The sequence below is a fragment of the Hypanus sabinus genome, chromosome 16, assembly GCF_030144855.1.
Source record: "Hypanus sabinus isolate sHypSab1 chromosome 16, sHypSab1.hap1, whole genome shotgun sequence".
Lineage (NCBI taxonomy): Eukaryota > Metazoa > Chordata > Chondrichthyes > Myliobatiformes > Dasyatidae > Hypanus > Hypanus sabinus.
This window is the reverse complement of record NC_082721.1, coordinates 23,618,668-23,874,224: the sequence shown is the minus strand read 5'-3', so window position 1 is coordinate 23,874,224 and position 255,557 is coordinate 23,618,668. Positions and strand designations below refer to the sequence as shown.

Sequence of the window (255,557 nt, the reverse complement as noted above, 5' to 3'; positions counted from 1 at the left end):
CCTATCCTGGGGTCCAGCACCTACCTGATTCTCCCAGTTCACCTGCATGTTGAAATCTCCCATAACGACTGCATTACCTTTAGCATATGCCAATGTTAACTCACTAATCAACTTGTACCCAATACCCACGCTACTGTTTGGGGGCCTGTACACAACACCCATTAGGGTCTTTTTACCCTGACTGTTCCTCAGCTCAATCCACACAGACTCTACTTCCCCTGTTCCCAAGTCACCTCTTGCTAAGGACTGAATCTCATTTCTCACCAACAGGGCCACCCCACCCCCTCTTCCCATATTTCTGTCTCTACGATAGCACGTATACCCTGGTACACTCAATTCCCAGGCCTGATCCCCTTGCAGCCATGTCTCCGTTATCCCAACAATATCGTAGTTCCCCATTTTCATCTGAGCTTCAAGTCTTATTTCTGACACTATGCGCATTCAAGTATAGAATTCTTAGCCCATTCCTCCTCTCTTTGCTTAAAACACTGTCTATTGTACCTAACCCAGCTCCTTGAACTTCCATCGGGCTAATTGCACCTTGAATTTTGATGACCTTCTCAAGATCACCCAAACCTTCTACACATTTAACCCCATGCTCCTTCTGACCAACATGTAACTTTTCCAACACATGTTCTGTCTCACCTTTCTCCTTTACACAATTAATATTTGGGAAACGTGTATTCCCCACCTGTCCCTTACCCTTCATCATATCATCTTCTCTCGTAATCTGGATCCCTGCCCTCTGCTCATCTAGTTTAAACCCCCCCAAGCAGCACTGGCAAACATTCCTGCAAGAATGTTAGTACCCCTCCAGTTCAGATGTAGACCGTCCCTTCGAAACAGATCCCAATGTCCCTGGAACAAAGACCAATTATCCAAAAACCTGAACCCTTCCTTCCTGCACCATGCTCTCAGCCTCGTATTAATGTGCATAATCATTCTATTCTTCGTCTCACTCGCACGTGGCACAGGTAACAATCCCGAGATTGTCACCCTGGAGGTCCTGCCTTTCAGCTTCACTCCTAACCCCCTGAACTCTCTAAGCAGGACCCCCTCACTCACCTTACCTACATCGTTGGTCCCTACATGGACCACTACATCTGGGTTCATGCCCTCGTTCTCAAGAATAGCCTGCACCCGATCTACGGACCCTGGCACCAGGGAGGCACCTGGCATCCGAGACTCCCGATCTGCCCCCCTGACTATAGAATCCCCTAAAACTATCGCTCTCTTCTCTTCCCTCCTCCCCTTTCTAGTTGAGGGTTCAACCTCTGTGCCAGAGACAGGACCACTACAACTCATTCCCGGTAGGTCATCCCCATCAACAGTATCCAGTATGGTATACTTATTGTTAATGGGAATGGCTGCAGGGGTGCTCTGCTCTCTCTGCCTGCTCCCCCTGCCTCTCTGGACCGTCACCCATCTGTCTACTTCTTCGATTTTTGGTGTGACTACCTCCTGATAACTCCTATCTATCTCTGCCTCTCGAATGATGAAATTGATGGCATTGTTGCAAAGTTTGCAGATGGATGGGCAGTTGTTTCGAGCAAGTAGAGAGACTACAGAAGGACATAGATTAGAAGAATGGCAAAGAGGTGGCAGATGGAATGGTGTATCAGGAAGTGTATGGTTATGCATTTTGGTAGAAGAAATGAAAGGGTTAAATATTTTCTAAATGGTGAGAAAATAAAACACTTGGGAGTCCTTGCGCAGGATTCTTTAGAAGCTAATTTGAATGTTGAGTCTGTGGTGAGAAAGACAAATGCAACGTCAGCATTCATTTCGAGAGGTCTAGAATATAAAAGGAAGGATATAATGTTGAAACTTTATAAAGCACTGGTGAGGCCTCACTTGGAGTATTGTATTATGAGTAGGTTTGGGGTCCCTTAACTCAAAGGATGTGCTGAAACTGGAGAGAGTGCAAAGGAGGTTCACAAAAATGATTCCAGGATTGAATGGCTTGTTATATTAAGATGGTTTGATGGCTCTGGGCCTGTATTCAACTAGAATTCAGAAAAGTGAGGGGTGACCTCATTGAAACCTATCGAATGGCGAAAGACCTATATAGAGTGAATATGGCGAGGGATGTTCCCTAAAACTTGAGGGTGCAGCCTCAGTATAGAGGGGCATCCTTTTAGAACAGAGATGAGGAGGAATTTCTTTAGCCAGAGAGTGCTGAATATGTTGAATTCTTTGCCACGGGCAGCTGTGGAGTCCAAGTCTTAATATCTATTTAAGGTAGAGGTTGACAGATTCTTGATTGGTCAGGGAATGAAGGGATACTGGGAGAAGGCAGGAGTTTGGAGTGGAGAGGAAAATTTGTTCAGCCGTGATAGAATGGCAAACCAGACTCGATGGGCCAAATGGCCTAATTCTGTTCCTATATCTTATGGTTTTATATGTTTTAATGAAATTGCCTCTCATTCTCCTCCACTTTTTAAGAATAAAGTCTCTTCAAATAGGTTAAAGCCAAGCTGAAACCCACCATCACAACAATCAATCCAATCAACTTGTGAAGAGCGTGGATGTTATGATCCTCGAGAATGAGGCAATGTCGTCATCTTCAGCGTGTTTGCACCGTATCTTTGGCTGCTTGCACAGTTTTTAAAACAGAACAGAGGAAGGAACATGATCTCAGATGATAAAGTTTCTGTTTGCAAAATGATACCTCATTAAAGAATGGGTGTGAAATGTTTGACAGCCAGTCAATTGTGAAGAGGAGGAGATGGTAACAGAAACAAAATCGTGCATATTCTGAAATCCTGCAGGGACAAGTTACTTGTAGAGATAAAAGAAAACTGCACGTCCAGAGGTGGGCTGTCTTGGGGTTGGAGACCTGCATGTGTGTGAAGGGTAGGTGGGGTGAGAGGGTTGGAAAGGGGCTTGCTTTGCTGTTGTCTAGCTTTGTTCTGTTGTCCTTGCACCTTTTGTTGTCTGTCTGTCTTGTGTTGAATATTGTGGGTATGCTGTTTTGTCACCAGAATGTATGGTGACACTTAAGGGCTATCCCCAGCACATCTTTGGCTATTTGTGAAAACAATGTATTTCACTGTATGTTTCGATGTACTTGTGATAAATGAACCTGAATTTGAAAAGCTGCAGAGTAAATTGGGAAGTAAAACTGAACATGAAAGGACAAGTGAAAGTCACAACATAATCAGCTCACTAAAGAGATGCATGCGGTCATGTTCCAACTGGGTAGCCTCCTACCTGATGGCATGAACATCAATTTCTCTAACTTCCAGTAATTTCTCCCCAACCCCTTCTCTCTTTTTCCATTCCAGTTCCCCTCTCACTCCTTCTCTTCTCCTCACCTGCTCATCACCTCCCTCTGGTATCCCTCCTCCTTCACTTTCTTCTGTCCTATCAGATTCCTTCTTCTTCAGCCCTATACCTCTTCCACCTATCTCCTCCCAGCTTCTTACTTCATTCCACTCCCCCACCCACCCAACTTCCCCCTCACCCTTGCCAGACCTGCTGAAGGGTCTCGGTTCGAAACATCATCTGTTCATTACAGATGTTGCCTGACTTGTTGAGTTCCTGCAGCAGTCTGTGTGGTTTGCTTAGGAACAGTCAGCATTCTTTTGTACATGGGAGGTCACGGCTAATCTTTTAGAGTTTTTTTGAAGAGGTAAATTAGAGGATACGTGAAGATGGGGCAGTGGATGCTGTCTATATGGACTTTAGTGAGGCCTTTGACAAGGTTCCACAAGGCAGACTGATCTGGAAAGTCACATGGGATTCAGGGGGAAGCTAGTGAAGTGTATTCAGAATTGGCTGATGATTGGAAGCCGAGGGTGGTGACTGAAAGTCAATTCTCTGACTGGAGACCTGTGACCTGTGGAGTGCATCGGGGTCAGTGTTGCGAACTCTGTTATTCATTATTTGTGTAAGTGATTTGGATGTGACTGTACATGGCATGATTTCCGGGCTTGCTGATGATATTAAATGAGTGCATCGATGATTTTGAAGCAGGCTACACTGAATTGCAAAGAGATTTTGATCAGTTACGGAGATGGGCTGGTCAATGGCAAACGGATTTCAAGTTAGTTGAGAGTGAGGTGATGCACTTTGGCTGGTCAAGCCAGGGTAACACATATACAGCAAGTGGCGGTGATGCACTATCAATAACTCTCAGAGACGTGAGGTGAGAGATAGGCTTTTATTAGCTGGAAGAGAGAGCACTATCAGCAGCAAGAGACCATAACACAACATCCTGGAGACTGAGGGAGGAGCAGTGCCTCCAATCGCCTTTATACAGGGAGGAGCTACAGGAGCAGTCAGCGGGGGGGGGGGGGGGGGGGCGTGTCCAGACAAGTATATGTAGTTCACCACATTCACCCCCCACTTTGTTTTAAAAGAGAGTCCCCATGGGGCGGTTTCTTACAAGTATATTTACAGGTTATGTCTATCAGGTGGTCGAATCTGTCACTGCGATCTACGTAGCACCGGCTGTGATTGCACAGGTGCCGGTGGTGATTGCACCGGAGATGGTGGTTGTGCTGGTTCTGGCCTGACTTGAGGTGTCAGCCCACTAGGCGTCAGTGATCCCTCATGCGTGTGCGAGGTGCCTGGTATATGCGCGTGCGAGGCGCCCGGTATGGGAGTGTCGTGAGGAGTCTGTGTAGGGCTTGGTGTGCGTGGTGTCAGGTGGGTATGCACCTCGATGGGTACAGGGTTCAGGGTTCATAGTTACCGTGGAGTGTTTGGGGTAGTGGTCTGCTGCTCCTGCGGGCGCCAGGTCGCGGACGGAGACTGTGTCCTCCTGCCCATCAGGTAAGACCACGTAGGCATACTGGGGGTTCGCATGTAGTAGGTGAACCCTCTCGAGCAGCGGGGAGTATTTATTGCTCCTCGCAAGTTTCCGGAGCAGCACTGGCCCTGGGGACATCAGCCAAGCTGGTAGGGTGGTCCCAGTGGCAGACTTCCTGGGAAAAGAAAAGAGTCGCTCGTGAGGGGTGGCATTGGTGGACGTGCATAACAGGGAGTGGATGGAGTGGAATGCCTCGGGGAGGACCTCCTGCCAGTGAGAGACCGGCAACCCCTTTGACTTAAGGGCTAAAAATGTGGCCTTCCACACTGTGGCATTCTCCCTCTCCACCTGTCCATTTCCCCGGGGATTATAGCTCGTGGTCCTACTAGTAGCAATGCCCCTAGCCAGCAGGTACTGGGGCAGCTCGTCACTCATAAAGGAAGACCCTCTATCACTGTGGATATAGCAGGGATATCCGAACAGAGTGAAGAGCTGGTGCAGGGCTTTTATGACGGACGTGGCAGCGGTATCGGGGCAGGGTATGGCAAAGGGGAACCGCGAGTACTCGTTGATTATGTTGAGAAAGTAGACATTGTGGTCGGTGGAGGGAAGGGGGCCCTTAAAGTCAACACTTAGTCGCTCAAAGGGGCTGGTGGTCTTGATAAGTTGCGCCTTTTCAGGATGGTAGAAGTGCGGTTTGCACCCAGCACAGACTTGGCAGTCCCTGGTCATTGTCCTGATGTTCTCAAGGGAGTACAGCAGGTTCCGGGCTTTCATGAAATGGTAAAATCGGGTGACCCCCGGATGGCAAAGATGTGCATGGAGGGTGTATAGCTGGTCGAGCTGTGCACTGGCACACGCTCCCTGGGATAGGGCATCAGGGGGCTCATTGAGTCTGCCAGGCCGGTACAGGATATCATAGTTGTAGGTGGAGAGTTCTATTCTCCACCGCAAAATTTTATCATTTTTGATTTTGCCCCACTGTTGGTTGCTGAGCATGAACGCAACTGAGCGCTGGTCAGTCAGCAAGGTGAACCTTTTGCCAGCGAGATAGTGCCTCCAGTGCCTAATAGCTTCCACTATGGCCTGGGCTTCTTTCTCCACCACAGAGTGCCAAATTTCAGAGCCTTGAAGGGTACGAGAAAAGAATGCTACTGGCCTGCCTTCCTGATTGAGGGTAGCAGCCAGCGCAAAATCGGAGGCGACACTCTCTATTTGGAAGGGAATGGTCTCATCCACCGCATGCATCGTTGCTTTGGCAATGTCCCCTTTAATGCAGCTGAAGGCCGCACAGGCCTCAGCAGAGAGGGGAAACGTGGTAGACTTGACCGGTGGTGGGCCTTGTCTGCGTACTGGGGGACCCATTGGGTGTAATAGGAAAAGAAGCCCAGGCACCATCTGAGGGCTCTGAGGGTGGTGGGAAGAGGGAGTTCTAACAGGGGGCGCATACGGTCGGGATCAGGGCCAATGACCCAGTTCTCCATGACATACCGAAGGATAGTGAGTCAGGTGGTTCTGAACACACGCTTGTCCCTATCATAGGTAAGGTTCAGGGCTTCGGCCACTTGAAAAAATCGTTGGAGGTTGGCGTTGTCATCCGGCCAGTCGTGACCACAGATGGTGATATCCAGATAGGGAAATGTGGCCTTCAGTTGGCACTGGTCCACCATCCGGTCCATTTCCCTCTGGAAGACAGAGACACCATTTGTGACACTGAAGGGGACGTGCAGGAAGTGATAAAGCCTGCCGCCCACCTCGAAGGCAGTGTAGGGGCGGTCCTCCGGGCGGATGGGGAGATGATGGTAAGCGGATTTCAGATCTATGGTCGAGTACACCTTGTACTGAGCTATCTGATTGAACATATCCACAATGTGGGGTAGGGGGTATGCGTCAAGCTGCGTGAACCTATTGATGGTCTGGCTATAGTCCACAACCATCCTATTTTTCTGCCCGGTCTGAACAACAACCACCTGGGCCCTCCAAGGGCTTGTGCTTGGCTCAATGATCCCTGAGCAGCCGCTGCACCCCTGACTGAATGAAGGCCCTGTCCCCTGCGCTGTACCTCATGCTTTTAGTTGCCACAGGTTTACAGTCGGGGGTCAGGTTGGCGAACAGCGGTGGGGGAGGGATCTTGAGGGTGGAGAGGCTGCGAGTGGTGTCAGTAGCGCAGCTGATGGCATGGTGCTGGGTGGAACAAGTGGTTCGGTGTGTGTGCATGTGTGCGATAACGGGGTATGTGACGAAGTCCCACAAAACTGAGGGTTCCTGACAGTGAGTGGTGGGAGGGGCCCATCATACGCCATAGTCACACTTTCGAGGTGGCTCTGGAAGTCCAGCCCCAATAGCAGAGGCGCACACAGTTGAGGCATGATCAGTAGCGCAAAGTCCCGATATTCTGTGCCCTGCACCACCAATGTCGCTACACAACCCCCCCCCCCGGATGTCTGTGGAATGCGACCCAGAAGCCATGGTGACCCTCTGGCTTACCGACCGTGTCACGAGTCCACAGCGTTGCACCATGTCCGGGTGAATAAAACTCTCAGTGCTGCCCCTGTCAAACAGGCAGCTAGTCCTGTGCCCCTCCACCAGGATGTCCATCATTGACCTTGCAAGCTAGTGTGGGGCGCTTTGGTCGAGGGTTATGGAGGCCAGAGTTGAATCGCCGTCTTGGTGCCTGGTAAGCACCCGTGGGTTGGAGGCAGGGCGAGGTGGCGCCGACAAAGATGGCCACCCCCATGCCTCGCACGTGGCGCTGCTCGACCCCACTCGTGGTTTAGACTTACAGACCCAGACGAAATGGCCCTTCTTTCCGCAGCTGGAGCAGGTAGCTTCTCAGGCTGGGCAGCGTTTCCAGGGGTGCTTTTCGACACTGCCTGGACTTGCGACTGGCAGCAGCCGTGGTCGATTCGCCGGAGGGTTGCGGGGAGTTTACGGACTCGCAACTGGCAGCAGCCGAGGTCGATTGGCCGGGTGGCAGGGTCTGTGACATCCACGGGGCCGGCGGGAGATCGCACTGCGTCAGCATTGTGCAGAGCAGCCTCCAGCATGTCGGCCAGCTCGATCGCCGAGCGTAAGGTAAGATTGACATTTTCCAACAGCCGCTGGCGCACGTACACTGACCTGATCCCCGTAACGAAGGCATCTCATACCAGGAGCTCCGCATGCTGTTCCGCCGTCAGTCCCCTGCAGTCGCAGGCCCGCACGAGGGTCTGTAGGGCTCGGACAAACTCAGCGCTCGACTCTCTGGCCCGCTGCCATCGCATCACTAAGCGATGTCTTGCGTAGACGGTGTTCACCGGCTGCAGGTACTGTCTTTTGGGGGCGTCCAGTGCCCCTTCGTAGGTCGGCAGGTATCTGATGAGGGAGTATACCCTCGGACTGACCTTGGAGAGGAGGATTTTGTGCATGATAGCAGGCTCAGTCACAGGAATCTCTTCCAGGTACGATTGGAAGCATGCAAGCCAGAGTTCAAAGGCAATAGCTGCTTCTGGAGCTTGGGGATCAATGTCCAATTTTTCCGGATGTGAAATACTCTCCATGTTTTAAAATTCCAGCTAATAAAATTGATGCACCATCAATAATTCTCGGAGACGTGAGGCGAGAGATAGGCTTTTATTAGCTGGAAGAAAGCAACATCAGCAGCAAGAGACCATCACACAACATCCTGGAGACTGAGGGAGGAGCAGTGCCTCCAATTGCCTTTATACAGGGGTCTGTGGGAGGAGCCACAGGAGCAGTCAGCAGAGGGGCGTGTCCAGACAGTATATGTAGTTCACCACAGGCGGGGCACTGTCAAGCGTTGTGGAACAGAGGGACTTGAGAGTACAAGTCTACAGTTCACTGAAAACAGCCATGCAGACAGACAGGGTGGTGAAGAAGGCTCTTAACTTGCTGAACTTTATCAGTTAGGGCTGTTTAGGAACGGGGGCAGGAAAAGCTGCACTTGGAATATTGTGCATAGTTTTGATCATCTGGTGATAAAAAAGAGGGCGAAGAAGAGATATACAAGGATGCTACCTGAACTGGGCCTGTGTTATAGGGAGGGACTGGCCTCCCTGGATCTTTGTTTAGAATGTTGGTCTTGGACGCAGGACAATGAGTAACAGGAGTTGGGACATCATGCTGTAGTTGTACAAGCCAAGGCAAGGCTGCATTTGGTACTGTAAGCAGTTTTGGTCACTATTATAGGAAAGACGAGGTTAAACTGTAACGAGTGCAGAATAGATTTGAGGATGTTGCAAGGATGAGGACCAGGGAGAGGCATGTCAGGCCAGGTCTTTATTGCTTGGAACATAGCAGAAGGAGGGGTGACCTTAGAGAAATTTTACAATTCTGACAGACTTAGATAAGGTGGATTGTAACAGCCTTTTCCCCAGCATAGCAGAGACCAAAACGGGGGGAGAGGGCACAGATTTAGGTTGAGGGGGAAAGACTTAAAAGGGACCCGAGAGTCGACGTTTGCTCGCAGAGGTGGTGAATACATGGAACGAGTTGCCAGAAGTTGTTGCTGAGGCAGGGGCAATAATATCATTAAAGAACCATTTGGATAGGTACATAGAGGGGCAAGACAGAGGGATGCAGATCAAATGTGGGAAATTGGGACTAGCTGGATGGGCCAAAGGGCAGTATACATACATTACTGCTTTGCCCATTGCATGCCTTGGGATCCATGTTCAGAACGCATGCTGCTCATCACCTTAACTGCTACATTACCATGCCATTCAACTTTGGTTACAGCTAGAGCACGACATCCTAATCTGTCTACAAGGATAATGAGAAGGTCAGAGAACATTTAGCACAATAGCCTTCAGTGTGAGGGGCTTCAGGTTCTTGGACAGAAGGAAGAATGTGTATTCTGTACAGAGCAAGTTCTAGTGATTTAATAGAAATGCTCAAATTATAGCTGAGACAAAATAAATGAAGGCAGTTTCTGTTAGTAAGGGTTGATACAGATACATGTTGAAATTTGGTGGCCAAGAATGATGTTTGGGGAAATAGACTTTGAGACCATATATTCAGAAATCTCTAAAAAGGTAGTGGCTCCAATCGATAAGCCTAAAGGAAAAGCAAACCATCTGAGGTTAATTTCTGATTACAAATTCCAGTAATATAGCATCTTTAATGTCACAAAAACTCCTTGGAACAGTATCGAGCCACTTAAAGAGATCAGGGCAGATAGACAAAGGCTTTGTTAAAGAAGTAGGTTTTAAGGAACACCTTTAAGAAATTAAGAGAGACACAGAAGACTTGAGGGCGTATTTTAGAACATGCAGCCTCAACAGCAGAAAAAATGGCACCCTATGATAAAGTGTTCCAAGCAGGAGACGGTCAAAAGGCCAAGGTCTGAACAGCATTTGCATCTCTCAGGTCGAACATTACAAAAATAGAGAACAGGCAGCTATGGAAAGATTTTTTGAGGATGGCAATTTTAAAACCGAGGAAGTGAGTGCAGGTGCTATGGATGACTGGACTTTAGTGCAAGAAGCAGATTTTTTGGGTAAGAAGGCTGTGAGTGTACGGCTGATTTCAGGAGCAAAGGCAGTCTTACTACTTGGGGTAAAAGAGATACAAGACTGCGCAGGCGCATGACGTCAGCCAGTAGAGCGCGGAAGGTTTAAAAAGATTACCATATCCAGCGGGCAGCGTTCAGGGTGGACAGTGGAGTGAGAATCAACAGACCAATAGGGCTTTGGCTCAACAGGCTTAGGCGGTATCGGGACGGGGTGAGGTAGGTTTCCCTGTGTTATTTGCAGAAAGGAAGTAATGTGTGTGTGAGGCCAGTGTTCTGTGCTCGGTGTCAGATGTGGGATGACCTGGAATCTCCCAGCCTCCCGGACAGCCATATCTGCATGCGGTGTGTCGAGCTGCAGCTCCTGAGGAACCGAGTTAGGGAACTGGAGACGCAGCTCAATGACTTTCGCCTGGTCAGGAGGAGGTGATAGAAAGGAGTTACAGGCACGTGGTCACACTAGAGCCTCGGAAGACAGACAAGTGGGTCAACAGTAAGGAGGGGGAAGGGGAAGAGTCAGGTACTAGAGAGTACCCCAGAGGCTGTACCCCTTGACAATAAGTACTCCTGTTTGAGTACTGTTCAGGGGGACAGCCTACCTGGGGGAAGCAACAGTGGCCGTGCCTCTGGCACAGAGTCTGGCCCTGTGGCTCAGAAGGGTAGGGAAAGGAAGAGGAAGGCAGTAGTGATAGGGGACTCTATAATTAGGGGGTCAGACAAGCAATTCTGTGGATGCAGGAAAGAAACTTGGATGGTAGTTTGCCTCCCAGGTGCCAGGGTCCGGGATGTTTAGAATCACATCCAAGATATCCTGCAGTGAGAGGGAGAACAGCCAGAGGTCATGGTACATATTGGTACTAATGACATAGGTAGGAAAAGGGAAAAGGTCCTGAAAAAAAGACTACAGGGAGTTAGGAAGGAAGTTGAGAAGCAGGACAGCAAAGGTAGTAATCTCGCGATTACTGCCTGTGCCACGCGATAGTGAGAATGGGAATAGGATGAGGTGGAGGATAAATGCGTGGCTGAGGGATTGGAGCAGGGGGCAGCGATTCAGATTTCTGGATCATTGTGACTTCCTTTGGGGCAGGTATGACCTGTACAAAAAGGACGGGTTGCACGAATCCCATGGGGTACCAATATCCTGGCGGAGAGGTTTGCTAAGGCTACTGGGGAGGGTTTAAACTGGAATTATTGGGGAGTGGAAACCGAACTGAAGAGACTGGGGAAGACGAAGTTGTCTCACAAATAGAGAACGCTTGTTGACAGTGCGAGAGGGAGGATAGGGAGGTGATAGAGAAGGGATGCGCTCATACCGAAGGTTTGAGATGTGTCTATTTTAATGCAAGGAGTATTGTGAACAAACCAGATGAGCTTAGAGATTGAATCAGTACTTGGAGATATGATGTGGTGGCCATTACAGAGACTTGGATGGCTCAGGGACAGGAATGGTTACTTCAAGAGCCAGGTTTTAAATGTTTCAGGAAGGACAGGGAGGGAGGCAAAAGAGGTGGGGGCATGGCACTGTTATTCAGAGTGTCATGGCTGCAGAAAAGGTGAACGCCATGGAGGGATTGTCTACGGAGTCTCTGGGGATAGAGGTTAAGAACAGGAAGGAGTCAATAACTTCATTGGGTGTTTTTTTAATAGGCTGCCCCATAGTAACAGGGATATCGAGGAGCAGATAGGGAAACAGATCTTGGAAAGGTGTAATAACAAGAGTTGTCATGATGGGAGATATTAATTTCCCAAATATTGATTGGCATCTCCCTAGAGCAAGGGGTTTAGATGGGGTGGAGTTTGTTAGGTGTGTGCAGGAAGGTTTCTTGACACAATATGTAGATAAGCCTACAAGAGGAGAGGCTGTACTTGATCTGGTATTGGGAAATGAACCTACCCAGGTGTCAGATCTCTGAGCGGGAGAGCATTTTGGAGATAGTGATCATAATTCTATCGCCTTTACAATAGCATTGGAGAGAGATAGGAACAGACAAGTTAGAAAAGTGTTTAATTGGAGTAAGGGGAATTATGAGGCTATCAGGCAGGAAACTGGAAGCTTAAATTGGAAACAGATGTTCTCAGGGAAAAGTAAGGAAGAAATGTGGCAAATGTTCAGGGGATATTTGTGTGGAGTTCTTCATAGGTACGTTCCAATGAGACAGGGAAGTTATGGTAGGGTACAGGAACTGTGGTGTACCAAGGCTGTAATAAATCTAATCAAGAAGAAAAGCTTACAAAAAGTTCAGAGAGCTAGGTAATGTTAGAGATCTAGAAGATTATAAAGCTAACAGGAAAGAGCTTAAGAAGGAAATTAGGAGAGCCAGAAGGGGCCACGAGAAGGCCTGGGCAGGCAAAGATTAAGGAAAACCCCAAGGCATTCTACAAGTATGTGAAGAGTAAGAAGATAAGACGTGAGAGAATAGGACCTATCAAGTGTGACAGTGAAAAAGTGTGTATGGAACCGGAGGAAATAGCAGAGGTACTTAATGAATACTTTACTTCAGTATTCACTATGGAAAAGGATTTTAGCGATTGTAGTGATGACTTGCAGCAGTCTGAAAAGCTTGAGCATATAGATATTAAGAAAGAGGATGCACTGGAGTTTTTGGAAAGCATCGTTAGATAAGTCGCTGGGACCAGATGAGATGTACCCCAGGCTACTGTGGGAGGCGAGGGAGGAGATTGCTGAGCCTCTGGCGATGATCTTTGCATCATCAAAGAGGATGGGAGAGGTTCTGGAAAATTGGAGGGTTGCTGATGTTGTTCCTTTATTCAAGAAAGGGAATAGAGATAGCCAAGTAAATTAAAGACCAGTGAGTCTTACTTCAGTGGTCGGTAAGTTGATGGAGAAGATCCTGACAGGCAGGATTTATGAACATTTGGGGAGGAATAATATTAGGAATACTCAGCATGGCTTTGTCAAAGGCAGGTCATGCCTTATGAGCCAGATTGAATTTTTTGAGGATGTGACTAAACACATTGATGAAGGAAGAGCAGTAGATGTAGTGTATATGGATTTCATCAAGGCATTCGATAAGGTACCCCATGCAAGGCTTATTGAGAAAGTAAGGAGACATGGGATTCATTGCTTTATGGATCCAGAACTGGCTTGCCACAGATGGCAAAGACTGGTTGTAGATGGGTCATATTCTGCATGGAGATCGGTGAACAGTGGTGTACCTCAGGGATCTGTTCTGGGACCCCCCTACTCTTTGTGATTTTTATAAATGACCTGGATGAGGAAGTGCAGGGATGAGTTAGCAAATTTGATGATGACACAAAGGTTGAGGGTGTTGTGGGTCAGGGGCAAGTTGATTTTTTTTTAAAACACTAGTGTGGTGAGTGCATGGAATGGGCGGCTGTCGTTGGTGGTGGAGGTGGATACAATAAGGATTTTTTTTTAAAGAGACTCTTGGACAGGTACATTAGAAAAATAGAGGGCTATGGATAACCCTAGGTAATTCCTAAAGTAAGTACATGTTCAGCACAGCACTGTGGGCCGAAGGGCCTGTATTGTGCTGTAGGTTTTCTGTTTCGGTTGGAAGTGTTGTGGATAGTGTGGAGGACTGTCAGAGGTTACAGCAGGACATTGATAGGATGCAAAACTGGGCTGAGAAGTGGCAGATGGAGTTCAACCCAGATAAGTGTGAAGTGGTTCATTTTGGTAGATCAAATATGAATACAGAATATAGTATTGATGATAAGACTTTTGGCAGAGTGGAGGATCAGAGGGATTTGGGTTCGAGTCCATAGGACGCTCAAAGCAGCTGCGCAGGTTCACTCTGTGGTTAAGAAGGCATATGGTGTATTGGCCTTCATCAATTGTGGAATTGAATTTAGGAGCCAAGCGGTAATGTTGTAGCTATATAGAACCCTGGTCAGACCCCACTTGGAGTACTGTGCTCAGTTCTGGTCACGTCACTACAGGAAGGATGTGGAAGCCATAGAAAAGGTGCAGAAGAGATTTACAAGGATGTTGTCTGGATTGGGGAGCATACCTTATGAGAATAAGTTCAGTGAACTTGGCCTTTTCTCCTTGGAGCGTAGGAGGATGAGAGTTGACCCGATAGAGGTGTACAAGATGATGAGAGGATTGATCATGTGGATAGTCAGAGGCTTTTTCCCAGGGCTGAAATGGTTGCCACAAGAGGACACAGGTTTAAGGTGCTGGGGAGTAGGTACAGAGGAGATGTCAGGGATAAGTTTTTCTCAGAGAGTGGCGAGTGCTTGGAATGGGCTGCCGGCAACAGTGGTGGAGGTGGATACTATAGGGTCTTTTAAGAGGCTTTTAGATAGGTACATGGAGCTTAGAAAAATAGAGGGCTATGGGTAAGCCTAGTAATTTCTAAGGTAGGGACATGTTCGGCACAACTTTGTGGGCTGAAGGGCCTGTATTATGCTGTATGCTTTCTTTGTTTCTATGTCAGAAGCAACCACATTTGTAAGCCTGCAGTCACATAGAGACTAGACTGGACAAGGATGACAGATTCCTTTTCTAAAGGACAAGTGAATCAGATGGTATTTTTGTGATTGTCCTTGGTAATAATCAGCTTTTGCCAATTTCTAGATTATTAACTGAAAAGTTTGACAGCTCAATTGAATTTGGGTCTCTGGATTACTGGTCTAGGCTTCTCTCATGTAAACAATCATGAGAATTTATGTAATCGAGTTTCTGCTTAAGTGGGTGTCAGTGTAGGTCAACAATTAGAGCTGGGAAAAATAAACAGACATAATTGTTAGGACATAAAGTCATTCAAAGCTCTGCTACCCAATTTTAAGGAGATTGAGAGGATCTAGCCAGTGATGGATTAGCATTACAGCTGGAGGTAAAGAAGGGTGTAGTAATAGGTGAGTTGAGGCAGACAATATTGGGCAGTTACAGAGGTTGATACAGATGGCTTTAATGATGGTGCAGTTCTGAAATGCAAAACGAAACTTAGTGTGGTCACATATAGCAGCAGCAAGGTTGTAAGTAGTTTAGTACAGTCTCAGACAGTTCAATGGACAGGCAGCAATTACTGACTAGGAATGGATACTGTGTTGAGAATCAAAGATATTGCTTTCCCAATTTTTCCAACACTGGCTGGTTGACAAAGAAAGGACAATTTACATAAAGTGGAATGGTCAGGAAAGGAGTATGGTGCAGTAAAAAAAAAGGGCTTCATAATGTCCATGTTAAAAACTGAAACTACTTTTAGATGATGTTACCAAAGAGAAACATATTAATCAAAATGGATTTGACAGAGCATTAAACCATCAAATTCTGTGTGGTATTCCAAGCCCAAAAATTGGAACATAACTTGAACCCGAAGATAATGCCAAACATTGGCACATTGAGCAAACACAGCAGGCCAGGCAGCATCTATAAGGAGAAGCACTTTCGGTCTCTGCCCGGAATGTCGACAGTGCTTCTCCTTATAGATGCTGCCTGGCCTGCTGTGTTCCACCAGCATTTTGTGTGTGTGGCTTGGCATATTGATGTATGTATACAGTATATGACTTTTTGGGAAACTGTTGTTCCAAAACCAAGGGTCATTTAGTAGCAGGGTAAATTGCAAGCAATTCTGTCAGAAAACAAAGTAGGCAGAAGCCAATTGAAGACTACATTTTGCTTCAAGAATCAGGTTTTGCATTTTTACTACAGAAACAACAAGCCAAGCACAGTATTAACAACTGACTTAAAATTTAGCCTTTTTCCCCCTTGAAAAATACACAAAGAAAAGATTAAATCATTGTCTCCCATGTACTTGAAATTTCAAGAAGTGATCATTCAAGCTCTCAAAAGGAGCCAGCTTTATGTCCACAAAAGCTGTTTAAAAGTTCGGGTGCAGCAGTTGTACTGTCTCTTCATTCCCTCATCCAACCTTGTGTGAGTTGAGTTCAGGTGAGATAAATAGGTTACAAGGTCCAGGGCAGTCCAATTTTGGAGTCCACAGCTTATAAACTCTCTTCCAAATGACAGTTTTGTCACTGGAAAAACATGTAGTTTCACACTGGAGTATGGACATGAAGACAAGAGTTAGAGCAAGGTAGGCAAGAAACCGGACTTCTGGATAATTCCAAACTTAGGGCAATTCCACTTTTGTTCTCAGGTTTGGGTTCAACTTTGCTTCGTAACTCACTCAGTGAAGATGCTGTATGCTCCTCTGATTGTATGGGCTACCATGGCAAACAGATTGCCTTTCTTCAGTTTAATATAGACATACAATCTGGCATAAACAAAGTTCCAGTTTTCCAAACAAAAAGATAACAAAAAATATTGCTGGAGACTGTCACTGAGCACTGGTAACACAATTAGAAGACTCTGCATTTGGAGTCTGTATCAGAAATAACACACAGTTGTCCTGCCAATACTCCGTTCACTAATGAAACACACTTTCTTCATTTTACATCAGACGTATATTTACAGACTGAAAGCCAACACATTTTATTCCAATACATTTGCTTGTGCTAACTGGCATAATTTGAAATCAGACAGATATAATTTTTAGAAGCAACCACTTTGAACAGTGGTGATTTATATTTACACTTCCTCCCAGGCTCATTTCAAAATGCAAAAATAAATTGTGCACAAAATCTCTAAGCTTACTCATACATCTCCACTCTGTTATCTTCTTGCACAAGAGAAATAAAAGTAGTTTGCAAAAGACATGTTACATCTGCACAAAGACTTACTGCACCCACCCTCCCTTCAGCTCTGAATCACATATATTAAATCACTTCATTTAAATTCTTGCCAAAAAACACAATAAAATTCTGACTTGGTTAATAATTAAAAAGGGAAATCTGTTTTTATGGCCCTGCTTGGTTTGCATATTAACACCCCTGATAACTGGGTTTACCCTTGCTCCAATAAATGCTAAAAGGACTTGTTCAGATTTTAGACGGAAATGGAACAAAACACAATTGTCCCCAAAACATGGTAAAAACATGTGTGTAACATTAACAAATAATTAATTTCACGAAACTGCCATAATAATCATAGTGGTCAAAATAATTGGTACCAATGAATTTTATTCTGTTTGATGGAATCTCATTATGTTAGACTCCAATAAGGAGACAATTGCCTTACAAAAAATGGACATTGTTTTGTTAGCAACAATAATTTCGAGCCTGGAAAAATAATTTCTAGTCTGGAACAAAAACAAAACATTTTTAAATCAGTGGTGACCACATATTCATGATCTCAGAAATTCAGAATTTATCTGAGATTCAAGCATCCCTACAATCTGCATCTCTGGTAATCAATAGAATTTTGCTATTTTTCTCTTGGAAACTCATTCTGTAATCTGATTGGTTAATACTTTTGTAAAGAAAACTAACTTGTTCAGATTTATTTCTCCAGCCTGATTTATATAACTAAGAAATTGCTTTAGATATAGAAATGCCCATATTGAAGGAAATGCTTCACTGCTAACTCTAAACAGAGTTCCTTGTGAAATTGAACATTTCAAATGCACAAAGCAAATCCACGGATCCTGCTTGACTCACAGAGTTTTTTGTGGTATTTTAGTCTTAGTCAGTTTGCTTTGTGCACTTAAGTTCCAGATTCCAGCTTCTATAGACTCCATATCACGATATTGGGGTTAATCCAGTTATCAACATCTAACCTAACTGAGACAGAACCAATGGCACCTTTCAGTCTCCCATATACTTTGAAGACAGAATGGCTCAGTCACATTACAGTCCTGACTGCTGCTTCCTCAATGGAAGCAACAACCCATTTCAGTGAACATGCAAATACCGATTTTTATATCACATTAATTTTTTCCCAGATCTTATGTCTTATTGTATTTACAAAAATGTGACCAAAAATATTTGAACCATCAGATACTTTAAGGTACTTGGATTTTTCAATGTTAACAATAAGCAGCTTTCCTTCTTTCTGTTTTGCTCAGTTAACATCTCAAATACTGAAGCCCTAACTTTGTCAGTCAATTCTATGGGCAGGTTAGGTTGTTCCCACACTAAACATTAGATTATCATTGCCAAGCTCCATTAAGTCCACAAAGGAACAATTCAAGGATGTTCACAGAAACTGACTTATTTTAAAAAATGCCTTTATTGACTTACTAGAACCCTGGCTCGTGAATACTCAAAATGAAGGGACATTTAAGATGTTTTTGAGAGCCTAGAGTCCATTTATTAACAGCACACAGAAGCCCACTATGACCCACCCCCAACTGCCTTGACAAGCTCCACCTAGCCCTACTTATGGCAGGTTCTGCAGGTCCCATGTTGGCTTCTTCAGCCACCTCCCAATAGGGAGATCTTCAAACCCAAGAGCTGAATCACTGAACACTATGAACTGGTTCTGTTCAGACAGCACACCTGTTAGAACTTTTGCTTTTCACTGAAAACCTAAGCAACTAACCCCAAGGGGTAGAACCAGAGTAAGAATGATCAAGTCTGGGAATTCAGCGCACTATACCTGCCAAACAAAAACGGTGATTATATTGTACTCCTTTCCCATCTTTCTTTGTTTAAAAACAACTGATGATTTAATAAAGTTTGTTTACAATGATCTGATTATATGGCACAATGCAACTTCAATGACACGTTTTCAAAAGCTAGGGAATCTCTCACCAATGTTAGGTACTTCATAACCATACGAAATTGAAAAAAAACTGAACAAGTTCTCTTAGTGGGGGTTGTATAACTGGAGCAAGGGTGTAATAGCAGCAATGAAAAAATGAGAAGGATTTTTGGAGCAAGTCTTAACATACACTAATGAATACAATTTTCATTGCGAAGGAACAATGTCACATCTACTTGTTGTGTAGGTGTGTTGTGTATGGACTGCCTGGTTCATAAAATTTATTTGAACACTTTCACCCTCTTTTTAACTAAGCTGTTGGAGATCACAGCACAGCCTGAGGTATAAAGAGCCAACTGATTCCCATACACTAACAAATGCAGAGCCAACCTTTTTTTAGATTCTGTTGATAATTTTTCTGTTATAATTTGAGGGGAGGGGAGATCAGGAAACTCCTATTGACAGACAAGGATTTGAGGTCAAATTCAGGGTTGCTGACTCAAGTTATGGATCAGGCAACTAGAGCTTGGAGTGAGAGCTTTGGAAAGTAATGAAGTACACCCTGATTTTATTTTCAATCTGCACTCTTCCCTCTTAACATATTCACTTTTATTAAGAGCAAGACATGACACAGTCCCCGAATTGGAATCCCACTTGGAATTATTAGTGTTTATGCAACCCTAACTTACATGGCCATATGCACCAGTACTGTTGGTGACTAAAAGATTTGCATATTTTAAATTTAAAAGCATTGTTTTACTTTATTTCACATTAACTTTTAGTCCCTTACTATCCTGGCTGCATACCCAGCCAGGAAAACCCTTCTCTCTCCTTGCTGGGCACCCATTCCTCTCTGTCCTGGAGTTTCCAGTTTGAACATGAAGACAGATACGTTACTTTTTTTTTTCTTTTGAGAAAGGGACAACTCCCCAAACAAAAACAAAAATATACACTCAAATGAAGTAGGAAATCAGTCGGCCCTTTACACTGAGAAAATAAAATGCATTTAGTTTCAGAACAGAATACTGTGAAATATCAAGAATTCCACACATCATATCTGATAAAAGTACTGAGGTAGATTGTCCCAGAAAATTACATCGCACCATATCCTTCTGCCCCATTTCAGCAATAATACATATTCATACTCTAAACCTTTTTTGTTTTGCGTAGACTGTAAATTGGGATTCTGTACAGTGATCTCTATAACATTAATAAAAATAAATAAAATATTAATTTTTTGAATATAAGAAAATCTTCAGAATTACAAAAGTTTGTGAATTTTTCTCTGGTTACTGTAGAGTGAAACAGCCTCTAAGTGTATATTAGAGTGAGGGGCTGTTACTTGGTTTCCGCTAGGTTATGTTACATTAAGGAAATCTAGGCACCTTAGAGCTAACACTTTACACTATATACAACAGAACAATTTCTATTAATAATCTTGTTATTTTCCTCCCAGACTCACTATAGACTTTTTCCCACCCAAAAGGCAACATAATTGTACATCTAAAAGGCCTCACTCCCTAGCCACACTTCTCTTGCCTTTCTCCCTTAGCACTAGTTTGCCTGATATAAGATCCTGACACACTCCCTCTCCCCAGAGGCTGCTGGACTGGCTGAACTTTTCTAGTATCTTCTGTTTTTATTAGTCATTCTCCTCTCTCTGTTATTTAAGCTCAGCCCTGAACAGATAATTTAAAGCTCTCGATAGGTATGAACAGCTTTACCTTTCCTTTTGACTGATAGTGTGATTTGTTGATGAACATCTCTGATCTGACAGCACAACTCCCCTTCCTCATTTATAGGGGCAAAATTGTACAGCTCCCCACCTCTCAGCCAACACTGCAGTGGTTCAAAAAGGTGGCGTACATTTGAGGGTGGGGTACAAACTGGGACAAGGCAATAAATGTCAGTCTCCTTTAGTTCTAAAGTGCCAGTTCTCTCCTCCTTCCATTCTCTCATGGTCACTTCAAAGTGACCTGCCTGCATGTGAGATCAGCTAGCTATTTTTAACATGGATCAGTAGGCTGGGAAAAGCACTGTAAAAATATACTTTGAAAGAGGGATTGTAGAAAATAAATGGAGATACACTTGCAACTGAAAGGAATTTAAAAATCCCCTTGTAACTGGCCACAATTTTCTAGTGTGTAATTTTAACTGTGGCAAATTGTTTGCCTTCTCCCTGTACCGAATTCCTGAAATTCCCATCCAGTTGACAACATTTGCGGATTACATATTCAACAAAAAGTCAGGATGCAATCAATATTTATGGACGTGGGCAATTTTTAATCTACAGATATTGCTGTTGCAGATCAAGGAGGAAGGTAATTAACCTTACCTGATCACTGATTAAAATGACAGCATCTTTGGGAGTTTGAGTCTTGTGTCCCTGCCTAGTTTGGCAGCCAAAAGGTAAACTGGAGCAGCATAATGAAGAAAGGTTTTGGTTCACTCTAGGTGGTTGTGAAGTGGACAGGTAATTTTGAGAAAGCCTCTTTGGGTGAGAAGGGCAATGTTGGAAAGGATTGTGGGATCTCAGAAGAGCAAATTGTTTTGACTTGTATGAAATAACAGCTCCTGTTGGGTATCAACAACAAAAATCTGGTGACTGGTGTACTTCTTAACTGAGGAAGATTATTCCTCCGTACATTTTCAAGATCTCATGATAAGGTAAAACTTGGAAACTTTAGGACATATAACTCTGTACTTAGGAAAAAATAGCTCACGCTGATGGGTTAAATACTGACAGTATTTAATGGGATCTTGTAGTTTAGTTTAGCAATAACCAATTAGATTTGCAATGTTAACGTGAGTTAGTCAACCTTGCAGATGGCAAGGTGTACATCATAAAACTAACATTCACTTCTCTTAGACTTCTTTTCATCCACACTACCAGCTTATACTTACAAGGAGCTGGTGCTCAAGGTCAGCTTGCACCTCTGCATTTATCCTAATTTGTGACTAGCCCATGATTGTTGTGAGATTAGGATCAGCTCAAGTTCCTTTCCCAGCTCCCACGGGAAAACAGTTTGAGGTTTTGAGCCCAGACCCTTTAATTATTGGAGTGAAGCATAAGGAAGGACTCCATCCTGTCCACTGCCAGATGAAGATAACTAATTTTAATGGATGGTAAGGCTTTGGATAAAGTTGAGGATGGTTACAGGTGATCTGGTGTCTATGAGCCACTGGGCTCAGTGTTCTTCGCAAAGAACACAGTACTGATGTCTTTATTTATTAATTTTCAGGATTTGGACTTTGATAGCAATGCCATCTCCAATTACTCCTGAGCTGTGGACAGATAAGAATCATGAACATGAAATATATTTGCATTATTTATCTATTGTTAGGAAACAAATTAAACATTTCATTCTACTTTCACTCCGAACAATCCTCCTTTAGCCCATTTACCTCCAATGTGAGCTTGGAATGCCAGCTCATTGTACTCAATGAAGGAAGCTTAAAAAGCAAACTGAATTAAGCTTATGGATGTGCTAACTCTTGTTTCAAAATTTGGCACATCAGCCTCTTCCTAGTTTTCTCTTTTCAGTCCATGGAGAATAGCAGCTGACCACATGAGCCTTGAAGTCAACCGAAACATGCTCTTTCCACATACCTACCCAACAACAATCCCTTCACTGCTTAACAATGCAAAATGATACAGAATGTGATGAAAACTTCATCCTTTCCTCCTCCTAACTATGCCCTCTGAAGCTAGTCATACAGAATATTGATTTTAAGGCTAGACCGTTTACCTGTTGATGTCAACCCCTTGACTTGTGTTGTCTCTAAAGTCACATAAAGCTTTAAAAGAGGTCTGTGAAAAGCAAAAAGCAGAATCTGAAACCCAGAGCTCAGTTTGATGCAAATTCTTTGCTCCCTGACAACTGCCCTCAAGTGCCAGAGGTTAACAAAGAAATCACTTGCACTGGTCCAAATTCTACACAAACAAATCATGTCACAAGGACCTCTGGCCCTCAGAGGCACACTTTTCATTTCTGCAAAGCCTTTCTTGAAGAGGAGAGAATACAGCAAACATCAAATTTGTACAAAAACAACACACACACACAAAAGAAAAAAAACAGCAGCTATTGGTCTGAGGAACTGTTATCCAACCATTGCGTCTGAAATGATTTCCAACCAGGATTTTCTCTTAAGGTATGTATCAATGTTAGGTGTGGGAACTTGTCAGAAGATTTCAGTTTACTTTTGCTTTTCTGATCTGCAAGATTCCCACTGTTAAAATGTTCATGTCAAGAAAATTAAATTGTATTTTCTATCACTTTTTTTTTACTGTAGATGTTTTTTTTGTTTCCACCTGAAGAAATGGTTGTCCCACCCAATATCCCCTTTCACTCCCTGAAAATCAGGCCTAAACTCTGACTCAGCCTCAAGCCCTCCACAGAGAAAGTTATAAAGGTCACTTCCTGGCTGGGACAGTGACATTGATACTGCCTTGGAAATGAATCACTGATATGGTTGAGTGTGTGTGTGTATGTGTGAGTGTGAGAGAGAGAGAGAGTGTGTGTGTGTGTGTGTGTGTGTGTGTGTGTGTGTGTGTGTGTGTGTGTGTGTATATATCAGAATATATTTATGTCCATATGTAATGTACAGCTATGCATGTATGTACATGTATGTATTCACCATATGAACATGTATATATTTCTACAGTTATAGAATATGCGCGAGTTTTCTTTGTCTCTTCACAGTTTGATTCATATACATAACCAACCACTTGGCAGAAAAAATGACTTCTTTTAAATGAATGCAAGGTCCTTTTCCTTATGTGGCAAACTGTGGCAGCTATAATTGAGTCCTGAGATTCTAAGGGCCCAATACATGAAAGTGATAAAGAAATGGGAGGTAGAGAAAATGTTATGAAGGGCTTGACCTTGGTAAGGACAATATTCGCCCATTCTTCTTGCCTCCATTCATGTGGGTGTATGGTATATGTTCATCATAGTTGCCCCTCAGGCCCATGGTGGGCCCATTGTCTCGGCTGTGACTAAGAGGGGTTTCGGTCTGTGAATAAGAAGAAGGGTCAAGCGGAATGCTTTCCATATTCTCAAAATCCATGTCAAATTCCTCTGTGTCAGGAGGCTTGTTATCCTCACTGTAGTAGAAAGAGACATCATGAAAACTTGGGTGAAGATCATCTTTGAGCATCCCAATGATCTCCACAAAAGTGGGTCTTGATTTTGGATTGTATTGCCAACACATCTGCATCAAAGTGTGTCTGAAATAACAAGAGCAGATATGAAACAGATCTTGGAAAATAAATAGTTCTGGAGCAACATACAATTATCATATAAATAAAAGAAGTGAACATACACAACTTATAGGAGAATTGCTAGCGTAACTAGCTCAATTTGAGAGAGAATAAATTACAAAGAAGAAAAGTGGGGAAATAAGATCAAAAAGATTTCTCTAATGGGTGGTGTAGATCTACTAGTAAAAAAATGAAATCAAATCCTTGGGAAGAGGTGACATAGGACCGGGAGATGTAGAATCATTATGGGTAGTTAAGGAACTGCAAGGGTAAAAAGACCTGATAGGAATTATATACAGGCCTACAAGCTGAAGCCAGAACTTGGGCTACAAGTTACAATGGGCCATAGAGAATGCACATCAAAAGGGCAATGTTGATAGACATGGGAGATTTCAATATGCAGGTAGACTGGAAAAAAATAATCAGGTTGGTGATGATTTTGAATCCCAAAAGGGGGAATTTCTAGAATGCCTATGAGATGGCTTTTTCGAGCAGCTAGTGGCTGACCCCACTAGGGGACCAGTTATTCTGGATTAGGTATTGTGTAATGAACTGGGTTTAATTAGGGTTAGGAAACAGTGATCATAACATGGTAGAATTCACCCTGCAATTTGAGAGGGAGAAGCAAATATATCAGTATTACAGTGGAGTAAAGGGAATTACAGTGGCACGAAAGAGAAACTGGCCAAAGTTGATTGGAAGTTAACACCAGCAGGAATGGTATCAGAGCAGCAATGGCTGGGAGCTTCTGGGAGCAATTTGGAAGACGCAGGATAAGTACATCCCAAAGAAGAAGGCAGAATGATGCACCCATGGCTGACAAGAGGAGTCAAAGCCAACATAAAATCAAATGAGAAAGCACAGAATAAAGCAAAAATAAGCGGGTAATTAAGAGGATTGAGAAGCTTTTAAAGCTGACAGAAGGCACATAAGAAGCCATAAGGAGTGAAAAGATGCAAAATGAAAGCTAGCTAGCCAATAATATGAAAAAGGATACCAAAAGTTTTTTCAGATATATAAAGAGTAAAAGAGGTGAGAGAACATATTGGACTGCCGGAAAATGACACTGGAAAGGTAGCAATGGGGGACAAGGAAATGATGGACAAACTGAATAAGTATTTTGCATCAGTCTTCACTGTGGAAAATACTAGTAGTAAGCTGACGTTTAAGGGGGCAGAAGTGAGTGCAGTTGTTATTACTAGGGTGAAGGTCCTTAAGAAGCTGAAAGGTCTGAAGGTAGATAAGACAGCTGGACCAGACGGACTGCATCCAGGGGTGCTGAAGGAGATAGCTGAAGAGATTGTGGAGGCATTAATAATGACCTTTCAGAAATTACTAGCTTCTGGCATGGTTCTAAGGACTAGAAAATTGCAAGAACTCCTCAAGAAGGGAGGAAGGCAGAAGAAAGGAAATTATAGGCCAGTTAACCTGACCTCAATGGTTGGGAAAATGTTGGATTGGATTGTTAAGGATAAGGCTTTCCGGGTACTTGGAGGCACATGTCAAAATGGACCAAAGTCAGTATGTTTGGCTTAAGGGAAAATCTTGACTGACACTGTTGGAAATAACAAGCAGAATAGACAACGGAGAATCAGTGTACTTGGATTTTTAAAAAGGCCTTTGACAAGGTAAGCAAGATAAGAGCCCATGGTATTACAGGAAAGATACTAGCATAGAGCATTGGCTGAATGGCAGGAAGCAAAGAATGGGAATAAAAGCAGCCTTTTCTGATTGCCTGTTGGTGACTAGTGGTGTTCTGCAGGGGTTGGTATTGGGAACTCATCCTATAAAATTGTATGTCAATGATTTAGATGATGGAATTGATGGCTTTGTGCTAAGTTTATGGATGATATGAAGATACGTGGAGGGGCAGGTAGTAATGAGGAAGCAGGGAGTCTACCGAAGGACTTAGAACGGGCAAGGAAGTGGCAGGTGAAATACAGTGTCAGAAAGTGTATTGTAAAGCACTTTGGAAGAAGGAATAAAAAAAGCGTAGACTATTTTCTAAACGGGGAGAACATTCAAAAATCCAAGGTGCAAATACACTTGGGAGTTCTTGCGTAGGATTTCAAAAATTAACTTGAGTCGTGGTGATGAAGGCAAATGCAATGTTAGCATTCATTTCAAGAAGACTAGAATATAAAAACAAGGATGTAATGCTGAGGCTTTATAAGGCACCGTTGAGGGCTCACATATAGTGTTGTGAGTAGTTCTGGGCCTCTTATCAAAGAAAGGATGTGCTGACATTTGAGAGGGTTCAAAAAAGGTTCATGAAGACTCATTGAAACCTATTGAATGTTGTAAGGCCTAGATAGAGTGGATGTGGAGAGGATGTCTCCTATAATGGGAGAAGTCTACAACCAAAGAGCACACCTCAGGATAGAGGGATGCCCATTAAATGAATCTGGTGAATATTGCACCCTTAGTAAGTGAATAATCATTGTGGAATTGCTTTAGCCAGAGGATGATGAATCTGTGGAATTTGTTGCCATAGGAGGCTGTGCAGGCCAGATCATTGGGTGTATTTAAGGTGGAGGTTGATAGGTTCTTATTAAGTCAGGGCAAGAAAGGTTGTGGGGAGAAGCCAGGAGAATAGGGTTGAGAGGGAAATGGGTCAGCCATGATTAAATGATGGAACAGACCTGATGGGCCAGATGGCCTGATTCTGCTCCAATGTCTTATGGTCTAATAACTCAATGGACTGGATGACCTTCCACATGCCATAACAATATCATAATTCCAATAGCACAGGAGAAAATCCATTGTCCATATTAACAGCTCGTTCACTGCAACTAGAAAGTAACTACAATTCCCAGCATAAAATGAACTTCACTTTTAGCCATTTCCTGCACCATTCTCAGGACATGTACAAAAACTAGAGAGACACTCCAGAGCAATGCTAAGAATTTTTTTTTAGTATCAGAAGCATTAAAACTTTGAAAAATCGTGACTATCAAGTTACCAATTCGCCTCTCCCCTGCTGAAAGAAAACTATGCTTAAGAGAAGAATGGAAGCAAAGAAAAATTCATGAGTGACAAGGACAAGGAAAAAAAATGTTCAGGGTAACTTAGATGGAGAAAGACTGTGGGAGAGGAAGCAGGAAATTACATTAAATGAATTTGCTGAAGATTGCAACCTTAGTAAGAGAATAATCATAAAGATACACTAATCAGATAAACCCCAGGGTTGGCTCACTCAGTTGATAGGTTAATGGTCAAGGCACTATAACTGTCTTTGCTGATGGACTAAGCCCAAAGTAACTACCTGTTGATGAGATGATGTAAATATAAACTTAAATCAGACTCACAGTCTATCAGCACAGTTTTCTGGCCGATCCAAATAGGCTCCATCCATCACATATTTAAGAACTTGTTCGTTTGAATATCCTTGGTATGGTTGCTCTGCTAGAGTGCTGATCTCCCAAAGCACAACTCCAAATGACCTAACAATGAACACAAAAGCACATAGTTTAAAACTGAGCAAAGGGCACATTAAACAAGAACTTCCAATCTATATAAAAATTTCTTAAATCTTAAAGCATTGATGGATGACATTCAATGCCTTCGTGCATGAGCATACCAAAACGTCACCGGGTTCTTTCACAACACTAGAAATTTGAAAGCTACTATGAAATCTGATTGCACTACACTGTAAGGCAATGCATTCTAGAGTTCAAAAAGTGAATGAAGAAATTTCTTATTTCCTTTCAATTCTTTTGCCCACTGTTTTAAGCTCTAGGACCTCTGGAGTACAAAAAAACTATAAAAACAGAAAATTCTGTAAATACTTACCTGGTCAGGCTATATATGTAGGAAGAAAAACAGAGCTAACTTCTTCGACCTGAAATCTTAGCTGTTTACCATCCGCATGTGGTCTCACCTGCTGAGTATATCTAGCATTTTCTGTTGTTTTTTTGTATACACTTCAGATTTCCTGCATTTGTAGTATTTTTTAAAATAGTGTTACACTCAATGGAATTCAGAATGAGTAGTGACCTTAAACATGTAACATCCAAGGTGACTTGAATGAGCATATCTTGGTTGCGGTTTTTCCTTCATGAGATAAAACCTAGAATAAGGGGGAATATTTTCAGAATAAGGGATCATTCATTAAAGGTTGAGATCATCCCTCTGAGGGTTGTAAAATTTTTAAAATTCACTGGTCTGGAGAGCTGTGGAGGTTGCATATTTGAATACACTGAAGCCTGAAACAGATTCTTGGGTTGTAGAAGATTCGATGGTTATGAAAAACAGAAAAAGTGAGGGATAAGTTTGATCAGACATTTTTTTATTGAATGGGTGAGTAGGTTCAAAAGACCACATTGCCAACTTCAATTCCTATTATCTATTATGGATTGTTGTAAAAAGACATCTGGTTCACCAAGTCCTTCAAGCAAGGGCATCTGCCATCCTTACCCATTCTGATCTCAAATATGACTCTAGAGTTGGTCAGTCACAAAAAGGAACTGGTAATAAATACTATGTTTGTGAAAAGTACCCACAGTTCCTGAATAAATAACATTGGCAATCAAACTTGGATGAAAATGTTACAGTAAAGTCTACAAAGACTAGTTGCTCCATTTCACATAATGATACAGAGTAAATGATATTTTTTTTTATGCACTGCCTCCCAAGAATCCCATTGGAATTTAACTCTCTGCCAAACATGATCATCCTGGCAAAATTAAGCTTTTATACTGCAGTCTTAATTACTTTAAGACTGACTCACCAAACATCGGAGTATGTAGTAAATACTCCATCTTTCAGGGATTCTGGAGCCATCCATCGCACAGGCAGCAACCCTTTTCCACCTTTACGATAGTAGTCTGTCTCATAAATGTCTCTGGTCATTCCAAAATCTTTATTGAAATAAAATCAATTACATGTCAGCTAGCAATTACACACAGCATATACCTAACAAGTACAGCAATAAATCAAATGATACCATACCTCAAAATAATGGCATTATTCATGAGTGAAACAGCCTGACTGAAATTTATCAATGGACACAAACAGATCTTTTGGCTCTTACACAAATTTTCTGCATATATAAATACAGAAATGCATGTAATTAAAGGCTCTAAGTTGCAGAGAAATAAAGGGATATTTAGCTCATTCGTATATAGTTAGAAACCAAACTATGTCATCTGGATCACGGTATAATAGAATGAAATCTCTCCACTCCACAAACCTATATCCACCAACTCACACATCTTAAGGGTTGTTTGTTTTATCTTGCAATCACAAAATGTGAGGTAGTGTAGATAGTACAATAAGCTCATTTATTGCTGATCCCAAATTGAAATTAAAATTAAAATCAAAGGGATGTTCTGAGTCAGCCACAGACCATAGATTGGACCTCCAGATATCCGGACCAACTGAGGGTGATGGATTTCTATTCAGAAATACATCAGCTTGATTATTTTCTGAATCCTCTTTAGCCTTGTACTGCGGTCCTTTTCACACCAAACCTTACCTCCAATTTTAACTGTATAATCCTCTCCCACCATGCAGTTCCGAGCAGCCAGATCTCTGTGAACAAACTTCTTTGCGTTAAGGTAAGCCATTCCATCTGAAATTTCAGCTGCCATCTGGATCATCTCCTTCAGGGTGGGTGGCTGGCGGCCTGGGTTAACCTGTAAGGGGTGATAATGGTCAGAGTTTAATGGTTCATTCTGTTTCTTTATAGATACAAGAGAACAAGAAGATTCCAAATAACTCAAGCTGCTGATTGAGGATAATAAGTTAATATGCTGGGAATTATGCTGGGAATTATTTCATTCACATGCATGACATTCCTAGATTACATCATTTTTCCCCACTCCTGTTTTCTCCCAAAGCTCCTCACTGCACACTGCAAGCTCCATCCTATTCCTATTTCTTGTCCATTATTGCTTTGTACCATTTCACCATTCACTCCATAGTCCCCACTCTCACAATAACTCCACAGTCACAACTCTCCCCTACTTAGTTCCTCAGACACAATTTTCTGAAAAATCTTGAGTGTTGGGTTTATCTTTTTTGTCTTTTTCTACACATATACACAGTGTTTCACCAACCCAAAACAATCTCATTCAATAAATTTAGAAAGCACTTCCTTTCACATTGCAGTTAGAATCCAAAGGCATAACATTAAAAAAATTACAGATTACACATAACATCTTAAAATTTCATTTGTCTAAAACTCCATCAGCAGCAAATTACATTTAAGTGCTAATAACCTAACATCAGGGCACATAACACAAGCAGCTTGATGGCATTGGTTTCGATTGTTTTAAGTAACCCGTATATGGTCGGAATATTACCTCAGCATCTGGCCGTAATGAGCGCAAGTAACTCTTTAGATCGCCATGGACCATCAGTTCCATGACAACCAGTGTAGGCTGCCCTTTTGATACAACACCAAGCAAACGGACCTACAAAGAAAAACTTCAGCTCAACTCCAATTCAACAAGAATAACGTATTACATCTTTTATCAAAACTCTGCATGATGATTTATTATGGTGATACTTCTGATTAACACTTGCACACCGACTCAAGCTTTTATTGAAAATGTGTTGTACGCCAATTTAGTCATTCAAGATGCTGGTTGGCTTCCTTTGCCCAACAGCTGACTACATTATTTGTGGTCTTACTTTCACTTCCTTAGGAATCAGTCTGGAATTTGATACCTACCACAACATTTCAATCCATCTCTGACCAGTGTGTGAATGTGAGGCAGATGGAGAGATATTCCTTTAATCATCAGCTCATTATTTTACATCTTGGTGAGAAGCCTTGAAGACATTACTCATTTGTCTGAATTTCCATACCTGGGACTTCTTTGGAGTGTGGAAGGAGGGCAGGCACAATAAGATTAAGGATATATTAAAAGAAAAGGAGTACTGTAAGGATCATACCACATGGTGACAGGTGAATGCCTTCATCACTGAGGCCTCATTCAGGAACTCTATGCGCTCTCGAAGACTGGCTGACTCATTAACAGTTTTCACCGCCACACGAGTTTCTGGGTATCCCTTCACAATATCCTTTGCAATCCCTTCGTAGACCATACCGAAGGAACCTTGCCCCAGCTCTCTTAGCAGCTCTATTTTATCGCGTGCAACCTCCCATTCATCTGGAACGTAGACTAGAAGGAATAATGTTAGAAACAATTAGTAATATTGCAATTGAAAGGAACAATAAGCCACAAAAATACGGGCTCTTGTATTAACTTTCTTTACATCTTGAAAAATAATAAATTCTAAAATGCAAATTAACCAGAATGAAGCTAATTTTAACTTGGAAATCAGCTCTTCACATTAAAGTCAATGAATGCTACTCCACCTACTTTGCCAAATCAAAACAGCATTTATGATAATACTTTGTGAAAGCATTATCAGACAAAACTTGCCACCAAGCCACATCAGCCAGCAAACTACTAAAAAAAAAACAGGATTTTTAAAATGTTTAAAATGAGGTGACAAAGAATGGAGGAGCATTTACAGAGGGAATTCCAAAACTCGCAGCTAGTGAACTTAAGGCCATCTGGCAATGGTGGAGCTATTTAAAAAAAGATAGCTAACTGGTGTCAGATGAAGCGCATAGAGATCTCTCAGGTATATAGAGCTATAGAAAATTACACAGAATCAAGAAAGGAACCAGACAAAATATTGGTTCAACAAAAACAGGGATATACAGAAGCAGATCTCAATGAGCTAGATGGGAGATGTGCCTTTTTTGGCTTTCAACTCTTCCTCACTGACAATTAACTTCCAATATTTGAACCAGTAATCTGAATTTACCCAGTAGCTTGAAGGTGGTCAAATATGGTAGTCACAAGCTGTGTTCTCAGTGATAACAATAGAAGGAATGGGGATGACTTTCACTGAATGGTAGTGCAAACCAGATGCAGAGCTCACAGAGGATAAGAATAAAGCTCCATGGAGGGAAATGGAAATGATGATTTTGAAAGAGTTGGAGCAAATGTTGAAGATTGTAGTATGTCGAAGCTAGAGGCAAGATGAGGCATGGTAGCTGATTTTTCATAATCTTAGAGACAGAGAGAAACAGAACTCTAGAATTCAGACACTCACCATCATTGGCACTAATGTATTCTGGATTTGAAGAAGTGTAAAACATTCCTGTAGGCAATTCTGTTCGCCTGGAAACAAAAAATATTACAATAAAACACTTAGATTAATTAAAAAAAGTTTCATATGACTAAAGCACACTGTTATTTCACAACTGATTAACCAATCTATTTTCTCTTAACTATTCAGTTAAATAACTTCAGTATTTCAACTCACACTAAATCTACTCACTTCAAACGTAAAGTAAATAAGAGATTTATATTTTATCAGGACATTGATTTATTAATAATGGGCAATTATTGCCATCAATTTGTATTCACAGTGCAAGATCATATGCTGATATAAAAATAAAAAACATTATACCCCTCCGTTCTATTTAGATCTCACTTTCTTCCTGGATTAGCTTTTATATAATGCCTCACTCTCTACACTAAGCAGTAAGCACATTGCAAGATGTCTATGAGTGTAGGAAGTGGTTAAAAAAAATGGACATAGCATATTATAGCAGTGGAATTAGAGACAGTGACAGCAAAAAAAACGCACAATGGCATTCTGATGATGAAACTCATCCTTGCAGGTCATAATAACCTGCACGAAGATGCAATTTGTATACCAGTGCGATTCAGAAAGATAACATGCTGTACTGAGTCCAAAAGAAACCGGGCACTATTTTAGCTGCTTTAATTTTACTTTATGTAAAATTAATTATTTAAATCTGCCAATATTAAAATATAAAATTAAATTTACAATTATTCATGTATATATTTTTGGCAAACAGTGATTTGTTATAGTTAGTCTAACATGGGGAGAAAACAGACTTTTTCTGTATGACCCTGCCAGTTTGATTAAGGCTGGAAAATTGCTCTTTATTGTTATCGATCTGTGGTACTCCAGAACATTGTGTTCAAAATATACAATGCAACAGTACCCTGATGCCTCCAAACACTGCTGCTATACCATTACAGAATGGGCACTGTATGTTCCTGATCATTTAGGTGGAGATGTTGCTGCACAGTGATGTGTGCCATGGACAGAAGGAATGAGGAACACATGAAAAATAATACATTTGAAGATAACACCACAAAGATGAAGAATTGATGCAACCTTACCTCTTCTTTACCACCAAAAAGACAACTGGAACTACGACGATGAGCAGAATGGCGAGGATCGATGGCCCAATTATCTTGTAAATATCACTACTATGACCTGTTTGCAAGAACATAAATATTCACTAGATAGCAAGGCTAAAACTTTATGTGGTGAAACATATTATATAATGGTGCAGGTGAGAAGGAGAGGTATTAATGAATGGATCCAATTGTTTTACAAATGTCCTCCATTCACCAAGGAGGCCAGCTTCATTAAAGTGAATACCAGAGATGGTGAGCCAATTCCAGTAGCTCATCAGTGAAACATCATCACTGTTCCAAGCTAACCTGGAGTATTATTGTGATTAGTCTGAATTATTAACTTACAGAAATGTTGACATGTAACTGTTTAGGAGGTTCAAATTGTCAATCCATCAAGTCAATAACTACAGTAAATAAAAGCCAAAAATCTGCAAGTACTGCAAATCCAACATTGGATGGAGGGTCTTCAACTCAAAATAGTAACTTAGATGCTGACCTGGCATGTGTTCCCAGCATTTTTGAGTCAAAAACCACTATTGGTTCACATTTCTTAAGGACCAATTAAAAATCACTTTTCTTATTAAGTATATTTCCATTCTGAGGAAAGTTTCAATCAATTAAGATGCACTAAGGAAAAATGAACTAAATAAGAAAGTTTTTTAAAAAACCTTTTCCAGGGAAATTCCAACCTATCAGAAAACACTAATAACTTCAGTGTATCCAGGTACATCTCTTAGCAAGTTTCCCTTACCACTTCTAAATCTGATGGGAAATGGTACAAGCAAATAAACATGCTGTTACACGCAAAGTACTATACAACGTAGCAGCAGCTGTATGTTAACTGAACTTCCAAAATCTAGTTCTACTGAAATCAGTGGAATAGAATTTCAGGAGCATCACTGAACTTGGCAAATATGACTAAATTACCAATTCAGTTCTTCTATTTGAGGATGAACTTTTGCAGGTATAATCGGTGTCACAGAACATCTAACGAGGGAATTTCCTAGCCTTTGGTCAAGTCAGCTCAGAGATTGAAAAAATTTTTAATTCAAAAGAAAATGAAAAATTAAAGAACATCTTCATCAGTCCTTACCAGATTGTTCAACATTTTATGCTGTTTCTAAAACCTAAATCTGGACAGATAAAAAAAATAGCTAGTGGGAAATGCATGCTTTAAGGAAAACAAATCATTGCTCCTTTCTCCTGTTTCTTTAGGACAACTGACAGGGCTATACCAAGTATCCTTAACAACAAGTTCTCTCCAAGTGACTTAACTGATAGCAAAAACTCATGTATGAATTTTCCCTCCTTAACCCAACTGGAGATCACTTTCTAAACCTTTTGGCCTATGTACGTACTTCCACATACTCTCTAAAACTCAAGTCTTGATCAATGTTTTAGCTAGGAATTGTATAATTTCCTGGTGTGGCATGGTCAGTGTTTATTTTATAACATTCTCTACAGCACCGGCTCACTTCATTGCATTTATGCCATTATGTTAAATGAAAGTTGTTGTATACAAGATAACAGAAGCAGGAGTAGACCTCCACCAATCACACCTGATGCAATCTTGGTCTCAACACCATGCGCCTGTTCTTCCCCCATAGTACATGATTTCCTTGCATTTGTATAAGTCTGTCAATATCTGCCTTCACAGCCCCCTAGGTTTGAAAATTACAAAGATTCATGCCTTTTAGTCTCGGATTCTGCCGAAGGGAGGTTTGCGGCTGCATTTTAACGGACTCATTCCAACGTTAAAAAATGGGCAAGGAAAAGACACACATCAACATCATTGTCATTGGACACGTCGATTCTGGCAAATCTACAACCACAGGTCATCTGATCTATAAATGTGGTGGAATTGACAAGAGAACCATCGAAAAATCTGAGAAAGAAGCTGCTGAGATGGGCAAAGTATCCTTCAAGTAGGCCTGGGTTTTAGATAAACTGAAGGCTGAACGTGAGTGTGGTATTACCATTGACATCTCTCTTTGGAAGTTTGAAACTTCAAAGTACTACATTCACCATCATTGATGCCCCAGGACACAGAAACTTTATCAAGAATATGATTACTGGAACCTCACAGGCTGACTGCACTGTGCTGATAGTTGCAGCTAGCGTGGGCGAGTTTGAAGCTGGTATCTCAAAGAACGGATAGACAAGGGAACGCTCCGCTTGCCTACACCCTGGGTGTCAAGCAGCTCATCATCGGTCTCAACAGGATGGACTCCACTGATCCCCCATTCAGCGAGGCAAGATACAATGAAATCACGAAGGAAGTCAGCACGTACATCAAGAAGACCGGCTATAACCTGATCGGCTATAACCCAGCAAATGTAGCATTTGTTCCCATCTCTGGTTGGAATGGCGACAACATGCTAGAACAAAGTCAGAATATGGGCTGGTTCAAAGGTTGGTCAATTACCAGGAAAAATGAAAACCTCACTGGTACCACACTGCTTGAAGCCCTCGACTACATTCAGCCTCCACAGCACCCAATAAAGAAACCTCTTTGTCTCCCTCTCCAGGATGTCTACAAGATTGGTGGCATTGGCACAGTACCAGTCGGTCAGATTGAGACAGGAGTTCTGAAACCATCCATGTTGGTGCAGTTTGCTCCCAATCCAGTCATCACTGAAGTGAAATCTGCGGAAGTGCACCATGAAGCCTCGCCAGAAGCTCTTCCTGGTGACAATGTTGGTTTCAACATCAAGAACGTCTCTGTTAAGGGTATCTGTTGGGGTTATGTTGCTGGTAACAACAAAAATGACCCTCCAGTACAAAATGCTGATTTTACTGCACAGATTATTATCCTGAACAATCCCAGTCAGATATCTGCTGGCTACGCCCTAGTACTTGTTTGTCATACTGCTTACGTTGCCTGCAAGTTCGGTGAGCTGAAGGAGAAAATTGATTGTCGATCTGACAAGAAGTTGGAAGATAGCCCCAAATCTGTAAAGTCTGGAGATGCAGCCATTGTTCACATGATACCACCTAAGCCCATGTATGTCAAGAGCTTTTCTGAACATCCACCTCTTGGTTGCTTTGCTGTCCGTGATATGAGACAGGTAATGGCAGGTGGTGTCAAGTCAGTTACTAAGAAAGATATTGCCACAAAAACCACCAAGGGGGCTGCTAAAGTATTAATCAAGAAGTGGATGTTACCACTGGCCACCAAGATCCAGCAAACCTTGAGACTTGTACCAAAATGTTTATTCATGACCAGCCAAATATGTATATTAATAAGAGACTGGATATTGACTAAGATGCATCGAAAGAAATTCAGAAGGAAAGGATAAGGAATGTTGGATTCTAAATGTAGATTCCAAAGTTAGCAGTGTAATTGCAAATGTCCTTTCACTAATTAGAAGCTGTTTTGGTTGTGTAATGATTTAAAACTAAAAAATATTCAAAACCAGAAAGAAAAAGAAGAAAATTACAAAGATTCACAACCCTCTGCTAGGGGAATTATCCTCTAGACTCCACCCCTTCAATTCTGCAAAGAGTGCATTTTAATAAAATCACTTGTTATGCTTTTACCCTCCAATGTGTACAGGCCAAACCTGCTTAACCTTTTTTCAGCTATCAGCCCCTTCATCCTAGGAATGTACAGAATTGATAAGAGCTGCAGAGGATAAAAGCTCCATCATGAGCACTAGCCTCCCCATCACGGGGAACATCTTCAAAAGGTGGTGCCAGAAGAAGATGGCATTCATCGTGAAGAACCCTCACCGCAATATTTTCTCCTCTCACTGCTACCATCAGTACTTTCTGAACAGTCCATGAACACCAACTTACCATTTTGCTCTCTTTTCACATTACTTATTTTTTATATATATTTCTTATTCTAACACATAATTCTTTTGGTACTACACTCTACTGTAAAACAACACATTTCACAACAAATCTCAGTGATAATAAACCTGATTCTGATTCTGCAAGAATACCAGCCCTTAAATGGGGGCACCGACACTTTATGCAGTAACCTAAGCATTGTCCCAGCATTATTGTTTAATGAATTTCTAGATTTTCTCCATTAGCTCCTAAGTAAAGGACTCCCATTCTTTCCCCAGTGATAAATGTTAGGCTTTCTGGCCTACAGTTTGCAGCTTTCTATTTCATTCCTTTTTTTTAATAATTGCTTTACATATGTGGATTTCCAAACCTCTGGGAGTGGAAATTAAACTAACATCTCTGAAACTACTTCAGGTTCACAAGACTTGTTGCCTTACGTGCATTAATTAGATTGCCTAGTACCTTTTCCTTTCAAAGTAGATAACACACATTTTCTCCATATTATACTCCACCTGCTAACTTTATTGCGCATTGACTTCATCAATCCACATTGTTCGCAGTGTCTGTGTCCTCACAATTTTGTGTCATCAGTAATGTATTGTTTATGCATTAAGAGTAAACATGGATTCTGTATAAGCAACGGAAGGTGTTGACCATCCCAATAAATGCACACGTCATTGTTACCTGCTCCTATGAAAGACTCTATGGTTTCCACAGTGGCCTCCTTAAGCACTCCAGAACCACCAAAAAGTAGTGGAAGCCATCCTTGATGCTGAGAGACTATCTAAAGAAACAGTTGTATTTTTCCTCAAGTAATAGAGATTGTTTCAATTGCATCCCTTCCTTAATTGTCCCTTAACTGAGTTTTATTATTGGATCAACACATAAATGAGCTGCAGGAACTTAGTGGGTCAGGCAGGTAAAAGTAAAGTTGGCATTTCAGGTTGACACCCTTCATCAAGTGACGGGAGGGGATGTGGACAATATGAAAAGGGTAGGGGGGAAGGGGTAGAGAGGAGGAGAGGGGGAATGATGTGAGAAGCTGCGAGTGATAGGTGGAAGTAACAAAGTGCTTAAGATGCAGTCTGATAAGAAAAGGCAATGGAACATGGAATAAAGGGGAGGTTGCAGGGTGGAGGCAGAAGATGAGGTGCAATTCCTCTGATCTGTGTCTAAGCACTAGAGGAGGCTGTGGACAGACCTGTTGATGTGGGAACGGAAAATGGAATTAAAATGGCTGGCCACCAGGAGATCCTGGCTGATACAACAGAGAGATTTGAAGGTACTTGACAAACTGATCCCCCAGTCTGCATCAGGCTTCCCTGGTATCAAGGAGGCCACACTGGCAGCACCAGATGCAATAAATAACACCGATGGATTCACTTATGAAGGACTGCCTCACTTGGAAGGAATGATTAGGGATCTGAATGGTGGTAAGGGAGATGATATAGGGGCAAGTCCAACACTTAGCACAGTTACAGGGATAAGAGCCTGGAGGGGGAATCTGTGGGGAGGGACAAGCAGACAAGCGAGTCATGGAGCGAGTGATGCCTGTGGAAAGTTTGGGGGTGGAAGAGGGGGTGCTTGGATATGGGATGAAGACAGACATACAAGAAATAGGAACTATGCGGATGATAAGTCCATCAATTTATCTTATCTCTGTCAATTTACGTTTATCTCTGAACTTTTTATCACTGGGACAGTTGTGTACCTTCTACTTACAAAAGGTTACCTTTTGTACCTTTGTTGAGGCATGAAGTAATTATTTAAGATCTTTGCTTTTCTTCTATTCCCTAATAATAATAATTCACATTATTAATTATATAAAGCAAGAAAGGCAATTCTAGCTGAATAGTAAACATTCAAGATCTTGGGATTTGCTGCCTGATGGATTAACAACCCTTAAGAGAAATCAGGAAGTGGCAGGTGCTCAATTCATCAACACTCAAAAGCAGAGTTTGAGTTGCTATTGTATTCAGGCCCACTGATCTTTCCTGAGAAAACTCACTTGTGATTGTATCTTGAATACAGAAAGAGATTGCCTCCGTCCAAGAACCATTTCCAGCCAGTGATGTAGCTCGTATTTTCACAGTATAGTTCCCAGGATGGTGCACTTTCAATCTGCAGCCTTGCTCAGCGAGGTATCTTTTACGAGACACACAATGCTGCACTTCCTGCACCAACAATCATAATTAAGCATCAGTTCTCAAGGAAATGGAAAACAATTGTTTTTAAAATACTCACTGTAACTGTCTAACCGACTATATTTTCTTGCGGTCAAAACAGACACTACCAGCTGTTTAGGTCAGTAAGTAGTCTCGATGGGAGGGACGTCACGTGATGACTTAGGATCGAGACATGGAAATCCAGCTCTCCCATAAAAAAACAGTAAAATAATGTTTAAGTAAAGAAAAGTTAGTAAATACTTTTTTTTAAATTACTTATAAATTACTCAGGATTGTCTTAAGATATGTCTCCTAAACAGAAGCAGAAGAAAACTACTACTTTGAAGACAACACAAGTTGGAAAAGAATCAAGGCTGGCTGCCATGAAAGAGCCTCGGGCTCAGGTGCATTTTACCTCCGGCGATACAGAGCAGGAAACTACGGCAACATCAACCGTTTCCAAAAGAAAAGCAACAGGAATTGCGCATGCATGAAGGAAGGGGCATGTGCAAACACGAGCAACCCAACTACAAATCCCAGCTATGATTGGATCTGAAAGTGAAAGTGAATTTGAGGTGGAATCAGATTCTCTGGATAAATCAGACGAAGATGAAGAGACAAACAAAGAAGAGCAACAGGAAGAGGTTGGAGGTGATATTGGAGACAAAAAAAATCTTTGGTGCAAATAATGCATTAATTAAAAGCATTAAAAGTAATTAAAAAAGTATTAAAATATGAAGATTATGTTTGATAAAATGATGAAAAGACAGGACAAAATGGACAAGAAAATTAAAAACGGAAGAAACAACGGGAGACACCATTGATAGAGTGAATAAAATGGAAGATAATATTTCTGCATGGACATCAGAAAGAAAACGGTTGTTGGAAAAAGTGGATGTACTTGAAAATTTTAGCAGACAAAATAATATTAAGATTGTTGGACTTAAAGAAGGTGTAGAGGGAGAGGATCCAATAAATTTTTTTCAAAAATGGATTCCGGAAATTTTGGAAATGGAAGAAGGAACCCAGTTAATTGAAATTGAAAGGGCTCACACAGCCTTAAGGTCAAGACTTCAAGTTGATCAAAACCCATGATCAATCTTGATAAAATGTTTAAGATATCAAGATAAAGAAAAGATTCTGAAGGCGGCTGCCCAATGTGCCAGAAAGAGAAATGAGCCATTGATGATAGAAGGGAAAACAGTTCTTTTCTATCCTTATATAAGTTATGACCTTTTGAAGAGAAAGAAGGAATTTAACCCAGCAAAAAAAGTTTTATGGAAAAAGGGTTATAAATTTATATTGCGCCACCCGGCAACCCTGATAATTTTTTTGGATGACGGAAAAAGAAGATCTTTTACTGATTATCGGGATGCGGAAGAATTTGCACAAGAACTCCCAAATATTTGCTAACCACAGCCAAAGATTTAAAAGTGAAACTGATAAAAGATGAAGACAGGGACAGTGAATGGAGTTGATGGATGTTTAAGGACAGAAGAATATTTAAATATATTCTTAATTATATCATACAGGGGGTGAAAGGTAAAAATTTGAGAAATATTAATTGAGAGTAGTGATATTATTTTTTCTTCTTTTATATATACTTTTTTATGTTATGGGGGAGCTGGGGGAACTTCAGATCGATTGCTATGGGGTTCACGTGTGTAATCATGGCGATTACCATGACCTGTACAACGGAGGTGGGTAATGTTGTGTTTTTTTTATTCACATTAGTAGGGGGTATTTTGTTATTTTTTTCTCTTTATAATTTATTTTTCTTAATCTTTCTTTCTTTGCCTGGACAATCGGTGGGGGAGGGGGGGAAGAGACACCTAGCAACACGGAGAATTTTAAAAAGATTCCCCAAGGTACTACGAAAGTTGAAAATTTAGGTATTACTATAGATTGGAGTAACCATGTTAAAAATAATGACTAATTTACTTAATTTTTAAAGTTTTAATGTTAATAGGCTTAATGGACCGGTGAAAAGAAAAAGAATTTTAACATACATTAAGAAAATGAAAATAGATATAGCTTTTAGCTGCATTCCACTTGAAAAAAATTACTTATAACTTAAGAGATAAATGTGAAATATTTCTGGAAATTTGGCGTCCTTATTTACAAAAGATAGGATTAAATATATAGGTGCTCCGAAGATAAAATTATTGGTTATTTGGGGAAATATATATATATATATATATATATATATATATATATATATATATATATATATATATATGTATACACACACATACATACACTAAAGCTATTATGAACTCCATAGAGCATGTGGGGATTTTCCGATATCCAGGCATTCTTTTTTCCCCCTTTTTTTTCTCTTTCTACAGGGATATGTTAGGGGGGAGGGGTTAAGGGGAGGGGGGGGAAGGGTTGATAATTTTTTTTCCTTCTGTAACCATTTGAAAACTCAATAAAAAAATTTATTTAAAAAAGGTCTCAATGATTACCATACAAGCTTTCACTTATTGTTTAATTTCTTACTATCATGAATATCAGAAAACTGATACTTAAAAGTTTAGGTTTAGAATTTAGAATAGAAATTGCATATGGAAATAAAATGAAACAATGTAGTTGCTGGACTTGCCAGTAGGCAGTGTGGTGGAGCTGAGATTCTAAAACATTTCTGAAAACTTTCCAGCCATAAAGTAACACAGTAACAGTCATAGAGTTTGGCCTACCCCATCCATGCTAAGCAAGGTGCCTTCTTGAGTTAGTCCCGTTTGTCTACATTTGGCCAGTATCCCTCTAAACCTTTCCCAGCCATGAAATTATCTAAATGTCTTTTAAAAATTGTAACTGTACCTGCTTCTATGATTTCCTCTGGCAGCACCTTCCATATACCCAAATGCATAAAATGCATCCCTCAGATCCCTTTTAAATCTTTCCCTTCTCACCTCAAACATCTTAAACATATGCCTTCTAGTTTTGACTCCTTTCTCTGGGAGACAGACCATGAGCATCCACTTCCACAAGGTCATCCCTATGTCTCTTTCGATTCAGGGAAAATAAACCCAGACTAATTAATCTCTTTTTATAACTCAAGCTGTCCAGTCCCAGCAAAGTTCTTGTGTATCTTTTTTTTGCATCCTTGCTAGCTTAATCACACTCTGTCTATAGTATGGTGACCAGAACTACACAGACTATTCTAAGCACAGTCTCACCAATATCTCATACAGTGTAAACGTGACATAAATTCTTATACCAAATGCCTTACACATTCTTCAAACCTTTTCTATCTATGTTACAACTTCTAGGGAACTATGTACCTGTACCATAGAACATTACAGCACAGAAACAGGCCTTTTGGCCCTTCTTGGCTGTGCCAAACCATTTTTCTGCCTACTCCCACTGACCTGCACCTGGGCCATATCCCTCCAAACCCCTCTCATCCACATACCTGTCCAAGTTTTTCTTAAATGTCAAAAGTGAGCCCGCATTCACCACTATAGAACCATAGAACATTACAGCACAGTCCCTTGGTCTCTATTCTACAACACTCCCTAAGGCCCTGTCTGTTACTGTTAAGTCTTGCCATGGTTTAATTTCTCAAATGTATCACCATACTTGGTGTAACTTAAATTCTGCCATTTCTTTGCCCACTTTTCCAGTAGATCTAGATCCTATTGCAACCTTAGACAACCTTTCTCAATGTCCACATTACCACCAACGTTGGTGCCATCCACTGGTATCTCATCACAAAAAAGATGACAGTGTACACAATATAATTATGCAACAATAATTCAAAATGAGTTATACTCACTTCAGAGTCCACAAGACGCTTGTAATTTACTTCATACAACACAATAAGACCATTTGGATTCTTTGGCTCATCCCATTTAATATGAACCACTTTATCGACAACCTTGGTTGTGATTGGACCCACAATGTCATCAGCATTTGCTGTTGGACAAACCAAAAGATCTTACTTCAAATGAACAACCATTTTATTAATTAGATAAATAACGATCTCTCATCAAGTTAATCTCAAAAAGCAATTTCAATCTTTTTAACAATTTAGAGGGAAAAAAAGGATTGGTGTTTCTTTGGCACCAGTTGCATCTCTTTCAGGATATTCAAAGCACTTCACAAAATACTTCTGAAGTGCACATGAGTGTGCACACAGGATGGTCACACCAACAATTGTTTAATACCAAGACCAGGGCTGGTGAACCTTTCTGAGGATGTGTCACCAAATTGGTGATAATCTTCTAAAAACTCTCTTGCATGCCATGGAAATTTTGATTATCACTGCTTAATGACTTAGTAACAAGAATTCTGGGTGTTTTTAAGGAAAAAGGATGAGTCCTGCTGTCCATTCATATGTATTCCTTTTTTATCAATAAAAGCATAACAGAGGCAGATCAAAATAAATGAGCATTTTAGAAAACCTGTTCAAAAATTTTCATATTAATCTTTGAAAAAGACTGAAAAATACCTTTATTGTAACCATTTACTATTCAACGACTGATGAGTACACCAGGTCTGCACTCCTTCGATCTTCTCAGATTAATGGTACTGATTAGTTTTTTTCAACATTCCTCAGTCAACTTTGCTGTCAATAGCCTTACTGGAGTTACAATCTCTATGATGGTTTGATACTCTGACTTCTCCGACCCTCAACTCCATCAGTATTTTATTGATAAACAAGAATGTCAATGATTGCATCCGTGAGTGCAATTCTATGCATCATCTACTATCAATTGTACAGAAAGCATACGAAATGGATAATTTATTTCCTTCCTACCTTCAGGCATAGTCCGTGCACTAACGTAAGCTGCAACACTGCATCCTACATTTTTTGCGTCATGGTTGCATGCATGAATTTCAATTCGGTATCCTGAAAAATGATGCAAGTTGGAGATCACCAGAGACTCCTTCATCCACACTTCCTCTGATAACACTGGATACTCTTCCTCGAATGATCTTGTTGCTGATGCATTAGCAATGGGAGTAGGTGTAGTCAATTCTAGAATGCTGCTGTTTGACAGGGCTCCCAGTTCCCTGCGCTTCCGTGAAGGTCTAAAATCAAGAATGACAGTCAATTAGTAAATGGCTGTTAGATTAAAAATGCACGAAGCCGTAACTGAGAGTGCTTGGAATATTTTTGAAAAAATTATTCAGTTATACTTGGAATGCAGGCATTGCTGAAAAGGTTTGTATTTATTGTCCTCATTTTCATTAAGTTTGTGAAAATGGAAGAGCTTCGAGGGAACTTCAGAGGGCCACTAAAAATTTACCACACCACAGGTATACTGAAGTCACACCTTAACTAGATCAGTTAAGAATAGCTTTGCTCCTCAATGGACAATTGTGAAGAACACTGTCCTTATTTGAACACTGTGATACTTTTACTGACAATAGTTATTTTGCTTCCCATTTGGTTTAACAGAACTCAACTTCTGAAACTGTCATGGTGGGATCTGAACTATTACTCTCGGCATTCCCTGTCTCCAGCTATGGATAACAATCAAGTCAGGTATCCAGCATATTATCACATCTGGAAAAATATAGGACACCATCCATTTTTTGGGGAACAGGCAGAGAACAACTGGGGGATAGTCTCTACTCTGTTTAATTGACACTGGACTACTTATGAAATAGCACTCATGGCTTTGAGGCTGTGTACTCACTTTTGTGAACTTCATTTCTGAATGTTACTTGCTCACTTTTATTGTTTGCACTAATGTTTTCTGCACATTGGGTGTCTGACAGTCTTTTTAAAAAATGGGTTCTCTTGGGTTTGTTTTGTGGCTGACTGTAAGGAGATGAATCTCAAGGTTGTATATAGTATACATTGATAATAATTGTACTTTGAACTCAAATGACTTGATGTCTGAAGGATGGAGGCAATGCAAGGACACAGCCTCCCAACTGTTTTCATTTTTATCCTGCAGGTCGCACAAAGAATATGGATACAAGGATCTTGTGCTGCAGTTTCTCAATCACTGCCCTAATCCATGACGTTTAAAACAAAGATTGTATCAAAGTATGTTACCAGTGAACTTGACTTGCACAAACTCATTCCACATCACCAGCCACTTCTATTCATTTTTAATTGCTGTTAACTTGCCCCTTTCAGGATGCCAGGCAGTGCCATTACTGCAGCTGTGCTGCGTCAATGAGGGGACTTCCAGCAAGTGAAAACACAATAGCAAAGATGCAAGAGCATGAGTGGAAAAAAGCGGCACATTAAAGCCATTATACCCTGCAACAACTTAACCTGGCAAAAGTGATAATGGTCAAGTAATCCAATTGGATGAATAATATACTCATATCCAAACACTCTGTACCAAGAACACAGTAGCCTGGATATTTAAAATGTTTAGAGCAGTTTTTGTACCCATGTTAAAGTGCTATAGGGTATAGATAAAACCAGGTCACAAATATGCATTGCAAAGTTACTTCACTGATGCAGCGTGCTCTTAAAACATAAAATAACTGGATGCCCAGTCTGTACTCAAATTTCGAAATCAAAAAAATACTTGAAAATGTTACTTGCTCAAGGATTATCAGTTGTATATACACATTAGGCAATGTGGTATTAACCTTAAGAGACAGCTGTGAACTTCATCAGTCTCAATAGATAAGCATCCAGCTCAGTGAGGAATTGGGCAGCAAATAGCTCAAGATACCATATTTAATCACCAGCAATTGAATGAGTTCAGGTTTATCAAGGGCATGGATGTTGGTTGGTGGTTTTGAGGGTGCAGGGAGAGAAGGAGAATGAAAAACCAATGAAAGACCCTACTCACAAATGCTAACCAGTATTACTTAGCTTATAAACTCCAGGATTGCGGACTAGGGAGATGGGAAGCAGTATTATTTTTGATTGTCCAATCACAAATCACCATTCCAGAAAACAATTTTCAGTCTGTTTGCTTCATATCGGGAGCCTTCAAGTTAGAAACACAACAAACTTTCAAACACTGACTGAACCATGCCTGAAGACAATGCCAATCAAAAGAATGTAAATCTAACTCAGTCCTCCAATACACCAGGGTACAGAACCTAAGAGTAATCAGCACATAAAATTCCATTCATCAATGGATAAGGGAACTGCTTAAAGTTACATAATTTCTCATCATCAACTCTGAACTGTTTTTGGGACTGACAGCAACTGCTCCAATTCCACATGGATAAACTGTCCTTAACCAGCAATCTAAGATCACAAGATCAATCAAGTTATAGAAAGGACCAGGATTAAGCTGATTCTGTTCTACCATTCAGATAAAATCAGACTAATCTGACAGTTGGCCTCAACAATAATCCCTCAAAATCTATTAGCCGAATCTTCTATACAGAGCTTCCTCAGTTAATGAGGGACCCCTCATAATGCAAAAATTCACATTGAGGGAGGTGCAACAGGGCATAGCAGATGCCTTGCAAGATAAATCACAGCTTGTTAATCTCCTCCAAATAATAATGCAGCAAACTGTGTTTGTTTTAACAAGCTGAACCTTACAGATCAATCATCCACTGGTCACTGTTGTCAGATGCAGGAGGGCAAGTACTCAATAAAGGGCCTCCCCAACCAATTTTAAATAGTTTATTTCATAGATTTCCTATCAACCCAAACAAAAATAATACCAGTTTTCAGAGATTTCTGTGTTAACTGCCTCCAAATGTGCTTTCCTGTCCAGACATTTCAAATCTAATTTCCCAATGCACTTTAGCCAACTTTCCCTTCACGCCTAACTTAAGTTTACGACCCTAAGCTTTGGATATAGGCTTGTCACATTCAAACCGAATGTGAAATTCCAGCAGGTTATGATCACTCCTTTGCAAAAGATCCTTCTTTACGAGATCACTAATTAATCTTGGTCTAGCTAATTGGATTTAAAGTGGCCGGTCTCTGATAGGGTCCACCCCTATCAAGCAAACTTTCTCGAAAGCATTCCATTAACTGTTCATAACTTTGTTAATTTGACTTGCCAAATGATGAAATTATGAAAATTTCATCAGTTGTTGCATTACCGTCATTGGAAGCTCCCTTGACATTGATCCATTATAATCGTGTTTGGGGAACCGATACATTAATGAAGCAGCTCCCTTTTTCTCCGGTACTGATGATTCAATGCACTGCACCACTTTTTGAGCAATACATGCAAGTCTTTGATTCATTGCTAAGTTTCATATGTCTCAATAGTAATCCATGAATTATCTTTTTTTCATCTTTTTTTAAATAGCATGAGAAAAAGATGTACGTAGAACTATTAGAGGCTCAGTCTATAATGGGACCCAGGGACAAAGCTCTGTATGTGAGCTCACTATTTACCGCACTGTTCCGTTGATTTAAAAATGTCAATAGAATTTACAGATCATAAGGAACAAAATAAGTTATGGTGGAATATTTCAAAAACACTTGGTTTCAGTTCTGGATTTTGAAGAAATTGGCCAGCTTCAGTCACACTCCAGTGGGTTCAACTGTAAAGAGTGTCACGTCTGGATGGGATTGACATCTGCTGGCAAATTCCTACTACACCAATATCCTGCTTGCATTCAAAAACAATCAGCGGTGACATGGAAAAAACTGTATACTGGCAGGTATACATCCCAGCAACTATGAGAGGTGGAGAGAATTGTTGTGCATTTTAGTGGACGCCTGAGAAGGAAGCAGCAGAAAGAAACATCTTATGTTTAACAAAAATGTTAGGAATTTGTAGCAGATCATCAGCATCTGCAAAAAGAAAAAGTGGATGAGTATTTTGGTTACTGACCACGCATTGATATTAGGTCTACACCTCAAATATCAACACATCGTTTAAGAAGCTGAGGGACGCATTTGTGGCTTGAGAACATTGTGCATATTGGGAACTCCAATGTACAAATAATTCCAGCCTGAAGTTTTCATTGTTTAAAAGGGCAGTTAGCTCTGTAAATATCAGTGGCAAAAAACATTCACTGGTTATACTTGTGCAAAACACATGATTATTCACAGAATAAAAAGCAAAAGCATAATTAATCATTTTTCAGAGGGCTTTCCAGAGCAGTTATATAATTAGGCTTATTTCTTTTGATTTCCTTTTTATAAATTATTGACAATTAAAAACACGGCCACCTGCACATCACCCAGCATGATTTCAGAAGCACATAACTCAGGCACTCCCTTACCTACTGTCCTTAGTACCACTCTCTTGAGGTGTAGGTCTGCAAAAGTAAAACATCACTTTAAACGAGTTTTGTTTTGAAAATATGGGCTGGGGGTTTGATTCCTGGGTGATTAAAGACTGTTTTTATTGCATTATATTTTTATTATTATTATTTTTGCAATCAAGTACAAGAAGTTGGACTAAAAAACTTGTGCAAACATACTGCTCATCTACTAGCTTTTTTTTGTACTTTCTCAGAAACTTAAATTTGCATGGCCTTTCCGATTTCTAAAAATATGAAATTTCAGTATCCTTGCCCTGTAGTCACATTCTGCACCCTACCAAATCAAGCTAGTCTGAGCTATAATATAAGAAAAATACATTTGCTAAGAGCTAGAGATCAGGCAGTGAGGAAAAACAACTTTATCTTCTTAGCCATCTTCGTTTGACAAAATGGTTTTGTTTTATACATGTCCATAAGTAATTTTGCCCACAAGTAGGATAAATGTACAGAAATCATTCAAAATGGTAACCATATGTCCACAGTATTGTAATGACTGGCAGCAAAAGCAGGTAAGACTAGTAAAAAAAATCAATGACCAAGAGAGGCACAAAGAGATTGGTTCCACCATTCGTAAGAATGACCAAATGTACATACATTGGACTTTTGAATTTAATACAAAGGGAGCTTACTCAATTAAAGTTCCTCAATGGATGGCTAAACCTGAATGTTCGGGGGGGAGGGGAGTGAGTGGTGTGTGTGGTGTGTGTGTGTGTGTGTGTGTGTGTGTGTGTGTGTGGTGTGTGTGTGGTGTGTGTGTGGTGTGTGTGTGGTGTGTGTGTGGTGTGTGTGTGTGTGTGTGTGTGTGTGTGTGTGTGTGTGTGTGTGTGTGTGTGTGTGTGTGTGTGTGTGTGTGTGTGTGTGTGTGTGTGTGTGTGTGTGAGAGAGAGAGTGAGTGAGAGTATGTGAGAGAGAGAGAGAGAGAGAGAGAGAGAGAGAGAGAGAGAGAGGGGGGGAGAGAGAGATAGATAGATAGATTAATCTTAGATTGAGTTGAGGGGTTCAGGACTTATGAAGAGCAACCAATCTGTGTTTAAGCTAACCCAGTCTTGAGCTTTTGCTGTTATCATATGCCATACCTAGATTGAAAAGACACCTCAATATCACAGCCCAGTTCTTCTGTTTGTCCACTCTTAACCCAAGGCTTTCAGGATACATTGTGACTTCTGCCACAAAGGAGTTTATGGGCAACTGATACAAGGAAATGCCATTCAACCCCATTGGTCACACAATGCCCCATATTGTAAATATACGGCCTACTTTCTCTCCTGCTGAGTCTAAACCCCGGTAATTTTTCCCTACTCCTCTTCAGAATAGTTCAGCCCTCAGCTTGATGTCTCAACAGCACCCCTTCCAATCCAATCCCCAGATTCTGTCACTCACCTACACACTAGGAGCAATTTATTGTGGCCAATCAACCTACCACAATTCTTTGGAACAGGGCTGGAAATCCACATGACCACAGGGAGAACGTGCAAACTCAGCACAGACAGTACCCGAGGTCGGCATTGTAACCAGGTCTCTGACCCTGTGAGGCAGTGGTTTTACCAGCCGCGACACTCGGTCACTTTTGGGATTTTGGGAGGGTGGGGTGAGGAAAGGGACTTGGTTAGTTGCTTTGTTGTAATGAAGGGTCTCGGCCCGAAACGTTGACAGTGCTTCTCCTATAGATGCTGCCTGGCCTGCTGTGTTCCACCAGCATTTTGTGTGTGTTGTTTGGTTTGTTGCTATTGTTTTTCTGCTTGTTGTGTTCTGTGTTGTTTGCCGAGTGTTGTGAGCATGCTATGCTGGTGCTGGAAAGTGTGGTGACACTTGCGGGCTGCCCCCAGCACACCATAAAACCATATAACAATCACAGCATGGAAACAGGCCATCTCGGCCCTCCTAGTCCGTGCCGAACTCTTAATCTCACCTAGTCCCACCTACCCGCACTCAGCCCATAACCCTCCACTCCTTTCCTGTCCATATACCTATCCAATTTTACCTTAAATGACACAACTGAACTGGCCTCTACTACTTCTACAGGAAGCTCATTCCACACAGCTGTCACTCTCTGAGTAAAGAAATACCCCCTCGTGTTTCCCTTAAACTTCTGCCCCCAACTCTCAAATCATGTCCTCTCTTTTGAATCTCCCCTACTCTCAATGGAAACAGCCTATTCATGTCAACTCTATCTTAAAATTTTAAATACCTCGATCAAATCCCCCCTCAACCTTCTACGCTCCAATGAATAGAGACCTAACTTGTTCAACCTTTCTCTGTAACTTAAGTGCTGAAACCCAGGTAACATCCTAGTAAATCGTCTCTGCACTCTCTCTAATTTATTGATATCCTTCCTATAATTTGGTGACCAGAACTGTACACAATAACTGTACGCATCCTTTGGTGTGTTGGTTGTTAACATAAACAAGGCGTTTCACTGTATGGTTCAATGCACATATGATAAATAAATTTGAATCTAAATCTGAATAAACTTCTATGTTATAAAATTACAGATAGTTTCAACTAACTTAGAGAAGTCAACATTAGCAGACACAGGACAAGGTTAAGCATCACCATCACTGCTTCTACAATCAAATCCGCTCCCTGCATCATTTATCCAAGGAAGCTGTTAAACAGATCATCCTGCACCATCTTTATATGCAGTAATATTCAATTTTATCAATTGGCTGCTGAGTGAATTTACTTTGGAAGAGTGAAAGAGTAACCAGAAGGCTGGCGTCATTCAATGTTTGTAGTGAGATGCTGAAGATGTTCTATCGGTCAGTTGTGGAGAGCGCCCTCTTCTTTGTGGTGGCGTGCTGGGGAGGCAGCATTAAGAAGAAGGACACCTCACGTCTTAATAAGCTGGTAAGGAAGGTGGGTTTTGTTGTGGGCACAGAACTGGAGAGTATGACATCGGTGGCAGAGCGGAGGGCGCTGAGTAGGCTAAGGTCAATCATGGAAAACCCTGAACATCCTCTGCACAGCATCATCCAGACAGAGAAGCAGCTTCAGCGGCAGGTTGCTGTCAATGCAATGCTCCTCAGACAGGATGAAGAGATCATTACTCCCCAACACCATTCGGCTCTACAATTCAACCACCAGGGGCAAGACATGTTAAGTGCCGGGGTTAGGACTGAGCTTAAGTTATGACTCAATGCACTTTAGTAAACTATTTAAGAACTTTTTAAAAGCTATTTATTAATGCTTTTTGGGAGGGTGATTTTAGATGCATATCATATTTATACTGTTAAATACTGTATGTAATTAGTTTTGCTACAATAAGTGTATGGGACACTGGAAAAATGTTGAATTTCCCCTTGGGGATGAATAAAGTATCTATCTATCTATCAAATAATGTGATAGAATTTGGATAAGTGTTTTTTTTAGCCAATGATTTTATTTCTTCCCAGATTAGTCAGTAGTCAGAGTTATGCAACAGAGTCCTCCAGCCCAACTAATCTGTGCTGGTTAAGATGTACATCCCAGACAGTCCTTTTTTCCTTGTTTGGCCCATACTTCTCTAAACCTTTTCTATTCATACATCTGTCTAAATGTTTCTTGAACATAGCAGTTGTATCTACCTCTTCAGCTTCCTCTGGCTGCTTGTTCCACGTGCCCACCAATCTCTAGCTGAGTTGCCTCTATTATAGTAAACCTAAACCTCAAGCTTTCGACTCTCCTACCTTGGGAAAAAGATCATGACCATTTACCCAATCCATGCCCCTCATGATCTTATAAACTTCCATATGGTCACCACTCAGCTCCTACAGTCTAGAGAAAAAATGCCTCAGTTTGGCAGGCCTTTTCTTGTAAGTCAAACATTCTAGTCCCAGTAAAAAAAACACTCGGCATGCTTTAGCTACTAGCATACCCAGAGATGGCCAACAACATCCAACCTATAATTGCTTCAGGGCATGCAATAATGTAAAAAAAAATGTCATAGTAAGGGAGGTCATTGTTTATTGATCTCTCATTACAACCTTTTGGCTGTTGTTTAACTCACTGGCAAAACACAAGTTTAGCTTTAGAAAGCAAAAATGTGTTAGAAATACTTTGGGTTTCTATGCCCTCAGTCTATGGAGAAAAGGACTTAATACAGCTGAAAACTCAAAAAACAAGTCAACACATAAACTTGTACGCAAGTGCTTTGAATTTCTGCTGGTTTCCTAACACAAAGTGGATGCTGAGCGTGATAGAGTGGTCAAAGGAAATTTCCAGCACTGACTCTGACACCTTTATTGAAATAGGGTATTGATGGTGATTGATGGGTAAATAAAACTGAGATATTATGTTGCCTGAGTTCCTCCAACACCTTGTGGGCATTGTTCAAGACTTCCAGCATCTGCAGAACTTCTGGTCTTTATTAACGTCAATGTCAGATTACTCCACCATTTCCCAAGATAATGGCTATTCACTTTTTAGCAGTGAATACTTCATTTCCTGAACATAAGGGAAAGTGCAGTGGTTAAGAGAAGGGGAGGGACCACAAAAGAAATTCAAAGTAGAAAATGCAGAATGATTTAAATTCAAAGACCCAGTTGCAAGCTCCAAAGCCTTTGGCACCAATATTAGGATTCAAGGAGGTAAAAGTCAGACAGAGTGTTTCAAAAGCCAAGAAATGTGGCATTATTTAGATGTCCTATCTACTTACACAATGTATTCAAACTGTGCAAAACACTGGAAAAATTACTTCGCATACAGTGTTTTAGTTTGAACAATCTCATCTGCATAAGGGAAAATTGGCAAAATGTCTTCTGTTATCCTTCATTAGAAAACTGCCAGAGGGCAATTTAACTTTTTTCTCTTGTGTGCATTTATGAAGCTGTTATAGAGTCACAGAATGATACGGTACAGAAACAGGGCCTTTGGAACAACGAGACACTAACCATCAAGCACCCATATTCACTAATTTTGCACTAATGCTATTTATTTTCCCCACATTCCCATCAAACTCTAGATTCTACCATTGACCACTAGGGACAATTTACATTGGCCACTTAACTTTCCAACCTTCATGTCCGAGATGTGGGAACTGGAGCACCCGAAAACACTTACTGTCACAAGGGGGCACAATAACACTAGAAACAAAGCAATCCAGATTAAGGATCCGTAGAAGTTGTGACAGGAGCAATTGACTGATTTTGTTTCCTTTCCCCTCAGACATTGCTTAAATGAAAATTTCCTCTATTATCTTTTATTCCATATTAAAGAGCAAAGTAAGTGACAAACTGAATAAACTTCTAGATACTGAGCATTGGTAAAATTATTGAGTTATCTGTCCAAGATGCATGGAACTGCTTCATAAATTCATGCCATGAACATAGGAGACTTTCACCCAGAAACAGTCCAAAGATTCTCAATCAATTCATAAACATCAGCAGTGGAATAGAAAGTGGTCTTGGGTGATGGTGTTAAATGCTTGGGACTACTAGATATACATCCTATCTGACACTGAGCTCCATAAGACAACAAGCCTAGCACGTTAGGCAGGACCTCCAAAGACAGTTAATATGATATGGAATTCTTTGTGTCTCCTTCTACTCTTAGGTTTGAAGAGTAAAAAGGGTTTCTGCCCTTGCATTACCTGATCATGAAAACCTCATTGTGCAGGTAGTTTTCGAACTTCTTCTGAAAGGCGGCCTCCTCAGCTTCCCTTTTGAGCTGTGACTCTGTTTTTGGACAGGCGCAGCATTCACCTAAATCCTGACAAACATCAGTCTGGTTTTGCTTCTGGACATCTTCAGTTTCACTGTGAGTCGTAGATGCTCGAGATGGCAACTTTAATCCTAATGGACAGGGATCAAAAAATTTGTTGTTATTCTGTCCAGCTAGTTAACTGAAGCCGTATTGTACCCAAACCACCTCTGTTTCAGAGCTGAGCTGTGTTGTTACAAGGATTCGTAGCAACCACTGTATCAGTAGTGGTGTCTTCACCTTTTTATCTTCCTTTATTTTATAAATAGTGAGCTAAAATCCAGATAGGCAAGTTGCATTGCCCAACAGGAACTTACAAATCATCTTTCACATGAGACTACATAATGGAGCTTTAGTCAGTATTTCAAAGAGAATAGGTATAAAACCTCAATATTCATCAGCACTTTACAAAAGTACTTTTCTATTTCACGGCTGAACACTTTGGTGCTCCAAGGTCAACTAGAAAATCAGAGATTGAACTAGGATTTTCTGGTCTACATGGCATATCTACCAGCTACCAAATACTGAGGAAGCAAGGCAATCTCATACAATTGTGTCGACTCTGTCAATCCCAGTTTAGACCCATGATAGCAGACTCAAGAGTCAAGAATGGAGATCAGACTCCCTCAGTGAATGTGAATTCAAAATCTCCGCTGATACTATAGTACTAACTCTAAATGCTACACAGCTCACAAAGTTATAAGTCATGAAAGTGCTCTGCATGATTGGGTTCTTTGGGCTCACCAAGGTCCTTGATGATCTGCATTAATCATATTTGTATTCATGAGGATCATATCCTTCTATGCTTTGCCTATTTAAGTGCCTTTGAATTGTAATTACTGTTCTTGGAGAAAAGTACAGGAACAAACCTGCAGAATGCAAGCTCTTATATAGCAATTAAATAATACCCTGTTTTAGGTGTTGGTTGAGAAATGAACAGTGGCTTGGTCAACAGAGAAAGCTTCCTTGTTTGAAATGAACTACAACCATAAGATTTTTATGGCTAACTAATAGGGGAAAAAATGAGCCACTGACAATTCAGGACAACTTAAAGTGTGCGACTTTTGTTTTATAGGTGATCTCTGCAATGGGGTTCAACTCACAGCCTTCTCATGCAGATCTGAGAGCGCTGTCTGGCATAAAACCTGACATAATTCCCCATTGTTTTACTGTGACTGAACAAGTTCACCTTTTATTAGATGAGAGTACAAGTTTTTGATTGTGTCTCTGCTAAAGCAGCTGACTTTAAAAAAAATGGATGCTTGGAACACAGGAAGTTGGAAAGGGAGCAGATTGGTAGATGCATCAGTGAGAGGAGTCAATATCAGGACCAGGTCCATCAGAGTATGCCCTGATGCTACTTACCCTTCTGGCAGTAATCAAACTCATACAGCTCACTGTCCTCCGGCTGCTGCTGCCAGAACACCAGGTAGTGGGTGATGTTACCATTAGGGTCTGTTGGAGGCTTCCACTTCAAGATTATTTGGGAGGAGGAGTTGGAAACTGATATTGGATCCAGTGGCACTGAAGGAACTGGAATACATAACAGGAGCAATTCAGAATCCTTGTAAGTTGACATATTTATCAGCAGTGATGGGCTTCCCCATTTGCCTCACATATGAAATTACATAATTTACAAGGGCAGCTCTCTCCAAGCAGAATAACACAGTAAATTCAAAAGAGTAAACTAGCAAGGATGAAATTTAAGCTCTGAGAACTTGTGAAATAAGTATGGATAATGAGAAACCAGCATAATCAAAAACATACATCTGCTTCTACTGGCTACATGGACTGAATTTCAATGGCATGAGGGTTTACATTTAGTCCACAATCTGCAGTTTGTGCTTTCTCAGTAACAAAGGTTTGAGCAAAACAAACAGAGATACACTGAAACACCTCTGATGTTTTGTGTTAGAGGGGACTCAGATGTTAAGATGAGAAAAGAAATGTTTGCTGTCAAAAGCTGCTCTGCAACAAACCTGAAAGATTAACAGATCAAGATGGCAGCACGCTTGATAGCAGTGGCTTCTATGAGGAGTTATTTTCTTTTAATAAAACACTTATGATTGAAAGATCCTGCTGGACATTAATAACTTAAAAATACTATAGATCTAACCCAGCAGCGGGCTGCTTGTTGGCAGAGAAACTGAAGGAGCTGGACTTGGTACGGAGAGTGCTGCTGTCTGCATCAGAGTGGTGGAATTGACAGTGTGCAAAAGTGGCGTGCAGTCTGACAGCAAGTGATTGCCTCCGTCACTTTTCTTGTAATTGCAAGACCCAGTTGGACATTGTTACTGTGGGAACGCTGCAAGTCCAGTTCACTGATTTATTGGCGGACAGCTGGAGAGCTGCATGGCCTCGGTCGTAGTGAAGACTTGGCCGCAAGCCGTGGTATTGCCCATTTATAGCTGCCCAGGTGAGAGGTGTCCCAGAGGCGGTATGGCATGGTGTTCATGCTGGAGTTGGTGCTGCCCCCCTCTCCAGTGTTCACTCAACAGAAGGCAAGCCGTACCGTGTTCGACTGCAGACTACTGCAAGATTCATGGACTCAGGGTCTTGGGCTCTTTTTTTTTGTGTGTGACTGTATTTTACCGATATCTTTTACGTGTTCTATTACCTTGTGCCGAGTGTGTTGATACTGTGTTTTGCACTTTAGTCCCTGAATAATGCTGCTTCATTTGGCTGTATTCATGGGTGTTCATCTATGGTTGACTGAAAATTAAATTTGAACTAAGGTGCAAGCGATGACAGGCTAAAAAAAAAACTGGGCTCCACTAAACAACTGAAAACCAAACAAAAACCTGCAGTAACAGTAAATCTAAAATAAAAACCAAAATATGCTGGAAATACTTGGTGGGTCTGTTCTGATGAAGTGTCTTCAACCTGAAACATTAGCTGCTTCTCTTTCTACAAATATGGCCTGGCCTGCTGAGTACTTCCAGCAAAATTTGCTTTTATTTTGGATTCCACCATGTCTGACTCACGGCACTCAATGAGGTGAGTTCAAATCCTATCAAGATAATGATTTAATAGAATAAATTTTGAATAAAACTAATATCAGAAATATTCAACCACTGTGGTACCCATTTGGTCCTATATTGTTCTTTAGCAATCTAAATATGCAGTCCTTACCAAGTGTAATTATTAGTGACTCAAAACCCCGAAAGCTCTTAAGCATAATTTGAAAAGACTGAGCAAGCCACACATCAGTATGGGCAATAAATGCTGAGGGATAACAGAAACATGCACTCGGGGATCCTGAGGATAAGGTGTTGGAGTTGTTATTTGTGGAGATATCCATTCCTCCTTAGGAGGTCCATTGGATAACTTGTTCCCACTCTAGTTCTCGATAGGCTGAAGGGCCATAAGTGGATCCCCAGACTCTGCCAAAAACAAGGCGGGTGGTACTTTGGTTGGTGGGTGGTTTGAAATGAACAGGCAGACAGAGTCTTAGTGCCCTCAACTAAAGGATAATTGGTGTGTCCCTCAAACCAAGTGCTCAAATTGAAAAGAAGAAAAAATAATTCACCTTTTGAAATAGTTACAACCTGATTTACAACAGCTACAGCACAGACATCAAGAGCCATACTTTGTCGAGGAGAGAATTAGAGGGCGGGTGTATGAAGATATAAATGACTGTTTTAAAAATCAAACATTAACTTTTCATTTATTTCTTAAATTTTATAATATTTATCATCAAATGGAAAAAATGTACAGTAATTCAGAAAGCCGAGCTGGTTGAGCTGATGATTTTCTCTCTAAAGCAACCAGGGAATTGGACAAGGCTAAGCTGTAGGTCTACTATGTCTACCCTGAAGGGAGGTTGCAAGTATCAATTGTTTTCATAACGAATGTAGACATAGAAATTCATAATGGTAAACAGCAGATAGCACATCCAAGCAAGTAAAATGATGGACAACTATGTAAATTAGTTCTATAAAGTATTAACACATACTGCCTGCTGTGGTGCGAATGTAGACAATGTCACTTTTGGCTCCATGATTGTGCCTCTCATCACTTATTGTGAGTAGGGTCTTGACAAAGATTGCATACTGCGTCCAGGGTTTGAGGCCGAGAAGCAGTGACCCTGGATTAACCAATTTCCCATCTGCTCGCACAGGAGGTTCCACATCTACCACCTTCCAACTGTTTGTTCCACAGGCATCCTGCCCTTCAAATTCGGTCACGTTCTGGTAAGGCCTATTTCAGGAAAAAAACCCACAAATATAGAGACAAACCGATTAACCTGCTGCCAACAGGACATTTTGTTCATCACCTACTGCTAACCTGGATAACCTGCCTATCATCCCTCAAGTTACAAACAACACTGGGAAGCTGACATCTGTCTGCCCACACAAATTATCCCTGAGAAAGTGACAGGGTTATGCCTTCTTTAACCACCATAATCAATGTCTTGAAGGCACTCCTATTAGATGGGAAGTTCCAGAATTTTGATCCAGTGGCTTTGAAAAGGTTTTATGTTTGACGATTGCAATTTACTGGTATACCGATACACCAACACTCCCTATCCTTCTTAGCGTTGGTAATTATTCTTTTTAAGTAGCTTCAGTGTCTCTACTGGGAAGTACACATTGCAGGTCAGGTAAACCAAGAGAAGAGGGGATAGACATAAGGGGGTGGAGGAGTTGCCTCATTATTGGGGTTATTTGATCCCAGAGACTGTTGTATTTCTTCAATGCTGTTGGGGCCTCACTACAGTTGGTGTGCTTTCACACTAAGATGCCTTGCAGGAGATTTTGAGGTCAGAGGTGAGCCACCTGCTACAGAATAGCTAGCCTCTGTTGTAATAGCTAAGACATTTATTGCCTGATTTTCTATGGTATCTGTTCAGTTACTGGGAACGAAAGGCTCAGGAATGTTTATTACAGTAATCCTGTGAAAACATCAAAGGGCATTTTTGCTTCTTTTTTTGAGGGTTTAATCAGCTTTATTTGTTGTGTTAACATTTGGACAGGTCTTAAGAGTTGGTGTTCTCATGCACTTGTCTACATTACAGGTTTCAGACAGTTTTGGTGAGTTGCTGATTGCATTCTCTTAAGCAGTGCACACTGCTGCTACTAAACAGCCTACGCTACACTGCATTCACAAATAGGTATTCCTATTACTAATTATTTTCGTAAACTAAATCAAGTATAATGGAAAAAGATGCATGGTGCTGTTGTGAACAGTTTGTACCCAGATTGTTAAGCAAAATGAACAAATAACATACATATGATACTTTTTTGCAATAGGGTAAAGGCCACTGAGCCCACTTCAAATGATCTTTTGTTTCCCATCCATTTCTTTCATCAACTACACCCTCACATCTTTTGTCAAGGAAAATTAAAAATGAGCAAAGAATTTGGGCTGGTTTTAATTGCCAAGAGCAAGAGCTGTGATTACTGGCAGGAACACTATTCTTTCCTCCATGAACCTTGCTGACTGCACAACCACCCAAGGAATGCTCAAAACAGACATTAAAAAAAAAACAAAGAAATGAAAACTGCATACCCAAGTACACAGTATTTTAATTTTGAACAGCATGTATTACTCTATGTACAGATAACTCAAAATGATACTTACGCCTCCTTGAAGAATACCATGAAACCCAAAAGGTCTCTGAAGTCTGGCGGCCAAAAGGGCTGCCACTTCAACACAATCTTATCAGTTGTAGTTTTATTGTAAACAAACTTCAAGAGCTGGGTTTCACCTATGCATGGACAGGAAAAGAAAATTTCCATTAGTTTTTTTGTTTCTCAAACTATTTGGAAATTGCTTTTGAGCATGACGCAGCTTCCCACCCAACTAAAAATCCTCCAAATATGAATTGCCACTTAGTCAAAAGACAAGAGAATCTCAGAGCATGCAACTCAAAGTAGGACAGATGGGATCCTAAAATAGATGTAAAAAGAATGAATAACTGTGCTATAAAATATATTTAAGTGTATAACACAGGAGGAAATTAACAAACATCAGTGCAAATATTACTTGCATTACTTTGACAACTGACATCCAGGAGAGAAAATACAGATCAGTTAAGCAAAAACACATTCTAGCAGAGCTCAGACAGGATATAGAACCTCTGAACACCAGTGTTTGCTAGAAATGACCTGAAATCCATGAGCCTTACAAAGTAACTTGTTGGATATACCTATGTATTAGTTTGGTCTGTATTGGGAGTTATTAGAACAATTTGACTTGTGCTATAAAGATTAAAATAATGGCAATCTGTGAGTGTGAATATTATCACCAGAACAGATTACCTCGTGACATATTATTGTTTATGGAAACATACTGCACCCAGAAGGGCTGCTCCATTCCTCCACAATACATTAATGATGCTGATTTGCAGCTGTGTTTGTTTACATACATTACATCAATCGAGTCAATTATAAAGTCAGGTAATGGAATATATTGTCAAAGACTGCCCATGGAAACATTTTCAAGAAAGATGACTAACATACACCATAGTGTAAACTGCAAATCCTAGGTGTCAATGCACAATTTGCTACCATCATAAAGTAGCAACAGGGTTTAGTGGATTTACTGGGATTTGGTTTGCTACAACTCAAAAGCAGTGTAGTCAAAGACCACAGATCTAACTTCTGAAATTTACCACCAATTAATATGTCAGGGCAGGATATATAGAACTTTATGAGAGAACTTGTTTCCTTGCACTGTAAGTCCCTTATCCACTTTAACTTGTCACTGGGCCTTCCTTTCAGGTAGCAGGTACAAGTTTCCCTTTACACAAGATACTGACTATCCATTTTTTTCCTGGAACTTTCCCTTTTGCTTGTGCCTTAAGGTTGTGCTTTTCTTTCTTTGTTCCTTACTTGGCTAGTTCTGAGAAAGCTTTTACTGTCAGTACCTTCAGGCATAGCCAGCCTCAATCACCACACACTATCCTGAAGGTAGATAAGTTGGGGTTAACACTGTTAATTTGCCTGGAGAGTATATTTGCCAAAGTCTTTATTGAAGTTCAACTTGTACATATAGAATTTGGTGTCCACATTGGATACACTTCTTGTCAAACAACAGCCCAAAACATTTATTTTCACAGAATCATTCCATGGAGATAATACTCCAGACTCCTTCATCACAATCATGGGCATGGCTTCTCCCATGGACAAGATAGACTCAACCAGCAAAGGAAGCACAGTGATATAAAGGTGGGACAGCGTTGCCCAAACTGTCTATTTTCAATTATCAGCAAAGTGGAGGAAGCTACTGTGACCAAAACACTGTCAGTCTTCAATCACAAAAAACCCATCTAACAATGCAGTTTGGATTTAGCCAGCGTTGCTCTGCTTCAGACCTCATTACTAGCCTTGGTTCAAACATGGACTAAGATTTGAATTCCAGGTGCGAGGTGAAATCGACTGTCATTGACTTCAAGGCAAAATTTGACCGAGTGTAGCAAGGTGTCCTGGTAAAGTTAGTGTCAATTGCCATCAAATGGAAAAAAAAACTGCAGTAAATGGAATCATGCCTCACAAAAAGGAAGATAGCTATGGATGATCAATCCTCTTAGCCCAAGGACCACAAGACCCCAAGACATAGGAGCAGAATTAAGCCATTTGGTCCTTTGAGTCTGCTCTGCCATTTGATCACCCTCCAGTTTGCTCAATACAAAGCTGGTCTTCCAGTGCTAATAGCTGTCTGTCCATGACGTACATTGCAGACCAGGGCCTTCCAATGACCAGGACTAAATGGTAAGGGACGGACCAAAGTTTGGCGCAAACTGTCGCACAAAAGGTTCTATGAAAGCCTTCTTTTATTCAAATCCATGCAAGTGGAACTAAGTTAAAACCTTATGAATGTATTGCTCATGGAAACTATGTGAATAAACTAACATTGAGTCAATCTTGTAAGCAAATGTATTGTGACTGGTGACAATGAATGTATTTTACTGAAATGACTATTTAATGATAAAATTCTTGAAATTTTATTAGTTATTATATTTTTTTAGAACAAAGCCTGCAGATGGGTAGCTTAACAAAGTTGGAGTTGGTCTTTGCAGTTGTAGATATTGAAATGGAATCAGATTAGAATGCTAACAAGTTTGCAAATGCTGGATTATATAATCAAGATTTACACACCCTGCTCAGGAGTGATTTTATTGGGGATTTTATCATTTTGAGAGGGATTTAAGGGGTAAAGAGATAAAAACATGTTCATACATTCTGATTGTGAGAACTATTGGTAAGGCTGACGCCTTTAGCAATCTTTGATAGTTACTGAGAAAGTGCTGAACCAGTGCGATCCAAGACACGATCGTAATTACCAATATTGTGAATTCTTTAGAATTATTTTTCAGATCAGGATGGTACATGTTAACCGAAGGGGAGCTTCACTTGGATCCAATGCCTTGCTATTCTGTCAACACTTGCTTCTTCATCATCTAACTTTATTCACTTTACCTTAGCAGCTATACCTTCAAGCTATGAAGAATTCAAGTTCTTGGAATCTCTGCCTAACCTTCTCTATCCCTTTGAAAACAAAATATCTGCAGTTGCCAGAAATCCAAGGTAAAACAGAAAATGCTGGAGACACTCAGCAGGTGACACAACATGTGTCAAATAAAATAAAGGTTAACACTACAGATTGAAAGCCCTTCATCAGAACATTACAACTGAAATCAACCATTTGAAGTTATAGAGAAGCCAACAAGACACTAGCTTGATTTCTCACTTTTCCAATTCTTTTGATGTTGAACTGAAACATTAATTCTGTTTCTCTTTCTACAAATGCTGCCTGATCTGCTGACTGCTTCCAGGAGTTTCTGTTTTTTTCCAATGCTGTTTTGCCAATTTTTTTTTTAAACATGTGTTTCTGTGACCAAATGGGTGTTACATGTTGTTTGATAACACTCCCAAGAAGCATCTTAGGGGATTTTGCTACAGTTACAGCACAGCGTATAAGTTAGTTATGTGATTGTTATTCCTGGAATCAAAGAAAGAGACTCAGAGAGGATAACTGAAATTTGTGGAGAAAAATTTTAAACAACTTATATTGCAGGCTTTAAATAAACACATTTCTGTATTCACTAAGGAACAAGGTATTGTTTTGGAAATTTCAGCTGGGATGGTAAAATTCTAAAATAACGTTAGTTAAAATGGAGACGGTATTAAATGATAGTGTGTATATAATTATGAGAGCAATTTCTATCTACCCCATCCGCTATCTATGGAGAGTTGTCCAAGACAGGCGGCATTGGTTTAAGGTGATTAGAAGGAGGTTCGTAGGGGTTCCGAGAAAGAACTTTTTCCACCCAGAGGTAGTTGGAAGTCTGGAACTCATAACCTGAGAAAGCAATTAAGTCATATTGTCTCACAACATTTAAGCAGCATTTAGACAAGCACTTGAATTGCTAAGGCATAGTAGGGATGAGTATAGTAGGTGCTTGATGGTCAGCATAAACAATGGGCCTCAGAACTTGTTTCTGTGCTGTATAGTTCAAAGATTAACTGCTCATATATATCTACATATCTTATTTTTTTGAGGCCTTTCAGGATGTAACAAGCAGATTTGATAGAAGGGACTCTCCAATGCTGATTACTTAACATAGAAAGAATAATCCACATTAATATTATCAAAAGATAATACTCGCAACTTAACCACAGAAAATCAAAGAAACAGTATGTTGTTTTGTGTGTGATTATTAAACAAAGACCCCATCACCTATAAAGATTTAATATTATGATTTAAAAATCTCACATGATGCCTGGTCTCCATTAGTTTTTTGCGCAATATCCATTTTTTGTTGTCGCCCTTTGGTTCCTGTAGCCACCTCCATCTTGTATATTTCGGACAAGCACAGCTTGGGGTTGTAGTGGAAAAACATTTTGCCCTGGGTAATAGTCAGGTTGTGCTTGTCCCAATCCCACAGTTGCTGTAAGTTTTGATTGTCCAATACATAGAAGGAATAATTCCTGGACGTCAAATATAAAAGCAGAACAAACATGGAAAGTAAATACAAATTCTTATTTAGATTTGGAAGAGAAAAATAAAAAATAAACATACAATTTCTTTGTGGATTATTAAACAAAGGAACACCTGGTAACATGCCGTGCAGGTGCAAATCAGAAATGTCATCTATCATTATTTTGTATAAATATATTTAGAAATTCCCACCCAAACCATTTAGACTCTCCACTTCCGTCTCCCACTTCATAGCTCTCTGTAAATAGAAATCTATTTTCAGGACCAAACTTTGGATCAACCCTCCAAATGTCACTTCTTGCTAGATGTGCATACATTTCAGTCCATTTACATTTCATTGAAACATTTTAGGCTACACCGTACTGTTCAAAAGTTGTAGGGTTATAAATGTTCCTAAACCTGGTGATGTAGGACCCAAGGGTTCTGTACCTCCTGCCTACATCATAACAGATGAATGAACTAGCTGTATAATTTAGTGAACCGGGAACCCATATTCTCTAGTCTTCCTTTGGTTTTAGCTCTTATTCAAATCCACGTATTGCAAGTACCTCATGTACTACCGCAACATATGTTAAAAATCACATGATAAAACAGGACCAGAAATAGCCCACCTGTCCTCAAGCCTACTTCCTCATTCAAAATGATTTTGTCTGACATAACCCAGCCTCAACTCTCTCATGTTAGTTCCCCAATTACCCAATTCCTTGATCCAATTACCCAATGTATTTACCTCAACTTTATATACTTCTAAAGATCCAGCCTCCATAATTTCTGGAGAAGAGAATTCCAGGGATTCATCACCCTCTGAGAGAAGAATTTTCTATGCATCTCAGTTTTTAATACCCAGACCCGTATTTTGTAACTGTGGTCATTAATTTCCAAGTCATGCCCTCTTAGAGTCATAAATGTTTCAACACATTATCCTAGACGCCCCAAAAAAAAAACAAATCCATTCTAATTAGTTCCTTGATAGGATAATCCTTTCATCCCAGTAATTAGCCTGATGAATCTTCTTTGGACTGCCTCCAATGCTACTATATCCCATCTTAAGCAAAGAGGCTAAAATTCTGAAGAGAACTCCAGGTATGCCCTCAGCAATGTCCTGTACAATTGCAGCAAAAGTGTACAATTTCTAAACTCCAATACAAATGCAACGAAGGCCAATATAGCTTTTATCTTTTTAACAGCTTATACTTCGCTGCCAATTTTGTTGTGATTTATCCACAAGAACGTCTACAGCTCTCTGAACTTCACTCATCAGCAATCTCCCCATTAGATAAATAATCCACGTTTTGATTCCTCCCCCTGAAATGCGCAACCTCACACTTTTCCACATTAAACTCATTTTGGTAAGTTTTCACCAGTTTAATCAAACTATCTATATGCTGTTGCAAGATCACAATATCCTCATCAGTGTACCCTTTCACCAAATCAACTACTCTGTGATTGGCAAACTTGGATATTTGCATTCTGTCCCTTCTTCCAGGCAATTAGAACATAGAATTAGTAAAAAAAAATGAAGTTCAGGAACTCAGCCCTGGGGTAATCTTTGCAAATCCAGATATAATACATCTACAGATTCTGCTCCATCGAATCTGCATGCTAGATCGTGAAAGAATTTAGGCAAAGTTGTCAAACATGATTCACCTTAAATACAGCCATGTTCAATGGCTTTGATATATTAAACTTTCCTAAATGGTTAGCTATTTTTTCTTTGACTACTGATTGTAGCATCCTGTCAACATCAGATGTTAAACTAGCTGAATAATAGTTCCCTGCCTTTTGTCTTCCTCCAACATTAGTTTGAAAATCTTTACAAATCAAATACTGCAATAAAATTTAGAAAGAAATGGTAAATATTACAAAAACAAGAAAAAGAGGGACATTTGAAAAATCATACATACATAATTTACATATAGAAATGGTACCTCTATAGACTCTGTGACTTACCCAGGTTCCACAGTTTCACCTTGAATCAAATGTAGACTACGGAAAAAGGATAGTGACACCAAAGCATAGGAGCTGCGGATCTTCAGGTAGCCAGTGATTACTTCAATTAAACCGAGGTTTGCTTCCAGCTCTGCTGCAATATTGGCTGAAGAAGAAAGCAAGAAAATACAGTTGTGCGACCATATGCACAAAGGAAACTAGAAATCACACAGAATTTGAAAGAAACACTACTCTGGAGCGACGCATATACTCCCACTCTTCATACTGAAACCATCTCCTCCACATGACAGACAACAGTATGAAGAATGTGTACAAAGAGATGTTCATACTGACAGAAAGAACGAAGACATGTCAACTGCACTAGAGGAATGAATAAGTGTACAGAGAGTGAGTCAAGAATGAGAAGTGGACAGATTTTCTAAATGGCAGGAGACAAAGGTGCTGGTGTTCAGAGAGACCAGGGAGGTTCTAGTTACCAGGGTGGTACAGAAATTAATTAGGTAGGCAAACAGTGTGTTGGACTGTATTGCAAGATCTGTTGAATGTAACAACTTGACTGCTACTTCATTTATTTCTTACATTAGTGGTGGACAATCTACCGGAGAGGATTCTTAGAGACAGGATTTTTATAAATGACTTACATAAGGAACTGGAATGGTGGGTTAGTAAGTTTGCTGATGACACTAAGGTTGGTGATATTGTGGATAGTGTAGAAGGTTGTCAAACATTACAATGAGACATTGACAGGACATTGGGGTAAGAAGTTGAATCTAGAGTCCAATCTGGAGAAGTGTGAAGTGATACACTTTGGGAGGTCAAACCTGAAGGCAGACTACAAGATTTTTGGCAGGATTCTTAGTAATGTGGAGGAACAGAGGGAACTTGGGGTCCAAGTCTACAGATCCCTCAAAGTTGCCGTGCAAGTTGACAGGATTGTTTAGAAAGCACCTGGTTATAGTGGCCATCGATAGATGGGGGATGAGTTCAAGAGCCATGAGGTAATGTTGCAGCTCTATAAAACTCCGGTTAGATCATACTTGGAGTACTGCGTTCAGCTCTGGTGTTCTCATTATATGTGGGATATGGAAGTTTTAGAGGGTACAGGAAGTTTTAGAGAGGGTGCAGGAAATTTACCAGAAGAGTCTCAGCCCGACACGTTGACTGTTGATTCATTTCCATAGATGCTACCTGACCTGCTGAGTTCCTCCAGCATTTTGTGTGTGCTGCTTTGGATTTCATCATCAGCAGAATTTCTTGTGTTTATGATTTACCACAATGCTGCTTGGATTAGAGAGCATGCCTAATAAGAGAAGGTTGAGTGAGCTAAGGCCTTTCCCTTTGGAGAGAAGGAGGATGAGAGGTGACTTGATTGAGGTGTACAAGATGATAAGAGACAGAGTGGACAGCAGCACCTCTTTCCCAAGGTGGTTATGGCTAACTGGAGAGGACATACTTTTAAGGTGAATGGATAAAAATATAGGGGAGGAATGTCAGAGGTAGGTTTCCTACACAAAGAATGGCAAGTGCATGGAACGCATTGCTGGGACTGATGGCAGAGGTAGATACATTAGGGACATATAAGAGACTCTTTGAAAGACACACAGGTGAAAGACAAATGGAGGACCATGTGGGAGGGAAGGATTAGATTGATCTCGGAGTAGGTTAAAAGGTGAGCACAACACCAGTGCTGAAGGATCTGCATTGTGTGGTACTGTTCTATGTTCATATGAGGGTCCTGGACAGGCTCGACTTGGAATACCATCAATAAATCTGGTACTTGCAATAGGACTTCTACAAAGTTGCAGCATTTCATTTCTAAGATGTCTAATCCTATATAAAACGAATGAAGCAGACTGGACTTGCAGTTCAGGTAAGTAAGAAGTGATCTTGTCAAACTAATGCAATTTGATAGTGTAAAAGCAGTTATGTTTCTCATGAATGGAGTGTCTAGAATCAGGAGTCACATTCTCAAAATAAAGGTTTGCCCTTTCAGGATAGACAGGAGATTAAATACATTCACCATGAAGATTACAAATCTTTGGGTTTCTTTACCCAAGAAGACAATGGAGTATATTCCAGAAAAAGTAAAATCATTTTTTGGATATTAAGGAAAACAAACAATATATATCTTCCGCAGGAAAATATCAAGCCAAAATGAACACCCGTGGTCTCATTGAATGGTAAATTAAGCACAAGGGGCTGAATGGCCTACTTCTGCTTTTATTTTTTTTTAATGTTCTTACTTATCATGAGTCCTTGAAGATCAGTTAACTCCATGGAGACCACTACTTGGATTTAGTCTGCTTGGCTCTGCTACTTACTGGTAATTGAGGAGTGGTATGTTTATTTTTAATCAAAAACAGGTGACCTAAGGTCAGCACTCTCCATGTAGAGACTGGATGTGGTTCACACATAAGGCTATTACAAACACCAACTCTCAGTCTAAGCAATTCTATAATGGTAGATACAGATGCTATTGCTAGAGAATCCATATTGGACATGGTACTCTTCCACACCTCTTAAACTGGACTCTAAGACAAAGAAGCAGATCAGATACAGTGTGAGTACTAAAAGGATAGAAAGTGGGCAAGACCTAACACTTAAAAAAAATGTTAACTTGTTTTAACTATCACTCAGATATGTTTGCACATCATCTCAGGCCTCACTTGGATTCTGGTATTCAATCTTGATCACCTCATAACAAATAATGGGATAATTATAACTGGAAGCAACAGCATGGGTTCAAAAGAGGTGATGGATAAAGTGAGACTTCCCCTTGTTTAATATGAAAATATTAAACAGATTAAAACAACACATGAACATTGCTTCAAAATAAGCTAGGCAGAAACTGGATGGATATTAAGAAGAACCTGTATGAAAAATGATAAGTGTGTGGAATGAGCTTTGTTTTGATACAAACTGGCTGCTAATTCACATTCAGACATCAGAGGGTGCTTTCAGACAAGAAATCCTTCCTCTGTAATAGTAAAACAAAACTGCTTCAAAATTAAGGGTACTGTCATATAAATATTTCTTTGCTTAGTAACTAAAGGATAAGAAACAACCATACTTTTGCTGAAATATTGTCCACCTAGCATTTCATCTCACACAACAGAGCACATGTTTATAATGTACCAGTGATTCCACATTTGCCAATCTGTTTGGTTAATCCAAACAATCATGACCCTTTGTAAATAAGTTCTTACCACTGGTTTTAAATTGTTATCTGAGTTTCCTTTCCCGATTTACTTGCAGCATTTATCTGTTTTATTGCATTTTATATGCTCTACGAGTCCCACTTTACAAAACGTGGTTTTCCGTACTTTCCCATAATTTTAGTTTATTGGTAAATGGACTAAGAAATCTAACTGATAAAGGCTTAGAGGGATATGGGCCAAACACAGGCAAATAGGACCAGCTTAGACGTGAATCCCGGTAGGCACGCACCATTTGGACTAAAGAGCCTGCTCCCAGGCTGTATATAACCTCAACATGTTACTTTATGTTGTTGGCTATCTGTTCTACAAACTCATTAACTTTTAAAGTTCGTAACCACTATATGTAGTCATTGGAATTGGATAGTTTACTCATCTCCCTCTGTCCTATATCTAGATTCCTCTATGTCAACTTAATTGTTATTAGAAGATGTAATTAATCTGAAGTGCTCATTGAAATTACAGAAAACAGTTCACTTTACCATTTGTCAGCCCATCTGCACTGTCAATCAATGCTCTCTGCAAATCTTTTATTGCAATCTTCCTATTACTCTCCCATTTTAAAGTTAATTTGACTTATTTAATAGTTGTTAAAATATGAGATGGCAACAAATGACAAAAATGTTTACTTATTTAGTAAGTGAAGCTTGTTATACATTAAAGTGTGATGGCTTTGACACAATTGATGCAAAGATCTCCACTCTCATTTAATTTTCTCGTATCTGGTCAGGTCTTTGTTTCATATTGCTACAGATTTCTCCATAGCTAATTTATTTTAAGCAACCTGAATTACTGTATCCTTTAACAACCTTAAGTACCCTTTAAATACAACAATTATCCTTTAAACATCTTAAGGTATTTTCTATGTTAAAGCTGTCTGTAGCTCCCATAGCAATCTATATAATTCTAACAGAACTTCTCATTCTTCTTTAAAATTCGTTATGGGATGCAGGGGACATGCAGCTTTCATACTGTCTTTCTCAGCACTCTTATTTCCTTCTTCTGTTGTTTGCCCTTCCCACTGTGTAGCTCTGCCCTGACTCTTCTCATCTCTGAGCAACATCCGCTCAGCTCTTAACAGCAGGGTATTTTGAGTCTTTCATTCGGATATCACGGGCCAGTGAGAAGCTGCAGGAACCGAATAAGTCAAGGCATAATGCTGAATCTTCACCCTAAAAATCCCAGAGCTTCAGCCAATAATTCCTAAGAGGCCTTTTCGATGCCTTCAGTTAAAGAGACATTTATTATATTTTTTTAAAAATCAGCAACTGTATGCTAAAATAATTAAAGCTTTCAGAAGCAAGAATATAATTCTTACTTACCATGGATTTCAAAAAATATGGAGTCAAAACTGTATTAAACACATATCTAATGCAACTAATAATCTGATTGTGGAGAAGAACTCAAGATGAAAGAGAAATATTAAGTTTCATCACTTAATGTTTTGGAACTTCACCAATTACCTACTGAAACTTTTGTTGGTATTAAGATTCATCCAGTTGGTCAGTGGGAAAAGATTCACAGCATGGATGTCATCAACAGGACGGAACCACAGTAAATAGTCAGCCAGCACTTTTATGAAAGGCTAAGACTGGTGTTAAGAAGGAGACTATTTTTGAGGGAAAAAAAGTTAGTTTCTTACATTTTTCTTCTTCCTATGGGGAATCTGGCAAGCCAGATATACTGCCAAAATTATGTGCACATGTTTAAGTATAAGAACAGTAAACACATTGGTTTGAAAATGTTTTATAAGTTCACCCACACTGAGGCAGCAGTACAAGAGAAATACAACAACATCCTGAGATTGCAAATGCTGGTATTTGGAGCAACAAAGGCGCTGCTGGGGGGTCTCACTTGGAGAAGCAGCATCTGCACAGGTAGTGTTTCGGATCGAGACCTTGTACCTGAATGTGGACCATTCTTTTGTCTCCGTTGATGCTGCCTGACCTGCTGAGTTCCTTCAACAGGTTTCCCATACTTACTTCCTCCACGGATGTTGATGATCAAGCTGCCTTTGATGACGGTGCAGCCTCGCAGGTCCTGAGCAGCTGTCACAGATTCTATGGTCTTTATATTCACAGAGCATATCTTCGGACACAGGCCAGTACAAGGAGTACAAAGCAGGCTGATGAAGATAACAAAAATAATCATTAGTAATCACTGCAAGTACAAGAAGATATGTTTAGTGTCATCATTCTGGAACTGAAGAGCATACTATTATTGGTCAGCCTGCATTCAGACACGAGTACAAGGGAAATATCTACAAATGTTGGAGCCTAGGATTCTGTGGTCAATTAAAAAAATGCCAGCACAGTGAACACCACCACAAAAACATCTAAAATCACGCCAGACATTGAAGAAAACAGTAATCAATGTCCATACCATGCATACAAAATCACTACCTGGATAGATGGAGTTGTGGAGTATATCCAATGCATGGAACGAATATGACTTATCCTACAGTAAAGGTCCCTGGACTTGACCTTCCTTGTAAACAACAGTTAGTCCACAACAGATTCCAAAAGATCGTGGATGATGCAGTAAAGTGCTACAAGAATGCAACTGGTAAGATGATCTAAAGAGTAAATGTACCAGCAAGTATTAAACCACAGAGTATATTAATTCACCCTGTTATGAATCTAATGCAGGAGACACCTCATTTTTCCATACGGCGTCTTAGGATGCTATTGACTGTGTTAACAGAGTAGACATCTGACTGTGCAGCTTTTCAAGTCATGCAAAAAAACCAGCGATGGCATCTTCAGTTCAGAGAACTGAGAGTATGTGCCTCATCCTAAAAAGGTAACTTAGCTGAAATCATTAGTCAGCACAAAGTGAGTGTTTTACTTTCAATAAAAGTATTATACTGTCAGTCTATTCAGATGATATTTGTTCAGTGGAGAGGTGCTCTGCCACGTCTAGACAACATACATTCAAAGCAATAGCATCAGAAAATTTAACAAAAATACAGATTTTCGGACTTCATCTGTGTAGAGGAGCAGATTGAAAATTTCAAGTTATTGACCATTCATTCATCATCATTTTGGGTTGTGGGTTGGTTTATGTTCAATCAGATCTGGTACCTACATTCTGAATAGACTCTAATCCCACAGCATCTCTCACTAGTAGCAGTTCTAGTGGCATCGGTAGTAACAAAGGCTTTTACTATCCCTCCCCTTCCACAAGTAGGTACGGGTGGGGACCAGACTTTGGGCGCAACAGAATCTGACATCCTACTCTTAGAACCAAACTCTTGGATTTTATGGGCAGTACTATTAATGGCAGCTTCAACTTTTAAAATAATCCAGTACTTAGTGACATTTCAAATAGTTCAAATAGATTTAAATAAATAAAATTATACAGTTGAAATACAACTCTGTAAGCAATTTAGCAAGTGAAATACATAACAAATAGAAAGCTAAGAAGAATAAAACAAATTGATGCAGTCTTGAAGGTAAGCAATCCCATTCACATGAATTGCAATCGGCTTCTCAACTTGGTACAATATGGAACTGTCACTGAGACTCGACTGCATCCAACATCAATCTGACAGGCCAGTTCTGCAAAATGAAAGATGCTGGAGAGATACCTAATGGAAATTCAAGCCACCTTAGAGGGGGGTAGTCCTGAATGTGAAGCAATGAAAAGGAAATTCTCTGATTTCAGGTAACTTGCACACTCCTCCGACCTTTTTCTCTCCACCTGGTCTACCCAGGCCCCCCTACACACACCCAAATCCCCTCACCCCTCCTTCGACTTACTCCATCAGCCTATCATCCATGCACACACCCACTGGGTTCCCTCATTCTACAGTTCCTATCTGCCCATGATACCTCCCTTATTTGATTCTAGACCCCCCCCCTTCCCTTTTCCTATCAGATTCCAGTAAGTGCAGCCCACTGATGGCTTCATGTAACACCTCCCAACCTTTATCTCTATTTCTACCCTTCCCTCCTCCCACTGCCAATCACCACTGCTCAACCAGGATCAACCTATTGCTTGCTAGCTCTTGCCCCAAACCTCCTTTCCCTCTCACCTCTTTATATTGGTCATCTCTTCTCTCTATCTTTCATGTGAGAATCTCCACCTCCTTTTACAGATGCTGCTTGACTACTAGGTTCCTCCGCAAATTGTTTTTGTTCCACCTTAAGCTCTGTTTTTCTCTCTCCGCATATGCTACCCCAACTGCTGAATATTTCAGTATTCTCTACCTTCATTTCAGATTTCTAGCAATTGTAATATTTTGTTTTTGTAAAATAACAAACAGAGTACCTTATGATTGAGTTTCAAACTTTTGCAGGTGGCTCCAAGCAAATTAATTCTTGTGTGCCTGCAGTTAAGAAGTTTAAAAAAAATAGCCATGCTGTATTTTTGAAATCTAGGTATTCTTGTAACTTAGAAAACAGCAGACAATTTGTGCACAATAAACTGTCACAAACAGCAATGTGACAAATGGTCATGTAATCTGTTTCAGAAATATTGATTCGGAATAAATGTTGGTTGCGATACAACATTTATTCCATCCTTCCTAATGATCTTTTTTCCACTGAAAGACCACCTGAAAAATTAAACAGCCAAAAAATACAGACTACAAAGCCTACCCATATTCCATGGGACTTCCCATTCTCTTTCTGACATGTCTGTCTATCACATGTCCTCTATTGCTACGATGAAGCCAAACTCAGGTTGATATGCTGTCTGGGTAGCCTCCAACCCGATGGCATGAACATTGATGTTAACTTCCAATAATTTCTCCAAGTCCTCCTCTCATTTTCCACTCCTCATTCTGGTTACACCTCCTCTTCTTCTCACCTGCCCATCACCTCCTCCTTCCTTCTCTTTCATGGTCCACTGTCCTTTATTATTCTCCCACCTCTTTCACCTATCCCCTCTCAGCTTCTTACTTCAACCCTTCACCACCCACCCCCCATCCCACATACCCACCTCCATCCTCACCTATTCTCACATATTACCTGCCAGGTTGTCCTCCTCCCCCCCCCACCCCCACCCACCCATCTTCTTTTAGGGCTTCTGCGCCCCATTTCTTTCCAATCCTGATCAAGGGCCTCGCCCATAAACATTGTATGCTTATTCCCCTGCTTAATGTTACCTGACTCACTGAGTTCCTCCAGCCTACTCTGTGCCTGACTTAGAAGATGGTTTAATTTTTCTTTCAAAATAACTCCCTTAGTAGTTTAGAGAATTCGCCAGGATTATATGCTTATGTCTGTAGTGTGAAATCTGAATCCACAACTTTGTGACTCAAAGAGAAGAAAAATGTGTGGGACACTGTGTTACTAAAATGTGGAATTATCTCCTCGTACAGTCTAAAATTAGACAAGAACAGCGCACACCTACATAATACGCCTTTAACGAAAAACCTCTGGAATCAGAAAATTTGCTGCGATAATAAAAGTCGATTGTTCCATCGAGTGTATGCCAGGCATGTCACAAAATAATATCTGTTAAGCCAAGGAGGAGGTAACTAAATTCTAAGGAAGGCATTAAACCAGAACTAGGAAACTTTTAAGGAAGGAAATGTAGAACATGTGTTTCAGGAAATGAAAACACCTAATTCCAATGCTGAACTGAAGGAAGGGTGGTTGCAGAGCAAGATGTTCAGGTCAGGGACCAGATCTGGGCGCTGGTGAGTGGCTTGGGGCTTAAAGCAAAGGTTTGAAGTATTGTTCAGCGTACTTTGGAGTTCAATGTGATACAGTAAAATGGGTGAGAGATCAAATTAAGCCTCCAGTTCTGATGTTTGCTATGACAGCACTCCAAATTATTCTTAAATATTAATGACAAGACTAGAAACAAAGTACCATCTTAACATCATCAGTGGTTCATTTTAGAAACAAGAGCAAGATATTAACTGGCAATTAACGTCACCAACTGGTCAACAAGCCCCTGTATGTGCTGTAGCCAAATAAAAAAAGTCTAAAAAAAACTTGATTATGTAAGTAGCCAAGCTTGCTCAACAGATCAGACCTGTTCCTAAGAAGGAGATGTTCCTGTATGACATTCACAAAAGCAGATTAAACTGTTCTACAGTTATCTCCTTCTTAGGAAGTCCCCCAGGGTCAAGGATAACTTGTTTCCACTCCATTTCTGAGGTGCATAAATTCTTTTAACATGGGGTTTCCATTACACATCAAATTACTGCATAGACTTGATGGAAAGAGGTATTGGCTAAGGGCAGGGAGGTTTTAGATAATTGATTTGAGTGTACATTCTGCTGCACAGACTAAGCACACAGACACACATGGACACAGATCAATACAATTGGAATGGCACCCTGAAATAAAGGCTATTATTAGCTATGCAAATCACACTACAAGATAGTTACCTGGACATGACGGATACCAGGACAACAGCCAAATACATTCTCAAAATAAATGAAAATGCTCAAGCCCAAGTTTCTTCTTTAAGACTATCACCATAATCACCACATATTTTAATTCACCGCTATTCTTTTAATTCTCTCTCGCTTTGCCACAGTGCCCAATTTTCTCCCCTTTAAGAACCTTTCGGCTGCATCTACATCAAGCAGCACAACATTAATGTGAGTTAACACGAGGAAATCTGTAGATGCTGGAAATTCAAACAACAACACACACAAAATGCTGGTACAACACACACAAAATGCTGGTAGAACACAGCAGGCTAGGCAGCATCTATAGGGAGAAGCGCTGTTGACGTTTTGGGCCGAGACCTGACCAGCGCTTCTCCCTATAGATGCTGCCTAGCCTGCTGTGTTCTACCAGCATTTTGTTTGTGTTAATATGAGTTGTTGGTTTACTGCAGATTGTGTAAGTGGGCAAAAGTGTCCTTTTCAGTGAGCTTTTGTTTATGGTATTCAGTCAAGGAAAGGGAAAAAATTAAAGGGGCAATAGAACAAAAAGTAATTCACAGATTCAGAAAAGTCTGTAAATTAACCATGCCACCAATCACTCACATTCTTCTTTTTCACTCTTCCTCCATGAGGAAGACAGAGAAAAATTAGCCAATATCATGCAGTTTACTGGTTAATACTATATTGCCTCATAACAACGGGCTTTGTGGCAGTTGTTACCCTGGTCAAAGCACTCAGAATCAGATCAAAAAGAACACTGGCTTGAAAAGATTACAGGCTTGAAGCGGAAAAGTACTGTGACCGATAAGTGCTGGGATCCTGCTTGTCACTGTAAGTTAAAGGAGAGTTGATCATCCTAAAAATATAAAATTCCTAATCCTTGACCAGGAGATGTTGTGAGGGTGCTTAGTTCGGTTTTAGAATCGAAAAACTATTGATAATTTCCTCAAGAAAGGGCAATCCAGCCTCTTGCACTGAGAAGTTTTTTCACTCGAGAGGATTGTAAATCTTTGAAAAATCACCATTCCAGAGGGCTCGGGATGTTCGATAATTGAGTACATTCACTAATATGAACAAATTTTTGGACTCCAGTGGAATCGTGAGTGTAGAAGTAAGATGGTAGTCACAATAAAATAGAAGGTTGACCATGAATGTCAGAGAAGACTGAAATGATTGAATGGTTTAGTCCTATTGTTCTTAAGTTATTTTGTTAACTCTTTGGCTACCAAATTCCATCAGCAAACAGGTCACCTTGTAGTTACCTGCTTATGCTCCTCCCAATCTCACCATCCCACAAGAAATGGTTAAAATAACCTCAGTCTCAATGGAAACTAATTTCTCTTCTTATTTATGCAGATATTAAAGCCAGAGGCATGGCTTAAATTAAACCTGCTTAGTCACAAACCACAATTTAGCCAAGTGTTTCAGAAGCACAGTGCCTGCATGACAATATAGGTGCAGTAAGTGGGCAGATGGAACTCCTTCTTTCCATGGACATGAGAAATGAAAAAGAGACCATTATCTCCTAAACAAGAACAGATAGAAATACCGACAGAGGGTGTGGTCCCAGGGTTAAATGGAGCATGCGCAGGATACTACACTTCACCTCTGGATACCTGTACTTATCACTCTTTGTAGTGATTATCACGGATCTCAATGGGGAAGTGTCAGGCATCCACAAAACAATCAACATAGTCACTCAGGAGTCCATGTCAGCTACTAATTTTCTCAAAACAGCATTTTGCACATTTTCCCCAAAATGGACTACTCAAAAAAATGATTTAAAAGCAGCAGGTGAAGTAACCAGACTTTGCAGTAGCATGCGAAATAAACTGCTTTTTGACAGCAATACAAGAATCTCACTAAATTTCTCAAGACTTAAGAAAGCAATTGCAGTTAACTTTCCATTGTGTTTTATGCCAAAAGTCAGTTTGCTTCAGTTTTAAAATGTTATTGCCCATTGCAAGTACATATTACATTGCATCGCTGAAAGATTGCAACAGCTGAAAGTACAAAACCACGTCTCCCAAATATGTCAAAGATAAATACTAACATTTACTTCCATGTCTATTCAATGGCATGCTGTAGTACTTTTACAAGCAACACCTCACAGAGTCCTATATTACATATATATTGATGTAAAAGACCCTATGGCACTTATGGAGTTGTTGTTTTACTCAACATGTATTCCTTAGCTAGCCTAACAAATAATCAAGAGAACATATTAACTCAGATTTCACTGTAAAAAGCAATGCACTGCATGTACATTTGGTGCAAAACTTTAAAACGTGGAATAAAGTGTGGAGAATTGTGAAAGAAGTAAAAAAAAAGGAAAGGTTGCGTAATGGATAGAGATGTGGTAACAAAATATAACACCAATGATTGTGAAGTGAAAGTACCAGGACAAGCCACGTAATCTAAAGAAAGACTTAGGACCATATAAACTCAATGGCCATTTTATTAGGTATCTCCTGTACCTTATGTATGTTCATGATCTTCTTCTGCTGTAGCCCCATCTATTTCAAGGTTTGATGTGTTCTGCATTCAGAGATGCTCTTCTGCACACCACTGCTCTAACACATAGTTATTTGAGTTGCTGTCAGTCTGCCATTTTCCTCTGAGCTCTCTCACTAACAAGGCATTTTTGCTAACAGGACTGCTGCTCATTGGATGATTTTTTGTTTTTCACATCATCCTTTGTAATCTCTAGAAATTGTTGTGCATGAAAATCCTAGGAGATCTGTAGTTTCTGAGATACTAAAACCACCACATCTAGCACCAATAATCATTCTACAACCAGCATCACTTAGATAATATTTCTTCCCCATTCTGATGTTTGGTCAGAACAACAAATGAATCCCTTGACCATGTCTGTATGCGTTTATACATTGAGTTGCTGTCTCATGATAAATTGATTAGATATTTATATTAATGAACTGGTGTACAGGTGTACCTATTAAAGTGGCTACTGAGTGTATAAGCAAGTTTGAAAATGGCAAGTGAGCCTGAGAAAGCCATTATAAAAACAGATGAGATTCTAAGCTTTACATTCAGAGAGTATAGAAGCAACTATAGTCAAGGGGAGGCGGGAGTCAAGCTCCCTTCCATTGGGGCTAGAACGTGGTGAACTCCCTCCCACCCCCCAACCATTAAAGATGATGGAGGCGGTAGTTTCGCCTTCCAGGCATCAGGTTCTCTCCTTAGGAAGTTGGTGATTCTTCACCTCCTTCAAGTGAGTACTGCAAGTGAATACAAAAGAACCTGGAACAAAAACTGAAAATGCTGGAAGAATTCAGTACATCAAACAGCATCTGTAAATCAGAAGGTTTAAGCTGAGGTTTTGAGCCAAGGACCTGTATTGGGACTGAGAGGAAGGATTGCCGGTACAAGTCAGAGTGGGGTAGAGGCTGGTGGATGACAAGTGGAACCAAATGGGGAGGAGATCTGGGTAGATGGAACCACTTGGGAGGAGGGGTGGATGGGAAAGGTGGAACAAAGGGAGGAGAAGCTAGGTGGATTGGTAAACTTGTAAAGAAAAATACCTCGCTTTAGCAATGCTGGTGCTGTGGATAGACAAGTCAGCATGAGAGTGGGAAGGAGAGTTAAAATGACATACAACAGAAGCACAGGATGGCACTTTAGGCCAGAGTGCAGATGCCCCACAAGACAGTTGTCTAGCTCTATGTTCAGTTTCACCAGGAAAGAGTTCTAATTCTAGCATCAGCAATGGTGACGGTACAACTAGCAAGGAATTCTGCTGTTTTTTCAGCCAGGGTGGCTAATTTATATTCCAAACTATTAGCAATATGCCTGACTCTCAAATGCATTCTAAAATTGTCTGGCAAGCATTCAATAGTACACAAACTCTTGGCAGTCCAAGAGGTACTGCCATATTCTCAAAGACAGTTAGGAATAGGCAATATAATCTATCACCAGTGAAGTCCAGTGAGCTTCAAACATAAATCTAGTGGATATGAACGACATCTATATAATGCAAATTCCTTCTTTAGCTAAATGTGGCACACAAAGAAATTCATACCAGAGCTTGCAGTCTTTTCCATTAAACAAGGAGGCAGAGAAGCACTGGTAACTTTACTGAGGCAGCAAAGTCTCAAGACGACTCTGGATGAAAGAGCAAGTCCATGGGGATCTGCAGCACATTCTACTTGAACACAAGTCATGGGATGGTCAACCATAGCTGGTTCGCATGGGTGAAAAACCCAAAGCACCCAATGACCTCAGGTTACATCACTGATGATATGTCAGAGCATCAGGAGATGTATTCTTCAAACTACTACTCAAATAAGATAGGTCAGTAGTTGTGAATTTACTTTTACACATCTTCATGCCACTGCCACTTCCCCACTCCAAGAAAAAAACGTATCTTGATTTACAAATCATTCCAATTATAACTGCAGTCTCATACGATAAGAGAAGTTTCTGACCTTAGCTACGTGCAGCTACATCAAACTGATGGATGAGAAATAGATTTAATTCATCCCACGAACACCCTCCTCCCACCCCTTAACCTACACTGACCCCACTCTTCCTTCCTACTGGAATCAACTCATTAGGACACAGCTGCAGAGACACTGACATGGATATTTGTCTAGATGGCCAAACTTAATGAACAGGAAAGCTAATGTGTCAGCTGCTGTTTCAGTTCAGTGGGTAAATCTCTGACCTCCCAGTCAGAAGTGTGTGGATTAGCAGTTCCCAGGGATTCAAGGACACGAAATCCCAGGAATCAATGCACTGCTGAACGTAGGAAGTGTTGTAGTGGCTGTGGTGCTGTCTTTAAAAACAAATTAAACTGAAATTGTGGGCTCTTTCTGGTCAAGATAAAAGATCCTTAACTGGTTTCTCCCAAGGAGAACAGGGAAATTATCTCCGACCAAACATAAAAAATATGCTTAATTTTATACCACTACAGTGTGAAAATTGGCTGCTGCATTTTCTATTACTATAGTGACTACACCTTAATTAGCGCATGGATTGTTTTAAAGACATTTGTGACATCACTTACCTTTTTCTGCAGAGACCTCAACCAGTCCAATTCCTATCTTAGACACTCATACACAATAATTTATTAGTGTTGGACTTGCACTGAAGGAATAACATAAAACATGAAATAGATCATTCTAAATGACCATAAGACATAGGAACAGAATTAAGCCATTCAGTCCATTGAGTCTGCTCCACCATTCCATCATGGCTGATCCTGGATACCGCTCAACCCCATACACCTGCTTTCTTGCCATATCCTTTGATGCCCTGACCAATCAGGAAACAATCAACTTCCGTCTTAAGTATACCCACGGATTTGGACCCCACTGCAGTCTGTGGCAGAGCATTCCACAGATTCACTACTCTCTGGCTAGAAACAATCCTCCTTATCTCTTATCTAAAAGGTCACCCCTCAATTCTGGATACCCACACCATAGGAAGCATCCATTCCACATCCACTTTATCTAGTCCTTTTAACATTCGGTACATTTCAATGAGATTCCCTGCCCGCCCCCCCCCCCCCCCACTTTCTTCTAAAGTCCAGTGAGTACAGGTCCAAAGCTGCCAAATGCTCCCCTTCATTCCTGGAATCATCCTCGAGAACCTCTTCTGGAATCTCTCCAACGACAACACATTCTTTCTGAGATATGGGACCCAAAACTGTTGACAATACTCCAAGTGCACCCTGACTAGTGCCTTATAAAGGTTCAGTATTATCTCCTTGCTTTTATATTCTACTCCCCTTGAAATAAATGCCAACATTGCATTTGTCTTCTTTACCACAGCATCAACCTGTAAATTAACCTTCTGGGAATCTTGCAAGAGGACTCCTAAATCCCTCTGCACCTCTGGTGTTTGAATTTTCTCCACATTTAGATAATACTCTGCACTACTGTTCCTTTTAGCAAGATGTATTATCAATCATTTCCCAAAACTGTATTCCATCTGCCACTTTTTGCCCATTCTTCCAATTTGTTTAAGTCCTGCTGCAATCACATTGCTTCCTCAGCACTACCTACCCCTCCACCTATTTTCATATCATCTGCAAACTTTGCCACAAAGCCATCAATTCCATTACCCAAATCATTAACAACGTGAAAAGTAGCTGTCCCAGTACTGATTGCTAAGGAACACTACTAATCACTGGCAGCTAACCAGAAAAAGCATCCAGCCATCCTTACCCAGGGCACTCAGGTTAGTCATACTTTTCAGCCAAAATGAGTTGATTCATGTCATGAATTGTTCCTTTTTACCTAAAAACAGCACAACCATATCATGCACTGTATTCATCACTGATCATTGGTTGATCAAGGTTGATCATTTTCTGGCAAACCTGGAAAGAATCAGTAGTGCATTGCTGCATCTCATGCCAAAATTGCATGACCCATAGAAAGCAAAGAAAGGCACGGGGAAGAAGGTGGCACTGTCATGTTCTGCTGTCAGAAGAGGTCAACAGCATTTTGAACTCTCTGTTTTAAAGGCAACCCAAGAACTTTGAAACTAGTTCAGATATCCTCAAATTGAAAGACAGTCGTTGACGCCTTGTGTACAGGAAGTCTACCAACGGCCTTGCTTTTGGACATGTTAATCTAACGAGGGTGAAGCTGATAGAGATTATGCAGAAAAACAGCAATGAGCCATTTGATGGAGTCTGCAGACACTGGGAAGATGACATCCTCAGACCTAAATTGTGATGCTGAAGGCAGCTAAACTCAACAAAATAGCAACCATCTTGGCTAAATCCATGTACTATCTACATAAATAAAACAAATTCCTTTTTAAATGTCTCAATAAATAATTCTTCAGAAAAGACAGAACGTAAAGGATTTCTAACTTTGCAAATATTTGACTTTTTTTTCCAGTCACAACGGTAAAAACACCATGATATAAAAGATGAAAATCAATTCTTCTTGCTATCCACACAGATGCTGGAACATTTACTTAGAGCTTCATGTGCAGAAATACACAGCATAAATCAGCCTTAATTGAACTGTCAGACTCAATCATGAATTTGAACACAACGCCAGTACAGGTTTGAGAAAACTTGTAGATAATCTGCAACCAAGGCACAATAAAGATGTAAACAAACATGATTAGAATATTCATATAGGTGAAAATTAAACAAAACTGTCTGCTCCTCCACCCTACTACCCCATCCTGCTTTGCTGATGGTATCAACTCATGGTGGTGTGAAGATTTTGAACTGCCTTTGGCCCCTTCTGTAAAACTCAGCTTTCCAGATCTAAAAATTAACCATCCTACTGGAGTAAACTGTAGACAACTCTGAACCCAGTCTCAACTTCAAAGATTTTAAGTTTCTTTGTTGCTGCAGTACACCATAAATTATTACCTTGCTGCTAAAGTTACAAAGCTAATCATGAAGACTGGGATGATACCAAGGTAGCCCACACCAGAGATCAGAATATGGGATGTCTCTGGCCCCAGCTGATCTGATTTTAATATTAATAACCAGGACAGTGTGAGGACTGATAGAAAAGTAAAATCACACAACACAAGGAAACCAAACCAAAAACAAAAGCAGATTACGCAGCATCAGTAATACCAAGCAAGGACTAACTTATATCCCTTTGATTGTTACTGGGTTCACAAACTTCTGCACTGTAGCTGAACCACAATGGTTTCAATATTTAGCACTGAAGGAATCTAATTCATTCTGGCCATGTCTCAGCTGATCTGCTGCTGAAACCCTTATCTGTACCCTTGTTGTTTCTAAGCTAATACTAATAGACTCTTGAGATCTTCAAGAAATATTGGACCTCAGTTTAATGAAGGGCTCAAATTTTAAAATCCTCATTGACATTTTAACACCTCTATGTAGTCTCATCCCTCTCTGACCTACTCCAGTTTGACAATCCACTCCGATCAGTTTTGGTCACTTGAACATTCCCAATTTTAATTGTTTCTCTGTACCTTCAACTGACCCAGAAAGTTCTGACCTCTGCAATTCCCTCTTTGAACTCTTCTGGGTTGAACCATCCTTTCTTAAAATCTGCCTCTCTGGCCTTACAAATCCTTATTTGACTTTTTTTTAAATCATGCCTGTGAAGTGCCATGGGGTATCTTTCTAAGTCAAAGGTGCTACACAACGAGTTGTTATGTTGTCCTTATCTTGAAAAAATATTTGCAGTTACTAGATACTTTGGACATTGTTATGAAGAACCTACATAGCTGCAGATCATCTTCAGCAATGTGATTAAGGTTATAGACACCACATGTGTTCACTGCCAACACAACTCTTATCAGGCAGCGGGAGATGTCTATCATGAAATCAAGTTACCGTTACTGATGAGACACCCATTTAGATGGATATTGCCAGCTGGAGACTAAGCAGTGCATTGAGCATTGCCAAATAAAAATGCCATTCCCAGCTGACCCAAGACACAAATGATGCAATTCCCTGATGCAAACTAGTCCCGAGCACGAGGCAAGCATACCTTTGGCTTTCTGTAGCAAATGATAAAATGAAATGATACTACAGTGACAACAGTATGGTAAAGGGTTGACAGATATGAGTTTGTGCTTGCAGAGGTAACTGAAAAATAGAAATGGTTAAGCACTAGCTGAGCACAATTGGTAACCAACTACCCCTATAATCGCATGAATATTCCAATTGTCCTGTTTCACCCAACAACTGGTGGTCAATTTGGTGATTGGATTCAGTCACAAATCAGTAAGGGTCAAAGTTACTGGGATGTTTGTCGTTCCAGCTCAGCATGCACAGTACAGGCTCGTAAATACCACAGAGGGATCACACTAGGTGAGTGGTATGGAAATAGTAACTAGAGAACCAAGAGCACTGCATATGCCTCTAATTTAGATGGACCCTCATTAAATTCTTTAATCATCAGATAACTAGCTCACAGTTTCAATGCCTCCGACAACCAATAATCCAGAAAAAAAGAACCAGCATATTGCCAGAATACAAATCCCTTTACATCAAACATTCTACTAGCAGAAGAACAACATTTAATCAGATCAAAGAAATTTACTGCCCAGGAAATTAAAATAAATAAAAAATTCTAGAAACACAGCTGATCAGGTAAATTGCCTAGAAAGAGAGAAAGTTTGGGGTTAAAAACCCTTCATCAGAACTGAGAAAGGAGGAAAATAAGAGTTTTAATTTACAGACACTTCTGGGGGTGGGGGGGAGAGATAGATAGGACACCATTACTAAAAGCAGTCACGGAAATGTACTGCCATTGATTGTCATTTCCAAAATTCTACAGATTATGGAGCAGCCATTGTAAATTGAGCAGTGGGGAATATAGCCCCATCATTGTAAAGAAAACTAAAAAAAACTGGTCAGTTTAACATGAGTAGTTGAGAAAATTCCATACTATACAGTGCCTGTTAAAAGGATACTCAGAAAATATCAACATGGTTAAACATGGATTTATGAAAGGGAAACTACGTTCGATAGACCTATGGAGATTTTGACAATGTAACTGTTCAGAAAATATAAGGGAGAACTAACTAGTGACAGTGGCATATTTGATTTTCAGAAGACCTTTGATGAATTTTTGGAAAGGAAGTTACAGTGCATGAGATTGAGATAAAACAATGGCATGGCTTGGAAACTGATCGAAAGACTGGTCTCTTTCAGCGTGGCAACCAGTGATTCTTGTGGGGTTCAGTGCTTGGGCCTCAGTTATTACAATATAGATCAATAACTTTGATAAGGAAATGGAATTCAACATTTCTAAGTTTGCCAATGAAATGAAATTAGGTGGGACTGAGAGTTGTGAAACTGCCAACAGACTTCAAGATGATTTTGACAAGTTGAGTGAGCAAATACACAGCAAATGCAGGATATTATAAGTGAATGTGAAGTTGCTTGTTCCTGAGAAAAACAGAAACGCAGAGAATAGCTTAAATGGTGATGGGCTGTACATGAAATTTTCCTAAAGGATCTGGATGTCTTCTAAACTGATCTAAGTAGGTAGGGTCGTAAAAAGAAAGCTTTTGTTTGGCACACTGGCCTACAGGAGATGGGATATCATGTTGAAGCTGTACAAGACATTGGTGAGGTCTAATTTGGAGTACTGTGTGCAGTTCTGGTCACCACCTACAAGAAAGATGTAAATACAGTTGAAAGAGTACAGAGAAAATTTACAAGAATGTTGCTGGGTCTGGAGGACCTGAGTTATAAGATTAAGATTGAATAGGTTAGGATTTTATTGCTTGGATCACAGAGGTTTGAGAGGAGATTTGATAGGGGTATACAAAATTATGAGGGGAATAAATAGGGTCAATGCCTTTTTTCACTGAGGTTGAGTAGGATGACTATTAGAGGATATGGGTTAAGGGTGAAAGGTGAAATGTTCAAAGGGAACATGATGGAAACTTCTTCACTCACAGGGTTGTGAGAGTGTGGAACAAGCAACCAGCACAAATGGTGCATGTGAGCTCGATTTCAACGTTTAAGAGAAATTTGGATAGGTGCATGGATGGTAGGGGTATGGAGAGCTATGGTCCTAGTGCAGGTTGATGAGGGTAGGCAGTTTAAATGGTTTGGCATGGATTAAGTGGGCCGAAGAGTCTGCTTCTATCCTGTACTTTTCTATGACTCTGGGATGGATGAAAGCAAACATTCAACTGAAGAAAGCAATTAAAAAGGCAATGTGTATATTGCCCTCCACCGCAAAAGGCTTTGGGTACTGGAGCTTGGATATCTTACGATGACTATACAGCGCCTTAGTATTTCAGTCTCCTCTATGAAGAAATGCAATTGCTATTGATACTGTGCATCAATGGCTTACTGATTCTTGGATGTTAGGACCGTTATACGAGGAGAGGCTGGATCATCTAAGTTTGTATTCACTAGAGCTTTGAAGAATGAGAGCAGATCATCTGAAATATTTTAAAAAAGTCTACATGTAGGGTGAACGTTTCTTCTGTTTAGGAATGTGTTCTAGGACCAGATAGGTCCAGATATCTGGGTTCAGTCCAGGACTCTGGTGTCATCAGTGCCGCAGATTTCATCCAGTGTCTCTAGTTTCCTTCTAGAACCTAATGTATGCTGAGAGGTTAATGAAAAAAAATCAAAGGTGTTGGGTTGGTACAAGAAAGAGCAAGTTTCAGTAGTACATCCAAATAAAACTAATATAATTGCATCCCTGACAGCTGAACAGCTTCCTCCTATTGTGTAGAATATGGGATTAGATTATTTAGGACTGAAATGCAGAATTTTTTAACTTTAAAGGTGGTAAACTTGTAAAATTCTCTGTCACAGAAGGCTAAGAACAAGTCACAAAATATATTTAAAGAGGAAAAGGATTTCTAGCCACAAAAGTCTTCAAAGGAATATGTGAAGGGAGCAGAAAAATAGTATTAAGACAGGAGAGAACTATGATCCTATTGAATGAGGAAGCAGATTTCAGAGGCTGATCAAACCATTTATCTTTTCTTTGATGTTATAATATTAAATAACATACACTGAATAGTAGTAGTTGCAATGGGGCCATTGTCATAAATAAAACAATGCCAGGCAGATCTTCAACTAATTAAATATATTTTTTTCTTTTCTTAGTTCCATAGATTTGAACATGACTTGCTTCCACTCCAGTCTGTGAACGGGATAACTGATCATCAGAAACAGAAATTAAATTGACTATCCTAGGTAGTAAAGTGTTAAGAGAGATGCTTTTTGAAATTTGGGAAATATGTGGTTCCCAATAACTTGTCTAGAAGAAATGAAAGTCATCAGAAATGACCATTTGATATGATACACCGTGTTGAACCGGTCAGTCCCATTATCCAGAAATAGAGTAACATATGGGTCACTAAGATATCTTTGACTTGTGCAGCTCCTCATGAATAATGATCAGCACAGTTTAAACAAAAGGGAGTCATGTTGTTCTTAAAACAAAATCAAGAATGATCAGAAAGAACATGAATTGCCAACTGGTGGGAGTTTTTAAGAACATCTCATCTTCTCCCTGCTGCATTTGGAGGTTCCCATCTTCTTCAACAGGGCATCAATCATACCAGTGCTCAAGAAGAACAAATGAGCTGCTTCTATGGCTATCACCTGGTAGCACTCACATCTACTGTTATGAAGTGCCTGAGACATTGTTCATGGCTAGAATTAACTCTTGACTAAGCAATGACCTGGATCTACTGCAATTTGATTGCCATCACAACAGGTCTACAGTGCACCCAATCTCATTGGCTCTCCACTGGACTTTGGACCACTTGGACAACAATACCTACATCAGGCTGCTGTTTATCAATCACAGTTCAGCATTCAACACCATCATCTCCTCAGTACCAATCAATAAGCTTTAAAACCTGGGCTTCCGTACCTCCCTCTGCAATTGGATTCTTGACTTCCTCATTGGGAGACAATAGTCAGTATGGATTAGTGATTACATCTCTTTCTTTTCTGACAATCTCAAGGATGCATGCTTAACCCACTGTTCTACTCTTTCTACACTCATGACTATAGATAGGCACAGCTCAAACTTCATCTATAAATTCACCAATGACACTACTATTGTTGCCACAATCTAAAATTATGTCGAGGAGGTGAGACAAATCAGCTAGTTATGAGGTGTCACAACAGCAACCTTGCACTCAACATCAGCAAGACCAAATAACTGATTGTGGACTTCAGGAAGAGGAATTCAGGAAAACACACACCAATCCTCATTAAAGAGTCAGACAATACACACAAAATGCTGGTGGAACACAGCAGGCCAGGCAGCATCTATAAGGAGAAGCAGTGTCGACGTTTCCGGCCGAGACCCTTGAAGACCCTTGCCGAAACGTCGACAGTGCTTCTCCTTATAGACCCTGCCTGGCCTGCTGTGTTCCACCTGCATTTTGTGTGTATTGTTTGAATTTCCAGCATCTGCAGATTTCCTCGTGTTTGCTCATTAAAAAGTCGGCAGTTTTAATTTTCTGGGTGTTCTGGGACATCTACATCATTTATTATTATATTGTAATTTGTCCTCTACTGTGCCTATTGTCTTGTTTATTAATTATTGTACTGCCCTGCACTGTTTTGTGCACTTTATGTAGTCTAGTGCAGTTTTTATATCGTTTTACGTAGTCCAGTGTAGCCTTGTGCTGTCTCACATAGTCTAGTGTAGTTTTGTGTTGTTTCATGTAGCACCAGGGTCCTGGAGGAACGTTGTTTCATTTTTTAACTGTGTACTGTACCAGCAGTTTATGGTCGAAATGATAATAAACTCTACTTGACTTGAGCTTCTCAAAAGAACTATTCTGGGGCCACCATATTAATGCAATCACGATTAATGCATGCCAGCGGTGATACTTTATTTAGAGTTTAAGGAGATTTGGTATATCGCCAAAGACAAACAAATTTCTACAGATGTAAAACAGAGAGCTTTCTGCCTGGTTGCACCACCATCTGGCATGAGGCTTCAGAGGTCTGTAGCCTCAGCCAGCTCCATCATGCATGCATGACCCCTCTCACCCCCACAGCCACTGAGGACATCTTCAAAAGGTGGTGCTTCAAGAAGGCAGCATCATTAAGGACCTTTTCTCATTACTACCAGAGAGGAAAGACACGAGTCTTAAGACCCATATTTAACATTTAAGGAACTACTTCTTCCTCTCTACCATCAAATTTCTGAATGATCCATGAACACCAATTCACTATTCCTCTTTTGCATATTTGTTTTTTAAAAATCACAAATATTAGCAATTTCTTCTGCCTGCACTGTACGGCTGCCACAAAACAACACATTCCATGACTAACGTCAGTGGCAGTAAACCTGATTCTGAACCCATATTCACTTTCAGCAGATATAAGCCAAGGATCCTCAAGTGTCAGTGGAGAAGAATGCTCTCTCAACAGTATATCTGTGGAAATTTGTTAGTCTTTGATGACATAGAATATAAAAGAAGGTAATGCTGAGGCTTTATAAGGCATTGGTCAGACCACACTTGGGAGAATTGTGAGCAGTTTAGGTCCCTTTATGTAAAGATTAAGTGCTGGCATTGGAGAGAGTTCAGAGGAGGTTCACAAGATTAATTCCAAGAATGAAAGGGTTAACATCTGAGGAGTATGTGATGGCTCTGGGCCTGTACCTGCTGGAGTTCAGAAGAATGAAGGGGAATCTCATTAAAATCTATCAAACATTGAAAGGCCCAGATAGAGTGGATGTTGAGAAGATGTATCCGAGAGTGGGGTAATCTAGGACCAGAGGGCACGGCCTCGGAATAGAAAGACATTCTTTTAGAACAGGGATCAGAAGAAATTCCTTCAGCTAAAGGGTGATGAATCTGCGGAATTCATTGTCACAGATGGCTGTGGAGGCCACATAAATGGGTAGATTTAAAGCAAATTTTGATAGGTCTTTGATTAGCATCGGTGCCAAAGGTTACAGGAAGAAAGCAAGTTGAGAAAGATAATAAATCAGCTATGATGGAATGGCAGAGCAGACTATGGACTGAACAGAAAATGTGCAGATGAGACGAAGATTACAGGTGGATTGTAAGCAAAGCTTACAGCAGAATCTGGACCAGCTGGAAAAATGGCAGATGAAATTTAATGCAGACATGAGCGAAATGTTTCACTTTGGCAGGACCAACCAGGTTAGGTTTTACATTGTGAGTGGTATAGGGTACTGAGGAGTGCAGTAGAACAGAATGATCTGGGCATACAGTTCTATAATTCCTTGAAAGTGGTGTCACAGTTAGATGGGGTTGTAAAGAAACCTTTTGGCACATTAGGCTTCATAAATTAATGTTCTGAGTACAGGAGTTGGGATATAATGTTGAAATTGTACAAGATGTTGGTGAGGCCTAATTTGGATTATTGTGTACAGATTTGGTCATCCACCTACAGAAAAGATGTAAATAAACTTGAAAGAATACAGAGAAAATTTACAAGGATGTTGCCTGAACTTAAGGATCTGAACTATAAGGGAAAGATTGAATGGGTTAGAACTTTATTCCCTAGAATGTAGAAGATTGAGAAATGATTTGATAGAGACACAAAATTGAGGCGTATAGGTAAGATAAATGCAAGAAGGCTTTTGCTGCTGAGGTTGAGTGAGACTAGAACTAGAAGTCAGGGGTTAATGGTGAAAAGTGAAATGTTTGTTGGGATCATTAAGGGGAAATTCTTCACTCAGAGGGCAGTGAAGGTGTGGAACAAACTGCCAACTCAAGTGGTGGAGGTGGGTTTGATTTCAGCATTTAAGAGAAATTTGCAGAGATACATGTATAGGAGGGATATGGAGGGTTATGGTCCGGGTGCAGGTCAATGGAACTATACAAATTAACGGTTCAGCATAGACTAAATGGGCTGAAGGGCCTGTGTCTGTGCTGTAGTGCTCTACAACTTAATAACAGCCCAATTCTGCTCCTATGTCGCATGGTCCTATAACAAATCTCCTCAAACTGAAATGAAGTGTAGTTGCTGGCCCGCTTTCATCATGATTGCATTAATGTAGTGGACCCAAGGTAGATCCTCATATGTACACAGCGAGTTTCAGCACAATCATCAACACAGTTCATAGAACAGAGACTAGGAGACAAAACTTGCAGGCATTAAACAATGTCAAACACTCCAATATTGCCATCTAATATTCCCTTCTTTCCTTTGTATGTGGATAAAAACTGGTTCTATGAACTGAACAGATATCCATGCCGAAATGAAGCATTACAAAGTGAAACAATCTTTTATGTAAAATTGATTTATTTCCTTCTCACCCCACACTCTGCTTTTGGGCTGATATTAAGGATATCAAAATGGATCCTGAAAAAAAATGCTTAAATAAATAGGCTGTGTACTCTCAGCAGGTCAGTCAACATCTACGGAAAAAAAAGACAGCATTAATGACAACTGTTTAGCTGTTTGAGGTATCCAACTGAGATATGTACACTAGATTACATATCAGTGTAGAATTAACTGATCTCAACTGGTATAGTTGGCGGTCCACTAATTGAGCAAACAGGAAATAGCAAATCCCAGCTTCCATTTTCTGATGGAAAGTTGCTTTGTGTATAACGGTGGCTGGCATGAATGGACTTAACATGAAATCATTTGTTCACAATCAAGAAGAAACACCATTTTACACCAGTGGAATCATAGACAAGAAAGTCTATGCAGTCTTCTTCTTTGATGGAGAAAAAGGGCAGAAACTAATTGCCTTAAAATATATTCAATAAAGTTTGAAGAACAAGGACTCTAGAAATAACTTTAAAAAAGGTCACTGACCTTATTGCTTCTGGAGACCTTCCCTCAGCAGCAGCAATCTCCAGACCATACACAGTCCTTTTCTACCTCCTCCCCAAGACCCACCAGTACAACTGCTCCAGTAGACTCAGCGCTTCAGGCTGTTTTCACAGTGTACAACTTATTTCTTCCCACCTTTACTTACTCATCTTGTTGGGACTCTTCCTATTTGTATCCACAGTACCTTCTGATACCATTTACTACTTTGCTGGTTTCTATTTTCCTGCTCTGTCTACTAGTTTTCACCAGTTATTCACTCCATCTACAATTTCATCCCAGTCCAGAATGGCCTAGGGATTCCTTGTTACTTCCTTGAACAAGGGATCCAATTAGCTTTCTTCCACCACTACCCTCCTTCATCTGGTTGAACCCATTAAATAATTGAACAACTTCTCTTTGAACTGTACTCATTTTTACAAAATTAAATGTAGAACTCTAGGAGTCCACATTGATCCAAGGTGTGCAGAATCCCTGCAGGAAACACAGAGCAGGCCACGGTTCAATCCTATACAGACCACCTTCTTCTTTTTCTCTTCCTCATGTGAACCAGTGATTCCCTTCCACTTCCTCCAATTTAGTCTACAGTATTTGGTACTGAGTGTTTTCTTTACACTGTGTGGCAACTTGCAGTACCTCCTGTAGGACTGAGGGGTTACTCAGAGCTTCTAGCTGCCTGTCACTGTCACTCCATTGTGACCTCTATCCTTGATCCATTATACTGTTCCAACAAAGCCTACCATAAGCTTGATGAGTGCTACCCAACCCTGCCACTAGTCACATTACAGAACCAAGAACTTGATATTGCATTCGACAATTTCAGAAAACCTAACAGGCAAGTTATCAGCTTGTAACATTAATGCCATTTTCTCTCCCCAGAGGTATTGCCTGCTCTGCTGAAGGTCCTTTTAAATTTCAGATTTCCACCAACTGTATAGCTTTCAAAAATGTGAAATTATAGAGAATATTCAGAAAATAATATCATCTAAGGAAAGAAGGGATCACGGTCCCAGCATTTTTTATTCTCTCTCTCACAACTTTCTTTCATTTCCTTCCTGCACTTCTTTGTGACAGATCAGGTGATGCAATTAACAGAGTTTAACTACCCTCTTCAGCTGGTTCTACCACTACCGGTGTCATTGAGACTGCTTACGCTCAAACATTCCCTTTGTTCTCTCCACTTCTCCCCCTTCTCTGCAACTTAAACACGTATTCTTAATTCTCATTAAAGTCACTGAGCTAAAATACAAGCTGTTTTTCTTCTCTTAGATACTGCCTGGCCTTCTGAGTATTTCCAGCATATTCTCCTTTTTATTTTAAATAAAGCTTCACTGCCTTCCTCATGAAAAAAAAACAAAGCAGTATCAACTGCAGTGAATTTCCTTTACCTCTTCACAGCACAGCATACAAAGAATGGCTTTAGCTGAACAAAGACTGCAATTGTTTCTCCCCTGTGATAGTCTGACAGCTTCATCTCTGTCCAACAGCGTTAATTTGCCATTTATGAGTGAATGATGAACTGCCACACATAGAGGCCAGCTCTTTCATTTACCGCTTCACACTGTCCAACAGTTTGTAAACAGCCATTGTCCAATTCTGAGTACAGACATGAGCTCATTTCAGTTTGTCAGGAGCGTTCACATGGAAAAAAAAGCAAAAAATAAAGGGTGGGAAAAATTTTGCTTTTGTATAGTGTATTTCACTGCTTCAGGCTATCACTAAGTGCTTTATAATCAATGAAGCTTTCTGAATTATAGTGACCAGATTATCAGGTTTTGTACTGGGGATTGATGGATGAATATAAAACACCAGGCCATCAGGAGATCTCTTCAGAACATCTTCAAAATACAATAAAACTCCAATAATCCTCTACTTGACCATTTAGAAATCCTGATGGTTCAGCATCTGACTCAGTTGGTTATGCTTTTAGTGCCTCTTGACTTAGTGCTTGTTTTCTTCCCATGTTTTCTAACAACTCACTGTGGACTCATTGCCCATGCTTCCTCCTGACTGAATGGAGTACAAGTTCCTGAACTTCCTTTGTACCGACTGTGGCCCCTGTTCCTGCACTTCTTTCCAACTCAGGCCATGTTTTCCACCCTCCCTTTTGGCTCACAGAACTTCACTTCCTGCACTATCATTCAGCTTGCTGGGGCCCTGTTTCCCAGAGTCTTTAAATTAACCAGGGGCCTATATCCCATGCTGCCTTAAAACTTAATGGGTTCGCTGTGGAGTTTATATAAAATATTTTATAAATTAGGTAAATTTTAAAAATGCATTGAGGTATTAACACCCAATAGACTCGGGCACTGAGTGTGACTTATTATCAGAATTTTACTCTAGTGCCAAGTGATCCTTTAAGTAATCTACTTCAGAGTTTGTTTCAATGACTCATTTGAAGCCAGGCACTCCAATGGTACAGTTACCTCTCAATATTGCATTTAATAACAACTTGGATTTGTGCTCCAATCTCTGGAGTGCAATAATTATTCAATAAAATAAATAGAATGTGAGCTTAACAATTTGCCTTTGCATTACTCCTTTAATATGAAAACATTTCATGAACTTTCAGTCAGACTACACTAGACTTAAAACACCATCTACCCCTTTACCTCCACAGATACTGCCTGACTTGATTACTTCCTCTAGCAGTTTGATTTTTTTGCTCCATACTCAAACATCTCAGTCCCTAGTGTCTCCGTGCTCTGACCGATCTCAGTAAAAAGGGAAAGGAAAATTTTGAAGTGATTCCTCTCAGGTTATTCTCCAATGACTCCATGTCACAAGATCAGATACATATTAAGTGGATCAGGCCAAAATTTCTTTCTTAGGTGACACCATTTTTCTAGACACATGTAAAGAAAATGCAAATTGAATAGGGTTCAATATTTTAGTACAAAGACTACTGTGTCAAGTGGAGAAGGAAGAATAGAGTTTTAAACTGGGAGGGCAAACAGGCAGCATATGTGAAATGGGCAACAGAGCAACTGACTGACAATAAAGTTAAAATGGACACCAATCATGTATGATGCACTCCTGTGGGTTTCCTGACCTGTATGCCTCACAGATGATATTCCTAATATTGATTTATGAATTGATCTTGCAACTTTCCACCAACCTTAAAGCAGCTTTCAAGGACAAAGAAAGTAACAACATAGGTGTGCTTAATGGAGAGGCATGGAACGATTGTTGTTAACCAGGAAAATGCTAATCTGCCTTTGTCACCCTCTGCAGTGAAGTGAAGGAGACTTCACACCTAACAGACTACTTTTAACAGCCTTAGTGTCATGCTACAAATGGCAGAGTGCACAGTTCTGAATTAGGTGGATACGGGTAGTCAGCTTCAAGGTGTTAAGAACCAGCTGTAAAAATGTTTCAGGAGGAATGTAGACAAGCTGAGTAAGCAGGCAAGATCATGGCAAATGGACTATAATGCTGAATAATGTGGCATCACCCAAAATAACAAAAGAGTGAAAAACTGGGTAGGGTTATTTTCTAAAGAGGTTTGGCTGCTTATATGCAGGTCACTGAAAACCAACATGCACAAATAGCAAGTGATTAGAAGGATAAATGGCAGGTTAGCCTTTATATGCAGAAGGGTTCATTTCAGGAGTACAGAAGCTTAAAGGCAATTGTCTAATGCCTTTGTGAGAGTGCACATGAAATACCGCATAGTTTTGGTTTCCTTACCAAGAGAATGTACTTGTATGGAGGAAGATCAGTGAACATTAACTGGACTGGTTCCAGGGATGGTGGGTGGATTTGTCATATTACCAGAGTTGAGTACACTAGGACTATATTATTTAGTAGTTCAGAACAACGAGAAGAGGTCTTTGTTTAAACTTAGAAAACTGTTGAAGGGGAATTAGCACTCCTAGCAGTGTGCTCGGTTGAAGTTAGTACCAAATGGTGAGGGAGGAAAAAAATAGAATGGGCAACCCTCAAGTCTTCTTCAACATTGGTTTTGATAAACAGCCAGTGGACCGCATTGTATTCGAGCTAAGGAGCGATGTTGTTCCAAAAACTGCAGAGAACTTCAGTGTGCTTTGTACCAAGCCAGAGGGTGAGGGGTTTAAGGGATCAATTTTTCACCAAATAATTCCCCGCTTTATGTGCCAAGGTGGAGATTACACAAAAGGCAATAGCACAGGGGGGCAAATCCATCTATGGCAATAAATTTCCAGATGAGAACTTCATACTCAAACCTGAAGGAGCAGGAATACTGTCAATGGCAAATGCTGGGCCCAATACAAATGGATCACAATTTTTTTTATCTGTACTGCCCAAACTAGTTGGTTGGATGGAAAGCATGTTGTGTTTGGCCGTGTGGTAGAAGGCATGGATGTCGTAAATCAAATGGGATCAAAGGGATCGCAGAGTGGAAAGACAAGTGTTACTGTTCGCATTCTTGACTGTGAAACAATGTGATAAAAACATTCCTACGGTGGTTGCTCAGTCTTTCTTCCATTGGTACGTTGCTATGAAGGTGGCAGAATCCAAATCTCAAGTTGATTTGTGTAATCGTACATTTCCAAGTTACCTGAGGCTTTCGCCCAGGTTGGAGCCTGAACCATCAATTTTCAGTGATCTGTGACAGTGCCTAGCCTTCAACTTTTTCATGCGCTATAATGGAATTATGTTTATTTTAGCCTTGTACTAAAACACTTCATTCAAATAAAATGTACGTTTGCTCACCAAAAAAAAGAAAACTGTTGAAGGCAAGATAGGATATATACAGGGAGGATGATTACCCTTAGAAGTCAAGGACATAGTTGACAATAAAGAGTAGGCCACTTGGATCTGAGGTAAAGAAATTTTTCTTCACCAAGTGTGGCGAACCTTTGGAATACTTTGCATCAAAAATGGTGGGGGCTGAATCACTGTGCTCATTCAAAACTGAGATCAAAAGAATTCTGAATATTTTGGGAATCAAGGTATTTGGTGATAGTGTTCAAAAATGGTAGTGAAATAGTCACCATAGTCTTGATGAATGCTGAAGCAGACTTGAAAGGTCAGATGGTTTATTGCCAGGGCTATTTCTTATGTATTTTCTTATGAAATCTGTAAAATGGAAGCCTGGAACATTGGAAAAGTGCCGGATCGATATAAATGTGGCCACTGAGAACATAACAAACACCACATTAATGATATAACCCTTCAATAAATATTCTCTAACTCCTATATTAAAAAACACTATCGTAGTTAAACATTCAGCACTGAAAATTGGGTATTGTTGCAGAAATTGAATTTTAAAAATATACCCGATTATGAAAGCCCTTAACCAAGATGTATTGAATTAACTGCTACAGCAAATTCCTATATAACAGAAAATGCACTTTCAAAACAAACTTTCATAAGGCTTGTAAAAGGCACAGCAGAGATGAACATTTGATCTTCCACACAGTTGCTGTGAAAATATTAATTCTGCTACTTCCAACATGGCAGAAAAATTAAATTTTAAAATAAAATACACACCGAGGACGTGGGATTGCTTCTGCTTTAACTTATCATAAAAAAGGCAGCCCAGGCACTCAGCTTAATTTGATTTCACGATTTAACACTTTACTATGCTCTTACCTGGTAGTGTTCACTATGTATCCTGATGGGCACTCTGCCATACACTCGCCATTGTGGATGACGTGACCAACACATTCACTCTCCTTGGAAGGTTTGCATTCATTACGTAGCATTTGACAGAAGGAAAAGTTCACGCAGCGCCACCCCTCAAACCTGTAGGTGCCAAGAGGGCAGTCAGGGATACACCTGCCTTTGTAGTAGTAGTGCCGGCACGCCACGCACTTTGTCGCATTGCCTGGTTCTGTACAGCTGCCTAAGCATTCATCGTGGCAGCAGCGACCACTAGGCGTGCAAGCTCTCCGATGGCACTCAGAAGGGCAATCTGCAAAACAGGGGGAAAAATACAAGCTTTAATATATTAAAAATAATTGCATTCGATTGGGTTTCGTATTGCCGCTGTTCCCACATATAATGAATGTTTTGTTTGTCATGTTGGCAGATGCAGCAGCTGCTCTAAATCAGCAACATCCCACTAACAGCACAGATAACAACCAGCTAATTTGTTCATTTAATCATTTGAAACTTTGCATAAGTACTTGTATTTATAGAATGCTTATAAAGAGTTAAATGCCTTAAAGAGTTATCATTGGTGTGCTATCAAACAAAATTTGACTGCAGCCCACATTAGGCCAATAGTGGTTTAAGGAAGGTTTTAAGCAGCATTTTAGGATTGGGAAAGACATGGGAAAGCAAAAGAAGGGGTTGGCATTTAGAGAGGGAATTGGCACAGTTTAAGACCTGGGTGCCAATAATGTTGGTGGTATAGAGGAAACCAGGGGTGCAATGAAGGAACACAGATTTGTTGATTGCAGAGCTGGAGGAGACTGCAGACAGGGGCCAAAAGAAATCTTGTCCTGAGCACTATTCAAGTTTCTGTTGGAGTTCTAGCACTGTTCTAGGTAGTGATAGATAAATTCAATGTCAATGTTGTATTACCTCAGAACAATCATCTCATAAATTAAAAACTCAAATCCTGATCTGAAGTTCAAAAACTCAAATTTGAAAGTCAACAGAAACTGTAACACATCACTTTAAACCAAGTTGTACAGACTTTTCAATGCTTTACTATCTATTCTGCAACCAGACAGACATGACAGTCTTGTCAACACAGAGCCACATCATACCCTGTTGTTTATGTTTTGAATTACTCATCGCTCTAATTTAAATCAGGAATAAGTGATCACTTCTGACCTTGCCAGTGACACCCATAAAAATAATTTGAAAAAAACACATGGGATCAAGCCCTGCACAAAGACCAAAGTGTATAACCAGGCTGAGAATTCAAAAGCTGGAATTCCTGCCTAACACTTGATGTTAATGATACAATCTAATTCAAGACCCCACTGGAACGTGGACATGGAAACGGAAACGACGAGATCAAACCATCTAGCTCAAGTATGTTAACCTAAATGAGAGTCCACTGGAATTCTGCACAATTCTTGCACAACAAATTATTCATGAGAAGCTGCAAATTAAGAATTTATGGTCGCAATAGCTAAAATACACACTCACTCACTCGAATTTTGAACTTTAATGAAATGGCCAGATCTGGGCTTAAAAGGATGCAGGAGGATATCTGCACTGGAAGGAATAAAGGATATTGAAGGAAGACAGTAAAACCATTGCTCCTGATTATTGCACCATCGGTGATTCACTGGAGAGCACTCTCACCTTTGAGTCAGCAAGTTCACATCTCTACTGCTGAGATTTGCGTAAAAACAAAAGATACCTTGAGAGAACAGTGCACTGCTGGAGCTGTAGTTTATCCAGACGAGACGGTAAACTAAGCCTTCGTCTGCCCTCTCAGAGGGATGTAAAAGATTCCATTATAGTGTTTGAAAGGATAGGGGAGTTCTGTCCAGTGTACAGGCCAACATTTAATCAGCTGACTAGCTTTGCCAAAGCTAGTTATTAGATTGCTGTCTGTGGGAGCCTGCCTTACACAAATAAGCTGCCACCTTTCTAAAGCAATATACTTGCAAAGTGGTTCATGAGCTGTAAAATACTTTGGAATGCCCAGACATTACAAGAAGTGATTTCAGTCATTCCCCAGTAATTATATACTTATTTGTGGACATGAAGAGGGAGTATCAAAAACCCATCTCAATTTGTGGAACATATAAATTAATATTATTTTAGGATGTTCCACTATTTTGAAAGGATATATTCTATTTGTGGTCCTTTATTAAATGAGTCTCTTAAAAATAGGGCATGTGTAAATTTGTTTTTTTTTATTGTTTATGACACTAACAGCGCCCTCCTTGTGAACTGATTGAGAAGTGGCACAATACATCTATAGCTCACACAGCATCATGTACACACAAAATTTAGCAACAGCAGTGATAATCACAGGCTTGAGATTGCCTGACTGTGACACATTTATGTGACGGTTTAGTTCACTGCCAAGTACCACCTACGTGAACGAGGACAATGTTAAATTATCAGAATTCATAGTACATGCATGGATGCACACGGCAGAAGCACATACTGCAGCAGGTATCTAAATATATCTGCAACTTACAATACTAAGTTCTTTGTTAAAACACTGCTCTAGGGTATAATCTGGAGATTTAATTGCAGGTTACAAATATCACATAGCAGCAATCTGTTTAGTAAGAGTTATACTATAATTAAGGGATTTTTGTACTTTTTGAAAATAAAACAGAGGCGTGATCCTCTTTGTGGTTTCATTGGGTTATGCTTTTTATTAGTGTGCACATCCAGATCTTCTGACCAAAGGAGATTGTTTGGTTTATGTAGGCCACAAAGTCTGCTTGGCAATTCACAGTTAGCAGCAGCAGCAATTCTAGGACATTTACTAGCTGCCAACTTTAAAGAAAGCTGCAGGCAACAACAGTGTTTTTTTGAGGGGAGGTGGAGTTGGGGAGGAGGCTGAAGTCTGCCAGTGGGTCAGACTGCTTTAAAAGGGAAGGAAAAGAATGGATCAGACAGGGTTCATAATACTTAATCCCTATCTAGTTACACCTGGCAGGTCAAGGATAGCAGGCAGAAGAGCACTCTATTAGCCATAATGCTAATCCTGATCAAACAGTCTGCCTGACATTCTCCCTTCACTACAATGTGAAGAGTGGCCACTCAGATTAAGGCAGCTTCACACTACAATCTCAACAAGTGATCATCAACTTGCAAAAAGGGGGGAAAAAATCAAATAATCTAATGGGAGAGAATTTAAAAAGTACATCAAATCACCCATGTGCTACATATTTCTCTTGATTTTATTTGCCACACATTTCAACAGGACTATTGCAAAACCCTGAAATTACTACAAAATACCTGAAAATCAGATGGTAGAGAGATCCACATTCATTTTGTTTATACAAAAATGGCAAAGATAGGATGGGGTAGGAAGAGAGAACTGAAGTGATTAAAAGTTATGGAGAAGGCAGGATTTATTCAAGAGACTAGTTCTCAGCATTTAGATGAAGTGCTAATAAAACTTCAAAGTCCTGAAGGGTTGCAACAATAAATCTATCCACGATTGCTAAGTTTCATGATATCCTCAACCTGAGTACTTGTGCACTACTTATTCAGTTAGCTCAAATAGTACTTGACGTAACCAAGTACAACATCTATATTGGAACAGATCCACCATGAAGGTCCACCGTTGGAAGACAAATCTGTAATTGGCTGTTCTTAATGTAAGTCGAGATACAGCTTTCCACTCAGCAGGACAATAAGCTCAGAATATCTGCAATGTTTTGGTAGACTCCTCATGGAATAAAGCATTACAGTGCCAATGTCCACAGATTTCCTGGCTCTCACTGATGGATGAATCTGTGGAGCCAGTAGTGTCTATGAAAAAGAATGGGAGAAATGAAATTTTTAAAAATACTCAACCTGTCCAAGTTTAAATGTTTTAACTGGATTTAAAATCCATACCTATTTAATATTTTTTAAAATTTGAAATGTAAAAGGCATCATGAACATTCCAAAACGGCAACTGTTTTGACAGATGGAGAGCCTAAGGGTGGGAATCACGGGTGGTAGAAGCTGTGGCTGGCCACTTATATCGGGAAAGGCCCTACACTCCACTAAACTATTCTGGTCATTGCTCTATAACTAGGAGCAGTTCCAAACATAAGCGTAAGATGATGATCCAATATCAATCACCACAATGAATGATACAGGGGGCAGACATTCAGTAACTTCTGAACCAGCAGACCATCTATCACGCTGCACTATGTTTATTTGCTTTTATAACTATCTTGCTATTTGTTTTTTTAAAAGCTAAAATCTGAAGAGCGAAAGATATAGTTAATAGTTAAACATCCCTTTTACAAAAAACTATGCTTGTTATTTTGGTGGTGTGAAGTTCTGTCTTATGACTTAGAGATGAAAGTATGATATATCTGCTGGAATAAGGTTCCAACAACAGATGTGGCACAGAGACACATGGTACCACACAAAGTTACGGAGGAATTGGGAGAGCTTGGGAACAGGTATCTTGGCAAACCCAACCTGGATCTTATCTGCAGCTATTCCCATATGAAGTTTCTTTTGAACTCATTTAGTAGTAAACATGGTGATTCATTCTGCAATCCCACCATCCCTCAAATACATTTCAGAGAAATACATCACTGACTGCTGCCAAAGTAGAAACACAGCAGGCTAACCTGTAGGTTTTTCTGATCTGGGTGACTAACACACTGCAACAGAAGTCCTAATGCAAACCGGAAGTTAGGACTTAAGGAAAGTTATAGAGGCAGCTATTCAGAATTTGTTTAACCATTTATGACATGAAGTGTTCTATCTTTCTGAAATAAAGGTTCAGTCTTCTGTTCAGCTCTGTGCAAATGAACTCATTGCCCTACTTAAATAGAAAGAACTTTTTTGAAGTCCAAGCTATTGTTCTTCTCCAGGATTCCATGACCACAAAAAATAGTTCCTTTGTCAATTATCTTGTTGTGGCTTGGAACAGAACCCAATGCAAAATGACTGTTCATCCACATAACATGCACTCAATAGACCAAATGGCCTCATGTGTTGGAAATTCCAATGATTCTATGACCAATTATGAACTGGAAAAATAAAGTTTTGCAATATATGCATCGTTCTGAGATGTCCCTAGTGTAAATGTGGCAATAAATAAAACTTCAATATAAACATCCTCTTGTGGGTGGGTAGTTACAATATGCCAACACTGTCAAAGAACAATGGCACCTTATAAGTCAAAGGGTGATACAACTTAGAAGTCTTTCTTGTCAACTAAATACACATATCAACACGATTTAAGAATGAATGTAGAGGGAAATTATCTGACACATGATCCCACATACATACTTTATAGTGTCAATATAAATGCTGCACCTGTACTTTGACGTCAACTGAAAACAAGCATTGTGCTGGAGACCTCAAAGAATGGAATGAGATCAGTGCTCTCAAGCTTTAAAGGCAAGTCATGAAAGCTCAGCTGAACAGCACCAGGGCCTCATAAATTTAACACATCAGGTTCTCCATGATAATCAGTCTGAGTCCCTGGATAGTAGCCAGAGATGGCAATTTATAAACAGAGATCCAAGAACACTCTGAGATCTGAGATGGAGAAATTCTCTTATTTCAGGTCTACAAAGTATCCTGAACTTAATTCTTCACTGGGGCCTGTACTCGCCAATTGGTATCTCTAGCCTTGATGCCAGACTTGTCATTAAGTCATTGTAGTGCTGATTATATTATAAGGCTACAACATCTGGAAAATAAAGTTTAGAAAGGCCATGATTTTAAGTCTTGAAATCAATTAAGGGCCATATGGTGGTGGCCTAGAAATATGCAACTTCCATCAGTTTCATGTACTGACTCACCATGGGCAAGGTGTATTAAATTATTTTGCTTTAATATATGCAATATTTTTTCAAAGTTCCACTACATATTAACTCTGTGCAATGACTCACTTTTAATAGCAATTTTAGTATCGAAAATATCTCAATTTGTTTCACATGAAAAATGTGGTTGAATAGAACCTCTTAGAGGAGAAAACTAAAGACAATGATAGATGAAGACTTCTATGGAGTTCATTCCACATTTACAGCCTTGAAAGCTGAAAACAGGGCTGCCAATGGTACAATAACTAAGATAGGTTCTCAAGATCAACTATACTTGAGTTATGATCATTTTAATCTAAACTCTAGAGAACAACCCTGCCCATTCCAATACCAGATAACAATAACTTGACAGAAATTATTTTAAGTAAAACAAACAGGCAAGGGAGTTTTTTAAAACCAAATTATTTTTGTTTCTGTTCTTCTTCACACTTGTTTCTGTTCAAGAGCAGATGGCTGGGTGGACTCAACAGAAACTACAGAAAAAGAACCAAAAACATACTCAAAGAGTTAAATTAATAGAAATGCTAAATCCAGTGACACCATTTCATACATGATTTTACATGGGTGTCAGTAACTGAAACACTTTATTTCCTCTGTCTTTTATTGTTTCTGATCTGTTGGCTTGTAAAATATATCATCCCCAAGGGCTTGACAGATTTCAGCTGCAAGGTTGACTGGAGAAGGTGGGGCTGCTTTCCCTGGAACCCACAAGTCTGAGAAGAAATCTAATAAGGGTGTACAAGAGCATCATTGGTTTAGAAAAGTAGACAGTAATTGTTTTCATTAGCAGATGATTCAGGAACCGGGATACAGATTTAAAATTTTGACCAGAATGCATAAGATGTGAAGAAAAGCTGTGTTTTTTTTTTAAATTGCAGAGTGCTTATGATCTGGAACTATCTGCCAAGGTGATAGAAACAGAATCAAATTCAGATTTAAAAAAAGGAAATTAGAAACTTACTCACAGAGCTTCAGGCCTATGGGAAAGGAGCAAGCTGACTTGGAGTCCATGGAGTGAACAGCCACTGTGCAAATTTATGATTAATACCGTATGCCGTATTTATGATTAATACTGTATACATGCTTTTGGGATGGTCAACGAAGATTCCCAGAAAGCAGAGACAATTAGTTGAACCTTCATTACCACAAGTGCAAACTGGGGCTATTACAACTTGCAGTATTTTGGATGAATCAGAACCCTATGAATATTTGTAAAAGGGAATAAAGATTTTAAAATAAAGTTACATGTAAACAACATGTGTCGCAGCATCAAGATGATTCAAAGTCCTTTATAAATTACAACCAAAATGCAGTTGCTGCTGTAACTTAAAGAACTGCAGTATCCCATATTTGCAAAGTTCCCACAAAGAGCGAATTTAAATGACTAGATAATTTGTTTCAGTGACAGCAGTTAAGAAATAAACATTGGATACTGTCACAATTTAGCATTTCACTCAAGGGACGGCAACACTGAAGTTCAGCCCACTCTTGGTAGTGCTCTGGAGTGTCAAAATTTCATAATTGTTCTTTGAATTAAACTTTCACTTTTTTTCCCTCAATCACACGTTTTAGGTATAAGGCAAGTGACTTGCTTTCATGGGGGACAAAAGAGAAAGTTTAATTTTTACTTTTGAAAATAAAATTGGAGTTTATTCATTCATTTCCTTGCAAATAGTTAAAAGGAATGAAAATGGAATTAAGATGATCAGAGTGACAGAAGCAGGGATAAACATTCAAACATTAATACTGAAGGCATAAAAAACTGATGTAGGATGCCAACTCCTAATGCCAACCATTTCTTTGCCGCCATAGATGCTGCTTCATCCACTGTGTTCCCATAGCAGTTTGCTTTTTGGTTCAGATTCCAGCATCGTGTGCCCAAACTGAAAGCATATTTGGTTGAAAGAAACCTCTAACTGCAATAAAACACTCAAAAACACTGAGAAATTCTGTGGGTCAGGCAGCATCGTTGGAGGGAAATAAGACAATTAGCTTTTCAGGTTGAGACCCTTCATCCGGACTCCAGTTTTCAGCAGTCTTTTCTGTCTCCATGATCCTTTGATGACTTCACTCCATTGTTTAAAGCAGCTTGGACCTGTCCCCACACAGTCTCTCATTGTCATTTTCTAACTCCTCCTTTTCTCTTGCCAGAATTCCACACTACAGCAATTCCTAGAACATTCCTTTATGCCTAATGCAATTGCAATCAACATGACATTTCTATATAGGATTGTGGGCCAAAAATTGAGCCAGCATTCTATGTGTATCAGGTCACCAAATGGACAAGGATTAATTCAATCTCAGGTACTACTCTGACCTGATAGCAACAGCTGCCACCCCCACCTATGCTACTTAATCTGGAATTCAAAAGTTTATGTCGTGTGTTGGTCACAAAGAAAATTACAAAATTGCAGTCAGGAATCTGACTTTTACAATACATTCCTTAATGTTACTTTCATCCTCGTGAGGGGAGGGCAAGAGGAAAAAAAGTGAGGAGGAAAAAAAGAGTGAGAAGGAAAAGTAAAAAATACCAAATGGACAGAAGAGAAAGAAGAAAGCCACAGGATTATGAGAAAATCTGGGGAGATCACAAGGAAGAAAGAATAAAACAATAGAGAGGAAAAGGAAATTAATGGAGAAAGAATAGCTTAAATAAAACAAAGAACCATAAAACAAGGATGCAAGAAAGACAGAACAAGAAAGAGATCGAGTAGAGACTGCACCAATAATTGCCTATTGCCACATTATCCTAGATACAGCTGAAGTGTTGTATCATTCGCAACAAATGCCAAGCTGTTACCTTCACAAGTCAGGGCTATACTAACCTTGGTTAAGGTGACCTTAGTTTTGTTCTAATTGGGGAGTAAGGCAGACCTAATGTGTCTGCCCAAGGTGAAGTGATAAATCAGTTTGTCTTCACACATTTCTCTATTTATGCATGACTTAAGTCCTCGGATATGTAATACCTTGAAAATAAAATGCCTGATCAATCAGTGGACACAAATACATCTTCTGGGAAAATAAGAATAATACGCGAAGAGTAGACAGACTTTCATTAAATTATGCATTGCAACATTGTTATGGCTCCCAAACATGAAATCCACTAATTTACCATGTTATTTGCTAGTAAATGCACAAGTCCATGCACTGAACCCAATAAACAAAAACTATGATGGCAACATCACAACTTTATTCATGGTGTGTATATATATATATATATATATATATATATATATAGAGTGCCCTTCACAAATAAATATTCACAAGACAGTGCTCATCATTATAGCTGGCAGAACAAAGCAGCCACATACAGAGGATCTCCTACTCAGGAAAGTTATAGGAGCAGATTATATTAATAATATTGAATACAGAATAAATATTGACCAGATTATAAAATAATGACTTCTGCTTTCATATGCAATGGATGTGGACAGAATAAATTTCAACCGTGACCCACCCAATAAGCAAGAGAGCTGGAAATTCTCACTATATTTGGAAATGGAAGAAATGAGCATCTGACTAGGTTTCAGCTGTATCGGTCACAGCCCAACTTTCAGAGAACTCTCAATTTTCTTGCTTGGTACTTTCATTTTATTATGGAGATGTTATATTCAATGGATTATGGTTAATTGGTCCTTTGGTTGATCGGGGCAGCAGTTTATCTTGGACAATTCTTAAAGAACAAAAACTAAATTGAGAAAATAACTGAGACTCCCCTTGTTTATTTGGGACAATATACCACTTAATTGGGACAGGTTTGCCAAAACAGTTTCTAACTAGCGTCAGTCATGTGCTCTTGTGTGGCTGTGAGGCACTAAGTCATGCTCAAAGCAATCAGCTTTTAAATAGCATCAGTTACATGTGTTTGTGTTTAAAAGCAGTGATTTTTGTCACTGATAGTTGGCGAGAAATAAGGAGTAAGGCAATTCAAAACTATTTTGCTCACCGCAGTTTTAAGCAATCAGGCTTGAAGATGCAAAAAATGGCTGGGAGTGAACATTACACGATGAAATTATTTCAACAAGTTAGGAATTAAGAAGGTATTGATAATGATCTTGAATGATCTTAAAATGAAGATTTGGAGGATGCAGTTGTCTAAATCATTGTATGAAGGCAGGTCATTGTCTGCACTGACTTTGTTCATTTAAAGTCGATCAAAATAACATGACAGATAAATTCCTCTGTCCGTATCCATTGAAAACTAACAACAGTTTTTTAGTAGAGGTATTGGTAGTGCTCTGATTTGTTTTGTATTTCATTTAAATACATAAATTGTTATTCAGTTAAATGGTAGTTTGTCTTTTTTTAAAAAATATACCTTTTAACAATTTTAATGAAACCTGGGCTCATTAGGACAGCTATTTAATTGGGCCAAAATGTACTAGTCCCAATTAACTAGAATCCACTATATTTTGCTTTGCATCATATTTTATTGAAATTGTTGTAACAATACTGAACAATGATTTATAATCTGAGATTTTTTATCCCTTTGGCAAAAAGATTAAATCAACAAAAGGGTTAAAAGTATTTAATAACCCTACAGTTTTGATTTCAACAGTTTCTTGAGCTGTTTGGAGAGTTCTTTTATTGCTCAGATAGTTCCTTTTGTTGCTCTGTCAACCTTTTCAAGTTAATGTTTAATGTTTGGTGGGGAAGGGACATGTTTTTTTTAGGAAAATGTTTGCATCTGGCGTTAACTTCACAGATCATATCTATTAATTTAGCTACAGAGCTTTTTTAAATTTAGTATTTCTTTTTTTATATATATTTCAGCCATTCTCTGGTCATCCACTTAAACTGCACGTCATTCTCTCATGGGACAGGAATGCTCTCTCTAGCATCATAAAGTCTTATTATAAAAAGTGCGCAGAAGTACCTAGGGGTCTTTTCTGTCACTTCCATATCCTTAAATAGTGCCATCAAATATGGAATGCATCTGTCCTGTTTTTTGTATTTTTGAGCTTAAGCCATCGCATAAAACCTTTGATTCTGTTGAACTACTTTCTCCATTGCCTTGTCTTAATAATATTTTATTAATGCTGTTACAATTTGAAGGTATCAGCATGCTTCATATGTCACTTATTCTTGGTAACACCACACTCATCTTTTTAAAATCTGCAGTAAAACTATCAGATCCTTTGAAGAAGCTCAGCTTGATTTACTACTTGATGTTGTTGCTGAAAGATAAAACTATATTGTACAGAAAGCATCCAGACCATCAGGTCCTAGCTTATCCCATTTTCCAGACACTTGCTCCATAGCTCCGAGATTATGGCTCTTCATTTAGCTCATGGGATTCTTTTTTCCCCCCGAAAAGTGGTGTGAGTGTCTTCCTCCACCAGCCTTTCAGGCAGTGATATGCAGAGATCCCCATTCCTTTGAGACAAAGGTAGAAGATATTGGAGATACTCAGAAATGAACTACAGAGAAAGTTTAAGGCTAACAAAGATTTGCCAGAATATATGGTAGAGTTTCAAAAAGCAGCACAAGAATCTTAGCCATTATACATCTTAGAGAAACCCCCATAGGTTGGGGAGAAAAACACAAGGTGACAGACTGCTTTTAAAGAGGAATGCAAAATGACAGAGGCTTCTTTTGCTCAGCATCACTGTACAAGCTAAGTGAGATGCTCTCACTCCCTAAGCATAAATCCTGCCATGGCCCATCAACTTGCCCATAATCTGCCAACACTGGGTAGTACATAGTGAACAGCTGAAGATTCTCACAAGTTTTTGGGAGAGGCTCATGATTCTGGAAAGAATCACACACAGGCATTTTCCACTCCTCAGATGTGCAAGCCTTGTTCTTGACAGGCTCCCACAAAATGTGCCTCGACCAATTTTATTGGTCTAATTACCAACCTATTTATGGGGTCTCTCTCAATTCAAAAACATATTGCTTAAAAAATATGCAATATTTAGTTTCTGAGCCAGAAGACTGCCAGTTCAGGTCTCCCTTCCGAAATTTAAACAAATCCTATTTGGTGTTGCACTACACAGCACTGGAAGAACAGTGCAGACAGGTTCATTTCAGATAAAACAATGAGGTGATGTTTCTGCTATGCTTTCAGGTGGATGATAGAGAGTCTCTGGTTTTATTTCAGTGATATTGAGAGTTTTCTCTGTCTAGTGGTTTTACCAATGTTTATCCATAGTGTTACCAATCGCACTGTAAAACTTGTTGCTGTATTTCTTTCATGACAATAGTAACTGCACTTTAAAAATTACAATCTTGCTGTAAGGTGCTTTCTCTAAAGTTATGAGAAACAATATACAGACATTCTTTGTTTTCCCATTCTTTGGTTTAGGAGAGAACCAACAATAATGGAAATCTATCAGGGTAACAGTAAACTAAAGTTACATCACGCTTAATAACAGGAAAGCCCATTAACAATGATCAAGCAATCTTCACAACAAATTAAACACAAAATTAAAACACAAGTCTCAGAGATATATGGTGACTGAGAAGAAACTAGAAATTGCCAGTGAGCTAGGTATAGGAACAAAGCCAAATATGTCCCGATTAAAACAACAAATTCAGTCACTGAAATCATTCAAGAGGCAGCCAAACATCTACATGCTGTGTATTTTGTTACCATATGAATAGGAATGCTGAAATTAACAAATATTTTGGGGATCTTATTCTTTCAGCCATGTAATGCAGTTAAAAATGCTGATTATTCAGGAGTTAAAATAATGAAAATGTTTTATGTTAAAGAGTCCACAATCCACCTCCTCCTCTCACCCCACCCCCGCACTCAAATCAAATGGGAAGAAGCAAAGAGGCACAATTTGACAAAGCTACTAAAATCAATCTGCCCTTTGAGGTAGCGGTAGCCGAGTGATACGATGACATGAAGAGTGTATCAGGGAAAAATTCCCATCATGTGACGCTAGGTCAGCCTGACTGAGGCACAAACAACGTGGACCCTTTTCCAACCAGTCCAGGTGACTGCTGAACTGCCTGTCTGCAAGCATTTCTTTCGCCTTATTCTTTGCTGCTGGGAGGCATGGGGCAGTCATGCGTCATACTCCAGCCTTACGTTCAAATCAAAGTCCTATCAAAGCTGTTTATACAAAAGGCGAGAGCGATTAAACCGCTCGAAGAGGGTGCTCCGATCCTTACTAATCCATAACAGGAAACAGGCTCAACAAGAGAACCGCCCTCAACCTTAACCAATGTGCTCAGAGCTTGAGGTAGGAGCCCTCAAAAGGCTTCTCCCATCTCTGCGTGAATCATAGCAATTAACCCTTTAGCATCCTTCATCTCTGAGCCGTATATGATGAAAAGGTTGCACGACAAAATCGAACTGTCTGTCTAATGTCCAAAGTATGATGCACAGATCTGAATATTAAGTTTTTCCCCCCGTAGGGAAAACCTGCTCACGGTTAAACGCAGACCACATGATCATCTGCATTCAAAATAAATCTCCCTTAAAATGTCCCTCTCTTAATCGCCCCTCTTTTGGTCCTCCCGTACCATCCACTGACTGGAAAGGCAGACTGCGACCTGCTAGGGGCCTCTGCCAACCATTAGTATCTTTACTCAGCCAGCAGAAATGTACTTTAGATTGAATGTTCAAGAATAACCTACTCCTCTGCCTTCTATCAACTGCAAGATGATTACTTGCCTCCAAGACAACAACGTTCCTTCCTTAATGCGACAAAGCAGGTTATTCAGCATTTAAGTCCTTGGTAGCCCTCAGTAAAGCAATCCCATTTGTCTCAATATTCTGACCTTTATTTTACTGCACCACTGCAACTTACTCTCACACCCATTAAATCTCCTTTGATTATTTTGCAATTACTGTTCTAGAATCAAGATTCAATAACAATTAACCTAACAGTATGTAGAGCAAACCAGAGCGCTGGCAGAAAGCCTTGCGATCACAGGGTTAACATACTTGCTCTGCACCCTCAGCACCTCAGGTCAGGGCTGAACCCTGGTTTCTGGAGCTAGACTTATACAGAACTACCGTGCTATTATGAAGAATGTATGTGTTGAGATTAGATTAGATTAGCTTTATTTGTCACATGTACATAGAAACGTACAGTGAAATGCATTGTTTGCGTCAATGACCAACAGTCCAGGATGTGCTGGGGGGTGGGGGGCAGCCCGTAATTGTCAGCATGCTTCTGATGTCAATATAGCATGCCTACAATTTACTAATGCCAACCTGTACATTTTTTTTTGGAACGTGGGAGGATATCAGAGCACCCAGAGGAAACTCACGTTCCCCTAGAGAACGTACAATCTTCCTACACAGAGCAGCAAAGAGTGCTGAGATTTGAACTCCGATCGATTTTAAAACTGGCACGATAGAGCATTGTGCTAACCGTTATGCTACCGTGGTCTTGGTTCAGCAAGTGGTTAGCAGATTTGCCATTATCCAATAACTCAAGCTTCCTCATGGGTACAAACGTACATCCTATTGCTCCACAGCCAAACCAACATTCAAAAGCCCAATCAAAATACCGAGCAGCCTTCCACAATGGTAACGATGCTTGAACTGTACCAGAGTCTAATTAGTACTTTGCATGGTTTCTATGCTGGAATCCTCCTGCATGGGAAACCCAAAAAAGCTGGGTTATCCCCCTGTGGTCCACTCATCAATTCAACAGCCTGCCTGGAGGGATTGCAGATTCCATCTGGCTCCTACCACACTGTTTTTAGGAGAAAGGCCAAAGGATATTCATTAAAAGTCGCAAGGTGAGAAACTGAAAGATGTTTCATTTATAAGCAATCAGGTTATTTGGTTGTAATAAAGAAAATTCAGTCAAGTCCTGACAAATCAGACTGCTTCTTGGCAGCAGCCATGGACTTGACTGCTCAAATCCACAAGCTCCAAACCTGGGCCTCTATACCTCCCCCTCTGTAATTGGATCCTTGACTTCTTCACCAAGAGACCAGTCCATGCAGATTGAAAATAACATCTCCTTCTTGCTGACAATCTCAAAAATGCATGCTTTGCCCACTGCTCTATACGCCCACAATTGTGTAGCTAGGCACAACTCACATGCCATCTTTATGTCTGTCAATGACAGAACTATTGCTGGCAGAATTTCATATGGTGAGGAGGAGGTATACGGGAGTGAGATAGATCAGTTGGTTGAGTGGTGTCACAGCACACAAAGTCAGCAAGACCAAGGAATTGATTGTGGACTTCAGGATGGAGAAATTGAGGAAACAAACACCAGTCTTCAATGAGGGATCAGAAGTGGAAAGTGTGAGCAGTTTTATTTTCCTGGGTGTCAACATCTGAGGATCTACCTTGGGCCCAACATATGATGTAATTGCAAAGAAGGCACAACAGCAACTATATTTCTTTAGATGTTTGAGGAGAATTGGTATGTCACCTAGTCACTTACAAATTTCTACAGATGTACTGTGGAGAGCATTTTAACTGGTTGCATCATTGTCTGGTATAGAAGGCCCACTGCAAGGATCGGAAAAAGCTGCAGAAAGTTGTCAACTCAGCTAGCTTCATCATGGACACTAGCCTCTCGGGCTTTGAGGAATCTATAAAAGGTGATTCCTCAAAAAGGCAGCATCCATCATTAAGAACCCCATCACCCACAGCATGCCCTCTTCTCATTTCAACCATCCAGAAGGAGGTATAGGAGCCTGAAGACACACACTCAACATTTCAGGAACAGCTTCTTCCCCTCCACCATCAGATTTCTGAATGGACAACAAACCCATGAAAAGTACCTCAGTACTTTTCCCTCTCTTTTTGCACTACTTAATTTAATGTTTTATATATACTTACTATAATTTATAGATTTTATTATGCATTGCAATGTACTGCTGCTGCAAAACAACAAATTTCGTGACATATGCCAATGATATTAACTCTGATTCTCATGTGCCACTAGGTACAAATGGAGCTGATCCATCTCACTCCTGTATGCCTCTTCCTCACCATCTGAATACAAAGAGCTCTGGTCTTGTAGGATCATAAAAGCATACCACACAAAAACCTATCAGCCCATTATGCTTATGCCACCACTGAAAGAGGTTATTAACTGGTACCTCTGCATTGGCATTTCCTCAAAGTTCTGCAATGTTTCCTCTTTAATCTGAATCCAGTTCATTTTTCAATGTTATAACAAATACAATCCCCATTTGGGCAGGAAATATTGGTATAGTAACATAGTATAAAACTGGATTTTTAAAAATGAATGCATTAGAACTCACCCTAAATCCATAACCTCAAATTACTTCTCTGTGAAGGGAAATGGTTACTTCTTACATCTTCTTTCAATATCTCTCAGCCACCAAATTATCCCTCAAACATCCATTTTATTGCCAGCACACCCAAGACTAAAGTGTCTCAACTCCTGAAACCTACTGATGTCAAACTCACGGTGTAATTTAATTTGTTGCTCAGAATTTACAATGTTGGCACCTATAGGTGATACCACTTCAAAGAGAGCCTCTGCTATCGCTATGCCCCAACTGCTAAACAACTGTAGGTAATGCAGGTAATGCAAAGTCATTTACTTTATCTTACTTGCTTATCCTGTATGTTTTTCCATTTCTTCCCTGCCTAATGTCGAGATACAACTCAGCAAACCCTGTACCTTTCCAGTGCAGCAACCAAGTAAACATACTTAGTGCACAAATCTGGATCAGTTATCAACGTTTGGCAACATTACCATGGGTAAGCAGAGTGCTGCGCTATCAGAGGCACTGTCTTTTTGATGAGGTGTTAAACTAAGATGTTATCCTGCACAGGCAGCAACTAGGGGAAAAAAAAACAGTACAGTTGACGTTTCGGGCCAAACCCTTCAGCAGGACTGGCTTGCCGAAGGGGTTTGGCTCAAAATGCTCAGATTTCCAGCATCTGCAGATTCTCTTGTTTAAGATGTTATCCCCATGTCTGGGCAGAGATCCCATGGTATTATTTCACCAAGAGCAGAACAGCTCACCTTGACAAAAACCAATATTTATTCTCCAACCTATACAAATAAAATAAATTTGATTTTCTCATTAGCATTTATGGGAACTTTCCATGAAAATTGGCTAGCAGATTTTTTACATAACAGGCAGCCCCCAAGTTACGAACATCTGACTTACGAACAACTCATACTTACGGAGGGAGGAGAATGCCATCCGCCATTTTAAGTCATTGCCGTTAACACTGTGTTGAGTGCGTAACTTTGTATTTGGCTTAAATATTTCTTAGCACGATTCATCCTGACTTCCCCCCTTTTCCAGTCAGCATTACCCCCACTTGTCCCATTTAACCTGTCACAGTGCGGGTGGATTTTAGGACCTGGGGGAGCAGAGGACCCGTGGCTGCTGCTGAATCTGCAGTTTTCTGATCCCTTGACGGAAAATGATTGCGATTGAAAATGAAATGGAAATAATAAAGCGATCGGAAAGAGGTGAAACGTCATCAGTCATTGGAAAAGCGTTAGGCTACAGTTGGTCAACGATCGGAACAATTTTAAAGGATACAGGTAAAGGATAAAGTGAGAATAATGGAGCATGTGAAAGGCCCTGCCCCGATGAAAGCTACAATTATTACTAAGCAACGCAGTGGTTTAATTATTGAAATACATACATTTCTTAAGTGTTTTATATGCACAGAAAGGTAAAAAATATACTATATACTAAGACAAACGTTTGACTGACACTAAATAATACCGGATGTACCTGTTCTGCCTTACGTACAAATCCAACTTAAAGATGAACTCGGGAACAGAACTCATTCATAACCCGGGGGCTGCCTGTATAACAGTAGCAATACTTTGTAATCACTTTATTCTTTGTAATGGGCTTTGCAGCAATTAGAGACCGCAAAGGTACCATGCAGATTCTTCATCAGATACTCGTCTGCTATTTTCTTTCAAAAACTTCAGTATACTAGTATAAATTAGTGCATAACTAGAATGGGTAATGGTTTGTGAATTCTGTGAGGGCAAATTTCTGTAACCTGAACAGCTGGAGATTGAGAGAAAGTGAGACTGGGGAGGGCAGGGGAACATTGGTGAGATGAGGTTGAGTGTGTTTGGGAAGTTGTCAGAGCAGGCAAGGCTGAAGATATTGCTGATGAGTAGGTGAGGCTCAGTATGTGGTTGGAGTGGGGGTTGCGAGAAAGCGTGAGAACAGATGAATCAGCAGAGAAGGGTAAGAGGAGGCAAGGTCAGATTCAGAAGCAACACGATGGGCTCAAAGCAGGCAAGGCAGAGATTGAGGCAAGAGCAAATGAGACTAAGGATGAGGAGTTAGAGGGGATATATAAATGAAGTTTGTAAGCAACATAACAGCAAAAGCAGGCAAAATAAAATCACACCTATTATCACTGACTCACGTTGTGAAATTTATTGCTTTTGTGGCAGCAGTACAGTGCAAAGACATGAAAAGTTATTCTAAGTTACAATAAAGGTAGCATACGCTATACAAAGATTTTAATAAAATATGAGAAATCTGAATCAGTGCAGCATAATGAAGGTGTACATTTTACTGGAACCTCCATATTTGACTGTAACAGGATGTTATTTAGCCGTAAAAATTAAAACTTTTTAAAGCAAGTCATCTTTTCACATTTCTGAAGCTTTTCATATGAACACCACTCTCACTTCATTACCATCTCACAATGCTTGCATTGCAACTGACCTATTATCATTCACCATTCCAACACCAAAATGAATATTAGTGGCAATGGCAAAAGGGTGTTTGCAAATTTATACCAATTGTGCACGGTCATTCTGAGGTATGCCCAGCAAAAGATGGATCACTTTTACTTTGTTTCAGGATGCCGTCAGAACTATCAAAATCTACATATATTGGTTTTTAAATTCAGCTCCAAGAGCTTTGATATTAATCTTGAAACTTTAAACAAAAACTACACATTACATCCCACCAACCAACCATCTTATCCACTGGAAGGGGATGTGGTTATTCTGCAGCCTCAGTATCACAGCAAAGCAACGCAGGACCCCTACAGAGAGGAGAGGGAGAAATCTAAGACAGCCAGAAATTTATACAAGGAAGAAAATTTCAACGCGGCATCATATAGATCCTTTTGAAGTGCAATGTGGGCCCGTAAACTAGGGTTGTTTTAAACAATTATGTTGTGGGGTCGCGAAGTACAGAGGAGATTTGTTCTCTGGCAGGTCTAGCCCAGCTGTGAAGGTGATATTCCATCGGTATACTACTAGGCTAGATCTAGTAGTAGGAACGTGGCTAGCTAAGTCAAGGAGGTAAGCATGCCTTTGCTACTTTGTAGGTTATGCCTCTTCAGGCAAAGGCTGCACCCAACGAGGACACTGACAGCAGGGCGTGTGATGGTTCTGTGAATCCCAAAGGGTCAATGGTACAGCCACCTTGGTGGCATGCGGAGGAACCAGAGTGCTGGTCAACGAATGGCATCACTAGACTGGTTAGTTGTCACTGCGGGGCAGCTTCCTTATCCGCTAAGTCTGTTACACTCCTGTGTACCACTTAGCATCAGATTGGGAAGCCCAGAGAGACTGTATGGTGGGGGCACAACACTGTCTGTCTTATTACTGTGCAAGGCGTGATGGAGTAGAGTTTCTGGATGGTGTACGTGCCTGCAGAGACTAAAGCACAGCCAACATCAAAATCGATGGACAGCTGAAGAAGAAGAAGAAATGGGGCACTCCTACTCACACTCTGAATCTTGAAGTCTGGAGTGATCTGTGGATGAATATAACTCAGTCTTGTGAAGAACTATGATCAACTTCATAAGCCACTGGTGGTGTAGTGGCATCTGCACCTGACTTCAAGGTGAATGGACCCGGGTTCAAATCCCTTGCACACTTTCCATCCGTGCTGGGTTGAGCATTGAGCCAGCAACTTGGCCTTGTAAAATAAAACAAATACTAAAGAAGTGGCAAGGTTGCCACCGGCACTATAAGGCATGGAGAGGAACAACAATCAACTGCATATACCACTTCACAAGTTTTGTATTATGATTTTGAAGTATTATCCTTTTGAAATTTACAAGTATCTTACATTTCAAGTCATTGCCTCTATCTCCCATATCTTTTCAGGTAGTCTAGTCCAGATTATAATAACTATAAGGAACAAAAAGTTCCCCTTACCTCTTGATTCTTTTTGCTAATTATCTCAAATGCATGCCCTTTATTTAAACTCAGCTCCCAGTGGAAACCATTGCTTCCTGCCCACACTAGCACAACTCTTCATGATTTTGACATCCTATATTAAGTCATCTGCCTGCATAATTCCAATTTCTGCCATCTCTTCATATAACTAAAGACTTTCACCATTGTTCTTATAAATATTCTTTACACTCCCTCCAAAACATTGCTTGGCCAGAATCCACATTTCATCTTGACTTTCATCTTGCTGAATCAGACTCTTGCCCAATTTGCTGCCCATAATTCCTGTCCAGCCACATCTTTATTGGAGGTGGAGGGCTGATCTCACTAACCGTATGCAACCAACACATAGGTCCTGATCCGATGTTCTACCCCTAGAAAGCCTTAACAGATATTCAACTGTCAAAAGTTCTGTCTAAAAATTCTGTCAAAACTTACTATCAAAGTCCGTATATGTTACCATATACCACTTTGAGATTCATTTGGTCTTAATGTAAGAGATGGCTAAAGATAATCTCATATCGAGAGACACTGGAAAACTATGAAACTAGATTTAAATAATTTTAAAATACATGAAAATGGGCAACAAATAATATTAAATGCCACACTTTCCTACAATGTCACCTCCCTGACAGAAAGTGATGGCCAGACGTGGAGTTTATTCAGACCCTCTCTTCAGGGTGCCACAGCTCCATTCCTGGGCTCAACAGCGATCCAGTTTCTGAGCGCACTGTCATATAAACAGCTAAATGTGAGTGAGCCAAGTATAAAACTTCTAGAAGTATGAATAGCTGATAGCTAACAGTTCCTTTCAGAACTGCCAACCATCAATCAGCAAAATGTGGCCCATTAAAGATTTTGGCAAGATCCTGCACCATTTAGATGGTTTTTTTAAAAAAGTTTTTTGACATCAAGTTTTGAGACAGAATCAAAACAGACTACATTGACATAGTAGCTCTGCAGTTTAATTCTGGTCTGGTAATCCAGAGGCTAGACCAATAATCAAGTAAAAGGGATTATCACTGGATTGTTGTAAAAATCTATCTGGTCTGATGTGCTTTAAGGATTGGTATTACAATTCTTCTCCAGTCTGGCCTCTAAATGAACTCTACTTCCCACCAACACTAGACTGCCTGCTCTCTGAACATCTGCCTCCCAAACCTCACTTAAAAGGTTTGCCTATTGGAACCACCAAATCCATTTAGACAACAGAAAGAAAAGCTGCCACACCCACCCTACGTTCTTCTTTATTGCTGCTTTACTCTTCCCTCCATTCACTGAGCCTTTCATATAGCCACTTTCCTCAGTTGCTACTTTCCCCTCCAAATCTTTAATCACAACAGTTACTCACCAGTCACATGCCTCCTCTTCATTATGCTGATTCCTGCTGTTTCTTTATATATAAACCACAACTCTCTCTATTTGCAGGTCATCCTTCCTTAATTTACCTGCCCTATGCATCAGAATCAGATTTAATATCTCTGGCGTATGTCGTCAAATAAGTTTATGGCAGCAGTACAATGAAATACATGATGAATAAACTTAGAGAAAAAAACTGAGTTACACTAAGAGAGAGTGTGTGTGTATAAGTAACAGAAACAAATCAGTGTGGTATTGTTCATGGATTCAACGTCCATTTAGAAATCGGATGGCAGAGGGGAAGAAGCTGTACCTGAATCACAGAGTGTGTGCCTTCAGGCTTCTGTACCTCCTCCCTGATGATAACAATAAAAAGAGGGCATGCCCTGGGTGGTGGGGATCCTTAATGATGGATGCCGTCTTCCTTGGGCACTGCTCTTTGAAGATGTCTTTGATACTACAGAGTCTAGTCCCCATGATGGAGCTGACTAATTTTGCAAGTTTCTGAAATTTACTCTTCAATCTTGTACAGTAGCACCCTCCCTCCCCAGTACTAGATGGAGTGGATCAGCAACCAATTCACTTCAATCAAACAAAGGGTTACAGATTTCTTGGGAAACTCCAAATTGACAATGATTGTTTATATTCAGAACAAATTTATTTTTATTATTTTATATATAACAGGCGCTTTGAACCCAAGAAAACTGCCAGTTACAGTGTTTGAGGTTTTATGGTCTCTGAGACAGTACATGATGTTAAAAGATACTAGGTGTGATAAAATAATTACAGGCATTAACACATGGAAATTACAGTTGTGTCTTTGCAGCTTTCATGCAGGATGATAGGCCTGGCAGTGAAGCTGCAGGGCAATAATTGAATGGAATGGTTTGGAGGAACCCGAAAGCATGAACAGCATGAAAGCAATCTGCTCACTGCAGTTCTTTGAGTTGTGTAACTATTGTGTACATCTTTTAATTTTTGTACATGTTTTCCAGAGTAATAGGTGGTGGGATAATATATACAAGGAAGTTGTCCCAAAAATACTCCATTAAGTCACTGCTTTAGACTATCATGGGGAAAACGGGAAGGTTAGAATAGCCAAAGAATGCAGAATTCTGGAAGATCCATGTAATGAAAATGGGTAGTGTTTATTTAACCATAATTAACATAGCTCTGTCCACAGCAAAAAACATGGTTCCCTGTCCAAGGGAACCATTTCACTCGAACTTACAGCAAACCCCATAGCCCTGTATTCTGCTTTCCAAGTTGATCTATGTTCCAACTTAAAAATATCTTCACAACAAACATAAGTCAAGTTTAGTCATAATATTTTCAAAGTATTTTTTCAAATATTACTTTATGGAATTAGTTTTAAAATTTTTGTCCTCATCATCCACTCCCAGCACCCCACCCCCCAAACCAAAGGAAGCAAACTTTTTCTTTCCCTCTTTTCACCATCTTTCAAAATCTGATTAATCTCCATTAAAGTGCCACAATTTTAACTCAAATTCATGCCATTGAAGGATGAAATCATTTTAAGTAGTGCAAATTTGAAATTCATTGTCCTAAAAGGCTCTGTGTGCTGAGTCACTTGAAAATTTTAGGATAGGACCAACAAATTCACGTTGGATTGCTTGAGTGTAAATTGATTCTTTTTCATTATTATGTCAAAAAAAAGAGATCCTGCAGATGCTGGAAATCCAGAGCAACACAAACAAAATCCTGACAGAACTCAGATCAGAAAGCATCTATGGAAATGAATAAACAGTTGACATTTCAGGCTGAGATCTTTCATCACGACTGGAAAGGAATGGGGGAAGATGCCAGAATAAGGTGGTGAAGGAGGTTAATTTAAAGCATGAAGCATGAACTGGAAATGAAACAGTCAAAGCAGCTTGCTAGCATTTACTGCTCACCATCCAGGTTCACGGATGGGACAGATATCCATCCTGCAGAGAATTATTCAGAACAAATGACAGGAACACCCAAGACTGGTATTCATTCAATGGAACAAAATGCTGGTAGCTATTCCACAGTGTCCAAACATACCCAGCCATAAAAATGATGCTCAGCCCATTTTTTTAGATTAGATTGTGAGGACACTCAGTCCTCGTTTATTGTTATTTAGTAATGCATGCATTAAGAAATGATACAATTTTCCTCCAGTATGATATCACAAAACACAAGACAGACCAAGACTAACTTACAAAAACCACATAATTATAACAGGTAGTTACAACAGTGCAAAGCAATGCCGTAATTTGATAAGGGCAGACCATGAACACGGTAAAAGAAAGTCACAAAGTCCTCGATAGCCCATCATCTCATGTAGATGGTACAAGGAAGAAAAACTTTTCCTGCCATGAACCTTCAGTGCCGCAAAGCTTCCCGATGGAGCCTCTGGAAGCATCCGACCACAGCCAACTCTGAGTCCGTCTGAAAAACTTCGAGCCTCCGACCAGCCCTCCGACACCGAGCACCATCTCTGCCGAGCGCTTTGACCCCGGCCCCGGCCACCAAGCAACAGGCAAAGCCAAGGATTCCGGGCCTTCCTCTCCGGAGATTTCTCGATCACACAATAGCAGCGGCAGCGAAACAGGCATGTCAGAAGTTTAACCAGATGTTCCTCCATGCTTCACACGTATGTCCCCATCAAGTCAGGATTGTGTCCCTACTTACAGATAACATATTCATTCCTGGAGTGGCCACGCGTGCTGCCGTCGCACCGCCATTTTCTCATAAATATTATGTTTGACAGCAGAATGTAGCCAGTGTACTCCATGATTACTATGGAAGGAAGATGATACCAAATTAAAAGAGACTCAAGCCGGAATAAGTAAGAAGAGAGGAAATGGAAAAGGGAGAAGAGGGAGGAAATGGACTGCAGAAGGATATCCATGGAAGAAATAATCAGGATGGAACAAACATGCAACACAATATATTAAAAATGCACGAGGGAAGCCTTGAAAAAAAATGTTTTCTTTAGAAAAGTTACAGGAAAAATATATTTTTTTTAAATATTAAGAAAGCAAAGTGATAGCTCAAGGCTTATAGCTCAGGACATTAAGTGCAAAGCTGCTCCAGGATATTTATTATGATGCAATGATCAAAACAATACAGTCTTCCACTCTCTGTGGTCTGGAGATTGATGATGTTCACCTCTGGGGTCCCAGGTAAAGAATGACCACTAAGGTGAAGTGAAGGAGAATGCCTGTGAAGCAAATGGCACCTTCCAACTAAGAAGAAAAATTCAAGCCGAAAGCAACCTTGTTTATATTTTTAAACTTCAGTGACGCATTTCTTGTTTACCTTGCCAAGCATCAGTGAACATTCTAGAGCTATAACAACGCGCAGTAGACTAACAAGTCTTACATTTACATTATGAACAATTAAACATTTCCTTGGTGCTCACACAAAACAACTTTATTGCATGGAATAAATATTGCCATGGAAAATTTATTGTTCCTTAATCAGACAATACGGAAAGAAAGTTCAATTATTCCAAAACAAGACAGCCAAAAAATAAACCACTAAATCATACACCTCTGAATTAAATTCAAAGATGTCGCAAGACAGACATTTCACAACAAGCTGAATATGTTGCCTCAAGTTATTCCATACATTTAGTAATTCAAAGTCATTCTGAACTATATTATTCAGAGTTGTAGACATGCTAACAAAGAACTATTACTAACTGTATTTAACATATTTAGCAACAAATCCCCAGTGCCATTCTCAAAGTAATATAAAGAATGCTAAGTTCTGGAAAAGAAATCCACGTACATTGTGACTGTATCCAAAGTTAGAAAAGATTGGATAGAGCAGCTCATGGTCAGCTAAAGAACAAGTTGTAATGTTGCAATATCAACAAAACTCATACAATTGGAAGAAATTTTAAAATGCTATTTCTAAAATTAAAGCAACAAACCTAGAAGGATATATATTTGTCCAAACAAAACATTGGGTAACATTTTGAATCTATTCACTAACTCTAAAGACTGAAAGATCTTTCATGCATTTCCTTCTTCAAGTTGGAATGTAGATGTGCAACAATATTGTCTTCTTTCTAACATGGTCCCTTGGAAATTGAGGAAGAAGCATAACTTCTTTGTGAGTTACTGTAAGTTTAGTACAACCACATAAGGGTGTGTTGGAGGTGGAACAAATTACTGGTTATGATGCCGATTAGGGTGCCAATGGTGACACAGCTATCAGAGACACTGCTTTACATCTTCCGCAACTCAAGTTCAATCCTGACTTCTGCTGTTGTCTGTGAATATGTGGGGTCTCTCCACGTATTCTGGTTTCCTTCCATATTCCAAAAGCACGTGAGTGGTTAGACTAATCACAAACCAAAGAAAATCTGCAGTTGCTGGAAATCCAAGCAACACACAAAATGCTGTTGGAATTCAGCAGGCCAGGCAGCATCTATGGAAAAAAGTATAGTCGACGTTTCCATCAGAGCATAAGTCACAGGAGTAGAATTGGGCCATTTGGCCCATTGAATCTGCTCTGCCATTCAATAATGGCTGACCCTTTTTATTCAAAACCCCACTTCCCGGCCTTCTCCCCATAACCTTTGATGCATGTCCAATCAAGAACCTATCAATCTTTGCCTTAAATACACCCAATGACCTGGCCTACACAGCTGCACGTGGCAACAAATTCCACGAATTCACCACCCTCTGGCTAAAGAAATTCCTCCACATCTCCATTTTGAATGGACAACCCTCTATCCTAAGGCTGTTTTCTCTTGTCCTAGGCTCTCCCACCATGGCAAACATTCTTTCCACATCTACTCTGTCTAGGCCTTTCAACATTCAAAAGGTTTCAATGAGGTCCCCTCTCATCCTTCTAAATTCCAGCAAGTACAGATCCAGATCCATCAAATATTTCTTGTATGATAATCCTTTCATTCCTGGAATCATCCTTGTGAACCTCCTCTGAACCCTTTCCAATGCCAGCACACCTTTTCTAAGATGAGGGGCCCAAAACTGTTCACAATACTCAAGGTGAGGCCTCACCAGTAACTTATAAAGCCTGACCATCACATCCTTGCTCTTGTATTCTAGACCTCTTGAAATGAATACTAACATTGCATTTGCCTTCCTCACCACCGACTCAGCCTGCAAGTTAACCTTCAGGGTGTTCTACACAAGGACTCCCAACTCCCTTTGCATCTCAGATTTTTGGATTTTCTCTCCATTTAGAAAATAGTCCACACATTTATTTCTACTACCAAAATGCTTGACCATCCAACATAATTCATTTGCCACTTTCTTGCCCATTCTCCTAATCTGTCTAAGTCTTTCTGTATCCTCAACACTACCTGCCCCTCCACTAATCTTCATGGAGATTCGGCAGGACCGGCCTTGGCCCAAAACATTGACCATAGTTTTTTCTAGAGATGCTGCCTGGCCTGCTGAGTTCCTCCAGCATTTTGTATGTGTCGCTCGATTAATCAGCCATTTTAAATCCTCCCAAGTATGTTGGGGATTGGAAGAATCTGGGGCTAGTTGGGGGAAATATGGAGAGAATAAAATGGGATCAGTACAGGATCAATGTTAATGGGTACTTGATTGTCTGCGTGGAGTTGGTGGGTCTGTGTCTGTGCTGTGTAAATTGAATTCTATCAGGTGAGATGTTTTATCCTTGATGGTGCTCAGATTCTTGAATTTTGATGGCAATTCAGTCAGCCAGGCAAGTGAATTTTATTCCATCACACTTCTTATGTGCCTTGTGAATGAAGTAAAGATACGAGGAGATGAGGCACTTCCAACTGAATACTTGACAACTTATTTTCTCGAGACAAACCACTGTAGCTGTTTCAGTTGAGTTTCTGGTAGGAAACACCAAAACCTCTTCAGATGGATACTGGGCATTTGGAACAGTAGCTATGACTGATAAATGATAGTTTGCTACTATGTGTACCTCCATCTATCAAGTAAATAAATCAAATATTCACTCTTTCCTTCTTCTTCAAATGTATTTAGTAAACCACATCAATATGTAATGACAAACAACACACACAAAATGCTGGTGGAACACAGCAGGTCAGGCAGCATCTATAAGGAGAAGCACTGTCGACGTTTCGGGCCGAGACCCTTCACCAGGACTCACTGAAAGGAAAGACAGTAAGAGATTTGAAATTGAAAAAGAGATTTCCTCGTGTTTGCTCAATATGTAATGAAATTCAATTTCACTTGTATCCTCTTCTTTGGTAGTCCCTCAGGACTATGGTTTTGTGAGTTCTTTAGTAGCTGATTAGACCAATGTGGGAACCCCAGACTCTCCTGGGATGGCTCAGAAGATGCCTGATAGAGGGTGTGGTTTAATAGTTTGTAGGGTGGAGTATGCCTTCTGCCACTTACATAGGGTTTCTGTGTTCCTGAAGCATGTATTCAAGTGTTTCAATACTGTTGGAAATGCCCCTTCTCCTCTTTGATCAATGGCTCAGAGATTCCCGGGAGTCCATGAGGATGCTGCCACTTCCTCAGGGCTTTGAGTATATTCTTGAATTCTTTCCTTGAACAACTTGGTAATTGCCTCCTTTGACAGAGCTCAGGACAGAGCGTCTGGTATCAGATATGAGGACAAAATGGACAACTGACTCAACTGCCTGCCCTTTCAAAGAGCTGTCCAATTAGTTTAATTCACTTACTCTTTCCCCATAGCCCTGCAGGAGTGTAATCAAAAGCAGAACAACACCTAACAGGTTTATTTTTAAATAATGAGATGAGGAAAGCAGCAAATATTAGATAATTCTCAGAACTGACTGTTGACTAACTGCAAAAAAAAATGCAGGTGTGCACTCACATGCATGGAATGTGCGTAATATTCTCCACGGTTGCCAAACGTAAGATTGGGGAATGTCAACCAACCAGATAAACATCAAGCAGCTACTGCTTCCTAACCGCAAGCATTTGCAACAGTTAACATTGTCAAGTTGTTTCTCAAGAACATGAAACAGATTATTTTCACAAATACTTAAAAGGAACTAAATTAAATCATTCCGACACACATGCTTACCTGCACACCCCACCCCCCCACAAATTTGGTGAACGGTTAAATTGCTTGACTTCACTATTCAACGTTGCAGCTGATTATGTGGAAACAGATGAAAACACATGCTGTTAATAGAAAAAACATTAAGAATTGTTAGCTCTGGATTATTGTTTTCTTCTAAAATTGTTGTTTGTTCTTGGATTTTGAAAAATTCTTAAAACTTTTCCCCTTTTCTTAAAAATTACAACAGGCTCTTCTACAATACTCTTTAAAGTTTTAGGCTGGCGTCAATGATCTTGTAAGAAGTACCACTAGTTAATTGGATCAACATTAGGAGGTTGCCAGTGGGTAGGGAAAGGCAATATTGGGAAGATCTGAGAATAAATAAGGAAAGAAGTTTGGGAGCTCTTAAGAAACTGTGTGTCAATAACTTAGTTCAATCTTGGAACTGGTAAAACCACCTAAAAAGGCAGCATCCATTATTAAGGATCCTATCACCCAGGGCATGCTCTCTTCTTATAACCATCAGAGAGAAAAATACAAGAATCTGAAGACACACTCAATGTTTTAGAAACAGCTTGTTCTCCTCCAACATCAGATTTTGAACAGACAATGAACCAACCTATTTTTGCTGTCTTTGTACTACTTATTTTATTACTTTTGAAAAGATTTCTTATTGTAGTTTGTATTGTACTGTAATTGTAAAAAATATTGGACCTATGCTCGGTCCGCCAGAGAAAGCAGGATCTCCCTGTGGCCACACATTTTAATTCCACGTCCCATTCTCATTCTGATATGTCTATCCATGGCCTCCTCTATTGTCAAGATGAAGCCACACTCAGGTTGGTGGAACAACACCTTATATACCAGCTGGATAGCCTCCAACCTGATGGCAAGAACACTGACTTCTCTAACTTCCATTAATGCCCCTCCTCCCCTTCTTACCCCATCACTGACATATTTAGTTGTTTGTTTTTTTTTCTCTCTCTCTGCCTATCACCCTGCCTGTTTTCCATCTCCCTTTGGTGCTCCCCCCTCCCCCTTTCTTTCTCCTGAGGCCTCCCGTCCCATGATTCTTTCCCTTCTCCAGTTCTGTATCACTTTTGCCAATCACCTTTCCAGCTCTTAGCTTCATCCCACCCCCTCCGGTCTCCTCCTATCATTTTGCATTTCCCCCTCCACTACTTTCAAATCTCTTAGTATCTCTCCTTACAGTTAGTCCTGACAAAGGGTCTCGGCCCAAAACGTCGACAGTGCTTCTGCCTATAGATGCTGCCTGGCCTGCTGTGTTCCACCAGCATTTTGTGTGTGTTGTTTGAATTTCCAGCATCTGCAGATTTCCTCGTGTTTGCTCTTATTGTAATTAGTTATTTATGTATTGCATTGTACTGCTGCCACAAAACAACAAATTTCATTACACATCAGTGATATTAAATCTGACTCTGAATCTGATTCTGGCAAGAGAATGCAGCAGGTCCGTATGGGGTTTTGGGGGCACTGCTGTATGTTCGGGAGGGGCAGACCTTCAGATAGGATATCGAAGGTTCTTTCTGTAAGAGATCATGTGGGACTATTAGAAAAGCAGGGGAATTCCTCCACTACGCTGAAGTACATTTATCATTTAACAACCATCACCAACAAAAGATTTAACCGGTGATTCATCCCACTCTGTGTGTCCTTACTACTTAACAGGGACTTAAAAAATGATTTACTCGCTGTGAGATGATTAAAGATGGCCCGTGATCATGATCTTGCGATATAACTGCAAGATTTTTGCTGTTACAGCTCCAAGCTGTGTCAATGTGAGGGAATTCATATTCTCTACCAGGTGTTAGTAAACACATTCAAATCAGCACTGCATGTACAAAACTCCCTTTACTCTTACAATGAGCCCCAGCCACAACCTTATAATAGCACTACCTCTCCCTAGATGACATTTCAACATTCCCCCCCCCCACCACTAAATTGGTTATTTCATAAGCAATTTGTGCTGTGGATGTGTACCCTTCATTGTTACTTTTCAACAGGGACTTCAAGTATGCTGTGCGCAGAATAATAGACATTTTATAAAGCAAAAATCAGCGAGGCAGTTTTCATGGCAGAAAATGGCAGCAGCTATTTTGAAAATAAAAGCCCAGTCAAAACTGGGGCAACATAAGAGAGAAGTGGGGCTACACAGGTTGCAGGGTTTGTTGTCTTCTACACTCTGGTTGAATGCCCAGATGGGTGGTCTTATGTTTATCCTGTTATAGTTACTATTCTATAGATCTGTTGAGTATGACCACAAGAAAATGAATCTCAGATAAATGATATGTACTTCAATAATAAAACTTATTTTGAACTTTGGGTATGAAGTAGTTCAAAATTCACTCCAGATAAAATTTTAAATTGATAGTAGGAACAATCACCTTAGTGCAAATACCACAAATTAAATTAACATTCTAGCTGGCTGAAGGGTATAACTTTATGACTTGGTTAACAGAAGAAAGAGAACTTTGCAGAACATCCAGGAGCTAACTGAAAAATGAACAAATAATTAACAGCCTTGTTGCCTACTTGTACTTTAATAGACAGCCAGCCAAAATTGTGCCATGTCCTGCAAGTATTCAAGTTGTTCCTTTATAAATAACTGTTGCAGGTACAAAGCAGTGTTATTGTACTACATTTGTACACCACTTATTAAGCATGCCTACATTCAATAAAGTACATGAAATGGATTAGCTAGGTAAATGCTGAAAGGCTGTGTACCTTGGCTATTTCCACAAGATGGAGTGAAATTTCTTCAAGGAATTTGGAATGTTTTTGGTTTATTACTTTTGTGTGTACTGAGATGAAGTGAAAAACTTAGCTTTGCATATTTCAAAACGAATAGACCGCACAGGGGAAAAATAACAATGCAGAATAAAGTGTTACAGTTACAGAAGCTTGTGAAATTCTAAAATTCTTTTAACTAATGGCCCACTACTATTTCTGATTTTTCATAAGGATTATAGATGATCAGTCATTTAAGCTCAGAAAGTCTGAGGTTACTAGGTTTGGGCGCTATAGGAATCAAGAGATGAGCAGACAGAACAGGAGAGCAGAAAGGCAAGAAAAAAATCTTGAATGCAAAATAGTTGTGAAGGAAGAATTCCCTATTCTTGCTTCTGTTTCACGTTTTAAATTGGCAGGGTCTTAGAGCCTTATAAAAGAGAGCCACATCTCTGTAAACAGTCAAAAGATGTAAAACAACACACTCAAAAGATGTAAAACAAAATCAAGAGGATTCATAAGTTTCTGCATTGATGGGAGCATGCTGTAGAAAGCAAGTAAACAGCTCTCACAACATCACAAATACTAAGAGCATGGCTCATTTTGGCAGTGCACTTACTTCAGAGCCAGAACACTGTAGGTTCAAGTTCAAATCCAAAGAATTGAGGACAACATCAGTCCAGCAATCCTTGTAAAGTAAAATCGTTCAGTGTTAAATAGAGTTACAATCTTTCTCTAATGCAAATAAAAAGATCCTACGTGACTATTATTTAAAAATTATATCTTATGTACCAGCCAGTAGATACTCCGCAACTGACATTACCCAAAAGGAACTTATTTTGATTATCATAAGGCAGATTGTGGGCTCCAAACATGTGCAAACTAGTTCCTACACTTCTTCAGTCCTTCATTGGTTTCAATGGGATTTAGGACATTCTGGAGTCTGATAACTATTATAAAATGGAAATCTTTATTTCTTCAGATATGTTTACCAATAAAAAATTGAAAATTGATTAAGATGGATAAAGAACGTATGAATAAACTACCTCAATGAAAGTCATACAGTTCACATGCAACAAACACAAAATACCTGTGGAAACAAGCAAGTCAGTCAGCATCCATGTAGTTTACGTGAATTGTCCCATAAAGAGCCAACTTTAACATGTGCCATTAATTATCACGAAACCAAGAATGTAACTTTGCCTGTCAGCTTGGCTCTTAAAAGGAAATCAGAGACTACTGAGAAATCTAAGTTGGGTGCAATACTCATCCATTTATTCCCAGTCTAAGATTCTTGATATATTTTCTGCATAAGACAGAAATTTATACAAATTAACTCCTAGCCTTAGATGCCTCATTCAACACTCACAAGGCAACTCTTTTCCCATTTAACAAAGTGACAAAGCTGAGGTGGTTACAATATTACATCCCCCCCTTCTGTCCAAGAACAGAAAGTTGACACAAAATCAAGTTGGCTCTGATTTTTGTGGTTCAAGAGTAGCTTGCTTATCTTGGAGTCAGATGGCTGTAGATTCAATTTGCACACCAAATACTCAAGTACACCCGATGCTGTGAAATGAGTGAAAGCTACAATGTCAATATCTTTGGAGCAAGACACTAAACTTGTACCTATCTGTTCTCTCAGATGGACATACACAATCTGTTGTTCTTTTTATTACTAAAATAGATTTGTTGATCTTTTACCCTGCTGTTAAAACACTACTGAATGCTTCCCTTGCACAATAAGATTGATTCTTGACCTCACAATCTCCTCGTTTTGAGCTTGCACCTTATTGTTTAACTGCACCATCTCTGTAGCTGTTACACATCATTCTCCATCGTTATTGCTTTATCTTGTTTTAGCTCAGTGCACTGTGTAATATCTGAACTATAAGAACAGTTTGCAAGGCAAGCTCATCACTGTATCTCAGTACATACGACAATAATAAACCAATTCCATTTCCAACTAACTCACTTGTTAGTACGCAACCATACTGAACTCAAATTGCTGCACTTCCCAACACTACTCCAACAATTAAACATTGAAACTTTTCTGTGAAGCATTTTGGCACTTCCTGATGTTATGGAAGCTGTGCAAATGCTAAGGGCCAACTTCCCAAAATGTCTCAAGAACAATTATAACTTAGTTGCAGATGAGGCCACGTTTTGCCAAGAGGAAGAGGGTGGAGGAGTTTTCCTGAACCACTGCCATTATTGTAGTAAAGGTATTTTCACAATTACATTTCTGTGGCCTTTGTGCACCAGCCACTATATTTTGCAACATACTAGTGCTCATATTCAGGTATAGGTAGGTGAGTTTGTTATGTATATGCTCGATGAGAGAAGATCTCTATCCACAACAGCAGCTACCCCTATAGCTCAGCAGTTACCTGACGCCAGACCTCTTGACCTTGATTGTATTCCCTGGCCTAACATTTTGCCTGTTGGTAGCTGGGCCTTCCCAGATGTTGGGGTTGATAAAGCACAATCACATTTTTTCCATCCACCTGAACTATGGTGTCTCAAATAGGAACTTGCAGCTGCAAGTGTTAATCATACTTTGTATTTAGTATCACTTGAAACAAGAGCAAGTCCTTCCGTCATTTGTTTCTCCCTGAAATTCTATTATTAATGTCATCATTATTAATCATCATTTTCCCAAAGCCTTTTACTGTATTTTAAAAATACATTTCTCTGGCCACTGGAGGTTCTCACCCTATCCTGCTCACACCCCAGACTGTATGTGAGCTATTAACTCCAAATTTTCCCATTCCCATTAAACTCCACTCACTTTGATCTTAGGGCATTTATATATTAATGCCTTATGCAGACAGAAATAATCTCTACTTATATACAGCATTAGAACAGAGCAGAGATCCTGTCTGCAAAGGCGTGGTACAATATATCTCTCAAAACAGATATGAGAAGAATTTTTTTTTAAACCAGAGGATGGTGAATCTGTGTAACTAATTGCTGCAGATGGCTTTGGAGGCTAAGACATTAGGTATATTTAAAGCAGAGGTTTACAGGTTCTCAATTAGTAGAATGGCAAAGGCTACTGCGAGAAGACAGGAGAATGAGACAGAGGGAATAATAGATCATCCCTGATTGATTGACTGATAGAATAGACTTGACAGACCGAATGGCCTGATTCTGTTCCTATGCCCTTATGGTCTTATTAGCAGCACCTTGCCATGTCAGTATTTGAGAATTTTTGTAATTTGGCCTCCTCTCGCATGCTTCTGAACTGACCATGAAGAGCTCTTTTGTCCCCTCTCATTCCAATAAAGGGTTTCGATCTGTAAAATTAATCTGTTTATTCCTTTTCTAGACATTGACAGAGGATGCTGAGTACTTTCAGGTTTTTGTTTGATTTCTACTACAGCTTTCCAGGACTTTTTTTCATCTAAATCAAAAGTTTAAAAAAAGTTTATCCTTACATGAACTTCACTAAATTACAGCTTTGACACAACGGTGCTAAGAAACAAAAAGAGAGGTTGTTTTTCTTCAAGACTTTTAGCCCATTGTGTATTAACATATGTGCTAGGATAATTTGCTGTTTTGGCATTCACTACAAAGATTTTTTTAAAAAATCAGAATATATCTATAACTAATCCAAAGCATCTAAAGCAAAATATTCAAAGAAAAAACTTGCATGTGCAATCCAAAATTCAGAAAGTGAAGTTAGATACAGTAACTTGGAGTGAATTTAAATATTGACCTTTTAAAAAATAAATTTAAATATACCCTCAGTGGCCACCTTATTGGTACCACCATCATAAAATGGCCACTGAGTGCATGTTCATGATCTTCTGTGGCTGTATTTCATCCACTTGAAGGTTCAATATGTTGTGCATTGAGAGATGCTCTTCTGCATACCACTGTTGTAATGTGTGGTTATTTGAGCTGCCATTGCCTTCCTGTCAGCTCAAACCCATCTGGCACCCATCGAACTCCTCTAACCTCTCTCTTTAACAAAGTGTTTTCACCCACAGAACTGCTGCTCGCCGAATGTTTTTTTTTCTTTTTTTTTTAAGTTTATGAGATACCCAAACCACTCCACCTGGCAGCAACCATCAAAATCACTTAGATTACATTTATTCCCCATTCTGATGTTTGATCTGAATATCAACTGAACCTCTTGACCATGACTGCATGCTTTTTATGCATTGAGTTGCTGCCACGTGATTGACCAATTAGATATTTACTCTAATGAAGTGTACAGGGGCACCTAATGAAGTGGTCACTGAGTTTATATCTGTGCCAAATTAACTTCTTGTTTACTGATACTTAAGAAACTCAAAGTTAATACTGGTGGAAGGGTCTGTTGAAGCAATAATTAGTGATGTGTATTGACTACTCATGTTCACAAAAGAGAGAAAAAAAGATCACGTCCAAATTTAAATAAGCTTGAATGTCTGAAAGTGATTAAATATTCAAAACAAAATACAAAAAAAAATGCACAAAGTGAGAAAATCCAATATTATCTCAAGTTGGAATGGGATAAACATTCTTCTGAATTCGAAAAGCTTCAATTGTGACAAATTTAGGATAACTATGGCTATTTACAGATTCCCAAAAAGCAGCCAGTATTTTTTTCTGTTAAACAGGAATCCTGGAGAACCACTGATAACACTGCCTTTTTAAAATAAAGTTATAAGGATGCTCTGGAGACCAGTCTCATTGGAGCAGCCAGATCCTGTCGGAGGCCAAGCAATTCTTTCCCAGTAATATATTAGTGCAGCTATCGCAACAATATTAGCATCTCCATGGGAATGGCAGGCAGTAAAATGGGGACCAGGTGAACTGCATTTCCTCCTCACTAATTTCAAATGAATCAGCTGATTCATTTATTAATTTTGTTTATCTTTGTGGTGACTCATTGTCACTTCCTTCTATTCTTGGCTTGATTTCAGCAGGCATATTGTTGTCTTGTGAATGGACTTCTACATGCAAATCAGTCAAGGCAGAGATAGAGTACTTGCAATGTGATGAAAGACAGCAAGTGACATAAGCAATGAGGAATAAGCTAGTTAATGGTATGCTGGGAACCAAGCATTTTCTGGTTCCCAGTACACAAAGGTAGAGGTTTCTTTTCATAATGAAGCAAACATCCACAAATCTTTCAGTGATACTCACTGAAATGCTTCCTGTTCTAAATGCAAGAATACCTTTATTTTGAGTAAAGCCAATTATTCGTTGTGGGTCTATACTGAATTCCCATACCTAACTTGCATCAAATCTCAGCAAACACGAGGAAATCTGCAGATGCTGGAAATTCAAGCAACACACACAAAATGCTGGTGGAACACAGCAGGCCAGGCAGCATCTATAGGGAGAAGAACTGTCTACGTTTTGGGCAGAGACCCTTCGTCAGGACTAACTGAAAGGAGAGATACTAAGAGATTTGAAAATAGTAGGGGGAGGGGGAAATGCAAACTGATAGGAGAAGACCGGAGAGGGTGGGATGAAGCTAAGAGCTGGAAAGGTGATTGGTCAAAGTGATACAGAGCTGGAGAAAGGAAAGGATCATGGGATGGGAGGCCTCGGGAGAAAGAAAGGGGGAGCAGGGAGCACCAGAGGGAGATGGAAAACAGGCAGAGTGATAGGCAGAGAGAGAGAAAAAAAAACAAACAACTACTGTAGATTCCGGACTACAAAGCGCACCTGATTAAAAGCTGCACGCTCTAATTTTAGAAAGAAAATCAATTTTGTACTTGTACAAGCCGCACCGGATTTTAAGCCGCAGGTGTCCCACGTTGTAATATGAGATATTTACACAGAAAGATATTACACGTGAGGATTTTTTAACTTTTAATTAAATCCGTATGGTAACATAAACAAATACATATTGCAAATGCTTTTTTTTCGAACAGTGCCTGTAACACAGCTACTTTTAAATATACATACGTATCGGTAACACACAAATTACGTTGCGTATACTTTTTTACTGAACAGTGCACGAACAACATTCCAATGTCTCCTAACGACTGGTAAAAAAAATATATACTGCAGCCTACCAGGAAAAGTTATTGATCGCCTTCTTCATCTTCCTCCTGCGCACTAAAACCATCAAAGTCCTTCAGTGTCCGAATTGAATAAAACCTCAGGATCTCGTCATTCACTTCAGTCTCTTCGTTGTCGCTCTCACTTGAGCGCACGCGGTCCTCTTCATCATGCAGCCTTTCAAAACCCGTTGGTGATGGTGGATGTTGTGACACGGCTCCACGCATTTAGGATCCACTGGCAGACTTGAGTTAAAGCTGCTCTTCGCATGCGTCCTGTTTTGGTAAAGGATTTCTCACTGCTCGTCATCCAAGCCTCCCACTCAACGCGCAGCGCCACTTTAAATGCCCGGTTCACGCTGATGTCCAGTGGCTGCAAATACTTCGTGGTGCCCCCAGGAATCACAGCTGGAATTGAGTTTGTACTCTTGATGGCAGCTTTCACTGAACTTTCATTGTCAGCTGCTTAAAAAATCACCATCGGTGGAAGCTTTAGTCCAGATGCTGTGCAGCTCAGAACACAAGTAAAATGTGTTCTCTCATGGCCACTTGTTTTCAGTGTGATGGACGAGTCACCTTTTTTATTAACAGTCCGAGTGAGAGGCAGGTCAAACGTCAAAGGTACTTCATCCATATTTATGATATCATCTGGCCCAATGGAATTCTCCGCTATCTTTGTTTGAGTGAATGTGCGGAAGTTAGCAAGCTTTTCCTCGTGGTCGGGAGGGAGCTGCTGACACAGAGTCGTGCGTACCCTGACGGACAGGCCTTTTCGTCTCATACATCTAAAACACCACGATGGCCCACCTCTAAAATCTTTGATTTTCATTTTGGTGGCGATTGCTTTAGCCTTCAGTCTGATCTGCACGGTGGAAACAACACGGCCACCTGCTCTTTGTGTGTTAACCCAGTCTTCAAGAAAGTTTTCAAGTTCGGGCCATCTGCTATGATTACCTCTGAAAGCTTTTGTCGTCTTTTTGCGTTGACTCAGTTCTTCACGCTGGCGTCTCCACCGTCTCACCATCGATTCATTTATGCTAAGATTATGTGCAGCAGCTCGATTTCCTTCTTCAACTGCCAGATTGATCGCCTTTAACTTAAAAGCTGCATCATATGCTTTTCTTCGAGTGTTTTCCATGTTGATGAGGGTGAGTACAAATGACTGATTTACAATAATTTAATTGTGAAAGTGCGCTTGATTTATCGTACAATTTCATTGGACCTCTGTGAACTACTCATCAATTTTATTGGTCTACTGTTACGAGGCAAAATGTTTTTGGCGGCATGAAAAAAAAACATGCATTAGCCGGACGGCAGTATAGGCCGCAGTGTTCAAAGCGTGGGAAAAAAGTAGCAGCTTATAGTCCGGAATTTACGGTAAATATGTCAGGGATGGGGTAAGAAGGGGAGGAGGGGCATTAATAGAAGTTAGAGAAGTCAATGTTCATGTCATCAGGTTGGAGGCTACCCAGCCAGTATATAAGGTGTTGTTCCTCCAACCTGAGTGTGGCTTCATCTTGACAGTAGAGGAGGCCATGGATAGACATATCAGAATGGGAATGGGACGTGGAATTAAAATTAAAGGCTGGGAAGCCTCCAATCTGATGGCATGAACATTGACTTCTCTAACTTCCGTTAATGCCCCTCCTCCCCTTCTTAACCCATCCCTGACATACTTAGTTGTTTGTATTTTTTCTCTCTCTCTGCCCATCACTCTGTCTGTTCTCCATCTCCCTCTGGTGCTCCCCTCCCCCTTTCTTTCTCCCGAGGCCTCCCATCCCATGATCCTTTCCCTTCTCCAGCTCTGTATCACTTTTGCCAATCACCTTTCCAGCTCTTAGCTTCATCCCACCCCCTCCGGTCTTCTCCTATCATTTTGCATTTCCCCCTCCCCCCACTACTTTCAATCTCTTAGTATCTCTCCTTTCAGTTAGTCCTGACAAAGGGTCTCAGCCCAAAACGTCAACAGTGCTTCTCCCTATAGATGCTGCCTGGCCTGCTGTGTTCCACCAGCATTTTGTGTGTGTTGTTTGCATCAAATCTGTTTGTGATGCTATAGTTCCTAATCAGTGAAGTCAAAGGAAACTGAATATTGGATATATTTCCCACCCTCTTTCCAAGTTAACTTTATATGGGAGCAATTGATGCCAAGAGCTAAATTAAATACACTTATGTTATCTCACCAAATACCATGTTCACGTATACAAGCTAACAATTAAACATAAATGAGACATTAAATTTCAAGAGCCCATTACTATTAACATCATGAGCTACACTCAAAGTGAAGACTAGGGTAACATACTTAGGCTTTCAGCTCCCCAGCCTACTGCATTTATGCCCACTTAATCTCCCTATTCTTAAATATACCTCAGTCGGTCTTCCATCTCAAGTCAAGACATCTTTTGTTTCATCACTGGTTTTCCGTCAAACATTAAGTCAAAAGTGAGAATGAAGCTGTGCATGTTCTCATTCCAGCAAGACTGGAAGATATTTAGGCTTTGGCTGCATTGCTGCCCCAAGATAGCCTGACACTATCACCAAAAAGAAGCCTCTACTCTGCTCATCCTAAGTTCATAATATGATTATTCCTGTCTCTCATGGTCAACTTAAACAAACCAACTCCTGCCCAATTCCTTTTCTATTCAACCACTTCCCCAATGGCATTGAACTGCATTAACATCACAAGTCTGTGGACGGCAGTTGGTAGCACCAACCAGGCATCTGATTTATAAGTGACTGATCCATCTACAAGCAAAAATCTGCAGGTACCAAAATTTAAACAGAAAATGTTCGGGCTACCCAGCAAGTACTGCAGCATTAATGGTGAGAGAAACTGAATTCATGCTTTAGGTCAATGATCATCAGCCCCTAAATGTAATTTTGATCTCTAGTATTTTCTGTTTTTAGACCTTTTGAGTCATGAGGCTTGAACAGCTAGTCAGATACTGTGAATACTATGGCAATTGACTCACCCTGCAAGTTATAAATCAGGGGTTTGATGGCACACACACACACACCACTTAACTAGATATGACTAGTTTTAATAACATTTAGTGATCATCCTAGTTCCTCTTCAAACCATGCCATGAGGATTTATGCCTTCCCTTGACCAGACACAAAGAACCATGGATTTGCATCTCATTTGAAAGTCCGCAGTTTATTGCAGAGGAACTTGTGCTCTGGAAGATCAGCCAAGAGCCATGATTGTGCTGCACAATCATGCAATTCAAGCCTGATGACACCTTGAGAGTGTTTGATAACAGGAATCCTTTAAAAATAAGTATTTCATATTTCTTAATCCAAATTATTTGATACTCAAATTTATTGCGTATAAAAAGGAAATTTGATCAATAGTACACTAAAATACTTCATGTTCATACAATAAAGTCAGCTCAGTGCATGGCACCCTTTTTCTCTCCTGCTTCTTTAGAGAATCTTAATCATCCCAACAAAATAACCACAAACCAGATGATTACGTTTGATCTTAAATAATTCACCATAAAAATAACTAATTTTCATTGCAAAACAATCAATGCTGGAACATATCTGCACTTATTCATTAGAATATTAACTTCAACTCTCTTCATCTCTAACCCTTCGGTTCCTTTCTCCCTCATGTGCTCTGCAGCTCCCCTCAAAATCCACATATGCCTAATTAATCAGTGGATTAGTGACATCCAGGTCTCATACGGTTTGGTTAAAGAACTTTGCTCACAAATTCTTTATTAGATTTATTTGTTATGCATTATCTTTGAATGTCCTCACAAAGAAAACAAAATTGTTCTACATTTTTACTCCATGAAATACAAAATACATGATTCCATCTGCACAATTATGTTAAAAAGAGGCCAGTTTTAACTACAGTGCTCAATATGTAGATATTGTTCTCTTGAAATTTATATTAAACAAGCAGTTTGTGAAAGATAACTTTTGAGACAACAAAAGAGGAATTGAGAATAGACTGTCCAGAAAAAAATATATACTAAACAGTTTTTAGTCCACACCTTTTCATCAACAACTTGGAACACCAAATATACTGGAACTAAATGCAAACTACATGACTATTTTGCGGGATCTGCACACTGTCTGCAACGGCCATCGCAAGCTCCCAGTTGTAAATCATTTTTAACTTCCCACTCCCGTACCAACCTGCCTGTCCTAGGGTTTCTCTACTGGTATGGAAAGGCCAAAGCAAACTGGAAAAACCACAGCTGTAAAAAAAAATTAGTTAAGGTTTAAATCCCTTCGCTGCCTGTAGGGAGTTTGACTGTTCTCCTCTTGACTGCATGGGTTTCCTCCAGGAGCTCTAGCTTTGTTCCATGTTCCAAAAAAGATATAGAGGTTAGGGTTAGTAAGCTTTGGGCATGCTGTTGGTGGTGAAAAGTATGGTGACAGCTATGGCTACCCCCAGCACATTCTCAATCTGTGCTGGTCATTGATGCAAATTAAACATTTCACTGTATGTTTCAATGTACATGTGACAAATCTTATCATATATTTCACAAACCTTCACTGAAATGCTAGCAATTCAGCCATCCTGAGCGATCCAGCAATGGTCCTCACTTACCATTTCAATTCACTTCTTTTCAAACATTTGCCCACACAAAATGTAATGACCTCTATGTCACCACTCCGTGTCAACAAAAGCACAAACAATCTTGAAGGAACTTCTCCAAACTATTCTCTACTAACCATTTTACATTAAATATCCCTCATCACTACTGAACAATGATCACCTTCTTCTCTAATTCAAATTATCAAACCCTAGAATCACTCATAACAGAGGAGATGGCTATTCAGACCCTCTTTTGGGTATCAGCCGAAGAAAGAACTATCCAATTAGTACCACTGCCATGAACTTCTTTTCATGTTTACATCCAATCTATTTTAAGCAAGAAGAAAACTGGCTTTTAGAATCTATGGATACAGAGATTTAGTTTGTAGTGCACCACATTCAAGTACCTGGTCTATGCAGCAACTTAATGACTGCAATACTTATGATACTCTGGACTGAAATGGTGGACATGAGAAAGGCTTCAAACAGCCACAGCACCCATTTCCTACCCTGTGGCCCAATGGGAAGTGCGTGCATGGATGTTCTTTAAAGGGAGGATTGACTATAACTGTGATTTCCTTTCTCTTCTCTTCCTTCCTACAGCGAGAATTTTGAAAATCTGCCAACCTTTATTGGAGGGTAGCTCATGTCTACAGGAGACACGTTAACTGAAGGAAAGGGAAACTCACTGAATAGCATGAAGGCTTTATTGAATCCAATCCAATATCAAAGTTCACACAAGGAAAATTATCTGGACCACAGTAGCAAAAGTGGTTCTAATTTCACAGAAAAAAAACTCTTCCAAGTTGTCACAATAACACATCGAGGTTGTCACTAACCCAAAAAAAAACAGATGAAGCTAAAGGAAAGTTGGTTGCTGAAGATTTATGTTATTTATACTATAAAAATAATATTTGAGCATATATGCAGAGAACAAAATATTCCAAGGATGTACTTAAAGCCTCCTCGTAAATATCCAACATTCCCACCTATTCAGGATTAACAAGGTGACTCAGGATTCAGTCCATGGCCTCTTGAAGTATAATTAGTATTCAAGAAAGTATTGAGGATCTCTGTCTATTCCTTGAGAATATATGGAAACCTTGCATAAATAATAGGTGTGCACCACTTTACAAACTATCTACCTAACCTCCATCAGGCATGACCTGCTCCATCTGTGGAAGTAATTAGAATCAGCTCAGAACACACAGAGTGGAACAGTAAAATTATCCTCTATCATGAGGGACAGTTATATTTGAGACAGGATTTAAGATACATTAGCGTTGTAAAGGAGAACAGTGGGGAGCCAAGCAGCAGCCCTTTGGCCAAATACTAACCAAATAATCTGATAAAAGATGTTCTTTAAACAATTCTATTACTGGCAAGTAATGGTCAACCCGAATACTAACAATCACAATCTGTTCATGATTTATCTTTGTGAATCACCTCTGTGAACTGCCATGGTCCAAATCTCAGACTCCACCTCAATAAATTGGGCCAGTGAGCATGGGGCAGAAGCAGAGAGTTTGTATTTGAGACATAGAGAGATAAAATTGGAGATCACTGATCAGCAGATGGAGGTAACAAAATAGTACTGGAACCAGTTTTAATCTCAAAATCACCCTGTTGACTGGGTTAAATGAGGTAAAGGCAATCCAAGGATGAATTCACTTCATTATACTGTCTGTCTTCATCTGATGACGTATCTGTAAGAATAACCAGTAATGGGCATCTTCAGAAGCAGGTGTTCACAGAATAACATCATCCTGTGATACCCTCCTGGCACAAAAAATATTAGGGAACAACGCAACTGCCCAACCCCATGCCAAGAAGTAGTGGGGTCGCTGTTGTTTTCTAAGGATTATTGATAACCACAATACCAACAAAATAGCATTAGGTCCTACAAAATAGAGTAAAGCTGCCAACAGATGACAGAATTCATATATTATTTCAACACCCACTTGAAAAATACTCAGGTAAAAGGTAAATTAAGCAGGAAAGCAAAGCAATGAAATGGAATGCTAAAATCTTTCAGAAATGGCTCAACATCATTATAACGGACTTCGCACGTTCTTTTTCAAACTGAGAACTACCAACAACAAAATGACCTTTGGCTTTCATCATATAATCTCAACCAGGCTACACACATTCTTGCTCAACTCCATATGAAATAGCACTTTGATACCTAATTTCCTATAACAAAAGACTAAGCCTAGCGTACCTAGCAACAGTGCAGAGCTGTGTTTTGAAAAACACTTGTTACAACATTAGATCACGTTTCCTAATATAAAAACAGCACATGATCCACAGCATATACTAACTTGCAGCTCTTGCATGACCCCCATGTGGGAAAACATTTGGGAGATCATGACATTTCCTACCGCACAAAAGAAAGCTGAAAAAAAAGGTGACCATCTGAGATGGGCTCTTTGCCACAAATCACTGCACTACTTCAGGCTGGGAACAACACTGGTTGCTAGTTTACATTGGAAAAACTAAAATTAAACAAATGCAGTTATGGTGCTTTCCTTTAAACACTCAAATTGGCAGCTTACTTTCAGCAAAACAAAATATAAAAGCTTCCTTTGTGACCGCAACAACAGTAAGCCCAGTATCATTCAGAACACTTCAATCCCTATTCTTTCCTACAATTAGAAAGATTGTACTGTGGTCGCTAGGTTATAAAATACAAGCACAACCCTATTTAAGCCAACATACTTCTCATGTTTTGTGACATGCTCCAGAGTGATCCTCAGAGTTCATCGTACTAAAGCTGAACCCCATAGTTCCTCACCCTGGTGAGGGAGAAAACAGTGATTCATAGTATCAACGCTAGAAAAACAAATCCAAATGCACCAAGAGCAAAGATGTTTTTTCTCTTTAAACAGTCACCTGTATCTACTCAAAATCCAAGGAGCTAGAAGTTAATTAAAAGGACCATCGTAACTTAATCTGTTATTTAAAAAAAAGTCAGTAGTAACAATTACAAGGCGATTAAAAATATTCAAAACATTATCTTTCCACATGACTCATTAAAAGGGCAAATTCTAAATGTGGTACATACAAAACTAAATGCCTGGGTCATTCTATCGTTCAAGGCACACTACAAATATTCCACATATCCACTATGACACGCAGTGGCAACGCGGTTCTTAAAACAAGACTTGATGTAGCACTGGAATTTAAAATTAGGCTTAGTTAAGCGCCCTTTTTATCCTTCTTGCTGAAAACAGGAATCCTGCCTCAACCACATGCGTGCAATATATTCTAGATTCCATCTACAAGCTGTATAAAAATTGTCCTCATGGCAATTAATTCTTTTCTTATTTTATATCAGTGACTGCTTGTCCTCAACAACTAAGCTTCATTGCCCATTCCACCAGCTTGTCTATATCCTTCAGTTCATCACTATCCTCTTCACTCTTCAAAACATTGACAAGTTCTGTGTCATCTACAAATTTAAAAATAGTGGATTGCACCCCAAGTTCAAATCATTAATGCTGGCTGAAGAATATCAAGCACTAGACCACTAATCCATAGGACTGACACTATTCACTTTGCTCCAGCCAAATAAACAAGTACAAACCATGATCTTCCACTGTTTGTTACTTAGGCAATGTTGAATCCATGTTACCCACTTTAACTTTGTAATAAGCTATATGCCACTTTATCAAAAATAATTTGGAAATCCATGAAACCATGCTGACTGCATGCATTACCCTGATCAACTCTATTCATTCTCTCATTTTCAAAAAAAAATGCTTAAACATGAGTAAGGCATGACAACCTCATTAAGGTATGCCAACACAAGTCAGTGTTAGCATGCCTTATTGAATTTATCTTCTTCCAGGTAATAATCAATTATGTCCAGAATCAATATTTGTAAAAACTTTCCCATTCAGAAAGTTAAATTGACTGTCCAGTGGTTGCAGAGGTTTTAGTTTTTTGAACAAGTGAGTAACTTTGCTGCTCTCCACCCTGTAACCAGACAGCATTGGAACATCCCTCATCAGGATGATGCATCTCATCCCATCCTAATGACTTCACTACATTAAGCTCACCTAATTTTCTGGTAGTTCCATGCTATCAATTTATAATATGTTCAATGTTTCAACCACCTTTTTTACTATTATTTTGAAAGCACCCATTTCCTACTGAAAATGATTGCAAACTACAGGTGTCCCCCGTTTTTTGAACGTTCGTTTTACGACACCTTGCTGTTATGAAAGACCTACATTACTAGTTACTCGTTTTTGCTAACAGAAAGTGTTTTCACTTTTAAGAAAATAGGCAGCCAAGCTCCTCCCCCGAAACTGCATTCTAGCCGGCATTGCTTAAACACGTGACTGTGAGCATCTGAGCATCTGTACTTTTATGTCGACGTATTTTGGGCATCTGTTAGCAAGATGAGTTCTAAGGTATCGGAAAAGCCTAAAAGAGCGCGTAAGGGCATTACACTTAGCGTAAAACTAGACATAATAAAGAGTTTCGATCATGGTGAATGAAGTAAGGATATAGAGAGTTTGGCTAAGGGTTTGTGGAAGTTGACGAAGATGACGTTGAAGAGGTTTTGGCATCCCATGACAAGGAACTGACAAATGAAGAGCTGATGAAGAGGAAAGGATAACAATTGAAGCCGAATGCAGTAGTGAACAGCCCTAAAGTGAAGTTGTCCAGGAACTGAACGTGAAGTAATTGCATGAGATTTTTGCTGCAATTGACAGCACTGCAACGATTGCAGAAAAGTATGACTTTAATTTTGAAAGGGTACGTAGGTTTAGGGTATATTCGCAGGATGGTTTAAGTGCTTAAAAAGAACTGTGTGATAGAAAAATGCGCAAGGCTAAGCAGTCAAGCATACTGTCATTTTTCAAGCCTTCCACATCAGCCACAGCAGACGACGAAACTTGACCTTCGACATCAAGGCAGGCAGACATAGAAGAAGGTGACCTGCCTGCCTTGATGGAAACAGACGACGATGAGATGACACCCCAGTCTGCTCTACCTCCCACCACTCCAACCTCCGATGACTCAGCCTAACACACTATCATCAGTGTGTTCACTGTCTTCCCGATTCCGGTAAGTGAAACTACAATGGACGTACATTATTTCTATTTTATATAGGCTGTGTATTTTTATGCGTTATTTGGTACGATTTGGCAGTTTCATAGCTTAAAGGTTACTGGAAAGAGTGCTTCTGGCAAGAGCGTCTGCGTTGTGTGTTTCTGCCAAGAGCGCTTACACTGAGTGTTTTTGCCACGAGTGCTGCCGAGAGCATTTGCATTGAGTCTTTCAGCCGAGAGTGCTTGTGTGAGATTTTCACTATGGTGGACAGTGCTGCAATAATTGCAGAGAAGTATTCCTACTTTATATAGGTTGCGTATTTATCAGATCATTCCTGCTTTTACTATATATTACTATTATTTTAGGTTTTATGTGTTATTTGGCATGATTTGGTAGGTCATTTTTTGGGTCTGCGAACGCTCACAAATTTTTCCCATATAAATAGATGGCAATTGCTTCTTCACTTTACAACAATCCGGCTTACAAACCATTTCATAGGAACTCTCTACCTTCGAATCTGGGGGAAACCTGTATCTATTTAGTACTTTAATTATGATCCAGTATCCAAATGAAAATTCAATTTTTGTCCTTAAGAATCTCAGTTCTTCGTTATTCCCCTCTTGTTATTCATATGCTTAAAAAATAATTCTGGGTTCCCATACAAGTTAACAGCTAATCTTCTCATTAGCTCTCCTTGCCTCTTGAATTTTACTTTTTGCTTCCCCTGCAATTCTTTTCAATCAATCTAGTTGTTGCTCATAGCCACAACCCTATTATATGCCTCAATCGGGTGTTTTGTGTTAATCTTTTACTCTCATTTCTTTTGTCATCCATCTTTTGATCCTTACTGGAATGTGCTTCAATTGTACTGGAACCATTTCTTTCTTAAAAACAGACTATTGTTTTGCAACAGCTTTGTATATTTTCAATTCCAAGTTATCAGGGCCAAAAATGCTCTTTCTGCATCGATAGTAGCCACCTTCCAAGTAATTATTTTCTTCTTTTTGGAAACTAACCTTAATCTTATTATGCTATTATGATCACTATCTCCTAAATGTTCCACTGAAGTTTGGTGCACTTGCCACACTTCATTCCTTATAACCGGATCTAGAAATACCCACCTTTTTTTGTTGGGCCAGAAGCACACAGCTCTAAAAAAAAACGCAAGATAAACTTTGCATCCTCTCTACCCTTAACACCGCCACTATCTCAATTTTCACTGCGATAACATAACATAATCGTCCACATTTTGCACTTTTCTATAATCTCTTTGCATATTTGCTGGTCTACATCTTTAATACTTATTGGTGACCTATAAAATACATATAACATTGTTTCTTAGCTTCAACCTACCAGATTCTCTCTTTGAATTCCAATCTGCCAAATTCACTCTTCAATGTTGTTATATTCTCTTTAATCAATTCTGCTCTCCTTTCTTTCCTATCATTTCCAAACACAACTAGGAATATTTATGCCATTTTTAAAGATAAATTTCTGTAATTGTCACCATCTCATATCTGAAAGTCACAGAAATTACATTCCTAATTCACATCTGCAAGTCATAGATATTACTTACCATATTCCAGGCATTCACATACATTGTAAATGAAATGTCATTATCATTTCCTCTTTCATTGATACCAAACTGATATGCTTTGTACCTCCTTGTCCAACTCTAATTATCATTGCCCTACACCATTGCCTTTTATGTCATGAAGACCCCTTTCATCTGAACTTCAACATTCTGCTTCCAGTGTAGTTTCTGCTTCAACTGTCATGCTCCCACCCACTCCTGCCAAATAGTTAATATTACCATCAACCTTGCCTGCAAGGCACCAGTACTTTAGAGGTGGAACTCATCTCCATCAGAAATGGCCCCAATTCCTCAGGATTCTAATACCCTCCCTCCTATACTATCTCTCCAGCTAGTTTTATATGCTGAAAATTACTTGCACTAGGCAAAAAGGAATCAAGAAAAATAAGATAAAAAGCAATTTGTACTGTCAACATAACCAGATAGTTCACAGAGACTTAACCACAAAAAACATATGCAAATTCTGTAACTATTTTTGTTAATATACGTTTAGAAAACTAGTATCTTGCTGAATTTCTAGATCTTTTCTAATCATATGATCGCTGAAGAAATGATTACAAATCAAGACAACAGACCCACAATGAAAAGTGGATATTAATGCATATGCAATGTTTTACTTCAGAGTACACACCGCCATAGATACCCAGTGTTATGAAAAGTGTGGTGGAATGAGCAGAATGACTTCAACACTGAACTATAGAGGCTGTAAATCAAAAATATGAGACACACAACTGGAAAGTTAACTTTTCAAAGTGTGAAGCTTTATCTGTACTCAAGGAGTGGTACCTCACAAATACCAATTTAAAAATCACCCATCTGCAATGACGTGTGAACAATTTCTACAGTTAACAAGTAAAGGACAAAACTTCATATTTTAATAAATACTTGTATGGAACTGTCATCATAGTAAACATCAAGTTCCATGATTTGACATACATTGCTGTCCAAATGTCTAACGTCACAAATGAACTGAAAAATCCTCATCAAATCACTCGTGACTGAGACACAGGCTGGTTGTTTTGTGTTATTACTGGCGGTTCCATAAACTGTAGACTATTTATTTGACAGGTCAAAACTGAAAACTAACGATGTTTCTCAAATAACTTTAAATTACAATTATATTGACAATCAAGAGATTACAGCCTTGGCACATGTCGATGTGTTCATCTATATTATTGGATAACCTTAGAATGTTGACTCAAGAGACAACTCTAGTAAGACAACTGCTTCTCAATCAGGAGCAGTGGATCTAAGACTGTGCAATGGAATCCCGCAAAATATCAATGAGCTCAGGGCACTACACTCTAAAACTTATAAGCAAACCCAGGAATCACATTGCTGACTTTCAAATGAGAACTTTGGCTGATAAAATAAGAGAAATTAACATATAGGCAATGTGAAAGAGAATGCAGAAACATTTTGTAATCGACAAATTGGAAAGAGGCTACTTATCATCCTGGGGACTGCCCAACAGCAAACATAATTCCACTCCTATATCTTATGGTCTTTGACAATATCCTTAAATCATTTCATCTGTATACCTGGCAGCCTTGATGCTGGGAATGCTGGAATGGAAGAAAGCACACTATTTTGGTCTGCTTATCTATTCAAGAGGGATCACTGCAGTCTGACAAACCATAAAGCTCAGTTCATACTGGGTTGGGGTCTTGACTTAAGAGTTATGGGGTGATAGAGCAGTACAGCAGCAATGAGTCCATCACAACCTCTGTGCCCATCAGACAAATCCCAACTTCCTGCATTTAGCCCAATCTCTCGCTAAGCCTCACTCCTCCATGTACCTATTCAAGTGTTTCTTAAATTATGCTATTGTAATTGCCTCAACTTCTAACAGCTCATTCCATATACTTACAACCCTCTCAAAGAGTTTCTCCTCAGATCCCTTTTAAACCCTCCCCCCCCCCACCATAAATCTAAGCCACGGAGTTTTGGGGTCACCTGGAGAAAAGACTGCTATTGTCTACTTTTTCTAATCCTCTTATAATTTCAAGCATTTCTCCAAGGTACCCCCAAGACCAAACAGTGGCAGTGACAGGTTAGACCTGGTGACACTTATCTACTAATTTACTGTAGCTGTTGACAAAATATATTTCAGGAAGTATATGTTCCAGAGTGTTCTGAAACATATAATTCCAGAACAACTTCCAGACAATGCAGTTCTGTTGCAATATGCAGGAATAGCTCTTATTTTTCAGCTCTGCCATCGAAGCAAGTATGGCAATGGAAGGCTGAGTGAAGATGGAGTAGAAATTGTTAGAGGGTACAAAGGCAAGGATAGCTGGTTTTAATTCAGCTTCTAGGTCTGTGAGCCTAGCTGATCACCAATTATTAGCAATCAGCGGCCAATTGAAAGTCTAGGAGATTTATGGATACTTTCTTCTATTATCTGTATTAAAGAATAAAGGTTGGGAGTGGAAATAAAAGCTAATGACAATCGTATGCAGTGGTTTATTTTTGGTATGACTTTTGAGTCACCATCATTCGTTATTTGTGGATTCTGCACCTTTACAAATAGTTATATTAAGATTCCTGATCATATCAGGTAGCTATGGAAATTGAAATCCAAAAACTGCAGACAAATTAGAACACTTTGTCCTAGACATATTCCATGCAAAGCAAAGTCAAAAACTAAAAAGGCAAATAACTATGTCTCACCAAAAAGAGTAAACAATCTAAACAGCAAACAAGTTCACTCCATAACCCAGCAAACTGCACTGTCCCTCACAAACTCCCTTCCAATGTATCATCAACTGCATACTTCAGAAATAGAAGCCATCCATTATATATGTCAAAGAAAGCATGAAGGCCAGACAATGCTATACGGTTATGAGTATAATGCACAATTCACACTACTATTTCTGAGAACCTCGTCATGAGGCACCAACCCAATTCCAACCTCAGCATTCCTGAAATCTGACTGCTCCTGAAGCAACACTATAAATTATGCACAGGACCATTACTTCCAGCTACAATATACAATTAGCACTAATGAAAATGGCAATCAAATTGTATGCTAAAGTAACAAACCACTGCAGGCAATTGTTTAAGTTTAGACAATTTTGTTGTCACATAATAATAATTATATTGATATTGATGCATTTGTAGTAGAGTATTTAAAGCAAGTGATCTATAGTTTTTTTTCCCCAATATTTAAAAGTATCTTGAATTTATATAGTGTCCATTATATTCGCAGGACATTCCGAACTAATTCATATACAATTAATTATCTTAAAAGAATAATCACCATTGTTATGTAGGCAAACGTAGCAAGCAAGATTCTAATTAAATGCAAAATATTATTTTAATAATAATTTCTTTAACACTACATTGTTGTGGACGGCAATTTTGATCACCTACTTATTACATAGCATTATATTACATAGTAATTATTCCTTCATCTGTTTATGTAACTTTCCCATAAAAGCATCCATGCTAATCATTTCAATTACTACTCATGATAGTCTGCTCCAGGCTGCAGCAATCCCTCAATCACGACATTTGTGCTCAAATCACTGCCGAACTCATTAGCAGCTATCTATTTGTAGCCTCCTGAGATATGTCACATAGTGCAATCATACCTCGATTAGTGCACATGATAGTTCCCAAGAGCAAAATCTCAAATAGAAGTGCAGAATATGTTTCCATTAGTTGAGGAGTCTCAGATCCGAGGGAAGAGCCTCAGAATAAAGTGGAGTCTTTTTAAAACTGAATGAGGAGGAATTTCTCCATCCAGACGGTGGCAAATCTGTGGAATTCATTGCCAGCGTGGGCTGGAGAGACCAAGTCTTTGGGTGTACTTAAGACAGAGATTGATAGGTAAAGGGGTTTAAGAGTTACAGGGAGAAGGCAGGAGAGTTAGGTTGAAAAACCATCCACCATGACTGAATTACAGAGCAGATTCGGTGGGCTAATTGGCCTAATGCTTCTCCCATCATTACAGAGGGATCAGTATAGATTCTGGCTTAAACCCTGCCCTATTAGGACTGTTCTGGGAACCTGGCAGTATCCCCTGTTCTTACATGCTATTGTACCAGGAACCTGCATGAATCCAGCAGTCAACCATCCCACAATGTGACTGTGATGGCTGGGGTTAGGAAAGCGAGGGTAATAAGTGTGGTTTTCAGCTTTGATTGTGGGGCTCAGGGCCAAATCCTGGCAGCTGCATACTTCTGATAAGATGGCGGTGCATTGAAAGGCAGTGGCAACCAAAGGTGCATTTTTCTTTTTAAGATTTTATTCTTATGATCGTGCCTACACTGGATTCCAAGAACAGCAGGTTCAGCAGATCTACCACATCAGTGATCTGTTCGTTGTTTGGAGCAGCCAGCCGTGGTGTCAAGGGACAGCTGGGAGGAGGAGAAGCCGGCAGCATGCCAGCGAGGGTTCAGAGGAGCTGACCTGGGTACAGATCATGCTGCCAGCTGCAACTTGAAGATATCAGAGTTGGTGGCGTGAAGGCAGTGTGCAATGTTACCGTGAATAACTGTCCTGGGCATTTCTCTTGTGATCGCATAACCGTTGGACATTGATAATGTGAGATGCCATAGGCCAGTTTCTCTTGTTTGGTGACAAGACTGGCAACGAGGCAGCAGCGGAGCCTCGGCTGTAGTGAGGACTAGGCCTCAAGCAGGTTTGCCTGCTGCTTAGTCCAGATGAAATGACGCAGGGGGCAGTATAGAGTGGAGCCCGTGCCCAGTTGGGAGCTGGCCTCTCCTGTCCAGTGTCCGACTGGTGGAACGACAAGCTGGATTGCTGGGTGTTGTAGCAGCCACTTGAATGTTGCTCAGGGATTTGGACTACACATGCATTTTCTAGCATAATAATGTTCCTTTTTCTCTCGCTATTTTGAATGTATGTTGAACGTACCTTGGCCCCAGAGGAACGGTGTCTCATTTGACTGTATCCATGTATGGTTTGAATGATAATTAAACTTGATTTGATTTTAGTGTAGGCTATTCTTAAGGAGTAGCAGCTCCTGCTCCATGTACTAATAGAATCCCTCAATTTCTGACCATCTCTTGTTGGGTGTAATAGAAGCTGCTCTCCCCCCTTTCTTCGTTTGGCCACATAGCTCTCTCCAGTCCAGAGACTTCTTGATGGTAACAAGCTCAAGGTTGTTGTCCTGCACTCACACCAGCCAAAGTGCAGTCCTAAGGCCCAAATCTCAGGTCTGTGGCTTCGTCATTCACCCCGGACTGTTCTAAACACGCACTCACATGTTGCATCTCTACAAGCAATCGTGGGACAATTCAATGCAGAGGTCTGGGGGTGGGCGAGGAAATGGTGAGGAGTGCCAACGGAGAACATGATGCTTACATCAGGTCCCTGCCACACCAAAGCAAATGTCTTTTCTTAAAAAAAATTGCCTTGGGGTATATATATCTTTAAATACATGTACATTCAAATTTCAAGAACAATGGCATTACAATGAATCGAAACCCTACGGGGGAGCACAAAGCCAGGTATCAGTGTACCACTGTTTTCCACAGTCAGATTGACACTGTAAGCTTTGTTGCCTAGATAAAATGGGGATGTGTACTGTCAGCAAGACTTAATAAAAGACATGTCAAGAGATACAATAGATTAACTGCAAGCCAGTGACTATCTACACCTGGAGCACAATATCGCAATCAAATTGAAGAATCACTTATGATATTAAGTGACGCAAATAATCTTGCATTTCATCTTGTGTGATCAACACCACCAAGATTAGCAAGAAATGGAGATGGCTTATTGCAGCTTTCCAGATACCCCAACTGTTAATGCAAGATCTTGGAACATTCTTGGTACCTCCTGAAAGTCTTTGACAACACTGCTCACTGCTATTTTGAAATAAAATTTTGGTCCATTCAATTTATACCTAGTCTCAAGTCTTTCAGTGTTCTCCAGAGACATCAAAGGATGCTTTAAATCAAAACATTCGATCACTTCAATATCCCAAACTGATTGCCCTCAAACGCACAACAAATCATATTCAAGTGTCAAAGGTAGCTCTGTATCTAAAAACATGCTTATATAAACAGAGAGCTCCAACTCAATCTGGATTGAAACTGCGATGCTACAATTGATTTCACTAGTTCAAAGAGCAAGTCTGAAGCTCGTCTGTCAGACATGATCTAGGTAATCCCCAGTTATATTGTCCCTCCCACCATCACCTTCAATAATACAGTCCAAAAGGACTAACTTATCAGCTGAAGCTTCAAGGTGAACCCATACCCAAGACAAGGCGTCATCACTTTTAAAATAAAAAAGGTAGAATTGACAAGGGGGAAATACATGGTCCCCATACTACTTCCCCAATAAACAAGTTATGGCATATTTCAATGTTAAACATTAACACTAATGCAAACCAAAAGCCAAAACAACCTGCTCTAATAAGAAAAATATCATGTGCAGCCCAGCCCACTTAATCACCAAAACTAGGCTGGGCTCTTGCACAGCTTAACGTTGAAACAGCAGTTTCCAATTCTAGGAAAGCAGTCCATTTGCAAAGAGAAACCATTAATCAGCGAAACCCCTGCCATCGGCCACAAGAAGATACACTACTACAGTTCTTTTCTCCCCAGTATAATGGATCCTTCCTCATCCACTACAGCAAATAATCATCTTAAATTTTGGTAGATATCAGTCATGTTTTTCAGAGCTGAAATTCTCCCAATTTCTCCCTGCTGTCCCCACCAATATTTTGCCAAATATATTCTGGTGTGTACCAGATCTAATTCCCACAGGGAATAGCTGCAAATGTGCATTTCATAAAAAGACAACAATGAATATGAAGAAGGAACTAATGGAAGGTTCTTAAAACAACATACACAAAATGCTGGTGGAACACAGCAGGCCAGGCAGCATCTACAAGGAGAAGCACTGTCGACATTTCGGGCCGAGACCCTTTGTCAGGAAGGTTCTGAAAGTTTGGTTAAGCCATTGAAATGTTAGTGTAGTTTTGGACCAAACTAAGCCAAACACTTCAACATTGAATCATCGATGAAAACAATTTGTCTCTTTCTCACTCTGAATATTGATCATGCCACATCACAAGAGAATTACACATACTTAGATTTCAACAAGGTGTGGAACTAGACCAAGATGAGTCATTGCCTTCAGGAAGGAGGGAAGAAAATAAGTATACACATCATCACTCACCATTACCCATTAATAAGCTACATACAAAAGGTCAAGTAAAAACTGGGCTCAAGTGCCAACTTGGCTCAGTTCAAGCTTCATTCCAGAGACTTGAAAATACAATCCGTATTGACACTCCAGTCCAGTACTCACAGCACTGCATTGTTAAAGGTGCTGTTTTCTTTTCTTGGATGAGAATCAAACTGTGGCACTCTTTGCCTGTCTGGATAGACATGCACGATTTCCCACAAGCACTGGAGCCAAGAAATTGGATCACATTGCACTGTTTATAAAGCACTATGTGACCCCAATTCAATTCAACCCAAATTGCATTTGCACTCATTTCCGATGAACTTCCACCAATTGCAAAACTCATCTGAGACACAGAGCCATACTTGAGCACAAAGCTTTTTCTGGAATCTTGTTTATCTCATTATTTAAAGGGGCACTGTTGTTGGCACTAGGTTAACTAAATGGGTAACCTCAGAGCTAAATATGATCAAATATTTCCCAAAGTCCACAAACTATCAGGAAGTTTTTCTTTTTTAGCCATTTGCAAGTGATCTGCTCTCTCAGCTCCACCAAAGCAATAGACAAGCAGCATTCAATACAAGTGGCTTCACAATAGCTGCCAGAGGCTGATCAGGATAAGTGGGAGACTTTAGTGAAGGCAGCAACTACAGTGGCATGCAAAAGTTTGGGCACCCCTGGTCAAAATTTCTGTTACTGTGAATAGCTAAATGAGTAAAAGATGACCTGATTTCCAAAAGGCATAACGTTAAAGATGACACATTTCTTTAATATTTTAAGCAAGATTACTATTTTTTTCCATCTTTTACAGTTTCAAAATAACAAAAAAGGAAAAGGGCACGAAGCAAAAGTTTGGGCACCCTGAATGGTCAGTACTTAGTAACACCCCCTTTAGCAAGTATCACAGCTTGTAAACGTTTTCTGTAGCCAGTTAAGAGTCTTTCAATTCTTGTTTGGGGGATTTTCACCCATTCTTCCTTGCAAAAGGCTTCTAGTTCTGTTAGATTCTCGGGCCGTCTTGCATGCACTGCTCTCAAGGTCTATCCACAGATTTTCAATGATGTTTAGGTCAGGGGACTGTGAGGGCCATGGCAAAACCTTCTGCTTGTGCCTCTTCAGGTAGTCCATTGTGGATTTTGAGGGGTGTTCAGGATCATTATCCTGTTGTAGAAGCCATCCTCTTTTCATCTTTTTTACAGATGATGTGATGTTTGCTTCCAGAATTTGCTGTTATTTAATTGAATTCATTTTTCCCTCTAGCAGTGAGAAGTTCCCCGTGCCACTGGTTGCAACACAAGCCCAAAGAATGATCAATCCACCCCCATGCTTAACAGTTGGAGAGGTGTTCTTTTCATGAAATTCTGGCCCCAGCGGGTCACCCTGTACCCTGGGCACACAGGACTCCCAGTGCTTCAGTTACGATAATGTATTTTTCAGAACAATGAAATATCCCTTTCTTCAAAGCCTCACTCTTCCAAAGCACCCATAAGTTACTGTATCTGGTTGTTTAAGTGCGTTTTTAAGGGGTTCACAACAAACTGTGTCAATAATTGCATGAAATTAGTGTGGAATTATCTGGAAAAAATTTGATTCAGGCTTACGTTTAGATAATTTTGTGAGATTCTGAGGAAGACTGATTTGCTACTAGGACTAAACACAGCAACATATTAGATCAAAAAGTGAGTAGAATCTAACTTCCAGATATGTGCATTCAGATAAGGTGACCAGAAATCACAAGTATATAATTTCAGAGTCATTCTAACTCAACAGACTTCTGCTCTTTCTGGAAGAGGAACTGGAATGGTGCTAAATTTCTTTCCTCAGTTATGCCCACCCACCTTCAAGTTTTAATCTCCAGTATCTAATATTTTAAAACTTCACCAGGCCTCTTTAAATATAACCCAATAGTCTAACAAATCTCGTAGCCAATAACTCAAGACCCTGCCCAACTTCAATGTCAAGAGGAGTCATAATGTTAACCTTCGGCACATCTCAAGTACTGCACAAATCCTCCCTCACTCAATGAACTGGAAACACAGCTTAAGAGGAAGAGAGCGAATGACGCACATAACTGCTTTCAACAGTATTTACAGGAAAATATTTTGCTTTTTTAAACTAAACTTCAGAAGCAATTAAGATCAGGTTAAGATGGCTTAAGCAGAACAGAGTTCTGTGTTTATACATTGCTGATTATGGCAAGAGTCATGCTGGTACTCTTCAAAGTGTGAAAATAGTTTTGTTTTGAAAACAAGAGGGCTTCTATTTGGGTGTTGCAAAATGGAAACAGCAGCCTGAATGGCGTCTGGTTAGTTACAGGTGCCAAACTTGGAGAAGAACATACATGCCAGAGTGTTGCATACTGGAAGGACTTACAGAAGCCCCCGTTCAAGTGGAGGCTTCTGACTGCACAGCAATTGATTGGGATTAAGAGTGATTCAAACTGAAAGATGTAAATAGAGCAATGATGTCTCTTTCATACACCGATCGATGCTTCCATATATATCAACAAGATATAATTGCAAAAGATCTCTCAAACAAATTGAATCATTTCCTCTAACACATGGATAGATGAGTAGGTCCAATCATCTTACTGAATTATCCAGCCATACAGGGCACCACAGTTAGAGTAATGTTTTATAGCGCCAGCAACCTGTGTTCAATTTCCACCACCATCTGTAAGTAGTTTGTATGCTTGCCCCATGACCATACGAGTTTCCTCTGGGTGCTCCAGTTTCATCCCACATTCCAAAGATGTACAGGTTGCGTTTAGTATATTGTGAACAAGCTATGTTGGCGTTGGAAGCATAATGACACTTGTGGGCTGTCAGCACATCCTTGGACTCCATTTGTTGTTGACTCATACAATACATTTCACTGCATGTTTCAATGTTTTGGTGTACAGGTGACAAACAAAGCGATCTCTTTCTTTAGGTGCACGAAGATCTGTACTTTAATCCCACTTCTAAACTATCTAAATTCAGAACACTCAGGACTTCGGTGGTGGTGAACTAGCAAAGATCCCAGACTACTGGAAATGATTCTAATTAATAATTCAACCCACTTTTAATTCACCTTTTATTGTTATACAGTAATATATTTTCAAGCAAGCCCAGTAAGGAGGATAGGAACCAAAGATTCGGTGCTTTGAAGTGACGCTGGAAATAGGGCCTTGATGGATTAAAGTGAGTGTGGGAAACAAGGCTTCATTTGCTGAAAGATGCATCAACATCAGGCCATAAAATGCTAAAAGGGGTGCAGAAACCAGGGATGTGGTGTGTTGCATGGATATGTATCCAGTGATCCAAAGGACAAACCATTGGAACTTTTAAGCAATTGGATTCTGGGCAACAAAGTTTTACTGCACTTTCATTTATTCTTTATTGCCTGACACTCTTCATGAAAATTTTGCAGGTTTTATCAAATATTACGGAGACACTTCTTGCAAAATCTTCAACAAATGCAAATGAGGGATAAACTGTTAATCCAAACATCTGCTATGCTGAACAAAATTTAATCCCACATCAAAACAAATTGGGATTTTCAATTTTACACTGTAATATGAACCTTTTCTACACCAGGAGCCCTGCAATTCCATGTAAAACCACAGAAAACGTATCTAACCTCAGCAGCTGCTTCTAACCCCAGAACGTGAAAACACCCTAGCCAACTCAGAGTGAGAAGCCCTGGGCAATCAAATACCCGAACGAATGCTATAAACAGAGGGAGTCAACATTAGATGCAGACAAAGAAAGAAATTAGAGCAGAGACTAATGTCAAGTGAGGGCTCACATTCCTGACTATCTCCCCATGTTTCTGTAGATCAATGTTAATTGGATTCTTAAGAGTTCAATATAAAATTGTAGGGACTCTTCCAATACAGCATGGAGAAAGAGGTTAACCATCATATTGCATCAACTCTTTCAGACCAGTGTTAATATTGAAGCTCCATTTCCCTTTTGAGTGGCACCATGATTTCAAATATTAGAATAATTTCTTGGCCAATATTTCTCCCACAATTAAAAAACACTAAAAATAAAAACAAATCATTCAATCAATCATTACCACATTGTCATTTGTAGGACCCTACTGTTAGCAAATTGCCTATCACATTTCCTGCAATATTAAAGTGACTCCATTTTCAAAGGGCTTAATTGGCAGAACTGTGTTTTGGAATGTCAGAGGAGCTATATTATGCAAGTTTCCCTTTTTTAAGTGCTATGCTGCACTCATGAACAATGACCTGTGCAGGCTTACACTTTAAGCACAGGGTAAGACCAATTGGATGGGTAGTATGAACTGCCACCGCTTTACAATGCAAGGAAGAAAAATGAATGGAAGGTGGAAGCTTTGTTTAAAAAGGAATGAAAATGGAATTCGATAAGCCAAATTCTCCCTATATTGCACATTTCCCTTTGTAATTAGTAACTGGTAGAATGATTAGAGTGATGAGGAGAACTTTATTTACACAGAGCATAGAGGCAATCCAGAACAAAACTGCACAGAGTGAAAGGAAAAAGATGGCAGGAAACATGATTGCATTTAAGATACTGGATATGCAGCTTGAGTGTGGTCATCCACGATAATGTCTTAAACACCAGAGAGTCTTCAGATGCTGGAAAACCAATGTAACATCACACAAGTCCCATCCCGAAACATTGATTCTTTATTTTGCTCCATAGATTCTGCCCGACATGCTGAGTTTCTCCAGCATCTCGTGCATGCTACTGCGGACAATGATTTGGAAGGCTTAATTAGGTTGAATAGTATTTTAACAGCTGGCACACACGATGGGCTGAGTATTCACCATCTATGCTCACTTGTCAGGCATCCAACTACAAAATTATTTTCTCTGGTTTCAGTTTTTCCTTTTACATATAGTGTGCATCCAGTCCCTGCCTTGCTGTTTACACCATCCAGAAACACTCCAGTGATAACTTCTTTAGACTTGCAATTAATGAACTTGGCTTTGAATGAATGGCGTCTTCTTATCCATTTCTACTGTCATATCACTATCACATTAAATGCACTACAGTTATAGGCAGTGAATTCTCATCTGTAAATAAATATTTTGTACCAAGTTACAAAGAAAAATCAAAATCCAAATACATTCGAGCTTCAGTTTGTCCTTTGTGCTTGACAACAATCTGTTGCTGTTCAATGAGCTGAACACAGTTACCAAGAAACAGAACTGATAGTCCTTTATTCATGCAGATATTTTCTAACCAATGGAGATATTAACTAATACATTTTAGAATATTTGTTATTAGTTGGATAGTAATTAGTGATCATAAGGTCCACAGCAGCTGGCTGCAAGCAAATTTCAATACTCCAAACATGGGGACCAGACTCTTCTCCAATTGAATCTCATTCAGTAATTTTTCTGTTCTATCATCAATTGGATATATTTCTCTTTCACTCTCTGCCTTGGGGAAACCGTATCAATTCCGTTATGATGCTCCAAGCCTCAAAAAAGTAACTTTTGTGTTCAGAGAACCAGGAACCAACCAGGTTATAGAGTTACATATGACATTATGATCTAATCCATGCTGCCTATTCCTGTAAGAGATGCTAGGTAGTAGTTGAGGTGGGAATTATTTTCTAATTTGGACTAGTGACAGCCAACTGCAGAGCAACAGTAGGATCAGACTGGCTCAGGAACCTCGGAGTTTAATAATCACCATGAGCAGTCAAATAACTTCACGTCAAATTTGATTACACTAAATCGCTTTTACCTTATGACTTACTGTCCACAGATCTGCATACTTGCAAGATTGTCCTTGTTCAACTGGGAACATAAATTATAGTATGTTCCTCTCCTGTGGTGTTTGGTGAATCCTATTTCCCACATGCTGGATTTCTAGTGATGCAAAATGGTCAAATATCAATATTCAGTGTGAATCAGAGTTGGGGTCAGGAAAACTGGGGTTCAGGAACATGGTAAGATGTGTAACCAGAGTGCTTTTATGCTTCAGCTTACTTTCACTAGCTGAAATTTAACACAGAAGTTCACAGACACAAGAGATTCTGCAAATGTGGGAAATCTTGAGCAACACACACACAGAATGCTCGAGGAACTCAGCAATTCAGGCAGCATCTATGGAGGGGAATAAATTGTTGATGTTTTAGGCCGAGACCTTTCAATGGAATATAGAAGTTGTCTTCTTCATGGAGGAATTACCAACTGTACATCATTGCAGCCCAAGTGGACATGGTGGCATGTGAATTGAATTGACTTTATTGCTTACATCCTTCGCATACTTGAGGAGTAAAAATCTTTATGTTATGTCTGTCTAAACATGCAATGTGCAATCATAGTAATATACAATAATTTATAATAAATAGAACAATCAATGTAACATAAAAATACACTCAAATCAGTGTGAGTTAATCAGTCTGATGGCCTGGTGGAAGAAGCTGTCCTGGAGCCTGTTGGTCCTGGCTTTTATGCTGCTGTACAGTTTCCTGGATGGTAGAAGCTGGAACAGTTTGTGGTTGGGGTGATTCAGATCCTCAATGTTCCTTCAGATCCTTTTTACACACCTACCTTTGTAAATATCCTGAATAGTGGGAAGTTACAACTACAGACGCACTGGGCTGTCTGCACCACTTTCTGCAGAATCTGGCCATTAAGGGAGATACAGTTCGCATACCAGGCAGTAATGCAGCCAGTCAGGATGCTCTCAATTGCATCCCTGTGGAAAGTTCTTAGGGACCCATACCAAACTTCCTCAACCATCTGAGGTGAATGAGGCGCTGTTGTGCCTTTGTCACCACACAGCCGGTGTGTACAGACCACGTGAGGCCCTCAGTGATGTGGATGCCGACGAACTTAAAGCTGTTTACCTTCATGTCAATAGGGGTTAGCCTGTCTCCATTCCTTCTGTAATCCACAACCAGCTCCTCTGTGTGACAATTGAGGGAGAAGTTGGTTTCTTGACACCACTGTGTCAGAGAGATGTCTTATTCCCTGTAGGAGTTTATTTCTGTTAAGTACAATCAAAGCCAATATAAACTACCCTGAGAAAACAAATCAAGGACACAACTGTACTTCCAATAAAACAGTAAATGTCCAGTGGTCTAAATGACCCTCTTCTGTGTTCCTGCAATTCTAGAGGGACACTAATTAGATCATATGACAGAGAAAAATTATTAAAATATACTTACAAGAAATCTGAGGGTTAATAGATATCAATTACATTTAACAAAGAAATTAATCAGGAATTAGCTACAACAATCAAAGATGATTCAGTCACCAGGAGGATTGATTCCCCTGCTTCAAGAGAAAAAAGTTTAAGCCATGGGATAAAAAAGCAATGGAACCATTAGTACAAAACTGGTAAAGGAATTAAGAAAAGATACGTAGTGAATGACTGCTTACCTGATTGGAGTGAGGTGTACAGTAATATTCCTCAGGATTCCTTGCTAGCATTATTGCTGATTCCCACATATTAATGACATGGAGATAAATTGGAAGTTTATAAATTGAGCAAGATGGTATTATAATTCAAGAAGACAGACTAGATAAATAGTTGAGCATATGGCAAGAGAAAACTAACTATGTTAGAAGATGAATTTTGGTAGGAAGAATGGGGAGACAATACAATTTTTAAGGAGTTGTAGGAGGAAAGAAACTGGAATAGTTTGGGGAAAAATCTGAAGGAGAAGTATCTTGAAATTTATATACAAATAAAAATGAGTAATGTTAAACATAAAATATTAGTTCAATTATTGGAAACCTAGTGAATCTGGAGCTGTCTTCTCTATGGCACAGAAATCTAAAAGATATTTAACATCATGAAGGATTCAGACAGCATAAACAAAGGGAAATCATTTGAAATGATTTAAAAATTGAAAACCTTTATCCAGATGTATGAATATTAGATGAATTGGTGGATAGCCTTTAAATACCTATTGGCAAAACAACCAGCAGTGACAGGATAAAAGCCAACATGGAGCTAGATATGGAATTCACTGCTGATCAGATAATGCAAAATGATCAGTAGGCACTTTACATAAAGAAATGGATGAAACTTGATAGTCTATAGTACAAATGTAGTATAGTACAACAAACTAGGATTGTTCTTTTAAGTTGACCAAATAATTGAGCAAATGGACTTATTTCTATACTCCAATGCTTTGTGAATGGCACAGGCACAGTGACAGTAGCATTCAGCTATAGAAATACATGGTAAATTAGGTGAGGTCTTGATAGTTGTCTCTCCATATTAGTTTCAAAAGTTCCCATGCCTACAAGTTCAGACAGTTTGAATGTAATTCCAAAGTGATTGTAACAGAGTGCTGGATCCATACTCATGGGTCCTATAAGCAGGGCCTGCATGGGAAGATGTTGTGAGCCAACTTAAAATTGCAGTATAAGCAGGAAACATTAGGAATAAACATAATATCTAACAGGATGTTTTATTTTTCAAATAAAGTCATGGCATACAAAGGTCAAGTTTTAATATTAGCATTAAAAAGAAAATTCTTGTAAATGTCAAACCTGGCATTCAATAGCACCATAAACTAGAACCAGAAACCATACTTCATCACATAACATTGTCCAACACTTCATTCCAACACGCAAGAAGGGACTGCAATGTCAGAGAGATGTCCGATGTCATGATGTTAAACTTTTGGTCAGGGCTAAAGTGACTTGGGCAGGAGCATCATATTGTATTTACTTTATCTGTTCAGGAAGCAGTGGGGGAACATTAACTGCTAGGATGAATCATCTTGAGGTTTTGAAAGATAGGTTCATTAAATTCACCAATTTAAGGCACAGGTACATTGGAAGGTAAGCAAAGTAACCTGAGCAGCAACCAATCTACATACAAGTATAGTGGAAAAGCTGAAGATGAATGATCAGAGAATAAACCTTTTCAGGCCAAGTCCAATGGTTATCCGCCAATTTATCTAACATTTATACAACAGGATAGTATTAGAATCCCCAACTCTAGAAATTTCCAAGTTCCTCATTATCATTTTAAACATGCGCATTTGGTCATGACCATGAGTGCGGGATCTTGCTGTGTGCAGACGGCTGCCATGCTTCCAACTGTGCTACAGTGTGCTTTAAAAGTACTTCATGAGCTTTGACACATGGAGGCTGAGAAAAAACATTAAAGGTACTAACTAAACACCTCTTTTCCCCCAGTCCAAAAAAGATTTACATTCCACAGAACAATAAACCACAAATAGCAAAATACTGAATCCTTTTAGTGACTTCTGTGCAATTGAATATTTGTTTCCTCCTGTCAGGAGCTATTTTTTCCTCACATCAATTATTCAAGTGTTGCAGAGTTTAGCAACACGTGTGCCTACGTACGCAAGCAAAGTAAAAAAAAACCTCCTGCTCTTTTTTTATAAACAAATTCTCAGTGTAAACAAAATCATAAATCACGTTTTTACCCAATGTTGTGTGCTTCGCACATGTACCATCAGATATCAAATGCTTTTAAAATTATATACAAAAAAAGATTACATACATACTAATGAAGCTGCTTAGGACACTTGGCAATCCTCTCATGCCATTCTATATAGAGTTTTAACACTATCAGCGAATTCTTGCCCATTTTCTGCTGACTTGCAGCACTTCCAGACATCCTTCAGGACCTTCCCAAAATGGCTATTCAAATCCAAGTCCAGCAATCAAACTATTTCAAACATCAAATATTGTAGATGCCATTGTCCAGTATCCTGCTGTCAGGGCAGTTGGTTGAGCTTCACTGCTCCAGGGACCCACACTCAATCCTGATCTCCAATGCTGTCCGTGTGAAATCTGCACATTCTTTCTGTGACTATGTGGGTTTCCTTCTGAATACTCTAGCTTACTCCCACTCCTCTAATAGGTGACTGTAATTTGCCCCTTGTGTTTAGGTGAGTAGCAATATGGCACAGGGGGCTGAAAGAGAGGAGTTGAGGGAATGTGAGAAGATTATAACTCAATTAGTATAGAGTTAATACAAATGGGTCCTTGATGGTTGACACAGATTTGGTAGGGTAGAGAATCTGTTTTCATTCTCTGCCTAAGACTTGATTCTGGTTGCTCACTTCTAAGCAGGAGTCAATAATCAAGGGAGGGCCCTTTCACGGCTTTCACCACCCCAAACTAGGCATCTCGCCCAATTCAGTTAAAATGCGCCATCTGAAACTTCAGGTCTTTGGTCAGCAAGTTCTACCACAAGGTCTTCATCAAACTCCAGATGCTTTCACACAAAGTCAACACCAAATGGTGTGATATGGCAGCCATTTTAAAGTCATCCATTTTATTCCTCGTGTAACTGACAAAAACATGCACATTCTCAACATTTGTCCAATAACCCCGCCATTTCAAGACACTAAAATTCTTGCATGTCTGCATACCAGAGTCTATTAGCAAATCCACATGCCAAAACAAGAGATTTTTTCTCTTGACCTACCAAAAATGTTTTTTTTTAATACACTGCATGTCATAGTGCATTTGCAAAACAATTCTAAGGATGGATGAAGCAACTCTTTTGGATAAAATTTTTCCACTGGGGGGCCTTTAATTACAGAAGGCTCACTTGAAGCAAGGTTTGGAAGCCAGGAAAGCATACAAGAGTAAGAAAAGAAATTCCCACAGCCACACTTCTGCAAACCACAATGTCACGTGAAGTTAAGCAATCTAACAGTTGCTTAAATAGGGAACTAGATTTATCAAAATTACTTCATAATACTGAAACAAAATGTGACTCATCTCATTGATATCTTATTTTCCCAAATTTGATTTCCTAAAACAAGAACAGGATTAGTCAATACAAGGTAGTCACCAATAAAATTAACCTGCCAGAACGTGGACTATTTTCCACAAAGAGTAGTTGAGGTACATTTCGTAGATATTCAAAGGGAACATCAGATAAGCACATACGGGAAGAAAGAAATAGAACATGTTCCTTGATAGACAGAGTATATTGTGCAGTATATTGAATATCATGGAGCAGTTTCTGTGTTGAAAACACTTTGTAACAGACAATTGACAAACATTTGAAACTGTAATTCTTTGAACAAGAAAGCAGTACTGTAGAGGATACATTAAAATATTTAAGACACAGATAGATTTTTGCATAGCAGAGGAATTAAGAATTATGGGGAAAAGGCACATAGGTGGGGAGGAGTCAAAAGCCAAATAAGCCATGATCTTAATTTATGGCAGAGAAAGCTTGATGGTGAGATGGCCTACTCCTGCTACTATTTCTTATGTTATTTTGTCATGCATAAATCTTCCATTCAATGCATTTCATGTAAAGAAGCAATCTTTCTTTAAATATGTATTGTTACTTGGCTAATAAATTATTTAATTTCCCATTGTCAACATATTCACCCAGAGTATTAAAAGTCTATCAAGTTGTGCAGAACTGAAGTCACATGCGGGTAGAAACCAATAAAATTTTATGACAATATGACAGCCCAGAAATAAAAAGATTTATTCAATTACGTATTCACAATCTGCTATGCTGATATCTAAATTATTCATTCATTACCTGTTAAGTATAGGAACCCACTGGACAAAAGCCCTCAGTACAAACCTATTACCTAAGACAATGGAGAGAAGTTTGCTTTTGCTGGATAAGGCAAGAGAAGATGAAGGTGGGTGAAGGTGCATTTTTGAAAGAAAATAAATGTTTGACTGAAAAAGGACCTGAAAAAAGTTTCTAGTTGCACTACACTCAACCACCTAATTTAAAGAACAGCTGCAGCAGTAACTGCTAAAGATGTCAGATTATTTTATTTCATAATGGTTATGAGTATGTAGCAATATAGAGAATTTAGAGAAAGTGTTACCAAGTATAACCTTCTTTAATCAACATTTCAAATCTCACATTGCTCACAACAAAATTCAGATTCTCTTTAGATCTGCAAACTTCTACCATCCGGACTACTACTGCTGTCTTCATGTTCTCTGTTTACCCCACTTCCCCGCTACTACTCCAACTCCCCAAATCACATCAAATCTTTGAATTCTCAGTGGGATCAAGTTCCTTAAATGGAAGTACCCAGTATGTTGTGGATTCAGGCAGATGACTTCTGTATTTATTTATATATACCAGGAGGATTGGAGCAAGGCTAATAGAACTCTTTTTTTAAAAAAAAAGTTCCCAATGTACCCAAATAAGATCACATCTAACCTGTGACTACAAGCATTCCATAACCCAATAAATAAAGGGTATAAATTCCATGAAAATTAGCATTTTGCAGCAGCAAGAACATGACAGCCATAACAAATTTCAGTTATCATAAACTTAAATTTAAAAATATACATAACTGGCATTTCTGGCCACTAGTCACCCTTATCCCCGCTCAAAGGACAGAACCAGTCTTTCCAGCACATGATCAGAATTGCATCCTGACAAATGAATACGCACATCAATAACTTACTTTCTCCCACACCCACAAAATAGACGATGAGGACACCAATGCATTCATCATCTTAAGTCCCCTTGCAACACTCCAAAGTCCCAGTCTCCATTATACAAATGTACATCTTATCAGTTGCCTTGGAGTTAAAATTTGAATCAGATTGTTGGCACCCTGTTGCTAGTATCATGGTCCAATACCCTCAACAGGGTATTACTTGCCGGAAGTGTTTTTTCCCTCCAATTTTCAGTGCAAACTACCAATTTGCTTTATGTATTCATTCACATACTTCTGCTATTATTCATTTAGTTAAGATTAAGGACCTGCGTAGAATATGGTTTTAGTGGATCTTTGGTTGCTGTGACAATGATTGGACAAAAATCATTCACTATTGTTCTTTTTGAATGTTTAATTTTGATGCCAAAATATTTACTCCAAATGCTCTCGGTGGGGGGGGGGGGGAGAAGGCAAATGAACATGCTCTCTTTCTAGCTGTACAAATATCCAGGGGTAGTCTTCACAGCACTTTCTTCCTACTTAAGAAACAGTTACAACACTTTCAGAGCACTGAGCTTGACAACATCAGTCAAGCTAAGTTACACATACTCGAACCACATTAGTAGTCCCAAAGCACTAATTTTTTCCAGGGAATATCTGGCTTGAATTTCACTGGATTGATTAATTAGAAAACAAAAAAGATAATCTGACTAAAGCGAAGGCTGCACTTAATGGATCTATGTTGAGATTACGCTCTCGTTACATCACACCACATTAAGGTTAGACTTAATACAGGTATTCAAAAAATAAGTTTTGAAGTTGCAAATTATGAGCAACCTTTTCCAAAGGCAGGGAGTTTCATAGGGATATGGATTTAAGTGGCAAAAGAACCAGTGGGGAGATAACGAAGATTTATTTAAGTGGCAGCAGGATGACAGAGCAAGAAAGAAGTTTTTTTTAAGATTGTAATCATGATATACTAAAGAAAAGTTGTTGGAAGTAGATCTAACAGTAATTTTCTAAAAGATACTTTAAAGTAGAACAAAATGGGGTGAAATTATGGCATTGGAAAAGAACTAAGGGGAGTGAGAATAGTTCTTCTTGAGACCCAACTTAAGCAAAACGGTCATTTCCTCATGAGCTGAATCATTCTACAAATTCCAACAGCAAAATATTGGACTGGGTTTACTGGAATATCACTTTACAACTACAGTACTCTCTGCATGACGATTCTGCTCTTATCTTGGGTTATTACAATCCTCAGTAGTCCTTTGAAGAAGTTCATGAATAATCATTGTTTTCTGTTATATTCGTGAGGCTCAGTCAAGGTGCATCATCTACTCAATTCAGTTCAGAGCCAATGCTGGGATCTGTGTTAAGTCACAAACCAATCACTGAGCACTTTTCTTTGGCAAATGTGGCAAAGAAAATTTAGTTAAACAAAGCTGTCAAAAAGAATGCAGTCATCCAGCTGCTGTTGGCAGTTGACCAAACCCTGCATCGTACTCTGAGGAATCTGTCAAAATAAAAAAAAGTGCACAATGAGCACGCTTCCCCTCTGCAACGTAACTAGATGAGCAATGGGAGCTCCTGCACGACAGGCTGCCATTACTTATGTAACATGAGTGGATCCAAATACTGTATTACTTCATCACGAAGCTGCTGAGAGGAAGAGGTACCTTTGGCCACCCGATATTTGTGCCTGAATGTGTTTTGGTGGGAGGATAGGGAGCGAGCAATTCAGAAGCTTTATTGCAAGAGTTCTACCTTGCACGTTCACTGCTTACAAACTGGGAATGAAGGGATACTAGCCTGTGTTTTTCTTTAAATTTCACCATATGCTGAAGTTAAATCTACACTTTTATTCACTCCTCTATAATGATTAAGGTAATAAATCAAATTTCTTTACAGCTTGTCACATTAAATTTTGCCAATTCACTAAAGCTTTTCCAAGTTTGGATACAAACAATAGTCTGTTGATCATTTAAGTAACCATGTGGACCCAACAATACCAGAATGAATGTCAGCATTTCCATCCAAAAAACCCAAGAGCTTACATTCCAGCCTTTTGAAGTAGTAGACTTCTGTGGGGTAAATTTCATTGACGTCCTAGCCAGACCACCTTATAAGCATAAGCAACAGCACACCACACTATCTAGATGAGTTAAGAAATCCAGATTAAACCAGTGAAACACGTTAATTGAATGTGTCAAATGTGAAGATCCTTGAGATTGGGCAAACACAGTTTTAGAACGATCAGCAAGAAATTTAATTGTTTAAACAGTCTGCTTAGGGAAAGATTCTGAATAGCAGGGGAGTGGACAAACTATTGCAGCAATGTACTGGAGATAAGTTGTCTGATCTCCAAAAACCACAACCACAGATAGAAGTCATCATATGGTGCAAAGCACTCTACTCAAAAAGCTACTTCAGTATATTTTATATAGATAAATGTAACCAGCAACTGTAAACTGCCCCTACTTTAGTTTGGTGGCAGAAGAATCAGGTACAGTTGAGGGGGATTTGACAGGCAGCTGGAATTGGTATAGATGAGTGTCTGATGGCTGGAATGAGTGTGTAGGACAGAGTTTGTTTTCCCTGCTGTACAACACTGTGACTCTGTGCCATTGGTAATCACTCATCTCAACAACTTCATTCATCCTGTTCCAAAAGGAACCCAAACACAAAGAAAGGAAACTCATTCAATGAACTTTTAATCAGCCTTTGTAGGGGCTTGAAAGCAATCTGGCGCCACCCCATTCTCTCACTGCTTTTAAACCCTTGAATTCCCTGAAATTTCAGCTGGAAAGCTCCCAAAGAAAATTTAACTTTAAAATCTGCATCCAATAATACTTCCTATTTTGCTGTGAAAGCAATTAAAATACCCAGGGGAAAAAGAATAAGTGGCAATTCAGAGTTTACATTACTAAATCGTGTCATCCGAGAGTTATATCAATTATGGCATAAACAATGAAATTCAACTCAGAAACAATGATACAAATACACAACATTGTTAATTCAAAAATCCTGAAACACACATAACGTGCATTTAAATACTGTACATATAACTGCATGACATTCCTAAAAACCTCACATGCTAAAGTAGTACAATAGAAGCCTAGTTACTGCAGAAACATCAGCAAACACAGCTGCCAAAGTGATCTCATAAACAGTAGCAAGATAATCTATGAGATAGAATTTAGGTTTCTGATTTTGAATTAGGATATGATTTTTCACCGCAGAGACACATGGGGCCATGGTCAAAATCTCATATGCAAGACAATTCTTTCCTTGAAGGTGGTTCTCCCTTGGAACCCTCTCTACCCTTGAGCACAACACTATTGCAGCCTGGGGTGTCGGAGTTCGGAGTTCAATTCCAACAGCCTCCTGCAAGGAATCTGTACATTCCTTCCTGTGAATGCATGGATTTTCTCCAGATGCTCCGGTTTCATCCCACATTCCAAAGATGTACCGATTAGTAGGTTAATAAGTTATCGTAAATTTGTCCTATGATTAGCCTTGCAGGTTGCTGGGCAGTGCGGCTCATTGCTGGGAACAACAAAGAATTCAAAAGCAACGACAATCATCTTGAATGCTGCATTGAAAATGAAGATTTGGAAGATGCAATCATCGAAAGCATTGTACGAAGGCAGCATGAAGGTATCTGCACTAAGTGTCTGCGCTGATTTTTTTCATTACAATCTAAAGAATTCCTATGTCGATAACTATTCGGAATTAACACAGTTCTATAGTACTGTAAGGTGTTGGTAGTGTTCTAATTTGCTCTGTATTTCATTAAAATATATAATCTGTTACTCATTTAAAATGTAGTTTGCCTTTTTTTAAATACCTTTTTAACTACAGTGGATTCTGGTTAACTGGTTCATCAATAAACTGGAACAGCTACTGATTTGGGAACAAATCAAGAACAAAAACTAATTGAGAAAATAACTGTGATTGCCTTTATTTATTTGCTGCTTATTTAGGAGCAGTCCCGCTTGGTGGCACAATAATATCAGCACCAGACTCTGGAGCGAGGGTTCCCGGGTCCGAATCCAAGTCGGATTGGGTAAAAATGAGAATAGCTTGCCTACAGAAACACCGTAATGACAGTGGCCCGATAACTCCACTACCGAGTTTAGGGCTATTCTTCTTCTTATTTAGAAGCAACAGGAGACTGTTGCCGAATAGCTTCTAACTAGTGTCAGTCCTGTACATTTGTGTGGCCCATAGATGTTGCATCTTGTTTAGAGCAAACAGTTTTCAAATAGCATCAATTGCGTGTTCAAAAAGCAGTGATTTTTATAACTGATAATTGGCAAGAAACAAGCAGTATGACCATTCAAAACTTTTGTTTTCTATTGCAATTTCAAGCATTCAGGCTTGGAGATGCCAGATATTGCTATGAGTGAAGTGATTTCACTACTTCAAAGTTATGAACTAAGAAGAATTTGAAATTATTTACAATCATCTTGAGTGTTACAACAAAAATGAAGATTTGTAAGTCGCAATTGTTAAAAGCGTTGTTTGAAGGCAGTCCATTATCCGTGGTATTAGGTATCTGTGCTGATTTTGTTCATTTACAGTTAATCAAAGAACAGGGCCGTCCGTGCACACTGGATGAATTTCCTTGTCGATAAGAAGCAATACATAGTTTTACAGTACTGTAGTAGTATTGGTAGTGTTCTAATTTATTCTATATTTCATTTAATTATGTACATTTGTTATTCAGTTAAATGGTAGTTTGCCTTTTTTAAAAATATCTTTTTAACTATTTCCATGAAACTTCAGCTAACTGGAGCATCTATTTAATTGGGCCAAAACGTACTGGCCCCTGATGTGTCCCAATTAACCAGAATCCACTGTAAATAAAAATATGAACCTAGAAACTACATTCAACTCTCAAGGTTTGATGTTTGACTCAGGCCGAAAGGTGACCATAAGTCAATGGTGAGAGTAGCAAGGAGCCAGAACTCCCAGTCACGATGGCAATCTACGAAACAATGGTCTCCAGATCTAGACCATTAGCACTGGAGTGACACTGAGAGGTCAGAATCAGAAGTGGATTAATTGTCACTGGCATATCTCATGAAATTTGTTGTTTTGCACAGCAATACAGTGCAAGGCATAAAAATTACTATAAGGTACAAAAATAAATAAATAAACAATATAACAAGATAGTGTCTTGGGTTCATAGATTGTTCAAAAATATAATGGCAGAGGAGAAGAAGCTGTTCATGAACCATTGAATGAGGTGTTCAGACTCCTGAGGTGTCAAGGAAGATTGAAACGAGGTGAGTGCATAAGGCAAGCGAGTGTTCAGCGCTGGATACCAGCCTCTCACTCACTGCTGCCAAAGGAAGATGCCTGTGTATGACGGTCCCTCTCTTTCCTTCTCGCTCGCTGCTCCTGAGGGAAAGCCCCTGCATTTGACTGGTCTCTCTCTCTCCCTCAATGATGTCGGAGGATGGTACCGAAGTTCTGGGTCTGTGGCTTGTCGATTGGACTTTGAAATGGGGTGGCCTGTAGATAATGAACACTGAGATGAACTGAATATGGATGAGTTTGTGTTTTATATTCTGTGTTTTCATTCTTTCCTTCTTGTTGCTGTTTGCATGATTTGGTTTTTTTTGGTGCATGGGGTGGGTAATGCTTTTCTTTGAACAGATTCCATGGTTTTCTTTGTTTTGTGGGTGTCTGTGGAGAAGATGAATCTCCAGGTTGTACACAGCATACATACTTTGATAATAAATGTACTTTGAATCCTCTGTCATGTCCTAATCTAGTGTTTAGGATGCTAGGTAGTCATTTTGGCTATATTATTGTAGTATTGTTTGGTAACACTGAGGTAACCGAGTGGCTTGTTGGAATATTTCAGGGAGAAAAGTAGAGTTAACACCTTTAACAACTATGAAAAGTTAAGAAAAGGTGATTTCAAAAAGCTATTCTTCCCAAACAATAACTTTACGTAACAAACTCTATGCAGGATTTAGTCACTCCAGCTCAATCTGTTAACATACACTTACAATGGCTTGTAGTCCAGTTACCCTGTTATCACTGCTCTATCTGGAATACTACTTCTCCAATATCAGCACCTGTCTATCACATTTAGTTATTCTGGGTCTCACATGTGCTGCCATTATAAATCACTGAGTCATGCCATCTGACCAACTGGGAACAGACCATTTTTCAACACAGCACCTCACACTTTCCACATGTCCTGAACCAACACAACTTCATATTCAGTTTTATTTAAGATACAGTATGAAAAACAAATAAAGCGTGCGGTTTAATTTGACTACAAACATGTATGAAAATATTGCTTATTTCATACACAAACACAGATTAAATACGGTTGCCAAATCTAAATGATCACAGAACACTTCCTATTCTTTCAGGCCAATAAATGTTCAGACAGCAACACCAGCTCACTTTACTTCAATAACAAATGCTCTGGTTTCCAGTATATTTTTGTTTAAAGAAGGGAGTGCCTCTGATTTGGTTCCTCGTTTTAATTATCATCCAGAGTCTGCTGTAAATTCACAAACATACCATATGGCTGGATGGAGAAGGAAGCAGACAACCTTAGAGCACGGATCTGTTGGATTGAATAGCCCACTTCCATGTTGGTAATAAGCCTTCAGACAACTACAGGCACCAAGAGAGAGGAACACCTTCACTCTTTTAACCACATGGACTTGAGCACTAGAGGATATTACATACACTGAGGAAACTAAAAATTCTGCACAAAAAATTTAACTAATCTAAACAATATTTTTCTGCAGAAATTATTCATGAGGTTAGGAGCAAAATAACATTTGTTTTGCAAAGTTCTGTGGCATTTATTGGACTTAAGATTTTTTTTGAAATGGAAATTGGGAGGGCATATTTGCATAGATCCTGCACACTACTGCAATTGTTTACATCCATTAAATGACCTCAAAAGTGCAATCACTACAAAAAGAAATCGCACACTTCAAAAATCCACAATGAGCTAAGTAACCATTAAATTTTTTCTTTCATGATAATAGCTGACAGATAAATGTTATGTAAATCATAGGCAGGACTCTATTATCTTGGCAAGTATTAAAAATACTTAGGGGAAAAAGGATCAACATTCAAAGAATGGTCATGTTTATTGCAGAAACACTGTAGAGACAGATAATAATTTCCATTCCATACATCACTTTGGCCTCAGTTTCAATCAGTCTGTTTTAATAGAGAATGCAAAGAGCCAAAAAGGTTTCTAGGAGTAGAAGGGGAGGAAGGGGAGTGGGGGAGATGAAGCAGGAGCTTTTATACAGATTAGAGGCTATAAAATGTAAACTTCAATTTGAACTGTTCATGAAGTTTCCTAACATTAAATAATGATTCAATTATTTTGTGACCTCTTGGATACTGGAACGCTGCTTTCATGTGGCAGTGCTCATTGTAAATGTGCTCAATGCTAGTGTGTGTTTTGACGGTTCCAAAGTACTTACCTGAAGAGAAATTTCGGACTGCAGATTACAGTGAATGCATTTCAAAAGATGTATACATATCTAATAGCTCTGTGACTTGCTCACAAATCACCACTAAAGCTCTTATTCTGGCATCTGTTAAATTTAATTTCAAATCACAATAAATATAAAATAAAATGAACTGGAGCACACAAAAGGGGCAGAATCAAAGGATCTGAGTAAAACACCAAAAACAAAGGTTCACCATTTCAAGATGCCAAAACCCTCATTTGCCTTGGTGACCACATTAGGGAAAAGGATAATCAACCAGTGCATCCGCTTGACTGAGCCACCTGATTGTCTAATCATAGATGTTCATCATCAGCATCCAAAAATAATCATTCATTTGGTTTCATGATACTTGCTGCTTTAATAGTAGAAAGAGTGGCCACTCAAAAGTGTTTTCTTAAATACCTGTAGTTGTATCCCAACACACAATAAGAAAACTAAGCTGAGGATGAAAAGTTTGAAATTGACTACTTCAGCACAAATCAGTTAGTTTTAGAAAGAATTCAATCAACAATGAACTTGCCCTTGACAGAGGGTGCCTTATGTGGGGGTTGAGAGTAGCTATATCATCCAAGCTGAGATCTAAAGTGTTGGAGAAGCTACATGCCAGCCATCTAGGCATGGTCAAAATTAAAGTGTTGGCTTGAAGCTTTGTCCCGTAGCCTGGGATAGATCAGCAGATCGAGCAGCTTGCTGTGCACTGTTCAGGATGCCAACATAAAGTAAGGTATTCACAGCTGTCGAAACCACTTCCTGTGGTCACAGAGTCAACTCCTACAACCACCATAGAGGAGGCCGCAGAACCTGAGACAGTTTCACAGCCACAAATCTCACCTGTCAAGCAGAATCCCCTCCCTTGTCAGGAAAGATGCTATCCACAGCAATTAAATCTTAGGTCTCAATGGGACAATTTAAATGTTACTATGCTGTGGTTGTCTATATAGTAATGTATTATATAGTACACTATGTATATGGTTGAGATACATTCTATATTAAGTTGGGAGTTTATATAGCTAAGCAGGGAGCAGTGTTTATTGAATATCAGTAATATCTGAATATTGTAAATTTGTTTGTTGTATACATAATGCATTGCAGATTATATGTAGAAGTATATAAATGGCATATGTCATTAGGCCACATCATATTTGCAAGCCTTGCTTAAAGTTAAGATAAAGTACATGACTTTATCCCAAGCTGTCCCATGTTTTAATTTTGGTTAGTTTTGGAGTTACAAAACATAATAATGTCATCCCTGATGTTTTACACACATTGTAATTTTCAGTCATATTTTCAAGCCAGATTATTTAATTTACACCACATCTGCCTGACATCAATGTTCCTTTACATACATTCCTTGAGCAAATTGTCTGAGAAGTATGCAAAGATCTTTGGTCTAAAATATGGATTGTTTCTCTTTCCATAGAAGCTGCCTGAATGCGAAGAGTTTCCAGCATATCCAGTTTTTATTTCAGACAGGCAGTTTTGTTAAATATTTATTTACTTGGGGGGAAGGGGCTGTGTGATGGCTGCATCAAGCTTCAACTGGTCACCCGCCCAGCATGTGATCTTGTACTTAGAATGCATCACCGCATAATATTCTTTCATAGTCAGGCCTTGCATTGGAAGGTCTGCATGGACAAGAGGACATCCTTCATTGAATTGAAAATCTCAGGGCAGCAGGTGGTGTTTCCTCCGGAACAGCCTGTAGATCACAATTCTGCATTATGGAGCTGTTTGGGATGAGCCTTGACAATGACTATGGCAGCTCTTTCCAGACCCCCTTGGCAACCGCACATTCCAAAAGGAGATAGATGACCATCTCAAATGCACCACAGCCATCCCAAGAGCAGTGTGTGGTGCTGCTGTTGCTCTTGCTGTTCATGGAAAACCCTTCATGGCCCAGCCAAACAATCTGTACACTGCATATCCGTGGACAAGGTCATTTTTTGATTTCCAGATAAAATAACAAAAACAGAAAATGAAGGAGACACTCTTGAGTTCACGCAGCACATATAAAATGAGAATCAAAAGTGAAAACTTAGAGACCCTACATCATTCAGCAGCGGATGATGTTCACCTCTTTGTGATTCCCTGGAATCAGCACACAGAATGCAGTGTTCAGGATTATTTTACCACTGCCTATTTTATTTTGGATTTCAAAAATCTTTAGATTTTTGATTCTCAGCTACATAGCAACAGTTACATCTGGTCACATATTCCTTCCCACATAGAGATTATAATTTCCACAATCCTGGTTTCTGTTTCATCTTGCTTATACCCCTTTCCCATCCTGTTTCTGGCATATGCACCAGCTCTTCAGAACCATATTACCAGCAGCTAAAATGGACATGTTAGTGAAGGAGGCAAAGGATTGATCAGGCTATTTGCAAAATGAATATAGCCCCTCTTTTGTTAAAATTAAGTCAATCCCACAACCCCAAGGCAAGTTCACAGTGGTTACAGGTGCCCATCAGTCTGCTCGCCAATTTAGATCAGAGCAGAAAATGGCAACATTGTCCAGGGAGGCTTTAATCTGAGTGTTCCTTCTGTCGGCATTCACCACTTGCATCCCTCCTGATATGCTTTACATAAAATAGAAATGAGACAGGGGACTGGGCTACTTATACCCATTTAGAACAATCGTATTCAACTGTGGGTTGCCTTCCAAAAATCCCACTTTTCAAGAGCACTTGTGTCATGAAGTGTGTAATAGTCTGTCAACGATATCCTAATCCAAGTTGACTTGGAAAGTATCCACTGTGCAGCTCTAACTTGCCTGTTGCCAGCATAGAAGTATTTGGTAGGTCATGCAATGTGTTACAGTAAAATTTTCCTTCATAACCACAAACCAAGTTTATGCAAGACTTATAACTGACCATTGCTTCAATATCCTTTTTAGTAATATGGACAATAGATTCCTCATGCTCCATATCTCTTCTAACAAAATTTCACCACAAATTTAAACATCACTTAACACCACTGTTGCTTATCTTTCTAAAAGCAAATACCCAGTACATCCTGTGCACACTTCATGGACAAAGAGCAATTTACAAAGTCATATTCTCAGAAATAAATCTCACTTTCTCTTTCACTCTATTAAGATTTTAACTTTCCAAAGAATAAGTAAATTGCTATTCTATTTTTCCTCCCAAACTGAGTCACCTCACTTTTTAGTTCTTATTACTGCCTCAACTCATTCAACTCACCTTGTACCTTTTTATTGCTTCTCTTCACTTTTTCCAATTATGTTGTTATTTCTTACTTTGTCCATCAGTAACAATGATCACTACACCCCATTATTTTCTTTTGTAACAAATTTTCAGTTTTTTCTATCTGCTCCTGACTCTGGTCAATCTGTTATAGATCTCTGATGTGGCAGTTCCTGAAAATCCAAATATATCATATGTGAAGAAGTGTTGAAAGCAGATGCAATTCCAAACAAAAAGAAAATTAGGTGGTTAATAATTGCAAGGAAAATCATTCATCGCACTCAGGTGAGAGTGTACAGGAGCAGGATTAACTGATAAATTCTATTAACGAGTCATCATGCTGTGCCTATCGTTCTTCAATTCTAAACACTCTGCAATGTCTCTGTCTAACCTTTGTGTTATGCCTTCAAAGGATTCAGTAAGTTTGGTTAAACATGGCCTGCCTTTTAGAAATAAGTGACTATATTTTATTTTATCCCCGTTCTACTGTACTGTGCAGAAGTCTTTGGCACATGTAAAAACAATTCAAAAAGCAAAGATGCTTCCAAAAATAATGAAATGAAAAGTTCCTAAATATCAAAAAAATTACTATAAAGAGCAATAAACAGTAAAAATCTAAATCAAATCTATATTTGGTGTGACTTTAAAACTGCATCAATTCTCTTAGATATATTGTCGTGCAGCTTTATAAGAAAATTGGCTGGTAGGTAGCTCCACGCATCTCAGAGAACTTGCCACAGTTCTTATGCAGACTTTAGCTGTCTCACTTGCTTCATCCCAGACAGCCTCGATGACGTTGTGGGACCATACCATCTGTGGCAGAATTCCTTGTTCTTTTCATTGATGATGGTTCTTTATTACCTTGTGTGTTTGGGATCATTGTCCTGCAGCAGAATGAAGTTGGGACTAATCAGATACCTCCCTGTCAGTATTGCGTGATGGATGAGAATCTATTTATACTTCTCAGCATTGAGGATTCCATTAATTCTGACCAGTTCACCAACTCCACGTGCAGAAATGCAGCCCCAAACCAGCCGGGAACCTCCGCTGTGCTTCACTAATGGCTGCAGATACTCATCCACGTCACACTCTCCAGTGCAAAGATTTCTAATTTTGACACGTCAGTTCAGAACACTTGCTACCATTGTTCTGTCGCCCAGACCTTGTGTTTTTATGCGTAGGCGAGTCTCTTGGCTTTGTTTTCTCTTCAGAGGAATGGCTTTTAAGCAGCAACTCTTCCATGAACACCACTTCTGACAAGACTTCTCCAGACTGCAGAGGGGTGTACTTGGTTTCCAGTGGCTCCTGTGTGTTCAGATCTGATAGCAATGCTGTACTACTTCTGATTTAGAAGGGACGTCAGCCTGATGCTCCTCTCATCTGTTGCATTCAGTTTCCGTGGCTGACCATTGTGTTTCTGGTCCTCAACCTTGCCCATTGTGCTTCTTCAGAAGAGCTGGTACGGCACATCTTGGAACTCCTACCTAAATTTATGCTTACTGATGCAGGATGAGCACCTTGTTACTATGCTCACTCTTGCCATGATATAAGAATTGATGATTTAAAGCAGGGGTAGGCAACCTTAAGCACAGATGATTTTCTAGCAGGCGTTATTCATTAATTTGAGGCAAAACATAACTAGATGTGTTTAAATGGATAATTCCCATATTTCAAGTTTTTTATGGCATTTATCTGGCCCACCGTCACTCATTAATACGCAACCTGGCCCACAGAGGCAAAAAGGTTGCCGTCCCGTGATTTAAAGGTTAAATTGTCATCTTTGCAACACCCTCACTGTTTAGTTTGGTTGTCCTTCACCAAGTTTGATTCCTTCTACATCTGTTTCTGTTTCAGTTAATCAGTTTAGTTCATTCAACTCATTATTAGCACCTCTTTGTTATCTTTGTTTAATTATACACTGGGCTATACACCTACAAACTAAGTATCACACATAAAATGCTGGAGGAACTCAGCAGGACAGTCATCATCTATGGAAAAGAGTTGTTTTGGACCGAGACCCTTCAAAGTTTATCAAGTTTGCAATTTAAAAGTGGTCTATTACTTAATATGTTACTTTCTTTAATGAAATACAAAACAAAATCTGTAACATTTAACTTTCTGGGAAATGAATGTTTGGATATCTAAAATTTGCTCTTTTCTTCTGACACACTAACGCAGAAGACAAAAAATAAAAACAACTAAAACTAAATCTATATATAAAAACATCTAAGGTACCCAAGACTTTTGCACAGTACTGTAGAGTTTCAAAAACATTCTAGTATCCCTTCTATCCTGTATGTTAATCTAACTGACCTCTAGTTCCCTGAATTAGTTCCATCTCCCAGAGTGGAGAGAGGAATTAGCAGAGTGCTGGCATTATTTCTTTCTCATTGAAATCATTTATGTATGTAGCCTCTAATCTCCTCCCAAGTATGCATCACATAGGTGTAATCTACCTGGATCCAGCCTTTTATCTTGGTTTAATTTAGGTATTTGTCTGATATCTCAATGTATTCCCATCTTTATTTACGTAATCTATCCCTGACTACCTAAATAGTCATCACTTCCCTTTTGATAACATCTTTGGATAGAAACCCAGGTAAAACATCTGCCCAATATGCCAACTTATTTTAATACTTTCATCTGTCTATTCATCCCCATGATTTACACATCTAGAGAATATCTGTGTCCTTGTTATTCTTTACCTTTTTTTTATTTTACTTTTTCCAATGCCTTTCTACTTGCACCTTCAATTTCTTCAATTCATTATATCACCTTCTATCACTGTCTTTTAATATTTTGTCCACCTTTATGTGCACCCTCAACTGCATTTGTCTGTTGCATCTTACTCTTTTACACTTCTCGTTGTTACAATTCTTACTACTACTTCTGAGCTAAATCTGCTTGCAGTTACACATTGCACAATGCTATTGTTTTTATTCTGGATTTTAAGTATTGCTTCCAATGACCAAACTTACGGTGTTTAGTAGTTCAGCTGTTAAGTTACTCTGCTAGCAGCCAGGGTTCTAAAACATCAACTGAAAGACACAATTTCAAATTCCACTATAATGGCCGGAGATGTTACATTCAAGAACAGTAATTACTGTATCTCTGGAATTCCAAAGTTCAAAGTAAACTTCAAAATCTGTTATCAAAGAATGTATATGTCACCATAGACTATCCTGAGACTCATTTTATTGCAGGCATTCTTGGCAGAACAAAGAAATACAATTGAATCAGTGAAAAACTACACACAAATGAACACTGATGTGCAAAAGACAACCTGTAAAAATACATAAAAAAACTCATGATAGTAATCATGTACCTACTACCCTCTTCAGGTTTCAATATTATACAACTTGAGATCTACACACCTAGTTTCCCTCCTCTATTCAAAGGAAATTATGGATGGATAATAAATCTCAGCTTTCTAGCAAAGTTTGCATCTTGTGAACAAATTATTTAACATAATTAGTCCATATTTCCATCTTTGGACACAAGATCAAGTAGATTCTCATTATAAATGTTATAATCACTCTCTCCAGGTATCCTCATATCTTACTTCTTTTATGTCTTAACCTTCTCCCTATCCAAAGTCAGAACAAGTGCCACTGCAAAAATTTCAGCACAAAAATCGAAATTGAAACTCCAGTAATTTGTGCAGTTGGAATTAAGAAACCCAACTGCACTCAGATGAACACAAGAGATCCTACAACAATTTCCCCCCCACCTCCTCCCAAAAGAACTGCATGCAAGACTTCCCTGGAGTCCAGGATAATATTAATTCCTCTACACTTACATAAGCACACACATGCATAGGCCAAGTTCCAAGTTGGTGTCAACAAGTTGAAGGGAGCATACGAAGGATGAGCCTTACATTTAACCTTCCACAAGACACAGATCCTCAAACAACCTACCCATGCTGAAACAATACCACCCTCTGACAAGATGGATTCTTGGCAAAACTATGGATAAAAAGTGAAACATTTCACATACCAATGGAGTCATCCTTCAGAGAAGGAAGCTATGAAATTCACTATCATCCTTTGAAATGGTCTGAGGTTATGACTGGCTCTACGTAATTGCAATCTGCTCAAGCAATTTCCCATACTCAAGTTGTAGTGGTGTTTTTTTTTATTACTGGCCTTTTATGAAAGAGTCAGAAATATTCATCCTTGCATACAGCAAAAGCCACCTGCTGCTATTCTCTTGTTGCCAATCACCATCTTCAAGTCTGTATATTAAGCAATAGTCTAAATCCCCATAACCACCATTCTGACCATTCAGGCCAGCAGGTTGGAACAAAGTAGGTGCTGGTAGTTTGCTTCCCCGAGTGAAAAGTCCAGAACTCAGGGTCATCTACTGTGACAGGATAAGAGTCTGGTCACTTCCAAATGAGATGAGGAGAAATTTCTTTACTAAGGGGGATAAGAAGCTTTAGATTTCTCAATCCAAGAATTTTGGAAAGCAAAGTAATTCAGGTATATGGAGATGGTGCAAACAAATCAAGACCTTATTGAATGACAAAAGCTGTATCAAGGAACATAAAGGACCATTCCTCCTATTTCTTGTGTTTACTTTCATTATTTACTTTATTTTTCCAATAACCTTTTCCTTTCTCTGTCCATTGACGTCACCTGCATCTTTCTTTTATACTCTTAACCTTCATTCTTATCTTATCTTAATTTCCCTTTCTCCTTGTGTTACTATCATATCCAAACATCTTTCCTATTCAGTAAATGTAATAAATTCTTAGCTATAGGCAGTTTACATCAAGTGAAGTCAAGTAAAGTTTATTGTTATTTAACTGTATTAAACTTATTGTCATGTTACCATCATCTGAGACAATATTTCTCTGGACCAGGGTGTAAAGCGCAGTAGTACACATATTACACACCGTAACTTAGGAAAATAGGAATTAAGTCTACAAATGAATTATGCATAAACAAAGTGCATAAATTACATATTGTAGGGTACAGTACAAATTATCCGGTGACACTTCAAATACAATGCGGCAGGGAGTTCAGAAGCCTGATGGCCTGAGAGAATAAGCTGTTTCCCATTCTGACCGTTCTTGGCTTTGTGCATCAGAGTCTCCTGCCTGATGGTAGAATATCAAAGAGGATGCTGGATGAATGAATGGGATCCTTGATAATACTCTTGGCATCCTCTTGGACTCCTCAAAGTTGCAGTCTATTTAAACAATCTGCTCGATCTAGCAGCTCAAAGCAGTGCAATGGCTAGGACATACAATTAGTCTCACTACTTCTGCATCATGTCAACTGACCCCAAGTCACTCTGCTATAATTTTTAAATGCAATTTTAAAATGCCACTTGGCAAATTAACCTTCTGCCTAGCAATCTCCTGATGGAGAAGTAGCGGGTGAGGGTTGGAGAAGTGTGCAGTGGTTGCTAACATTTCGAGAATATGGCTGGTCAAAACGCAAGTGAATATTTGAAAGAGATCAACCTTTTCATCATCAACCACCCATTATAACAAATGAAGTTATATTGATAGTGTATATACATGCATTGATGAAAAGACCACAATTGCCCCCAGAGACTAAAGCATCTGAAGGTAATTTCTGCAACACTTCATTCAACAGGAACCATCCTACACAACATACCTTGGTAAAGGAACTGAACAATTTTGCAGTGATAATGATGACAAACAAAAAATGGATGGAAGGAAATTAAAAGCTGAGGAGAAAAATAAAAGGGAAATTAGATAAAATGCAAGCAGTGAACAATGGTCCCCTTTTAGACAATAAGCTGTTGCTTGTATCCTGTTCAGCAGCCGATGAGGTGTTAAAAGAGGCTCCATAAACATATGAAGCATTAACTTCATTGTCAACAGAAAATCAAATTGTGCAGGGATTCAGTACAGTCCAGATCTTACTGAAGCTATAAATAGGACATGAGAAAATATCACGTTACATCCTGAACAGCTTGACGATTGTGACATTAACGGCCATACAATCTTCCGGCACATTCATTGCTATAATCACACTAAATTTGAAACTGAAGTCTCCAATCACTGAATATTAAATCCTGTTTGGTTGGATTTCTGCAAGTGCCACTAATATTTTCCAAAACATAGCTTTCAGACATATATGGGCTATAGTTCACTTTATCTGATGCAATCATTAAAAATACATCACCAGAGCTTGAGTAGGGTGTTATGTTAGACTGGAATAAATCAATTCCCACTCAGTTTTCCCCATTCAAAAATTTGACTTTGGCCAAGTTTCTGCTTTGTAGATACTCTTCAAGTGTTTGCACATTATTCAAAGTTAACAGAATCACTGAGAGACATCCTGTCCTGATCCCGATATCCAGGAAGTTGTCCAATAGTATTTCCAGTGCAAAAGAAAACTAAGATGATGTTCAAGGGTTTATCTGGCTTGGAGCAAAGTTTCTATCAACTGCAAAACTCCTAGATGATGCTCAAAACTTGAACTCAATCACTCTGCCAGAAAGAGGTGGTGGTAAACTGATACCTTTATGGACTTTAGTTTGTCCCATAAACTTGACAACTGCTTCTGATGTACAGTCACTACTGTAAAACGGGAAATGTACCAGCTATATACATCTAGAAAGAGCCTACAAATAGCAAGAAAATCAGTTTCAATGATGCTGAATCAAGGAGAAATATTGAACAGAAAGCTGAGCAGCAGAATTCCTATGCTCTTTCTGCTGCTCTTAATCTTTTACTCCAGCCTTTGGGAAAAGAGGTTTAAGTCACATAATTTGTTATTTGCAAGCAGGGCTTCCTGAGTCCAAAAGAATTACTGAAGCTTTGCAAATTTACAATTTTATTTCCAACTTTCAATGCATTTTTAAAAATTCTATTCATAACACGAGTCATTCCTCAACTTTGCTACATTGCATGCTCCATAAGTGAAGTTGAAGACACCAGTACAAAACCATTATTGTTTATTGAGTGAATGGAGTAATGCAGAAATTAGAGGCAGGGCATTTTATACAAGAGCAAACCCTGTCCCCCAAAGGGAACATGGTCTTGCCATAAGAAAAAGGGGTGCTGAAGATATTGTTAAAAGAACTTTAAAGGGCAGCACCCTAACTGTTTTGCTTAAATGCTGAATGGAATTCCAGTGTTAACACAGGGATTGTGCAATAGAAAAACTAGGAACAATGAGCTGGTATGCAAACAAAAATAAAACCTCAGGAGCAAAATCATTACTGTGCTCCCTCCTATGTTAAGGATATTGAAGCTTAGGAAAAGAACAATGAAAATGCATGATGCTATTAAAATACAAATGAGACCACTTAGAACTCTCTACAAAAGCAATATAACAAACATTTTAAAATGAAAAAGAGAATGTGTAAGCCAAAGATCTTCTCTAGTAGTTGATGGGTCATGAACAAGATCTCATAGACACAGGATTAAATGCCAAAAGATTTACAAGACAGCTAAAACAAATTATTTTTACACAGAATTCCATGGCTGTGGATAAACTAGAAATTACTTCAATTATGTAAAGATTCTATTGTTTGCTTAGGTGAATGAATCTACAGTTATACATAGTAAATCCACATCTTATTCCAACTCAACATGTCAAAATATTAATTTTGCTTTGTAAATCTACTGATTCAATATTCAAGTAATATACTTACCAGTCTCCTTTTTGCTCATCAGTTTATAAAAAAACCTTTAAAAATTACATTATAGCATTTCATCTATTTAGAAAAACTTTCAGCACAAGTGGTAGCCACTCAACTAGTTATGATGCCACTCCCCAAACTCAGATTTTACAAGGAAGAACTATAAAATTCAGCATTTGGAAAATAAAATGCATGATCAACAATGAGGTTTTCAGAGGCTCCTTGTCCTAATGTTTATTTTCCTTCTAAGCAGGTCTGCCATGTGATTTTTGAAAGATGTTTGTGTTTAGTCCTCACCTTTAGGCTGCAACCTTCATAGTTTCTTATTTTCATTTATTCAATTTTCTTTAAAAATTACTTACAGATTCAACTTTCACAAGCTTTACAGATCAAATGTGCCCCATATATTCCAACAAGCTGAGTAAAGGAAACACGGTGGGCGACATGGTAGCATAGCAGGTTACAGCTCGGGGTATTCCAGAATTCAATTCCGATGGAGTTCTGTATGGGGTCTCTGAATCTGTGGGGTATTTCCTGGGTGCTCTGGTTTTCTCCCACAGTCCAAAGACATACCGGGGTAGGTTAACTGGTCATTGTAAATTGTCCTGCGATTAGGTTAAATTTAATTGGGTTTGTGGGCTTGCTGGGGCGACGTGACTCAGAAGACCTATTCCATGCTGTATCACAAAATTAATTAATTAAATCGAATCTTCTCACCTGCCCCAGCCATTTTTGGATATAATGAGGAGCAGGAGGTGGACATCACCATCATTTTGACAAATCAATATCACATAGGTGAACACTTCATGGCAAAATTTCCCAAATACACACAGGCTTCCGGTTTCTGCTCGTGTCACTAGATCCTTTATTTTATCAAAAAGAATGTCCTGACGAAGGGTCTCGGCCCAAAACATCGACAGAGCTTCTCCTATAGATACTGCCTGGCCTGCTGTGTTCCACCAGCATTTTGTGTGTGTTACTAGTACACACAGGTAAATTTGGGATAATTAACATCTGAAAAATTCTTTTTGACAGAAAAATGAAAGGGCTCATTTTGAAAGGCCTAATCATTTTAAGGAATTGCTATTGACTAAGTTCATTTTTTTATAGATTAGCACTATGCATATCCATGGCTACTCAATATACCTTCTTAGAATGCTTAGATACTGAATCAACCTTCATAACCAGCCATTTCAAACGCCATCCTATTAATCTACACAGGATCTATCTGTCCGGTAGTAGGCATTATTATCCTCTGTTGCTAACTGTATTCACAGTCTGGGAGTTTGATTGTCCTGATTTATATTCTCTATATTGTGTGGTGGTTGGTGTGGAGTTTTTTTTTGTGTTGTGGGGCTTGGGGTTTGGGGAGGATACTAAGTTTACTTGTCTTCAATTTAGGTGCATTTTTTAAATTCTCTTTCTTTGTATCATATTGTCATTGTATGCTTAATTTTGCACTGTATTAATGTTCCTCATTTTGATCTGGGTTTTTTTAATTTGTAGTTATGTAGAAAATGTATTAAAAAACTAATTAAAAAAGGATCTATCTGTCCCAGTAAATATTACTCAAAGTAAATAATTCTTGCAAATTTAATTTTGTTGCAAACACAAAAGTTAAAAACTAAAGGGAATCACAACTTGTCTTGCAACCACAATTTAGCATTTTTACTGGAACTATCTGGAAAACCAAAATGTATTTGAAAGGAAGAAGGATGACAGAAGACAAAGGGCAGCATCATTTAATTTACATCATATTGAATTACAGCGGTGACTTTACACATGCATATACAAACATCGGCCAACATTTGAAAGCACACATTTATTATTTTTCTCATGTGTAAGATTAAGTAGGCAGCTGTCTTTGCAAAGTGCTCTGAAAAATAAACTTGGAATTTTTATATTTAGGAGTTCAGTCAAGATAATTGTCAGGGTGTCATGCATTGAATTTTAGTGTGAATTAATTCCAAAATGTTACTGGTTCACACGAGTTGTTGCAGTGCACCCTGTAAAAGGTACAAACTGCTGCTACCGTAAGTAGAGTGAGTGAATGGTGAGGAAGGAGTACCTATAAAGCAGGCTGCTATGTTTCATTTGCAGTAATTAGGGACGTCAACCTTGCCAACACTCTCCATATCCCTTGTAAAATGAAGATATTAAAAAACATTACATTTTTCCCTTTCATCCCACTAATTCTACTCAAAGTAATTCTGTTATCAAGGAGTTCACAGATAGAGTCTACATTCCCAAAATCATAAGAAATTGAAATGATGATATAAATAAAAAATAAACACACAACTGGAATGGAAGTAAGCATGATTTAGACACAAGATTCAATGCAGTACTAAAGCTGTCTCTTTGCAAGAATCAGGACAGTGATTAGTAGTTCATCTTGGTTAAAACCTAGATAAAAATTCCATACTGAATAAATAGGCCATCCTTTCCCTTACCAACCTCCATTCTCTCTTATTTATCTGTTGTGGCCATTCTCATCTCTCCAAACACAATTATGACCAATACTCGACTTCACTTTCTGTTTCATTTGGTATTATTTTAACTAACTATGTCAGTTGGTTCCAGAGACTTGACCACAAAAACCTTGGCCATCAATTGCCAGTAAAAGGAGAGTAGCCAGCTAACATTATACAGAGTCAAGAAAAATAGATCAGTTTTGAATTGGCAATCAGTAACCCGTGGGTTGCCATGATATCTCAAATAATTATCTTCTATGCTGATGACTTGACTTGAAGGACTAAGTGTACTGAAACCAAAATCTGAATATGACATACAGGTAAGTGGGTTAGCAGACTGCAAGTAGAACACAAAGATACTCCAAAGAAAGACGGAGACATTAAGTGAGCAGAACATTCTTAGCTGATATGGGATAATTTATCCTTTTTGCAAGTAAAAATATATATTTTTTTTAGGGCCAAGGAATCTGGGAGTTCCAACATAAAAAACTCCAAATGTTAGCATGCAATTCCAACAATTAGTTACAAAGGTTTATATAAGTATTAGACTTAATTGCAACAGGTATGGGGTATGAAAGCAGGGAACTTTCATACCCCATATCGCAACTTTACAAGGAATTGGTGAGGCCACATTTGTGCTACATACAACAGTCATCTCCACATTTAAGCAAGGATGTGCTTGCATAGGTGGCTATAGAGAGAAGGCTCATGAGGCTTCTGGGGAGAAGGGATTGATATGTGTAAAAAGGTCAAGTTGGTTGGGTCTAAACTAGTGAACTCCATAAAAGGTGACCTTCAATCGGATCGAGATAGATTGGCAGTGTTAGAACTAAAAGGACAACTCCCATAGTGGAGGTATCTATAAATAAAGGGTATAATTTCAGGAAAAGGAGTCACTATTTCAGACAGAGATGAGGAGGAATTTCTTCTCTCAGCTGGTTATCAGTCTTTAAAACTCTCAACACCAACAAGCTGTGAATGTAGCCATTATATTCAAAGATGCACTGACAAATTTAAACTTCAGCAAGAGTTGGAGTATGAGGAGAGATTGAGAAACTACTACTGAGACCAAAATTAGATTACTCAAGATATTACTGAAGAGTGATTGGCCTATTTCTGCTCTTGTTTCTTATGTTCTGTCAAGTACAGTACAAATGGAATGCTATTCCATCAACACCTTTTAAATGCAGTCATAAACAAGGACCCTGCCTGCTCTCTCTCTCAGGTGGATAATAGACTTGGAAAAACATTATTTGGCATTATTGTCATTATTTATATGTTGATCAAAATTGCTAAAACACAAGTTATCTGCTTCTCTTCACATTGTTGTTCAGAGGAACTAGATTTTTTCCTCTCATAGCAGCAATAGAACATCATTGGCTGAATGATACTATGGGTCATCAACAGATAAATGAAAATTATCATATCAATGCCAATCAGGTTTTGATTTAATTTAAATCTTATCCCCTGAAAAACCTAGACAGGACCTTTTTTTTTAAAAAAAAACTATAGCTTCACTCAAGTTGACACAAAACATTCCTATTTCCAATTCATTATTTCCCACAATCTTCTTAAATTTTCCATCTCTTCAGCAAATAAAAGAGAAAGGATTCAAAGGAATGAAAGTTTAATTTTGGTGGCTGAAGCATGGAGGGGAGAGGGGAGAGGGCAGACAACGGGAAGGTCACCTATAATCAACTTCAGCATGAAATGCATCACTGGAGACTCAACCAGAGCAAATCCTTCCTCAAGCTACTTGCAGCATCCGGTCATTAATTTCTGGAAGAGTTAAAGAAAGTCTTCAAACAATTTTCACTGTGCCAAAACAGCCATGCCAAGACTAAAAATCTAGAATTTTTTCAACTTGGGAAAAGCAGAATTTCAAAATAATTAAATCGCTCATTCAGTCTGGTTCCTCAGAGCTCTGGGCCATATTGCTCACAGGGAACTCCAACACTGAGTGGCAAGACTATGAGTGAAGATTGTATAAATCCAAATAGACAAATGAGATACAAACTTTACATACAAGACTTAAGATTCTTTTGTTGGAACAATTCATGCCAGGTGGCATTAAACAACCAATAATCTTTTGTGATTATAGATTTGCATTTAGCAATTCATCATTTTATTACTTTCAAGTAGTCTCTGGGGCCATTGTGTGGAAATTAAAAATAACTATCAATTACAGATCCTTCCCAGACATTAACAGCATAATCTTCCACAACTTTCCACAAATGGCTTCTAATCACAGAAAGACCATTTACAATCTCAAGTGATATCATCTCAAACTCTAGCCACTTCGAAAATGTAGCTACACTGCTTTAATGTAGGAGGCATAGCAGGAACTTTACCAAGACGACAATGTAACCTTCTTGGGCGGTTCTTTGGTACTGAGAAAAACTTGCATTCATTCTGATTTTGTGTGTTCTGTGGAGACTTTTAAAGTTAATGGATTCTTCCACAAATGGGGCAGGCAGCGATTGAGTAGTTTAAGAGGTGGTAAACTCCTTCTATCACTTATACAGGACCTCAGTGTACTCCTGATGCAGGCCAAGGTTAACAACGCCATCTCAAAAAAAAAATTTTGATGTATTAGTGATCTGTGCAAAAGCCAAGTCCTTCTATTTCCACTTGTGTAATGCCGCCCATTTCAGTTCATTTGCTGCTGGAACTCATCATTGTTCTTTTGTGCCCTCATGATCAACAATTCAAACACATTGCAAGCTAGCATTCCTTTTTCTGGATAAAACATCTTCCCCAAAACTCTGCTTCTAGCTCATTAACCTCACCGGTCACCTGTTACCAGTTAATCAAAAGCTCACACTTTTAAATGCACCTCCCTGTGTGGATAGGTTGTATAGCATTCTCGTGAAGCACCCTGAAGCATTTTTACTTTTTTTAAAAAAAGTCGTTACAGAGATAACTAATAAATGAAGGGCAGATATTGACTTAAGTTCCAGCAAAAACTCCAGACTTTCTTGTCAGTGACACCTGCTTATGCAAAGGGTAGTTAAGTCCTTAATCTATGCCTCAACCAAAAAGAGGGCTGCTCTGACAGTGTTGGAATCAATCTGAATTATGTATCCAGTTCTTTGGAAGGGGGTGCAAATTCATGACGATCTGATTCATTAGAAAATGTGCTGAGCTACTAAAGCAAACTTCATATCGCGCTACATCAATGGAGCATCCCTTGAAAGAAACCTCTCTAGTATAGTGGCCATTACATGGACTGAAAGTGGCCTGAAATAATTCAGTCACTGATTAAACAAATAATTTCATTTCTTTTAATTGAAAATCATATTTTTCTTAAACTACAAGGATAATGGAAATACATAACCTCTATGGACGTAGTGTATATGGATTTCAGAAAGGCACTTGATAAGGTTGCATGCCTTAGGTTGAATGAACTCAGCCTTTTCTCCTTGGAGCATTGGAGGATGAGAGTTGACCTGATAGAGGTGTATAAGATGATGAGAGGCATTGATCATGTGGATAGTCAGAGGCTTTTTCTCCAGGGCTGAAATGGCTAACACGAGGGGGCAAAGTTTTAAGGTGCGTGGAAGAAGGTACAGAAGAAATATTGGGTCTTTTTTTTAAAAACGCAGAGAATGGTGAGTATGTAGAATGGGCACCCAGCAAAGGTGGTGGAGGCAGATACAAGAGGGTCTTTTAAGAGGCTTCTGGATAGGTACATGGAGCTTAGAAAAATATAGAGGGCAATGGGTAAACCAAGGTAATTTCTGAAACAAGTACATGATCAGCACAGCATTGTGGGCCAAAGGGCCTGTATTACCTGTAGGTTTTCTGTGTTTCTATTGTAGAAGACTGAGGGATGGCTTTACAGAAGATTTTAATAATTGAGGCCATAGATAGGATAGACAGTCTTTTTCCCCAGGGTATGGGAATCCAAAACTACAAGACAGAGGGGAGGAAGTAAGAGATCTGAAAAGTTTTTTCCTTATAGAGGATAGTGATAATCTGGAATAAACTGCCAGAAGAGGTAATGAAGGCAGATATAATTTGCATTTAAAAGATGTTTGGACAGATTCTTGGATGGAAAGAAGTTGGAATGCAGGCAAATGTGATTCGCAGACAAGCATCATGGTCAGCATGAACAAGTTTGGTCATTTCTGTTCTGTACATTTGGTGTGTATATTTCTGTAAATAATATTAGTCATATTATGCAAGTTAGCAACACAACTAATGAAGCCAATGAGTTTTTAAAACTGCAAAGTCATATGACAGTCATCATTATTGACATGATATTTTTTCCCAGATATATTTAGTAAACTGAATTTAAATTTCCTAGTTTTCATTTCATAGCCCTAGATCAATAGTCCCGGAATATTAAACCCACAGAACATTAGCATCCCATGCCTATCTTTTTATTTACAACTTCCAGAATAAATAAGAATTAGCTCCTGTAAATTGTGGAAATATGCATCCCATCATTGTTGTTGAAACTATTTATGCAGCACACATCAAAACAATTCCTTTTGGGCATTCCTACAACATTCACTGGTCTCGAACACTGCTCCTTAGTTGAAACTTGAATGGTTGTATTTTGTTTTAATGTAATTCGACATGCTGTTTAGACAGTGTGGTTCACCACAAGGACATCCAATTAAATGACCCCAGCTACCCTAAGTGACTCAATGGTTCTATGCAAAACAGACTGAAGAGGCTTCATTTTCGTGTTTCATTGAGAGATTGAAACCAGAATTACAAACTTTAAAAGTGAATTAAATTCCCACACCAATTAATTTATTTTAGAATTCTGTCTAATTGGTTGAACGTTACAATAAAAGAAAATGATTCAGTTGCTCATGTCTGTTCAACCATTCAATGAGATCATAGCCGATTTGTAATCTGATACCATACATATACTGCTTTTCCCCATTTCTCTTGACCAAAATTTATCAATCTCAGATTTAAAATTAAGCAATTGACCCAGCAGCAATTGCCATTGTGGGAAATTGCAAATGGAAAAGTGTTTACAAATTTCACTTCTAACACAACATGCTCTATGTTTAAGGCTACAGTTTATAGCTTTAGATCTTCCAAATAGTAAAAAATAACTTCGCTACCTACCAATCAGTTCCCCTTCAATCAAATCACTATTTCATCTTCACCATTTAATACTACCCTCACATGTTATTTCTCACTGCATTTTAATCCTTGGAGTTCAGAATTGATACCTCCATTTTATTAAGGCCAGTATATTCTTCCTAACCTCCCCACTTCTGACATTTAAAGATAGACACTGCACTATAACGAGGGTGAGTGTAACACAAGTATTTCTTGGGTTCCTTTGGTGACATTAAAGATTCCAAAGAGAAAGTGCTTGAGTCCAATACATGCATGGTGAGTGCAGCAGGGGTTGGGGGGAGGGGGGTGCTGAATTGAAGCTCTCCCTGCATTCTTTTCATAGTTAAGATCATCCAGTTAGTCATTCAACACATCCAAGTGCTCAATAATATTAATAATACTTAGCAGCACTGGTAGTATACTTATTCTTCAGTAAAACTCTGAAGTAAAATAACTAGCAGTTTGGTTTGCATAGCAGCCACTACCCTTCAAAGTAGTTTCTATGGTGTGAAAATCTTTTCTTTCAAACATTATATATTGTTGAGAGTTTTGGAAAATGAAAAGTTGAGCTGGAAACACTGAAGTATGTAAATTTACAACTCAACAGCCAACTCACACCACTAGCTCATATTACAACACATGTTTTAGATCATCATCTGTTTATCAAAGACAAGTTAAAAAGCAAAATACCTGAATTACTACTTTTTCCAGAAAACAAGAACAACTGTTTCTTTATCAGCTATTCTAAGAATCTCCTTCTCAGAATTCCCAAACCTCCAGTGCCACAATAATCAGGATGTACCTAAATTCCAAGCATGGTGCATTATGAAGGACCCCATGCACCCCTCATACAATCTCTTCTCCCTCCTGCCATCTGGGAAAAGGCTCCGAAGCACTCGGGCTCTCATGTAACAGTTTCTTCCCCCAAGCTATCAGACTCATCAATACCTGAAGTCTGGACTGACACCTTGCCCTACTGTCCTGTTTATTATTTATTGTAATGCCTGCACTGTTATTGTGCACTTTATGTAGTCCTGTGTAGGTCTGTAGTCTAGTGTAGTTTTCTCTGTGTTGCATTTTTTTTATTACGAAGTTCAGTCTAGTTTTTTGTACTGTGTCATGTAACACCATTGTCCCGAAAAACTTCTCATTTTTACTATGCACTATACCAGCAGTTATGGTCGAAATGACAATAAAAGTGACTTGAATTGACTTTAATTAAGTTACATGTGCTTTTATCTGTACTTAAAAATTAAGCAAACTTTCTCTCTTTTTTTTGGTATCTTACATCAATCTAAGCTAAAAATGTGCATCTCTGCAAAGTTTCTGGCCTTACTCAGGAGCCAAGCAATTAAGAATTCTGAAATTAAGTCTTCTTAAGTTATACCATTGGGCACTGGAAAGAACTTGGGATGATCCACTTAATACTGTTCAATGGTGAGTTTCAGAAATTTGACTCAGCGGTAACGAATGAATCCTCCAACTTAATAAACTATCTAGAAATGAAATATTTACAGTATTATTTGACATATGCAGGTAACACTTGTAACAAAGTGAGTTCCCAAATTTAGTGGCATCATGGCCATTAAATAGTCTGATAGAGCACAATTGCACCTTATGATTAATATTTCAGTACACCTTAATATACAAATCTGAGATGGACTTTAACACCAGCATGTTCTTTTCCCCACACTGTGCAGAAAGCTTTATCTTTTAAAAGTGACAACTCGGGAATTGCCCCAAAAGCACACAACAGATCACAAATTAAGAGAAAAACACTGCTGCTATTTTGGTTTCTGGAATAAACATATTGGATGAGAGGTTAGTTCAAGTTATAATTTTTCATCAGAGTACATATACGCCACCACATACAACCCTGAGATTCTTTTCCTGTGGGCATGCTTAGTAAATCTATAGAACAGTAACAGTAAACATCAGGAACTGTTAAACTGTAAACAAACTGTGCAAATGCAAGAAAATAGTAATAAATAATGCGCATGAAATAACAATATAAGAGTGTAGCTATCCCCTTTTGTTCAAGAGCCTGATAGTTGAAGGGTAGTAGCTGTTCTTGAACCTGGTGGAGCAAGCCTTGAGGCTTCTGCACCTTCTACTTGAAGGCAGCAGCAAGAAAAGAGCATGGCTTAGGTGGTGAGGATCCCTGATAATGGATGCTCCTCTTTCTACGGCAATGTTTCATGCAGATGTGCTCAACAGTTAGAAGGGTTTTACCCATGACGTACTGGGCCAAATGCACTACCTTTTGTAGGATTTTCTGCTCAAACGCATTGGTGATGCCATACCAGGCCATAATGCAGCCAGTCAGCGCACATTCCACCACACATCTATCGGTTTGCAAAGGTTTTTGATGACACACTGAACCTCCTTAGACTCCTGAGGAAGTAGAAGTGCTGTCGTGCTTTCATCACAATAATATTTATATGATGGGTCTAAGACAGGTCTTCTGAGATGGTGACACCCAGGAATTTAAAGTTACTGACCCTCTCCGTCTCTGATCCTCCGATGATTACTGGCTCATGGACCTCTGGCTTACAATTAGTTCCTTGGTCTTATTGACATTGTTGTTATTACACCACTCAGCCAAGCTTTCAGTCTCCCTCCTGTATGCTGATTCATCACCCCAACTGATACAGCCCCACAACAGTGGTGTCATCAGCAAACTTGTATATGGTGTTGGAGCTGTACTTAGCCACAGAGTCATAGGTGTAACGCAAGTAGAGCAGGGGTGCTCCTGAGCTCTTGGAGATTGTGGAGGGATGTTTTTACCAATCTGAACTGACTTTGATCTATAAGTGAGGAAATACAGCATTCAACTGCACAAAGGGGAATTGAGGCACATGTCTTGGAGGTTACTGATTAGTTTTGAGGGAATGATGGTGTAAAATGCCGGGTTGTAATCGGTAAAGAGTATCCTGATATATGCATCTTTGCTGTATGGATGTTCCATGGGTGTGTGAAAAGCCAATGAGGTCCTGTGGACCTGTTGCTTCAGTAAGTAAGTCAGAGCAGATCCAAGTCGCCATTCAGACACGAGCTGACGTGCTTCAATGCCAGCCTCTCGAAACACTTCAGTACTGCGGATGTAAATGCCATTGGATGACACTCATTTAGACAGACTACCAACTCATCTCAGGCAACGAAACGATTGAAGCCTACTTGAAGCAAGTGAATATCACACACTGCCGGAACGAGAGGCTGAAGATATACGTGAAAGCACCAGCTAGTTGGTCGGCACAGGTCTTCAGTACTTGGCCTGGTACACCATCCACACCAGATGCTTTCCTTGGGTTCACTCACTTGAAGGCAGCCAAAACATCATCTTCAGAGACTAAAATTTCACCTGCCTGATGTAGTGGTCATTTCAAAGCTGCAGCTTCAGCAAACTTATACAAGGAGAACCACTGAACCCAACATCCCCCTCCTCAAATAAAAACCACAGATGGATCAGACAGTTCTGTTAGTAACATTCTTTCCTCTCATTTCAGTTTGTCACACGCTTAAGATCAAGCACAAAAGAAAGAGATAACATTCTACTGCAGTAGAGAATGCTGCATTGCCAGAACTACAGCATTTTGGAGATGCTAAAACACAACTCCTTCTGGCTTCTCAGGTAGACACCAAAGATTATTTTGAACAGCTAAGTAATTATTCTATCTGTCCTGATCAGCATTTTTGCCTCATTAATGATCATCAGAAGATACTCTATTTGGTTTTATATCTTTATGCAGTTTGAGGGAGTTTGCAAAATGGAGATTTTTTTTGTTTCCTAAATTAAGCAATTACACTTCAAAAAGCCCCTAATTGGTGTGTGTTTTGAAACAATGATCCCAGTTGTGAAAAGTTATGTAAATACAACATTTTCAGTTCCAATTAAAAACTGATTTGGTTAATCACCTTTGATATTTGTGGTGTTGCATTTGTGATACTGTAATCAGCACAAAATGGTTGTGCCTTTAAGATATTCTGCATGTATTTTGAAATGTTGAAAGATTGTACATTTGAAGTCCTTCTTTTAACATCATGCTATCAAATTGAAAAACTGGGTTTTTAAATAAAGGAATAGTAACTGTACATAATAATAATCTACAGAAGCAGCATGAATAAGAGAGGTTACTGACCAACTCCCTCCCCAGACAGTGGAAAAATAAACAGACAGTCAGCTCCGAAAACAATTAACCATATAACTTCTGCAGTTAATTAGTGACACAACATCAGGTTCAAAGATGCTTCCAGCTGGTATTGCAGATCAAAACAAGCGATATAGAAAATAATTGCCAGCCATTCAGCTCTTCAAGCCTGATCAACTATTTAATATGTTGAAAGCTCATTATCTATTTCAACATCATTTTCTTGCTCTCTCCTCAGACTTCCTGATGTTCAGTGAATTCTAGTTAATTGGGCCAACAGTTAATTTGGGCAGCAGTTTATTGGAACAACTCTCAAGAACAAACACTAATTGAGAAAATAGCCAGGATTACCTTCATTTATTTGGGACACCATGTCACTTAATTGGGACAGGTGGGTGTCGCCAAACAGTGTCTAACTAGTGTCAGTCATGTGCACTGGTGTGCTGTGACACAGCACTGAGCTTAGAGCAAAGAGCTTATAAATAGCATCAGTTGCTATTTTTTTTAATTCAAAAGCAGTGATTTTTGTCACTGATAGTTGGCAAGAAATAAGCAAGACAATTCAGAACTGTTTTGCTTACTGCAGATTCAAGCATTCAGGCTTGGAGATGCCAGCAACACCCAGGAGTGAAAAATGAGACAATTTCGCTACTTCAGGTTAGGAACTAATGAAGAAATTGGAAGATATTGTCAATCATCTTGAATGTTACAATGAAAATTAAGATTTGGAGGATGCAATCATCAAAAACATTGTATGAAGACGGTCCATTATCTACACTGGATGTCTGTTGCTGAGTTTATTTAATTATAGAAAAGAACATGGCAGCGTAAACTGGATGAAGTACTCTGTTGATAATACCCAGTTTCATAATACTGTAGCAGTATTGGTAATGTTCAAATTTGTTCAATATTTCATTCCAATTCATAATTTGTTACTCAGTTAAATGGTAAATTTGTTTTTTTATATACCTTTTTAACTATTTCCATGAAAGTGCAGCTAATTGGGGCAGTCACTCAACTGGGTCAAAATGTATTGGTCTCATTGTGTCCCAGTTAAAGGAATCCACTGTATTTTACATCTGGAAAATTATCCATCTTAAAATGTATTCAGTGACTTGGCCTCTATCGCCCGCCCCAATGGCAAAAAAAAATTCTAAGTGAAAACATTTCTTCTCACCTCAGACCTGTATCTCTTGCCTTATAACCATAACAAGGACACCTTGTTCTAGATATCCCAAACAAAGTAAATCCCCTCTTCACATAGTCTTTTTAGTATGTCAGTATGTTTTAAGTTTCAATTAGATTCCCACTCTTTCTTCTAAACTTGATCTAATTGCTTCTCCTTCAACAGTCCTACCATCCCAGATTCAAGTTGGTGAACCTGCACTGCAGTTAGTCCATTTTCAGATAAGGAGATATTATTCCAAATGTAGTCTCGACAAGGCCCTGCATAATCATACAGAACATCCTGTACTGAAGTGCTCTTGTTAGGAGTTTCTACTCTCTGCTGTTTGTCAGCCAATTTTCAATACATTACCACACATTTTAATACTGCACACCAAACCTCTGTGGCACTTTTATCAAAAGGTTTCTGAAAATCCAAGATAACCATATCTACTGATTTTCTCTTATCTATTCTACCAGTTATATTCTCAAGGCTCCAGCAGTTATCAAAAACAATCCAGAAATCCTCTTTGACTTGGTCTAATCCCAAAAATATTATTCAAATATACAGTTAACACATACTTTATAATAGGCCCTAACATTTTCCCATTAGTGATGTTAGACCAATGAATCTGGAGGTTTCTGTTTTTTCTCTCCCTGTTAAAAACAGTAGGCTTCATTTCCCCATCTTCACTCTGGAGATATTACCTCATCATCTATGGAATTCTGCTAGATTTCAACCAATGTGCCTTAGTACCATGGGATGCAATAAAATTCAGACTTTGGGAATTAATTGGATTTCATTGTCATTAATTTCTCCAGTACTGTTTTCTTTCTAACATCAAGATTATTTGCAACAAGCTTTGACATAGTGAAAATGTCAACAATCTTTCCTGTAATTCACGTGAAAGAGACCGCATTTGGAAATATGATATCCCATATTTGGATACAATCATCCACAGACAACTACCATCTGCAAAATAGGTAGGCATCTTTTCCCCTGAACAACATCACACACAAAATGCTGGAACACAGCAGGCCAGGCAGCATCTATAGGGAGAAGCGCTGTCGACGTTTCAGGCTGAGACCCTTCGTCAGGACTAACCGAAAGGAAAGATAGTAAGAGATATGAAAGTAGTGGGGGGAGGGGGAAATGTGAAATGATAGGAGAAGACCAGAGGGGGTGGGATGAAGCTAAGAGCTGGAAAGGTGATTGACGAAAGTGATACAGAGCTGGAGAAGGGAAAGGATCATGGGACTCAGGAGAAAGAAAGGTGGGGGGGAACACCAGAGGGAGATGGAGAACAGGTAAGCAACTAAGTATGTCAGGGATGGGGTGAGAAGGGGAGGAGGGGAATTAATGAAAGTTAGAGAAGTCAATGTTCATGCCATCAGGTTGGAGGCTACCCAGCGGGTATATAAGGTGTTGTTCCTCCAACCTGAGTTTGGATTCATTTTGACAATAGAGGAGGCCATGGATAGACATATCAGAATGGGAATGGGACGTAGAATTAAAATGAGTGGCCACTGGGAGATCCTGCTTTTTCTGGCGAACCAAGCATAGGTGTTCAGCGAAATGGCCTCCCAGTCTGCGTCGGGTCTCACCAATATATAAAAGGCCACACCGGGAGCACCGGACGCAGTATACCACACCAGCTGACTCACAGGTGAAGTGTCGCCTCACCTGGAAGGACTGTCTGGGGCCCTGAATGGTGGTGAGGGAGGAAGTGTAAGGGCAGGTGTAGCACTTGTTCCGTTTACAAGGATAAGTGCCAGGAGGGAGATAGGTGGGAAGGGATGGGGGGGGGAACGAGTGGAAAAGGGAGTCGCGTAGGGAGCGATCCCTGCGAAAAGCAGAGGGGGGGGAGGGAAAAATGTGTTTGGTAGTGGGATCCCGTTCGAGGTGGCGGAAGTTACAGAGAATTATACATTGGACCTGGAGGCTGGTGGGGTGGTAGGTAAGGACAAGGGGAACCCTATCCTGAGTGGGGTGGTGGGTGGATGGGGTGAGGACAGATGTGCGGGAAATGGGAGAGATGCGTTTGAGAGCAGAGTTGATGGTGGACGAAGGGAAGCCCCTTTGTTTAAAAAAGGAAGACATTTCCTTCGTCCTGGAATGAAAAGCCTCATCCTGAGAGCAGATACAGCGGAGACGGAGGAATTATGAGAAGGGGAAAGCATTTTTGCAAGAGACGGGGTGGGAACAGAAATAGGCCAGGTAGCTGTGAGAGTCTGTAGGCTTATAGTAGATATCAGTAGATAGGTCGTCTCCAGAGATGGAGACAGAAAGATCAAGAAAGGAGAGGGAGGTGTCGGAAACGGACCAGGTAAATTTGAGGGCAGGGTGAAAGTTGGAGGCAAAGTTAATGAAGTCAACGAGCTCAGCATGCGTGCAGGAGGCAGCACGAATACAGTCGTCGATGTAGCGAAGGAAAACGGGGATGGATACCCGTATAGACTTGGAACATGGACTGTTCCACAAAGCCAACAAAAAGGCAGGCATAACTGGGACCCATGCAGGTGCCCATGGCTACACCCTTGGTTTGGAGGAAGTGGGAGGAGCCAAAGGAGAAATCATTGAGAGTAAGAACTAATTCCGCTAGACGGAGGAGAGTGGTGGTAGACGGGAATTGGTTAGGTCCGCATCTCTCCCATTTCCCGCACATCTGCCCTCACCCTATCCACCCGCCACCCCACTCAGGATAGGGTTCCCCTTGTCCTTACCTACCACCCCACCTGCCTCCAGGTCCAACGTATAATTCTCTGTAACTTCCACCACCTCCAACGGGATCCCACTACCAAGCACATCTTTCCCTCCCCCCCACCCCTGCTTTTCGCAGGGATCGCCCCCTACGCGACTCCCTTGTCCACTTGTTCCACCCCGCCATCCCTTCCCACCGATCTCCCTCCTGGCACTTATCCTTGTAATCGGAACAAGTGCTACACCTGCCCTTACACTTCCTCCCTCACCACCATTCAGGGCCCCAGACAGTCCTTCCAGGTGAGGCAACACTTCACCTGTGAGTCGGCTGGTGTGGTATACTGCATCTGGTGCTCCCGGTGTGGCCTTTTATATATTGGTGAGACCCAATGCAGACTGGGAGAACATTTCACTGAACACTTACTCTCGGTCCGCCAGAAAAAGCAGGATCTCCCAGTGGCCACACATTTTAATTCCTCATCCCATTCCCATTCTGATATGTCTATCCATGGCCTCCTCTATTGTCAAAACGAATCCAAACTCAGGTTGGAGGAACAATACCTTATATACCCGCTGGGTAGCCTCCAACCTGATGGCATGAACATTGACTTCTCTAACTTCCGTTAATGCCCCTCTTCCCCCATCCCTGACATACTTAGTTGTTTACCTGTTCTCCATCTCCCTCTGGTGTTCCCCCCCATCCGCCTTTCTTTCTCCTGCAGCCTCCCATCCCATGATCCTTTCCTTTCTCCAGCTCTGTATCACTTTCGCCAATCACCTTTCCAGCTCTTAGCTTCATCCCACCTCCTCCGGTCTTCTCCTATCATTTCGCATTTCCCCCTCCCCCCTCTACTTTCAAATCTCTTACTATCTTTCCTTTCGGTTAGTCCTGACAAAGGGTCTCGGCCCAAAACGTCGACAGCGCTTCTCCCTATAGATGCTGTCTGGCCTGCTGCGTTCCACCAGCATTTTGTGTGTGTTATTTGAATTTCCAGCATCTGCACATTTCCTCGTGTTTGATCTTTTCCCCTGACTGTGAATAGTTATCTCAAAAGTGCATATTTTGCATGAGCACCTTGCTTGAATGAAGCAATATACATTGAAAGCATTTTTTTTAATTCAGCCTTTTCAATTCGGTTTTTTTTAGAAAGTGCAAATTTGCCTACTGTATGTACCATAGAGCCATATTTTAGGCATTACACATTAAGCCCATATGATAAAGAACAAATTTTTATCTTTAACTGTTTGCAGTCCGTGCATTGAAGCTTACTCAAAGGGATGTCCTAGCCCCCCCCCCATGGAATGTTTTTGAATGAAAGCCCCACCCACTCATGGTTAAATACACACACCCTACCCATGCCCCACTCTCACACCCCAAATACAAGCCCAAGATCCTACAGGCCGCTTCTTATAAGGAGATCCACCTGCCCAAGAAAATCCCAATGCCTAAACACAAGAGATTCTGCAGACGCTGGGAATCCAGAGCAAAATGCTGGAGGAACTCAGCAGGTCAGGCAGCATTTGTGGAAATGAATAAACAAACACTGATGAAGCTTCTCAGCCCAAAATGTCAACTGTTTATTGCCCCATGCTGAGTTCCTTCTCCAGCATTTTCTATGTGGTTCCCAATGCCTGCTAGTAGTCTAATGGGAATGCCAGCAATCTTATTTTTTTTAAAGACTTTCTCAGTAAATTATCTAATTCTTGGTATCATGTCTGGGGGAGGGGTAGCTGTGCACACAATGTTGAGAATCATTTTGTTACATAATTATAATAACTGTACAAACAGGAGTAATAAGCAAGGCACAGTGAAACTGGAACCAGGCCCCAATCTATTTCTGACACACGTGAACGAGGGTTTCCATTTTTCCAGTCGCACACAGAAAACAATTCCAACATAGTATTTTCAGAATTTTAAGTTCTCAGAGCCCACCTGGACCATCAGAAGAATTCCCTTACCACATTCCTTTCCTATTCATCCCTCAAATAAAAGCAATGCCGAGAGTATGGAACATCCCCTGCCCACATTCTTGGAATTTATCACAGAATAGACTGCCGGGGAATTGCCTTCGACACACAAAACATATATAACTAAGTCTCAAGACAAAGAACTGAAGTAAATCCTGTAGGCAGGGAGAAAAGACAACACAACTACAGATCTAAAAATCAAGAATTTTAGGAATTTCAGGGATTTAAAAAAGTTGCAGGTTCCCCCCTCACCACACCCCCTCCCCGTGACTGATCTCCACCCAGCATAGAACCAAAAATATTCTGACACTATTACAGTGGTATTATTTTTTAAATTACTAGTTTAAAATTATCAATATCAAATAAAGCAACTGTGTTTTAATTGACAGCACATGGATGATCTGCCTTTAATTTCCTTTGTTAAGACAGCCTTCCCTGTCTCCATGGGTTTTTGCACTCTAAGCTATATACGTGGCTTGAAAAAAAATGAGCCCATCAGTTAAACACATTATTATATGGTTACATAAACTTCACAAACTGAAAAACATGCAGGAAATCACGTGCGCCATTGACTGAATAACAGTTTACAATCACAGCCAAATCCTTATAAACTAAACTGCTTCCAATTAAAGATAGGGGCGTTTCCTCCACCCCACTCCCCGCATCTCCACCTCCTCTTCCCCACCCATCCAAACACTGCAAGTGCCACATGATATGCATGAGGCAGCCTGCCTTCAGCCCTTCATCTCCACAACTATTACATCAACAATATTTTTTTTTAATCTTGAGCAACAAAAAAATCAATCACTGCATACTGACATTCGCCAGTTTCTACAGGATTCCTTCCCATACCCTCACAGAAACTCCGCTCCCTGGAGATGGCACTTTTTTTTAAAATGAGCTAGAAAGCAAGCACATGCATGCAATGCAATAAACTTGCAAAATGGGTGCATTTTAAAAGCTGATGAAGTTTATTAAGGGCCCAGGAAACCTCACAATGCAGGCCCAGCTTTTTTTAACATGGCTTGACACATTGCACTTAAGTAATAGCTCCCTACTGTTTGTCCCAGTTGGCACAGGAGCCTCACGCTGCTGAGATCTGGACTCTGATCAAACCACGAATCCAAGGTTGTGCTGCCACTTCTATGCAGCCACGGAATCAATTTCAAAGCCAACAGCATTGTTACATACTCAATCAAAAATGGGCCCTTAAAACCTCTGTAGTAGAGAGTTAGGCTGTAGCACTCTCATCACAATCAAGCAGTCTAGGGACTCCCACAGCAACAATACATAACACTGCCATCGTCTACTGTGAAGGTGTATCTTTAGTGTTCTTGGAAAGTTCCAAACATAACCCATCCACAATAAAGAAAATGACAATCTACATCAAAGTCAGGAATGTGGTGCACATGGGAACTGTAATAAGATCGTGGATATGTTGCATTTTAACCCCTGATTAAGGGTTTGAGATTTAATGTAGACATCTTGCATATCATGCACAGAATATCCAGCTCTACCAAAATCTTATCCACCTTTGACTTATCCCAGCAACATTAATGCAGTTGATCCAGGAAAAACAGTATCAACGTAAGACACTGCGGACCTGGCAAGAATTGCACTCACAGATTTTAACTCATTCTTTCATCCAAATTTTCTTTCCACAATAAATAAAATATTGTTTGGAAAAGCATGCATTAACCCCAAACATTTTAGACAACCTTACCTCTTTGGCAATGTTCACTCGTCCAGCATCTGTGGTTAAACTGATCATTGAAGACAGTTTGGGGACAGCTGTTCTTTCCTTTCAGTGTGCCAGGGCACACGTTCCCGCACTCTCTGTCATCTTTGTTGGACTTGATATAATTGTCCTCCACTGAATCAAGAATCTTTGACCAGTCAAGTGTAGATAAGTAGCAAAGCTCTGGGTTTTTTTCAATTCGTACAGCACCCCGGGTGATATTCACTAAGTTGTACAGGCCAATTTCTTTGAAGTGCAGCATCTCGAAGATGACCAGCGCATAATTGAAGAAGAGACGTGTTCCCCGAATCACAGTCAAGTTTGGGAAGAGGTCTTTCAGACTTTCTAGGCCATAGACACGGAACAGAAGTAAGTAATCAGTTATCATAGTGAGTTCTGGGAAGCTCAGACCACGGAAATCGTCAGATTTTGTGCCAAACATCAGCAGAATCTGCAGACTTCCCTCAATTACAGTGCAGTTCCTTAGTCGTTCCAAGTGAGTGATGTTGTTTCGAATATCTATGCTTTGACAAACTAAGAGAAAGAAGAAGAAAGTTAATGTTCAGTGCATTACAAAATGAATCTCAACATTGTTTCCTAGTTAAAACTTGCATTAATTCTAAAGCTCCAATCCCTTTGAGGGCTTTCAGGAAGTGTTCTTATAGAAACTTAGGAATTGTGATTTATAAGTAAATGGCAAATAATTGCTTCTGCTAACGGATGGCGAAATAGATTTAATGAACCACTTGGCTTACTCCATATGACCATAAGACGCAGGAGCAGAATAAGGCCAGTCAGCCCAATGAGCATGTCTACCATTTGATCACAGCTTATTATCCCCTCTTCTCTATGAAACCTCTGATATCCTTACGAATCAAGAACCCATCAAGCTTTGTTTTAAGTATACCCAGTAACTTGGCCTCAAAAGTTATACAAGGCAAGCAATTCCACAGATTCATCACCTTATGGCAAAAGAAATTTCTTCTCACCTCCATCCACCCTTCCTTTGAGTGGAGTGACATTAGCAATTTTCCTGTCCTCTGGGACCATTGCTGATTCCAGTGATTCAAGAAATACCACTGCTAATGCCTCTTTCAGAACCTAGGGTGTAATCAGTCTGGTCCATTTTGCACATCCACCTTCAGACCTTTCAGCTTTCCAGGCACATACTCCTTAGTAATAGCAATCTGCCCCCACCCAACTCTCTGAAATTTCCAGAATGTTACTAGTGTCTTCCACAGTGAAGACTGAGGCAAAATACTGCTTCTTTACCATCATTTTCCAGCAGTCCAATGTCCACTCTTACCTCTTTTTACTCTTTATATATCAAAACCAACTTCTGTTATCCTAAGGAGAAGCACTGTCGACGTTTCGGGCCAAGACCCTTCGTGCTTCTCCTTATAGATGCTGCCTGGCCTGCTGTGTTCCACCAGCATTTTGTGTGTGTTGTTTGAATTTCCAGCATCTGCAGATTTCCTCGTGTTTGTTCTGTTATCCTTTTTATATTGTTGCCTAGCTTACCTTAATATTTTATCATCTTCCCCTTATTGGTTTCTAGTTGACTTCTGATCATTTATAAAAGCTTCCAAATCCACTAGCTTCCTGGTAATCTTTGCAATATTGTATGTCCTCTTTTTTGCTTTTATGTTATTTTTGATTTTCTTTGTCAGTTACAGTTGCCTCATCCTCCTTTTAGAATGCTTCCTCTTTGATGAAAGAAAAAATGTTTCTGTGCCTTCCAAACTACTCCCAGGTACTCCTGTCATTGCTGTTCTACCTCATCTTTGCTAGGATCCCTTTCTAACCAACTCTGCCCATTTCCTCTCTCATGTAGTTATGTAACAGTAATTATGCAGTTACCATTATTTAACTGTAATACTGATACACCCAATTTTAGCTTCTCCCTCTCAAACTACAGGGTGAAATCTTATATTATGATCAATGCCTCCTAAGAGTTCCTATATCTTGAGTACCCTAATCCAATCTGGTTTATTACACACCACCAAATCCAGAACAGTATTTCTCAACCACAAGCTGTCGTAAAAGAGCCATCTTGTAGGCATTCTACAAATTCCTTCTCTTCGGTTCCAGTACCAATCTGAAATTTTCAGTCTTTCTGCAAACTGATGTCTTCCATGACCAATGTAACACTATCTTCCTTACGTGCATTTTCTATTTCCATTTGAGTTGGATGATCAGCCATGATCATACTGAATGGCGGTGCAGGCTCGAAGGGCTGAATGGCCTACTCCTGCACCTATTTTCTATGTTTCTATTTGTAGTTTGTACCCCACACTTTGGAAGACTGTCTTGCAGTCTTTTAAATATACCCATGATGATTCTACCATTTCTGATCCATGTCACTTCTTGCTCAAGATTTGATTTCAGCTTTTACCAACAGGATCACCCCAGCCCCTCTGCCTGCTTGCATGACTTTTCAATAGGATGTGCATCCTAATCATCTGGATCCATGACTTTCTGACCAATAGACCACACCCAGTAAGGGTGGACAGCAACACTTCCACCACGACTGTTCTATACAATGGTTGCTCCACAAGCTTGCATCCACATCCTCCTACTCTACTCCCTGTTGACTCATGACCTGGTGGCCAGATTCTGCTCTAGCTCCATCTCCTGCTGTGGGCCACTTCTCAAATAATGACTAATTAGAATATCGGAAGGAGGCAGAGAGCTTAGTGAGGTGTTGTCATGACAACAACATCTTCTTCAATATAAACTACAGTGTTTGTCATTAACTTTAGAACAGAGGGTGGTGCAAATACTCCTGGGTGTGAACATCACAATCATGTTGGTATCACAACAAGGAAGCTCACAAATGCCTCTACTGCCTTGGGAGGCTAAAGAAATTTAGCATGTCCCTGTCAATTCTTCATAATTTTTATCAATGCACCAGTGATAGCTTTACCGATAGATACAGCAACAGCTGTGCATGTGACTGCAAGAAATTCCAGAGAATTGTGGACACAGCTCAGCACATCAAAAGAACTAACCTCAACTCTATGCACTCTATCTATATAGCAGAGAGCACAATCAAAGAACACACCCACCCTGAATATTCTCTCTTCTTCCCTGTGTCCCATCAGGCAGATGATCCAAAACCATCACAAGAACAGCTTCTATCCCACTGTTATCAGACTCCTGAAAGAACCTCTTGTTCAATAAGACAAGCTCTAGGACTCAAAATCTACGTCGTCGTGATCTTGCACTTTATTGTATACCTATAATGCACTTTGTCAGTAGCATTTACACTTAATTCAGCATTGCTATTGTTTTAGCTCAATGCACTGCATAATGATTTGATCTGTATGAACAGTATGCAATGCAAGTTTTTCACTGCAATTTAGTGCATGTGAAAATAATAAACTAATACCAATGCTTGGAAGTTTAGGTCCCAGCTGTGATCTTCTTTCTCCCATACTTTTTGATTCCCATAAGAGTGTATTTGAATATTTCTAACCACGCTATAAACTCATCTACCTTGTTTCATATACTATGTGCATTCAAATATTATACACATTGCTAGCCAAAAGCTGCTCATTCCAAAAGTATTTTGTGTGTCCTGCTATGCAATGCCAAAAAGAGTTTTTCCATAAAACTTTTAAACCAATGAAAAATAATATCGTATTTAACACCAACAACTTACGTATATATACACAGCATGTTTACATAGTAAAACCAAAAGCATTACCAAAAAATACTTAATATTGTGGCATGTAGAAACAGGTAACAAAAAGGTTGGCCAAAACAAAGTGTCATTAAATCTTTTAATGAAAGGATTTGCAGCAGAGGATATCAACTCTGTGAAAACTGAGGTTGTACAAAGAGCTCAGAGAGGTCTTGCAGTATTTATAAAGCTGAAGAGGGAACAAACAGTGAGGGATGAGGGCATGGAGAAATTTGAAAAGTGGAATGCAACCAGACTAGGAGTTAACATGGGCCAATGAGCACGTTTAATGGAAGAAAGGTACAAGTTAGGATGCAGTAAGTAGTTTTAGACGCCTTAGAATGGCCAGCAGGATTATTTATAATGAATCAGTAAAAGACAAGTACACGAAAGGCACTTTAAAAGTTCAACAATATCGTACGGGTTTTCTACTGTAATACTGATACAACCAATTTTAGCTTCTCCCTCTCAAACTGCAAGGTGAAATCTTATATTATGATCAATGCCTCCTAAGGGTTCCTATATCTTGAGTACCCTAATCCAGTCTGGTTTATTACACCCCACCAAATCCATTAAGTTTCTACTCTGCTAAATTAAATTGTTAATTATAAATGCCCTATCCATTATCAGGGAGATGAAAATGAAGCTATTAAACTATGTAACACATCTATAAACTAGCTTTCACCACTATTTTCTGTTTTTGTTTCCTTTAGACTGTTTATATCGCTGTAGCTCCCAACATTTTTGAAACAACTACTTGTACAACACTTATAGATACAATAAAATATACTAGCAGCAATACCAAATCATAGTACTAACAATAATTCTTAACCACTGCTCAAGAAAGCACCGATAAATATTTTAAATCTAAAATTCAAAAGACATTTGAAATCTAACATGTGGAAACATTTCAGAGAGGAAACAACAGGAGTGGAAAATGTCAGGTGGAGATTAGATTACATTTTTCAGAAGTTACATCAGCCAGATTTCAAGTTTCCTGAGCCATTTCTCCAATGTACCATAGATTCTAACATGTTGCATTCAGAAAAAAAACTCCTTAGCTTTCAAGATCAGCACATGATTTGCACTTAACAGCTGCTGAACTTATTGATGATCTATCGCTAACAAAATTAAAGTAGACCAAAGTAATAATTACAGATAATGCTCTTGTAACTTACAAAATTACATTAATACAGGCAGGGACATTAAGCCTTACAGCCTGTACACAGAAGAACTGACTGATGTAGAACTGAGAATAACAATGCCAGTTAATATAAATGGGGATAAGATGTTCCATTCCTCTCTGTCAATTTTGCAAAGAAAAACATCAGAACTAGAAGTGGTTATTTGGTCCTGGAGCCCGCTCTTCCATTCATTTGGACTATAGCTGATCTTTACTTCAGCAGCAGTTTTCTATACTATCCCAAATCTATTGATTCTCTGAATATCCAGCAACCTTTCAACCTTTTGTTTTTGTTTAACTCAATGAAAGCAACTATAGCTGTTCAGGATAGTGAATTCCAAAGAATCACCACCTTCTGTATTAAGGAAACATTTCTTCACCTTAATGCCAAATGGTTTACCTCTTACTCTGAGACTGCAACCCCTGAATCATCCTGCCTGCAATCAGCCTGGTGAGCCATGTTAAGAACTGTGAGCTTCATTGAGATTTTCCTCTCATTCTTTTTTTTAAAAACATCTCATTCTTCTGAACCCAAGGGAACAGAGGCCGAGTCTACTTAATCCCTCATTATATATACAGCATTTCTACCATCTCTAGGACCAATCTCACTGCAGCCCCTCCATAACAAATATTTCCATTTTTGGGTAAGGAGACCAAATCTGTACACAATACTCCATGTGCAGACCCAATGCAAGTCCATGGAGCTGGGTTGGAAAGATTAAAGAACTCTCCAGTATCCTTCTGAACCAATACAAATGATTAATTCAAGATGGTAACTGCGTACAACCCTCCTTCGGTCAACGTCTTCTGGATAGATCATGAAATCATATATTTCACTTCTTTTATGTTTGTTTTTATGATCGCACTGTCTTTCTTTTAATTCTTGGTTTCATGGCTACCCAGAGAAGAATTTCAGAGTTGTATACTTTGATAATAAATGAACCTTTGTTCTTTGTTGTCCTTGTCATTTAATCTCAGAGACAGGTCTGGCAGCTTGTTTTAAATGCAAAACTCATTACTGTATTTTCCGTCTGAACTAAGCTCTAAAGTTCAAAAATAGTTCAAATATCATCTGTTAAGTCAATCAAAAACCAGGATAGATGATTAACATGCTTATGTCACAGATACACTCAGGTTATCCAGGCAGACAGATCTATGTGCGTCAAGCTGAACTGCAGATGCCAATTGATAAGTGACCTCATCATCAGCCCACAGAGCTGTGACAGGCTCAAACAAGCAAATTTGTATTGGCTACATTTTTAATTTCTTTACCTAAAGATTACATGGATAGGGTTTTGTAGGTGCAGATGTCTTTTATTCTAGTTTTCAAATCATTTTAAGAGATAAATATAATAAAGGAAGGACAATGATGTTGAAAACAAGGAAGACTTTCAATGCCACGGGTAAAACTAAGCAAGTCAGATAATGAAACTGCTGAACTTATTAAATACTCCATCCCTGGTATTCCTGCAGTTTCTCATTCTTCTCCTCACACAAAAGATCTAGAATCAAATCGTCCCATTGAGCCTTTTTTATTCTGGCGATTCAAATTCTTTCAATCCCAAATTCAATAGCAGAACTCCGAAACTGATACAAAAGAAAACCTACAATATCTTTCTCAATTTTAATTTTTCCTGAATTGTTTAACAATCAAAGTAGTATTTAGTAGGTGCAGTCCTGATGTAATGCTAGAAGCTCATGAATCTGAAGAGTGCAAGTTTCCACAAAAAGGGAAGCTAATTAACTGGGTTGTACTGGTCAAGTCAACGGAGCCATATATTCCTGCACTTCAAAATGGTGTCCAGGAATCTCTCACGTTGATGTGACAAAGCAGTCAAAGGGTTAATTTAACAGTTCCATTTACCATTCAAATGACTATATTTCTGACTATACAGGTAACCCCTGCGTTACAGGTAGCTTGTATTTCTGGAAAAAAAATGGCTATCTTGATGTTCTGTATCACAAAACACATCAACTGCACATGTATCAAGAAGCAGAAGTTGAAAAAAAATGTTATATGTATTCACTTAAACCTCTCCTCTACAAATTCCATGACAGCAAATTCTGTAACCCTAATTGCCATAGAATGCAGTCCACTAGTAGTTATTTTATATCATTTCCAAATCTTTACTTAAAACTCTAGAGTGGAATTCAAACGCTCAAACATCTGACCCGGTGACTAGTGAAGGCTACTTATTTAGCCAAAACTGAGATTATCACAGAATAGATGGGGGTGGGGAGGGATTGGTATCTCTAGGCTACCATATAGTACCTGCAGTAAGAACAAACAGATCTTAGATCTTAACTTGGCTATGCCTGACTGGTGAGCATTTGATACAGAAGCACAATCAAATCAAAAATGGAAAAAACTCCTTGAGTAAACTCAAAGTTCGAGCACAAAGAAAAGGAATACTCAGAGTTCATCCAAAAGGGGAGGGGGGGGGATGAAGGGAAGCAACACTAATTAAATCCTGTATTTACTTCAGTTTCCAAGGCATGAAATGCATTTAGGATTATTTGCCTTTGTAAAAAGAATTGCTGCGTAACCATTTGTTAGACTTTGGCCCAGTTGCTCTTCAGCCAATTCAGTTTAGATAAAATCTCACAGAATCTGCCAACATAATGCTTTATCTTCAGTAGACACAGCAGCACTGACGAGGCAATTCAACTTTATTTTTACTTTAATACCATGGAAGCAGTGTCTGTGTCATTTGATCCCTTCAATGAGACAGATGTTAATAACCATGTGGATCACCACAAGGATTTGTTCTAATCAATTTGTATGACACATTTCCAATATCTGAGGTAAAAGAAAAATGCTACATGAAAACAAAAAAATTTGAAGACAACAGCCAAGCAATTAGGATCTTTATCAGTGTGTTCTGCTGGTCAGGCTCAATTTATGCACTTCATATAACATCTTCCAACTAACAGCTTTCTCAGAAATAAAACATCACATTGCTTTCAACATGAAATCTGAGTGTACGTGTAAAGAACGCATTCAGATTTTTACCTGGACAAAAAGATCATAAAACAAAATTAAAAACAGCTTAAAGTTGTGATGGCACATCATCACAATCCAAAACTGTGTGTGTCAATGAATTATACTGTGAGCATAGCAACTCTCAGCCAAATTAATTTGTCAGCCAGGATCTGAACCAGATTGATGCATCAACCCAACATATTTTTTGAATACTGAAAGGACTAGATAGAATGGACGAGGAGAAAATGTTTCCTATAGTGAGGGAGTCCAGGACCAGAGGGCACAGCCTCAGAACTGTCCCCTTAGAACAAAGATGAGTAATTTCTTTAGCCAGTGAGTGGTGAATCGGTGAAATTTATTGTCACAGAATGTTGTGGAGGAAAAGTCATTTGATATATTTAAAACAGAAGTTGACAGGTTCTTAATTAATCAGAGTGTCAAAGGTTACAGGGAGTGGCAGGAGAACAAGTTTGAAAAGGGATAATAAATCAGTCATGATTGAATGGCAGAGCAGAATTGATGGGCCAAATAGTCTAAATCTGTTCAGCTAGAGAAAAAGTACAATTGTTTCATTCTCAGCTTGGTTCAAGTTGACTAGATCTAGCCAAGACTTCCTGTTGCCAATCAGTAAGTTCTGGTGAATTTTAAGTTCAAAGTAATTTATTATCGAAGTACATTCTGTATACATCGCCATATACAATCCTGAGATTCATTTTCTTGCAGGCAGACATGGCAAGTCCAAAAAACACAATAGATTCAATGCAAGACTGCACCCAACAGGATGGTCAAACAAACAATATTCAAAAGACAGCAAACTGTGCAAATACAAAAGAATAAATTAATCAATAACTATCAAGAACATGAGATAAAGAGTTCTTGAAAGTGAATCCATAGGTCGTGGGAACAGGTCAGTGATGAAGCAAGTGAAGTTATCCCCATTGGTTCAACAGCCCGATGGCTGAGGGGTAATAACTGTTCCTGAACCTGGTGGTGTGAGTCCCGAGGCTCCTGTACCTTCTTACTGATGGCAGCAGTGAGAAGACAGCATGACCTGAGTTGTAGGGGGTCCCTGATGATAGATGCTGCTTTCCTGCAATAATGCTCCATATAGATGTGCTCAATAGTGGGTAGGATTTACCCATGATAGATAGGGCCATGTCCACTATTTTTTGTAGGACTTTCTGTTCAAGGGCATTGGTGTTTTCATACCCGACTGTGATGCAACCAGTCAATATACTCTCCAACACACATCTATAGACATATGTTAAATTTTTAGAATGTCATGCCGAATCTTCGCAAACTTCTAGAGAATTAGAGGTGCTTCTGTGCTCTCTTCATAATGGCACTTACATGCTGGGTCCAGGACAGAACCTCTGAAATGATAACATTGAGGAATTTAAAGTCGCTAACCTTCTCCACATAGTGATCCCCGATGAAGACCGGCTCATGAACCTCCACCTTCCTCCTCCTCAGTCAATAATCAGCTCCTTGGTTTTGCTGACATACAGTCAGAAGCTTGCATGCATATGCAAGCATCAGAAACCAATTATATTTATAAGGTACCTTTAATGCAATTAAAAGGTCCCAAGGCACTTTACTAGTGATATCAAAACAAATGCGGCACTCTGCCAAATAAAGATATACAAGTAAGATTTTAATGGGCAACCAAGAGCAGGAAAGAGGAAGGGAATTCAGAGCTTAGGTCCACATAGATGAAAGTTCAGATACACTTGTTTTAATTCTATCAAAAAGTTGTTGATCTGAAACATTAACATTGGTTCTGTCTCCATAAATTTTGTCTGACAGATTTCCTGACATTTTCTAGTTTTGTTTCAGTTTTCCAGTAGCATCAGCCCTTGAAGTGAAGTGAAGGATGCACAAGAAACCACTATTGGAAGAGTGCACATCTTGAAGAAGATTGTAGGAGGTCGACCCTTTTCACAGAGATAGGGGTGGGGGGGGGGAGAAGCCACAAAAGAAAATGAAAAAAGGTGTTTTTCAACCTGTAAGATTACATCAGAATGAATCTGATTAGTAATGTCTCTCAATAATGACATCTATCTGTTGTACAGAAATTGGACATGGTACCGAAGGTTTATTAATATTCTTTAAAGAAAGGAAAACTGCTACCAATTATTTATTTGAACTGTGTAACTCCACTTGCACAAGTAATTCTTAATTGCTCTCCAAAAGACTCAACTCTCCTCATTTCAATCAAAAAATGAAAGCAATCCACCACAATCATAGAACAAGGGCAATAATTCCACCAACTCCCAATAAAAATTAAAAATAAAATTCTTATTATCTAGCAATGGAAGTCAGCGTTCAAAATAAAAAAAGGTTCTGGTCCTTTATCAACCACTTGTACCAAGTGAAACACAATCAAAATGAACATACTGTGATTTGCCGATAAACACATTTGTTTGTAATGAAAGGGAACCAACTTTATTTACATTCACTGCACATCCTGGTTTATTTGCTGCTTAGTTGCTTCAGACCTGCGAGTGTGCTGCGTACATTCATGCACCTGGTTATCATCAGTGCACCTCCTTCTGGCATGGTCTCCGCACATAACTTAAGCAGAAAAGAACTGTGGTTGCAAAGAATGCACTACCCACTTCCAAAGAGTATGTTTCTCCACATTTCCTACATTAGAAGTGCAAACCACTGTTGAATTTCCTCATGTTCCCTACACTCCAAACTGGTGGCTCACTCAAAATGACAACTTTATTGGCATCAGCATGTGGGGATCTTCAAAGTCATATAAAACGCCATATAAATAAAACTTTTTCTTGTTCCACCATGTCACAGGCTCGCGGTAAAGCAAACCTTAGTGAATTCATGCATCTCATTTACCACAGCTGAAATAAGAACTAAAAGAAAACATGGCATAATTGGAAGATTGGAAGGAGGAAGAGAAGAAATCAGCAAGAAATTATTTTAAAACTCCTATGACTTTTGACTACAAATTATGAAAGATGTCAAACAATGTTCAGATCTGGCTCTAACTGCAGTCACCTCCCTGCCAAGCAGATCAACAAGAATCACTGTCCAGTCTAACACATGGAAAGCTGCCATTTGGACAGAATACAACTCCCAGATGACCAGGAACTTTTATTACTGCAAATTAAAGAGGAAAGACAATAATACATTACATAAAGTCAGTACATCCCAATGCATTATGTAGCCTTTGAGGTACTTTTTAAGGTGCAGCAATGGCTGTAAATTTGCAAAACTTCTCAAATACTGGGCAAGACAACAATGAAACATACAAGGAGGGTTTGATGTCTCTGGCCCTGTACTTGATGGAGTTCAGTAGAATGAAGGGCAGAGGACTCACTGAAACTTACTGGATACTAAAAATTCTCGATAGAGAGCACGTGAAGAGGATGATGTAAACTCAGTCCTTTGACAAACCTGATAGTCATTCTGCATGTAGAGAGTCCAACTGAGAGACTTTCAAGAAAACTTGGGACTGTAGTGGGAGATTATTTGTGTTTTACAAGCAGAAAAACTTTTTGGTAATTAACAATTTAAATAAAACATTTTGAAATTAATCTTTTAACTTTAGATAAGCACTTAAATTTAAACATCTAAATTAGAGGAGGGAATAGAATCTCATTTATATTAGATTTTAATTATTCCTTCCATAAATTGTCCAAAATGCTTCTCTTTTTTGGAGGGCACTGATTGTTGCATTACAAAAATTCATAATTAAAATGTAAATGCTTGTGTACCTTTGGGATTAACAAGTATGATCACATTTCTAAATATTGAATTTGGGAGAAAAGAACATTTCCTCCCAAAGTTTGATGTTGAATAATCCAAATGTTCAATTTAAAATTTGATTTTGCATTTCTTCAACTTCATTTATTTAATCTGAGTTTTTAAAATTGCAAATGTTTCTTCAGAATGTTTTTTTTTATTTTGTTTATAACTTTACTTATAACATATTTGCATATAAAGGTCAATTTTTGAGTAACTCCTGGGACTGGTTTAACAGGCTGTTAACTAGATTTGTTGTACTTGATTCTTAAATATATATATTTTAAACTGGGCACATCGCCATCTCAATAATTCTGTTTGAAGTATCTGCTAATGCATTTAAAATTTATTGTCAGCTTTTTAAGCATTATATGTTCCAGTCTTTTGGCTGTATTAATACTAAAATACGATGTGTCTTGGCCCTTTAACTGCTAAATCCCATGTTTTTGTCATTATTTGACTTCATCAGCAATCTGAAACAATATCCCACACTGCACCTTGATGGTGCTATCTTTCAGATGAGACTTTAGTTGTTTTGTCTGTGCTGACACTCCACAGATGCCTGTCCATTCTGCCCAATGTGCTTAGCAACTTTCTCCTAAATGTGCTGTTCTCTTTATTCCAATGTAGTCCATCTGATTGCAAGTACACAATGAGAATGATTGTACTTCAAAAGCATGGTATGACATGCATCATACCAAATTTCATCAGAAATAGTTTATACTTCACTATCTCAATAGGACTTCATCAGAATGTATTTCTTTATCCTACTTGATCTGGACATTTTGAATAATGCACAGATACAATAATAACATATGTACTTTGATAATAAATTTACTTTGAAACTTAGATGTAACCTAAAGGCTTGTCATCTGTGCACTGGACTGTCAGGTGATGAATCAAGTGATTTATAATTTGTTCTCGTATTGTGTATTTAGCAAGTATTTCACAGTATCTAATTTTTATGGTAACTGCAGGGGAATTAGCCTAAAATTATTGACACAAGCAAGAAATACCACTTCAAAAAGTAATGGCGACAGTGATACTCTTGAGAATGTCTGACTCTTGAGAAAGCATGGAGTGATGACAATGAAAAGAATAAACAGTCAAAAAACAAATTAAGGCTGAAACCTAGAGAGCTGGACTGTGGATTGCAAACAATTCAGAAGAGAAAAGCCACACAATTTGTTAAAAAAAAAGAGAATTCAAGATATTGGGTTCAACATACTTCAGGAATAAGAAACCATGGGAGGTTAGCAAAGATACGATGATACCCAATCAACACAAGATAGAACAAAGGCAACAGAGCTATGATTTGGAGTTGTAAATGCTTGACTGATGAAAATGGTTAGAAGTGCAGCCAACAGTCGACAATAATGTGTTTTACTATTATAGAACATCAAAGACTCATTGAAACAGCAAAATAACATTGCGGAGTCCAATTTTCAACTTACAATACCTTTATATCTGTTCATAACAAAACATCATTCGATGAATATTCTGAACAAATGAATATAATTTTGTATACGCTGTCAACAATAATGTTTTTTCTACCTTGGCAACATACTACAAACACAGGTCTGCAACTAAACAAGCCAATCGTGATTCTGATCATTAATATTGTTAAATATCAAATTTATAATCATAAGTGCATACATACACATACAGCACAACACAAGAATAAAAGGTTTGTCACATGATCATTAAAATTAGATTTAAGGTAGCAAACAACATAATTCCATTTTCTAGTGTTTACTTTCCAGTTGCCTTCCTAGCTACCTGTTTCCCTGTACATTTAAACTTTAAACTATTAACACTGCCAACATAAGTAGTCTCATTAACTTTCACCTACAGCTAAATAAGGAAAAACAATCCTGTATTTAAAATAAAACAATCCTGTAACTTCTATGAGCATTCACAGGTTGAAACAAGTAATCAGAAAAATTTCCCTGCTGCCTCAGGGTGCTCCACAATCACAAGCTACATAATAGTTCATTGAGTAATACTGTTGCATTGAGTAAAACCACATACTTGTATAGTCTTTCCAAATGGACAGACCCTCCAAGCAGACCACAACATTGTTGAAGGGTTTGGAGACTTGCGTGCCTCAATAACCTGGAGAGCTACGTTGGCTGGAATCAGGGCCTTGGTATGGTCACCCTTGCCAAATAGGTCAAAGGGTAGAGACTAGACTAAGACTAGTCTACTGGTTCTCCAGGTTCAGCTCAGGGTCAACAACCCTGAAAGGTCAAAAAAATCTGTTAATGGAAACAGCAATGAAGCATTCTATACCTGTGTGTAATGGTATGGACAGATAGAGATGGAAGACCTTCACTGCCGCCTTAAACATCAGCGGCGTAATGGGCAGGAAAACAAAATGGACAAAAGTAGGTTCATAGCAGTTCCTAAACTTAAACCAATATTAGTCAGCAATCAATTTTCAAAACAAAACAGCTGCTCTTACACATTTCCAAGTGGTTGATAAAGTAAAATCAACAAATATTCAGAAAGGCATTCATGTCTCTGGCAATTATCAGAAATTAATTCTTATTGTTCACAACACTGGTGAGAAACAAGACTTCATGTGGTTCTTCAGACCACCATCCATCCCATTGTGAAGACCAGTTATTTCCACCTGGTAATATTAACCAAATCCATCTATGCTTTGATTCACCTGCATGGAAACTCTCACGCTTTGTTACCCCTACACTTGATATGGCCTCATTTTTTTTTATTTTATGTAAATATGGAGCCACCTGGAACTGCATTTTTTGTGCAAGTTACTCAAACTCTTGACCTGCACTGGCTCTCTTTAAAACAAAGATAAAACTCTCATATATGCTTTAAAAATTCATGTGTTTATCAGTCTTTCTAACCTCAAGCCTTGAATCTTGCAGGACGATTGTATATTCCAGTAATTCTGCATTCCTGAAAATCCCCAAATGTAACAGAGCCATCACTGGTGGCCTTGTCCTTATCGATGATGCCACAAGCTCCAACCATCGCCTATCTAAGGTGTTCCTTAGAGCCTCTCCTCCTGGACCAGGTTTTTGTTTAAATAACGTTTACTCACAAGGTTTGGTGTCCAATTTTCTTCAATAACACCAATGTGAATCTTGCTGGAATGTTGTGCTACATAATTCTGCAGATATCAGCAGGTCAGGCAACATCGATGGAGGGATTAAACATTTGACATCGATGGTAGAATAAAATGGTAGGGGGAAGGGGATGAGTACAAGCTAGCAGGTGAAATCCAGGTGAGGGCAGATGCCTGGGTGGGAAAGGCAATGAAAGGGAATGATGTGATAACTTAGGAGGTGATAGGTGGAAGAGGTTAAGGATTGAAAAGGAGAAATCTGACAGGACAACAGACTATGATATAAAGGGAAGATGGGGAACCACGGATAAGCAGGTCATGAGGAGAAGTGGTGAGAGGGAAAACACAGGGTGGGTGTAACAGAGGGGAGTGGTTATAAGAAGTTAGAGAAAGCCATCATGTCAGAGACTACCAGGACAAATATTGTGTAATATAGTATTACTCCTACAAGCTTTGTTCAGCTTCATCATGGCAGACGAAAAGGGCTTCACCTACAAGTCTGTTGGGGTCATTATTACATCTGGTACACTGGTGAAGCCTCCAGTTAATACGGTGAGTGATTGGGAAGCCACTTTGTCAAGTACCTTCACTCTGTTCGCAGCAACAGCCAGGATATCCCGGTGGCAGATCCATTTAAATTCCACCTCCCATTCCCACACACCAACATATCTATTCATACCTTCTCTTCCCCTCCCTCACCCTCATGACCTGTCCATCACCTCCCTGTTTCCTCACTTCCTTCTTTTTTGTCCATTACCTCAAAGATTCAAAGGACATTATCAAAGTATGTATACAGAATACAACCCTAAGATTTACCCTCCTGCAGGTAACCATGAAACAAAGAAACGCTATGGAACAAATTCAAGAAAACAACAAACACCTAATGTGTGAAAGACAACAAATTACGCAACCAGAAAAGAAAGCAAGCAAACAACACGTGGAATGTCAAACATCAAAGCAGAAGCCCAGTCATATTCAGTTTAGTTCAGTTCCGCACCACGCCACTAGCCCACTGCAGGGCCATTCTTCCCAGAAGCATCCCAATCCACAATGATTGCCGCGATCAAACCGCTCAAAAGCTGAGTAACCAGAATCCATGTAACATGAAGCTCAAAGTCCCCCACAATAAGTCCAACTCCTTGCAATGTGGATCCCAAGACTCCTGCACTTTTCTCCAACAGAGGCTAGCGAGAGGGAGAGGAAGGCAGGTCATATGTAGGCAGCTGTTGCCAAACACCCGCCCATCTTCCCTCTCCTCGTCAACTTCAACCTTGCTTGATGCTTCAGAGAGAAGCAGTCGGAAGATCATGGGTTCGTGCCTCGCATCCAAGGCTTCCAAGCCTCCAGGCTGCACACTACTCTCCAAACCTTACTGAACTCCCTCTAAAACTACAAAGCACCAGATCACTCAATCCGGCCAAAAACACACCATCAAAGCGTAAATCACAGGCTCCAACTGAGTGCAGCTTAGTAGTCATCTACTGTCCCCTCTCAACAGATTCCTTCTTCTTCAGCCCTTTACCCCTTCTACCTATCTTCTCACATCATTCCCTTTTATTCCCCATCCCTAACACATCAATATTCCCTCTTACAAGGGCTGTCAGTTTGTACTCAAACCCTCCCCCTCACCCTTTCTATGCAGACTTTCCAGTCCTGATGAAGTGTCTTCAACCCAAAATGGCAACTGCTTATTTCCCTCCATAGATGCTGCTTAACCTGCTGAGTTCCACCAGCATTCTGTGTGTATGTAATACAGAATCCCTTGTTGGCACCACTAATCCCTGATGCATAGTGTCTGCAAAGGTAAAATTTGAAACCTTGCTGTCTAAACGCGTTATAAAGTCAGCTCTCAACTACCGCCTGCGAGCTTGCACTCAGATATTACAGATCAGGTTTAGACAGAGGTCATACATCAGTTTCTAGAAGCTGCTTAAAACTGGAAATCTGTAAAGAGTTTAAAGGAAAATAAAATATCTCTCCCCAATGGCTTAGTTGGAAGCATATAGTATATACAGCGGTAAGTCAGTCATGAAGATGAACAAAGTTCCAAGTTATTCCCTTTAGAGCAGTTAGTTAACTGCAAATTGAGATCATCTTGTGGTCTAATGAATGAGTGGGGATGAGAGATTTGGAAAAATGAGATAATCAGCCAGTTCTCCCATCTGATTGCCACAAGTGACTCCTACTATAAAATATGTACATGTGAATATCAAGTGAGAATGCAGCTACAGTACTCCCTTATGGACCCAAACTGGCAATACTGTGTCTAACTGAACCTAAAATATTGTCCCACATGGGTAAATAACATTCCAACAGAAAACAATCAACCCTGCACAGCCACATAACCTTTCAAGGCTTGTGCATGAAAAACAAGATGTTTTGAACCAATGGGAAAGATGTTGGTGGCATACACCAAATCAGCCTCCTCAGAAAAAGCAGGGATGACAAGGGAAGTGGTTATTTTCCAAGATCTCAAACTGAGGAAAATATATATTTGTTTTATTTCTGCTTCAGTTGTTTGCCAGCTCACTACACGAGGTTCTGTCAAGTTAAAGCAGAGGGCAGGAATTTGGGCAAAATGCATTTCTGCTGACCAAGTACAGTCAGGGTTGATTTCCCCTTTGTCATTGTACTTTAGAGTACTGCAAGCTTGCAAGTTAAATAATTTATGGGTTAACGTAGAGCACAGATATGAAATATTTATTTAAGGTCAATTTAAAACACTCTAAAAAAGAAATTTAAATTTTGGCCATCACTTTGTACCAAGTGAATAAATGCAACTTTCAACAACAAAATAAAGCTGGAAATTTAACTTTCTCCAAGAAAAGGAAAGAATGACCCAATAGTGGTTTCGAACCCTAAGTATTTGAGTAAATGCAGGGAAAGATTTTCCATATGGAGATCACCAATAAATCTAAATGAACCATGAAAAATATTCTCATTACCTAGAGAGTGATTGCTAGTGTGTGGAGTAGTTGAGATAAGTAGCACTAGTGCATTAACAGAAAGCATGAAGAACAAAGAAATAAAGAATTATGGTTATAAAATGAATAACAACAAAATGAATTTCATGGATCCGCCGGATCTACAAGATGACTGTGCTACTTGACATACCATTGTGTCACTCCTAATGTGGACATGTGCAAAAGCAGGTATACAGAAAGGCTGTTGCCTAGTGGAAGCAAGTCTAGCTGTACATAATGGTCACATCTAATAGTTGTGACCAAAACATTAAAATGAGGTGCAGCTGTACATCAGGATTACACGAAGAAAAAGCTTGTGTCACTCTTCTGCTGTTGTCTTAATCAAGATTCCACCCTCAATTAACACTACTCATTTTATTCGTTGTATATGGAATTCCGTCCTTCGGAAACTTTACATATTTAGCTGCAGCACAACAGCGATTGTGCTCCAAAATGCTGCTGATTGCCTTGGCTGGGATGCCTCAAGTACACAGGCCATTTCATAAACAAAGTTTTTTTTCTTTCTTTCTGCTCTTAAAACAGAAGTACTTTCATTTTTGTCAACACAGCACTTGAATGGTCAATATACAACCTACTCAAATATATTTAGTGTGTAATTTGTACTGCAAGGGATGCACACAAACAGGGTCACATACCAAGCCTATATTGCAGCGTGCAAAGATCAACCTGCAGCACCTCCTCTGGAGCAAATACTGCTCAGGTGTGCTCTAAATCACGATGGATTCACTTTGAGAGTGTAGATATATTCATTTTCATGAATTATAGCTAAGGCAGATTGTCATTTATATCAGTAGATCTAACATCAAAGCAATTTTAACCCATTTTTAAACAGTCCCAACCATATCCACCATGAAGTCTTATCCCATTCCAAGGAAAAAGAAGCCCTTTGTTCTCTTTCTGCAAACCTAGCTACAATAAATGCTTCCAAAACTAGGCAGCAGTGCCTTCCCAAGACAGTTTGAATTATACGTTGAAGTATGTTGTGGACTATTTCAACATGACTGTCAAAATTTGTAAAGCATAATCGCAAAAAAAGCAATACAACTGCATCCCAAAACTAGAGGTCCAAACTTATTATAAACCTCAGAAGTAGTTTTCCAACAAGACTCCACACTTCAGGATGAAATGGACTGGATCTGTCCTAAGAACTCTACATTGCTATAAAGAACACCGCTAACTCAAGTATTTAATTTCTGGAAAACTGAGCATCAGACAGGTAATTGCACTGTTTCTTCAAATTAGCTCCCTTATCGATATTTTTCTTGCCATAGTGGGTGGAAGCAGTTGAATTTAATCAGTTTTCCTTAGCTTCTTTACAGCTTTTATTGAATTTTGACTCCTTGTTTAAAGAAAACAAAGACTGGGTAAGGAAAATCTCATCTTTTAACATTAAAGTACAAAGAGAAGAGATGCAAAACCAATTTGTCAGGGCTTCAAATCAGCACATAAACAAGCTATTGCAGTCTAGGAGTCCAGTGCAGCATTCCCACTATCAGGAATCCTGCTGACACATGCAGTCTTGGGCTCACACACAAAATCAGGGTCTTCAGAGACGTCCAAAAGGGTCAAACAATTCTCAGCCAGTATGAACTCTAATTTTGGCAGGATATTTGGGATGGAGAAACAATGCAATAATCTTTTAAAATTAAAAAAAATACAGGTAATCAAAGTTCAGTCCATACTTTGAAGGTATAAGCAGCAAAATTAAATCACACACAAAATACTGAAGGAACTCAGCAGGTCAGGTCATATAGGGAGGGAATTAGTTGACATTTCCATCCGAGATATCAGGAGTTCGTTTCTCTCCATAGATGCTATCTGACCTGTTAGATTTCTCCAGCATTTTGCACATATTGCTCCATTTTTCCAGAATTTGCAGAACCTCAAGTATCCAGCAAAATTAAACCAATTTTTAAAACAATTCTTTACTCCCCAAATAGGAAAACATTCAGTTGAACTATTTGAGATCAAGGGTTCAAGTGACTAACTTTCATGGTTGGAAAAGCCAATATGCATTAGATCCCATAAAGTCAGTCCTGCTAAGTGTATCCTAAGTAGGTCAATTTAGCACAGGCTGTGACTTAAAAATGCCAGTCTGACACGTTATGGATAGAAGCTGTCCATATTATTTCTCTTCATTCCAAATTTGCTCAACTAATGACCAAATTTCTCAAAGCAACACAGTGCACAACAATCTAATTTTATGCTATTTTGCTGATATTGCCTTTGATCTTAAATCTCAGCCTACTGAATACAAGTTTTTGACAGCATCTCATCCTTAACCCAGATGAAGTTTGAAATCTGGAGCACTAGATAACATGTTCCACTTTACCCCATCCTACTCTTATTTTTTTTCTCTCTGCAGTAGCTTCAGGAGTCAAAAGTGCTACTGCGTCCCCAAAGTGATCCTCCTTGCAAAGGCAATATCAAATGTTGCATTCAAAACACAGGGTGCATGGTGCAGTAACTGATTTACACTGAATTAACTGATCTCATTTATGGAAGCAACTATATTCATTGCCCCTAGGTTACAGAGTAGGTTATAAAAACCAGCTGCAGTTAAGATTATCCAGCTGCTGACTACTATTAAGGATGAACATCTGGACACCAGAGTCCAGTCTTCACCATCCTAATGATCCTCAGCTAATGTGATCAACAATCTGCATCGATGTATATAGCCTTTTGTTATGAAATTGTCCAACGAGCTTTTTCTTTACAAGTTTATTATCACTGACATCTGTTGTGAAATAGGTTGTTTTGTGGCAGCAGTACATTGCAAGATAAAAAAAGTCCCATAAATTATTAGATAAATAAATAAAGAGTGAAAGAGGAATAGCAAAGTAGTGTTCATGGACTGCTCAGAAATTTGATGGCAGAGGGAAAGAAGCTGATCCTAAATCATTGAGTGTGGGTCTTTAAAAAGGCACAAAACAAAAACAAACTGAGCCAAAAGAATCAACAACCACCTTAAAAGAAATGATCCTCTTGTATTCTTTTAAAATATCTCACAACCCCTTACAGCCAATGAAGTACTTATAAAATTCAGTCAAAGTCATAATGTAGTAAGAAGTGCCTTTCAATTTACACACTGAAAACTCCCACAAAATACAACATGATAAAGAACCTACAATCTAGTTCAGCAACTTTGATTAATGGGGTTTTAATATAGGCCAGGGCACTGGATAACTACAGTGCTCTTCAAAGTAGTCTACAAGAATTATTCCAAGTCTGTTTAAGTGCAGACTGGATCTCAATTTAACATCTCCAATGAAACAGCTCCAGCTCTCTAGCATTTCCTCAGTTATGCACAGGAGTGTCAGGCTAGGTTTTTGATTAGAACATCCAACCTTCTGACAAAAATGGAAAAATGTCTAAAGGCCATAGGAGAATCCAGTTATGAAGGAACTGTAGGGTTTAAAGATGTATACTTAAAACAAGACAGAAAGGCAGCTCAAGGTCCCTGCCAGAATAACAGAATGCAATCACAAAACTATAACGCTACCACTAAATTGCACCAATGAACATTGACTACCCATAAGGAAAAACAAGTTTACATTTTTTTAAAAAGTTAGGGAAACTCTTGATGTTATACACAATATAACAATGGAATATATGCAGTGCAAAACATATCCAAGGCAGAAAGGTAGCCTATTCCACTGGTAGCTTCGTGATTTCTTCTTTGCCGAATGTTCAGGGAATTAGTAAATAAGAACAACAACCGGTTAAAAGCACTGGCTGGATGAAAGGAATATTTCATTTTGATTAATTGGGCATTTCTACCCATTTATGCCATAACATGCAAAAAATTCCACAGAAAATGGGGAAATGAATGTTAAGCCAAGACATCAAGCACATACCGGTACTATCATAACAACAGCACATTTCATCAACTCTTTTAACAACAGGGAAGGATTATACACAAGAACAGAAATATAAGAATGGTAGGAACAATGTCATATAACCTTTTAAACAGTTATAACAGAGCTCTTTACATACCAATAAACAACGGATTCGTGAACAATTGTAGATGCATATACGTCAATTAATGCAGCACAACTGAAAATGCTGCCAATTTAATTTCCCCCCCCCCATAACTTACTATCCATGTGTTTCAGCATTATCTAGATTTCATGTCTTGTAAATCAGCTAAAGTAATAAAATTCTTTGCTAAAACACAGTAACCACAGGGAAAAATTACAAAGGTTGTTCTTCAGGTCTTGCAGCATTTAAATTGACTGTTTTTTTCCCCCCAAATCCTTCCCGAAAGTCAAAGATAGTACAGATTGATTTAAAGAAAATCACATAACACCATCCAAAATGGGCTGGATTACTACAGGCATGGGATGAGCCCTAATGCACATAACCACAACTAGCTGAGTCCCAAAATGCCATTAAAAAATTTAACAAAACATTAACTGAATACATATCACTTATCTACACTGTCTTTCACACCCCCATTTCACATAGTCTGTTATTTTTAATTATTTTCCTTTTAATTCTTTACATCAGGGGTTCCCAACCTGGGGTCCACAGACCCTTTGCTTAATGGCATTGGTCCATGGCGTAAAATAAGGTTGGGAACCCCTGCTTTAATGAACAATTCATGAACAGGAACTAGAACAGTACAGTAAAAGACAATCAAAACACAAAACAGCTGGCTTGGTATTCTTGCCTCAAAGTATTGGACTGAAGTTACACTTCAGGTTGAATAACATATAAAACAAGACTGCTGCACCATCAGAGGTGTCTTCTTTCAAATGAGGTGTTGAGAGTAAAGTCTCAAATGCTCCCATGATTGGGCATAAAAGATTCAATAGGACTTTAGAATGATTAATAATCTGTCATTTTAGACAGTAATTATCCTTCAACCAGCATTAATAAAAAGAAATCATCTGGTTGTTATCACAATGTGAAAGCTTGCTACATGCTATTTGGTCGCTTTGTTTCCACATTACAGTTGTGACGGCATTTCAGAAGTAAGACCATAAAACAGGAGAAGAGTTAAGCTATTTGACCCATTGAGCATGCTCTCCCATTCCATCCTGGCTGATTTATTATCCCTCTCAACATCATTCTCTTGCCATCTCCTCAGTCTTTTAAGCCCTTACTAATCAAGAACCTATTTACCTCTGCTTCAAGTATACCTAAATATTTGATCTCCTTTACTGGCTAATGGTTAAATATCATTGTACCTATTGAATTATTTTAGCATTTTGATTGAATTGGAAATCCCTGCCCTTTAACATCAGATCTGGGTGTTTCTTGAAGTTAGAATGAAGCAAAACAGAACATGTTTTGTTATTTCTTCAGACAAAGGTTTGTCACCAAAAACAGCAGCTCATTTAAAGATATGTTTTCACTAAATGCTAGATCTCTCAGAGTAGTTTACACAAACTCCCCCAGAGGACATAACAATTTTATCATACGTATAAGCAATTCACGAGCAGTAGGTCACTCTCAAAAAACTGATAAACTTCTAAGTATTTGTATTATGTTATATCTGAGAAGTACTCAAAAGAATGAACAATGTATTGCTGGATTTACTCCAGTATTTCAATAAGGTTTGCTGATATAATGCAATCATTATTTTGCACACTGCAAGATGCACAAACAACAAAAGGAATGATCCGTTAATCTATATTTTGTTCTCCAGAATCTCTACATTCCTTCAACTCTGATCTTTACTCATTTCCAACATTCTTCATTCTATCGATGATGATCATGTTATCAAATATCATTAAGTTGTAAAATTCCCTCCCTACATCCGTTATGTGGCTTTACTTGATTGGCTATAGTCACGAAGAACTTCGTGATATTCTATGATGTTAACAGCACTTTATAAATACAACTCTGAAATTGTCATCTCTTGAGAGATGACTGAGAGATGCTTAATCTGGACCAAAAAAAATCTTCAGGATCATTAAAATCAACCTAACTCACTGAAGCATCATGTCTGAAGGATAGCTCTTACAGTGAAGCACAAAGGTGTATTCTGTGTTCAAAACTGAGGCTTGTCTACAATCACCAAGTTTTATTTACCAACTATCTTCACTATGAAGAACTTTTCACAAACATTCTCTATCCAAGCAACAGTAATTACACTGAAGAACAATGAAGATGGATCATCCAATTTTAAAAGGAAGTAGTAAAAAGCATTAACTCTATATGGAAAGACATGATTTGAAAGAGAGCTAAAAAGTGTGATCAAAAGTAGTAGGTTTTGGAGTGTTTTAATGGGAGAGTCAGAAAAGGAATTCTACACCCTGGAGAACACTGATGAAAGGGAGATAAGGGTGGGATTGTAGGGCTGGAGGAGGTAGTAGAGAACAAATCATTATAAAATGAGATTTAAAACAAAGTTTTAAAGTTCTTTTTTTGAGTTGGAAGTTGACTTACATTAGTAAATGAGAATGAATCAAACAGTACTCACAGCGGTAGCAGAATTCAAGATGAAATAAGGTAACTTTAAAGGATACAGGATGGCATAGATTAGTCAAAACAAGAATGAAATGGATGCAGAACAAGTGGGTTCATGGAAGTACAATGTTAAATTGATACGTACAAACAAGCTGGATGAACTCAGCAGGTCGGGCAGCATCCGTTGAAAGGAGCAGTCAACATGTTAACATGTTAAATTGATAGAAGCTGATTATTTTTTCTGTGGAGAAACCTATGGAACTGGATGAATATCCCTGGTAGAATAGGAATGTCAAGCATATAATACTTAAGTTGATGTCCCATAATTGGACATGAAATTAATGATAGAAGTACAATTTTTTGGGGGTCAGGAGTCAAGACCATAGCTTTGGCCTCCCCAGTGCTTAAAAAACAGCAGATGTTGTAGAGGCAGCTGAAAGAATGGAAGGGTCAAAGGTACTGGGAAGGTAGTTCACGTCTTCCAGGACAAACATAAGGGAAACTGGTCCTATAAAATAAACAAGAGGAATAAATGAAATGACAAAGGTATGATTCATTGCCATTGACTGCATGTCAATAAATGGCTAATATGTAAATTATTATAAGGATGATTTAAAACAGCGGAGTCTGCTAACTCAAGAGGAAAATAAAGTAAATATAAATCAGGAACCTGAAATTAGCCAATCAGAAATGTAAGGGCATATTCAGATCAAAGAGGTAAAATTACAAATTGCTGGAGGTGTTTAAAAATCACAGAGGGTTTAAATAAAGTAATAGACAATAGGATGATGACCTAAGGGTACAGTTTTTAAAGTAGCTGGCAAGTAAGTGATGCAGAAGTAGAACACTGTTTATTCAAAGAGAGGTTAGGATCTGTTATGCACTGCTAAATTCAGCTGTAGCTTTTAAAAGGGAGTTAGATAAATACTTGAAAAGACACAGCTATAGATATATAGGGAAAGAGCTGGGAGTAGGACAAATTGGATTGATCTTTCAGATCCAATACAGACTTGATGGTCAAATGGTTCCTAGTTTTCTGTAGTATACTGTGATTAAAATGTCAGATGTCTGAGGTTCGGGGGAATATTAAAGTAGATGGGGGGCAATGAATTTTAAATACAGTAGAAATAATATGAAACCATGAATTTGAATAGCAGAAATAAGCAGTAACAGTGAAAAGACGCTGCTTATTTCTGCTATTCAAATTCATGGTTTCATATTCCTGGAGAAAATAAATCAGAAAATTTCCACTGACGAATACGGAAGTAACCTACAATAATCAGTTAACAATTTACAGAAGGAATTTTAAGACATATTGCAATTGCAAAACAGGAAATCATTGCAATAGCACAATGAGATCTTGTGTGGTTAAATATCAGCATCAAGGCTCTGATCTTTGAACAACACAGGCTGTTTTAAAACAATCGCATTCCTAAATGTCCTTGTCTTAAGCCCAGAAAGTATAAATTTTATTCAAGGCAGCAAGAAACATCAGATGATAAATTTGTTCATGTCCCAGCACATTTCTGCTGGTTGTGACCAGCCATGCTAACATTTAAAACATATTCCTCATACTACATTCCAATGAGTAAGAAAACACTATAACTATAAATATATAAACAAAACTTGAAATTTATATGAATGACTGAAAATCAGTAGCTTGTAAACATTAAATAAGAAACTCAACTTTTAAAACTGTGAAGTGCATTTCAGAATTTAAAGAATACAGGTATTTTTCTACTCCACCTATCTATGTACAGATAGATAAATGAGCCTTCGCTATACTAAAGAATTCAGCAGCATACCAATGTGCACTACGCATTCTGACCTGCTTTGCATTCCTCCATTGACAGCTCTGATACCCACTTTGGGTGCACACATATTACTCTCCCAAAACCTTCCAAGCCCTGCTACTCTGCTCCCTATTTCCTTCTAACACATCTTTGACAGTTGTAACTCGCATATGCAATGGCTCAGAATTCAAATATAAAGAGCCATTTGAGATCAGGCTACTGTTAAAAACACCTTGCACAATGCAAGTTATTGATATTACTAACTTCATGAAAAAAATCATAATCTTACACTGCTGAGAAGAGTACTAGACATAATATCACCATCTCCAGATCATACATCATCCTAACTTAGACACAAATTTCCATTCCTTCATGATCACCGGATCAGATACCAGTGACTTTTAAGTGCATTACTACAGAAGCCCATCCCAAAACCAGTACAGTAGAAAACAGTTTCTCAGAACCAGTTCTGCCTACGCCCAAGAACAAATAAAATATTTTTATTCATAAACCACAGACACCTGATGAATATGTCTTTTCTTTTGATTTCCAGAAGCTGTAGACAGGGGAAGACACAACCTTTCATTTACTTAACACGTATCCCACGATACTCCAAAGAGCCAATGAGTCAGATTCAGCAACGTACATGGCAACAACTGATGCAAGAAAATTAAATGGGATATGCTTGAGTAGGAATTCATCAATGATAAATGTCGACACAAAAAACTTGATCAAAAATTGTGGAAGAACAAAGACTGTGGCAAGAACATGTTTTCCATACCAGAATACTTTAGAAAGAACATCTGGCATTATATTCCACAAGTCTTTGCCCCAGGAGCTCCAAAAACAGTGAAAGGTAGGTAAGTTGTGGGAACTGACAGTCCCCGAACTGTATCGGTGAACTCCAAATACTTCTGCCCTCTGTTGGAAAGAGAAAACATTTGCAGGACCAAGCTTACCTATAACACCTTCACAAGTATCAAGCAAACAAAACAATATGAGATGAAACAATAGCTAAAAATAAAGTACACAATGGCACAAAAAAAAATGGCACAATAAGATTCCACAATCTCCAAACATAAGGAACCAATTCATTTTACCATGGCTTTACTTAAAGGCACCAGTATTTCCTTCCAAAGTGCAACTGGATCTTTTGCCATCTACTTTATTACAAACTGAGCCTCCATTTAATGAGACTGAAGCACAAATTACTGTATGTCAACATTTACTAAAAGATTCTTAAGGGAAAGAAGGCAGTTTGAAAAGATGAAGGATAAAGTGCTCATAAAGGAATAGGGCACCTTCTTAATTGAAGGATAAACAACAACACGAACATGTAGTTTTCTTGATTATCTTCTGGTATAATGTCCAAATGGGCTTACTTCTGACAATACAACTCTCCATCAGCCCAAATAAATTACATTGTTTGATCTCGTAGGTAGGAATGAAACCACACACTTGTGACTCAGCTACAGAAAGGAGACACTGTAAACTGCCTTGAAGTGCGCAGGATGGAAATTAAAATCCTTTACAATTGCTTACAAGAGAGCTTACTAAATTAAATCTTGTGTAGTGATGAGAATGCTACATGTGAATGAATGAAAAACAGAATACCGAGGGGTGGTTTCAGGTCCTACTCCAGAGAATTAAGCACAAGTCCACATTTGACACCAATGAAGTGGATACTGTCAAATGATGAAATGTTAAACCATAGCTCAACTGGCCCACAAAGTTAGCTCCAGAGGAAGAGGTCAAAAGTCCACTCAATATTCCTCCGTTAACTCACATCAAAGAGAAGCAGAATCACTGTTAACCTATTGCTGTTTACCCACGAATAAAAATATCACGTAACTTGTTCCGTTAGCCATTTTACACAAGAATTGTGCCACAACAATCATCAAGATCTGCTTTCTATACAATATCTCCCTGGAGCTCAGCAGAACGATGTAACATCCCGCAAACAATAAGCTTCCCTTAAACCTTCATTTACCTCATTCCCTTAAGGCATAGGAGCAGAATTCCCAATTTCCCTTTCTAAAACCTCTAAAGCAGGGGTTCCCAACCTTTTTTTATGCCATGGACCTCTACATTTAACCAAGGGATCTGCGGACCCCAGGTTGGGAACTCCTGCTCTAAAGGTTGATGATCAGTTTTGTACCACTTGAGCCTTCAAATTTTCTGTCCAATTTCAAACATTTGTCAGCAGGCAAAATTAACAATAGTTAAGAAATCTGGGTAGAAAAACTGAATCTGATTACTTTCTCAAAGTCTACATTTGTCATTTCCAAAGTGGCTTTGTCACTAGCTAGTGGTAGAAAAACAAATAACATGCTGATGATGGGTCCTGATGAAGGGTCTTGGCCCAAAATTGTGACCGTCCTGATGAAGGATCTTGGTCTGAAATGCCGATTGTTTATTCATTTCCATAGATGCTGCCGGATCTGGTGAGTTCTTCCAGTATTTTGTGTGTGTTTTTAGCATCTACAGAATCTTTTGAGTTTAATATGGAATCATTTTTTCCTCTTTAGCATAGTCTTTACTACCACCATCTTAAGTTAACAAAGCACACTTCAGAAATTAAAATTTGCAATGATTTAAATTCCACACATCTTTCTTTCCAAAATAGACTGAGGGGAAGTGGTGGCTGAAAGAAGTGAAGAAACAATTTCTATGTCATCTGCATTTTGTATGACATTTCCAGAGATTCGTACTCTAGTTTCCCCAACAGGTTAAACCTTGGTAAATAAATCATCAGCAACTTCCTCCATTCCCAATGAAGACAACTGTAACAATCCAATCACAGATGAATTGCTTCAAGGCTAAAACACCTTGACTGAAGACTCTAGCAAAGCGCTTTTTGCATCTGAAGATTTTGACAGTCAAGCAAAACATTTTTTTCTACAAAAGTAAGAACCTTTACAAGGGCCATCAAGAATATGGGAGTTGCTGAGATCTGAACACATCACTTGCAAAGACTTCAACGTGGTATAGCTTTGAGAAGATTTGTTATCAAATATATACTGATTTCCAGCATCTGCAGAATCTCTTATGTTTATAATATCTTTCTGGCCCTTTCTCATGAAGAAGACTTCCATCCCTAATGAGCTTTTATTCAATGACAAACAAACTCTAGACAGGTGACAATGTATTCACGCAAAGCATGGTAAGTACTGGCATCATAACCCAGCAGCTGATGTTCACCCACAATAACAAGGCTCACACACAAAAATGTAAACCTTAGGTAGATACTACCAACTTTCCCAATGGGGAAAATTAAAGCCCACAGAGTAATGGGTAGGTCTGACAAGCAAAAAGTGAAGTTTTGAGACAAATGCTGCCAGAATTATGGAGAAATCAGATAACACTGTATTGTACATTATTTTTTTTAATTCTTTAATGAGATCTCACAGAAGACAATTGCAACTTCTGTGAAAAAGTATCACTTCACACTAATGTGAAAAAGCACAAATTCCCTTTTTCTAAGTACAGGATCTCAGGATACTATTTTGGATTTTGGGGTTTTGAGTGTCTCCTATCGATCTTTGCCCACTTGCATCTTGGTCCAATGCTTTGACCAGACTGCTCCGGCAATCTGGTCTAAAACTCTGATCTTGATTTTATTTTTCTAGACATGCACTGCTAATTGGGCAAGGGAAGGTGAATTTGATCAATCAAAACTGTGGAAGGCAAGTCATATTCTTATACACAACCCATCCAAGAAATCATTATAATCAACTGATTACGTCTGAGGGCCATCATATTTAAAAAAAAAACAGAAAATGCGAGATTCGGATGCACCTTAACATGTGTAGACTGATTGACAAGCAATATATTTAGACAATCCCGGGGAAAAGAGAAAACAAGGAACGTTTCAGACAGCCAATTAGAATTAATTTCCTTTGCAACTAATCCCAAACAATTAAAATTTAATTTGTCATATCTTCCTAATCAGCATGCATCTGTCCTACTCTCACCAATCTGAATTGTCATTGGTGAGATTTTAAAACAAAATTCAAATTAAGAGGATGCGTAAAACCAAGGAAATCCAATCTGATCTACGTTTTTTTAAAAATCTCAAACCTTCTCAGGCTGCAAAAATAAAGATTCAGTTTGTTATTATGGTTGCGTTTTAAAGACCCTAGGCCCAAACAGTGCCAAATCCACGGCTCTCCATTTTAGGTTCGCCGAAGTAGGGGGAGCTGCCGCCTTTACCCTCTACTCGAGTCACAGGCTTTCAGGTGACTTTTAGGCCTCAAGTTGCTTTTGGGAAAAAAAACAAGCTAAGAAATGTTTCCACACGAAAAAGTAGTAAATAAATTAAATGAGCCATTATCGAAATTCGCGAAAAATCTTCCCGAATGTTAAGAAAAGCTTTATATAATTATATTTTCATAATAATGCTTTTAAGTAAATACTTACTTTTTGATTCTGTTGGGCCAGTATTGGCCAGAATGAAGACAGTCACCAAGGCTAATATCGGAGTCTTTATCCCCATTCTGGGTCTGGAATCTTCCTAATTCAAATTAATTCCCACACCCCCCTCCCCCCCACACACACACACATACAACCCTGGAATAGAACAGACTAAAATCTAAAACAAAACAGGGTTGAAGGGCAACTGGCAACAAAAGTTATTTTCTTTTTTTGGATATTTTTCGGGGTTACTTAGGGGTGGGAAGAGGAGGAAGAAAATGTCTCGCAAATAAAAAAGTACAACTCTTCCCAAAACACAAAAAAATCTTGAATTTTCTTTCGACAAGATTAAATAAAGTGATCTTGACAGTTAGACTGGATCAAATCCTTCACTTCGTCCGTGAGAGGGGAAATGAAATTAATTGTTCCTTTTTGTCCAGTCTTTTTCCTAGAGTTTGTTAGAGATTTTGTAGCTTTCCCCCTCTTATTTATTTGCAGGATTATATTTTTCCACAACTGAAGAAGCTTTCTGCAACCTCTGGTTTCTTCTTCAAAGACAAAATCTCCTCTTGAAATAACATTGGAGTTGAAAAGGCTGAGGCTTCGCTTCCCAATACAAGAAAGCTCTCATTTCCTTTGCTTTTATTTCATCTTTAAACCTCCTTGTTTTTTTGTTGTAATTTCCTTTCAGCCTGATGATATCACTGGAAGAAGGAATTGTTTAAGTTTATTTTTCCTGTCACATTTACCAGGTCCTGAGAAGAGGAAGAAACAAAATCCAGTCTGTTGAGAAAATCAGTCAGCAACAAAATCCTCTCCAAGATGATCCAAACTTGATTTACCTCTGGCTTCCTGCGTTCTTTTTTAATATTGCAGTCTCCCCAGAAAAAAAATATCAGCACAAGTGCCCAATTAACCAAAGGAAATATTCAATCAAAATATACAATAAATTATCAGAACACCAAGCGCAAAACTGATCAACAAATGCCTGTAATCCTTGAAGGCTTTTTCTCCCCTTTGGCTTCAACACATTCCAAAGTGATTGTTTTCTTCCCAGTATTTTTTTCGTCAACAACGTTTTTTTGTTTCTTTTCTTTCTATCTTTCGTGTGCTTCTTTAAAAATGAATTTCAATTTATGCTTTTAGTAGGTATGCAACACCAAAAAAAACACAGACGGCCAGGAGAAATCGAAAAGCTTCGAACCAACAGACCAAACGCAAACTTCTTCTGGCTCTGCCGAGTAAACAAGAGCCGCCAACCCAGGGAGAGAGAGGGGGTGGATAGGGAAAGGAGACGGGCCGACTGCAAAACATGAACCAGGAGTACACAGCTTCGTGGACTGGAGTCTGATATTTTAAAAAAACGCGGAGAGAGCGTGCAATGAAAAGCAAATTAAATATCTGGACTTGGCTGCCAGCAAACAAGATTCGTAGAACGTGAGTGAACAATGATAAAGAAAATAAAGGCTGCTCTGCTCTTATTGGATTGGAATTAAGGATCAAGAAAGTTTTTGTTTATTAAAGGTGTAGTAAGCTGTAAATATTTAATGAGGATGTTTACATTTTCTTCATTTAATATTTTAACAGATGTATTGAAAAAAATCTTTTTTTCTATTGTCACGCCCTCTTTCCTGGCTTTCCACCTTGCAAATGGCAGAGATAATGGAGAGCAATATGGCCACTTGTTTATCTGTAGCATTAAGAGCACACAAGCAATCCTAACAAAAGAAAAGACAAATTTAAGTTCTTCAACATATCACTGCCACTCTGTATTCCTCAGAAAAATGGGTTCATTCAAAATTCCACTGCCAAATTACAAATGACTATAACACTTTTACTTCTTAACCTTATCTGGCTTCTGATGCAGACTCGCTTCCTTTTAATACATATATATTTTTATAATCCTTCCATGGTTCCATCCTTCCTATCTCTGTAATTTCCCCCATCTGTACAACTATGCATAACATCAAAACTTCTCTGATTTTAAGCCTCTGTTCATCCCAAATTACAATGTTCAAGGTGTCAGATTTCTGCAGCCTTGCCCTCAGTTGCCCAGAATTCTCTCCTTAAAACTCTTCATTTCTCTCTTCTCTTTGAAAACCTTTGTCCCTAACCCAGTTTTTGGACACTTGTTATTACAACTCTTGATGCAGCTTGGAATTAAGATTTTTTATTAATATCTCTATGAAGCATATTTTATTAGGATAATACATTATTTTATATTTTATTAATATAAGGATATTTTATTACTTCAAAATCAATTTTTAATTGGAAATTTCTGTTTATATGCTAGGGAATAAACATACTAATCACAAAGAAAAAAAGGGGTTTTCATTTGTAGTAATAAAGAGCCTATCGTGACAGGACACTCCAAAGAGCTTTGCAGCCAATTAAGCAATGTTGGAATATTGGGGAGGTGGCAGCCAATTAAAGCTCATCAGTTCATACATTTTGCATTCTTTGTCAGGGCATTAATGTTACATTCATTCCATCTTTAATTTTTGTTACCGTGAAGCTGTACATGTTTGAATTTTGTGGTCGCCATCGTCTGCAAGAAAATTTCAGGTATAACATATTTTTCATCTGGATTGAAGCACAGTTGCCCCTTCCTGACCAGAACATCATCTATTGGACCACCATGGTGCGTGCTTCTGTCATTCTTTACAACAGCCATCCTTTAGACAAATAGTGCCTCATCTTCTACTCTGTTAAAACTTGTGTGTTTTCCAAAATCTAGTACATGTGAATGTCACAGTTCACATCATTCAGTTCAACATCAGTCCTGTGCTCATTGATTTACATTGGTTCTCAGTGCAATATCTCCTCAAAGTGTTATCCTTGATTTCAAATCCCTCTCTAATCTTCTCTCCTTTGCAACATCCTCAAATTCCAGAACACTGGCAGATCCAGGAAGCAAGGGCTGTCATTATCATTCTCCCTCAGGCTCTAAGATTGTTAGTGGGCCCCTTACAATTGCCTGCTGCTGAATAATTTATAAAGACTGACATTGTTGCACAGTGGGCCCAAGGAGTAACATTTGTGCCCCCAGGTAGTAGAAACCAGCTCCTGAATCTGCCACCAAAAAGCATCAAAATCTCTATTCCTCCGATAGTATTCATGATGTAGTTAAAACTAGTCCTCTTTCCTAGACCCAATTTTGATTGTCCCCTGTGCATGAACGATGTTTTCATCTATCTGAGCTTTAGAATTCCAATCCTAAACCTCTTCACCTTTCTTGCTGTAAAATCTTTTTTCAAGATAATTCTTAAATCAATTTATTTGACCCAGCTTTTTATCATTTGTTCAAAATTTTCCTTTTTTGGTTTGTTACTAAATTTTGTCTGATAACACTCCTGTGTACACTTGGACTTGATATAATGTTAAGGTTGCTGTATACACTCAGTTGCCATCTGATTAGATATAGGAGTGGAACATCAGGTCATTTTTTGCTGAGGTAGCCCAACTACTTCAAGGTTCAACATGCTGTGCATTCAGAAATGCTCTTCCGCACGCCACTGTTGCAATGCATGGTTATTTGAGTTACTGTCACCTTGAACCAGTTTGGCCATTCTCCACTGACCCCGCTTATTAACAAGGTATTTTCGTCCACAGACCTGCCACTTACTAGATGTTTGTTTTTGCCTTTCGCAGCATTCTCTGTAAACTCTAGAGTCAGTTGTGGGTGAAAATCCCGGGAAATCAGCAATTTCTGAGATACTTAAACCACCCCATCTGGCACCATGGTCAAAGTCACAGATCACGTTTCTTCCCATTCTGATGAACAACAACTGAACCTCTTGACCATGTCTGCATGCTTTTATACATCGAGTTACTGCCACATGATTGGGTGATTAGATACTTGCATTGACGTGCAGGTATACTGGCATAGCTCATAAGGTGGCCTCTGAGTGTAAATGCAATTTCGTTTTTGTAATTGAATTTAAATGAAATAACAAGTTGAGGAAAAGATAGTGGAATTGAGAAAATATTGGCATGTATTATTATACACACATTCAGTGACACAGGAACAGCTTCTTCCTCTCTGCCATTCGATTCCTAAATGGACATTGAACCCTTGGACACTACCTCACTTTTTAAATATATATTATTTCTGTTTTTTACACGATTTTAATCTATTCAATATACTGTAATTGATTTTATTATTATTTTTTTTCTTCTATATTATGTCTTGCATTGAATTGCTGTTGCTAAGCTAACAAATTTCACGACACATGCCGGTGATAATAAACCTGATTCTGATTCTGATTCTGAAGTTCTGTGAGACCAAGAAGAATAGGGATGGGTAGTCATAAAGACATTGAACTAGTGCTCCAGAAGGCCTAAATTTAAATGCTACTTATCAACTGGGGAACTTAATGTAAGTTATTTAAATAAATCTGGTATAAAACGGTTAATTACAGTAACAGTGACAATGAAGCTACCAGATTGTTGCTACACTGTCTGACCTATAAGCAATTCCAGACTCAACATCATAGCTGACATTTTGACTTCCCTCTGTAAAAATTTAGAATGCCATTTAGTACAAGGGCAACCAACCAGAAATACATACAAATTTCTAATTGTACAACATCAAAAATTCATATTTGCTTGCACTATTTACATGAAATCAACACTCTATAAATTTGCCCCCCCACCAGACTGTCTATGAGTGATTGGTTTGAGAGATTATTACACAGGGCCAAGTTGCTTACTATCCAGGGGCAAAAGGACTCATTGTAGGCTTTTCCCATAGAGCCTTTACGGCAGCTGTACCAAGCTTTAGTTCATCCCTCAGCGTGTGGTCCTGCATCCTGCAATTTGCCAGACAGTAGCATTCAACTCTGGATTGTGTCCTGCACTGGAAGACCAATAATTTCAATATAACTCAAAAGTTGATGATCTTCCAGCAGCAACCAGTGTTTGTCTCAGTGTGCAGCCCTGGGAACAGCCCATAGAGCACAGAATCCTATGTTATGCAGCTGCTCAGGATGAACCTCAACAAAGAAAACTGCATCATTTTCCAGATGTTTGTGGCAAAGACACATGCTAAAACAAAATTATGGTCTCATCTATACCACCACCACCACAAGGTCAGTATACAGCGCTATTGTGACTCCATCCTTACATGAAAATCTGATGGGGATGGTCATTCAGACCACCAGCCAAGCCAAAGCTCCTTGCTTATTTGGAAGTTTTGGTATTGAGGCAATCAGCCAAAATACTTTAACAATCTACAGTAGGTAATATCCAACAAGATCTATCATCTCCTCCTCCCTTAACAGCATAGTCCAAATGCTTGAAGCGTCCTACAGCAACACATCAAAGTCTGTGCTTTGAAACACCAGGGATGGGTAAAGCCTTACCAACAGAGTACAACTTGATAGTATCCTACAACCATAACCTTGATAGACTCCTGAACCAGCATGGATAACTTCACTCATCTCAATGCTAAAATGACTCCACAAGCTACTGACGTTCTTTCAAGGGCTCCACAACACCCATTCTTAGCATTATTTATTTACTTAGAACCATAGAACATTACAGCATAGAAACAGGCCTTTTGGCCCTTCTTGGCTGTGCCAAACCATTATTCTGCCTAGTCCCACTGACCTGCACCTGTGCCATATCCCTCCAAACCCCTCTCATCCATATACCTGTCCAAATTTTTCTTAAATGTCAAAAGTGAGCCCGCATTCACCACTTCATCTGACAGCTCATTTCACACTCCCACCACTCTTTGCATGAAGAAGCACCCCCCCATGTTCCCTTTAAACTTTTCCCCTTTCACCCTTAACCCATGACCTCTGGGGTTTTTTTCTCTCTGGCCTCAGTGGAAAAAGCCTGCTTGCATTCACTCTATCTATACCCATCATAATTTTATATACCTCTATCAAATCTCTCCTCATTCTTCTACGCTCCAGGGAATAAAGTCCTAACCTATTCTCTGTAACTCAGTTTCTCAAGTCCTGGCAACATCCTTGTAAACCTTCTCTGCACTCTTTCAACCTTATTAGTATCCTTCCTGTAATTAGGTGACCAAAACTGCACACAATACTCAAATTTGGTCTCACCAATGTCTTATACAACCTCACCATTACATTCCAACTCTTATACTAAATACTTTGATTTATAAAGGGCAATGTACCAAAAGCTCTCTTTACAACCCTATCTACTTGTGATGCCACTTTTAGGGAATTATGAATCTGTACTCCCAGGTCCCTCTGTTCTACTGCACTCCTCAGTGTCCTACCATTTATCTTGTATGTTCTACCATGGTTTGACCTTCCGAAGTGCAATACCTCACACTTGTCCGCATTAAACTCCATCTGCCATTTTTCTGCCCATTCCTCCAACTGGTCCAAATCCCTCTGCAAGCTTTGAAAAACTTCCTCACTGTCCACTACACCTCCAATCTTTGTATCATCAGCAAATTTGCTGATCCAATTTGCCACATTATCATCCAGATCATTGATATAGATGACAAATAACAATGGACCCAGCACTGATCCCTGTGGCACACCACTAGTCGCAGGCCTCCACTCAGAGTAGCAATCCTCCACTACCACTCTCTGACTTCTCCCATTCAGCCAATGTCCAATCCAGTTTACTACCTCACCATGTATACCTAGCGACTGAATCTTCCTAACTAACCTCCCATGCAGGACCTTGTCAAAGGCCTCACTGAAGTCCATGTATACAACATTCACTGCCTTCCCTTCATCCACTTTCCTGGTAACTTCCTCGAAAAACTCTAATAGATTGGTTAAACATGACCTACCACACACAAAGCCATGCTGACTGTTTCTAATAAGTCCCTGTCTATCCAAATACTTGTAGATCCTGTCTCTTAGTATTCCTTCCAATAATTTACCTACTACCGATGTCAAACTTACCAGCCTATAATTTCCTGGCTTACTTTTTGAGCCTTTTTTAAACAACAGAACTACATGAGCTATCCTCCAATCCTTTGGCACCTGACCCGTGGAAATCGACATTTTAAATATTTCTGCCAGGGCCCCTGCAATTTCAACACTAGTCTCCCTCAAGGTCCGAGGGAATACCCTGTCAGGTCCCGGGGATTTATCTACTCTGATTTGCCTCAAGACAGCAAGCACCTCCTCCTCTTTAATCTGTATAAGTTCCATGACCTCCCTACTTGTTTGCCTTGTTTCCATAGACTCCTTGCCAGTTTCCATAGTAAATACAGATGCAAAAAACCCATTTAATATCTTCCCCATTTCTTTTGGTTCCATACATAGCCGACCACTCTGATCTCCAAGGGGACCAATTTTATCCCTTACTATCCTTTTACTCTGAACATACCTGTAGAAGCTCTTAGGATTATCCTTCACCCTGACTGCCAAAGCAACCTCATGTCTTCTTTTAGCCCTCCTGATTTCTTTCTTAAGTATTTTCTTACTTTTTTTATACTCCTCAAGCATCTTTTTTCCTCCCTGTTGCCTATACATGTTATACATCTCTCTCTTCTTCTTTATCAGAGTTCCAATATCCCTTGAGAACCAAGGTTCCTAATTCTTACTCGTTTTGCCTTTAACCCTGATAGGAACATACAAACTCTGCACTCTCAAAATTTCTCCTTTGAAGGCCTCCCACTTACCAATCACAGCCTTGCCAGAGGACAACCTGTCCCAATCTACGATTCTTAGATCCTTTCTCAGTTCTTCAAATTTGGCCTTTTTCCAGTTTAGAAATTCAACCCGAGGACCAGATCTATCTTTATCCATGATCAAGTTGAAACTAATGGTGTTATGATCACTGGAACAAAAGTGTTCCCCTACACACACTTCCGTCACCTGCCCTAACTCATTTCCTAATAGGAGATCTAATATTGCATCCTCCCTAGTTGGTACATCTATATATTGATTTAGAAAACTTTCCTGAACATATTTCACAAACTCTAACCCATCTAGACCTTTAACAGTGTTGGGAGTCCCAATCAATGTGGGGAAAATTAAAATCCCCTACAAACATAACTTTCTGTCTCCTGCAGTTGTCTGTTATCTCTCTGCAGATTTGCTCCTCCAATTCTCGCTGACTATTGGGTGGTCTATAATACAACCCCATTAATGTGGTCATACCTTTCCTGTTCCTCAGCTCCACCCATATGGCCTCAGTTGACAAGCTCTCTAATCTTTCCTGCCAAAGCACTGCTGTAATATTTCCCCTGACTAGCAAAGCCACTCCCCCCCCCCCCCCCACCCTTCATCCCTTTGCCTCTATCACGCCTGAAACATCAGAACCCTGGAACATTGAGCTGCCACTCCTGCCCCTCCTGTAACTAAGTTTCTGTAATGGCTATGATATCATAATTCCATGTGTCAATCCTGACCCTCAGCTCATCTACCTTTCCCACAATACTCCTCGCACTGAAATAGACACACCTCAGAAGGTTGTTACCACCACACACAACCTTACTATTTGTGACTTTGCATGAACTACTAACATCATTTATTTTTACCTCCTGTTCCACTATCTGCTCTGGCACTCTGGTTCCCATCCCCCTGCAAATGTAGTTTAAACCCTCCCCAATAACACTAGCAAACCTCCCTGCAAGGATATTGGTCCCCTTGTAGTTCAGGTGTAACCCGTCTCTCTTGTACAGGTCCCACCTGCCCCAGAAGAGGTCCTAATGATCTAGAAATCTGAAACCCTGCCCACTACACCAGTTTCTCAGCCACGTGTTCATCTGCCAGAGCATCCTACTCTTACCCTCACTGGCACGTGGCACAGGCAGCAATCCTGAGATTACTACCCTCTATGTCCTGTTTTTCAACTTCCTACCAAGCTCTCTGTACTCACTCTTCAGGACCTCCTGACTCTTTCTACCCATTTCATTGGTACCGATGTGTACCACGACATCTGGCTGATCACCCTCCCATTTCAGAATGCTGTGCACACGATCAGTGACATCCCTGACCTGGGCACCGAGGAGGCAACAAACTATCCGGGAGTCTCTGTCACGACCACAGAATCTCCTGTCTGTACCCCTGACTATGGAGTCCCCTATCACTACCACTCTCCTCTTCATCCTCCCTCCCTTCTGCACTGCAGAACCAGTCTCAGTGCCAGAGATCCGGCTGCTGCAGCTTGTCCCAGGTAAGCCATCCCCCCCCAACAGTATCCAAATCAGTATACCTGTTCTGGAGGGGAATGACCACAGGGGAACCCTGCACTACCTGCCCTTTCCCCTTCCCTCACCTGACGGTAACCCAGTTACCTGTGCCCTGTTCCTTAGATGTAACTACCTCCTGGAAGCTACTATCTATAAACTGCTCAGTCTCCCGAGTGATCTGGAGGTCATCCAACTCCAGCTCCAGTTCCCTAATGTGGTTTGTTAGGAGCTGCAGCTGGATGCACTTCTTGCAGGTGTCGTTGTCAGGGACACCGGAGGTCTCCCTGACTTCCCACATCCTGCAAGAGTAGCATTCCAACATCCTGCCTGGCATATTCTCTAGTCTGAACCAAAAAAAAAGGAGAAAAACAGAAACTTACCAGAACCTACCCTCGCCTCTGCCTGTTTCTCGCCGAAGCCTGATTGAGCCAAAGCTTTTCCACACCGACTCAGTCCACTCCGACAACGGCCGCTGTAATAAAAGAATAAAATAATTATTTTATTATTTGCTCAATTTGTCTTCTTTTGCACATTAGTTGTTATTTATAATTTTCATAAATTCCATTGTATTTCTTTATTTTCCTGTAAATGCCCGCATGAAAATGCATCTCAAGGTATTATTTACATTTAAGTACTTCGATAATAAATTTACTTTGAACTTTGAACTTGGTATTTGCACCCTAGGACCTATATTCAGCTTGATACAAAGCAGCCACATTCATAGGCTGTCTTCAGGAAAGGGTTAAAATAGGTGCATTTCCCTCATTTTTTGTTGCGTTGTTGGTGAATTTCAAGCGGTACACTTAATGTCAGAGAAAAGTATACAATATACATCCTGAAATTCTTTTTCTTCGCAGACGTCCACGAAAACACAGAAGTGCCCCAAAGAATAAATAACAAAATTAAGACCATAAGATAGTGGTCCCCAACCTCCGGGCCACGAAGCATGCAGGGATGCAGTGGTAGGCAGAATGCACCCAGCACATCTTTAAGAAAAAAGCCGAAATAAACAAGCTAATTAATTATGTGCCAGGCGGCACCTATCGCCTACACTTCACCCTTGCATGCTTTGCGGCCCGGTATTGGTCCGCAGCCCGGAGGTTGGGGACCACTGCCATAAGACATAGGAGCAGAATGAGGCCATCTGACCCATTGAGTCTGCTCTGCCATTCAATCATGATTGATCCTTTTTTTTTCTATCTCCTCCTCAACCCCAGTTCCTGGCCTTCTCCCTGTAACCTTTGATGCCACGTCCATTCAAGAACCTATCAATCTCTGCCTAAAATGCACCCAACAACCTGGCCTCCACAGCTGCATGTGGCAATGAATTCCACAAATTCACCACCCTTTGGCTAAAAAAATTTCTCTGCATCTCTGTTCTGAAAGGACGCTCCTCTATCCTGAGGCTATGCCCTCTTGCTCTAGACTCTCCCACCATGGGAAACATCCATTCCACATCTACTCTGTCTAGGCCTTTCTACATCCCCCCTCATCCTTCTGAATTCCAGCGAGTACAGACCCAGAGCCATCAAACATTCCTTGTATGATAACCCTTTCATTCCTGGAATTATTCTCGTGAATTTCCTCTGGACCCTCTCCAAGCCTGCACATCTTTTCCAAGATAAGGGGCCCAAAACTGTTCACAATACTCAAGGTGAGGCTTCAGCAGTGCCTTATAAAGCTTCAGCATCACATCCTTGATTTTGTATTCTCAACCTCTTGAAATTAATGCTGACATGGCATTTGCCTTCCTCACCAGTGACTCAACCTGCAAGTTAACCTTCAGGGTGTTCAGCACAAGGACTCCCAAGTCCCCCTGCATCTCAGATTCCTGGATTTTCTCCCTGTTTAGAAAATAGTCCGCACATTTATTTTTACTACCAAAGTGCATGACCATGCATTTTCCAACATTGTGTTTCATTTGCCACTTCCTTGTCCATTCTCCTAACCTGTCTACGTCTTTCTACATCCTACCTCTTTCCTCAACACTACCTGCTCCTTCACCAATCTTCATATCATCTGCAAACTTGGCAACAAAGCCATCTATTGTATCATCTAAATCATTTATATACAGCATAAAAAGAAGTGGTCCCAGCACCAACCTCTGCGGAACACCACTAGTACTGGCAGCTAACCAGAAAAGGATCCTTTTATTCCCACTCGCTGCCTCCTACCAATCAGCCAATGCTCTAAACATGTTAGTAACTTTCCTGTTATACCAAGGGCTCTTAACTTGGTAAGCAGCCTCATGTGCGGTACCTTATCAAAGGCCTTCTGAAAGTCCAAATATACAACATCCACTGCATCCCCTTTATCTATCCTACTTGTAATCTCCTCAAAGAATTCCAACAGGTTCGTCAGGCAGGATTTTCACTGAAGGAAACCATGGTGATCTTGTCCTGTGTCACCAAGTGCTCCATCACTTCATCCTCAACAATTGACTCCAACATCTTCCCAAACACTGAGGTCAGGCTAACTGGTCTATAATTTCCTTTCTGCTGCCTTCCTCCTTTCTTAAAGAGTGGAGTGACATTTGCAATTTTCCAGTGTTCTGGCACTATGCGAGTCCAATGATTTTTGAAAGAATTTCTCTTGCTACTACAATCTCGAACACCAACTCTTTCAGAACCCTAGGGTGCAGTTTGTCTGGTCTGGGTCATTCGACTTTTTGAGCACCTTCTCTCTTGCAACAGTAACTGCATGCACTTCTCTTCCTTCACAGACTACAACACCAGGCATACTGCCAGTGTCTTATACAGTGAAGATTGAAGCAAAATACTCATTTAGTTCATCAGCCATCTCTTTGTCCCTGTTATTATTTCTCCTGCCTCATTTTCTAGTGGTCCTATGTCCACTCTCATTTCTTTTTTAACATACTTGAAAAAAACTTTTACTATCCACTTTGATATTATTTGCTAGCTTGCTTACATATTTTATCTTTTCCCTTCTAATGCTTTTTTTGTTGCTCTCTGTAGGTTTTTAAAGACTTCCCAATCCTCTGTCTTCCCACTAGTTTTTGTTTTATTGTATGCTCCTTTTATTTTGCTTTAACAATGGCTTTGACTTCCCTTGTCAGCCATAGTTGTATTATTTTACCATTTGAGTATTTCTTCCCTTTGGAATACATGTGTCCTGCACCTTCTTCATTTTTCCCAGAAACGCACTCCATTGCTGCTCTGCTGACATCCCTGCCAGCAGCTCCTTCCAATTTACTTTGGCCATCTCCTCTCACATACCACTGTAATTTCCTTTACTCCACTGAGATACTGCTACATCAGACTTTACTTCCTCCCTATCAAATTTCAAGTTCAACTCAATCATATTGTGATCTCTGGTTCCTAAGGGTTCTTTTACTTTCAGCTCCCTAATCACCTTTGGTTCATTCCATAGCACCCGATGCAGTATAGCTGATCCCCTAGTAGTCTCAATGACAAACTGCTCTAAAAAGCCATCTCTTAGGCATCCAACAAACTCACTCTCTTGAGAACCATTACCAACCTGATTTTCCCAATTGACCTGCATGTTAAAATCTCCCATGACTACCATAACATTGCCCTTTTGGCTCGCCTTTTCTATTTCCTATTGTAATCTGTGGTCCACCTCCCAGCCACCATTGGGAGACCTGTATACAAATGCCATCAATGTCCTTTTACCCTTGCAGTTTCTTAATTCAACCCACAAGGATTCAACATCTTCCAAACTTATGTCACATCTCTCTACTGATTTGATGCCATTCTTTACCACACCACCCCCTCTGCCCACCTTCCTGTCCCTCTGAAATAATGTGTAGCCTTGGACATTCAGTTCCCAAATCCAACCATCCTTCAACCATGATTCAGTGATGGCCACAACATCATACCTGGCAATCTGTAATATTGTAACAAGATCATCCACCTTATCCTTATACTGTGCACATATAGATACAACACCTTGAGTTCCGTATTTGCTGTCCTTTCTGACTCTGCATCTTTAATGATTTGATATTCAGTCTATTGGTTGCAACTAAGTCCCATCACCTGCCTGTGCTTCCTGACAATGTGATTGCATGTTATCTTTTCTTTTTTACCATTCGTCCTATCCTGAGTCTCTTCATTCTGGTTCCCATCCCCTTGCCAAGTTAGGTTAAACCCTCCTCAACAGCTCTAACAAACCTGCCTGCGAGAACATTGGTCCCCTTGGGTTCAGGAGCAAACCGTCACTTTTGAACAGGTCACGCCTTCCCCAAAAGAGATCTCAATTATCCAAGAACCTGAAGCCCTGCCCCCTGCACCAGCTTCCCAGCCACACATTTATTTGACAAATCATCCTGTTTCTACCCTCACTGGCACATGGCACAGGCAGCAATCCAGAAATTACTACCCGGGAGGTCCTGCTTCTCAGCTTTCTACCTAGCTCCCTAAATTCTCTCTTCAGGACCTCTTTGCTTTTCTTTTCTATGTCATTGGTACCAATATGTACCGAGACATCTGGCTGTTCTCCCTCCCTTGACAAAATGTTGTGGATGCGATCTGAGACGTCCCTGACCCTGGCACCTGGGAGGCAACACACCAACCGGGTGTTCCATTCACATCCACAGAAGCTCCTGTCTGTTCCTCTATCGAGTCCCCTGTCACTACCGCTCCCTTCTTCTCTCTCTTTCCCTTCTGCACCACAGACCCATGCTCGGTGCCTGTAACCCAGTCACAGTGGCATTCTCCCAGGAGGTCATCCCCCACAAAAATATCCACTTGTTTTTCAGGGGAATGACCATAGGGTTGCTCTGTACTAACCGCCTTTTCCATTTCTCCTGATGATCTCCCAGCTACTCGCCTCCTGCAACTTCGGGGTGACTACTTCCCTGTAACTTTGATCAATTATATCCTCACTCTCCCGTACAAGCGATACAATTAAGGGTTATGGGGAAAAGGCAGGTAGGTGGAGATGAGTCCATGGCCAGATCAGCCATGACTTTATTGACTGGTGGAGCAGGCTCGACGGGCCAGATGACCGACTCCTGCTCCTATTTCTTACGTTCTTATGTTCTCTTTCCATGGAGATTTCTTCATTGCATCCCTGTAGACTCTTTTCGGATTGGGTCTCTGTATGAAGTGAAAGATAGCTTGGGTGAATGGGACTGGACATAAGGAGGAGTTTCCATCACTGAGTATTGCTCATGACCACAATCAAAGATCACGCAAGTCACATCGAGCAGGAGACAACCTAAATGGCAGGGGTAGGGGGGCATAAAGAAAGGATAATGTATTTGCAATCTCCACCAAAACTTCTTTACACACAAAGCCTGTTAGTTTTGTATGTATAAAAATGAGGTTTATGCAGTCTATGACAATGACATTAATAAGTTTGCAGTAAATGTGTAAAACGGTGCCCATTTTAATATGAACTGTGCATACTCATTTTTCTGCATGACCCCACTTAATTAAATAATTAACAAAAAAAATTAAAGAAAATTCAGGGATAGACAATAGATTCTGACCTTGCAGGCAATGCCCACATCAAAAATAATTTAATAAGTCCAGGATAGAAAGCAGAAGGAGACCCAAGGCTGAGGTGATGATGCGGGTAGGCAGAAGGGTCAGCATTCATATCGTCCACACAGTAAGGGACTGTAAAGCACTTTACGGAAGTGACAATGAAGAAGAATCAACTCAGAGCCAATGGAAGTGATTAAAACTTGGTCAAGACATATTTTTGCTACTTGTGCCTCATTAAGCACCCGTGATAAAGTGGCCTGTTTATAACAGGACTTGAAAAATGCTTTGAAAAAAACACTGATCTTTTCCCAGGGAGGAAATATTAATTGATAAGAGGTAATCCTTATGAAGGATGGCATTCTGCACGTAAAAGTAAGGCAAATGTATGCACAAAATCATGGTGGCAGAACATTACCCACAGGTTTTTTTCTGCTTACAGAAACTTGTTGTGCAGATCCCTTTTAGACATTGATTCAATCGTGTGCACATGCGAGCAATTCAGCACGCTTAGTCTTGTTTGTGCTTCAGGCTGTCCTAGTGGCTCGTTGCAAAGTGGGCCACTGATATGTAAAAAAGAGGAATGTCGCAATTTTAGTTCCTGTTCTACCCAAAATTTCTCAGCCTTATCTGGTATAGCAGTAAGGCCATCACAATTAGCCTTAGCATCCCTCAGGCGAGAGTGAGCATAAGTCAGACAGGCTTTCCACCCATAGAGCTATACAGCAGTCCTGGCTGGAAATGTTTACACATTAACATTAGCTAAAGGGGCATCAGGCTGACCTATTTTGCCCCTCTGTTCAAAGAGCCTCCCGGCATCTCTATGAAGAATGGCAAATTGGTAGAGATAATAGAGGAATGCTGAGACAAGACAAATAAGGACTAACATATTTAGGAGAAATGGGGAATAATAAAAATTAGAGTGTCTACCTCACCACAAACCCTGTTATCCTCTGCCTGTTACTGAATCCACTGGTCATAAGTGCTCTCTGAATTAAGTGAATTGTCTGCCATTCTTTGGATTATTCAGAGCCAGCACCACACATCAAAAGCAAAGAAAAGCCATAGATGCTGGAACCAGAAATCATTAGAAATAGTCAGCAGTTCCAGCGGTAAGCAAAGAGGAAAAAAGTTTAACATTGCAAATCAATTACTTTCATCAGAATACCTCCATTCAGTCCCAAGGGTAACTCTGAGCTTCCAGTTAGCCTGTCACTTTTATTTTCCATCACAAACCCACTCTGATCTCTCTCTCATTCATCTTCTACACCATTCAAACAAAGCCCAGGAAAAACGATTGCAGGGTTTAACACTGAATGCAACAATTTCAAAACTGGCCAATCCTAAGGAATGGAAGGTGAGATGCTGAGTCTGAAACATTAACAAAATTATTCTGTGCTACCTCCATGTCTCTCTCCGCAGGTGTTATATATTTCAAACATTTTCCATTCTACATTTCATCTGCAGTGTTTTTATTCTCCAGTGGTTTGTATCTCAAAGTTTCAGCATTGCCTATCATTTTTTCTTCGGACAAATCAACTGTTACTAATAATCCTTCAATGCTCTTTCAGTGAGCACCCTACAACCGACATTTACTCTCTCTACTCTACCGTTTGTTCTCTCAGCTCTTCCCCTTTCTTTGCTACTTAAATATGTGCAATTGAAAAGCATTGCTCAGATCTGACGATAAATCATGAACCTAAACCTGTTTCTCTCTTCACAGATACTACCTGACCTGCTGTGTATTTCCAGCATTCACTTTCAGGTGAGTGGTCCCGGGTTTGAATCCAGCCAGATCTCTGCACGATTTCTATCCGTGCTGGGTTGAGCATTGAGTTCGCAACTCGGCCTTGTAAAGACCAGACAAATGCTAAAAAAAAAATGGCAAGGTTGCTGCCCGTTGTGCCACAAAGCTTGGAAAGGAACAACAGCAACAATGAAATATGGACATCCCCACTCCTACCCCAGTCTTCATATTAGTCAAACCAATTTCAACCATTTTTCCAGTAAATATAACAGAATGATACATTAGATCACACCTTTGCGATTATCCACAGCTTCAACAATAGTTCCCAGACCACAAGCTCAACTTTCTACTGAAGGCTAGTTTTAATTTACACCACTATCAATCACATCCCACCATCTTCCCCTTCCACCATGTCGTGCAAAAAATTTAAAAAAACAGGAATCTGTGAATCATATATCACAGGAGATAATTATTTGTCCCATCTTGCATATTGCCAGACCATTGAAAGAGTTATTAAGGTAGTCTGAATATCCTATTCTTTTCCCAAAGCCTTTTAATACTTCCCTTTCCAAATATTGAGTCATGGAGCACTACAGCATAAATACAGGTCCTTCATCCCATTTAGTCCACTGTTCCACTGTTCAGTCCCACCGATCTGCTTCTGGACCTTTGTCCTCCATACCCCTCCCATCCCTGTAGTTATCCAAACTTCTCTTAAATTTTGCATTTGAACCTACATCCACCATTTCCGCTGACAGATTGTTCCAGACTCGCACCACCCTCTGAGTAAAGAAATTCCTCATCAGGATCCCCTTAAACGTTTCACATTTCACACTTAACCTATGACCTTCAGGTCTAGTTTCACCCAGCCTCAGTGGAAAAAGCCTGTTTGCATTTACCCTTCATACCCCTCAGAATTTTGTATACCTCTATAAAATCTCCCCTCATTCTCCTACACTATAGGAAATAAAGTCCTAACCTATATAATCTTCCCCTATAACTCCGGTCCTCAAGTCCTAGCAATATCCTTGTAAACTTTCTCTGCACTCTTTCAATCTTATTGGCATCTTTCCTGTAGGTAGGTGACCAAAACTGCACATAATTCTCCAAATTTGGCCTCACAATGGTGTATACAACTTCAACATAACATGCCAACTCCTGTACTCAGTACTTTGATTTAAGGTCAATGTGCCAAAGGTTATCTTTACGACCCTTTCTACCTGTGAAGCCACTTACAAGGAATTATGGACCTGCTGTCCCAGATCCCTCTATCCTGCTGCACTCCTCAGTGTCCTGCTGTTCCTCATTGTCCTCCCAAAACTGCTAACACCTCAAATTTGTCTGCATTAAATTCCATATCTAATCTCTTATGTTCAAATTTGTGTCCGCCACTTCTCCAACAAGGTAATCCAAATCACACAATGATCTGACAGCCACCTGCTCTGTGAAAAATATCCCACTCTTTGAGGCAAGTTGAGTCAATGGCAGAAATTTCCAGATTCTGAAATGGTTAGATTAATTGGTGGTAAATCTCACCCGATTCTACTTTGCTCATGGGCAATGAACCTACCTCTCACAAACTCCTTACACCTTATTGCTAACAAGTAATACCTGATGAAATAGGCAAATCAGAAGCTTTTGAACTTAACCTGTAAACCAGAGAACTCAGGAAATACCCAGCATACCAACTATATGTCAGGGCTAGACCTAGTTTGCATGGCTTAGTTACTAAGCAATGATCCAGCAACTTATTGGAACTTTAAAACCTAACAGCGTTACAAATAACCCTTTGTGGAATATACCCTGAGACTCAAATGTGCTTCATTTATAACTGAAGAATGTGATACATAATGAATGATGAGTAGGGATGTCCAATGCAAAGGGAATTTTTGCAAAATGTTGATCTAATCTAGAATGTAGATCTAAATTCTAAAGGAGAATTTTTGAAGGATTACTCATTCAGTTAGAGTCAAAATATTTTCCTTTGAAAGTTTCGGGAAATTTTGGGGAGTGATTGATCAAATGACAGCCCTGCATCTCATTGAAAGAGGATGTTGAGAAGGAAATACATAAAGAATTCCAAATGACGTTATCAAATAACACCAGTCAATATGAAATACTGGAGATGAAGTACTGTGTAAAATCCAAATCTGTAATATCTACTCTAGGAATTTGTAATGAGCTCTTTGGGCCCGTGCGGGGGAGCCAAAGAGTGTTGGCCTCCCAGGTTTCTAGGACATTTGCATTTGTTAATTGTTGTGTTAATGAGTGCTTTCTGTTTAATCTTGTTTATTTTGACTGGCATGAGTTTTCTGCGTTCTGTGATTCTATAAGTGGATGCCTGATTAGTGCCTATCATGGGGTCCTAGCTTTGAGAACATTAGGTAGAGCCATTCGGCCAAGCCTCTGATGTTTTGTTGGAACTCTTAATGAATAAACCCTGGTCGCTATCTCTATGTGTGAGTCAGTCATTCCTCTGAATTCAGTCAATGCCAGTGCATACCGTGACAGAGTTACAGTAGTGGAGTTAAAATGACAAATAGAGGCAGGTTTTGCACTGGTGTACCAGACTGCAAGTATCTTCATGAATCAATTATCCCAAGGACTCATGCATTGTTGTCTTCAATAGAAGAACAATCAAGTGCAATTGTGGAACATAAAGAAGGTGCAAAACAATTGGAAGGGAAGAGAGGTCAGATTTATTACTCCAGCAATACATTACCATAGGTGTTAAAAATCAACAGTTTGCTGGATAAAACACAGGTCTAAGAATATACGTTTTTCATTCTGTGGTTAAATCAACCACAATCAAAAGATGCAGGTAGGAAAAATCATGGTACTAATTTGTGTTTTTCCTCCAAGAAGACCATAACCATGCTGTGGTTTGGAGGCTTGCATGCCTCAATGACCTTGAGAGCTATGTTGGCTGGATTTGGGTCTTGATAGGGTCATCCATGCCAACAGGTCAAAGGGTAGAGAAAAGACTAATTGTGGTCCACCTTTCCTCCAGGTTTGGGGGTTCAGCTCAGGGCTACAACCCTGACTGGTAAAGCAGTATTGTTCCAGAAACAGCAATGTAGAATCCTTCTACGTCTCGGTGCGACCATATTCCTAAGTGTCAACCTAAGACTTGCATGACTGCCAGTAGTGAAAACCGAGAGGAAGCTACTGACATAATGAAGGAAGCCCCGAACACCACTAGGTATGGAGGACCTTCATTGCTGCCCAAAACATCAGCGGGATAACAGGAAGTAAATAAAATACATAATTTGCATTTTGCCTCTAAGACTCTGTGATTAATATCAAATCTTTGTGTATTTACTTTCTAATGTTCTATGGAGTAGAAGATAAGAGGGCTATGAAAACAACCTTACTTTTAGTTGCCTGTCCCTGGTCACAGGGAAGTGTCATCCAGGAGATAATGGTAAGCATTGTTCCACATTGAGCTCAGTGCAAGCCTGTAATGAAGTGAATCTCAGCCAACAATACACATCAACCATAGGCAGCCCTGAGATCAGCTCCTCTACTGGTATATGCTGTTAGTGATGGTGAACAGAGTTCTGGTGTGATTAGAACTGGATAACATGCTAAGTCAAGTCTTTTGAGTGTTTCTCACAGCAAAGCTCAGTGCTGGGAAGGTGCTTATTAACATGGTTACAAGTATGGATTACATGTGTTGTTTCCTGCATTAGTATCTGTCATCGACCACATCCCTGATGGGTACAGCAGCACAGCAGGATGCATATACTTTGTAGAGGTGGGACTTTGTTAACTTCACTCCAATCTCCTTAATCCCAGCGATCAACAAATTTCTGCCCCAGAAATCAGAGTAATAAAGCAGAAAGGAAAATGCTAGTAAGTGATGGCTATTAATTGAATTATACGCTGCATTAAAGGCTCCAGAGAGACAGAAAGAATGGAAGGTGAAAAGTGAAAGAAGGGCTTTCTGCTTTTTGGGACAAGTATACATAGCTTACCTCACAAGAAGCAATAATGAAGAAGAAAACTAATACCTGAAAAGCCTTCCCATAAATGGGTGTAGTTTTCAAGTCTTGAACAGACTCGATCAGACATGCTTCATTCTTTGTGCAGTGTAATGGGTTGGGTCATGCTTTATTCCACTTATTTAATACATTTTGCAGTTCCCCAGGATACCGTTGGTATCCACAACATTACATCACAGAAATTGCTCTGAAATCTAGAAAAGTCCCACAAAGAACTAGGAGAAAATGACAAGACAATCTGTCTTCAGTTAATGCTTCTGGACAGATATTGGCCAGCACACCAAGAAGATCTCTTCTACATACAGTAATTACAAAATCATGGATTTCAAATGATCAGTATGGTTGCCGAGATTGAAGACATATGGAACCGTGCATCAGGAACTGCAGCATAGTACCTAAGAAGTCTTAGCAAATTAATACTGCACATCTTGTAGATATTAATCATAAGAGTCATGGTGCAATAGAGTGAATGCTTAGAATGTTGGAGTGAGTGCTGATATCTCTGGCTGCTTTGTATGGATTGTGCTCAGCCTTGCTGTTCATGGATCCACACTCATTCAGGCAAATGGAGAGTATTTCAACTCACACCTGATGTGTCTTGTAGATGGTGGAAATATTTAGGGAATCAATTGCTGCTGGATATGTAAGTTCTGATCTTCTTTTATAGCATTTATATGGTCAATCCACTTACTGTAAGTTTCTGATTATGGTGAACCATTAGATGTTGAAGATAGAGTCCTCTCTGACGGGAACGCTAACCATCCAGGGGTGGTTCTCTTGCTGGATGGAAATGCTCTTTGTCATTTATCAAGCAATACCAGATTGTCACCTTGGTCTCGCTTCAAATAGGTAAGGACTGTTTCATTTTCTGAAGTCTGGCAAATAGAATCAAACATCAAGCAATCATCAATAAATAGACCAATTTCTGACCTAATAACAGAGGCAAGTCATTGATGAAGCAGCTGAAGATGGTTGAGGCTTGGATATCATTTTGAGGAACTCCTACTGAGATGTCGTTGAGCTGAGATCATTGTCCTGCAGCACCCACAACCAAACTGATTCATGTGAGAGATAACTCAGCCTGGCAGAGTCTTTCTTTTCCCTTGCTCCTATGTTTTAGAGTCTCATGGTTTTAAAACCAGGAAACTTCAATTTACCGGGGTACTCCATTGCAATATTCATATAAATGCTGCTACAATACCAAAGGAAGTTCACTCTTATTAGGAACACAAGAAACTCTTCAGATGCTGGGAAATCCAGAGTAACAGACACAAAATGCCAGAGGAACTCAGTAAGTTGGGCAGCATCTAAATAGAGGAATGAACAGTCGACATTTCGGGCTGAGACCCTTTGTGAGGACTGGAAAGGAAGGGGGGAAATGCCAGAATAAGAAGGTAGGGCAAGGGGAAGGAGTACAAGCTGGCAGGTGATAGGTTAGGGGGAAGAGAGATGGGTGGTGGAGGGAGCAATAAAGTGAGAAGCTAGAAGGTGAAAAGTGGAAAAGGTAAAGGGCTGAAGAGGAAGGAATCTGATAGGAGAGGAGAGTGGACCATGGGAGAAAGGGAAGGAGGAGGGGCACCAGAGCGAAATGATAAGCAAGTGAGAAGGAGAGAAGGGGTAAGAGGGGAGCTGGAACAGGGACTGGAAAAAAGAGAAGGGGGCGGGGGGGAGGGGAGAAATTGATGTTCATGCTGTCAGGTTGGGGGCCGCCCAGAAAGAATATGAGGTGTTGCTCCTGCAACCTGGGAGTGGTCTCATCGTGGCAGTAGAGGAATGTTGGAATGGGAAGTGGAATTAAAATGGTTGGTCTCTGGGAAATCCTGCCTGTTGTGTATGGAGCAATGGTGCTTGACAAGGTGATTCCCCCAGTCTACGTCAGGTCTCACCGATGTATCAGAGGCTGCACTGGGAGCACCAGATAGATGACTCCGACAGTCTTGCAGGTAAAATGTTGCCTTATCTGCAAGGGCTGTTTGGGGTCCTGAATGGTGGTGAGTGAGGAGGTAAATGAGCAGGTAACTCTTGTTTGGAATTCAGTTCTTTGGCCAGAACCCCAGCTGAACATCGAAGACGGTTTCTAAAAATCTCAATTATTTATCCTGAGGA

The 255,557-nt window shown here is 39.6% G+C and overlaps 1 protein-coding gene and 2 pseudogenes across 2 annotated transcripts; 2 read left to right on the top strand and 1 right to left on the bottom strand.

Annotated features, from left to right (window-relative positions):
- Positions 1-15,882: 15,882 nt before the first annotated feature.
- Positions 15,883-233,242, bottom strand: LOC132406081 (insulin receptor-like). Of its 2 annotated transcripts, XM_059991287.1 has the most exons (22): positions 233,106-233,242; positions 202,765-203,313; positions 97,351-97,672; positions 71,167-71,309; positions 65,970-66,114; positions 63,795-64,009; positions 59,658-59,784; positions 58,030-58,274; positions 55,440-55,607; positions 53,965-54,166; positions 48,357-48,392; positions 43,990-44,264; positions 43,006-43,145; positions 39,068-39,233; positions 33,244-33,340; positions 32,138-32,205; positions 30,962-31,191; positions 30,367-30,477; positions 29,538-29,697; positions 28,791-28,920; positions 27,370-27,504; positions 15,883-24,028 (listed from the first exon to the last, which is right to left on the bottom strand). In XM_059991287.1, the coding sequence occupies exons 1-22, from the start codon at positions 233,179-233,181 to the stop codon at positions 23,668-23,670; spliced, it is 4,101 nt and encodes a 1,366-aa protein (XP_059847270.1). In that variant the 5' UTR covers positions 233,182-233,242; the 3' UTR covers positions 15,883-23,667. The 2 variants fall into 2 exon arrangements, with proteins under 2 accessions (XP_059847270.1, XP_059847271.1); XM_059991288.1 differs by lacking the exon at positions 48,357-48,392.
- Positions 34,249-38,969, top strand: LOC132406082 (elongation factor 1-alpha 1-like; annotated as a pseudogene).
- On the top strand, positions 95,451-96,428 carry LOC132406083 (peptidyl-prolyl cis-trans isomerase-like; annotated as a pseudogene).
- Positions 233,243-255,557: the final 22,315 nt, after the last annotated feature.

Excerpts from the sequence above, each read along its gene's own strand:
- LOC132406081 (XM_059991287.1), bottom strand. The coding sequence starts at position 233,181 with ATGGGGATAAAGACTCCGATATTAGCCTTGGTGACTGTCTTCATTCTG. Across the intron at positions 66,115-71,166 it reads CATCAACATCCGTGGAGGAA|CCAATATTGCAGCAGAGCTG; the intron begins GTAAGTATGGGA and ends TTTCTTCTTCAG. Across the intron at positions 64,010-65,969 it reads GGTGAAACTGTGGAACCTGG|GAATTATTCCTTCTATGTAT; the intron begins GTAAGTCACAGA and ends TTTGACGTCCAG.